Source organism: Alternaria atra (assembly GCF_907166805.1).
Source record: "Alternaria atra isolate CS162 genome assembly, contig: 23, whole genome shotgun sequence".
Taxonomy (NCBI): Eukaryota; Fungi; Ascomycota; class Dothideomycetes; order Pleosporales; family Pleosporaceae; genus Alternaria; species Alternaria atra.
In genome coordinates this window covers 4,055,080-4,267,776 of record NW_025091321.1, presented here as the reverse complement: position 1 = coordinate 4,267,776, position 212,697 = coordinate 4,055,080, and the positions used below count along the sequence as shown (strand labels likewise).

At 50.7% G+C, this 212,697-nt stretch overlaps 69 protein-coding genes across 69 annotated transcripts; 31 read left to right on the top strand and 38 right to left on the bottom strand.

Moving 5' to 3' along the window:
• Positions 1 to 1,081: 1,081 nt before the first annotated feature.
• Positions 1,082 to 1,927, bottom strand: ALTATR162_LOCUS4968 (uncharacterized protein; the record flags this gene model as incomplete). Its single annotated transcript, XM_043312584.1, has 3 exons — positions 1,082 to 1,466; positions 1,536 to 1,765; positions 1,823 to 1,927. 3 exons carry the CDS (start codon positions 1,925 to 1,927, stop codon positions 1,082 to 1,084), a joined length of 720 nt encoding a protein of 239 aa, XP_043168519.1.
• A 9,539-nt stretch (positions 1,928 to 11,466) lies between these two features.
• On the top strand, positions 11,467 to 11,991 carry ALTATR162_LOCUS4967 (uncharacterized protein; the record flags this gene model as incomplete). Its single annotated transcript, XM_043312583.1, has 3 exons — positions 11,467 to 11,524; positions 11,586 to 11,852; positions 11,903 to 11,991. The coding sequence occupies 3 exons, from the start codon at positions 11,467 to 11,469 to the stop codon at positions 11,989 to 11,991; spliced, it is 414 nt and encodes a 137-aa protein (XP_043168518.1).
• Positions 11,992 to 12,956: 965 nt separating this feature from the next.
• ALTATR162_LOCUS4966 (uncharacterized protein) lies at positions 12,957 to 13,971 on the bottom strand (the record flags this gene model as incomplete). The annotated part of the gene is made up of 3 exons (XM_043312582.1): positions 12,957 to 13,087; positions 13,270 to 13,734; positions 13,887 to 13,971. 3 exons carry the CDS (start codon positions 13,969 to 13,971, stop codon positions 12,957 to 12,959), a joined length of 681 nt encoding a protein of 226 aa, XP_043168517.1.
• A 4,347-nt stretch (positions 13,972 to 18,318) lies between these two features.
• ALTATR162_LOCUS4965 (uncharacterized protein) lies at positions 18,319 to 19,285 on the top strand (the record flags this gene model as incomplete). Its single annotated transcript, XM_043312581.1, has 3 exons — positions 18,319 to 18,888; positions 18,963 to 19,059; positions 19,113 to 19,285. The coding sequence occupies 3 exons, from the start codon at positions 18,319 to 18,321 to the stop codon at positions 19,283 to 19,285; spliced, it is 840 nt and encodes a 279-aa protein (XP_043168516.1).
• Positions 19,286 to 20,315: 1,030 nt separating this feature from the next.
• Positions 20,316 to 20,636, bottom strand: ALTATR162_LOCUS4964 (uncharacterized protein; the record flags this gene model as incomplete). Its single annotated transcript, XM_043312580.1, has 1 exon — positions 20,316 to 20,636. One exon carries the CDS (start codon positions 20,634 to 20,636, stop codon positions 20,316 to 20,318), a length of 321 nt encoding a protein of 106 aa, XP_043168515.1.
• A 704-nt stretch (positions 20,637 to 21,340) lies between these two features.
• ALTATR162_LOCUS4963 (uncharacterized protein) lies at positions 21,341 to 22,663 on the bottom strand (the record flags this gene model as incomplete). The annotated part of the gene is made up of 2 exons (XM_043312579.1): positions 21,341 to 22,499; positions 22,560 to 22,663. The coding sequence occupies 2 exons, from the start codon at positions 22,661 to 22,663 to the stop codon at positions 21,341 to 21,343; spliced, it is 1,263 nt and encodes a 420-aa protein (XP_043168514.1).
• A 794-nt stretch (positions 22,664 to 23,457) lies between these two features.
• On the top strand, positions 23,458 to 23,995 carry ALTATR162_LOCUS4962 (uncharacterized protein; the record flags this gene model as incomplete). Its single annotated transcript, XM_043312578.1, has 3 exons — positions 23,458 to 23,707; positions 23,749 to 23,822; positions 23,882 to 23,995. The coding sequence occupies 3 exons, from the start codon at positions 23,458 to 23,460 to the stop codon at positions 23,993 to 23,995; spliced, it is 438 nt and encodes a 145-aa protein (XP_043168513.1).
• Positions 23,996 to 24,188: 193 nt separating this feature from the next.
• Positions 24,189 to 25,444, bottom strand: ALTATR162_LOCUS4961 (uncharacterized protein; the record flags this gene model as incomplete). Its single annotated transcript, XM_043312577.1, has 4 exons — positions 24,189 to 24,434; positions 24,486 to 25,047; positions 25,105 to 25,358; positions 25,415 to 25,444. The coding sequence occupies 4 exons, from the start codon at positions 25,442 to 25,444 to the stop codon at positions 24,189 to 24,191; spliced, it is 1,092 nt and encodes a 363-aa protein (XP_043168512.1).
• A 735-nt stretch (positions 25,445 to 26,179) lies between these two features.
• On the bottom strand, positions 26,180 to 27,632 carry ALTATR162_LOCUS4960 (uncharacterized protein; the record flags this gene model as incomplete). The annotated part of the gene is made up of 2 exons (XM_043312576.1): positions 26,180 to 27,197; positions 27,277 to 27,632. The coding sequence occupies 2 exons, from the start codon at positions 27,630 to 27,632 to the stop codon at positions 26,180 to 26,182; spliced, it is 1,374 nt and encodes a 457-aa protein (XP_043168511.1).
• A 209-nt stretch (positions 27,633 to 27,841) lies between these two features.
• Positions 27,842 to 29,173, top strand: ALTATR162_LOCUS4959 (uncharacterized protein; the record flags this gene model as incomplete). Its single annotated transcript, XM_043312575.1, has 4 exons — positions 27,842 to 28,142; positions 28,195 to 28,289; positions 28,338 to 28,922; positions 28,973 to 29,173. 4 exons carry the CDS (start codon positions 27,842 to 27,844, stop codon positions 29,171 to 29,173), a joined length of 1,182 nt encoding a protein of 393 aa, XP_043168510.1.
• A 687-nt stretch (positions 29,174 to 29,860) lies between these two features.
• On the bottom strand, positions 29,861 to 30,592 carry ALTATR162_LOCUS4958 (uncharacterized protein; the record flags this gene model as incomplete). The annotated part of the gene is made up of 1 exon (XM_043312574.1): positions 29,861 to 30,592. The coding sequence occupies one exon, from the start codon at positions 30,590 to 30,592 to the stop codon at positions 29,861 to 29,863; it is 732 nt and encodes a 243-aa protein (XP_043168509.1).
• Positions 30,593 to 31,149: 557 nt separating this feature from the next.
• Positions 31,150 to 32,299, top strand: ALTATR162_LOCUS4957 (uncharacterized protein; the record flags this gene model as incomplete). Its single annotated transcript, XM_043312573.1, has 3 exons — positions 31,150 to 31,209; positions 31,266 to 31,835; positions 31,895 to 32,299. The coding sequence occupies 3 exons, from the start codon at positions 31,150 to 31,152 to the stop codon at positions 32,297 to 32,299; spliced, it is 1,035 nt and encodes a 344-aa protein (XP_043168508.1).
• A 2,520-nt stretch (positions 32,300 to 34,819) lies between these two features.
• ALTATR162_LOCUS4956 (uncharacterized protein) lies at positions 34,820 to 35,191 on the bottom strand (the record flags this gene model as incomplete). The annotated part of the gene is made up of 2 exons (XM_043312572.1): positions 34,820 to 34,989; positions 35,041 to 35,191. 2 exons carry the CDS (start codon positions 35,189 to 35,191, stop codon positions 34,820 to 34,822), a joined length of 321 nt encoding a protein of 106 aa, XP_043168507.1.
• A 2,172-nt stretch (positions 35,192 to 37,363) lies between these two features.
• On the top strand, positions 37,364 to 38,794 carry ALTATR162_LOCUS4955 (uncharacterized protein; the record flags this gene model as incomplete). The annotated part of the gene is made up of 2 exons (XM_043312571.1): positions 37,364 to 38,191; positions 38,237 to 38,794. 2 exons carry the CDS (start codon positions 37,364 to 37,366, stop codon positions 38,792 to 38,794), a joined length of 1,386 nt encoding a protein of 461 aa, XP_043168506.1.
• A 747-nt stretch (positions 38,795 to 39,541) lies between these two features.
• Positions 39,542 to 41,421, top strand: ALTATR162_LOCUS4954 (uncharacterized protein; the record flags this gene model as incomplete). Its single annotated transcript, XM_043312570.1, has 3 exons — positions 39,542 to 40,144; positions 40,193 to 40,372; positions 40,429 to 41,421. The coding sequence occupies 3 exons, from the start codon at positions 39,542 to 39,544 to the stop codon at positions 41,419 to 41,421; spliced, it is 1,776 nt and encodes a 591-aa protein (XP_043168505.1).
• Positions 41,422 to 46,943: 5,522 nt separating this feature from the next.
• On the bottom strand, positions 46,944 to 48,710 carry ALTATR162_LOCUS4953 (uncharacterized protein; the record flags this gene model as incomplete). Its single annotated transcript, XM_043312569.1, has 2 exons — positions 46,944 to 47,113; positions 47,171 to 48,710. 2 exons carry the CDS (start codon positions 48,708 to 48,710, stop codon positions 46,944 to 46,946), a joined length of 1,710 nt encoding a protein of 569 aa, XP_043168504.1.
• Positions 48,711 to 53,104: 4,394 nt separating this feature from the next.
• Positions 53,105 to 53,514, top strand: ALTATR162_LOCUS4952 (uncharacterized protein; the record flags this gene model as incomplete). The annotated part of the gene is made up of 2 exons (XM_043312568.1): positions 53,105 to 53,416; positions 53,506 to 53,514. 2 exons carry the CDS (start codon positions 53,105 to 53,107, stop codon positions 53,512 to 53,514), a joined length of 321 nt encoding a protein of 106 aa, XP_043168503.1.
• A 1,605-nt stretch (positions 53,515 to 55,119) lies between these two features.
• ALTATR162_LOCUS4951 (uncharacterized protein) lies at positions 55,120 to 56,997 on the bottom strand (the record flags this gene model as incomplete). Its single annotated transcript, XM_043312567.1, has 1 exon — positions 55,120 to 56,997. One exon carries the CDS (start codon positions 56,995 to 56,997, stop codon positions 55,120 to 55,122), a length of 1,878 nt encoding a protein of 625 aa, XP_043168502.1.
• Positions 56,998 to 57,738: 741 nt separating this feature from the next.
• Positions 57,739 to 58,842, bottom strand: ALTATR162_LOCUS4950 (uncharacterized protein; the record flags this gene model as incomplete). Its single annotated transcript, XM_043312566.1, has 1 exon — positions 57,739 to 58,842. One exon carries the CDS (start codon positions 58,840 to 58,842, stop codon positions 57,739 to 57,741), a length of 1,104 nt encoding a protein of 367 aa, XP_043168501.1.
• A 435-nt stretch (positions 58,843 to 59,277) lies between these two features.
• On the bottom strand, positions 59,278 to 60,340 carry ALTATR162_LOCUS4949 (uncharacterized protein; the record flags this gene model as incomplete). Its single annotated transcript, XM_043312565.1, has 3 exons — positions 59,278 to 60,062; positions 60,121 to 60,152; positions 60,213 to 60,340. The coding sequence occupies 3 exons, from the start codon at positions 60,338 to 60,340 to the stop codon at positions 59,278 to 59,280; spliced, it is 945 nt and encodes a 314-aa protein (XP_043168500.1).
• A 513-nt stretch (positions 60,341 to 60,853) lies between these two features.
• Positions 60,854 to 61,332, top strand: ALTATR162_LOCUS4948 (uncharacterized protein; the record flags this gene model as incomplete). The annotated part of the gene is made up of 2 exons (XM_043312564.1): positions 60,854 to 60,907; positions 60,961 to 61,332. The coding sequence occupies 2 exons, from the start codon at positions 60,854 to 60,856 to the stop codon at positions 61,330 to 61,332; spliced, it is 426 nt and encodes a 141-aa protein (XP_043168499.1).
• A 512-nt stretch (positions 61,333 to 61,844) lies between these two features.
• On the bottom strand, positions 61,845 to 62,658 carry ALTATR162_LOCUS4947 (uncharacterized protein; the record flags this gene model as incomplete). Its single annotated transcript, XM_043312563.1, has 2 exons — positions 61,845 to 62,240; positions 62,302 to 62,658. 2 exons carry the CDS (start codon positions 62,656 to 62,658, stop codon positions 61,845 to 61,847), a joined length of 753 nt encoding a protein of 250 aa, XP_043168498.1.
• Positions 62,659 to 64,998: 2,340 nt separating this feature from the next.
• ALTATR162_LOCUS4946 (uncharacterized protein) lies at positions 64,999 to 67,097 on the bottom strand (the record flags this gene model as incomplete). Its single annotated transcript, XM_043312562.1, has 2 exons — positions 64,999 to 66,441; positions 66,495 to 67,097. The coding sequence occupies 2 exons, from the start codon at positions 67,095 to 67,097 to the stop codon at positions 64,999 to 65,001; spliced, it is 2,046 nt and encodes a 681-aa protein (XP_043168497.1).
• A 599-nt stretch (positions 67,098 to 67,696) lies between these two features.
• Positions 67,697 to 69,400, top strand: ALTATR162_LOCUS4945 (uncharacterized protein; the record flags this gene model as incomplete). Its single annotated transcript, XM_043312561.1, has 2 exons — positions 67,697 to 68,774; positions 68,832 to 69,400. The coding sequence occupies 2 exons, from the start codon at positions 67,697 to 67,699 to the stop codon at positions 69,398 to 69,400; spliced, it is 1,647 nt and encodes a 548-aa protein (XP_043168496.1).
• A 336-nt stretch (positions 69,401 to 69,736) lies between these two features.
• Positions 69,737 to 70,627, bottom strand: ALTATR162_LOCUS4944 (uncharacterized protein; the record flags this gene model as incomplete). The annotated part of the gene is made up of 1 exon (XM_043312560.1): positions 69,737 to 70,627. One exon carries the CDS (start codon positions 70,625 to 70,627, stop codon positions 69,737 to 69,739), a length of 891 nt encoding a protein of 296 aa, XP_043168495.1.
• Positions 70,628 to 74,891: 4,264 nt separating this feature from the next.
• Positions 74,892 to 77,100, top strand: ALTATR162_LOCUS4943 (uncharacterized protein; the record flags this gene model as incomplete). The annotated part of the gene is made up of 3 exons (XM_043312559.1): positions 74,892 to 75,446; positions 75,742 to 76,159; positions 76,208 to 77,100. 3 exons carry the CDS (start codon positions 74,892 to 74,894, stop codon positions 77,098 to 77,100), a joined length of 1,866 nt encoding a protein of 621 aa, XP_043168494.1.
• A 2,429-nt stretch (positions 77,101 to 79,529) lies between these two features.
• On the bottom strand, positions 79,530 to 81,158 carry ALTATR162_LOCUS4942 (uncharacterized protein; the record flags this gene model as incomplete). Its single annotated transcript, XM_043312558.1, has 7 exons — positions 79,530 to 79,721; positions 79,933 to 80,238; positions 80,294 to 80,328; positions 80,402 to 80,458; positions 80,523 to 80,635; positions 80,722 to 80,825; positions 81,123 to 81,158. 7 exons carry the CDS (start codon positions 81,156 to 81,158, stop codon positions 79,530 to 79,532), a joined length of 843 nt encoding a protein of 280 aa, XP_043168493.1.
• Positions 81,159 to 81,804: 646 nt separating this feature from the next.
• On the bottom strand, positions 81,805 to 82,903 carry ALTATR162_LOCUS4941 (uncharacterized protein; the record flags this gene model as incomplete). The annotated part of the gene is made up of 3 exons (XM_043312557.1): positions 81,805 to 82,436; positions 82,518 to 82,630; positions 82,734 to 82,903. The coding sequence occupies 3 exons, from the start codon at positions 82,901 to 82,903 to the stop codon at positions 81,805 to 81,807; spliced, it is 915 nt and encodes a 304-aa protein (XP_043168492.1).
• A 924-nt stretch (positions 82,904 to 83,827) lies between these two features.
• ALTATR162_LOCUS4940 (uncharacterized protein) lies at positions 83,828 to 84,895 on the bottom strand (the record flags this gene model as incomplete). The annotated part of the gene is made up of 1 exon (XM_043312556.1): positions 83,828 to 84,895. The coding sequence occupies one exon, from the start codon at positions 84,893 to 84,895 to the stop codon at positions 83,828 to 83,830; it is 1,068 nt and encodes a 355-aa protein (XP_043168491.1).
• Positions 84,896 to 89,302: 4,407 nt separating this feature from the next.
• On the bottom strand, positions 89,303 to 91,198 carry ALTATR162_LOCUS4939 (uncharacterized protein; the record flags this gene model as incomplete). Its single annotated transcript, XM_043312555.1, has 3 exons — positions 89,303 to 89,510; positions 89,574 to 90,776; positions 90,834 to 91,198. 3 exons carry the CDS (start codon positions 91,196 to 91,198, stop codon positions 89,303 to 89,305), a joined length of 1,776 nt encoding a protein of 591 aa, XP_043168490.1.
• Positions 91,199 to 92,478: 1,280 nt separating this feature from the next.
• On the top strand, positions 92,479 to 93,714 carry ALTATR162_LOCUS4938 (uncharacterized protein; the record flags this gene model as incomplete). The annotated part of the gene is made up of 1 exon (XM_043312554.1): positions 92,479 to 93,714. One exon carries the CDS (start codon positions 92,479 to 92,481, stop codon positions 93,712 to 93,714), a length of 1,236 nt encoding a protein of 411 aa, XP_043168489.1.
• Positions 93,715 to 94,008: 294 nt separating this feature from the next.
• ALTATR162_LOCUS4937 (uncharacterized protein) lies at positions 94,009 to 96,314 on the top strand (the record flags this gene model as incomplete). The annotated part of the gene is made up of 5 exons (XM_043312553.1): positions 94,009 to 94,225; positions 94,277 to 94,533; positions 94,597 to 94,889; positions 94,941 to 95,638; positions 95,707 to 96,314. The coding sequence occupies 5 exons, from the start codon at positions 94,009 to 94,011 to the stop codon at positions 96,312 to 96,314; spliced, it is 2,073 nt and encodes a 690-aa protein (XP_043168488.1).
• A 111-nt stretch (positions 96,315 to 96,425) lies between these two features.
• Positions 96,426 to 97,692, bottom strand: ALTATR162_LOCUS4936 (uncharacterized protein; the record flags this gene model as incomplete). The annotated part of the gene is made up of 3 exons (XM_043312552.1): positions 96,426 to 96,980; positions 97,045 to 97,402; positions 97,454 to 97,692. The coding sequence occupies 3 exons, from the start codon at positions 97,690 to 97,692 to the stop codon at positions 96,426 to 96,428; spliced, it is 1,152 nt and encodes a 383-aa protein (XP_043168487.1).
• An 852-nt stretch (positions 97,693 to 98,544) lies between these two features.
• ALTATR162_LOCUS4935 (uncharacterized protein) lies at positions 98,545 to 102,885 on the bottom strand (the record flags this gene model as incomplete). The annotated part of the gene is made up of 5 exons (XM_043312551.1): positions 98,545 to 101,368; positions 101,419 to 101,498; positions 101,544 to 101,625; positions 101,672 to 102,481; positions 102,530 to 102,885. The coding sequence occupies 5 exons, from the start codon at positions 102,883 to 102,885 to the stop codon at positions 98,545 to 98,547; spliced, it is 4,152 nt and encodes a 1,383-aa protein (XP_043168486.1).
• Positions 102,886 to 103,447: 562 nt separating this feature from the next.
• Positions 103,448 to 105,208, top strand: ALTATR162_LOCUS4934 (uncharacterized protein; the record flags this gene model as incomplete). Its single annotated transcript, XM_043312550.1, has 1 exon — positions 103,448 to 105,208. One exon carries the CDS (start codon positions 103,448 to 103,450, stop codon positions 105,206 to 105,208), a length of 1,761 nt encoding a protein of 586 aa, XP_043168485.1.
• Positions 105,209 to 107,575: 2,367 nt separating this feature from the next.
• Positions 107,576 to 108,618, bottom strand: ALTATR162_LOCUS4933 (uncharacterized protein; the record flags this gene model as incomplete). The annotated part of the gene is made up of 3 exons (XM_043312549.1): positions 107,576 to 107,858; positions 107,927 to 108,376; positions 108,458 to 108,618. The coding sequence occupies 3 exons, from the start codon at positions 108,616 to 108,618 to the stop codon at positions 107,576 to 107,578; spliced, it is 894 nt and encodes a 297-aa protein (XP_043168484.1).
• Positions 108,619 to 109,080: 462 nt separating this feature from the next.
• On the top strand, positions 109,081 to 109,915 carry ALTATR162_LOCUS4932 (uncharacterized protein; the record flags this gene model as incomplete). The annotated part of the gene is made up of 2 exons (XM_043312548.1): positions 109,081 to 109,355; positions 109,405 to 109,915. The coding sequence occupies 2 exons, from the start codon at positions 109,081 to 109,083 to the stop codon at positions 109,913 to 109,915; spliced, it is 786 nt and encodes a 261-aa protein (XP_043168483.1).
• A 1,034-nt stretch (positions 109,916 to 110,949) lies between these two features.
• On the top strand, positions 110,950 to 114,209 carry ALTATR162_LOCUS4931 (uncharacterized protein; the record flags this gene model as incomplete). The annotated part of the gene is made up of 3 exons (XM_043312547.1): positions 110,950 to 111,302; positions 111,366 to 114,062; positions 114,119 to 114,209. The coding sequence occupies 3 exons, from the start codon at positions 110,950 to 110,952 to the stop codon at positions 114,207 to 114,209; spliced, it is 3,141 nt and encodes a 1,046-aa protein (XP_043168482.1).
• A 1,266-nt stretch (positions 114,210 to 115,475) lies between these two features.
• Positions 115,476 to 117,579, top strand: ALTATR162_LOCUS4930 (uncharacterized protein; the record flags this gene model as incomplete). Its single annotated transcript, XM_043312546.1, has 5 exons — positions 115,476 to 116,080; positions 116,127 to 116,370; positions 116,421 to 116,677; positions 116,725 to 117,204; positions 117,279 to 117,579. 5 exons carry the CDS (start codon positions 115,476 to 115,478, stop codon positions 117,577 to 117,579), a joined length of 1,887 nt encoding a protein of 628 aa, XP_043168481.1.
• Positions 117,580 to 119,431: 1,852 nt separating this feature from the next.
• On the bottom strand, positions 119,432 to 120,900 carry ALTATR162_LOCUS4929 (uncharacterized protein; the record flags this gene model as incomplete). Its single annotated transcript, XM_043312545.1, has 4 exons — positions 119,432 to 120,422; positions 120,472 to 120,526; positions 120,785 to 120,791; positions 120,847 to 120,900. The coding sequence occupies 4 exons, from the start codon at positions 120,898 to 120,900 to the stop codon at positions 119,432 to 119,434; spliced, it is 1,107 nt and encodes a 368-aa protein (XP_043168480.1).
• A 421-nt stretch (positions 120,901 to 121,321) lies between these two features.
• ALTATR162_LOCUS4928 (uncharacterized protein) lies at positions 121,322 to 122,173 on the top strand (the record flags this gene model as incomplete). The annotated part of the gene is made up of 1 exon (XM_043312544.1): positions 121,322 to 122,173. The coding sequence occupies one exon, from the start codon at positions 121,322 to 121,324 to the stop codon at positions 122,171 to 122,173; it is 852 nt and encodes a 283-aa protein (XP_043168479.1).
• Positions 122,174 to 122,787: 614 nt separating this feature from the next.
• ALTATR162_LOCUS4927 (uncharacterized protein) lies at positions 122,788 to 125,891 on the top strand (the record flags this gene model as incomplete). The annotated part of the gene is made up of 2 exons (XM_043312543.1): positions 122,788 to 123,096; positions 123,240 to 125,891. 2 exons carry the CDS (start codon positions 122,788 to 122,790, stop codon positions 125,889 to 125,891), a joined length of 2,961 nt encoding a protein of 986 aa, XP_043168478.1.
• A 1,010-nt stretch (positions 125,892 to 126,901) lies between these two features.
• ALTATR162_LOCUS4926 (uncharacterized protein) lies at positions 126,902 to 127,879 on the top strand (the record flags this gene model as incomplete). The annotated part of the gene is made up of 2 exons (XM_043312542.1): positions 126,902 to 127,270; positions 127,325 to 127,879. The coding sequence occupies 2 exons, from the start codon at positions 126,902 to 126,904 to the stop codon at positions 127,877 to 127,879; spliced, it is 924 nt and encodes a 307-aa protein (XP_043168477.1).
• An 854-nt stretch (positions 127,880 to 128,733) lies between these two features.
• Positions 128,734 to 129,725, bottom strand: ALTATR162_LOCUS4925 (uncharacterized protein; the record flags this gene model as incomplete). The annotated part of the gene is made up of 2 exons (XM_043312541.1): positions 128,734 to 129,011; positions 129,059 to 129,725. 2 exons carry the CDS (start codon positions 129,723 to 129,725, stop codon positions 128,734 to 128,736), a joined length of 945 nt encoding a protein of 314 aa, XP_043168476.1.
• A 2,129-nt stretch (positions 129,726 to 131,854) lies between these two features.
• ALTATR162_LOCUS4924 (uncharacterized protein) lies at positions 131,855 to 135,450 on the bottom strand (the record flags this gene model as incomplete). The annotated part of the gene is made up of 3 exons (XM_043312540.1): positions 131,855 to 132,702; positions 132,955 to 133,141; positions 133,960 to 135,450. 3 exons carry the CDS (start codon positions 135,448 to 135,450, stop codon positions 131,855 to 131,857), a joined length of 2,526 nt encoding a protein of 841 aa, XP_043168475.1.
• A 624-nt stretch (positions 135,451 to 136,074) lies between these two features.
• Positions 136,075 to 136,929, top strand: ALTATR162_LOCUS4923 (uncharacterized protein; the record flags this gene model as incomplete). The annotated part of the gene is made up of 2 exons (XM_043312539.1): positions 136,075 to 136,262; positions 136,323 to 136,929. 2 exons carry the CDS (start codon positions 136,075 to 136,077, stop codon positions 136,927 to 136,929), a joined length of 795 nt encoding a protein of 264 aa, XP_043168474.1.
• Positions 136,930 to 137,502: 573 nt separating this feature from the next.
• Positions 137,503 to 138,113, bottom strand: ALTATR162_LOCUS4922 (uncharacterized protein; the record flags this gene model as incomplete). The annotated part of the gene is made up of 2 exons (XM_043312538.1): positions 137,503 to 138,022; positions 138,070 to 138,113. The coding sequence occupies 2 exons, from the start codon at positions 138,111 to 138,113 to the stop codon at positions 137,503 to 137,505; spliced, it is 564 nt and encodes a 187-aa protein (XP_043168473.1).
• A 166-nt stretch (positions 138,114 to 138,279) lies between these two features.
• ALTATR162_LOCUS4921 (uncharacterized protein) lies at positions 138,280 to 139,732 on the bottom strand (the record flags this gene model as incomplete). The annotated part of the gene is made up of 5 exons (XM_043312537.1): positions 138,280 to 138,359; positions 138,409 to 139,013; positions 139,212 to 139,419; positions 139,474 to 139,554; positions 139,606 to 139,732. The coding sequence occupies 5 exons, from the start codon at positions 139,730 to 139,732 to the stop codon at positions 138,280 to 138,282; spliced, it is 1,101 nt and encodes a 366-aa protein (XP_043168472.1).
• Positions 139,733 to 140,315: 583 nt separating this feature from the next.
• Positions 140,316 to 141,286, top strand: ALTATR162_LOCUS4920 (uncharacterized protein; the record flags this gene model as incomplete). The annotated part of the gene is made up of 3 exons (XM_043312536.1): positions 140,316 to 140,475; positions 140,523 to 140,729; positions 140,778 to 141,286. The coding sequence occupies 3 exons, from the start codon at positions 140,316 to 140,318 to the stop codon at positions 141,284 to 141,286; spliced, it is 876 nt and encodes a 291-aa protein (XP_043168471.1).
• A 2,202-nt stretch (positions 141,287 to 143,488) lies between these two features.
• On the top strand, positions 143,489 to 144,140 carry ALTATR162_LOCUS4919 (uncharacterized protein; the record flags this gene model as incomplete). The annotated part of the gene is made up of 2 exons (XM_043312535.1): positions 143,489 to 143,761; positions 143,835 to 144,140. The coding sequence occupies 2 exons, from the start codon at positions 143,489 to 143,491 to the stop codon at positions 144,138 to 144,140; spliced, it is 579 nt and encodes a 192-aa protein (XP_043168470.1).
• Positions 144,141 to 147,798: 3,658 nt separating this feature from the next.
• Positions 147,799 to 148,287, top strand: ALTATR162_LOCUS4918 (uncharacterized protein; the record flags this gene model as incomplete). Its single annotated transcript, XM_043312534.1, has 3 exons — positions 147,799 to 147,907; positions 148,016 to 148,128; positions 148,201 to 148,287. The coding sequence occupies 3 exons, from the start codon at positions 147,799 to 147,801 to the stop codon at positions 148,285 to 148,287; spliced, it is 309 nt and encodes a 102-aa protein (XP_043168469.1).
• A 526-nt stretch (positions 148,288 to 148,813) lies between these two features.
• On the bottom strand, positions 148,814 to 150,736 carry ALTATR162_LOCUS4917 (uncharacterized protein; the record flags this gene model as incomplete). The annotated part of the gene is made up of 2 exons (XM_043312533.1): positions 148,814 to 150,194; positions 150,252 to 150,736. The coding sequence occupies 2 exons, from the start codon at positions 150,734 to 150,736 to the stop codon at positions 148,814 to 148,816; spliced, it is 1,866 nt and encodes a 621-aa protein (XP_043168468.1).
• A 509-nt stretch (positions 150,737 to 151,245) lies between these two features.
• ALTATR162_LOCUS4916 (uncharacterized protein) lies at positions 151,246 to 153,134 on the bottom strand (the record flags this gene model as incomplete). Its single annotated transcript, XM_043312532.1, has 2 exons — positions 151,246 to 152,411; positions 152,501 to 153,134. The coding sequence occupies 2 exons, from the start codon at positions 153,132 to 153,134 to the stop codon at positions 151,246 to 151,248; spliced, it is 1,800 nt and encodes a 599-aa protein (XP_043168467.1).
• A 1,637-nt stretch (positions 153,135 to 154,771) lies between these two features.
• On the top strand, positions 154,772 to 156,087 carry ALTATR162_LOCUS4915 (uncharacterized protein; the record flags this gene model as incomplete). The annotated part of the gene is made up of 2 exons (XM_043312531.1): positions 154,772 to 155,344; positions 155,395 to 156,087. 2 exons carry the CDS (start codon positions 154,772 to 154,774, stop codon positions 156,085 to 156,087), a joined length of 1,266 nt encoding a protein of 421 aa, XP_043168466.1.
• Positions 156,088 to 160,453: 4,366 nt separating this feature from the next.
• On the top strand, positions 160,454 to 163,440 carry ALTATR162_LOCUS4914 (uncharacterized protein; the record flags this gene model as incomplete). Its single annotated transcript, XM_043312530.1, has 3 exons — positions 160,454 to 160,509; positions 160,559 to 160,583; positions 161,560 to 163,440. 3 exons carry the CDS (start codon positions 160,454 to 160,456, stop codon positions 163,438 to 163,440), a joined length of 1,962 nt encoding a protein of 653 aa, XP_043168465.1.
• A 219-nt stretch (positions 163,441 to 163,659) lies between these two features.
• Positions 163,660 to 164,490, bottom strand: ALTATR162_LOCUS4913 (uncharacterized protein; the record flags this gene model as incomplete). Its single annotated transcript, XM_043312529.1, has 2 exons — positions 163,660 to 163,990; positions 164,087 to 164,490. The coding sequence occupies 2 exons, from the start codon at positions 164,488 to 164,490 to the stop codon at positions 163,660 to 163,662; spliced, it is 735 nt and encodes a 244-aa protein (XP_043168464.1).
• Positions 164,491 to 165,321: 831 nt separating this feature from the next.
• On the top strand, positions 165,322 to 167,829 carry ALTATR162_LOCUS4912 (uncharacterized protein; the record flags this gene model as incomplete). The annotated part of the gene is made up of 2 exons (XM_043312528.1): positions 165,322 to 165,626; positions 165,678 to 167,829. 2 exons carry the CDS (start codon positions 165,322 to 165,324, stop codon positions 167,827 to 167,829), a joined length of 2,457 nt encoding a protein of 818 aa, XP_043168463.1.
• Positions 167,830 to 170,301: 2,472 nt separating this feature from the next.
• ALTATR162_LOCUS4911 (uncharacterized protein) lies at positions 170,302 to 174,479 on the bottom strand (the record flags this gene model as incomplete). The annotated part of the gene is made up of 3 exons (XM_043312527.1): positions 170,302 to 174,125; positions 174,182 to 174,434; positions 174,474 to 174,479. 3 exons carry the CDS (start codon positions 174,477 to 174,479, stop codon positions 170,302 to 170,304), a joined length of 4,083 nt encoding a protein of 1,360 aa, XP_043168462.1.
• Positions 174,480 to 175,427: 948 nt separating this feature from the next.
• Positions 175,428 to 177,418, bottom strand: ALTATR162_LOCUS4910 (uncharacterized protein; the record flags this gene model as incomplete). The annotated part of the gene is made up of 5 exons (XM_043312526.1): positions 175,428 to 176,501; positions 176,550 to 176,748; positions 176,800 to 177,006; positions 177,059 to 177,254; positions 177,313 to 177,418. 5 exons carry the CDS (start codon positions 177,416 to 177,418, stop codon positions 175,428 to 175,430), a joined length of 1,782 nt encoding a protein of 593 aa, XP_043168461.1.
• A 5,620-nt stretch (positions 177,419 to 183,038) lies between these two features.
• On the bottom strand, positions 183,039 to 184,201 carry ALTATR162_LOCUS4909 (uncharacterized protein; the record flags this gene model as incomplete). Its single annotated transcript, XM_043312525.1, has 2 exons — positions 183,039 to 184,031; positions 184,085 to 184,201. 2 exons carry the CDS (start codon positions 184,199 to 184,201, stop codon positions 183,039 to 183,041), a joined length of 1,110 nt encoding a protein of 369 aa, XP_043168460.1.
• A 275-nt stretch (positions 184,202 to 184,476) lies between these two features.
• ALTATR162_LOCUS4908 (uncharacterized protein) lies at positions 184,477 to 186,554 on the top strand (the record flags this gene model as incomplete). The annotated part of the gene is made up of 3 exons (XM_043312524.1): positions 184,477 to 184,669; positions 184,722 to 186,291; positions 186,362 to 186,554. The coding sequence occupies 3 exons, from the start codon at positions 184,477 to 184,479 to the stop codon at positions 186,552 to 186,554; spliced, it is 1,956 nt and encodes a 651-aa protein (XP_043168459.1).
• Positions 186,555 to 187,795: 1,241 nt separating this feature from the next.
• On the bottom strand, positions 187,796 to 189,499 carry ALTATR162_LOCUS4907 (uncharacterized protein; the record flags this gene model as incomplete). Its single annotated transcript, XM_043312523.1, has 2 exons — positions 187,796 to 189,294; positions 189,349 to 189,499. The coding sequence occupies 2 exons, from the start codon at positions 189,497 to 189,499 to the stop codon at positions 187,796 to 187,798; spliced, it is 1,650 nt and encodes a 549-aa protein (XP_043168458.1).
• Positions 189,500 to 190,027: 528 nt separating this feature from the next.
• ALTATR162_LOCUS4906 (uncharacterized protein) lies at positions 190,028 to 191,733 on the top strand (the record flags this gene model as incomplete). Its single annotated transcript, XM_043312522.1, has 5 exons — positions 190,028 to 190,145; positions 190,206 to 190,432; positions 190,499 to 190,854; positions 190,963 to 191,058; positions 191,100 to 191,733. 5 exons carry the CDS (start codon positions 190,028 to 190,030, stop codon positions 191,731 to 191,733), a joined length of 1,431 nt encoding a protein of 476 aa, XP_043168457.1.
• A 100-nt stretch (positions 191,734 to 191,833) lies between these two features.
• On the bottom strand, positions 191,834 to 192,214 carry ALTATR162_LOCUS4905 (uncharacterized protein; the record flags this gene model as incomplete). Its single annotated transcript, XM_043312521.1, has 2 exons — positions 191,834 to 192,001; positions 192,050 to 192,214. The coding sequence occupies 2 exons, from the start codon at positions 192,212 to 192,214 to the stop codon at positions 191,834 to 191,836; spliced, it is 333 nt and encodes a 110-aa protein (XP_043168456.1).
• Positions 192,215 to 194,155: 1,941 nt separating this feature from the next.
• Positions 194,156 to 195,425, bottom strand: ALTATR162_LOCUS4904 (uncharacterized protein; the record flags this gene model as incomplete). Its single annotated transcript, XM_043312520.1, has 3 exons — positions 194,156 to 194,815; positions 194,877 to 194,963; positions 195,015 to 195,425. The coding sequence occupies 3 exons, from the start codon at positions 195,423 to 195,425 to the stop codon at positions 194,156 to 194,158; spliced, it is 1,158 nt and encodes a 385-aa protein (XP_043168455.1).
• Positions 195,426 to 198,571: 3,146 nt separating this feature from the next.
• Positions 198,572 to 200,090, top strand: ALTATR162_LOCUS4903 (uncharacterized protein; the record flags this gene model as incomplete). Its single annotated transcript, XM_043312519.1, has 3 exons — positions 198,572 to 198,736; positions 198,791 to 198,870; positions 198,920 to 200,090. 3 exons carry the CDS (start codon positions 198,572 to 198,574, stop codon positions 200,088 to 200,090), a joined length of 1,416 nt encoding a protein of 471 aa, XP_043168454.1.
• Positions 200,091 to 204,668: 4,578 nt separating this feature from the next.
• On the bottom strand, positions 204,669 to 207,918 carry ALTATR162_LOCUS4902 (uncharacterized protein; the record flags this gene model as incomplete). The annotated part of the gene is made up of 11 exons (XM_043312518.1): positions 204,669 to 204,773; positions 204,820 to 204,958; positions 205,008 to 205,046; positions 205,096 to 205,210; positions 205,257 to 205,804; positions 205,855 to 206,248; positions 206,325 to 206,538; positions 206,626 to 206,703; positions 206,752 to 207,282; positions 207,330 to 207,679; positions 207,729 to 207,918. The coding sequence occupies 11 exons, from the start codon at positions 207,916 to 207,918 to the stop codon at positions 204,669 to 204,671; spliced, it is 2,703 nt and encodes a 900-aa protein (XP_043168453.1).
• Positions 207,919 to 208,412: 494 nt separating this feature from the next.
• On the bottom strand, positions 208,413 to 210,782 carry ALTATR162_LOCUS4901 (uncharacterized protein; the record flags this gene model as incomplete). Its single annotated transcript, XM_043312517.1, has 1 exon — positions 208,413 to 210,782. The coding sequence occupies one exon, from the start codon at positions 210,780 to 210,782 to the stop codon at positions 208,413 to 208,415; it is 2,370 nt and encodes a 789-aa protein (XP_043168452.1).
• Positions 210,783 to 211,217: 435 nt separating this feature from the next.
• ALTATR162_LOCUS4900 (uncharacterized protein) lies at positions 211,218 to 212,193 on the top strand (the record flags this gene model as incomplete). Its single annotated transcript, XM_043312516.1, has 3 exons — positions 211,218 to 211,297; positions 211,527 to 211,912; positions 211,964 to 212,193. 3 exons carry the CDS (start codon positions 211,218 to 211,220, stop codon positions 212,191 to 212,193), a joined length of 696 nt encoding a protein of 231 aa, XP_043168451.1.
• Positions 212,194 to 212,697: the final 504 nt, after the last annotated feature.

Genomic DNA, 212,697 nt, shown 5'->3' with positions numbered 1-212,697 from the left:
AGATCACACACTTGTACATACAGAGGAGAATACACCCATACATGAGATCATATACCACTACCATAATATGCTTAGAGTTATCATTTTGATAAGGGATGGCAACGGCGAGTATTGAGATTCGCAGTACGAAACCGTAGGTGAGGGCAACCCGTGATTCGTTGCGCATAGCGAAGGCGCGCAGGTAGGTCGTCGGAGCCAGATTGCTGGAGCCTCGGCACTAGACCTTTTCTGTGAGCATGGTTGCCCCGTGCGAACCGTAGTGCTCCTAGAACTATACAAATTACAACGTCTTATCTGCCTTTGGACATGGAGGACTGGAGGGAAACTGTACTTGAATTATCTACATCGCTAGTCTTATCGTCTCTTCGCACTGCAGTCTCTTAAGTGATCCAAAAAGGAGTTGGCATAGCTTCCGCAGTTATAAGCGTAAGACTAGAGATGACTGATTACGATACAGAAGATGGAATAAAGAGGTTAACGTGATGAGGAAATGCGCACATGTCGCGCTGATGTTGCGTTCATAGATAGGTAACACGCTGAACTTAATTAGGCAACTGAACCTTCCTGATACTCATACGGGGCAAACGTCACAAATAAAAGACAAATTACACTAGCCTCTGACTCTACACCGTGCGGCGTGTGGTGTCTGTAAATAAGCTGAGCTGAAGTACGAGAACACAAACCAACACGCATACATGATACAGAACACACTTCCAATACCTACACTACACTACTACCACCCCCACCATTCCACTGTTTCAACTTCTAGATCTCGAAGCGGAACACAGAAGACGAACGACTCATTTCCCCTTCCAAGTCCCAACAACATCCTTCACACTGTCCGTCTGTATCTTAGGGAACTTCTCATTCAAACTCCCTTCATGCGGGACAAACATAATCCCATTTACAGCCCACAACCCGAATTTGGCCAAGAGGCCCACGAGTAGGGGTTTGGGGAAGTAGGGGTACAAATATGGGTGAGAGGGCAATTCCGTGATATCGTCGCGCACGAGTTTTTCAACCGGGTCAAAAGTAACGGTGAACTTTGAACCTGCTGTCTATCAATATGGTGTTCGCGAGTTCATTGAAAGTAGAGTGGGGGTGGGGTGAGTGACGTACCGCGAGCTTCCTCAGCGATCTGTAGGAGGCAGGAGAGAGAAGTATTCTCGCTGTAGCAATGCAGCGCTTCGTCCCAGTGTTCCAAATCCATGGCCGCTACCACGAATTTACCCAAATCCTGCGTGTAAGTGAAGCTTACGAGTTCATCACCTGTGGTACCAGGTAACGCGGCTGTTTTGTGCGCCACGTCTATGAAGACAACGAGGGGGTTTAGATAGGTGGGGATGTGTGGCATGCCGTAGTAGTCTAGGAAGAGGCCGACGTAGAACTGCGTCCACTCCAGTCCCGTCTTGCGAAGAGCAGTGATACTTGGGTCGCGGAGACCGTTGAGTTCGAGGCGGAGAGAGCTGGTGACAGGTAATCAGAATCGAAGCCTCGAGTTTAAAAAGAGAGGGAAGAGAAAAAGCGATACGTACGGATCCTCAGGCGTAGCGTTGCCCCAGTTACTTGCTACAAAGCGCTTGGTGCATGCGGACTTGTCTGCGGCTGCGATGAAGTTCCTCTCTGCCTGTGCAGCTGCAGGGTCATACATGACGATGGTGGAGATAACCGTGTAAATGTTATTTACCTCAAGCGTTTTAGTGAGCTGGTCCACGTTCGCGTAATCGACCGCGAGAACCTTGGCGGCGCTCTGTCCCTCTGGAACCTGTATATTGATTAGTACACATGTTTCAGATGATGTTATGAGACGAGGAATGCGGACCTTGCGAGTGATTACAATGACTTCGTGAGTGCCTTCTGCGAGGAAAGCGTCAACGATTGTTTTGCCAACGGAACCTGTGCCTCCGATGACTGCTATGGTGACCATTTTGGAAGATGTTCGAAAGTGTAGGTGTCTCCGGTAAATCAAGAAAGTTTGATGTGAGACCGCTCAAAGTAATGATGCGATGGTGAGAGATATTACTTGAGATGCTATGCAATGCTGCTGATGTCTAAAGTCTCAAAAGCGCGAAACCTGCCTCCTCTTATACTCTTTCTCCAACCGTCTCCGGAGTAATATATCTACCGTCGGACTAAAGAGCATCTCTATACCCTGGCATTTATGAGGTCTTAAATGCAGTAGTACCTTGCGAATGAGATCGTATGGGATTACGCGCGCGGGCTGAGTGAGGGGCGGTGACGCTAGGCTTAATTAGAACACCCGCGCGGGCTCTCGATGTAGCATCGTGCAGTGTTGCACGTCATCTCTCGCTATCCATTGTCATCATTATGAGTTGGCAGAGTCATCGGGCACCCGAGTTTTGGACTTCGAGCGCGAGGTATCGATGCTTGATGTCGGGTGTCCTTGGTTGTCCTTCCCTCCTCAGGGAGCGTGGCGCACGGGCCGATCCCAGAGGATCGTGCCATCTCTGATACCCACCATATGTCAACACATCCATTTCGCAACATTCGGCTTTTACAGGCAATTATCCGTGACCGAATATCTACCAGCGTCTTCATGGAGGGGCGTCAGCTTAGCTTTATCGGAGGCAGGCAGCGATGCAGCAGGAGGTCTTGCACCCCGTAGTCAAATTGACCAGCACACGTTCTCGAAGCTTATTGACGAACGAGCAACATGGCTTCTAGGGAGTCGGATCTTCTGACCCTATTCTGAGTGGGTACTTAGCACACAGAACTGGAATTACTCGTCGCCATCGTGTGTTGGAGTCTAGACAACTTTTGTGTACGCTGTCCAAAATTTACCGGTAGGTATCTCATCCTCCTCGATCCGAACTCACGGCTGTGCTAGAGATCGTGTGGTACCGAACTCAAGTGAAGCACTAATCGAAGCCTTCGGGTTTGCAAAAGATATGTGATATCTTTACTCACTTCGAGGCAGCAAGAATGGCGTACAAATTGACGTTCCTCCGGATACCGCGTTTACACGTGTTCCGATCCGAAGTACCTGTTCGAAGTTTGATTCAAGGCAGCAAGAGCCTACCTGCTCCCTTACTGCCTTACCTAGAGATCCGCGTACCTGTCATTCCTCTTCCTGACAACATAGTTTCTCGCTATGTCTCACCTCGATTTGCACCTACCATGACAAGCTTCTTCAGCCTCGCCCGCGAGCTTTGCAACGAGATCCTCAATTACTACACTGCCCGTGACGGCAAATTCATTTACGACCTGCAGACGCGCAGACTACTGACATCAGAAGGCTACTCCATCGATATCGCCTTGATTAGAACGTGGAAGCAGGTACTATGCATGGGCGGACGTTTAGCGACCCAGGACACATTCACCCATATTCTGAAGCTACTCATCCACCACAGATCGTGATAATATTGCGATAACTTCGCGCTGTACTATGTGGATGCTTGCGAAACCTTTTTACTATTTAGAATATTTGTTTGGTGCTGTTGCTATTCGTGTTTGTGTTGTTTTGTGTGGAGCTAATGGAGCAGGTTGCGCCTGACCAGCGACCCTCCCCCTCCCCCCTCCTCCCTTACCCCTCCCTTCAACGCGACTATCACTCCTCCGCTTCGCCTGTCGACCTTCAACAGACTCCGAAGCTACTCTCTTCCCTCTTTGACACTGTTGTAGAGCTTTTTGAGAGCTGCGATTTCGTTTTTCTTGCTCGTTGTGGACGCTCCGCGCGGCGGCTTCCTCAACCGTCCTTTTGCGCTCTCCTGCCCAGGCTCCCTTCGCACTTTCTCGCGACGCCTTTGCTTCCTTCGCCATTTCTTCGTATATTGCATGAGGCTGTGTATGCGCTATCATGCAGGAGCTTCGCTGCATAACCAGTCGCTCACAAGTACACTGCTTATCAGTGTCTCTGCGACCTTTGGCAGCGCATAGCACGGCTGACTCGACCCCTGCTGCGAATTATGTGACGCAGAGCCCTGCACTGGGATCTGGTCTCCATACGTCTCGAGTACTTGGGTTCCGTAACCTTTATCACCATAGTCGCACGATATTCCAGGCGCAGCACATCCTAGTATGTACATACTAAGAGGCCACAAGGTTCGGCCCTGTTTGTGCAGGAGTATAATGAAGATTGTATCTCTCCTTGCTTTCTGAAGTTGAATCCATTTCGGAGCTGACCGCGTTCACCGGTGCCACACCACAGCTTCCCCGCCCAGCCTAGTCCAGACACAGTCATAGGGAATTCTGTGATGGCAGCCCAGCCAAGCAACAAGCCAAATCTTTGGCAACGAGCCATAGACACTCCCCGAATCAGTCGCTAGAGTTTCAGGCACGACGGAGACTGGAAAAAGAGATGTTGCTCTAGCTGCCCTCAAAGAAGCCGAAGCAAAGCGTCAGCTGGCGCTAAAGAAACGATGGCGCATCAAAATGTCTTCGAGCCAAGGTGATATCGTTGTTCGAGACGTGCTGGAGAGGGTCGTATATTGGATCCGTCGGTTCAAAGAGGTTGGTGACCAGATCGTGCAATATGATCCAAGCCATGCTGCCCTGCCCTGGGCTGCTTTTCGCTTTCTCCTGCAAGCAGCTATGAACGACACGACCATCTACAATGGGACAGTAGAGGACCTCGAGAAGATCACCAGCCTTATGACGAGATCTCTTGAACTTGAGAGGCTGTACATAGCGAAGACCTCAGCTCTCCACAATCACCTCTGCGAAGCTCTGGTCAAGACCTATGCAGTCGTCCTGCACCCTTTGGCCAGGGCAGTGAAGTTTTCGATGAGTTGGCCGTCGCGAGACTCACGAAGGCTCCATTTCGCTCATCATACGAGGAAGCCATGAAGGATATCCTAGCGGCCGAGGGCGAGGTTCGGAAAAGTGCAGATCTGATTGATTGAGAAAGAGTTCTGAACTTGGAAACACGGGTCCTTCGCTTGGCAGATCTCACAATCGCCACAAAAAGGGGTGTCGAAAAACAAGAGTACTTGGACATCCTGAGCTTGCTCCCTCGAATTCCTTACAGTCACCATTTCGCCAGTCATCGAATTGCGAGACTTCCAGATACGGGAAAGCGGCTGGTTCAACATAGGGGCTTCCGCGATTGGGAAGCAAAACTTTATACTCATCATTACTGCTACATGGGATTGCCAGCTGTGGGAAGACTTCGCTCTGCACAGCGGTCATCGAAAAATATCTAGCTGACGTTTCGAAGACACCGACTATGGCGCCTCTAGCGTACTATTACTGTAATTCTTCCGATCCTGGGCTAGAGAGATAATCAGCAGAGGACATTCTGAGAAGCCTCGCAAGACGAGTTACAGTTTCCCCGCTTCCGTCCCGACAAACACATGACGCTGTTATCACACTGTATCAGCAGTCGTGTCAGCAGGCCAAGATGGACGGCTTTGGACTAGCGAAAGTCAACATCTCTGAGTGTGTTGAGCTCGTTCTAGCTGCTCTTGCAGGCAATCTAGCCATACTCGTCATCGACGCCTTGGATGAGGTTGAAGAACCAAAATAACTCATGGACGCACTGGAAGCTCTCATTAGCAAATCTGGGAATGTCGTAAACGTGTTCATGACGACTCAAGACGACTCTGACGTCTTTATGATGCTGCTTGCGGCTAATGACATCCGCGTCACAAATGGGATAACAGAACCGACATACGATCGTCCACGATTCACGCTGTGAGCAGCGCCATATCAGAGTTCAAGTTTCTTGTGAGTAAGGTGAACAAAAGACTGAAGGAGAGACTGGTCGACGGCGTCGTTTCCGGTGCTGGAGAGATGTTGCTGTGGATCAAACTGCGGATTCTCCATCTCTGCTCGTTCAAACACGAGAAGCTGCCTACCAGGTCCACAGCCAAATCCTTTGTCTTCTATTACAGGACGGCGCGGATGTGCATCGTGACGGATTTTTCAAAGACGATTTCCCAAAGACGATTTCCATGCGGCAGCTGAAGGTGGCCATCATGACATCATCCGGTTCTTGCTAGACTCTGGTTTCACAATGTTGAGACCACTTACCGTCGGGAGGGCAATGGGTCACCTGCTTAGTCCCGCTCGAGATTTGTGCCGCGAATCGTCTCCAGATATCTGAGAGCAAATGAGGAAATGTAATGCTCCCTATCACGGTGGAGAGAGATCTGACGAAATCTTGGTTGACTTGTCAAATCCCACACCGAATGCTCAAGCTTACGCTCCAATCCAGAACGGACAGACTCATGGTCGAGAGTCAAACTACGTACTGGAGGCTACTGCAGCTCTCGGTCATCTTGAGGTGGTTAGAACACTCCTCGCTCAGCACGACTACCTAGACATGACCAACTCTGCAACCACTCGAGTCTTGATTATCGCTTATACGCACGGGCATCAAGGGATTGTCGGAGCACTTCTGAACATAGTGGAAGATGGTACCGTGCCGTTTTGCAAGGCTCTTCAAGAGGCAGCGTCTCACAGTCATGTGCCTACAATCTATCTGCTTCTGGCCCACAACCGCGAAGCACAAAGAAAATCTGCTTTGTTTGGAGGCTGCTCTAGAATCTTCCATTCGTAGCAAAGGAGGATGGTTCTATGAGGTTCTTGCAATGACCCAAGCCGGAATTCTAGAGACAGAGAAGAATGCGATCGCGTTAAGGTGCCTTTTCGAGGAGGCTTGAGGTAGAGGCTCTGTGCGATGTCGTGGATCCTCGATAAGCGAACGACACCAAGCCCTGTGAACCCTCCGTTGCTTCTTTTCTGGATATTTGCATTCGATTTTCGACTCTACACTTCTAGCATGCTGCAAGTGTGCCAAGGACGCCTGGACTGTTTTCTTGAATCGTACTACGTGGGGCGCATTGCGCGCCACGACCATGCTTAAGTATGGCTTAGCGTTCACGCACCGCTTCGCTTCCTGCAACTTGGGTAGCGGCAATGCATGATCATTCGAACCATGCAATAACGGGAGCTAGAAAGCATCATCCACTTCACTAGGACAGGTCCTTTCTAACCTTTTACTAGATGTATACAATACCTCCACAGCATGATGCCAGGTGGCGCTTCTGAAAGACGCACACGTAGTCTGGGTGGTGCGCCACCCACGCGCACCAGCTCAATCGTCCGTATGGCAGTCCTCCCGTCCCTTAGCATAATAAGTTCACTATCGCTACCGACATATCCCCCCTGCGGCGATCGAAATGTGGAAGGCCGATCATAAATTCGCTACGCTAACGGTGACGATCGATGATACTGTTAAACCGGAGAGAATGAGGCTTTGATGCGTCTGGTCTTGCGCCATCTTCTCACAAAGCAGTGACATGATATCGGTGGCGTATGCTGTCGGATCTAGACCTGCAATCCCACATAGAGGCATCGTGGTAGAGGTATCGTGTTAATAGACAGCGACAAGTTCGAAATGTATTTGTTGTTCGCCCAATTGTTGACATGCTTTAGTTACAGACTTGCCAACAATCAAGCCAATCAAGCTAGACGCTTCAGATTGAATTGAATTGATAGCTTTTTTTTTTGCAAAGAGTAGATTGACTTGATGAGCTTGATCTGGCTTGATTGTTGACAACTCTGTTTAGTTATCAAGTTGGTCAAGTATCCAGCAAGACGGGAGTGTTTATTGAAGACCCTTTTACCTTTGTAAGGAAATTCTCTCGCATCTGAAGGTCGAATCCTGGGGAAGAACTGCTTGCTTCGTTCGCAGACCGGCGGTACCGTAAATTGAGATGGTGTTGCACCCTAGGAACTAAACCCGCGTTGTCACTAGTTCTGGCCAGCACTTGTGCTTTCGGAAGGCGTTGTTAGCCTCACTAGTGCCAAACCCTAAAAGCATCTAAGCAGCATAGCCCTCTCTCTTGGTTGGCTGTAAACCTGCTGCTTGACGGTGTATCGCAGCACGAAGCAACTAGTTTGACGGGCCAGCCCTCTACAAGATGCACCAAATTCCAAGCTGCAGGGTCCTCCTCAGGATAGGGCTACTCACCTCAAGCCTATATCGGAATGGTCGCCGTGCTGGGAAATTGCTTGATTATTACAATTAAAAAGCATTGCGCGAAGCAGGCCCGAGCCAGTGAAACATGCCATAAAGCAGGTACCAAGCTTAGCGTGCTTCCAATAGCATACACCATGCGTTCCCCGTACTCGTTCTCAATACCGAAACTCTAGATCCGAGGCACATTTGTGGTCGGTAGGGTCTTGACCAAAGGAGTGGATGAGGATTTGCATTCCTTCACGACATCGATCGAGCGCCCTGACCAAGGACCAATTCCAGATGATACTGGCCCAGGTGCCGCTCGAAAGCAGCGGCCCTCAACCTGCAGGAAGGCATAAGGAGCAGCCAGTCCTTGGGTATGAATAACTCATCCTCAGCACTTCTAGCTCTAGCCTCCAAGCCTCACTCTCGCTGTACATCTCTCGTCCTCCTGGGCATCGTTCTCACTTCTCGATCGGCCCTCTTCCTCGTTCGCTCCAGCGTATCGATCAAGATGAAGCTTCTCGCTACTATCACGTTCTTTAGCGCGTTGGCCGCAGCTGCTCCAGTTGTCGACCGGGTTGAAGCACGAGATATGACCACCACTGCTAAAACCAGCAGCGCGGTGGTCACTGTGAAGACCAGCAGCGCAATCGCAATGGTTACTTCGAAGACTAGTAGCGTAGTTCCAATGTTCACTTCGAAAACTAGCAGCGCAATGATCGTTTCGAAGGCCAGCAGCCAGACATGCCAACAATCAAGTCAATCAATCTAAGGCAGCTAATTGAGCTTAATTGAAGTTTTATAAGGTCGCGATTGAGATTGACTTAATTAAAGCTGTTTTAGAGTCGTAATTAATTAGAGATTAATACTCTTAATCATGTTTAGTATACGATCCAGCGCGATTTTGTATAGCTACCTCTAGTTATTATTCTCCTACTCCCATATATTGTAGATTCTAATTATCTCCTAATTAGTAAGACTATCTTCCTAGTTATAAGGAGGCTTAAAACCTGCTCTTCTCTAACTCTAAGTACATTGGATAGCCGCTAGCAGCTAAGATCCGATCTTCCGCCTGCGAGGCTCTAATAGGTCGCTAAGCTCGCTGAACAGGCGCTCACATTAATAGCTGCTAGCTGGTATAGTGAGCAGGTCGATAGCTAATCGCGATAGATTTAGATATCGCGATCGCAGGCTAATCTAATACTTAATTAGATTGCCCTCCTGCTTAAACTGCTTGTCACGGTAACCACCGTGGTTCCCTTGACACTGAACGCGCTACAGAATCCGAGTGCTCCGCCAAGCACCAGGATTCTGCTGATTGGCCGGCCGGGCCTAGCGCCATGCGCACGGCCCCCATCGATAACTTCTCACCGCCTGTACATGCTGATTCTGTTTCCTTACGCAACGTCTTGTATTACACCAGATATCGTACGTAGCCACAACTAACGCTTCTAGTAAGCTCTTAAACACGTGCTCGTAGCATCTCGTGACACTGCTCCTTTGTCTACGCTAGCTTATATCGCCACTAGCGATTAAGCTTATCTATCTTTAATATATCTACCTTATTTTTAGTCTTAACGTTAACAAGCGCAGCAATTGCGTTGTTAATACCGCCTAATCGCGGCGGCCTTAGGCGCGTGATTAGCAGCAATATAGGCTTATATCGCGCCTACAGTTGCTGCAATTCTGCCTTGTTTAAGACAATCTAGTAAGGCTTCTTACGCTAGCTATTTAAGCAGTAGTTCTTATAGTATAGGTAAAGGCAAGTTGCGCTATAGTAGGCGGGCGAGGCATTAAGCTTAGTGTAGTAATCGTTAGTCTTACGCTAGGCAGCATTAAGGTTAATTGCGAGGTAATCTTCTAGAGCCTTAGGATAAGCGTTAAAGTCAACGTGATCGTAGGTCCTAAGTATCGCCTTATATGTAAGGGGCTACGCTTAGGGAGCTATCGCACAGGTATACTAGAGTTGTATTCGATAGAGAAGAGAACTACAGGTAGCTAGGGTTCTGAAGGTCGTTCAGGGGGCGGCGGCTCGGGATAACCTTCTGCCAGGCTCGCTTGCACAGAATCCAGGTGCTCAGGGGGGCACCCGGAATCTGTGGACAGTGCGCCTCGCGCACGTGACCGAGATATCATCGAGGATTCACTAACTAGGCTCTAGCCTATCACAAAGAGCGTAGTTGTTATTAACTAACTAGCTAACAGCAGCGTATTAAAAGCCTTATACGTCGAAGTTTCTAATCTAATTAGCAACTTCCTGCGATACAACAACACCGCTATCGCTTAGTAATCGCAGGGACGTCTAACCTTAAGGTAGCGCAGCCTTAGCAAGCTAGCCCTAACAGTTAAGGCAGTAGCTAACTCTGTTCTGTGCTATGTAAGTTATCGCAGCAGTTGTTAATAGCGTCACCTCTAACGCTTACTTCCCCTCAAATCTCTAAGGTTTATAGCAATGCCTGCAGATCTAGAAAGTTCTCTGCGGATCAGCTATTAAGGCCATGCAATAGCCGTGCTTGAAGACCTAGCTTTTCCTGCCCTTAAGCGTCCTTAGCGGCTTCATAAACCACGGTATATAAGCCCAATCAAGGCTATCGTGCCTATTCTCAAACCGACTATCGAGTTCGGCTCCATCGTAGCTATCAGACGCCTCAGTCGAAGCCTCTGTAGCAGCTCGTAAGCCCTTAGTTAGCGGATCAATCGCGTTGTCGGGCAGCAGGTCGCGCAGCTGCGATTCGAACGGAGCCTCTTCCGTAGTTTAACTAGCTGCAACCTCAAGGGCTTTACGTAGTGAGGTTCGTATGGGCAGCTCAGACTGCGATTGAGAGTTGTTGACTTTAACACGTTTATTTAACGCAGCAGCGCGATCAGCAGCGCGTTTAGAGGCCTTCGGAGGCATAACAGACAATAATAGCGCGTAAGGAGACTTAGAAATAACAACAGTAATAGGCGCTAATATAAGATATAGGCTGTTGTTAAACGTTAATACTACGTTGCAGCGTAAGCTAGATCAGAAAGTTACTTACTAATCAAAACTCAACACCAATAATATGTCACTCCATCGATATTATCTACTGCCTAGCAACCTTATTAACTACCTTGCAAATCGCCCTGCTATTAGTACCTAATCAATCTAATTAATTAATTTAATTAAAAAGAGGGCTTTAATTTGTTCTTAATTAGAAAAACGCTATGGGCGAATTGATCTTGACTTGATTGAGCTTTTGATCAAGAATCAATCAAGTCAATCAAAAAACTTGCTTGTTGACATGTCTGGCAGCAGCGCAGTGGCCACCACGTCAACGGCCGCAGCTTTGATCGGTGTCAATGTCGGTGGATCTTCCTCGCCCCTTGTAGGAGTTAAGCTGTCATCCTCGACGTTGCTAGCTGTTCAAGTCGGCTCAGGGACTTTATCTGTCAAGGCCTCCACGATCACTGCGGCCCCCACAGCCTCCACAGCCACAGCTTCTACAGCTCTGCCGTCCACCTTCTCTGCTCCAGTCCAGGGGCAAGGTGTTCTCTCGCTCAACAACCTCCCCGCGATGCCAGCCGTGATCGACAAATCCTTCTCTGGCGTTCTTGGTAGTGTCTATGGCATTAGTGGGTGTTTAATGCTGCGCGTGAGCTTCGAAAGTGTTCGGTTGACTGATATGTTACCTAGTGTCTGGTGCATGCAATGCGCAATATCAGTGCAACATTACTGTGGCCGGTTCGATTTCGAATCTTCTTGTTGATGGCAACAACTACACTACGAGCAGCAGTGTGGCAGCATGGTGCGATGGTGGACGCTGCTACGGTGCTGCCAATGCGCCACTGACAGCGACGGCTCCATTCGTTATCACTTGTGATCAGCTTAGCGGTACGCAAGCTTGCTCTGCAACGATTTCAGGCGCCGCAAATGCTATCTTCACAAATGGAAAGTCACTTGGTAAGTTTTCGGTAATTCTTACACCGTGACTTGAAGCTAATCCAGTATAGAATTCTGGGGCTGGCTTACACCCGCCGGATACTGCCAAAATGGCGTATACACTGTGTCTATCAAAGCCGTTGGCGACCCGATGTACTAAGTACATTGAGTAAGATGTGCTAGTGAACTGGCTGGACGCAATCGAGAAACAAAGTGCAGAGGACGAGAGATCTTGCAGCGTGTTTGGTACTTGTCTATTAGGGTGTGTACACCCGCCTAGTGTCGCTCTTTCTTCGGAATGCATCACATTTCTATTCTTATTCGTGGCTAAATGCTTGGTCCCAGTATCAGCTAGTGCCTCTATTCTTTCCTTCTTGTTATTTTCTTCTTCCATAAGATACTTCCTTCCCAAGTCCATGTCCCATACATATTCCCGTCCCGTCGCAAAAGTCCACACCCCAAACCTCTGCACCACCCTTCCACCGGGGCTTTCGCACAACATTCCATTTTCCATCAAGAAATTCTCATCGTGATAAATTGCCGGAGCTGAATCTTCTGATGCCCAGCTTCCTCGATAGAGAAGCATGAGAGGAGGTTCGCAGATACTATGCGCATTTCTGCGTATGCGAAACTTGACATACACGTCAGTGAATCGTGTCAGGAAGATAACAAGAAATAAAGGGAAGAGCAAAGGCGTGCAAGGAAAGACAGCGGGATAGAAGCGGGTGTGAGTATATGGAAGATAGGCGAAATGAAGCAAACATACTTTTGTCCAATGCAATTATGCCGACCGTTGGAGAATAGGAAATAAGCATCCATACTGCGATAACACATTAGCGAATATCTACACTGGATAACACGTCGTATCTCCAGATCAACTCACTCTGGTTTCGGCACACTCCCCCTTTCCTCACCCTCCAGCCATTGTTCTGGCCAAAACCTGTCAGGCTCCGGCCAATACCTCGCATCCCGATGGAGCGCCCTATAACTGGCCGACACAATCGTGTAAGGCGGGATCTCAGTACCATTCACATTGGAACCTTGGTCTGGGGTACGGCGACCGAGTTCAGAGGCAATAGGGTTCATGCGCAAGTTTTCTTTGAGGCAGACTTCGAGGTAACGATATTATGGATCTGTTCCCACAGTTTTGGAGTCGAGGATAGGAGAAGAGGGGGAAAGAGGCGGAAGGGAGGCGAGGAGCTTGCCGAGGGCGCCGAAGGTTCGCGCGAGTTCGACGAAGAGGCATCCCATTGTTCCTAAGGGAAGGAGTTAGCTAATATAGATCAGGATGGAGAGTGTAGATTTAGAAGCCGGAAGGTGGGCGCTAAGGACTAAGAATTGGGAAAGGAGGTGGAGGGAGGTAATTTACCGGATGTGGTTTCCGAGCCAGCGAGAAGAAGTTCGGACATCCGATCGATGATATCCTGATTCGACATACGCTCTCCTGTATCTGGTCGCACACCCTCATCCAACATATGCTGTAAGACATCGATACGTTCCTCGTTCTTCGCTGCTCCTTCTGCTGCAGCGCGTTCATCAACGAGTTCGCAAATGGCAGTGGTCATCTCCGCGGGCCAATCAACCTCCCACTCAAACCCCACTCGCCTAAAAAACCTCTTCAGAAAGACCAACCCATACCTCCTCGCCTGCCCGTCAAAAACCGCATTGGGAATCCTACTCCACCGCCTATCCCTACCCGACAACATCTTGCTCGGATTGAAAATCTTGTCAATCTGGCCGAAGCCCTTGCCAAACGAGGATTCGCCCATGATATCCAGGGCGAGATGGTGTAGATCGCGCATGAGGTCTGTTTGGATGTTGCCGTAAGGGTTGGACTTGATGTCTTGGGCGATGGCCTTGTCAACTTCGGTGTAGTAGGTATCGAGCAAGGTGGATACGTAGGCTTTGAGAAGGAGTCTAGTTTGTCCACAGAGGAGACGGTGAAGGCTGGGTTAAGGAACTTCTTCAGGTTGCGGTGGGGGGTTGTGCGGCTATGGTAGTGGGCGTTAACCAACGCCATGTCGTCAACTGTAAATAAGGGATGTTGGTACTTACATCTCTCCGAAGAGGCCTGGACTGTTCCTGTCTCTTGATCAGTGTGCGCCATGGAGGGAGAGAGCTCCACTCCGCCAAGGTCCATGAACTCCCCGGCGCTCCAGGAGTTGAAGGAGGAGGATACATTAGTCCTATATAGGTAGTAACTAGACTTATTAGCGTTAGGTGGTAATGTTTTGGGACCTAAACTTGAGACAAACGTGAAACAGGACGCTAGCAATATCAACAATCGCACCTCATCCCTTCTTTTGCAATGTGCAACGTTAAATTTCTGTAACAATTACTACACCCTAACAAAATATATCTATTACCTAATGCCGCTATGCCTTCGAATACACTTGTATTAAGCCAGTGCGAACTTCCTAACACGTAATTCGACGCAGAACTGTCTAGTCGTCGCCCGTCCGGCTATGGCTTCACCGTATTTGATGAAGACGTTTCCCAGCTCAGCGAACTCGATTCTGAACAGGTGCCGGTGCCTACAGAGTACCAGCAGACGAACGCCGACTCGTATATAGCTGTTGCCGAGCCAGGGCATCTGTCAGATACTCCGTTCGACTACAGCTGGGTTGCATGGGAGTGCTACGGGATTAGAGGCTACACAAAGGCAGTGAATAGCGTCCGAAGGACAGCTTAGTAGTGGCGTTTTGGGGTGCCTCTTGCTAGCAAGTACACTAAAAAGGGATCGACGCAGGTGGTTAATGGCATACACTTCTTATGCCGTACTTGCCACACTACTGCGCTAACTCTTACTCGCCCTTTAAACGTTACAAACGGAAGCCAACACGCCCTTAAACACTTCCGGAACGTGCACTCTAAGTCGTACAAGGAGAACGTTAACGATCCCCTTAACGAGCTTGACAAAGCTAACGCTATAAGCTCCTCTTTTGACTTACACGATCCTGTACAGCAACGAATATACAACAGTATCGCGGAGTTATTCGACTCTAGTTTAATTAAGAAGGACATTATGCGTTAGGTAACCCTTAAGAGTATACCATTTAAGAAGCTACAGAGTCCCTACTTTCGGAAAATATTTAGCCGTATACACCCGTTAATTCAGGATTCTATTATCCTATCTAAGAAGGTAGCCCGCTAGTAGGTGTACACTAAGTTCGCTATGCACAAAGAGGAGGTACGAGAGATCTTAAAGAACGCGGCGAGTCGTGTCCACCTCTCCTTCGACCTCTAGACGTCACCGCGGCGTAAGGCAATTAATAGTGTTGTTGTAAACTTTGTAGACAATAGGGGGAAGTGCTAAACAGCTATGTTGGCATTCAAAGAGATGACTAATCATCACGATAGCAAGGCTATTGCTGCGAACGTTCTAGCGGTTATTAACGACTACGACCTGCGCGATAAGGTCGGTTTCTTCGTCCTTGACAACGCCTTAAACAACGATACTGCAGTTGCAATCCTTGGAGAGATGCTCCAGTTCGATCTAAAGGTCAGACGGCTGCGTTGTGTTAGTCATATACTTAACCTTATTGCCTAGCAGCTCCTGTTCGGTAGCGATTTCGAGAAGTTTGAGGGTAAGGTAGCTCGTGTAGCTAACTTACGAGAAGAGGTGAAGCTTTAGCGAGCTCAAGGGCCGATTGGAATAGTAGCAACAATCGTCCGATGGATAAACAAATCACTAGGGCGCGTAAAGAGGTTTGAGGATGCCTAGGGTAAGGTCTAGCGTAGGGAGAACCCAGAATCCAACTAACAGCCTCCTCCGCTACGGTTTAAGATAGATAATGCAACCTGGTACGTTCCTATCTCTTCTTTTTTTGTTGTAGTTGCGGAGATACACGTGTACAATTACTTCATCTTGGCACTTTGACATAAGACGGTAACTATATTAGCTATGTAGAACACTAAACTAATGTTTACTAGGTGGAATTTAACAAGAGATATGATCTATTGAGCAGTACAGCTCCGCAACTCTATTGAGCACTTTCTTGACCTTGAAATGGCTACTTACATGCACCTCGTGCGTCGCGGTAATAAGAAACCTATTAATGAACGCCTATCGGAATCAGTTACTCGCGTTATCTTCGACTAGCGCATGTTATCCGATGAATGGGCTATTCTCTAGGAGCTCCTCGCTATCCTCGACCCGATTAAAGCGTGCACAAAGAAGCTCGAAGGTCAACCGAGTGAGGAGTCCGCTACCAGTATTGCCGACGTGTACGACGTCCTCTCCCTTACCCTCCGCTAGCTTGAGAAGCTTAAGGTTAAGTATGCTAAGAGCTAGAAGGACTCCGCCTTTTGGGTAGCAATCGAACAAGCTTGGAGTAAGGCAATAGAGTATTACAATATACTTAACGAAACCCTTGTATACACTGCTGCTTTGCTGCTAGATCCGCGTCTGAAGTATTAGTACTTAGCGAAAGAATAGGGTGCGCAAGACGCTAAGTGTGGCGTAGAGGCAGTTAGGAGACTATGGGAGAAAGACTACAGGCATAACACCTCTCCTATCGACTTCTATAGCTCACGGCAAAGCTCCCTTGCTTTATCCTAGGACAGTGGGCTGCGCTAACCCCTGAGCGAACGCGATTGTAACGAGCGGCCCCGTAAGCGAATAAAGTACAGCAATATCAACGAGCTTATCAAACAGCAGCGACGTCTACCCCACCCACAAAAGATTGGTGACGAGCTGACGCTGTACCTCAAGGCTGAGCTCGAGACTGACGACGATCTCGTCTCCTTTCAGTACTAGCTCCGCCCAGCTGTTCGCGTTAAGTATCCTTCTCTTGCTCGCATGGCAATCGATATGCTGTCTATCCTAGCAATAAGCGCGGAGGCGGAGCGTATCTTTAGCTCTGCTGGTTTTACACTGAACTCTAGACGACGTCGACTACGCGAAGAGACTCTAGAAGCTATGCTATGCCTTACACACTAGAGCAAGCTTAGCCTTATAACCCTTGCTAAGCACCGTAGTGACGCAGTACGTGGTAACGAGATAGCGGAAGTACAATACGTATCAACTAGCAGTACTAGCAGCGAGGGGTTATGGGGCAATAGCGATGAAGGAGAGTAGCATAAAATGCGCTGGGAACCTACTATTAATCCACCCCATCTCCCTCCTTCGACAACTATCTAAATTATCTGAACTATCTACCTCTAAGCTTTACACCTGGGGGTGGTTTTAATGAAATAGCGATAGATTAAGTAGTATACATATAATATATTGTTCACCTCCTCTAACAATACTATGGTCCGTGCTCCCCGCGTTCTGATAGCAGCGGTGAGGTTAAGCTTTGCACAGCGTGCTAACCTACTCCTAATACGATTAGTGTAAGTGTGGGGTAAAAGCTTAGCAACTCCGTCAACTCCGGCGGAGCTCCATGGAGGCCAAGGAGGGAGGGAGTAAGGAGGGAGGCCAAGGAGTTCCCTCCATGGCGCACACTGCTCTTGATATCTCAGCATACATAGTAACTTTTGGCAAATCGATGGTAAGAAGAATCTGTTTCATAGCTCCCTTGTCCGAGATCTAGATCCGCCTTGGCCCCAAACGAATGACATCGCCGTACTGCTTGTACATCTTCTCAACATACTCATGGATCGTGCCGCGGGCGAAACGCCATCGGAGATGCATGGCCGTGTAGGGCGCATACCATGGCCCAGGGAAGCTTTCACGACCAGTCTTCTTCGTGACAGTTCTACACTAGGAAAGGGTGAGCACTACGACTAAGAGACTTGCGACTATGTTGCGCGGATGCGGCATCTCTGTGGACCTGTGGTGGAGAACTGGTCCTCAGAAAAGAGAGAGTCGACGTTCGGCATGGAATACCATGGGAAACTGGGAGTAGAGGCATTCATTGTGGATGATGGAGATCAGTGCGATAAAGATGATAGAAATGAAGTATTGTAATGCCAACTCAGCATGGAGAAGTACCGTCTTATAGTTATGGCGTTCGAATGATAGCTATCCCACTGTCAGTTCCACTGCAATTTCCTCTGTTCCAAGAACATCGTTAATCGCTGTAGTTTCAGTGCGAAGACTCTTAACTTCTTAAAGTCACGTTAAAGACCTCAGGCTCCGTGATGTAGTGTGATGCTGATAAACTTCCAGTGTTTAGCCTCATCAGCAGTGAGACGGGCCGCACCGGATAATATTGAAACTTTGTTAAGACAAGCTTCCAACGGTGGAAAGAAAAGGTCCGGAGAGACTGCGATGCTTCCCTGAAAGTTAAGCCCTATATGTGGTGGTCCAATTATGATACTTCGATGATCTTTTCCGTTGCATGGATGAACTCAAGCTTACCTTCCGCCTATGCGGAGGAGGTATATGGAGCTACATAGTAGTGATCCAGCTATGATTTTGGTGCCCTCTTGAAAAATCTCACTTCGCAAGCAGGCAGGTTTTCCTGTCATATCTCGAACCGCCGATATACTTTCATCACCAATACCCCGTGTTTGATTCACAGCGTCGTATTCTCCAGTCATGACTCAAGGAAGAATCCTCCTTACCGGCGTCACAGGCTACATCGGGGGCAGTGTGCTTCATCAATTGCTTCTCAGCAAACATCCAGCAATCAAAGACGCTGAGATCGCGTGTCTAGTTCGGGATCAGGAAACAGTTGCGCAGCTTCACGCTGCCTTCGGTCACAGGCTCAAGGTTGTGGGCTTCGAAGGCTTGGAAGACGCTGAGCGCCTTGTTGAGATAGCAAGTCAATACAATGTCATCTTCAACATGACGCTGAGCTATCATCTCGCCAGCGCGTTAGCCTTCATCAAGGGCCTTTCCTCACGCCGGGAGTCCACTGGCAGAAACGTTTGGATGGTCCACACTTCGGGTGTCTCGAACCTTGCTGATCAACCGCTTTCGGGACTTCACGTTGAGTCCAATCCGGATCTTGAATTCGACAACTCGAAGGACGACATCTACGTTTATGGGAAGGCGCGCAACAGTAAAAAGAGGTACATTCAGCGAACGACTGACTTAGGCATGATTGACGCTGGGCTCGAGTCAGGGGTAACGACTGTCGTCCTCATGTCTCCCTTGATCTACGGGGTGAGTAACTACTCCTCGTAATCTGCTAAGCCCGATGGTATTCAATTATGGTCCACTTTGGCTCGGGCTTATAGAACAAGCGTAGTCTGCAAGTGACTCGATTGGTCCAAGCGGCGATTTCTGAAGGACAAGCCATCGTTGTTGGTGACGGCAAGGGCGTTTGGGATAATGGTACTTCTAACGCCGAAACTTAGTTACAGATTTACATTGACCTTATGCTCTAGTTCATATCGAGGACCAGGCAGAACTATACGAGCTGATACTTAAACCGATTTTGTCAAAGGATGGCGCTTCTCTTCCAACGGGCAAGCAAGGCATAGTTTTTAGCGCACATCGGCGTCACATGTGGTTAGAGGTGTCGCAGGCAGTTACAGATGCTGCATCGAAGGCAGAATAGTCAAGAGTAAGACCGTGAGGATTGTTAGTCTCGCCGATGGAGCTAAGCTCCGGACTGGTGGTCTGGAGCAAGTTGATGATTCGAGGTTCGGAAGCACTTGTCGAACCCGCAGTGAGATCGCAAAGAGGTTGGGCTGGTGCCCCAGAGCTAGAGTCGAGGCATGGGAGCGAGGCTTCGTGGAAGAGATTAGTGCGCTATCGAAGTTATGAAATGACTCGATGAATGCTGAGGCTAGTCAGTTCGAGTTTGGCTATGTGGATCCTTGTAGAATACAAGCTTGCCCACATAATACAAGATGTTGTCGAAAATGAGAGATTTGTCTGTCTTTATGCCGTACCTGCGACGCACAGCCACGCCAGAAACTGAAGCGTAGCCGAAAGTTCGATTGGCTACGTCAGTTGACCGCAGAGCAGCATCAGTCCATGCGTGCTCTAAAGTTCGTCGATCAGGTCCGCAAGGATCTGATGCGAAGAATAGGCGTACGGCCTCACTCACGACGCCCGCCGAAATCTAGAATATAGTTTGGATGACGATATGGAAGCTTCAAGGCAGGGAATTACCGAAGACGCTACGTGTTTTCGGAGCTAGCTTTAGAATCTGGATCACTGGGGGTGGCTGATGTACAGTGATCCTTAGCGGCTCTTCACCACTCGTCGTTTCCTAGTCGCGACCATGCTCGAACTACAGGATACAACGCTGCATCGGGCTGAAATTTAGGCCTGTTCCTTTTCACTGCTGACGTTATCGATCGAGAGACATCCGATTGATGATGCACCGCCCAATCGATGGACGGACGCTGAGCAATACTCCGACAGCTGATTCAAGAAGGAAAACTGCATGCGCAATGGCTTTTTTTGTTATGGTGGTTGCAGTAGTACTGCAGACTGAACGATTATTGAGCAATACGACCTACGAGGATACATGATGCACAACATCAGTAGAAATTCAGGTTTATTGCCTTAGTGTAAGCTTGATACGACTCGCTATCGAGCTATAATAACCATAGGCAGGCCTGTGTACTCGAATATGACTAAGCTAAAGTGAACTCGTCTAGATCGATGTCTCCGGGCTGTTCATCAGGAAGAGGCACAAGCCTTGTCTGTGCAGTCATCGCATCTAGCTGCGCTTGAGTAACGACCCTGGCGGTTATGTTTACACCTGTGTTTGAGAGCACAGTTTGAAGTTCCTCGTTCGCAGTTCCCTGTTCAGCGTCCGATATGCTTTCTCTCCCAGCGCCCTGGCGCATGCGAACGACAAATCTTGCCATCTTGGGGGCATGCTTGTCCACAATGATGTATCCGAGTGTGAGAAATGTGCCCACAGTGTCCCATTCTGCTGCTGCGCTTGCCATCGTGACAATTAGTCAAGTTCAGCTGCTGGAGACCAGTTAAAATCTAGGACATATAAGGGTTATCTGAAGAACTCGCCTGTTCAAAGTCGATTGTGTAGTGGTAATAGACGTTGGGGTGCCGGTTGATAGTCTTGTTTTCAGTACGTATCCTCTGCGATGGTTTGAAACGGTAGTGAAGTTCTGATCGCAACCAACCATCTAGGCGATCCACGCTCTTAACCAGTTGCTCAGGAAGCCACCGTGGTAGTAGTGACGTGGCGCATGGTTTCTGCCTCACCCATCCATTGGCTTCAGCCTAGACGCCATTATATTCGGAGAATGGAAATGCAAGCCTTCTCTGCAAGAGCACGTCAAGCTGATACCAGTGCTTACTTGCAGCTTTACCGGAATACTAGCCTGGTGGTAATCGCGTAGCGCATATAGCAGTGATTGGCAAGAGCTTTGTGGTCACCAGAATAAGCCGATATGTGGCACCATTGAGAATATAAATCTAAACAGTGTTGTTGGTGGAGGAGCCAAACCTGCATGGATGGCGTTCGTGATAAGGGCGCTGACCACAAGGCTGAAGAGACTTTGACGTACATTTTCGTGTCGAAGGTGGGCATTGGGGGTATATTGCGTCCTGCTAGTATTGGCCCATCCAAACCGGGAATGTGACGACATGAAAAAGGAACATTCGCTGCGCATGCGTATGCGAATCTGCCTCAACGGCCACGGCCTCTCCCTCTACCCCTCCCTCTGCCGCCTCCCCTCCCCCTACCTCCGCCCTTCCCCCTCGGCGCCGATCTCTCATAAATCTTGACCTCCTCAAACGGAGTGTCCGCAACCCTTAGGTAGCTCGGTATACCGTTATCCACCACCGCCAGCACCACGTTCCTGCATCCGTGCTTCAGCCTCTGGTTCGGGTGACCATCCTCTTTTGGTCTGTCCTCCGGCACCTGCGCCATAAGGTCATTTAGCTGTGCGCTTGTTGGTATGGGCGTTGTGCGCGCATCAACAACGCATATGCGGAAGTCTGGTGGTCCGCGAGCGGATTTCTTGAATCGCGCTGTGGTGCGGTAGACGTCGAAGTGGACGCGATATGGGTTGTCCGCGGAGGGGGGAAGCATGAAGGACGGAGGGGCTGAGCGGTCGTGAGTGGGTATCAGCTTGAGGAGGCGGTAGACATCGTTGTAGCTGCGGTACAACCCGGGCTTGATGAGCGGTCCGAAGGCGAGGGTCTCGGCTGAGATTGAGTGTTCAGGCTGGCTTAATCGCCGCCATATCTCGGAAAAGAAGCGCGTGATGATTCCCGGCCCTGATGCTGTCTGCTCCTCTGCCTTCGCTGGTGCTTGTAAAATCTCCCCTCTATCATCGTCCCATGTCCCTGTCCTGAAGATGACATATCCCGATCTTTTAAGTCCGGCGTAGACGTTGTACATCTCCAATGTCAGCTTCCCACCGACACCACTCTCAAACCCAATGAAAGCGGCATACGCCGATTGCAGACTCATCGGTGCTCCATCTTCTGTTCTGTATACCGTCTTGTCGCCCATCTCCCGTTTTACAGGCCACCGAACATCCAACGTTCCTCTTTCGAGCAAGAACAATGCTTCTTCCGGTAGCAGCCATTCTCTCCCTCCTTTGTTCGTTCCTATCGTCTGGAAGTGCTGTGAGCGGACTTTGTCGACGCATGCCATGTTGCGCTCTGGGTCGTACATGGCTAGGATGTGGCCCTTTTGCGTGTGCGTACGCTGCCACGAGAGGACGCCGTGCATGGCCCGGCGCGAGGCCTCGAGTGTGTCAAGTTGGAGGTTCGTTTCATGACTCTCAAAGTCCTTTTCTCCGCGTTTCGGTAGTGTAGGGTGTGCGCTGTCTTGTGCGCTATGGAAATTATGTCAGCGATTTGAAGAAAGGTGAGAGAATGAGCATGTGAATGCGTACGTGAGTTTGTCGAGTTTAAGGAAATCCTGCGCTTCTTCCGTAGGATCATAATCGGCAGCGTCTGGTGCGCGCAGGTGCGAGACATCTTCTTCTTCGTCGGCCATTGTTATATAGGTGGAGTCGCGACGGAGTGCACGAGCTGGAGGTTTGGTGGGGAAGATTTGGACATTGGAAAGTTGCGACAAGGATCCATGACTCCCGCGGCGGCCCTTTGCGCTAGTGCCGGCTGAGATCTCGCCTATGGTTACCCTATCATCACGACAACAGTATCAACTTTTGCTCTTCACGCTCAAGCCCTGATGGAACCCATCGCTACGAGTCTAACAATCGTACTAAGTCCTCAAAAAAATGCCCAAAGTTCAGTATCCAGAGGTACGCGATGTCTAGTTCTTGTAGATTGCTGATGGCAGAAGCCTTGGGTAGGTCAGCGACCATTTAAAGTCTTCTGATATGATCCTTCACGGCGAACAGTTTCTCAAGTTACAGCCAATAATCCTTAGCAGGTCTTCGGCTCGTTACAATAGATACAGCATGTCTGTGGGTATTATGCGTTGCGCAGATTGTTGTTGACAGCCTTATGCCACGTCGCCTCCTGATTTGGGGAATGTCTGACCACGCCGCAGCAGCGCTGCACACTCTCCTGTATAGATCATGCCACAAAGAGGGGTACAGACGCCTGTACGACATATGCTGCAGTACAACTCATAGAAGTGCGGGGCAGGACATTTGACATCAGGATTCGAGCAAAACAACATTTGCTTGACACTTCGCCTTTTAAGCTGTTGTCTTATCACCTACATGGTAGCAGACAAGTCCGCCCCCTCCAATTCCATCCTCTCTTCGGTACAATCCGTCCTACGACGAGAATATCACTACACCAACCGAGCGTCTTCCTAAGATGGCCAAGAAGAAAGGTCCACCCAGTCCCTCCCGCATGTTCCCATCTCTACACCAAGAGGTTGCAAGTGCGGTGTCCGAACACATACCGTCACTTCAATTTCATGAGGAAAACACCGACGAAGGTACTACGCAAACCTACTCAACATTTGTCATGGCCGACTTCAAATGTCATTACAACACTTGTCCATCCCGTGGTTGGAAGTGGTCAAGCGGAAAAGTGACAATACTGATACGCGAGTACGCGAATGGTAGCTACAACGCTGAGGTGTTCAAACAACGCTGCAAGCAGTGCAACAAGCTGGGAACTATGAAATTGGACAAGACTTGTTACGTCGAGCGAGTTGCATACAGACTTTTGGTATGGTACGGTGTTCCCCTGGAGCAACCGGGTCATGGATCGAAGGTAACCAAACCCCACAAAGAACATCTTTGTGAAGGGTGCAAACGAGGAATCTGCCGAGAGTCTAGTGATGCAAAGTTGTTGGGAAGATTCCAGGGTTTACGCTTGTAGGGCTGTGGTACTTCAGCAGTTGTGATAGCTACTTCGAGTCATACAAAAATGAGAATATCAACACTCTTACCGCTGTCTCACTAGCCTAGTCGCTTGCAGCTCACGGGTACATCAGCAAGAAGCACGGTAAAATCTTCGTAAGAGCGGAGTAATAGCTTTATTGAGGGCTAGAAAGACTTCCTACAGAATAGTACCTGCAGATCTGGTCCCTGCAAACTCTAGATGGCAGAGCTCGATGGCAAATCAGAAGCACTCGCCTTCTGCTTGGGCGCCTGCGCATCGAGCGGCACATTCAAGCCCAGACGCTCACGAGTGGTGTAAGTAGCAATACCGCCGTTCGTGTCCGCCTCAGTGACGAGCTCCTTGCGACGGGTATCGACAAGCAGTCGGATAAGGTCTGGTCGCATGTAATGACCAGAGAAATCGGCCAGCGCCTTGGTTAAGTGGCATTCACTGAGATCAATCTACACCATGTTAGCTCACCATCAGAATAGTTCCCAGCGATGAGAACTTACGTCTACAAAAAGTAGACCATCAAAGTCCTTGTCAGGCTTGCACACGAGCGTACCATCTGGCTTATAGATGCGCGCGTGGCCGTTGTACGTCGAAGGATCGGTTTCAGGTTCGACACCTTCTGGGGTTGTCTTCTTCAATCCTTCCACACTCAGTCTCTGGAAAGGAGCCAAAGTCCACGTGCCGGTCTCAATGGCATATGCCGGCGTGACCAAGTCGGAAGCAGGGTCTGCGACATTAGTTGCAGGGTCAGGGTACTTCAGGGTCTCTTTTCCAGGATACACAGGCCAGGCGGCGATGTGGATCTGCTCCCCTTCGGAGACGTTGAGGGCTTTGAGGAAGGGGTTCATGTTCTCCCAGCAGTTGAGCTGGCCGAGACGGCCGAGTTCGGTGGGGGTTACGGATTTGAATGTGTCGCCTGCACCGTCTCCGTAGACGAGCTTTTCGACGTGCGTGGGCTTGATCTTGCGGCGGTGGTTGATCACTTCGCCCGTAGGATCGATTAGAGCTTGTGCGAGGTACAGTGTCGCATGGTCGATCTCGGAGAATCCTAGGGAGACATAGCTGTGTGCGAGATTAATTTTACATTACTTGGGATGTCCAAGGTTGGAGTAAACGTACATCTGGTTGTCCCTCGCTGCACGGCGAATACGTCGGAACTCCTCCGAATCCATGGGCAAGGAGTTCTCACGGTACGACTTCAGCATTGGGAGCGATTGCTGGTAGTTGACCTTCCACATCCAGTACGGGTAGCCTGGGATCCAGACTTCTGGGAAGGCAATGAGCTTGCATCCTGCTGCGCCGGCTTCATTGATGAAGTTAATGGTCTTTTGAATGCCGGCTTCGAGGTCGAACCAGCATGGCTCGGAGGTGACCTATAGGGAACTTGATCAGATGGAATCTTGTGGATAAAACGACTATGAGGACTTACGCAAGCAGCCTTGTACTTGGTAAGAGGCATGGTGATGAATCTTCTGATGCGAAGTGAAGAGTTGTATGTTTGTGGAGTAGATGAAAGTCAAATGTATGATGATTGATGTCTAAAGTCGAGGGCTACCTCCAACTCTTATATACCCAGACCGTGATGTATGACCCCTCTCTCATGGTTACACAACGTTTGCTTTGCGTCTGGCAACCCTCCTCGATACCCATAGTTTGTCAGTGTCAGTAACAGGAGCAGCTTCCCTGCTACCTCCTTGCTGCCGGTTAATTGACGTGCTTCATCGAACATGGTGTGATTCTGCCGCAGTCAAACACGAATGAGAGCACGGAGAGTAACTGTAGCGACCGGATGGTACATGACCGTACATCAAAACAGTGGACTGATGTTAGACATCGACGTCGATGCCTCGTTGCTAGCGTTGATACTGCACATGCCGTAGATGCCGTGACCCAGTCTTAGCGGCATTGTGACGGCGCAGGTCGGCAAGTCGCCGCGTCGCGTCCTGTATCACCCGAATCATCGCCGCAGCTGATGTAATGCGTGTTTGACTTTGATAGAAAGGCCGATGAAGAGGCGATCTAGTTTGCGACGTTCTCCAAGCATCTGGTTGATGGCTCGCGCAAGGTTGAGCACGGAATCTTAGTGGGCACCCTCGATCATTGTCGAGAACTTGGCAGACCAGACGGATAAAAAGGGGACAAAACGGAAGATTACATGTTGAATTCTTTCAATCTTCAATGCTAGACACCAGGTCTATGCCTTGATGTTCGCTGGCTGCTTGAAGTATTTACTAGGAATGAAAGGCATCTTGGTCACGACAGCCTTCCTCTTCCTACCACGAACGACAACTTCAACTTCAGTACCCGCTTTATGCATACCATCCTTGATGTAGCCCATGGAGATATTCTTCTTCATTGTAGGCGAAGGGCAGCCAGAGGTAATAGTGCCAATCTTCTCGCCAGCCTCATCAACAATCTCAGCACCCTCTCTAGCAGGCGATCCCTCTATGATGAGACCAACGCGGCGCCGTGACACACCGCCGCCTTCCGACTTCTTCTTCAGTTGCTGCAGGATGATGGAGTCACCATGGAAGCCGCCTTTTGCACGGCGATCCTTGCCGATGATCCAGGATAGTCCGGCCTCGACTGGCGTGGTCGTGTCATCGAGGTCGTGGCCGTACAAGCACATGCCCGCCTCCAGTCTTAGGGTATCACGCGCTCCAAGGCCTGCAAACCGCAGCTCATCTTTGGCAGAGTCGAGCAAGAACTGGGTGACCGCTTCGGTGGCGTATGCAGGAATACTAATCTCGAAACCGTCCTCACCTGTGTATCCGCCCCGGCTTACGAGCACTTCGGCATCGGTACCTTTGATGACGGCGTTGGCGCATTGGCCAAAGTACAGCGTTTCGAGATCCTTCTTGGACTTGTCGTCTAGTACACGGGAGAGTATCTCAGCGGACAACGGACCCTGGAGAGCGATAAGACCCTGTCCATCAAGTATGTTCCACTCTACTGGTTGGTCGGGGTGTGCATCCTTCCAAGCTTCCAATTGCGCCTTGAAGTAGGCTGTATCCTTTTCCCTGCAGCCAGCATTGGTGACGACGTAGAATCGATCAGCCAGACGTGTGACGACGGTATCATCGACAATACCGCCTGTAGAATGTAGCAGCGTAGATAGCGTAGACTGGCGTTCGGGCAATGAAGACAGCGAGGACGGTGTGATACTTTCGAGGAAGGCTTCGGCACCAGGCCCAGAAAAGTGGTGCTGGACCCTGAATGAATTAGCACAAGGAACGTGATTCGGGTGATTGACCACAAGCAAGTTCAAGTAATTACGTCGCTATAACTTACATGTGCCCAACGTCGAACAGGCTGGCCTTTTCTCGTGTCCAGTTGTGAGAGTCGATAATGCTCATATCGCTGTACTGGACTGGCATAGCATATCCACCAAAGGGCACAAACTTTGCGCCATACTTGCTGTGAAGCTCATACAAGCCAGTCTTTCCCAGTGGCTCATTTGCAGTTTCGGAGGAAGCATACCGGGCCTGTTGCTGCGATAGTCGTGTGAGCTCGCGGGGACGTGGGGCTGGAGTCGCGCGTGTTCTTGTGGAGTAATTCGCGACCCGTGAACATTCTGGTCTCCAAATCCGCGGCGCAAGGCCAGTGACCACTGGGCGCAACGCAGTAACAGCTTTTTTCGAGGCCATTTTGTGTGGATGAGGGAGGAATTCTGTTGTTTCGCTGCTGGACGGGTACTCACGGCGCTCTATATAAGACACCAATGACGGCAGCTTGAAGCACCCTAGGCCGCGACTAGGCCCAAGCTCCCCCGACTGGATTCCATCCACCAAAACGGCCATCGTTCCCATAACCGCCTATATCGCGCCCCGGTCGCCCCAAACAAATCGCAGCAACCATGTCCAAGGGGAGCAAGTACCTACTGGTGTCGCTGCCGACGTCTATCTCGCCCTCGAACCACGCCGAGGAGGCCTTAACAGCTCTACGCTCTACTGTCACCAATGACGTGGGGAACACGTCCCCGTTCGCGATACCCAACTTCAAGATCGGAACCCTAGATGCACTGGTCCAGCAGGCCGATGATCTTTCCAAGCTCAATAATGCGTGCGAGGCGGTGGTAGCCAAGGTGGGCGACAGCCTCAGGCAGATACTAGACGGCGATGAGGGCAAGATACAACAACAGAAGACGATAAACGACAGTATGTTGAACTGGCAGTATGTGATTGGCGGCTAGCAGCTCACATGATGTAGAGCCTGTTGATCAGTACCTGCGCAATTTCCAATGGAACAAGGTCAAGTACCGGGCAGACAAGCCCATTGCAGACCTCATAGACGCCTTGCAAAAGGTAAGCGCATAATCGCTACGGCGCGAATTTGGCTAATGACGTGGACAGGAGATCCAAGGTGTCGACAACGACGTCAAGTCCAAGATGAGCCAGTATAACCAAACCAAAGGCGCCCTTCAAGCCGCCGAGCGAAAACGCACAGGAAACCTCGCGACCAAGTCCCTCGTCAACGTCGTAAACCCCAAAGCCATCGTCCGCGATTCGGAATACCTTGACACGCATCTCATCGCTGTCCCGAACAACAACGTGAAGGACTTCTATAAGGAGTACGAAGAACTATGTCCGATGGTTGTCCCCCGCTCCGCCAACGAGCTTGCCCAAGATTCAGAGTTCACATTGTTCGCTGTGACTACGTTCAAGAAGCATTCCACGGAGTTTGTGCACAAGTGCAGAGAGAAGCGGTGGACACCAAGAGACTACCAGTACAAGGAGGGTAACAAGGAAGAGGAAGCCAAGGAGGCAGAGCAATTAGCCAAGGACGAGAAGAAGCTGTGGGGTGAGGCATTACGGCTGGGTCGCACAGGCTATAGCGAAAGCGCCATGATCTGGATCCATGTCCTGGCACTGAGAGTGTTTGTCGAGACAGTGCTGCGATACGGTTTACCACTCGACTTCGTATGCGGCATAGTTCAGGTGAGTTCGACGTACCAAGGCGCTCATCGTATATATACTAACTTGGCCAGACCGACGCAAAGTCAGCTAAGAAAGCAAAGACAAACCTCGATGCGGCCTACTCATACCTTGGCGGCAACGCCTTTGGCCGCGACAGCAAAGGTCGGATCCAGAAGGACGACCAGGCTCTGTCAACTGATATGGCACAAGCTGGACAGATGGGCGACCAAGAGTACACGGCGTATGTCTACTATGAGTTTGAGGTGCTATAGTATGCTGTCGGAGCAGCAATGAGCGTTTGATCGGGAATGAGCATGATTTTGATCGTGTCTGCGTGAGGTAGACTTGCATTTGGAGTCTTGTAGATAGCTTTCTAAGAAGGCACAATGAGAAACACACTACACGTTAGGGCTGTCTAGTCCGATGGTCGGACAGTGCTACCTGGTAGCGACTTGGGAGTTTCGAGGATTGAGTAAGGCGACAACTTCCATGTCACTGCATCGGTTCAACACTTTCTACTCTTCGAACCCAATAAGCTCATTCGAAATCTTCCACAACTTCTCCTCACTCTCAACATCATACGCCCACTTTTCGTAACCCCTGTCTAGCAGTTCATACGTCGGCTGCGGCACCGGCGGACAAACCTGACAATCATCTAGGTAAACGCCACCCTTCCCTAAAAGTAGGTGTGCCAAGTCAGCACATGTCTCGCATGCAGTTCTAAATGGGGATTTTTCACCTTCCCAACACTTTCCTACAGCTGCCCAAACGGTCGTTGCAGCACCTTGAGCGGGACTCTTTATGTACTTCTGCACGGCAGGAATTTCCTTCATGGCGTTCATGTCAGGCAGGTGATCCTGCAAGCCTGTCCATATACCGCCTGGATGCAGCGACAAAGCATGGAGACCAACTGCGCCGTAGTGTCGTTCGATGTAATTTGCAAACCTAAATGTTGGGTGTTACGGCATCAGTACGTGTTGTACATGCGGTCCGAAACTTTTCAGAGATGTTACTAACCAGATGTTTGCTGTTTTGGAGTGTGCGTACGCGCGGTTTGGGTCGTAGGCACCAGGTTCTCGCAACTGCAGGTCAGTGAGGGTGGGGGGAAAGTAGCGGTGGCCCATCGAGGAGAGAGCGATGACGCGGGAGGCGAAGGTGGGCGTGCTGGAAGAGAGTAGGGCTGGTTTGAGGAGCTGGAAGAGGAGGTGGTGAGCGAGGTGGTTTACGCCGAACTGGGTTTCGAAACCGTCTTTGGTGGTGGACTCGGGGATGGCCATGACGCCTGCGTTGTTGATCAAGATGTTTAGTTTGTTGTTGCTGGCTTTGAGGAACTCGGCTGCGAAGGTGCGGACGGAAGCTAGAGATTCAAGATCAAGGTGGAGGAGTTCGACGTGACCTGGTTCGAGGATATCGGCGAGTGCTTTCTGGCCTTTCGAGAGAGAGCGCGCGGTGCAGAAGATGTGGGCGCCCGTGGCCTTGAGGGCTTGAGCTGTTTCGATGCCAAGACCCGAGGAACATCCTGTTATTAGGATGGTCTTGTCGGTCAACCTGCCCTCGAGGTCGTTGTCTTTAATGACCTGGAGAGCGGTGGGACGAGCGTCACCTTCGCCGTTGATGTTGGCGTGGGCAGCGGCGTAGCGCGTGAACTCAGAAGTGTTATATTTGGCCATTTCGAAAGCTGAGAAGGGCATCTTTACGTTCGAAGAGAGAACCCTAGGGACGAGAGATGGGAGATGGAAGGAGGTTGAGATGATGATGAATGCAAGTTGAGATTGTTATGCTCTAGGCAAAGCGTGTCGACAGCTGACTATATATATGGAAACAGCACCTATGAAGCAGGTCAATCTAGCAAAGTGCAGTTGCATGCAAACTAAGCTGACTGTGTCTTAAGCCCGACTTTCATCCCGCATCCTGTCGGGTATGTCCATCTGGACATGATTCCTCGCGATGCACGGACGAGCAGCGGGCCTGTATGAAGAAGTAGGTATAGCCATGTGAAGAGACATCAGGAACTGTTTGATCGCATGGTAGAGAGAACGCATAGGGCAACAAACCTTCCGGACGAGTAGACGGCAAACAAATGGGACCTACAATGATGCGCGTGGTGTTGCGGAGTTAGCGTTGTCAGATCCGAACATGGCTAGGGCGGTGGCAGAACTTTAGCGCGCCCGGCCTTTGAAAGTGCAACTTTCAGAAAAAAGTTACCTAGAACTAATCGCAAGTTCGACCCACACCCAAAACACCCACGATGCCGTCCACACACAATGCGGAGAAGCCCTGGGACACAGATGACATCGACAAGTGGAAGGTACGCTTGCGCCGGTTTTGCGCGCTTCCAAAAGCTCAAGACTAACGTTCGCGCAGATCGAGCCCTTTAAGCCCGAGGATAACACGGCCGGCGCCTTTACCGACGAGTCTCGCTTCAGCACCCTCTTTCCCAAGTATCGCGAACAATATCTGAAGGGGTCTTGGAAGTTTATCACGCAAGCGCTGCAGAAACAGGGTGTTGGATGCGAGCTGAACTTGGTCGAGGGCTCCATGACAGTATGGACAACACAAAAGACATACGACCCAGCGGCGATTTTGAACGCGCGCGACCTAATCAAGCTCCTTGCGCGAAGCGTGCCTGCGCCACAAGCAGTCAAGATCCTTGAAGACGAGGTAGCCATGGATATCATCAAGATACGAAATCTAGTCGGAAACAAGGATCGCTTTGTCAAGAGGCGGCAGCGTATATTGGGGCCAAACGGATCGACGCTCAAGGCACTGGAGCTACTCACAGAAACATACCTGTTGGTACAAGGAAACACCGTCGCCGCCATGGGCCCTTACAAAGGTCTCAAGCAGGTCCGGCGCATCGTCGAGGACACAATGCACAACATCCACCCCATCTACGCCATAAAGGAGCTCATGATCAAGAAGGAGCTCGCCAAAGTAAGCCCTCCAAGTACAAACTCCATATGAAACATACGCTAACTTTGCATTACCACTAGGACCCAGAGCTAGTCAATGAGAGCTGGGATCGCTTCCTACCCAACTTCAAGAAGCGCTCACTCAGCAAGCGACGCGTGCCGCACAAAGTCACCGACAAGACGAAGAAGACATACACGCCGTTCCCGCCACCGCAAGAGAAGAGCAAGGTCGACCTGCAGATCGAGAGCGGAGAATACTTCTTGGGCAAGCACGCAAAGGAGAGGAAGGTGCAGGAGGAGCGGGAAGAAAAGATGAAGGACAAGATGGACGCGAAGCGGAGAGAAAGGATGATGGAATATGTCGCACCGGAAGAGGACGGCGAGAAGAAGCAGAAGAAGAAGCGAAAACGGGAAGAGGGCGAGGGCAAGGAGAAGAAAAAGAAGAAGCGCAGCTCCGAAGGCGAGGTCAATGGCGACGACGCTTGAAGCATTTCTTGCGATTCGAGCTCGACGCTGTAGTGACGTGCTGCGACACGTGGAGTATGGGCGCATTCTTGATTCTTCTTTGGGGAACACCATAAAAGCATTGACAGGTGTTTAGGTTAGCTTGATAAGTTCAAATACCCAATTCTGTATTACTACCATCACAGATCGATTCGTCGCTGCGCCTCTCGGGCTCAAGTAAGGCCACTCCTTGGCGCTCTGAACTTAGCGACAGGCGCTCAAACGCCTTGAGTCTCACATGCGTGCCTTACATATCAGACGCGATCGAACCGTCAACGATCTTTCATCATGTTCTTTTAACTTTGCATTCGCAGTCTGGCCGCCTTTTTTCCCTGCCCAATCTGGAGTTGTACCACAATGCGGAATCTCGCTACTTTCTTAACACATGTCGCTTCGGTTGAATCATTACCATGGACTTTACGCCAACAATGCTGGCAAAGCAGTCCACTCTACACAATCACTTTCCAAACTTCACTTGACGGATCACAAGAGTACGCATTTTGCTCCGAGTCCTTCTCCCTTCATGGCGCGCTGAAAGCGAAACCATACAACATTGTCGAACCATGGTCATACGAACTAGTCTGCACGCCACATCTCCCAGGAATCAACGATAGCCTCTGCGTCTACACGGATGACACCTTTGCTGCCGGTCGCGGCATCTCAATAGTTACAACACCAAGTCTAGCCCGCCAATTCGCCGTTCTCCCCGCTTTCCTTGATGAATCAACCCATGCATTACACAACATCAACACACCAACCTCCGTCTACACCACAACCTCCATCCCAGGAAAAGGCATCGGTATGTTGGCGACCCAACCTCTCGCATTTGGCGACCGCGTAACGAGCTACACGCCAGCTTTCCTCGCGTATCTGGAATCCGAGCTTTCAACTTTAGACCGAGAGGTTCTCTGGCGTATAGCAATCGAGCAATTACCCTTGCAACTAAGAGAGAATTTTCTAAGCCTCGCGACTGTGTATGGGGATGAGAGAGTAAGAGTACAAGATATCGTCAAGGCGAATACTTTCCAGGTAATGGTTGGAGATAAGAACCATCTGGCGGTTTGGCCGGAGACTAGTCGGCTGAATCACGACTGTGCGCCGAATTCCCAGTATGTTATTGATACGGAGATGTTGACGCATACTGTGCGGGCTACGCGACCGGTCGCGATAGGCGAGGAGATGACGATTTCGTATACGAGTCCGCTTGAACCTACGGCTGCACGACAGCAACATCTTCAGCAGGGATTTCACTTCACGTGTACGTGTCGCCGTTGTACTGACTCCGGATCGGACGCAACGCTTGATCGTATCAAGACCCTGGAATCTCGGCTCAATGACTGGTCGCCCACTTCATCTGCCTCTTCTGCCTCCCCTGCTGTGGCAGAAGAGTTACTAGCTCTCTACCGTCAAGATGGCCTCGAAGGTTTCATGGACATGGCGTATGGGTTTGCGGCGTTGGCGTATAGTGCTATTGGCGACAATAAGAAAGCATTGGGGTACGCGGAAAAGGCTCAAGAGGCTATTCTCATGAAGGATGGGGTTTGGACAGCGAACTGGAGGGTTTGGGAGGAGTTTAGTGGGGGTGTGGAGGTGCATTGGAGTTGGAAGAGGAGGGTCTGAGCTTTAGCATGAGCGCATTAATTCGATCGACTCACCTAAAGATGTCGAAGGGTAGTAAGCGCATTTAGTCCCGACTGCTATCTGGCTTACTTCCGCATCTTTGATTGAAGCTGTACTTTGTGTCATTTATCAGCGACAATAGCGGCGCATTATCAGCTAAGAGCCTCTCAATCAGGAAGACTGAGAAAAAGAAAAGGATGTAAATCACTACTTCAATAGAGTAGGTTGTATACAGCTTGGGAGGGTCGTTGTGCGACTGCTAAGGGGTGCTATGAAGACTAGTAATAGAGTTGCGAGGGTTTAAGACGATAACAAAGAAGAGGTGTGACTAATATGGAGATACAACTCTCTTGAAGTACAGATTTCTTGCTAGGATTTCTTGGACAGGTCGGGTTGACAGTAGTCTTCTATCTTATCTTATCCATCAGCTATCAGTTCTGGACATATCCGCCTCCCCTCATAGACATTTTACAGTCATTTTGGTGTTGAAGTTGCGTCTATTTCAAAATGATTGATTTAATTACATACAGTTCATAGACCATTTTCTTCCCCATACGCGTTCGCAGTTGGTAGGCAATCATTCCTCATCACCCCGAATATGATCAAGAGCTGGGACCTTTTACAAGCGTGACATATGCGTCCGCCACTCCTTCGCAGACCTGATCATTGGGACCGGCGCCACCAGCGCGGCAAACGGTGGGGACGGTAGTGGTACCAGTCCTTGCATTGCTTCGAGAAATAGTTAGCGCGCCGTCGTGCAAGGTATAAATTGTCGAAATCTTCGTGACTACCTCCTCCCCTATGCGCATCGTCTGATGTCCACCTCATAGGCGACTTTTGTCACTCTGAGGACGGGTATAGAAGGAAGAGAGCTGATTTCACTTACGCGCCATCGCCAAATTTCACAATGAGGCCATTGTATTCGTTCTCCCAGGCAAAGCTTATGCCGCTGTTGGGACCACATGTAAGGAATACATCGTCCTGTAGCCATGCAGCAGAAGCTGCGCACTCGAAATCAAGCAGACCCCCATTAGTAGCTTTAATGTTAAAGCCTATGTTCTCACATTAGAGTTTGAAGCGTTGGTGATTGACGCATTACTGACTTATGCTGCTGTAGTATGTGCCTTCTGGCTTGCGACCAGAGAATTTGGAGATCTTCCAGGTGTAGTCACCGACAGGAGTGTCGACAGGTGCGGCGTTGGTGATGCCAGCTGCAGCAGCAACTAAGAGGGAGGTGATAGTCTTCGAATGCATATTGATAAATGTGAGTTGCTGGACCGTGGTGCCAAAACGATGGAAAGACGAAAACAAGGAATTGACTGTTGAGCTGTTTATCTTCAGAGCTGTGGTTGGAAATGAGGGTACGTACTATCCATTTTATACACATTGAACTTAGTACTGGTAGTCCGCTCATGCCTAGCAACACCGTCATACTGGTCTCGTAATGCGCACTCCCCCAGATTTCCCCACCTACCCCTCACGTTACCCAAGATTCGCGAGTATACCCAAGAAGGACTACATACTGTAGAACCATGGGAGTTTCTTCGGCTTTACGAGGACTGACCAATAATGGCAGTCGAAGCCACCTGCCGATCAAAAAGCAATGTAGTTGTGCTTCCACAGATATCCGGCAACACCAACACCGATTGCTTTTCACTGATCATCACGAAGACGATGCTAGCCCAAATGACGTCGAGGGGCGCCGAATAATAAAAACAGATATTTACTAGATGCTAGCAGCTGCCGATCTTTCCTGGGATTTATTTTTGAGAAGCGAATACCGTCGCCCCCAGGGTACGGTATCCGTGCACATATCGTCCAGTTCTTCACTCCAACAGCTTACTCAAAATGAGGATATGAAACTACACACAATTATTATTATTACGAGATAATCCAGTAGAACACTGTCTAAACCCATGCAATACACTTTCATACTCATACTTCTTTCCCTAGAGGATATTACAGCCGCAAGTGGTGGCTTAGTGTAGTAGCGTTAGAGTACGCGCTGTCCGCAGACATGGAGAAGGCGACTGTAAGTGGGCGGGTATGGGAGGTGATTATGAGAGATATGGAGGGGCATCGAATTTGGAGACGCAGAGTTTGAGGTCCCAAACCAACGCATGGTTTTCAAGGTCACTAGTTTGAACGGGACGGGACGATCTGCCAAAGTGGTGTGGACGTTGTGTTGACCTTGACAAGCCGGTATTCTAGGACAGCAGGCTACCAGCCCGTTGTCAGTCCCACAGGACGAAAGAACATCGAAACTCATCATATAACTAGAAGAGCTACCCTCATGTCTATGGATTCCTTCCGTTAGTGTTGAAAAGACAGTGGAAACGCAAGCAATTGCTTAGAGATAAAGGGTATTGCTTTTGTTGCGATCGGTAAAACAATCATTCCTCACTGTCTATCTATCGGGGATGACATCAAGCAAGACAGCCTAAATTCTATATGCTCGGTGTACCCCGAAGCTTGAAACGCCTGTCGACTCCTTTTAACTTACTTTGTCGTTCCCTGCCTAGCGTGGTTGAATTTACGTTTAGGGCTTCTTCTTAGCCTTCCCTGGCTTCCAGAAGGCTTCAGCCTCTCTAGTCTTCTCATCTTGTTTCATCCTGGCGTCCTCAGCTCGTTCACGTCGTATTTGAGCTTGCACCTTTTGCTGACATTCCGGGCAGCTTGGCTGATTCTTGAGATGGAACCAGACCATACCACCACCACGGCATGGCATTTCATGCTTCGTGCAAAAGAAAAGCCCGTTTACCCTCTTTTTGGTACAACCCCCAGGGCTAATATCGCCGACCCATCCATTAGCACCAGGGCAATGATACATCTTTGACGACATCTTCGGCATGTTGTCTTGTTACTACTAGCTTTGCGTGGTTACATTCGAAATTTGATTTGCACCACTACAAATAATTCGGTTGATTCTCTTTGTTAATTTGCGTAAGCTACCAAGTGTAAGAAATACATGTTTGTATATGCGTAGGGTACAAGTTTCGAAAGCACGAAGTCAACAACGTTCGATGAATCTGGAAGCAGAGCACTGTGCCTTGACATGGATCAGGAGATGCTTAATATTACTAGCCCGACTGCCACAGAGCTGTGGGGTTGCTGTCAGCTGACGATGCTCTAACTGTGCGGAACAAAGAAACCAGTGACAACAATGCGCCACTATTCTTTGGGGTATAATAGGCAAATCTCCGCTTTGTTCATAAGTCTCACAGAACCTCACTACCTAGGTATTCGCCCGCGAATCAACTGACCGTCGTTCGACAGCCTAAACTTCGATTGGCTTTCAAGTTAGACCACCACCCACCAACTTGAAGTCTAGTCAAAGCGCGTTATGATAACCACTTGAGCTACAGCAATTTTGATCACGATAGTTTCGATATAACGGTCTACGCAACGTTCACCTTGTTTCGAAATATGGAACAAGAAACTCAGCCAATGCAAGTCGGCGATGCGAAGTCCCCATCTCCAAGAATCACTGTCAGCTCCAGCATTTCCGAGACCTCGACCATCGCCTACGAACAGGAATCATTCGAAACGTTCCAACACAAAGTCGCGGACGTAGTAGCCAAACATTTCCACTGCGACATCTCGCAAATCAAGGTAACATATCTAAAAGGTGGTGCTTATAACCGAGTCGCAGCAGTGAGCATTGCACAGAGGCCCAAAAGGCTTGGTCTCTCTTGGCTCATAGGGGTAGTAGCTCAATGCCTCGGAACTCGTCGAAAAACGCGACCACTAGGTATCGACTCATACATCGTCCCCGTTCCTCGGGGAATCGGTGAAGACGAAGATCTCGATGTCAACTTTGAAGTTGCTGCCCTATTGGCGGCTGATGCATATGTCCCCTTACCAACTCCAAAGGTCGTAAGCTACGACCTCACTTCCAATAACGCCATCGAAAAGCCGTTCATGGTCCAGAAGCACATTCCTGGTCAAAATCTGTCCATGATGCTGGAAAAATTGAATTGGGATCAAAAGATGTGCATGGCGAAGCGCGTTGCCGAGTTGGCCCCCAAAATTGCCACAGTAGAGGGCCCGGCTGGCATAATCTCTATCGCAACTCTCTCCTTACCCTCAGGCCCTCTACAGATCGAGAAATACCGTGTTCCGAAATCCGCAGCCTTTGGAGATAGGCCACTTGACCTGTCGATTACCGGGCCAAGACAAGTTCGAGAGCCTATCGACTATCTTCTCGAGTATTGCGAGCGATGGCGTGAGTATCACGTCTCAAGAGGCAAGGATGTAGGTTTTCACGAGTTTTGAGACGCCTTCGTCGACATATGGAAGTCGTTAGAGAAACGTGGCTTTCTTGATGGGTCATGTGTCTTGGTTCATGGCGATCTAAAACCATACAACATCCTCGCTGAAGTCCGGAGTGAGACTGAAGTAGAGATTACAGGCATTATCGATTGGGACTCAGCAGTCATGGCACCGGAGTTTGTGGCGTACCGTGCACCGTTTTGGCTATGGATCTCCCAGGAAAAGGACATAGACTCTTATGTGGAAGATGAAGAGTCTATGGCAAACTTGGCGCCATCAACAGATGAGGGTAAGATGATGAAACAAATCTTCACCAATTGCGTGTCCGAAAAATACAAGCTTCACGCATTCGCGCCAGAGTCCATGATCGCTAGACGTATGTTTGAAGTCCTCCAGCATGGCATCTTCGGGCCTTATCTCTACAAACAAGCAGGGGATGTAATTGGTGAGTGGAGCCAACTTCATCCTGAGGATGGTGTCCAGCCGCTGGAAAGGGTTGGACCCAGTCCTTGTAACGGCGTGGGAGATCATAAGACTGTCGAAGCTCTTGAACAGGATAGCGACGGCTCCAATGGCTTAGAATAATCCTAAAATATTTTAGCGTATGTAAAATATACATATATGCAATCATTCAGACTACTATAACCTAAGATTTGTTTATCACTAATGATGGATCGATTAGAAATCGAGTGTTTCTCGGTTGTTACCTTGACTAGTACACGTAGGCCCCTGCTGCTTCGATCAATACCAGGCAGAAACAAATCATATGCTAGATCAACGTCCTTCCGGCTCGACTCAAACAGCTCCATAACACGATACTAGCATCTAGAGGTTTTTTGAAACAAAAGGATTCCAAGTATTTCCATGTGAAGACGTTATGGCGATTCGCGAGCGCCCAGCCCGATGTATTTTCCTATTCCCAAACTTGATTTGCAACAACCCACGCTGATGGGACAACTAACCGCTTTGGGAAAATGGGCGGAACAGCGGAATTTGGGACGTGTGGAAATCCAAAAATCCTGCGGGGGTCTTTGCTATCGCTTGGGGATGCTACACGATAGTTTCCTTGGCTATTCTGGTGGTCTATCATGATGACATAAGAAATCCATGTTCGAGTCCACAGGAAGGCATCTCTGGTGTGCACTGACCAAGCCCCGCCTTGCGCTAGTCGCCTCCTCTATGTCCGCATGCCCAACCGTACTTCTCTCACAACACAACCAGAGTAGCCAAATACAGACGTGCACGGAAACCCCACGCATGCATAAATGCAAAGTGACACATGCATGTGGCATTGTCGTTGAAAACCTCACATAGTTTGCCACTTTACCGACGATGGATTCAGCGAACGGCAACACTTCGCTTACGAATTACGTATCTTACCAAGATGTGCACACTGGACGCACCCGTATCGGACACTACGACTTGAACAAGCAAACCATTCAGCCTTTGTCCTTTCTTTCTGGAACCTACCCAGACAATCTTTACCAAGTCATCGAAGCTGGTGAGCTCAATCTTGCCGCCGCAAATGACCCGTTCCCCGCAGCATCAACCAAGATCATGCCTCCCTTCACAGGTAGAGATGTTCTTTGCGTAGGAAAGAACTACGCTGAACATGCGAAGGAGTTTAACAGCTCGGGTTTTGATAGCTCGGACAAGGTTGATACGCCTTCTCATCCTGTAATCTTCACAAAACGTTTCACGTCGATCATCGCGGACGGAGAAGATGTCTTTCCGCACCCAGACTTCACGCAGATGATCGACTATGAGGGCGAGATTGGTGTAGTTATCGGCAGAGCGGGTTTCCGTATCTCGGAAGCAGATGCGATGAGCCATGTCTGGGGATATACGATTGTGAACGACATGACAGCGCGTGAGAGGCAGAGAGATCACAAACAGTTTTATATCGGCAAGTCGCCTGATACCTTCTGCCCGATGGTACGTGAATCCTTCGCAGCGTAACTGGATACTACTGATTCCAAATAGGGTCCAATCGCTGTACCAGCATCAAAACTTGATAAAGTTTTGCGAATTCAGACGCATGTCAACGGAGAGCTACGACAAAACGCAACGACAGATGATCTCATATTCTCGATTCCATTCTTGATCAAGACCATGTCCGAAGGGCAGACATTAATGCCAGGCGATGTCCTTGCCACAGGGACTGTAAGTGCACAATCAGCGGAAACTGTGGTTGAGATGGAGAGCTAATGCTTGGAAAGCCCGCTGGTGTTGGTATCGGAAAGAATCCGCCAGCATATCTTAATTCCGGAGATACTGTGGCCGTGTCAGTGAACGGCCTAGGTACATTAACAAACCGCATTGGGGATCTAAGATACGCCAATCCTATCATGAGTCGAGTTGCAAACTTGTCTCACATAAAAGATAACAATGTATCCAAAAGCATTGACCCCACACTATTGACGCAGATCAATGACAAGCTTCTCTACTACAAGAAGCTAGGCAAAGACTCGGGCCCTCCGGTTGTTTGCGTGCATGGCCTTGGAGGAAGTTCAGAGTGTTGGGTGCCACTCATTCAGTCGTTGGGTATTGCCAACTCACATTCTCTACACATATTCGATTTTGAGGGTCACGGTCTATCACCGACATCCCCTCTTAGCAAACTTTCCATCGAATCCCTTGCAACAGATCTGGATGGTGTATTTGAGGCAGGAAACATCACATCCAAAGCCACGCTCGTGGCACACTCCATGGGATGCTTGATCGCGATCAAATTTGCGCTGACGCATCCTGACAAGGTTTCAAAGCTGGTCCTCATTGGTCCTCCACCCTCGCCACTCCCTCCTGTCGACAGGGTCGCTGCATATCAACTAGCTGAGGCTGTGCGCATAAAGGGCGTTATATCCATTGTTGACGACGCGGTACATGTTGCCACATCCAAGAAGACCAGGACCTCGAACCCGCTTGCTATAGCAGCGGTACGAATGTCACTGCTTGGCCAGGATCCTGAGGGCTACGCAAAAGCTTGTGCAGCGCTTGCCGGCGCACCCCATCTTGACTTTTCTGCGATTCAAGCAAAGACTCTGCTTATCACTGGAAGTGAGGATAAGACTTCACCTCCGCTGTTGTGCGAGACTTATGTCAAAGAAATGAATGGAGAGGCGAGCCTGCAAATATTGGAAGGGGTGGGCCATTGGCATGTTTTGGAGGATTTGGAAGGTGTAAAAACTGTTATTCGAGAGTATCTCAGATAATATAGCACGTAGAAGTACGATTCAAAAATTTGTTCAGTGCGATATTGCTGCGGTCCCTGAGTTGGGAATGCCGAAGCCCACTAACCTTAGACTGAACTTTGTCATCTGAAGGTTACCCTCACCTCCGTTGTATTCATTACCACCCATGGTCAGCACGTAATCGGAGACTCAGCCTTGGCCACACTCATGGTCTCTCAATGCGACAGCGTTCCTCTTCTCAACTACTACGGTGTCGTCCGCCCAGTTCAACCCATCCGCGCCGGGCTCTTCTCCAGCGTAGACACCGGACAGTACACTCGATGCGCATAGTCATGCGGTTCAATGCAGGGGACATACGAACAAGTGTCAGCTGACAAGTTATATGACCCTCAGAAACATGCACATTACTTCAGAACGAAGAAATGCGACTGGACAAACACACCTAAGGTTCTTCCAACACTCAGCCCATAGCTTGGACAACAGTGCGACGCGACAAACCAACACAACATCAAAGGGCAGATATTCGCATAAGTAGCTTTGGCTCTTAAGGCGCTTGAGTTGATGCTGATAGCTGACAAACTATACGCTAGCAATCCCAGCTCGTTTCTCGATGACAATGCGCCTCACAGCCTGTTCCAAATCCTCCCGCTCCATATCTAGCTTCTCGTTCCAAAGCCTGCCCGATCTTGAGTTCCCCAGACTCACCGACCCTGTTGCCAACGCCATGACCAGTAACGGAATACCACTATACTTACCTCTTCGAAACTTACTGTGGCCTCCTTCAATAAGGTCTTTCGAAGCATACCGCTAAATCGTCTAATCCTGAGCGTCTATCTTATCAGGAACAGCGAGAAGGTCGATTTGACAAAGGTTGAACGATGACGTGTAGACACAAGTGCTCCTTGTCTCATCGGCGTGCTCGAGGACCCTGATTATCGCTTTGCCGACGCACTCTAGAGTGGATACTGTGAACTCAGTCTTGCCTTCGTCTGTCAACGTTGCAGTCTTGGTAACTAGGTCGAAACCAAGATGACTGTCCTTCAGCGCCTAATCAAACCACAAACCCGGTACAGGGCTCGACCATTCCATGCTCGATTCTTTCGACCGGAGGTGGTCCATCGTCTGCACCTTGGAAGGGAGTATCGTGATGAAGCCTACGACACGAGGATCCCGTATGTTTGGACCTCACCCGCTGGGAAGGAATCGTTTCACTCCAGCCGCCACAGCAGCGTTGATGAACTTGTTCTGATCCCCTGCCACGACACCGCTACTATGCTTATCACCACGTCTTGGTCTTTCATCGCAGATACTACTGAGGCTGGGTTGTCGTAGTCTGCTCGGATAATGCGTACACCGTTGGGGAATCGATATGACGATTGGTGCCGATAAAGAACAGTTACATTATATGGGGGATTTAGGAACACCTTTGATACGACACTTCCTAGAGTTCCGGATCCCTGTCGCGAAGATGTCAGTTGGTAGCTGTGATTTGTTAAGAGACCTGACTTACGTCAATGAGCAACACGTTATGGTGTATCGCCATCTCCAATTACTGAAAGAGATTGCAACGACGTTCGGTCTCTTTCCTGAGTCTATTTTTTTTCTTCGATCGATTAGTGAGAGCGGAGATGATGGATGACTTGCAGTCTGCATCTTGTATGTATGCGACTACTCCTCCACCTTATATACGCATGACCTGACTCTTAAAACGTTGCACACGTTGATGAAACTAGTTACTCTTGCTTTGAAATCATTGCCCTAGGCCTTAGGTAAGTCGCACTTAGTTCTTAGCCTCATACTGCATCTGTCGTAAACCTAGTGATCATGTAATCGCAATGACCGAGATTCATCCTGATGATCTTTCAGTTGGATCTTGCTTGCGTATACTCACGGCCGTCACATCGAGAAGTAGAGAAAGTGAGACTATAGCCTATCACGAGAGAAGCTGTTGCTTGCTATGACAGCACGCAAGAACGCATAAGTTCTGTGTATAAGAGTTCTATACATGACCTCCGCTTCTCTCAGTTCGAACCTGGCGACCCTGTGAACACCTAGGCGAGGCTTGCTGCCAAGCAGCATTACACTACATCACTGCATTATTGCGTCGCGCGTATTGGTATGGCACGCTACATATCTTGAGGCAAAGCAGTAGATACCACTAGCAACCAGTGTACAGAGTAGATTTACAAACGACAATTCAGCCCATCTTTCATCGCCTTGATAACCATCTTTATACTGCCTCCCTGAATTCTATTCCACAGTCCTCCTAGCCCTTCCCGTATGACTCGTTCGTCTTCCCTCCGAAACCGCTCTTCAGCACTCTAGATTCTACAAGGGAAGATCTCATCCAGTAGTGTATAGTCCCTCCATACAACGCCCTTATTCTGACCCGAGCCACGCCACATGTTCTAACCCCTGTGAAGATTTCGAGTACCAACACCTTCCCCACATTGCTTCCCACATTGTCGAAACCCGGATTGTAGCCGGTGGACCTATCGCCGACGGCGCTTAACGGCGCGGATTTCCAATACGTCTCGAAATCAGTGTCGATGTAGCGAGCAGGATGGCCAGTCACAAGCTAGAATGCGGCCAGGAGGTCGTCATGTCCAATATGCAGAATAGCCACTTCGAGATCCAGTCCGTTAGCGTGGTCGGGATGATCGAACAACCAGCGAACCTAGTGCGCGCAGTCTTCGAGAGAAACGTGTACCGCGGCACCATCTCCAAGCGGTACATCCTACGTAGCATTCCCATCTTCGACAGTTAGCGTCGTTGGCGTATTATTTGCGATCGCCATCCCGATGTATGGGCGAGTTGCGAAAAGGGCGGCTCCCATTTTCTGCGCGTTGTCTTTGTTTTGATGGAGAATCCTTTCTCCGATCCTTTCTTTACCGTCGTCATGGCCTATTCGGTACTTTGGATCGTAATCTGGTTTCATGTAGACGTAGTCGAGGTTTTCATAGACGAAGAATTTGGTTCTCTATTCGAGGGCGAGCTCGTATGTGCGGATGGCCTAGAGGATTTCGGTCTTCTTGCCAATGTTAAAACCGTCGGTGTTGATCCCGCTCATAGGGTCTCCTCGTTGGCAAAGGTGCCTTCTAGGAAAGAAACACTGGGCAATTGCAATAAAGTCTTCGCTCGGCTGAGTTCACGACTCGGGTGAGGAGTTTGCAATGGTAACCGCCATCGGCAACGAGCCCGCGGACGATTGGAAACCCTTGCGCACCGGTTCTGCCAATGACGAAGATTCTCGCAGTATTGTAATTCTACATTACTGTGTGCCGTCCTGAGGAAGTTCGGTTGGCTTTACTGTGCCAATATTGCTGAGACGTTGGCACATCTTAAAATGTATGGTAGTACTTTGGTAAGCTTGGAGGTTGTTTATTTCTTATGGAGTAACCTAATCGAACTGTTTATGGAGTGACTTGTAGTGGTGTTTGGTAGAGATACACTTTGAGCAATCAGCTTCATGTTTGTAAGCACGCACGTAGCAAGACAGCATCAGATGTATCGCTAGGATGAATGGTTGGGTGATCATCCCCTTCGAAGTCATGGTTTAGTGATCATACAGACGTATTGACTAAGGCTCCTATATTAAACTCAGCTGATCCTAGCTTGACTATACGTACAGCCGTAACATCCTCTGTGAAGCTGTGCTTCCAAGCGCTAGTAAGCTGTATCACTAAATTGGCGCAGCGTGTGCAAGTTTATCACGAAATCTCAACAAGACATAGCGAGACTGGTATCTGCGAAGCGTGTTCTTGCCTTAGCTCATAGGATTGAAAGCGCGTCTTGTAAGCAATAGCAATGCGATTTTTTTGCTAGACAGAGGGGTAGTACCGAGTAGCTATGTCAAAGAAGTTTTGCGTGAATGCATTGATCTGGTGTTGTAGCCTCTGTTTGAGTTGTGAGAAAGTGCTGACGCGGGGGGCTTCTCGCCTAGATTTTTCACTAAGGTGCGGGCCACCCGAGACGCGCAGCCCTACGTAACACCGCAAGGAGAGGCAAAAAAAGTTCTCTTTCTCTACCACACATCTCCGATACTCCAATCAAACAAAAAGAGAGAACATAGTGGTCACTACGAGGGTCGAACTCGCGACCTTGGCGTTATTAGCACCACGCTCTAACCAACTGAGCTAAGCGACCGATGTCGTTTTGTAATTGGATGAGACAATTTTGTGAAATATTATTTATAATATTAAAACTAAAAAAAGCTAACGCTTTGAGCTTCGGACGGGGTGATTTTCGTGGCGAGACGGAGTGTTTAGTGGATGCGGAAGTCACGACATCGTTGCGTTGAGGTCCCTAGCACGTTGTGATTCATCAATCACCGACACCAACAATCGCGAGTACCTGCAGGCACTACTGCTGCGGCATCGTATTTGTTCCAGCAGCTAATTGAAATTATTAGGCCCAACTATATAGACATGGTAATATTTGGCACAAGCCGATAAAGCCTCATAATCCGACAGCTTAACTTTAGATTGTCTTCTCTACGACTCCGCACATGTCTACCTAGATACACATGTTGACTAGAATAGAATCCCCTTCCTAATTCATCTGTTAACAAAGAGATCCCATGCTTCAACGTACCCTCAATCGCTTCGTTCATCTTGACAACAAGCACTTAATCTTCGAGGAGGTTTCTCTAAGCCTCTAGTTCTAGGTTCTTTTCTCTAAAGACGCCTGTGTCTAGCTCCTTCGTCATTATATCCTCTCCTAACATCTATGTCTCGATTAATCTACATGGACTCTTCCGCCACTGCAGAGGTATCAACAGTAGGAGAGGCTGACTTTACTTTTCCCTTAGCGACGACTGCTCCGCTCTTCCACAGGTTGTCCTTGATCCGCCCACCGATCGTAGTCCGCCTAGTCTTGCGGCGAGCCAGGTGTTTTTTTTTTTTAGCATTTCGATTGCCCAGACAATCTGCGCAATAAGAAGAATATGATTGGAGACGGCCGCATCCTCAGTAGGCGTCGCAGCCTGGAAATACACACATATAGTCAACTGATCGTGAAAACAACATCCTCAGAATGTATTATATATCACAAACTCAAATCATAATGAACAGTGTAAACGGCTATAATTCATGAATCTCTAGTTGCATGTAATGGAGAGAGAGACTCAGCTACGTCTCGGAAAACCAAAACGTACAAAAAAAGAAGCCAGAAACTTGGTATCATCAGCCCACAGGAAAAACAAACAACCGCCAAAAAAAATTGACCAAGAGATAAGACATTATGCAGTATTGCCGCTCAGCTGTGATATGCATGAGCAGCTTTTGGTATCCGATATGCTACAATGCAAACGACGAAACGTATGTGGTTGCTGAACCGATGTATATACGCCCAAGAAACGCCAATAGGTATAATACAATATTTCTGCTGATCCCGAAGGATTGCGCAATAGGGAATGTGATGATGAGAGGGAGGTATCATATCGGGCTCCAAGAGCTGACTCGTGTGGCTGCGACGGGAAGGGATGGATGGATGTGCATAAGCTCGCATCAAAACTGGATCGTTCCAAGAACACATGACAGGGTTCATGGCCGGAAGTGAACTGGATACTCGGGATACGCTTGTCCGGCGTAGTCGATAGGTGTTGATGAAACCGAAGAGGGCTGTGTCATGGGAAGGAGCACAATGTCGGCTTCATGCATGGAGTCGGTCCATTGCACTTCCATTTTTCTTTGCTTCTCCCGACCCGTCTCTACTAGTCACCTCTGTTGTCTTGCGTAGGAGCTTTCTTGTGAAGGGGAGAAGCGCGTACCGTGGTGTTCGGGTGAGAGTTGCGTCGGAGGTGTGCGCCGCAGCGTCGGCGAGTTGCGCATGTTCTCCGAAACGAGTGTCGCGGCTGCGCTTTGTGTCAGTGGTGTCGAGGTCCCGGCAACGGGTGTTCCTTTTGAAGAGCCACCGCTGCCTGAAGTTCGGTGCGCAGTTCGGACCGTGGATGGTGTTGCGGGAGAGCGACCGCCTACTCCCTGAGGTGCCCGAGGTGTTGTACTGGCACCGCTTTCGACACTGACGTGCCTCGCGCGTGGTGTAGTGTCGCGACTATTGCCTTCGGCATGCCGCCGTGGAGGTGATTTGGGTGTATTCTCGTGGCTGTTGCTTTCTTTTTGTCGAGGTACAGACCTGCTTGCTGTATTTGCTCGACTGCGTACGGCACTCGCTGGCGGCGTCTGCATAGACGAGTCAGTGAGCGGCGATGATTCTGCCGCTCTCCTGCTACTTGGCTGAGGGCGCTGGGTAGGAGAGGTGACTGGCATATTCGCTTGTTCCAGCCGGCCACCAGCTGCTAGTGGGGCGTTCTGTGCGACAGGCTCGGGACTTGCCATGCCTCCGACGCGTGGGGTGCCTTCCCAGCTCTTGCGCTTCATCATGCGACCCAGAATACCCACGAGTTCAGCGGCATCTTCAAACTCTGTATCATCCATGGCTTCTTGTGCGCGGTATACGTCTTTGATTGCACGTCGAGCGACGCGTCGTGAGGCATCATGGTCGTGAAGACAATCCCACAAGAACGCACTGTGCTCGAGCGCAACGGACAACCGCAATGGATGCGAGCCATGCAGGAACGAGGTGGCGTATTGTGTAGCGGTTGTAAAGTAGCCGCTGGCTAACGGAACGAAGTTCAGTGGTGGGAGTATGAAGGATGAAGGCTGTGGAATAGGCACCGGGTTGAGGCCCGGAGGCGCGTTGATCGTTGGTCCTGGTGATGGTGTGCCGACTGGCCCCCCTGCTGCATATGGGTTCGTGACGAAAGATGTCTCGGACACAATAGAGTCGATGGGCTCCCGTAATACTGGTTGTTTGCCTGAGCGCTTTGAAGGGGGTGGCAATCCCAGGGGATCTATCTTGCGACCAGGTCCATTTCCATGTTTTGGTGGTGATAGGTGTAAGGGGGGTGAGGCGGGATTCCGAGGATCAGTACTTGTCATGTTCATTGTTGTGACGGGTGGCTGGTTGTGGAAGAGGCAGAAGATGTGGTAGAAGCTCGCCCGCAACTTCACGCTCAACACCCTGCATTCGGGTCCATGCTGGTTATCCTGAGCATATGGAAGCACGTACAGCTCGAGTATAGAGAGCCCTTCGCGGGACATCCATAGTATATGCTGATAGGTCGAAAGTGAAGGAGTATCCCGGCTAGTGTCCAGTTTTCGAAGCTTCCTGGCGCGAATGAGTCTCCGAGCCAGGAGGACTGATAGACCCAGAATCTGATAAAGAGCGCTGGATAGGAATGGACTCGTGTCTTCAGTCTGCTTGGCTATCCGACCAAGGAACTTCTGGTCAAAGTCCAAAGATGCCATGATTCAGTGGCGTAGTCTGGTATGCTTCGTAAGTCGCAGTCGAGATGAGACAAGAGAGACGAGCGGAAGGTGGATGTAGTTGGCGATGGAAATGATTCGAAGGAATGCTGACAATGAGCTATGTGTAGACTGCGAAGTGAAGATGATGAAGTAGTCGGAAGGCACGAATCGTGCAACCACTAACCTTAACCGCCAACCCGGACCGTTGCGCTGTATCTTCTATAAGATAGACACAGTGCAGCCCGGCCCAGGCTGACCGATGACACCTTGCGATGATGTCTCCCTGGAGATGAGGCTCTGGCACCCAAACAACGAGTGCTGGCCTATTGATATGTTTCGGCAAGCGACCAAAATCCGTGCACGTCCCTTGAACGGATGAAAGTCGATTCTCGTGATGGTCTAAGTCGGGAAGCGCTACTCGGAGATTTGTTGAATTAAGCGATGCCGGTGGAGGCGAGGATCATGATACGAGATATATAAGATGGTGAGCAATGTTGAGGCGGAGAAAATGATGGAGCGGTATAACAAGTCGTTGTGAGCGCCACGAGTGATGAACTGTCTAGACAACTGTCAGCAATGCCTCCAATTGTTGAACGGCCACATGGCGTAGCAACGGCTCACATTGATCGGGATATCTCGAAACGGATAGGGCGAGACGGTGTCGTTGTTTAGGGCCAGTGCCTTGCTCTTATTCGACGACTGGAGTGATGGCGGAGCCAATGGAAGCGCGCAAGAGATGAGGCGCTGCAAGACGCTTTTGCAACAGGCTAACAGACGTCAGACGTCGATTGCGAGATGGCGGGAGGCTGGGAGAGGTGGATCCGAGGCCTTGAACAGCGCATTGCGATGTTGGCCAGCTTCAATCGTCCTGCGCGCACGAGGTAATGCGACCGTCTTAAAGGCCGTGACGTCGGCAGGCGGTGTGGCAGCGGTCAGTGCAGCTGTTTTGGACGCCGAGGAAGCGAAACTTGGCCGCGCACACTCCTACAGACTCCAGATTCCCGGATTCGCGCGAGGATAACCGTTCGATTGCGCTTTGGGCACTGGGTGGGGGCTTCTTTTTGGTGTTGCGAAGACCCTTACGCTTGGCTTGGTGTTGAGGGAACGAGCGGAAGGCCGCGATGATTGCGCGCGACGACGAGGAAATGACAACTACACCAAAACGATGATAACGGCGCAAAAGGAAATAGCAGGGCGAACGCAAAGGAAACGGATGCTAGTATTAACCCGCGCACTCTATCCGGCTCTCTGGAGACGCAGGTGCAGCTCCTGCGTCAATCTGCAGACAGGCGAGCTATGGTGGGCTACGTGTCAAGCGTCGAACTCCTCCGCTAAACTACACACGTCTGTTGCATGTCCTTTTTCCCGTTAATAGTTCAGATGGGGCGTTGCCAGCTGGCATCGAGGCTAGAACTGCCATAACATATTCTCCTGCTCGACGTCAACGTCTCTCCAACACGGCCGCTTTCGAGGCTCGCCAACGAGCGCATGCAGGGCTATGCCTCAGCTGCAGTCCCGGATGAACCACACCGTTTGCCAGCGCATCGTTCCACGGCTTGGTGGGGTGCAGTATGCCATCATTCCTACTTGTCGGTCTGCCGCAAGAGACGCTTCGACAGCCCTAAGGATGGCGTTTTCAACTCAGCCACGGACAGCACGCGCTTGCGTTGTCACTCTGTCTTTCTACCCACGGTGAGGACTAGCACGATGCATGCTGACGAGACGCTGATGTAGACTTGTGTTCCTGGCATGTCAACATGTATCCTGCAGGCTTAGCAATATGCCCGAGTGGAGCAATCTGCAACTCCCGGCCTCGAAGGCGAAGATGGCGACGATGACCACATTTAGAGACCTGCACACCATTTCTCCATCCAAGGAACTAGTATCGATTGATAAAGTCGAGCTGTCGTCTCGTCATCTGCAGGATCTGGCGGCGTATCTGCATCGAAAGTCTCCACATGAATTGGCGGTGAGACCGGACGCTTATTGGCTGAAATCTCGAAAATGCTGGCGAATGTCATTGGCAGCTAAGAACTACTATTGATAGCCAGCCTTCTCGATCTTACATCGCATGACGCCACTATAATGTATAGCAGAGCTCCTCAACCAGCAAATTGGCTGCAGCGCGCTTGGAATTCCAGGACCAGGTGATTGGGATATACCAACGAAGAACGGCCGGAAATGACGACAAGCATTGCGCAAACCTTAGCAACACCAAGTGTCGCAGCGGATGTAGTCCGCAAGCCGACGGTAAGGCGGGTCGAGCAAAACCCGTACATATCTGGCGAGAGACAAATTCGCAAATCAAACAAACTACTATAATAGCTACTGTAATGCTACCAGCCCAGCGGCGCAAATTTCGCTACCACCAGGTCGTGAGTTTGATCGCCGCCCTGTATGCACATCTCCCGGAGAGCACGCATTCGTGGGGTATGAGCAAGTCAAACATCTGCTATGTCTTGAACAACCCGGAGCCGCCCATTTCCGCTTGTGCAACAATATCAGGCCAGCCTCGCCAGGGCAGGTGCTCATGATAATCGGTGAAGACTTACCTTTAGATGTACCACCTCATCTATAATGAACGGTGATAAGCCGCCGACCATCTTCGAGATCTCCCGTTCCGCAATGAAAATCCGCTCATCCACTCGAAACGATGTGTTGTGCTTGTCTGACCAAACGGATAAGCTTACAATTGCTTGGTTGTTCACGGGTATCAAACTATCAAACCGCGCAACTTGAGCAACAGACAATAGCGGCCCACCGTTCGAGACATACGTGGTAGTACAAAGAGCTACGAGATGCGGACGGAGAGATGGTCACAACATCGGTCATCTGCTATTCTCTTGAGCGTTCTCATCCATCACTTTCATTGAACCACCACTCCGTCTCCATTCGCTCCCGCATACGTTCGTTCATTGCAATCAAGATCCGACCTCCCTTCGCTTCGTATTCCTATCAACCTTGACCGACTATACCAACGGCCTGTCCTAGCAATTCCACGGTCATTATTATCAACATCACACCAATCACCGCCTTCCAATGTGTTTCTACCATGCCTACTCTCACAAGTGTGGACACACCCAGATGATCTTCCAGCAACTTTGTCCCAAAGGCCAAATAGCGCAGCGAAAGTGCGCACGTGGCCACGACGGCGTAATCCTCGCTACAGTCAAGATTGAGACACCTTGCAGTGTGTGTCCGGGCTAGGTGGGATTCTCTTCTACACAGCATCACTACGAATACTAAGCACTATGTAGTGGCTGAGTGACAGATCTCACACAGTAGACGGAATGTAGTAGGATCAATCAGAAGCATATGAACGCTCAATCGCAACACATAGATTATAGAAGGAGGGTCTGTGCTTAGCCTACAGGTATTTCACTTACGTATCCTCGACTACTTGGTCATGTTTTCCGAATGTATTACAACCATTAGATTTACAATGCCCATGCTTTTCGCTCGAATACCTTCAGCCTGCTTCTCAACATGATGTCCTTCGATGGTACACCCACGGGAGCGAAACGGCCCGTTGCACGTTCACGGCACTCTGGTCAGGGATGAAGCTTGAACCAACTCTATGCAAAAGGAAATTCCTAGCTACCCCACCACTCGGGCTGATCATGTCCACCCACAGCAAATTCAACCGCAGATCGGGGTTTGGTAGGTAGAGAAGACAAGGGTTCCTACACCACATGCTCGCGTTCGGATTCGATGCTTCAGACTTCTACCTCGGATGCGATGATCGCCGCACTAGACGTGTATTTAACCGAGAGCGACGCAGAAACTCATACTCCTTATCAGCGCGAGAACAGCTCGCGATCTAGAGTGAGAAGGTCCACATGTGACACATTGTGATTCTAGTCAGTTCCTATCGCAACGACAGCGGCGCAAAAGGACGAAGAAGGCGTACGCGAACGTATCTGATAACATCAAAGCCATAAACGTCTTCTACACAACTAGAACTGCAGCCGACGATTGATCAGCGCCGTAAGGATGTTTCTTATGAATGTTCTGATTGGTTCAATGGGCTCGGTAACCCAACGTCCCGCGCCTCAACTCACGTTTTCTCGGTTCCAGATGCCCATCTGACATGTCGCTTGGCTAACGAACGCCGTAAAGAATACGGTCGTGGTTCCAAATGGTTGCGTTTTGATTGCAGCGCGTGATCAGGACTTCTATACAGAACGGAGGGTCGCCCTGATGCTTCTTTCCGAAACTTCTTTTTGCGCTCGCCGCAATCTGTGACAGTTTGTACTTTGTGTAACAGACACCCCATTACCGCGAAGCTGTTTGGTCTGACCCACAAGATACCCGTTGATAGGTTCCACATACCTAGTGTCCAGCGGCCCGCAGAAGGCTTGCTCTGACTGCGTTGAGCCGGGCCCACAGCCGTTATGCAGGCAGCCGATACCACAGAAAAAACTCTCGGCCCAAGCACGACTCATCCCAACGCCGAGGACACGCAAGCATCTGGGGAAGTCGACCCAAGATTGGCACAGCCAAAGGATAGCCTCGAGAATAAATCAGCGCATACTGCTACGAACGATCAAGCCCATGCCGACGAGCCTCAAAACAAAACGGACGCCAAACAACCAGACGACGAAAAGAACCCCACAGAAGTCATCGCAAGCGAAGAGAAAGATGTCGATCCCGATCCCGAAGACGAGTCCAAATACCTCAGCGGTTTCAAACTCGCCATCCTCTCCGTAGGTCTCTGCTTAACAACCTTTGTCATCGCCCTCGACAACACCATCATCGCAACCGCCATACCAAAAATCACAACCGTCTTCAATAGTCTCGATGACGTCGGGTGGTATGGCTCCTCATACCTATTGACAACAACCTCGCTCCAACCGTCTTTTGGTAAAGTGTACACCTACTTCGATGTCAAATACACGTACCTCTGTGCCCTTGTCATCTTCGAGGTCGGCTCCATTATATGCGCTGCGGCAACAAGTTCGCCCATGTTCATCGTGGGCAGAGCGGTTGCGGGAGCTGGAGCGGCGGCGTTGTATTCGGGTGGTATGACCATCATCGGGTTCTCGGTGCCGTTGAGGAAAAGAGCTATCTACATTGCCGCTCTTTCATCCATGTTCGGTATCGCGTCAGTCGTTGGACCTATCCTTGGAGGTGCGCTGACAGATAGAGCGTCTTGGCGATGGTGTTTCTGGATTAACCTGCCTTTCGGCGCGGTGTCGCTCGGGGTTGTGTTTTTCTTCTTTACGAATCCGAAGCGGCAGTACTCACATCTTCCTGTCAAGGAGCGGCTTAAGAATATTGATATTACGGGTGCTGTGTTCTTGATTTGCGCCATCGTTTGTTTGCTCTTGTGCTTGCAATGGGGTGGGTTTAGTTACGCGTGGAGTAACTCAAAGGTGTGGGGTACGTTACTGGGTTTTGGTCTACTCATCTCCGTCTTTATCGGCATACAGTTGCGTCAGAAAGATCGAGCGACGATTCCTGTTCGCGTCTTTACGCAGCGAACGGTATTGGTCAGTTGTCTGTATTCAACTCTACTATCGATGGCGCTGTACACGTAAGTCTAAATCACCGCTGTTGTCTTCGTCTTCAGCTTGAAGTCTAACAATCACCAGGCATATCTTCTATCTGCCCTTCTACTTCCAAGCAATCAAAGGAACCACGGCCGAAGAATCCGGCATCCGAACCATCGCCTACCTAGTCAGCATTACCTGCTCCTCCATCGTCATTGGCGGCCTCATCACCGTCGTCGGATGGTATGCACCTTTCATGTGGTTTGGCAGCACCATCTTCGCCATCGGCGCAGGCATGCTCTACACGCTCAAGGTCTCATCCCCACCGGGCCAATGGATCGGCTACCAAATCCTCGCTGGTATTGGCGCAGGAGCCGGTGTACAAATCCCTTTCGTCGCTGTGCAGGTCGTCACAAACGAGAAAGACATGCCTACAGCCAATGCATGCGTCATGTTCTTCAATTCGCTGGGCGGCGCGCTTTCAATCTCCATTGCGCAGAATATCTTTGTGAATACGTTGGCGAAGGAGGTGCCGAAATATGCGCCGGGATTCGATGCGAGGATTGTAGCTAATGCTGGGGCGACAAATCTGAGGAACGTTGTACCTGAAGAGATACTACCGGGGGTGTTGCATGGATATAACAACGCTATTGTCACGGCATTTATATTGGCTATCGCAACGAGCAGTATTGCATTCTTTATCAGTCTAGGTATGGAACAGAAGAGTGTCAAAGGGAAGAAAATCATGGCCGGTGGTGGAGCATGAGTATTTGTGGTGACGTATACATCATTTTATTGTTTAAGTTGTACACCACTATAGTAGGGTCTTGTGTGCTAGTGGGATCCTAAGCGCAATCTCCAGCTCTTGGTACGCTACCTCAATGTAAGATACAGGACTGCCGTGTCATGATACATGATCAAGACCTTCGCTCAAGACGCCTTACAAGATGCTTTCGAAGAGCCTTCTTCTCCTCCAAGCTCAACGTCGCCAACATCTCAACGGTAATAGCTTCTTCATCTTCATCGCGCTTGACCTCAACACACTCCCGCTCCATCAACGCCATCTTGAAGCCGAGCAGCTTCTCTTCTCCATCTTTACCTCCCCGTTCGCGGCTCGCAGCTGACATGTCCTCAATCTTAGGAGTTCTCAACGCTGTCATACCCTTCTCATTCAAGAACAAGTTCCGCCTCTCTTCCTGTCGCTTCTCCAGGTTCGTAGCATCAGCAAACACCACTTCGATTTGCTGCCAGCTTTTGTAATCCTGTTCGGCATGTGTTTCCCTGTAGCGACGCTCCGCTGCGTGCCTTAGCCTCGCTAGCTGTGCTATCTTGGCGGCTTCGATACAGATCCACTCTTCGCAATTAGGCCTCTGCGCTTCGAGACGTGCACGAGCTTCTGGCGTGTGCTGGTGCCGGCCCTGGATGCTAGAGAGCGGAGGCAGCAGAATAGTTAGGTTGGACCGCATAGGTGGACGACCTCGTGAAGCCGGTAGAGACTGAGGAGGAGCAAACGCCAGGGTGGGCGGACACGCGAGTCTAAAAGTTGCAGAAGCAGAGGTTGGCCATGTCGCAGTGAGGGGGGTGGGAGGCAAGCACATGGACGACTGAGACGAGAGTCTGAACGGCGTAGCAGTTCCAGACAGGCGAGTATAGTTGACATATGCTGAGTCGTTCTGGGTCGGTTCATGGTCGATGAAGGGATCGGTGTACTTTCGCGAGTGTCCAGGACCATTAACAAAACCTGGTAGAGGCGAAAATATGTTCCCTTCGACCTTGATCTGAGCGCTAGGCGGGTATACGTCGAACACAGGCGGTATGTGCATTGATCCGGTGGATACGTATTGCTGCACTTTAGGCGACGAAGGAACACGCTTCCTTTGCATTGATTTCTTCATCTGTGTAGCGTTTCCCTCTAGGCTTGTACATCCCATCTTGTAGTCGCGCAGAACAGCTCCGTTTGGGACCGACGAGAGCAACACACCTCCGTCTTCATCCTCACGAAGCTGTTCCCTCGTACGTCCAGGGCCCAGCGGCGAAGGGATGCTTGGCAGGCTCGACATCCTACCACTGAACCTTCGCTGATGCAAATTCATTTGAAGCGGCACATGAAGGTCATTTGGTGATCCCAGTGGGTTGGAAAAGTTTGACAGGTGAAGAGCTGCATCGTCAAAAGTGGCACGAATGGGGTTCTGTGCAAAGCGGAAGAGTTCAAGCGACGTCCCGGCATGTATCTGCACTGGTGGAGCCAAGCCAGGAGGTAAGACGCCCATGTTGTGCTTTGCGTAGGTCTGGTTCGGATCGTCGAAGTGATTTCGACGCGATGGATTGTTTGATATTCCAGCAAGTGGACGACTATGGAGCGAGAGCGGGTTTTCGAGTTCCGAAGTCCTAGAAGTTTGCGCATCATCCACCTCTGGTGTGATGACGGTGACGTTAGCGACCGAAGAACTGGTAAGGCTGCCACTGTGACCATAACCACCATTCCCCAGCTTCACTGTGGTATCGCTTGAGGGCGACTGAACACCACTACTACCTTCACCACCTTTCATGGCCCTGCTGAGTGTACCTTGAACGTCTTGAAGCTCCCGAGTCCACATTGATGCAGTGTTGTTCGGAAATTGCCAGTAGGCGGGTGAGTTCATCGTTTCGTGTAGTGCCTGCACTGAGCTCTCTAAGGCGCGGTCCCATCGAAGAGGTTCGATTTCCTGAAGTGACAGGTGTGGTTCTTCTATGCAGCCGACTGAGCTCGAGCGATCATACCGTTGCTGGCGGATGTTCACGGTCGTGCCGGTCATCGTGATGGGCTAATTACTGCGAAAGGAATGGAAGTCGAAACAATGAGAGGGGCTCAAGCTATAGATATTTGAAAGCTCATCGCGCAAGGGGAAACGTAATAAGCGACGATCTCGCTGACCGTGGTTGTGGAGCACTGTGGGCTGGAAGTCAAGGTGAACGTGGCTCGATTTGGTCATGCGGAGTGGTGAAATTGGAAAGCAGTGCTGCGCACCTGAAAACGCGCGGTTGGACGCAATATATATCCCCTCATCATTAGATGCTGTAATTACCGACCGTACATGATCCGAAGATATGATCTGAGAATATGATAGCCGAATCTCTAATTTCGATTCACCATTCCGATAGACTGAGATGGTAACCCACAAAAAGCGACGCTTGGCTGAGCGTAGACAGCACAGCACCCTCCTCTTAGCCTGACAGTTGCGGCATATACGCACTCCATCTCAATCAACACCTACTTCCTCCGCCCAGAGCAACATCTAAACAATCCACTACTTCTATTCGCCCGCAAAGACCTCGCTCGTTCCAACGTACCGAAATCCTGCACCAGACCCTAATCGACACTATTAGCAAGACTATCACTAGCAACAAGTCACAAAGATATTCATTGGGGTGGTTCATACACTGTTATGCGGATTCTGCCTCTCCAACGTGCCAACACCCTGCACCAGACCCTACCCACCAGTGTCAGCCAGTGTACTGTCCTACGCAGGTCAAAAAAAAGAGGTGAAAAGGACGCTTCATACGGTATTGTTTGGGTTTGGAAGAGATTGGACTTCGGCTTGGACTTGCGCTGCGGAAGACAAACGCGGTCTCGACGTAAGTGGGGTGCTTCCGCTCTGGGAGTCAGTATCTGTGGTTGTGGGGGTCGTTGTTGGTGAGGGTGTGGCAGCTGGGTCGTGTCTCGGTGTTGCGGGCAACTCTAGCAATTCCTCGAGAGTTCTTAGTGTTGGTATGGGAGCTGGGTCGTCCGTTGGTGGTGAGGGGAGTTTCGGGAGTTTCTCGACGGTTAGAGGATGGTACTCTTTCTCGCTTTCTTTAGCTGCCTCAGGTTGTGGTTCGATGACACCGTGCTGTATCTGAACGACTTCAGACTGTGACTCAGTAACCTCAGATTGTGACTCAGAGATCTCAGCCTTGGACTTTCCCTTTGTCTTGGCCTTTTTCGTAAAGTCTAACAGGCTAAGTGCATGGTCGCGGATCGGTATCCGTGAAGCACGACTCTCGTCCTTGTTCTTTTGCATTTCCTCTATCCCCCCAGCCTTCAGTTTCTCTTTCTCTTCCTCACGCATCTTCTTCCCTTCCTTCAATTTTTCCTTCTCTCTAACCAATCTTTTCGTATCCTGCAACAAGCCAGTCGATCCATGAATCGCAGCATTAATGCTCACCTTGTCCTCCTCAAGTTCCCACACCGGCTCCGGTCCAAGTAACGCTCTCTCCCTGGCTCTTTCCCTCTGATCTCTAGCTGTCACCCTATCCATCTCATTGCCAATGTCGCCAAGATCTATGATTGCGACTTCGTTTTCTAGAAGCGTCATGTACTTCCTTGCCCTCCTTCTCACACCGTCGTTGAAGTCTGCGGGGCCGTACGATTCCTCGAACCAATACGGCTGGGTATCACCTGTTATGTGTCGCGCGTATTCGTACTCGGGGTCACTGGCGATGCAGCTGTAGCCTGTGACGTAGATTGGTGGTGCTGGTGGAGATGGTGCTCTGCGACGAGGTTCGGTAGGCCGAGGCCTGGGCGGAGATGGTGGGAGAGGCGGTAGTGACGATAGGAATTTTTCTGTGATGGTAGAGTTTATGGTGGCATAGTCTGGAATATGTGGTGGTAAATCCGCCATCTCAAGGTTAGTTGGCAGGATGATCGGTAGATGATGCTTTGGCAGATTGGCTTATGCAGGGAGGCATTTTGGGATGGGACGAGAGAAATTGAGAAAAGAGTACTGAACACGGTGTGGGAACGCATCGGCTACTGTGACCCATAGTTTGCCTCATGCTGGTCCAGCAGTTTCTTGGTTCGCTATGGGAGAAATGTACGTGCACACTGTGAGTCCCAGGGTATCGTAGCTAGTCGTTGGGAATACGATCATAGACACAGCATCACGGCTGGCTGAACGACGACTGGATAGATACGGTAGTGTAGTGCCACGATTTGATGCGTGAGTTACTTAATGTATTGTAATAGGGTCCATGCCGCTCCATGACATTGCGAGCCAGTCCCCCAAGACCACCAGTCTAGTCTCTTGTACCGTGCTCTTACGCGACCTATCCACATTCTATGCCAGTTTTCCAGGTACGAATGGTAAGCCTCCACTCAGGCCGCCATCCACAGCCCAAGCTTGCGCATTAACGTAGCTAGCCTCGTCGCTGGCCAGGAATAGCACCGCCCTCGCGATCTCGTCTGGCTGTCCTCCTCTCTGAAGCGGGTTCAGTTGTCCAATCTTCTTCTCGCTTCCCCTCTTCCTCGCCGCATCGTATGTCACCCTGGTCATACCAGTCTCGATCAATCCAGGGCAAACAGCGTTACACCTTATGCCAGAGCCGGCAAGCTGGTATGCGCATGTCTGCATCAGGCTGATCACTGCAGCCTTCGAAGCTGAGTAGTCCGTGGGGCCTGCGTTGGATCGTAGGCCCGCCACACTCGCTGTGGCAATGATGCTACCGCTGGGGTATGGCTTCTGGTCCGAGGTTTTGAGCATAGCGCGAGATGCGTGTTTCGCAGCGAGGAAGACGGAGAGAGCGTTCGTACGCATGACGTTCATGAAGCCTTGTGTGGACTCTTCCCAGAACACCTTGCCGGATGATATTCCTGCATTGGCGAAGAAGACATCGAGACGGCCGTAAGTGTCTAAAGCTTCTTGGCAGACCTTTTTTACTGACGCTTCATCTGCAGCATCAAATTGTCGGGTATGTATCTCGGTGGAGGGATATAGGGAATTGAGTTGGCGCTTGTGTGTCTCGAGGTGGGAATCGGCGAAGTCGCATACGTAGATTGCGCGAGCACCGTTACGCGCAAATTGATGCGCACTGGCACGACCAATGCCTATCTCGGAGTTTGCACCTAGAAATGATGTTAGACAAGGAATTCATATGAAATGTGTTGGGGGTGTTGAGCTTACCAGTAACGATGATGACTTTGTCCTTGACGCGTCTACACGCCATCAGCAAACGCGCATCCGACTGCGACTCCGCACCACCTTTCCATACTTACTGACTTCCCAAATCTCCCGCGATACTCCTGATTCCCTTCAAACCCTCGAATGTCTCTGGCTCGGGTAGAGGTTCCGAGAGCTCCTTGCTCATCCCCTGCCGTTGGACCTTCGGTTGCGCGCTCGGCATCTTCAGTTCTTCTTGTTTAAATCAGTAAAGCTAGCTTTACGAGGTGTTGCAGTGTGATTGGTATCAACTTCACAATTGTGGAAGTTGTGGAAATGTCGAGCGGGTAGTAGACTTGCGGAGTTCGATGCGGAGGTTGCAGAATCTGGGGAAGATGCCGAGGCAAGTCATGCATTAGGGCTAGCTCACCTACATACGTCATCAACACACTGCAATCATTCGCAATGTATCGCATTTGCGCCATCATCGCGCTCAAACCCTCATGGTTTTTCCGATGGTGGCACCTACACAAATATTTCAGTAGCGAAATCAGCCATATTGGAGATGTTATGCAGCTAAGCAGGCACTATCGTCAAAACCAGGAGGCGCACTACTTCGTAAGGTTCAGCTGGTGCTTTCGTGGGGGCTAAAGACCTAAACCAACCACATCAGCTGTAGTCAGCTTCGCTACTACTTGCGATATATATAGCTGCGAAGACAGGCACGTGCCAGACACTATTCACTCCATTGTCCAACATGCCTGAATCAGAGCTGTTCCCCGTTATCTGCACTGCAGATATCCCCACCCCCGTAAGTAGCGTCCTTTTCGATCGACTCAACTTCCTTCCAAAACAAGGGCAAAGTCGTTGATGCAAAATAAAGGAAAGGCTGTGGAAACATTCCTGAATGATACCTACACTGGCAGCGAGCAGCTGGTCCCAGACACCCCTCCGAGCCTCGTGATCCTTACCATCACCATCACCAGCGACAAAGGTAGCGACGCTCTCTCTTCCAGCGCATCGCAACCACCATTACAGCCCTTCACCTCGCCATTCCTTGGTCAGTCTGTTGAAGACGCCGCTCAACACCCTGTTTTTCATAACGCCAGCTTCTTCGCTGTCCTGGACGAGCGCTCCGCCCGTGACAGTACCGCGCTGCTAACGGCTCGCGACCCGAATGGCAGCGTCCGCACGGTTCGTGTCACATTTTCAGAAGTCCAGAGGACGCTCATCTAGCTCGGTATTGGTTCCATCGGATTCGCCGAGATTCAGAGCATCGCCGCCGCACAGGGCAATGAGGGAGTCTATGGGGCGTCTGTTCCTGGGCAGGGCCCGCAAAAGGGCGGACCAGCTCCTCGAAAGAGGTTGGGTGCGTGATATTACGAGGGTGTACTTGGTGATATAGATAGTATGCCGGGGATTGTATAGGAATTGCTTTCACTTTCTATATGTTGTTTCCTCCGCTGCCCTCCCTTCTACTCTTGGGATGAGCTGTTGGTGGCAATGCTGTGGGAGGAGGAGGATTGATTAGAGGAAGCTCTCCGGGAAGTCGAGGAATCGTCAACAACCTCAACCTCCACCTCCTGAACAACCTGGGTAGCGATGGGTAAGTATATTAGCGATGGAAGGATATGCTCAGTGTAACAAGGTGACACTCGCTTGTTACTTTGCCAACGATGATATTACACTCTTGCTATTCGTTCCACCTGGAAAGAGATTCGGGCCTCAACCGAGGCGAATTCTTCTTCTTAAATCGTATTATGCGATCCCCGGATCAAGTTCAGCCCGTATGAGTCTTCCTGAGACTCCTCTGACTCCAGTATGCTCCCCATCTTGTTTTGCCTTCGCGTTGACCATCTCTTCCACACCAATAGTACTAGAACGACAGCTAGGATAATGCCCACAGCAATGCCATAATAGACGTTGTTCTTCGGGTCGCCACTAAAATTGAACCCAGTGAATCCATTGATGATGCCACCCAAGACGATAGCCGGACCAGCGAACAGATGAATCTTCCCATATATTGTAGGCCGTTTGTGTTTGCGGAACCGGAGATGATGGTAGAACCCAATACCCCATTGGAGGAAGAGTAAGACGAACAGGACCAGGCCGAAGACTTGGTGGCCGGATGTCACGTCTTTTGACTAAGAGTTTCTCGTATTAGTCTAAACCGTCTAGTCTCACGTGGATAGAGAGGAAGCTTACATGATGGTACATCTTACTCAGATAAATCCCCAGTCCCACTCCACCCAGAGCAGCAAGTACGCCTGCGCTCTGAACAATGCCATGTATCTTGACGCTTTCGAGGAAGCGGAGTAGGACAGCTCCAAGTGGGAAGATGATGGCGAATGTCGCGAGCATGATGGCTGCATGGGCTGGGCCAACTTTGTCGCCGTCACTCTCTGCCGCTCCGTCTGCACCCGCGTTATACGTAGTCGATAAGGCCACGCCGCTCGGGATAGTAGCCGTGTCTGTCTCAGTAGACGTAGCCTTGGTCATATCCATCCAGAAGTTTCCGTAAGCATCATGGCGCTTGATACCTGCAGACTTTGACGTACTCATGATCGCGCCGTCGGTTGGACCCCATGCGTATAGGAAAGGGTTGTTTGGTGTTGGTAAAGTCGAGTTTCCCATCGCCACTTCCGAGCGCAGTCACATTCTTGCAGTGAATGTTGGCTGAGTAGTAGCGGGTGTTGGAAGTGTCATCAACCTTGTTGTGATAGCCTGTTCCCTCAACCAACGCGCAGTCGATGCTTTCGCTGAAACTTGGCTCAACGTGGCCGTCTGAAAGCCTCGGTGAGAGTGTCACGCCTGATATCTGCTAAGCATCGCGAATGATGAAAATGAGAGATTAGAGGCACTAACCGTTCTTATCCGAGCTTTGGTAAACAATCCACATAACGCTACCATCCATTTCACTTCCTGTTCCAACACCGACCCACTGGTATGCCGCTGGTGCAGAAAAATGCAAGTAAACGTCGCCAGTCGTTTTTGCAGCGCTCAATGCAAACGTGAGGTTGCCATGGCCTGTGGAATATATGAAAGTTGCATGTGCAGCGTCCTCTGCTCGAATCGAATTCACAGCCGCATCTGTGTAGCAAAAGACTGCATATCATGAAAATGTTAGTACTGTCTCTTGCGCCCAAACATGACAGAATTTGAAGTGTCTTACTCACCCGAGATGAAAGAGAACAGAAAGACAATTCTTGAAAGCGTCATCACAGTTGTTTCTTTGTAAACGATAAGAAATGCTTTGGAGTGTTGTGATCGTAACTAAGGGCTAGACTAGAGTTGATATATCTCTGCTCACTTACTATACACTCGGGTCACGCAAGGGCAGCAAAGGACTTGGCCAATCACAACCAGTATGATCATGCTTGGTATATCGGAGTTGCCTCTATGTTGATTGGTGAAATGTTGTTCCAGACGTAGTGGCCCGTCGAGGTGACGCGTATAGTATTGAACACTAGTGCCAGACATCGAGGCTGAACATAAAGTTCTCGCCGCAAGAGAGCGCTGAGTAGTAGTGTAGCGGGCAAAAGCGGAGCCAACGCGAGCTATAGCTGCCACTTAGGTGCCTGACATCCTCCTCGTTGGGTATACCTAGGTACACATCTAGGTACACATTGAAACTTTAGCAACTCTTAATTCACAGAAACTTCAGTTCATTACACGTTGTAAGTTCATTGTTCCTTTACGACTATCCAAGAGCGTCCTTTCTGGGATGTTCGCATCGACGGGTACAGCACCCATCTGTCGGACTACTCTCCGGGGGCGCTGTAGGCAGCCAATGATGAGAAGCCAGTGACATCTTGCCGTTACGATACTCTCCAGATGTATCAGCTCGTGCTATTTCTGTAGACGCAAGCTTTCGACAAAAGCTTGTTTAGATTTGGCAAAGCTCATGCCGACTGACATGGGTGACAAGCCTTTTCGAGTACTAACGAGATGATACTCTAACCTGAAATGCGACGTTTTGATGGCAGGTTGGAAGCCTAGCATGCGCGCCTGCCATCTGTTATGGTCTATCATTATGTAATCTCGACGTGATTGAGTCCTGCCCATATTCACAGCAGCACAATTCACTCTGCATGACGAGAGAGTATCTGTACACGTTCGGACGCGTAACCCAGGCGTCTTGGCTTAGCCACCACTGCTGCGCATGAGGACATTCCTTGTAGCCAGTGCGTAGTTTCGGCAACTCAAAGACAATGACTGTAACTATCTCATCCCCACATAAAAATCCTAGCCAAGTTTTACTTTTTGCAAAGCGATCTCGGTCTGAGAAGGGCGACATTCTGGGAGGGCCAACATGGTTGCCAGCCTTTCGATCGCTGGCCTTGTTGCATTACGAAGAAGCTTGTTTTCGTAGTCAAGAAACAAGCTTTTCCGCACAGCGAAGTGGTGTAAGACTAAGGAACGGGGTAAGAATTTTGTCATATAGGCTCACTCAATTGACGGTTGCACCGCTTTAGGGGGGACATTCAGATGTTCAGAGGACTCTCGCTCGCATGCACTTGCCTGTGTAGGCACAGCTGAAGTTTCCTCGCACCCGTGCATGATCGAATATCTTTGTCTGAGTACTCCATCTGCTTCTAAAGACAAAGAGAGGTTGGTGCCGTATCTGACTCGTGGTCCCGTGCTGGAAGGCAGATAGTACAAATGCCTTCAAGGCACCCCATGATATTGTTCTGCTATACGAATTCAGCTGCGCGGGGGAGTGTTGGAGGAATGGTTCGCAGGCAATTGAGCAAACGCACGGTTGCATTGAACCTAGAAGGAATCACCAATGTTAACCTAGATAGATATGCTTGACACGATCTGAAGCCGACTGCCACTATGTCAACGATACGACTTCCTCTTATCCTACATATATACCCCGAATCAATGCCACAGCGATTCTCACTCCCCATTCCCATCCCCGTTCTCTCCCCCCGCAGCTTGCGCCGCCTGCGCCATCTTCCACCTTTGCGCATTCGCCATAAGTTTCGCAAGTTTCGCCGCACTCTCGTCGTCGGCTGGGAAGACATAATCGACGTACTCCTCGAAGCTGTCGTCGTCCAACTTCCTCCTCTTCTTGACTTTCCTTGGCATCTGTCCCTCAATCTTGCTCTTATCATCTGCGCTTCCATGCACGTCTTCGAAAGTCTTCCATGCAGAGAGGAGCGCCACACGGTCTTCTTTGAGGTCGCGTTCCTTGAGTCGGGTATGCGCGCGTGTGAAGATTTCGCGGGCGCGGGATTTGGCAATCTCGCTGATTGTGTCGTCGTCTTCTGGGGTGGATTCGTCGGGCACGCCGAGTTCGAATTGCGCGTAGGAGAGCCAAACTTTGACGTGGTCTGTTTTTTGGAGGAGACGTTCGTATAGTGCGCGTGTGCGGTCGTACCCGCCTTCGCCCTCTTCGAAGTCGATGTATGCTTTCCAGAGAACTTCCGGCATGTCCATCTGCGGTTCGTCGACAGCCAATTCGAAGATGGCTCGTGCGCGGTCGAGGTCATCGAGACCGCGCTCTAGGTTGGCGAAGTTGATCCAGGTGTGGCAGTTTGAGCCATTCCACTCGATGTACTTGGTGTACAGCTGTCGACAGCGGTTGAACTCAAAGAGCTTCATCTCTAGCTCAATGTATCCCTTGAACAACTTGTCCTTTGGACACATGCCTAGACTCTGACCTAGCAGCTTACGTGCAGCAGTGAGCTCACCTTGTCGCACCAGGAAGTGAGCAAAAGCCAACCATACTTTGCCGAATGTGAAGCGTTTGTGTGGTAGCAGGCGTATGCATTCTTGGTATATCTGGCGGGTACGCTCAATGTCGTGCGAAACTGTCTCCTCCCAAACTGCGTAGAAAAGCCACAGGTAGATGTACCGTCTCCAGTGGCGCTTCTCCTGTGTGGGTGGGATCTGGGCAATCGCTCGCTCATATATGTCTCTGACTCGGTCGGGGTTGCCAGACGTCTCTTCTAGTCGGGCGAAATCGATCCAACTATCGTAGTTCTTGGGGTTTTCCTTGATCTGTTCCTCGTAGTGTACCCGTCGTTTAGACAAGATGACATCCTCGATACCGTCCCGGTCTCCGTATTGCTTCTCGAAGGTTGTGAAGGCTTTGTGTAGGTTGACTGACTTGGATCGCGGCATACGATCCAGGGCGAATTTGTAGATGGCTCGGGCTCGTTCCAGCTCTTTCAGTCTTGCCTCGAATTTTGCGTATGCCATGAAGAGCTTCTCGTCCATGAACTCATCTCCCAGTGTGGTGACGGCAGTGCCGTAGACGTCGCGTACGAGGTCGCTGGTGCCATTCTCTTCCTCGAATTTCGCCCATTTGATCCAATTCTTAGGCTCGGGATGTACCTGAATCAGTCAGTACCTGTTTCGCATGCAGTTCGTACAGGGACATTACTTACCACCGTGAATCGTTCGAAGATAGCTCGACATCTCTCGAATTCGCCGTGTCTCTTCTCCAGCTTGATGTACGAGCTCCATGCCGCCTCCTCAGGCTCCCACTGCATCCATCGTTCGAAGACTGATCGGGCGCCATCAATGTTACCAAGTGTCTCCTCCATATAGACATACTTGTACCATAGCTTATCCACTCGCGGGAGGATGGTAACAGCGCGATCGAGGAGGTTACGGGCATGCTGGACGTTGCGATGCTTCATCTCGCTCTCAATGTATCTCAGCCACAGGGGAACTGAGGTTGAGTCGACATCGAGAGCTCGCTCAAAGATTGATCGGGCGCGCCTGAACTCCTTCTGCTCCAGTTCCCACGAGGCATAGCGCATCCAGTTGTTCATGTTGATCCGATTACGCCGCACATAGTCCTCAAACTCCTTTCTCTTGCGTCCCTGGAACTCGTGCAGCTCTTCGATGTCAGCGAATCGCTGGGTGGGCGCCTTGAGCTTCTCATCTTGACGGTCGACGGCCTCTCTTAACAGCTGTTCAGCAGATATCTGGACAGCCGCCGCGGCCTTGTTCTTGACCCGCGGGGGTCCTCGTGATGCCTCCATGTTCGAATTGTGGTATGGTAATCGAGGGCGTAATATGGGACGTGGAGGTGTTTGCGCGATGACGAGGGAGGACGAGGCGCACGTCAGTCGTGGATGTCAAGGCCGTCGCGCCTCGGCTTTATAGTACTAAGAGAGCTTCGAGGTATAGTCCGTCTCGCAGAAACTGCTAGACACGTGATGGAGGATACTTGCGCAGGCCAATCACGATACGATAGCTAGGCGACAGCAATTATCGTATATATGAAGTGGTTCTGGAATGCGACAAGATTATTCTGTAACGTGAGAACGCGACTGCCTTAGCGCAACTTTTATCCGCTGCGCGCCAAGCAATTAGCACTTTCACGTCACTGCCGTCGCAACTTCTCTTTCCCCACGACACTCGACAAGCGCATTTCCAACTCGACCGGCGGCCAACCCAGGCAACAGGTACGTAGAATACTGCGCCATAACGAACCCAAGACTCAACCGAAATCTACTAGGAGGGTAAACCTCTGGCCGCCGTCGCGACTACAAACAGCGCATTCCTCCAGAACACATCGCCGCACAGCGACCACTTCTCCGCCGTACCCATCTGGAATCCCTCTAGAATACACTAAATCATGGCGACTCTCGAGCAAGAACTCCTGGCGGATTTCGCAGACAGTGGTGACGAGGACGTTCAGGACCTGGAGAATGACTTTGCTGAGGGCTCGGGCGATGACGAGGACATGGTAGATGAGGAGGCGCAATATCGGGAGAAGAAGGACAAGGAAGACAAGGGCCCTGCCGACATCCGATCCGCTCAGCAGCTCAAGACGAACCTAGACCCCGTCCTCAAGCGCATCGAAGAGACCAAGGACCAGATGGACATAGTCGAGGGCGAGTCTTTCGAGGAGTCTCCAGAATACCAACTCCTCACCGAAGCAAACGAATTCTCCACGCAGATCGATGGCGAGACCGCTACTGTCCACAAGTTCATCCGCGACCACTACTCAGCATTCTTCCCCCATTTGGAAGATCTAATCAAGAATCCCGTCGTCTACGCTAAAGCATGTTTGGTCATTGGTGGTGGGCCTCTGTCAAATATCAAAGACATCAGCCCCAAGCTTCGGCAAATCGAGGGAATGGAGCCCGCCCAGGTCATGATCGTTGAAATTGAAGCCACACGCGTCGAAGGCAGACTCCTCAACGAAGCTGAGCTCGACCTGGTCTCGAGCGCCTGTCACCTGCTCCTTGAGCTGCACGCCGCAAAGTCCAAGATTCTGGGTTTCGTCGAGTCCCGAACCGAACTGTTTGCGCCCAACCTGACTGCATTGATCGGTAGTTTGACCGCCGCCCATCTCATCTCATACTCTGGCGGTATCGCAAACCTAGCCAAGACTCCTGCTTGCAACATCGCCCCCCTAGGGTCAACTAAAGTCTCGGGAGCTACTGTCGGTCTTTCGAACATGGGTCTGAGGCATGAGGGCTACCTCTACCATAGCGACATTATTCAGAACCAGAGGCCGGATCTCAGGAAGCAGGCTCTACGTATCGTGTCTGCCAAGGTCATCCTAGCCGCTCGTGTGGACGCCCATTCCAACTCCCACACCGCCGACATAGGTATGGATCTGAGGAAAGAATGTGAACGTCGTTTGGATAAGCTGGTTGAGATGCCGGCCAACCAAAAGGCTGGAGGAAGGGCTCTCCCCGTACCTGGTAAGTTCTTCATTTCCACTTTTTCTTTTAAGCTTCAATAATAACGTTTTGCCGCAGATGAGAAACCATCTCGCAAGCGCGGTGGAAGAAGAGCCCGAAAAGCCAAGGAAGCAACCGCTATGACCGAAATCCGCAAAGCGCAAAACCGGATGACTTTCGGCAAAGAAGAGAAGGAGGTCGGATACGGTGACTCCGTAAAGGGTATGGGCATGATCGGAGCAACCGATACAGGTCGCCTCCGCGCCCAACAAATCGACCCCAAGACGCGAGCCAAACTCAGCAAGAAGAACCCAGGTTGGGGTGGCGACACCACACTGGGCGCAGCATCCTCGCTCAAAGGCTTCGGCGCAGGTGGCACGGCAACCAGTCTCCGCGCACAAGGTCTACGGACTGGTGGTGTGGGACTTGGTGGCGCTGGCACAAATTCCATTGCGTTCACGCCTGTTCAGGGCCTAGAGCTTATTGATCCAAAGGCTCGGGAGGAGGCGAATAGGAAGAGGAAGGCGGATGAGGATAGGTGGTTCAAGGGCGGCAGTTTCACACAGCTTAACGGTAGCTCGAAGGTGGATGCTGGGGGTTTCAAGGTGCCTGCGTTGCCGAATAAGAAGCCAAAGACTGATTCTTAATCGGCTCTTGCGATTCTAGGGGGTTAATGTGGTATGTTGTTTGCATCTATGGCGTCTTTTTTTTTGGTGGCATTGCAATGCTGTATGCATTAGGCGGCGTTTTGCGGTGCGATACCATTATTGGGGATATGCGGTGGCCTTTACATAGTGTACTCTGGATATGGTTGAACTTGGCAGCTTTGTTTCACACTGCCTCGTATGTGCCAAAAACATTTTCACTTCTCAACACATACATGGGTTTCATGGTCGAGGAAAAGGGGACTCATCTATCTCTACTACCGTCCAATCTACAACACTTGCTGTATGAAGTATTGTTCTCTATCCCACCCTATCCTACTAGCCGCCCACCTGCGCCGCAGCCTCCTCCAATTGCCGTCTCCAAGGCTCCTTCCTCACCTCGAACCTCTTGTACATCTCCTGTTCATGCCTAGCCATATGCTCTCCGATCGTCCAGGTACCTTCAACGATGAGATTAACGTCGCAAACATCGCAGTACCATTCTTGTCTTCCTGAAGCGTCTGCAGGAGAAGGAGTCGACTTGGCTTCGTCGACGTAGCATTCCGGTGTTATTGGTGGTGGAGCCTGTATAGCGGGAGACGAGACTGTGGTATCTCCGTCGCATAGCATGTCCTCATCCCACTGCATGCTTCTCTCAACGTTGTCCACATGTTCTTCGGAAATCAGGTGACGCTCCCACTCAACGCCAGCGTATGTACCGTCGCAGTCCTCGCAATAGTGTGTGTGCTCCGCTGATGATTCTTTTACCACCTCTTCCATGCCGGTCATGGATTCGTCGTCTGTGATGGTCCTGTCAACTGTGATTCTCTCATCGTCGGCGATACTCTCCTTTCTCTGTGACAAACGCATAGCGTTGAATACATGGCTTGGAGAAGCCAAATGGTGCGCCCAACGCACACCAGGATATATATCGCAGTCCTTGCAGTAGCGCTCAGACAGCTCCTCAGATAGGTTTTCCAGTTGTGCCACTTCCGTCTCCGCGACGAGGCTTTGTGGACAAGTAAGTTTGTTGCGCTGCCTAGTTTTTGCCACGTTGATTCGATGCAATCGCCCTCCCAAATGACACTTCCAATTTTGCGTCAGGTAGAATTTGCTGCAGTCTTTGCAAAAGTGCCCAGGCTTCTTCTCGCTATGTGCCTTGTCCATTTCGTTCATCTCTGTGAGCTCTTCCGACATTTCCATGTCTTCTGAATGTCCCCTGTGTTGCATGTTCCTTGTAACATTATGCATATGCCGATGAGATCTCAAGTGACGGTTCCAGTTTTCGCCCGAGCATAGTTGGTCGCAGTCGTCACAATAGCGTTGCGGCATCCTTTTTTGGATAGTGTTTCTACCTCCTTTATTACTCCCCTCTGTCGTTTCGTGTTTCCCGAAACGTTATTCATATGCTTTTCACATTTCAAATGACGCGTCCAATAGGAGGAAAACTGTGTTCCGTAGTCGCAGTCCTTGCAGTAGTGCTTTGTCGTCTTCTTGGGTGGCTGTCTTACCTCTTCCACCTCTTTTTCAATGGAGCCTTTAACACGCTCGTTTTCTGCAACTTTCTGTTCATGGTATGGGCTATTCCGCTTGTCTCTCAATAGGCTGCTGAATTGAATATAATCCTCGTTACAGGGTTTGCAGTGGTATAGTTTATCTTCCAGGACGGTTTCACCGCTAAGTGAAGAGTTGAGTGGAGAGGTGCGTGTAGAGCTGGTTCGAGAGCTGGGTGGAAAGCTGAGTGGAGAGCTGAGGTCTTCTTGATATAACGACTCTGCCTCACTTTTCGGGACAGTCTCATCAGCGATCACAATGTTGTCTTCATTCTCTAGCGACGCTTCCTCAATACTGCCTTCGTCCGAGACATCCGTACTCTGCTGGTGTACCACGAGAGGGCGTTCCAAGACCCTCAAGCTGGCAAACATTGTGGAAGCCTAGGTTGGACTCAGATGTCTGGTGATTCGCGTCGCGCGGCGAGCGGCTCGACGATTCGCCCGTCGAAGTATCGCCTTGACTCTGCGAATTTCTGACTTGAGCTGCCGCGGGTTCCTGATCGGCTCGTCGTCGTCAGAGCTGGTGTCAGATTCGTGATCGGGACCAAGGTCGAGCACGCTATCGTCTATGCAAAAAGCTTGTTCGCTGGTGCGAGTAATATCTTGTTGGCTGATACGGGTGTCGTTCGCTGCCGTGGGCTTTACTAGAGATGCATCGAGCAGCAAAGAAGCGGGCTGTGCCGGGAGATGATCTGGTATCTTCCATTCCTTTTGTAAAGCTGTTGTAATCATACCAGAAAGCAACGCTACCGTGGCCTCGCTGCATTGTTCTAGTGTTGTGTTCATCTTGATAGGAAGATAGCGCAGATGTTGGTCTGAGAGAGTTGAGATGAGGTTCTGGTGGAGGAAAGCGTAAGCAGAACGAGTGTATAGATACCAACTAAGGGTATAGAGTGAGGAGAGAAGGGTGCGCCGCTTTGCTCATACTCTTTGCTGGTGCGCGTCCCATGGTAGCGAAATGGCAGCCTGAGTTTGGAACTCGCCACAACCAAAGTACTACCAGCAGTGAGCGAATCAATAAATCCGAGTTGGCAAAACGTATAAATAGCATCTACAACGAGGCCGACTTGGACCAGAAGAGACACGGTAGCGGATATGCATGCATTCAGAGATGTCACGGCTTTCATTTTGTTCACTTATGATGCTGGCCAGGCTACAAGATGACAGTGTACCACATGAGTAGGATGCCGCCTACATAATCGTGAGCCGCGAAATCTTTCAAGGTTTGATATAATCCCGGAGTATACAAGGCAAGTTTAGAGTCAACATGGCAGCTAGTAAGAGCAATGTGTTCTTCCAGATGTTGTCAAGTATAAATTGAGGCTTGGTGTCCACGCATTTCTCCAATCGAGTCATTGATGAATGATTGTAGAAAGACATTGACGACAGCAGCAATCGACGCAGTTCCAAATTGGTGTTGCTTGGACCGACGTCTGTGCTGTTGATCATCCCTACTCATAGTTCTGGGACACTTGAGGGTAGCAACCGAGTCCGTTCGCGACAGCCGTAGTGTGAACCTAACAGCATGAACTTATCCAGGGTCTTCATCTCATTCCGTTGAATAGCCTCCGCACGATCCAGCCGTTGTTGCCACATCTGGTATACCGATTCGAAAGGCCATTGCGCAATTCATACCAAACAAAGAAAAGAAGCCCATCATCATGCGTCAAATAGTGCAGCTATGATGACAATAGAAATGTCGCTTCAGGCGTTCTGTAACCGAGAGCGGGGCGGAAGGATGATGCGCAAAGCTCGCTCGGTTGGCGCACAACTTTGTTCGAGAAGCGTTCGATGCTTTCGTCTTGCTGGGGTTATCCCTGACCTGGCTTTCCTTTGCTCTCGCGATAAACGAGATCTTATTATATTTTCAGCGGGCACTCGCGAAAGCCTTTTCCGCGAATACATGATCGTTGGAAGATTTTTAAAACAGGCTTCTCCGATGTCGCATTCTTCACGTCGCACAGAATGGTAGACTTGCCTACGCATACATACTTATAGCGGCCCTTTAGATGCAGCTTGTCAGCCCTAAGGCCAGGGTCTTTTTGGTCGTGTAACATTGGACAAGGGAGTTGCAATGCGCTTTGCAAAGTCCAACCAAATTGTTTAGTGTGGACGTTGTTTGGCGGCGATGGTGAGGTGTCCAGCAGATATTTCGACACGTGTTGACGGCCTCCTAGTGCTACCTAGGCGGAAGGACAAGTCTTGCCAATGATGCACCCCCTACAGGTTGGTCACATTCAGCTGTACCGGGCAATGGGTTAACTTGACATGCGTTTATTATCCGCTGATAGCCCTTGAGACCTGGGTAGCACCAGATGTTCGTTGTGGGTGCTCAGGCTGAGTCTAGCTCCAGACACGGCGTTGTGGCTGGCAATCGAAGCCGCCCTTGAAATATGCCCGTTGCGTACGGGTAAATAGCCAGGGAAATTGACATTGGACAAGCGGAAGTTACTGTCAGCACGCGCTTTAGATAGGACGACGCGCGCCGCTGGGAAGGGAAGCCGGCCCGTAGACGCAGTGTGGAGATCGAAAGCTCTTGTGCTTGATCGTTCAGCGCGTTGGACAGCGCAGCGTTGTCACAACGGGACTATACGTCACCCCAGACTGAAGCGAAAGGTCATGATGAGGGCACTGAGGGGCCATTGCGTGATGCAAAGGGAAGGGCGAGCCAAGGGCATCGAAAGATGCAAGCTGCCATAGAATCGTTCGCCGTGACGATGCATGAGCAAGCCACCGATAGCTAAGCGACAGAGGGAAGCGACAGAGGGTAGCGACTATGAGAGGTGTTCGAGAAGAGATCCCGCGCCGGCCACGCCGGGACCCAGGTAGTGCGCAATCAGCCTTAATCAAATTTTGCCAGTCCGGGACGGGCGAGGATTGATGCGCTCGTCTCACTGGCACAGAAGGAATTGCGTCGTCCCAAAGGCCGGCTGCATGTTCTGTATTGTACCCAGCGTCCCAATCGCACCGAGGCTCGGCAGCACCCAGGCCCAGTACACCAGGCATAGACGGGTGACGGAATGACACTGCACGCCGCATATTGCTTGGCTCAGTAAGGTACTTGGGGTGCTCGCACGCGTAGCTCCAATCGATGCAGAGACCCAATAGACAGGTGCAGCAGGACGGACGGGAAGAAGCTGATTGCAGGAAGAACAGGTGTGGCGGGATCCATGTTGCGATGCGCCAGATAACACGTGATTGTCCCGATGCAGGCTAGCGCCGCCATTCAGGTCGAAGTCCTTTTTGAATCTGGGAGCGGTCTGCGTCTTTAGCCTTCTACGACGAAATTCCCGATCGCTGGCGCTGCATCTGCTTGCCGCCATATCTTCGCTACGTTCGCTCCCTCAGCCAGCTCACCGAGCGCGTTGTTAGTCAGTACCCTGTTCGCTACCTTCCGCTCAAGCGAGACTCGCTTGTGGTAGGCAACCTGTAAGTTAAAGTCGGTCGATTCATTCCTGGCACTGCCACATGCGCCCTCATTACCTGCTAAAGGCGGCTAGCTATGCTGCAGCCCACCACTCCACTCATCCTGCCTCCTAGACGGAAAGTGAGGGATATCGCGCATCGCGACGTCTTCTTTGCATGTCAGAGAGACGCCTATTCTCATTCCAGTCGTCATTCCAATCATCGATTCCCACTCCCCATCCCTTTGTCGTTTGCAGCTGTCATTTCAACTATTTTCCCGCGTTATTGAGGCAGTTATTCATCCATGTAGTGCACGCACAACTACTTGCAGCGCGGCGGCGTCGAACCGAGCACCGAGCGAGGCCAGGCCCCTGTTCCGCGGGTCAAAACGCCTTCGCCAACTCAGCTAATCCCAGTTCCGTGCCAGGCTTGCCGTCCCTCCTCCCATCCGCCTCAAGCTTTCTAGCGCCGCCGTGCTCTTCAAGTCAACCCCAAGAACTGTCGAGCGCCCTGGTGGCATACTCCATTGCTAGCCCATGTCGCACGACTTTTCCACCCAGATCAACCAGGCGCCCTACTCGCCCGCTCCATCGCACTTTTCGCACCAGAGCATGGCCGATCCTAACATGCAGTCGCGCCAGCAGCAGGCCGTCGCCTATCCCTCACCGCACTCGTACCCGTCGCCCTCGATGCAGCCCACGTACACCTACCCGCCTCCTCAAGGCCAGCAGAGTAATGAGGGCTATCGAAGCTCTCCCCAGGGCTCCCAAATGTCGTTGCCGCCGCTCAATCTGCCGCCAATACGTTTGCAGGATGGACAGCAGTCTCAGGCGCAACCTCAGCCGCCGTCCCAGCCCATGGGCTCTCCACTCCCACCGCCGCAGCACGCTATGCAGCAGTACTATCCTCACCCAGGGCATGCGCAGCCCGGCCAGCCCATGATGGGCAACATGGGCCCGCAGTTCAATGCGATGCGATACCAGCTGCCACCCCAAGGCGACCAGCGAGTGCTCTCTGGCGGTCGCCACAAGAAGGAAATCAAGCGTCGCACAAAGACTGGCTGTCTGACATGTCGCAAACGAAGAATAAAAGTAAGTGCATACGTCAATGGAACGCGGGTAGACGCGACGCGAAGTCAGAGGAGCTATTGTCTTGTCGCTTGCTTAACCGAGCGAGGAACCCAAACTCCTCTAATCCAACCTCTCGCGTGCCAGAAACGACCGATTGTGCAGCAACACGGTTGGCCAATGTGCTGCAGCACTTGCCCTCGCATCAGCGTTGTCGTGGGCTGCGAACACACTTCCCGTCTTGTTTCTTGCAAATTTTCCTGCACCGCGCACCAACATCACTACTCACCGGCACATGCGCTAACCAACACCCCGACAGTGCGACGAAGCCCACCCCATGTGTAGAAACTGTCAGAAGAGCAAACGAGAGTGTCTTGGTTACGATCCAATTTTCAAGCAGCAATCTGGTCCCGCCCAAATACAACCTGCTCCCAACTCAGCGCCCGCACCCCACGCGACAAGCGCACCGGCGCCCGCCCCGTCATCCTCGACATACAGCCAGAGTCCGGTACCTCAAGGCTACGCACCTGCCTCCTCCGCTGGGTACGCGACTACCGCAGCTACCACGAGTGGTGAGCATCAGCAGGCCAACTTCCACGCCATCGACCCTGCACTCGCGCAAGCTGATCCTGGTCTACAACAAAACCAACATTACAACGGTGTGCACGCCATGGACCCTGCTATGAGAGGCCCTCCAGGCGCTAACCCTTACCCACCTCCACCAGAGCCTATGAAAGGTTGGTCCCCTGCTCCATATCCTCAACTTCATCCTAACCCAGATTCAGGCAAGCGATTGAACATTCAGGACATCTTTGGTATATGTAACCACAGCCCACCCGAGGTTCCTCAGCGGACCTCGCCAGTGCCACGTGAAGTTGACGACGAGTTCACCCGTATCTTCCTCAATGACTACTGCCAAGGGCTCGACGTCGTACTTGAAACCACCTGGTTCTCAGCAAACAACAATGCGCTCAACAGAGTTTTCAGCGACCGATACTTGCACGAAGAGGCCGCTTTCTTCACCGAGACCGTCAAGTACAAGGCTACCCAAGATGCCGATATGACCAGCATCTTTAGTCAAGAAGCTCGACTGTTATGGCATTTATTGAGTACTTGCAAGCACATGCTACCAGCCACCAACGGATCACCACCAGAGGGTGAGGACTTCCAAATAAGAGAGGCCCGAGCGCGCCTCGACGTTCTGGAAGCTCTTCTGACGAACCAAAATCTCGACTCGAATCCTACACGCCAACTCGCATATCCCGCTAGCCTTGACGAGGAAACTCGTGCACAAGTCGACTTCTGGCATCATCTTGGAGACTTCGTCCAATACGCAGACTCAGACACCGCACCGCCCGGAGCCGCCGACAGCGCTCTTGGAGTCCTGCGTGGCGTCCTGCATATGCGCGAGGTACGCGACGCCATCTACTCGATTGCAATCGCTCGTCACTACGGTAGCCGCATTGGTGGTTTCCCCAACGCCTTACCAACCCCTGTCGGCCAACCTCCAGAGAGCGACTTGAATAAGCTTCTCGTTGCCATGTCGTTTATCAGTCATGAGAGCCGTTCTGCTACCCAGCAGGTTCTTGCGCGTATTTGCGACATGGCAATGTTCTCTTGGACGGCGAGTAGGATGCCGAGCCAAAGTCATCAACCGCAGAGCGTCTATCCTCAATAGGGTTTGATAATAGATGGTGCCCGTTTTCGATGATGCTTGGTGATGGGTTGTCCCGAAGTGTGGAGACGACTTTGCGAGTCGAGTTGAGTTGAGCTGAGTTGAGTTGAGTTGAGTTGCCTTTGGGCTAAAACCAGTTTTTATACCAAAGGATTGGAAAGTCTGCATTCATTGTTTGCATTTCTGGAGCGAGGGCGTTGTTCCATCTCCTTTGCCATTGTTTGGCATCATCTTTCGTTTATGATTGCTTTATTCCCCAGCACAAATCCTCTCACACCCACGTTTCTATGATTGCGTTATTCTCATTTCTGTTTGCATCTACCGCGCGTACGGAGCTGGTGGTCATGTATCTTTGTTTTCTTTGGGCAGGCATTCACAAGATATACCCGGTTCGTCGATCGTGTCCTGTTCATTCTTCTCGTATATATGGCAGACCTATATATAGGTTGTTGCTTTAATCACTGTTATCTCTGGTGGCTTGAACGAAAGGAGCGATCTATGGAAGTAAAGCTTTTTTTTTTGGAAAGTGTAGGGAGTATCAATTGCATCATACTCTTAGAAAGTAAATGGTAGCCTCATGTTCTGTTAATCGTGCACTATTGAAAATGATGCAGACCTCCAGCCGCCGTTCGGCAATAATCTCCAATCAGCAAAGACCATTCATATATACTACCAGACTAGCGGTGAACCACCCATCCTTTCCATCACTCTCAACCACCGAACAGTATTCCCGGCAAAACTCATCCCCATCAGCGCTTATGCCACTACATCAGTGCTCGGAAATAAGCCATTGTTACCACCAAGATCCTGCCCCACATATCCTCTGTACCACAAGACTACTGCATCTTTCCCTGCATCCACACTCCACATACAACTCATCAGCCGTTTGTGTCATCAACCCCCCTTGTGTCATCGTATCACGACAACGGCGGCTATACCGACTGGTCCGCTTGCTTTTTGTGTCTTTCAGCTTTCTGTGTAGGCTTGGTTACCAGCAATGTATGAAATTTCTCCGAACGGAAAAAAAGGGAAAGCGTGGTTTTGTGTAAAAGTAAAGCACTGGAAGTTTCCATGGATTGGGAGGAATGATATGTGGCGTGTACGTAGTTGTTTCTGGCCAGTAGTTGGTATGGAAAGGCGAGAGAGAGAGGGAGAGAGTAGTGTTGATTCTGGATATTATTTTTTCTTAGGAAATTTCAAGCGCATGTTATACATATGCACGGCAGGAGTAGATTTCCACAAGATGTTAAGCTTTGCGTGAATGGCTCTAGCTGTTTTTTTTTGGTCAAGCTCGATTCGTTGCGAGAGAATACCAAAGGAGAATAATATGCGAACAGCAGTGAGTGCGTTCAAAGATCGCCCATTGCAGATATGCCGTGTACCATCCCAGCTTCCCAGTCATTTCTGCTTTCTCCACCAGGCTGACGTCTCCTCCACTGGAAAGTCTCTATCATCGACACTTTGTTCGTGGAGTGCCGTACGAGACGATTGTTGTCTTGCGTCACCTTTGTTGTACAGAGGTCGGAGGAGGCTGACTAGGCAACGGGTCATTTCCGTGCCTTGATGCTGTGGAACGAGAGGTTAGTTTTTCCCTTCTTAGTTATGGCAGGCGCGGAGGGTTGGAAGGTCATGTGTTGACGAATCAGAATCAATTGAATCGTTACAACTGAATTCCTGTTGTCTTTTGGAAAAGAGGCACGATGACTTCGATTGCCGCATTATTTCCTTTCGAATGCCACACGCTTGATCTCCATAAATCGAATGTTCAACCAACCATCCTTGCTGCGGCATATCATTCTTCCAACATACGTATTTTCTACCACTGCTCCCCATCCCCCAACACCCTATGCAACAACACCCTCCCAAACTTACTCTCCCCGGGACTCCTCGTACACCACGCCACCCTATTCCCCCTCCTCGAATCCCTCCAACCCCCCGCATCACCCACAACCTCTTCACTGAGATCGCCTTCGCCCTCTGTAACCTGCATTTCGATATTCTCGTCAGTAACACAGCCTCACATATACAATTCTCGACAAGAAGGAGCATTATAACTAACCGGCCGCCCCCTCCGATCAACAATCGTACACCCTCTCGTCCACTGCCCACTCGTCTCAACCCGAACGTCCTCCTCTTTGAACTTCCACAGCGGGTTTGTGGGGCATAAAGCGTACCAGATGGTCAGCGGGTCGTGGAGTTGCAGCCCTTGCTTCGTAGGATCATGCTGCGGGTTCAAGCTTGCGTTTTTCGCAAACGTTGCGCTGAGGAAGAGGGCGGTCCATTCAGCTAGCGGACTCCCCTTTATGGGTTTCAGGTTGACGTAGTCTTCGTACATGGTTTTGGGTAGGACGTGGAGTTCTGTTGTGTCGAGCGGGAAGAGTTTGATTGTTAGTCTGTAGAGGTGGAAGAGGGATAAAGTTAGTTGTTTTGTCTCATGTGCAATTACGCATATAGTTTGGAACTTGCCTCTTGCTCAACTTTTCCGGGTAAGGCGGTAACTGCTCCTTTTTGTTGTTTGAAATAACGGGTGGCATGGTGAGATGGGGGTTCTGCGATGTCAATGCGAAGACGCGGGCAGACGCTACGGAGTCGGCGTAAGTGTTGAATTCGGCTCCTGGGGTCATCTGGTTGCGTTTGTTTAGCGAATACCGAAGAGAAGTATTCGGCTGTTTGATCAAACCGAATGGTGGAGCGGGAATAGAGAGGGTAGTTGGGGAGTAGATGAGGTGGAGGGGTGGCGGTGAACGCTATGAATAGCCTTTCAGAGCTGTGTATCGCCCGATTGGGGTTGGGACAAGGGGATATGGGGAGTGAGGAGTAGAGGATAAAACTTACATTTCCAGGCGCATCGATAGCACCACCCATAACAACTACCTCCTTGACCTTCAAAAACGTCTCTGGGTCCTTCGCAGCAGCGATAGCAAGATTCGTCAGCGGACCAACAGCCACGATAGTAATCGTATCCGGTTCGTTCTCCCTCAACAAGTCGAGCATGACTTCATGTGCTGGTTTGAGCGACGGCGTAAAGAGCGAGTGCTTCTCCTTGACCTTTTGCAGCGCTGCAGCTTCTTCCGCCGCAAGATTCTTCGGCTGAGGTGTGAAGAGTGATTTCCACGTCTCCTCGGGCGAGAGATGGGGGTGCTGTTCCAGATCAGCGAGGAATCGAGGACATGTTGTGGTGGGAGGAAGAACGCACGCTATGATGTATACCTCCAAGTCCATCGATGCCATCTGGGGAAATCACATCAGCTTTCCACTCTCTAACCCATCTCATCCAACTCAGAGAATGTTATTGTCGACTTACGGAAAAAGTCTGCCACCATCATGTGTTCCGCCAACGGCTCTTCAGCACCAACAGCGACTGTTATGCATATTAGTATCTTACTACCTTCTCGCAGTCATCTCTGCGTATCGAAAAAACCTACCAATAGGTTTCCTCGCATTCAATGTTTCAAAGCCCTCCGGCCTCCCATTTTCTTTCCGCCATGCCCTCTCCTTCTCGATGTAGTGGAATAGCGTAACCACATTCCTTAGGCAACTATTATCCAGTTAGCCAGTTCTCCATCTATCCCTCCATTCGTGGAAAGAGGTAGAGGTTCGCAGTGGCGAGTATTTCCAACTCACTTCTTCACCTCGACATTGCCAAATGTCAAACTCAACATCAAAATATCCAATTCCTCGCTCTTGGCCGAAAAGGCCAGAAGCATGGCTAGAATATCATCGACGCCCTATCATTTCATCAACTCTCGTTAGCCTAGCTCAACTACCAACTTTCTCCCTGATCCGCCTATCCCTGCTCTTTCTAATGGTTCCATACGGGGGACATGCCAAACTTTGAAGTGGGACAGGCAACTTGGAGAAGGGAAACCAAAGGGCAAAAACCATAGGGCTGTTCGCGGAGGAAAAGTAGAAGCTCTTTCTTGTTTCAAGCAGGAGACCTCCACCATCCTCCCTTTTGCCTCCCCAGAGTCCTCCACACCGACACTTTACCCCGCATTTTCTTTGGGGCAAAGGTACGTACTTACGGGGTCGGTATCTATAATTATCTTGCTGGGCGCCATGTTGTCGGTTCCGTTTAAAGATTGAGGAGTAGAGGTTCAAAATGGGTGTTTGTAGTAGTATAGAAAAAGCGTTGTTTGTTAACTTGCTTGCATGATACGTATGTACGATTAGATAACTAGCGTGCGCTACCGCAAACCCACATGCAACGCCTACACACCAAACCACGCGTGGCAGGTGTGTACATTTCTCGCAAACGCGCGAACACGGAGTTCCCCGATACCCGCTCCACTTTGACGTAGTGGGTCCGTCTCGTATCGTATTTCCCAAAAGGAATCGAGTAAGCAAATGCGCGGATAGGTGAATTTGGGTCCATGGACAGGTGGACCAAGTGCATTTGCCATATATGTAGATAAAATAAAACGATTCCCCCATAAACAAGCGATCCATGACCCGATCGCGTATGACTAGAACGCCGGATGGACCGTATTTCTAACAACGTTTGCCTTAACCCAGTGCCTGGCAGAAACACATCCTAGGCCGGGGACTTGAACCCATCTCTCCTTCTTCCCAACTCCCAATTGTCTGGTCTGTGAGTGGTTCCAAACCGCCATCGCAAGAACATAAACGTTTATATAACGAATATACAGGTGACCGTTTCGCTGCCATCGTGGGCACGTGTCGTAATGCGTGAACATAGATTCACGTCTAGTAGACCTTCTTCTTCTCGTCGACGGAAAATTGACCGGGGCCCATGTTGACCAGCAAGAGGAGGCCGCCAACAATGGAAAGGATTTGGAAGAAGTCGTACTTGGCAAAGTCCTTGTGGGGGTGGTGCGGGTGCAGTGTCCACCAGTTGTTGACATAGAGATTGAAGACGCTGAGAATAAGCACCAGCATAATGGCCGAGAACTTGGCCTTGAAACCAACAACAACCATGACACAAGCCACAAGTCCCAAAAGACTAGCAATGATTCTCCAGAAGCCCCAGTCACCACGGAAAACGAATCCGACAAAGAGGAAGATGAGCAAGACACGACCAGCAAGCTGGAAGTACATCTTCTTATCCTTCTCGTCGAGTTGGGGTAGGCCAGCAGGCGCGAACTTCTTGCGGACCCAGGAGTCAGACAATACCATAAGCAGACCGCCCATGACAGACAGGTTGCGCAGGAAGAAGTTGAGGTCGAAGACAAGCCCGTAACCGATTCCTTGTAAAACGACGACGGCCATGAGGCCCGCGACGCTGTATTCAGAGTATTTGCGGAAGATGACACCAAACGAGCAGACGATCATGAAGATGATGTTGGTGATGAGAAAGAGGTGTGTGACTCCGTTCCAGACTGAAAATATGGATAGACCACGTTAGCAAATGTTGACCACGCGCTTGTGTGAGGGGGTATTGGTGAGGGGGCGGGACGTACTGTGGCGGTAGTCGTGTAGGTATGTGAGCTGATCAGTCCATTGTGTAACGATTCTTAGGGCATCTTCGAGGAAAGTAACGACGATGAGGAAGCGGCCGATGCCAGGTAGGTAACTAAGAATCACATTCACTCGTTAGCCAAGTTTCTCTCTCGAGCGGCCGAGCGTTGTGTGACCCATTGCTGGTGTAGCACAAAACAAGCGGCATTGTAACTCACGGCTTGATGGGGTCGGCGACAGTGTCCAGCATGTCCTCGAGCTTGCTTGTCTGCGCCCTCAATTGATCGAGCGGACTGGGGTCATTTCTGCTCTCGTCGTTGCGCCCCGAGTTGCCGAATGGGCTTTGGTTGCCCAGATGGTAGCCAGCTGTGCCGCGTATCTGCGCCATGGCTGGTGCAGTTGTGTAGTAGAGAAGTGAAGAAAAAGAGGGTGGGCGGCGAAGTTGTAAGAAAGGTGATTGGGGGTCTCGCTGCGCTGCTCCGAACAGGTGTCCTTCACGCGATTGAACTTCGGAAACGTCAGATTATGTCAGCGCGACTAGACCTATTGCGCGTTACCTTGTAGTCTCACTATAACTCCTTCTGTTGCAGGCTAGTATAAATTGCAGGAGTGGGATAGTTGTCTAGTTTAGTTGGCGCGTGACGGCTGTTGTTATATAGATAGAATGCACGAGATATTGCGTCGCGCCGTGTGTGCTGTTTTCCCAGGGTTGCTGTCGCGCTCGTCCCTCGGTTCACGCAACCTACTAAGAGTTACCACTTAGAGGCCAGATTTCTCAAAACATACACTCGTACTCATGGCGTCAGAAATATGAGTCGGTACGAAATACTTCCGAACCAATTCTGACTAGCTATCTCACCACTTGGCACGGGCACTTGGCCATCAGGTGGAGCACGATTGTATTTATAGCTTTCACCAACACGACACGATTGGTCAGCGTTGGGTACCAATTTCATTTTTGGGTGTAGTATTGAAGTACAAGACGAGAATGCTAGAGATACCTTTGCAATAAGATCAGATGCAACAACCCCATACGCCGATGCTTTTCCATTACCTGGATAGCAAAGTAGAGGAAGGAACCCATCCAATGTTCCAGCCATACCCATGCTTACAAGGACAATTCCACCGTCATATTGAGTTGTGCCCATCCGTCATGCCAAATATGATACCATCGTGATGCACATTGTCAATTGTTGGATTGACGCCAAGGTCATGGGGTTGACCAAGATTCGAAAGGTGTATCGTTGTCCAGGGTACGTGAATGCACCCGAGGTCCTGAGACGAGCTGTTGGCTTCGCGACGTTTGTGAACTTCACATGACCGCCCAGTCATCGGCGTCGTCGCCAGTCTTGGGGTTGAACTCTTCGGCAAGGATCTGGTACCGAGAGCTGGGGTTCTTGTTCTCCTTGATGGTCTCCGTTGGACGAACTGGCTTGGCGGACTGCTGCGGCTTCGTCTCGGTGACGTTATTGAGCTCTTCAGCGAGTTCCTCGTTCACGGTCTTGCGCTTCGTCTTGCCGCCCTTGGGAACCGTGGTCCAGGCCGAGTCCTCCATAGCCAGTCTCATCTGCTCTTCCTCAGAGGGGAGGCTGTTGAGAGGGGTAGAAGTCTTAGCAGCGCCGCTGGTAGGGGCAGTGGTTTTAGTAGCAGTCTGGACGGGAGCCTCGAAGGTGTCGAGGAGTTGACCAGTCGAAGCGGGCTTGGGAGGCTGAACAGCACCACGAGAGGGCACCTCGGTCCAAGGGTTCGAGGCAGGGGGCTTGCTCTGTCCAAGACCATTCTTGGCCGGCTCACCACGAGCCTCACGAGCGACGCGACGCTGCTTCTCCTCAAGAGCCTTGCGCGCCTTCTCCTCTTCCTCACGCGCCGCCTTGGCCTCTTCGACCTTCTTCCTGTTCTGGCGCTGCTTCTTGGATTCGGTCGCGACCTCTGCCTTTTGTGTCTGGGCCTTGACCGACTTGGCTGGCTTCTCCGAGGGCTTGATGCTCATGACAGCAGGGGAGACGGGTCGCTCACCGAGCATGTCAGAGACATCCTTGCCGCTTGGGGCCTTGTTCGTGTAGGCGGCGGGCGGTGCGACTTCCTCATCGGCAGCCTGCTTGGGGGCGGCTTGCGACAGCGTAGCGGCAGCTTTGTTGCCGGCATCTTCAACAGCCGTCTTGACTGACTTGCGAGGCGCCTTGGGCTTTGCAGACTTCTGTGCGGCCTTGGGCTTCTTCTCCGAGCTGTCCCAATTGACCGCCTCCTTGAGGGAGTTGGTAGTGGGCTTGCCAGTGGTCGATCGTCCTCGCGCAACAGCGGTATTGCCTTGATGCATGTAGTACCAGTAGACGGCGCCTCCAATGGCCAGGAACACGGCCCAGCTCATCCACGGCTCCATGATGTAAGAAGTGTGGTATGCACGTCTCGAAGATGCAGTTGGTGGTATATGTGGGATTGACTATTACAAATGTCTGATGTCAGGCAATGGTTCGAGTGCAAAGTGGCAGGAAGGTGGGAAGCCAAATGGCGAGAGCAGCATGACGGAGTGCAGGGAGGCGGAGCAAGGAGCAGTCGACAAAAGGGGCTTACAGGTAATTAGTTTTGCCTGAGCTTGGGCGTCGTAATGTGGTGAGTAGACGCGTCGCACAGGCTGCTTTGCTCGACGGCTTCGATGGCGTTGCGTTGCGAGAAGAGGCCAGGTAAAGGTGTTGAACCGCTTCGGGAGCTACTCAACCGTCGAGTGCAACCACCAAATCGCACACTTGACACTGGCGGCGCAGTGTTGGAGGAGGATCGTGTTGAATTCACGTGCTACACTCCCGCATCGACTCGGTGTGTCGAAGCTAGCAATGTAGGGCGAGAGAAAGAGGAATTGCTGGAGGAGGCAGAGTGAAGGTGCGAGCATGTGGTAGTGAGCTTAGGAGTGCTTCCCCGTTTGGGATGCCGCTAAGCAGGGGTGAGTTGAGGCGCTGCGGCGGGCAGGATGCATACGACGGCGGATGATTATACTTCCTATATGCAATTCACTATTCCAGTCGAACCTTCTATATATCTTGTCTAATCTAATCTCAAAACACATGCCTTGATCATCACCACTTCATGGCTGCATCCACATCCATAGGCGCCTTGAAAAGGACACGAAGCATCAAGCACCAAGCTCGCGCGGAAGGCTAACTCCGACACCCCCGACCCCCGACGGCGGCCTCTAACGTTTTAAGCGGCTGAACACGAAGCCATTCATCATCTGCCGCTGCATCATTGACATGTCGCCACTGTTACATGGTCTCGCAAGCAGCCCTCTCTATTCTTCTAGTCTCCTCGTAGCCAACAGCGGTCTCTTCTGGTCAGTCCGGCGAAGGTGATACACTTTTAGCCGCGATGATCATTGACATATGAATGACTATCGCCCTTGCAGTACACAAGTTCGACTTGAGAATAGCTGATCTGGTGCAAAAGGAACAAACAGCAGTATATGGACCAACGACTATCATTCGACTACCTAGGGTATCAACCAACAAAAAGAACCCCAACCCTGTATACCTCATAACTCGTTACCCATTCCCATTTGGTATACAACAACGCCAACGTAGACTCCAGAAGGCTCGGACCGCCCCTGCGACAACAAACACGAAAAATAAAACATGATCCTCGAATCGAGAGAAGCCACCCGACTTGCCTATATCGTTATCACAACCATCACCAACGCCTCTTCCCCACAGCCCCCTCCCCACTATCATCACCCCCTGCTTTCCTCTTCCTCCCTCCCACCTCACTATTCAAACTAGAACTGCGACTCATTGGGGGCGTCGCAACGCCCACGCCCACGCCAGCCATCCCAGCTCCCTCTCCCATCGGCCTCCCCGAAAAGAACACTCCACCAGACATCACTGCACCATTCTGTGGCGACGCCATTTTCTGCGCCTGCCCTGCTGCCATGGCTGCCGCTCGCTGTTGAGCAAGTAGAGCCGCCTGATTCCTCTGCGCAATCTGCATCTGCCTCGCAATATCACCCAACCCCGGTCCAACGATATTCCTATCCCCAATAATGGTAGCGCCGCAGTTCACCGTGATGTTGATGTTAGACCAGCGTTTTATGCCTCGCACTTGCGTCGTCGACGTACACTCCCTCTGAGCCCTTGGACTTGTTGGCGTTGGCGGACGAGCAGTTGCAGCGTTGTCGTCGGAGTTGGAGTTGGCGGACGGGGATGAAGAAGTAGTAGTAGTAGTAGTAGAAGGGGTGGTGTCGTCCCCGGTAAGTATACTGGAAATCAGATTCGCTATCCGTACGCTATCCATTTGCGCAATGGAAATTATGTTTCCATGGCCTCGGATCTGGGTGGCGGCGTTTATGGTGATTTCGGGTGTGTCGTCGTCGCACGTTTCTTGACTGTTGAGGTCATCGGAGTCTCGCCCTTCTTGTGGTAGGGGGTCGTAGGGAGACATTATGTCGGGCATGGGCATATTGGTGTCTATGATTGTGTGGTATGCGGGTGGTGCTACTGTTGGTATATGCTCTCCCGATATTGAGGAGGAAGGTGAAGGCGAGTTTAATGTTTCGTTGTTGGGATATAGGGTGGATAGTCTGTTGGTTGTTGGAGATGATGATGATGAATCGTTGTTTAGTGTTGATGCTACTTTTGCAAGATTTATTGCTGTGTCTTCGCGAAATGGGTCCATGACATATAACAAGGGCCAAGCGATACCCTCCCGATTTGTTACGAATCTTTCTTGTGGGGTATCGTGATCGTGGGGTTGTGGCGTGATGTTGATGTGACGGATTGGGCGGTGATCATGCGAGTTCGGTACCCGCACTGGCAAAATGTTCGTGGTTAAACACTTTGCCGGTGGATTGTTGCGTGACCACGAAGAGGAGTAGGATGAGATGTAAAATCAGTATATGGGCCGTGATATGATGATGTAGTAATATTGCGGATGACGTTGGCCCGTTGTTGTTATTCTTGTCGCTGTTTGTAAGACAAATCTAGCGTAAGTCAGCAAAAGATGCCCTTTTACACGAAAGGATTCAGGAACTACGAACAGCCAACCCTCAACACTAGACTCAGTAAATCTCGTATAACTATGAATAATGGCATGTCACCTATATATACACCCATATCCTTCCGCACGCCGCCCACTAGTCACCACTTCACCTGAAACACCCAACACAATACCTAACACAATAAGAAGAACCAGCTCGCATACCTCCCTAAACACCCACGCGCCACACTGACACACCTCGTAAAATAGCTAGCCGTTACCGGTAGAGAAGACTTCGGATCTCGGGCCTCTGGTACGGCCATTGTTGCTATTGTCACAATAAAGATGCGCTAGACTGATTTCGGCCGTCTTTGCTGTGGTGCGCCAGCATTGGATGGATAGTATGATCGTCCTACGAATAAGAAGGTGGAGGACACATCAATGTGGTCCAATCACTAGGTAGTATGGCATGTAGGTAGGAATGTGGGTCGATGGATGATGGCTGATTGGGAGAGGCGCTAAGCGCCAATGTACGACGGCACCTGCACTGACAATAGCATCAAGTTTGTACACCTGCTGTACTAGGCTGGGTTTAATTGGTAGACACTGTAGCACTGAGCACGGATTTTGTGCGCCGCCTGTACACACCCGTGCAACGTATGCTGACTCCTCCATTCCTCATTTCTGATGTCACATTCAACAAGGCACAATAACAAGCAATGTCTTGCGCAAGACCATCATACCAATCAACACCAAGACGTTTGCTCCCACGCCACATGCACGTGAGGTGTCATGCTGGGGTGTGAGAAGCGTTGGGTACTGAGACAGTGTGTGTTGGATAGAATCGATAATGCAATAGCTGGCGTGGATGACTGGGCACATGAATGATGGGTGACAGTTTTGGTGCACAATAGGAAGAAGGCTCGCACCGAGACAATAGAATCAGCCTCGAAGGCACCATGGTGCTCTCAAGTGTTTCATAATTAGAATATATATGAGAACCTTCTTGATACAACCAACAGCGCTCGTATTTTGAAACAGAAAACAGCGTCTAGCAAATCTGATATGGCGTACTCAGACAAAGACTCAAGGCTTGCTATTACCCGGAAAATCCTTCGTAAAAACCTCAAGTTACAACCTGCACTCGTCCCATACTACACTTAGACAAGCCACCACATCCATCTTCTACGCGCCCTTCGAGCCGCTGATCCGGCATTCTGTTCCCAGAATCCTCAGTTCAGATACCCAGCGTCGACGTAGAATATATGATTGGTCCCATGCAATACCAAAGTGACGCGTCCCCAACGCGTTTGACAGGGCGCTAGGAAGGAGAGAAAGAACAATATGAACACAATATGCACTGCTAGCTGGTAAAACTTATCTGTGATGTGCCAATCATATTGTAAACCCCCGGCACGTAGTATACAACATATAGGCAGTAGCAGCAACGCCGTATGTTGTTGGCTGAGACAGTTGTTTTCGAGTTCGCACTCTACAAGGCAGATACATACCCGTGTCTGGCAAACCACATCATAGCAATGGTCCTCCAACCCGATACCTGACACCAGCCAATAGGCCACCATGTCCGAAATTTGAGGACGAGAAAGTTACGTGTTTTACAAGCCTGCCATGATGACAGGACAAGCCCAAGACGCCACGCTGCAGAAAATGCTCCAGAATATCAAATACCCATAGTCGGGTGTTCAAGCACCACCCCTGCACTGAAAGACGGGACACAAGGCAAATCGCCAGTGCAATAATCGCGGCCAAGATTGTGCTCTCACTACCGATGAAGTAAAGCCCTGTCAAGATGTCTCGAAGTCTACTCTCATCGTTGCGGTCGATATTGTTGAACCTCATGTTGCGGCCGTTCATGATAGAACAGATTTTCCGACCAAGGCGGAAGTTTCTTGTCTCGTTCGTAGAGGTAACCGCAGTTATTGCAAAGGGTACGCGGGCCTTTTGGTCCGTCGCGGACGGCCCAGACGGCAGTTCCCCAGACCCAGCAGTGTGCGCAGCGCCATGTTTGTCGCTCCCTGTAGTTGTTGTCAGTTCCGATATTCCCAATCCTCGTGTTCAATAATGAGAAAGTTACATACCCTTCTTGTAGCCCTCCATCCTGCCCGCCATAGCCGGATCCTCCTCCAGCGCCAGGCGTGCCTCTTCCAACCGGACTCAAACTTCTGAACCGCCTCTTCTTCTTGCTGCGCTCGCCGCGACCCATATTCTCTTGTCCTTCGATGTTGTTGAAGAACTCGTTGGCGGGAGTGCCAGTCATATTCGCTGTCGAGGAGAAGCGCGCAGTCTCTCTGCGTAGTCTGCGGATCTGCCTCTCGCGGTCGCCTTCACGCTTCTCAATCTCTTCTGGTGATAGGATTTCCACTTTCGGTTCCCATTCATCGCAAAGGTGCTCTTGGTCGTATCTCCAGCCCGCGCCGATTGTTGGCTCGACAGCGTCGTTGTCGATTTCGCCGTCACCAACTAGTCCGCCATTTTCACAAGCTTCCTTCTTTAGTCGCAGGACTGCTTCATAGATGCTGTGTGTCATGGCGTTCACCCACTCCCCTGATAAGCCTAGATCTGCGCACGTCGTTTTGGCAAACATCTCTGCGAACCCGGGCGGGTGCAATAGCGACCATTCGAACTTGTCTGTGTATAGTCGGTTCATGAGGTTGATGTTGAGCGTGACGATGCACCGGTAGGTGTCATCAGGGTTGTGGAGCTCTTCGGAAGGCAGGGCAGTCGCGGTCGCGCTGATGCCATTTGGAATGCCCGCTGGTGTCTGCGTGCCGTTTGTATGCGATACGCCGTTGGTCATAGGCGTCGACGCGCCGTTGGTGGCTGGTACTCGGGGTGTGGAAGTGCCGTCTCGAGATGTCGCAGGTAGAGCAGTCTTTGCATTCGTTCCTTGGATAGCGGGCGCGTTTGCGGAATGGAAGAGGGGATGTAGCGCAACACCGGCGTATTCTTCTAGCTGCTGCCGAATCTGGTTTGCGATTTGGGAGATTATGAGGGGCTTTCGATCGTTTGGCAGATCTAGTTCATCGACGAACTGCTTTGCAAACTGGTCAGGCGTCGTCAAAGCCTCGTGCAGGTTCCAAAGGAACGAGTCCTTCAGCCTATACGCAGGAGTGACGTCGGGCTGTTTGTACGCGGGTAGGTTCTCGTTGATACCAAATTCTCGAGCGTTGGAAGGTGTTGGCAGCGGCGCATCAGGGCGGAAAGCCTGGATGTCCATGTCTATTCGAATCGGTATCAACGTGACGGGCAAGACTGACTGCGTCTGCACTTGTTTTTCTGTACTGCAGTGTGTTAGCCGTCTGCATGCCATCGCTAAACGCTGCCACCATGCCACTCACAGTGTGCGCTTCGGCCTGCCCATCCAGTCTCGCCATATCCCTTGTATGTCGACAGGCGCAGTGAGCTCCTGGCCCAAAGCTGCTATTTGCGCCGTATGGTCTGCGCTGGCCACGTCCATCTTTTGCACGCTGCGCAGACCCGTCGCCCGTCGCGGTCGATCGCTATCCTCAAAGTCGTCATCATCGTAGGCATCTTCCGCATAGCTGGCAACGGCAGTTCCGCGTTTTGTCACGCGCGGCGCAGGCAGGGTATTCGAGGGCGGCACAATGGGCGATATGAGCGAGTTTCCGTGGCTCCGTAATCGCGGCGCATAACTGGACATGAAAGCCTGTGGTGGCGCCGTCTTTCCCGTACTCGTAAACATGGCTGTTGACACGGTCGATGGTTCGTGTAGGAGATGTGAGGAAGCTCAGCAGAGCTCGCGAACACTAAACGCGTCGCGATATCGGTGGGTGCACTGTATGCGGCGACAGGGGCACGGGGTCCGTCAGAAAGTTTATCGGTTCGCGATTGCCCCTACTCCTACGTCCGATAGTGAAAACCGTTCGAATTGCGAATACTCTTGCGCGTCCCTGACTGGCGATGGAATGCTTTCGCGGTTGCGAAGCGGCTAGTGTTGCCAAGACCCGCTAATACACAAGTCACTAGGGCTCTTTCCCCTTCACCTCGCATGCTCCACTTCATGATGTGACTATTGCACTCTTCGATACCATCAATGCAGCAATCGCCGCGACTATCCGAGGCCCTTTCGTAAATAATGGCATCTTCCGCGCTTGAAGAACCTGCCCTCCGTGCCAATACATCAGCAAGCAAGACTTCGAAATGTCCAGAGGCCTTCCGTCGCACAAGTTCTCTACTTGTCTATTGTAGAATACACTGTAGGTAAAAAAAGAGATGGAAATTCAGATGCGAGCCATGCCTTCTTTACATGATCAGTGGCGCCCACGACGTCGGAGCCTGATCGTTCCCTGTTGTTGTTCGCCCCTCGGTATCCTTCTACCGCTTAAGGATCAACCATGGATTCTCTATATTGCACGTAGCGCAAGTGGTTTCATGACATGGGCAAGGTAGAGGACGGATGGTACCGATGGCTATTCATAACCGTCGAGCCCTGCGCAGTCTTCATGAACTACCCGCCGTCACCGTTTCAACTAACCGCTGTCCCCGTTAAATAACCGCCAAGAATCGTTGACTAACCGCTGTCACCATTAACTGACCCCGGTCACATAACAGCGCTTCGCGTTCATCCCTTAAAGAGCCTTCAATGCTGCTATCGTCCACATTCACCTTCATCTTCTTACATCTTCTTATATTCATACCCACACTCTTTCTATCCACGCTCTTTTCCATTGTGAAGCTATTGTAATATTGCTCACTGGCGGAGCTATTACATTATCATACCACAACACTCTCTTTACTCCTAGCGTTGCGACTACTAAAGACTTTTCTGATATTCTTCCTACCCAACTCACCGAAATCACAAACAAGACAAGCATATCAACCACGCAACCATCGAAGTATTCCCAACTAATACTTCCGATCATTACTTGCGACAAGTTCACAACAGCACCGTCTTCGATCACACACCTCCGGTACACCATTTCGAATACCAACACACATTCCTCAGCTGGTCTAGGGAACATCATGTCCATCAAGTCGATCCTTGTCGCCGCGGTGACCATGCTGGCCATGGCGCCGCTCCACGCAAACGCGCATATAATCATGGCGAATCCTGTACCCTACGGCAATCCCAACAACTCTCCTCTCGACGCCTCCGGTTCCGACTTCCCCTGCAAAGCCGTACCATACACCGTCAAAACCATGAACAACTGGCCCGTAGGTTCCGAGCAGACCCTATCCTTCACCGGCACAGCTGTCCACGGCGGCGGCTCCTGCCAAATGAGCGTAACCACCGACAAGGAGCCCACAAAGGAATCCAAGTGGAAAGTCATCTACTCCATCGAAGGTGGCTGTCCTGTTTCTGCCAAGGGTAATCTCGACGAGAACGGTCCCAGTACCGATAATGCCTTCAAGTTCATTGTTCCTGCTGAGCTTCCCAATGGAGTCATGACTACAGCGTGGACATGGTTCAACAAGATTGGAAACAGGGAGATGTACATGAACTGCGCGCCCATCACCGTTTCTGGAAGCTCCAACGATACAGCTGGTTTCGAGGCTCTTCCTGACATGGCGGTTGCAAATATCGGAGTCTCTGCATCCTGCGGCACAAGCGTCGAGAGCAAAGACTTTACGTTTGAAAACCCCGGAAAATACGTCATGTCTGCTGGAACAGGTCCCTTTGCGGATCTCTGTTCTGGCTCGGCTTCTCAGCCGAATACGGGTGGTGCTGGTGGTGGTAGTGGCAACGTCGATGCCGGCACTGGCACTGGTGCTTCATCAGCCGCTGGCTCGGCTTCCGCCAGCCCTCCTCCGACTCCACCAGCTTCTCAATCTGTAGTCACACCCTCCTCTGTAGCCGCCGTCTCATCCACCTTCCGCACTATCAAGACTGTCACCGCGCCCATGCAACCTCTACCCTCCAAGACTGACGGCGTATTCGCTCCAGGTGCAGGATCCGCTATTATTCCCACCGGTTCCGTTGTCGCTCCGTCCGCAGCACTTCGACCAACCGGCCAATCTCCTGCAGCTCAACCACAGCCGTCCGTCGTACCCTCTCCTGTAGGTCCAATTACAGGTTCAGGTGGAGAAGAATGTAGCTCTGACGGTGCCACCGTGTGCTCAGCCGATGGCATGCAATTCGGTACCTGCAACTTTGGCAAGGCGATTATGCAGCCTGTGGCCAGTGGTACCAAGTGTGTCAATGGGGCTATTGCTAGGCGCGCATACTACTCGCATCGTAATCAGCGTACTGCTGTGTAGACAAGGCTGAGGTTGAGGTTGAGGTTGAGGCAGCCCAAGATAGTATGCGTGGGGGATAGGCTTGCTTTTTCTTTGTTTTCCCTCCTATCATAAGACGTCATGTCTCAGTATTGTTGAATATGTATCTGCTGCCAAGAACTACCCCGCCGTCCTCTGGTGGTGGCGTGTTGGGGGCCGCACGAGGCTGATGGTGGACTTCAATACGCTAAAGCATCGAGATTCCCAATTTGTATTGATTCTTTCATTATTCCATCCTGTTGTTTGTAGAAATCATTGTCTTGGAAATTGAACAGAATGAGCGAAGACGACGATCACACAGCGCGTGGTAAAGATCACAATGTCCAGCAGTCAACACAACTTATACCTGCTAGTGGCAGAGAATCAATCGCGCCCACCCCTGGATCTTCAGTAACGCAAACTAGCACGAGCATCTCCAAACCACCATGGCTAACATCAACTTGGACTCGTCGGCGAGCTACTATTGCTCTTATCGTTGTGTTTTTTGTTACTGGTACGTGTATGAGCCCCCTACTATGGAGAGCAACAACCTCATATCAGTTAGCTGTACTACTCGCCGTTGCTCATGCGATCTTTTACGTCCACCTCAACGGTACCTTCGCCGAGAATCGCCTACTCGAACAATCCGAAGTCATCGCCATCTCCCTACTCATTACAACGTTGTTCAAAGCATGCCTAGTCGCCAGCGTAGGCCTCTCATTTACACAACACTTATGGATGATCTTTCGGCGAAGACTCCTCCGGATAGCTCAAATAGAGCAGCTGTTCCATATTCGCTCGAACCCCCTTGAGCTAGCTAGGGTGGGTAACTTCTATATACGGACTGTATGTGGGTTATATACTGACTTCGTACACCTACATTAGGTTAAGATCGTGAAAGAGACGCCTTTTTTATTCTCGATGGCTGTGTTCGTTTGGCTGTTGCCGCTAGCAGTGATTTATCCACCGTCTTCGTTGACCGTTACTTCTCGACCCTATACCTCGATTCGGAACGTCAGTCTTTCGGTCATGAATCTACCACCTCCGGATAATCTCAACCTTCTTTATCCTAATCATACCTCGGTTTCCAGTCTCGCGTATCTGTATAGGGCTTCCATGCCACGAGATTCAGGGCTGAAAAACGACGGTCTAGATGGTACAGTAAACTACGACTACGTGTGAGTAAATGAATCATTGCACCTCGTTGAATTCGCTGACGGATCATCTAGACAGCCTTCGAGGCCACTTCTCAGCCTAGCAAAACTAGTTTTACTAAGTGGGGAGATACTTGACTTTCCATCACCCAAAAGTGAGAACATAAGCTACGCTCTAGAGTACCGAACCCTACAGCTGGATTGCAAAAAAGAGACACAGAACTGGACTTATATTAGCAAGATCCCTAGCTCAGCACCCGTGTTCGCAATCATCTGGGATAATAAAGCTTCCTGGGCGGATCCACTACCAGTGTTCAACATCAGCAAGATACGGTATCCCGGAATGTACGGATTCAATAACAATTCATTGATGTATGAATATGCCGTAAGCACAGAAAGCCTAATCTGTGAACCCTTCTCGGTACTTATGCATCTAAACGTCTCATACACTCGAGGGGTGCGACACATCAGTCACGTTATCAACGACGTACAGCCAATGCCTAATATCACTCAGAGCGTATACAGATTCCCGTACGGAACAGGCAAGCCATGGCCGAATGCCTCTGATGTCCCCGTGGACACTCCGGAGTATGTCGAGTGGGATTCTCAGACAAGGGACCGTCTTACAAACTGGGATATGTATGTGCCGATGGATGCCTCCCTTCTAAGTCTGCAATACACATGGGAGGGTTTTATGGGTGAGGCTGAAAACTGGAACTATACTCAGTGGAATGGAACTCTAGTCCCGTTATCGAACAGCACTATCAAGCAGAGTATGTCCTCGGAGATGTCTTTTACCCTTATGAAAGTCATGTTCTCTTGGCTGATTTATTATTTGCAGACGACACGATTATTGAATGGTCGGCATTCAACACACAGCGATACAACGTCACATCCATATACAATACAGAAATCGATGATGCAGTGGAATTCGGATCGGATTACAACTGGATATGGCAGGAGGATTTTGACCCACGTCGAGATCTGGACTTGAGCGAAGGCATGCTCAACGATTTCCTTACCAACGTGAGCATCTCCGCACTTACTCTTGATACGTGGCGTGTCCCTTATCCAGTCAACATCACCGAGTATCGCACTACGTACCATTTCTCTAGCCCGATCAAGTTAATCATTCCATACGCCTTATCTCTCAGCTTTGCTCTAGCGTTCGTTGGTATTGGAATTTGGTCGCTTATGGCGAATGGTGTACCGGCGACGGATGGGGGGTTCTTACAGATTGTGACTACGAATACGGGGCGCACTGAAATGGAAAGGCTGATTGAGAAAGACAAGGAAGACGAGGAAGAAGAGAGTGTTAGAGAGGAGTTGTTAAGCATGAAGATTCGGTATGGAGAGCTGGTAGACGAAGGGGGAGCAGGTACAGGTCACGCGGGGTTCGGAACACTTGCTGAAACGAGGCCGCTGGGAAGAAGAACGAGCAATAGGTGAAGTAATTTTGTGTTCTTTACCTCAATACAGTTTCTAAGCATCGATTTGTCTATAAGCGGGCGGTTTGTTGTCCCTCTAGTCAAGCACTAATACAACTACCACATCTACCATCTAGCCACCGACGGCATAGGGGGTAAATCGGTTGCAATTCCCAACATCAGCATCGCTACCAATCCTCCAGTAAGTCCCACAATCATAGCTAGTAGTACCTCTGCTCGCCTGGCAAGATAGTGGACACGTACCGTCGCTGTTGGCAGTGACTTGGCAGGTGGTATCAAGTAGGCCACTCGCAGTGGAGCCAAAGAGAACGTAAGCTCCACTACCACCTGCATTGGGGTTTGTTGCAGCTGTAGAGCCCGCATTTGGTCCATTGAGAACTTTGAGAACGTTGTTGTTCACTGTGGTGAACTGCAGCACTGGCGATAATCCCCTCTGGTCGCCTACTGTATTGGGTATATACACTCCTGCGTCGGCTATCGGGTTGCCGCTATTAGGGCCTCCGATAGCGTAGACGGTGAATGTGGGGATGGCGATGACGGGAGACGTTGCGGTGTAGACCGTTGTCCGCTCAGTAATTGTGGACGTCTCTGTGGCTGTGTTCGTAATGGTATCCGTTGCGGTACCGGTTTCCGTTGCTGTTGCAGTTGCAAAAATCGTTAGGGGTACCTGATAGAGCGATCATTGGTTAGTAACTGGAAAAAGAGGTTGGTGGAGCTGCTTAAAGGCTTACTGTGACTGAAGTTGTGGTAGTCGTGGGAATGCTCAAGGTCGTCGTCGTGGTTGTACTTAAGGTAGGTACGGAGAGGCATTTGCATGCTGAGCTAAGGGCCTGGCCTTCGATGTAGTTGCCGAAGCATGAAGGCTTCTTGATAGGGGCAGCAGCAGCCCGCTTTTGCACAGCTCGTGGAGATGCACATGCGGTGATAGTGGGGAAGTAGGAGACAGTGGAGATGGTTTCTGTTGTCGTTGTCGTTTCTGTGATGGTGGCGGAGGCCGTCTCGGTTCCAGTTGCAATTGTTGTGATCGTGTTCGTTGCATCAGTGGTCGTGGTTGATCCTGAGGTGATTGTGGATGTTTTCGTGATGGTTCTGCATTTGTGAGCAACGAAATAATGGTAAAGAGGGATGGTGCTATCTTACGCAGTAAAAGAAGTGATCGTGGAAGTCTTGGTGACTACAGGAATCTTGAGGTAGGAAGAACAGAACGGAGTTGCCTGGGGTTGCTGTTTTGCGACAGTGACAAGACCACGCACAACATCGCAGAATATCTTGGAGACTACTCCAGAAGCAGGCTCAGGAGCTGCATCTCGGGGAATCGAGAGGCCGGAAGCGGGGATGGCGACGCTCAAGGTGAGCCCAGCTACTTTGTTGAAGTGCATGGCGAGATCCTGGATATGATGGAAGCTCGACAGAGGAGATGCTGTTCAATGTTGACTGGATAACGCAGTGAGACGACATCGAGTAGAGTCTTATAGAAATCTCGTCGGGCTGGACCATTCTTTCCTCATTCTTCCCCTTCGTTCTAGAAGTTGCAGTCTCCTCAGGATATTGAGGTCGGTGAAGCCGATACTATCGAAATGCTGCAGTAGAAAGGTGAGCTAAACTTCAATTGCACCAATTCGACAGCTACCTTCCTGCTCTTATTACTCGTTAAGTTAGTACGTCAAGCCACAAGGGTTTGTTCGTCGCCTGGAGAAGCAAGGCTTGAGGTGTCAGGGTCACGGCAGTGCGTTTCTCAGCCAGCCATGGGAATCTCCAAGTCAGGAAATGAACTCGATCTCGCTGGATCTGGTAGCATGGCTGCATAGCATCTAGACGATTCCAGATCTCTGATGGACAATCGACCCTTTGGGGGTACTCGAATTGGTAAGACTGGAGGCTGTTTTACCCAAATTGACATAGCTTTGTACAACCCTGAAGGACGGCACAGTTCTAGTAAGCCCTATTCTCACGTGCTTGACAAAGTAGATTGACGAGAATAGTAATTGACCTGCGATGTTGCATGTTGATCTTGAACCTTTTAGGCCCGTCGACATGGAACATTACTCGCAGTGTCGCTTAACCTTGATCGTTGTGACCTGGAAACCTCATGATCCGAGGCTCGGAAAAACTTCGAAGCCCAAAATTCCTTGCAAAGGCCCGAGGCATTACTTCCCCAGCCGTCCCCGGATTGATTTTCTATCCACGTTGTGTTCTAGATCTCGGCAGTTCTAGGCGCTGGATCTGCTCTCTTAGAGCCCAAGACCCTCAAGGATCGCCTGGACTTCCCCGGTCTTCCAATCATCTTCAATGCCTGTGCATACCTCCCGTATGCTCTTCTCGTCATTCTCCCCGGGTTTCCCAGAAAGTATCCCAAGATCAACAGGAGATTCTTCTCCGACCTTCCTCGCTCTTTTCGCAATGGCCCTCTCCATCCGAGATGTGCGAAATCCAGCCTGGAGCGACTCCTTCTTCTTCCAAAGTTGCTCGATGGCCTGTTTAGCCAACGCGTCCTTGTTGTTAAGGGATAAGAAAGCCACATTCTTTTCAAGATTCTGTATGACATTCGAGTTTAGCCATGCGCCGGATGGTCCAGCTGGTGGAAAAACCACTCCCTTCTTCAACTCTTCGTCAAATCGTAGTGTCGCAGCCCAAAGCGGCGTCCAAGAGTCTCTTGGTCTGAATAGAGTTTGCACTGAATCATCAACATCAGGACCCGCAGAATGCGTCTCATCTGCACCATATTGCAGAAGCCGCTCTACCATAGCCTTATGTCCAGTCGCAGCAGCGTAATATAGCGCAGTACCAAGAAGCGGGTGCCTTGAATTGATGAGCTCATAGTCCGAGTAGGTTTCCAGACAAAGATTGAGAATCTTGGGCGTTATCTGACCGATTTGCGTGTAGTTGGGACTACCAGCAAGAAGGTGTAGAATAGTCAGTTTGCTAGTCAGATCAACGTAGAACGCAGGTCGCTGGGTTGGACCACCCTCACGCTTGCCGAAAAGAAACCTTAGCGATTCGAGGGTGCGATTCGTATGTTGAGACAGAATTTCCACAAGAACGCTGACTGATTTGGTCTCCGGCCCGTTGAAACTGGGAACTTGGAGTGGATAGACCGCATTGACATCAGCGTTATTCTCGACTAACGCCCGAGCGACGTCAAAGTTTTGGTTCAGTACTGCCATTGCAAGGGGTGGTCTGACACGTCTATCCGTGCTCTCGATTGGCACACCAGCTTTGATGAGAGCATCGGCGATGGCTCTCCCTGGACGTGACTGGCGTGGTCGCGACGCGCAAACATGGAGCAAGGAAATACTGCCAACGGGCGTTATCGCTGTAACAGAAGTATCCGCCCGGTAACGTATGAGGAGTTTGAACATGTCCTCGTGATTTAACTCGATAGCCTTGTGCAGGGGCCGATGATCCGAAGTTCCGCTAGCGCTATACCCAAGTTCTAGGAGGCACTCTACAATGTCTAGGTTTCCAAGAGCCACCTCATTGCACAGTGTCCTACTACGTTCTTTTTGGAGCTCCTCGGCGGGCATCTCACCCTGAAAAGGAAGTGCGCGAACATGCAGTATTACCCAAGTACCCAGAAGATTGCTTTTCCATTTGGGTCCGTGACGAACGAGACGACTTTGCAACGACAATGGGTCAAACTGGGTGATTTTCTTGCCACGTGCTAGATTAATAACGGAGGACACGTCCAGGAGCTTTTGTCGAGGTGTTCCACTGGGACCATCGATATGCTTGATGAATTCGGCAAGAATATCTGGAAGAGTCAAGGCAGCAGCAATCTCAAAAGGCGAGGATATGTCGATCATCGTTGCCATATTCTGCAGTCCTTTATACTCAGCCGGATGTGCGTTAGCACTCTTCTTTAGAGGATCAGCCCCTAATTTCAGAAGCACCTTGACTGCCTCGAGATTGTTCATGAGCACTGCCCTTCCAAGTGGCGTTGTTCTGGTTTCAAAAAGATGCTCCCAATCAGCTCGTATACCACGAACGTCTGCGCGCATTCCGCCAGAACGAAGTTCGATATCAGCCCCTACCGTGACTAGTGCGGATGCGATAGTCTCCATCTCGTCGGGCAGAAAGCTACAAAGCCAGTGTAGCGGTCCTTCTTGCCCATGCCAACATCCGTTTGGATCAGCCCCATTATGGAGCAATAGCAAAGCGCATTCGAGTTTCCCACCAGAGCAGGCGCATACTAGAGGGGTCTCGTCCACATGCTGATTTGGCAGATCCACATCGCACTCATATCTTGCGATCATGTAGCGCAGAGCATCAAGAAAACCGCTTGCGGCGGCATAGTGCAACGGACCGTGTCCTCGTATATTGACATAAATTCGATCAAAGGCGGTTTTTCCTCCGTCGTGGCCTTGTCGCGTTGACGACCCTGGAGACTGAAGATTGAGCAGTTTTAGGCAGGAGTTGTAGCTTTCGCCTAGAATAGCGGCGATGTTCTCATCAAGGTCCTTGGTATCTCTCATGTTGACTGTATTCCAGGGTCGTGTCATATGCGGCCGGTAGAAGTAGCCCATTCCAACGGCACCCATTTGCGAAAGCAAGATGTTACGAAACTGCTGAAATTTGCCCCACCACTGCTGTTGAATTGACCCAGTATTACTGTTAACGAGCTCAAGTATGTCTTGGAGACAGCACCAGTGACCTCGCATCACGGAGACCTGTAGGAGGGACTCAAGTCTCTCTGGAGCGAGGTCGACACTGACGTCGAGCGCGCGTGAGATCCGCCACAGCCAGGCCTGCGACAAGTAATCTGCATCCTCGTGGCTGTCGTCGTTGGAAGAGGCTTTCAACAGCCACTGTACGGCCTCGTTGGCGTTGAATGTCGTGCCAAATTCCAGTAGGCAACTCTGAAACACGTAGAACGCAGCGACAGTTTTGTTCATTTCGAAAAAGCCCCCAAGTGAACTTGCAACACTGTCAGCAGCGGCTTTCATTTCGTCCAACATCTGCCGTTGTTGGTCCCAAGTCAAGATCGTTTTTAATCTCTCTGGCTCAAACAAAAGTTTTTCGGGATTAGGCTCGTTCAGTCGAGGTCGAAAGCCTGGCCTGAAAGCCGTCAGCCAAAGAATGCATGCCATAGCACAGCAGGTCTATACATGTTATCCTGAAAGTCTACGTCATTACCATATCGCCCAAGAAACAATGCAGCACTATCTCGGGTAATTCCATGTTTTCCCTAGACACCGATAAGCGACGATGCAGCAAGTGAAGGCTGACCTACAGGTTGTCTCCCAGCCTCACTGGCTGCTAGTTTCTCGTTCATCTTCTTGATGAAATCCAAATATTTGGGAATGTGACCAGGACTGTATTCCGTCAGTATCAGGTCTTCAAGTGACACGCTGATCGTACTTCAAGCCTCGCAATGCTGCTTGGGCTTTGACAAGATCCCGATCCTGTGGTTTCAGTCGGATGGTGTGGAGGATGGTATACGTAATTGTATCTACACAGCGCTCCGATATTCCTCTTATGCTAGCATAGTCGCGGATACTAGCGACAGCAGTAGAAGTGAAGCTTTGAGATGCTTTTGAAGCGCTTAAGTTGCGCTTATCTTCGTCAATTGCATCCTGTGCTGCTCCAGGAAGCGACACAAAACCCTCGCCGTCCTCAAACGCCCTCCAAACTAGTAAGCCAAAAGAGTAGACGTCAGTGAGTATCATTTCATCCTTCGAGAGACGCTGGTCATTCGTGATTTCTGGCGCTTGAAAGGGCCACGTCCAGGTTTCCATCTTTCGAGATTCCCAAGGAGTCATATCCATGACGGCACCACCGAAATCGGCGAGTTTCGCAGTATATGGAATACTGTCGAGTGGTTCCTTGGCCGGGACAATAAGCACGTTTTCATGTTTCATATCTCCATGCACAATTCCGCATGCGTGGAGCGCGGACAACCCCCGCCCAACGTCGTAGCACAGCTTCTGCTTGACTGAAAACGGCAATGGCTCAGAAGATGCCTGCAAGGCTGCGAAGGTACCAAGCGATGCATACTCCATAATCAGCACGGGGTAAGTGGATTCTGAAATCGGCGAGATTCCCCATTGGATGCCCAGCAGTCGGATAAGATTGGGATGATATCGAATAGGTTCGTGAAGGAGAGCTCGAATCTCAAACAAGATCTCTTTCCAGTCGTTCTGTGCCAGGCGGCTAGAGCCAGAAGAAAAACTTCACGATTGAGTCAGCTGAACGTACTAAGCTTGCCGGGAGCGGTACCTTGGGCTCTCATTTGACGCTTTAAGGTCTGGGATGATCTCCTTCAAGGCGACTTCGAGAGGTGGCTCCTTTTCATCTCGAATCCATTGAGCATGCTTGACCATAAATGTCTTCCCCTGACCTAGTATCTTGCCCGTAACTCTGACGGTTGAAGAATTATCAAGAACAATGGGTGAAAACGAACGCAGCTGACGCTCCAGATTAGTGACATGGCAGACGAATGACGCGAAAGAACCCCGCGAAGTCGTTGGAGGCAACGGTTCCAAATTCTCTGTTTCTACCGGTAGCGAAAAAGTATCGCTAATTGTACCATAGCTAGACTCCGCAAATGACTTGACCCATTCAAATTCATCCATTGCAAATCGGTTTGAAGTTCAGCACCGAGGCCGGCGAGAGTAGATGAGCTCGCAGTAGTTCGCATGTAGAGGTTATAGAGGACAGCGCATGCGAGTCTCAGTCGCTACCTTGGTAAGCAAAAACGAACAGAGAGCGTGATGTTCGTTGTCGCACGCCATCGGAAAGGCGAGCTTCTTAACTTTCACCACCGAGGTCGGGCGCGGAGACTCGCAGTGGCATTCGTCAACGCGGATGGGAGTGCATGCACGTTTCAGCTGTCAATATTATATTTGAGTGACGGGTGCAGCGGGACGGAGCTCGTATATCCTTTTGGACCGTAAGCCGCATCGTTTTCATAAGCATGTTGGTGGTGTGCGTGTTGTGATTGGATTGGTGGATCGGCCAATGCTAGAAATGTGACTAGTTCCTTCATACATAACCTGCTCTTTCCGCTTTCGCGACCAATGATAACGCAGCGCTAATGCAGATTCGCTAATGTATCAAAGCATGGCTCTCATTCTTCCATCAAGGCAGAGTGCCTTTCTCTGCTGTATCATGCTCTAATTTTCTTATCCATCAATTATGGCCGAAGTAGCTGGGGTTGCGCTCGCTATTGCACCTATCGTGTTCAAGGCAGTTGCAGAGGGAATGAAGATACTAGACGAAACGGTCCGCTTCGACGAAGACACGGAAGATCTAGTAATTCGGATCGAGACAGCAAAGGCTCATCTGAACATATGGGCTACAAGCGTTGGGCTCGCCGAGGGCGAGCTTGTGCCAGCTTTGCACCCGTTGAACGAGCTCATTGTGAGAACGTTACAGCGCATCGAGGCACTCGTTACCGGTCTCCAGCAACAGGAGAATAAGTATGGTCTGGAATGCAGGGACGCTGCTAACTCAGAACCTAAAAAAGCGACCGCTATGGCGGTGCAGATGAGGCGAAGTTTACACCGTGTATTGAGGAGCTCAAACCCAGAGAGGAACTTGGTAGCGTTGATCCAAGCCGAGCAATCAGAAGAGCATTCCACCAGCCAGAAACAGAACAGTGTTGCAAGACGTCTGCGTTGGGCTATCCGCGACAAAGAGAAATTCGAGCACTTTGTCGACACACTAGAAAAACACGTGAATGGGCTGCAAAAGCTTATCTTCGAGAACCAGCGGAAAGAAGTACAGCAGGAAGGAACGCGCTTTAATTTCCAGATCGTCCAAGAGACATCCGACATGGAGCGGCTCTCACTGCTGCAGAATGCTTCACCGTATGAGGAGAGCTTCTCAGAGGTAGACGTCGCGTATCTAGCACAATGCAAGGTCATATCACTGCAAAACGCACCATCCTTACCAAGAAGTCAATCTCAAACGGGTGATTGGAGTCTCCGTGATATGACTCCTGGAGACCTGGCTAAAACGCGTTTCCTCAAGCCTGGTCATGACAATCCTGAGGTTGCATACCTTTATGAGAAGAAGGACTATGATCCAAATATCTCAGAAGAGGACAAAGATCTTCTGCAAGAGCGAATTCGCAAACTAGTCTCGCTTTTGGGCAAAACTGGTAACCAACGCCATCTTCAAACTCTGCAAGCAGTTGGATACACAGATGATCCAGATCGCCACTGCTGGTGGATCGTCTTCCGTTTCCCACTAAGTCCGCTCGATACTCCAGAAATGATCGCAAGCGAGCCCCTGTCTTTGCGAAAGCTCTTCCATTCCTCCTTCAAGCCTGCGCTCGAGACACGATACAAGCTAGCCAAGCGTATAGTATATACCTTTGCTAGGCTCTATGGCAGCGACTGGATGCACAAGAGCATTAACAGTAACAACATCATATTTCCGCAAGCCTACTCCACGAAGGCTCTAGTTGGGTTCCGACAGATCGAAACCGCCTTGGTTCAAGGCTTCGGCTACTCGCGTCAGCACACTGAGGCCCAGACGATTGACCGCGGAAAAGTTCTCCATGACCTAGAAGCAGCCATATATCGGCATCCATTGTATCAGGGTGAAGCAGCCTCTGGATATCAGGTCCATTACGACATCTACTCCTTGGGTTTGGTGCTGTTTGAGATTGCGATCTGGTCTCCTCTGATGGCCTTGCTGGCTGCAAGATACAAGCCCGAAAAGGCACCACTGATTGCTTTGTCGCCAGACATGCGACAATTCTATGAGTTGGAGGCGAAGGAACTTCACAGAAGGGTCAACTTACGTATTGATGAAGAGGTCGCGTATCGCATGGGCACGAAATACAAGAACGCGGTTCATTGGTGCTTAAACTTGAGAGGGCCGGTAACTGCGATCGAGTTCTACAACACAGTCGCTATTCCATTAGACGAACTCTGCAGCTTGGGTTAGTTCGAAGTTGTTATTTTCAGGCGATACATGTGCGATACTGTCAATCGATGTCGAGCTCACCCTGAGCCCGAGCTTTTGCAACGAAACTCTCGTTCCACGCGTCAGATGGATGTCATGTCTTTGGATAAATCAATCATCTAATCCAGTAATTCCACGCCCCTATCCTCACTACCTCCACCGTCCGCTACCCCCCGGCCCTCCACTACTCCTGAACAACAAAACCCCGACCCCCACCGCCACGACCCCAAGGAAAATCCACTGCGGAATAACAATATCCGTATCCCTCCTCCTACTACTACATGCCCTTGCCTTCTCCGCATACATCTTCTTCCTCAGCGCCCTTTCTTCTTCATCCACCTCCACCTCTACATCCTTCATCTTTCTCTCTTCTTTAGTATCCAGACTACCCACCCGACCGCCTTTCCTTCTTTGCACCTCCTGCAAATAACTCTGTATAATAGAGTCTTCTTCACCACTAAGATCCACGAATGGCATCTGTTTGACGTCGGTCCCCTGATCAAGTGGGCTCGCAACATTCAATCCACCCACCACACCTTCTTTCGCTACCAACCTCTTTCTATCATCAACAAGCAAACTACTAGGTAACCATTCCTGCAGTGTATCAGTCGGTAACGACCGAAAAACAAGACACATCCACATTTCCAAAACATTCATCACCAAATCCAGTCTCTCCATCCCAGCCACCACCACCCCACCTCCTCCTCCATTCCCACCTCCACTAGGCAGCACCACGGCAAGAACGCCAAAAACGTTATACACACTCCACTCCAATGCCCAATAATGCAAACTCGGATGATCTCTCCGATACCTAAAGTTCAAATGCTGTCCTACCCTCTGTCTTAAATTCCCCGTTTGCCCCACGTAGATTCTCAACCTTTTGTCTGTTCCCAGAATGCCATTGAGATAGATGGCTCGGCCTTCGAGCCGGAGATCGCCGCCTAGGGATTTGAGGGTATCGAGGGAGAGACGAGAGGAAAGGATGTGCCAGACTTGGGGGCGGATGAGCGAGAAGATGGTGGAGGTTAGGGTGGGGATGCTGTGGTGGGAGATCCAGGGGCGATATTTGGCATAGGGATCAGTTTTGACGTGGATTTCTTCTGGAGGAGGGGGTTGGGAGAGGTGTGTGAGGAGGTGTGTGAGAATCGCTTGGGCTTCGAGTTGAGCTGGGGTGAAAGCTGTTTGGTTGGTTTGATTCGATGGTGTTGATCTTGTTGGAATGCCTGACATTGTTGGAACTGGAGACATTTGATATGCGGGTGGTGATGGTGATATTGTAGGACCCCGGCTACTAAGCATAGACGGGCCAAGAGATTGGTTGTTGAGGTTGCGTCCCGAAGCACCCTTGGAGAGCTTGCGTAAGTCGTCCATTTGTACACGGCTATCGGTGTCTGGAGGAGGTTGCGAAGAAGGCGACCCGTTGTAAACTTCCGCTGTCGCCATGATATATATCTCTTTTGAAGAACTCTACTTGTTGGTCGTACTCGGGCCTTATTGGCGAGGTGTTGGGCAATCAGCCTGCAGGAGGCTAGCGCCTAGGCAACAAGGTACAGGAGTGATGAAGAGATATATGCAAGGTCGAAATTACACAGGCATGCCCGAAAAATCTAGCTGTTTGAGAGATTTCCAAGACGAACGGGTTTCGGACGAGCAACGTGGTTGTAAAGATCAAGAATATCGCATGTAAATCTAGATGTCGTCAGTTCTAATGAGGCTGAAAGTTAGCGCCCGTCTCACATGCCGTATCAGGCAACTTTGGAAAAACCGTCGAAAACAGCATCTCATGATCTGGCGCCTTAACCACTCGGCCACTCGGTGCAGGAACGATCTTACTCAGGATTTGGGTATTGGTCTCGCGGTTACTCACTGCTTCTCGATTGAGCTTACGAAGATTAGTACAAGTATGGCATGTGGAGGGAGAGTATCACGGCCTCTTTAGTGCATTTGACTCTGCTAGATGTTGTCGGTCGGGTAGTGGTAGCGTCTGCAGCGCTGAGGTATAGCGAAGGAGACAAGCAACATCAACGTAAGAGGCATGATGATACTTAGAACATAGGTTTGAAAATACACTATTGGTTATGATTGGAAAATTCGATTGGAGACTATTATCTCACACTACCCATCCGCATCAAAGCCATCTCCTCATACCACACTCTATGACCAACAACTTCCATCGTACCACAATCTTCCTTCAAAGCCATTCCGATAATAACCCTTCTTAGTAATCTCCGGCCCGTTATCATCGCCATTGAACTCATCATACTCCCACCACAGCGGGCGAAGTCTACGACTAAACCGTACAGGATGTCGCTTCCAGCAGCAAGGGGATTTCGGCCGAGTGATAATGTTCTACTCCTCAATCGTCTTGACGCATTCCCATCCGCCGCTCAGTCTCTCCTTCCATAGGCTAACCCTGTTGTCACCAGTGCTGATCGCCAGGGCATTGCCGCTCAAACTCCAGCTCACGCGCCACGCGGCGGCGTCGACGTCAATCTGAGTGCGTTTCCACTCGCGTAGATCGGAGGATGTCCAAATGGAGACAGTCTTGTCCTGGGAAGCGGAGGCGATGTATGACTTGGCGAGGACAGTAGGAGACCATGCGACGTCGCGTACCCAATCGCCATGGATACCACTAGATATTGGGGTACAATGTTAGTGAAATGGCTCCAATAGCGGTCAATATAAGACAACATGACTTACAGCAGTGTTGCGTTCCAGCTGCCGCTCTCGGGGCTGAAATCCCAGACCTTGACCTGGCAGTCGCTACCTCCAGTGACTAGTCGTTTTGCAGCACCAGCCTGGTTTCCGCTTGCGCTCATGACCTGTCCCGGCGCGAATGCAGGTGCCCACGAGACACTGTTAACTCCTGTACCATGAGCCGGGAAGATCTGATGTGTCCAGTTGTTATCCTTGAATTCGAGTACCGAGACGTTGCTATCCGTTGATGCGCAGGCAAGGAGGCAGCCTGCTTCGTGAGGTGCCCATGCGACTAGGTTGACCGAGGCGGTGTGTAGAGCGACTTCGTATATCTTTTGCCAGCTGCCGGACTGTTCGCGCCAGATGAGGACTTTGCCATCGTAGGACGAGGAGGCGAGGATGTTGCCGTACTTTGGGTGTGCCCACGCTACGCTCCAGACAGCACCTTCGTGTCTATAAAAGTCAACGTCGAGTCCCGTCTAAAGTTGGCACATTCAAGGTAATTGTTGCTGCAATTGGTGTCGAGTGACGTACCCTCTGAGTGTCTCAACTAGTGTGTGCTTCTCGCCCTCGACTTCGAAGATCTTGATGGTCTTGTCTGAAGAGCATGTCGCGAGCCGCCTGCCATAGTAATCCAACACGGCGTCATGCTGCACTTCATCAGCATCGAACATGGCTAGGCTGGTGGTTGCCATTGCGCTGATTGGCGGTGTGAAAAGGTATGAATGTGCGATGGGGATAGAGGCGAGTGTGTATGAGGCGTGTGTGTAGAACGTACAATCATGTCATCGTGGCCCGAATTCGCTATAACGTTGGCCTGGAGCGGAAGTCGCAAGTTAGCGGGATACAGGTTGGGCGCGCTGATGGGGATATGCTTGCCATTTTGGTTGTAGAGCAGTTATGGTGGTGGGTGGTGAAGAAGATAGAGGTACAGCAGGTATCTGGAGGGCGACAAAGAAAGTGTGTAGGCAGAAGTATGAGCAGGCGCGTTTGGACGTGTCCACAGCTTGAAAGTGCCCCAGAGTTGGTTGATGCTGCTGTGGCCTCAATGCAGGGGTCTAGATGAGATAAGATTAGATCTTGTACCTCGACGCGCTAGCACTACCCAACACCGTCACATGCAATCGCTCCGTCGCACTTCAACATCACACTCTATCATGGCCTATTCGTCCCCACGCCACTCTCAGAATTTCTACCAGTACGATGCATCGACACCTCCACCGCCTCCGCCAAAGCCAGGACGTTCGAGTGGGAATGCAACTCCATCACAGGGGCCTCCATTGCCCCCACCCCCACCAGGTCAATCATCGTACTCGGGAGATCAGCAACAAAATCCACATGCACAGCAGCAGTATTCACAGATAGGATCAGAGCAGCCGACTATCCAACCGCCGGATGATGGCTGGCTACCTGACGTGCTCAAGGACAAACCGTATGCCTACTCTGCGTTGTTGATAAGTGCACCACTAAGGTACAAGTAGGACCAAGGACTTGCATCATGTGCTTCAGACGTCAGAACTACAACATGCTATAGTCCACAGCCCTGAAACAACACATTCATCACTACCTGCATCTATCGCCCCCCTCCAGGCGCTTCTTGCACAGAATGTAGGCTTGGCGGAATCACTCAAACAGCTGGAAGCACATGTCCAGCATCAGCGTGATGGAACACAGTCGCGTCTACTAGCACTTCGTGCTCTGGAACGCCAGTGGAAAGCAAAGCAGGCTGAACAGGACGAAGCTCTTCGAGAATTCAGTCCTCCAGCCCTGTATCAACGACTAAGTGCGTCAGTAGGTGAGCAAGAGGCCCTATGCCGAGGACTGGAAGAGAGCTTTCTCGAAGGCGAAGGCTTTGGCGGTGGGGATGCCGTTGCTAGTGACCGAGAGGTGACGGACTTTGTGAGGCGGTTGAGAGAAGGCCGAAAGATTGCCTACCTTCGAGCAGAACGCAAGGAGCGATGGGACGAGGGCCGGGTCGGTGGTTGGCGATGAGCGATCCACCATGGAGTATAAGAATAACTACTAATATCAGACCATGCACCAATTGTCGTGGCGTCGGCACGTCTGGAATTGCCAAATTGCCATGGCACGATAGTTATGCGGCGTCGGAAGTCGGAAGCATGCCTGAGAGTCAAGGCCATACAGGCACATGCTAGTCAGGCCGCGAGATATGCGCCCGCGGCTATAAATCTAAGATTGCATCTCAGGGGCCTCGTCATGTCCAAGGGAACTGCCCTCACCGTTAGCATAGGCCGAGAGGCTGGACTCGTCTCCACGACTCGTTGCTGTGAGCACTGTCCGTCGTTCGCGGCTGGCGAGCATCAGCCACATCTCAAGACGGATGCCCTAGCGTGATGACCTCCTGATTTGGCCTCTTCCGTAGTTGTCGGAAGATTGCGCGATGCCAAAATAAAGGTGAATGCAAGCCACCCGTTGCGGGTGTCACACTGCAGGGTTGCCTTCATTATGCACATGGTGGTGAGTTGGGACCGACTTTTGTGGTGCAGCTATGCTGGCGCCTCGCGGAGTGTTTCACGTCCTCAGGCATTGCGGGCCAGCATGCCAACCAGCGTCAACGTCAACCGTCAACCGGAGCGCGCGAGACTGTGGGACATCAACACCCATCATTACCCACACTTTGAAGGCGACAACGCCCTCGAATCACACACAGCAACGCACCCTCCACGATAGATCTCTTGAGCCTCTCCTTAATCCACGGCGCTGATTGGCCGGCTAAAAAGTGTACCTGCAGCGCCGGACGCAGCCCCCTGGCGCGGCTCGCTCCACTCGAACAGCGCGAACCGCCCATCACGGCCAGGTCAGCGTGGGTGAGCGCCTCGATTCGACCAATTCCAGCGCTGCGATCTGCTCATCAACCCCAAAGCGCTCCCTTCGCCGGCACATGTACTTGGCCTCGCTAGGCGGGTCCCCTTTTTCGAACAACCGACTTTGGGTCGACTCTCCACCTCTCTTTGCGCTCATCATTTGTGCAAGCCATGTCTATCGCGGGGGGATAATACGAGATAATGCAAGCAGTCCAAGCGTCCCCCGAGGGCGCGCAGCCTCCCAACAACGCCTCGCCGCCTCGCCAAAAGGGCTCGTCCCTGGCCTCAATTGCCATATCGTCTTTTGCTGCTTTTCGTTCCCAGTCCTCCCAAGCTGTGCCTGTCGCCGTCCAATCCCCGGTCCGCAGGAAGCCCCTACCTGCAAACTCCCCCGTAGTTGGTCGATTTACTGCCGATCAACAATCTAAGAACCCATCAGCTGCCGCACTTGATAGGGCCTCTGATCTCCCTATTGAAAAAGGACGCGCCCCCGATAACATCCTGTCGCCGCCGTTGAGTGACGAGGACCTCTTCCTGCCCCGGAACCTCGACGAGTGAGTGCTTCTTCTCCCGACACGCGCCTCCCCTTCGACAACAACTCACTGACAACAACCAAGCAACCCACATGGAAGGACGCCTCTGACGGCAGCCGCGCCCCGCCCATTCTCTCAGTCGTCTCGTGCAAGCTCCCTCGTCGTCGCAAAGCGAAGTTCCAACAAACCTCTCCCATCTATCCCATCTGCCGCGCGGCATGATCGATCGGCCAGCGGCATCACCCCCCAACGACAGAGCAGGACCGAGGCTCTAAAAGCTTTTGGTATCCGGGGAGCACACGCTCGATCTCCTACTATGCCTAATATGCCCTTGTACAATAACAATCCGCAACCACCAGACCTCAAACTCGACCTTAACGGTGTAACGGAAGACTTCATGGACGACTACAACTACGGTCCCGAGGACCCTTCACTCACAAGACAGAATACAAAGCCCAAATCACCAAGCGGAGGAGGGTTCACTTCCTTCTTTGGCTGGAACTCGCGTCCTCAGAACGGACCCGAGTCACCGGCTACCGCATTCTCAGAACATTCAACGCCCGAATCCCCACGCTACAAACAGTCCATGCCCTCCAAGACGAAACCCAACGGCCTGGACATTCCAGCAGCCAATTCACTCGGCTCCTACTTCAACGTGCCGGGAACTCCACTTCTATCGTCCTCGCCCCAGATGAACGCTCACGTAGAAGAGCTGGAGCGCGAGCTGCGTGAGGTGAGCTCCGAGCTTGCTGCCTCTATCCAGAGAGAGATGGAACTAGAAGATGAGGTCGAACGCTGGAAAGCCGAAAGCAATACTGCCATGTCCGACAACCGAAGGACTAGCGACTACTACTCAGACTCTGGTACAAGCTCCATCCGCTTTCCCATCAGCGATCCCGAAGCCAAACTCGAAGAAGTGGAGATGCAGCGGAGGAAGGCAGAGCAGGAGCGCGCGTCGTTGAAAGTGCGCATGGCAGAGCGCTTACAAGAAGAGCTGCGACGCCGACGAGACCTAGAAGAGCAAGTGCAACAACTCGAAGACCAAGTCACCGACAAGTCGAGAGCAGGATCGATGGTCGAAACGCCCAAGGTCAAAGAGCTCTCCATGTCACTTGAGGACGCGAAGAGGCGCTTGGCTGAAGAGAGGCAGGTCAAGGAGAACTTTGAGGATCTCCTCACGGCGCTCCGCGACGAACTAGAGAAGCATCGCAATGAGGCTGACAATCTGCGAGACGAAGTGGTACCGCAACTCAGGGCGCGACTGGAAGTGCTCGAAGGCGATGCCGCTGATACAGAAAAGCTCGTGTATGAGACTACGCGCATGCAACAAGAGATACAAAACCTACGGACGGAGAACGAGTCGCTCCTCAAGGCACGAATGCTACAGCAACAAGCGCCACAACCTGTTCGAATTCAGTCTATCGCTGAAGACGCCGCAGATCTTGCGCCTCTCCCAAATCTGCGCGTCGGTTTGACCCGCTCCAACTCATTAGCCCGCAGTTCCGCTGGCCTCAACTCAAAGAGGGGCTCGCTATCAAGGTCCAACTCGGTCAAGGACCGATCGGGTGATATATCACCAGTTGGTGCACCAACAGTCACCAATCCAATGAAAGAGCTGGAAGAGCAGCGAGACGCGCTCCACAAGGCATTAAAACATTTATTACAACGACAAGAACTGCAGCAGAAGGAATTCCAGCGCCGCATCAAAGAGGTAGAGGCAGAAAGGGATGCCGCTCTGAATCTTACACCCCGCCGAACTGCCTTCCACAAGGAAGTCACAGGCCTTCGACAGGAAGTCAACAACCTACGTCGCCGAGCCGATGAAGCACTTGAACAAAAATGGCAATGCGAGAAGGGTCTTGGTGGACTACGGATGGACCTAGATCGTGCACAGCAAGAGACTGGTTCTCTCCGCGAGTTACTCCGTGAACATGATATTTCGATACCCGAAATCAGGCTAGAAAACGAACCCTTGGCCTTGGACAAGGCCTATAATGAGTTACGAACCACTCATGCTCTCTCGCTTGCTCGCGTTAAGCAGCTCGAGTCGAGCGATGGAGATTCACTCGGCGCTGCCGGTGCCGAAGCTGAAAGAACTTTGGACCTGTTGAAGCAGAGCATATCAGATGCAGAGGCAGAACGGGATTACGCCCAGAACGAAGCCGAGCAGTACCGCAAACAGGCTCGTGCTCTCCAACAGTCTGAGATCGAGCACTTGGGCAAGGAACAGGAGCTTAGCAAAGAGCTGTTCGCTGCAGCCACGCGCATGGACGAGCTCTCTGATAAGATCCAGCAGCAACTCACTGCCAACAGCGCTCTGCGGAGTCGTCTTACAGACGCCATCATGCGCGGCGAGCAGGACCAACGCAGGTCAACGGAGCAGATTATCCAGCTAGAGAAGCGCCTTAAGGCTGCCGAGGACAAAGTCATGCTCGCGCAGCAGTCGTCGGAAGAAGCTGTTGCGCGCCACGAAGACGAGGTCCAAGCCATCAAGGAGAGCCACACCAACCATCTCCGCCGCGTCAAATCTGGACTGCTTAGCCCTTCGGCCTTCTCACCTAGACTCCCGAGTTCTCCCGTCTTCTCACAAAGGTCTCCTCGTCTCGACGTGACGTCAAGCGGACCCGCTATGAGCCTCGCCGAAGCCACCAAGACGGAGTCCCTTGAGAAGAGGGTGGAGGAGCTTGAGAGGGCGCTTAGAGATGCAGATCATGAGATGGAGGAAGTTGTTGGCAGAATGAACATGGCGCAGATGGAGGTTGCTGATCTTCAGTTTGAGAGGTACGTCCACCGAACCACCAACACATCAAACACATATACTAATTCTCTTTTTCTAGGGACGAGGCTATGCGCCAGACACGCAAACTCCAAGCTGAGATTGTCGCCGAGCGCGAGAAAGTCAAGGCGCTGATGGCTACAAGCGCGTAACGATCCTGATCGACGATACCTTATACATAATACCCTTTCCTCTTCGGCAAGCCTTCTTCTCGATACCCCGCGATATCGTTCCTTGGGGGATATCTGGTTTCACTTACATCTTCGGCGTTTTACCCCCCTCGGTTACCGCATTTACCCATGATGGGCCTCACGATCCGACGCATACTACACTTACACTTCTTTTCACCTCTTCACATATTGTCTTAGTATAACCTATTTTCTTCTTGATCTGGTCTGGTCTCCGGGCTAAATGAGTCCTTTTTTTTTGTTTGACTGACAGCGTTTTTGTCGTCAATTGTTTTATACCCCGAGAGGTGGTATTACAGCGTTATAGCGTTGGTGTAACGTTTGATTGGCGGTACTTGGTCCTGCATATATGTTGCGGACATGTTGGACTTGTTGAGAGTCGAGGAACTGACCTCGTATTGGATGGGTGGAGATGCACACTCGCTTAGCGGATGCATGGTAGTTGGTTGTACTATAATGGTTCAATGGATGATGGTTGATGTTATTCAATGGTCGTGTTATGTGCGAGTGTTGAGAAGATGCAGAGTATGAAAAACATGTTCAATCCAAAGTACCCAGCATGTGCTCTTACTTTCTCCTGTCTGAGTGCGAGTGTTGGTGCGGTCGGGTATGATAGATGATGGTTGGGCGTGTTACTTCACATGTGACTATTGAGAACATTTTAACCGATGTTGCACAGCTTCATCATAGCACTGAACGAACCACGCTGTTTCTTCGCGTGACTGCGTGTGTTTTGTTTGTGTACCCCGATGCGTTCATGTCTTGGTTGGACTGTCGGTGAGGCTCACTATCGATAGGTTCATGTACTCGAGTCCGGGGGTGCAGACGCACAACAACAGCGTGACAGTCTGTCGGACCCGCGCGGTACCGACTTGATTCGGGCAGGCGGCACAAGCAAAAGTGAATAGCCATCTTGGACTTTCCACCGGCCGGGTGTGTCTGAAACGTATCGAGTTGCTGGCACAGTTCCCCGCCCGCGGTGGTCCCTGCACCCTAAAGTTATCCCTGACCGAGCTACTGCGGCCCTCCCCAGCACCTCCTTCTCCTTGCCAGCGCTGCACTGAAGATTCCTCTGCAGTGCTAGGAAGTCCGTGAGAGTGCGGCTTTGTCCTTGCGCTTAACCTACCTGTCTCCACCGCCCAGACTCGCAGTCCCTTCCGCTATTGACATCCAACGCCCAACACCCAACACCACACCGACTTCCCCTCCGAAGCGATTGCGTCGCCCACGATGAACAACAACCAGCAGGGCAACCGCCTGCAGCTCAACTTTGGCCTCGGTGGCGGTGACCGAAACAACCAGTACCAGCAGGAAGCCGGCAGAGCATTCCCAACGACGCCCTCGACATTCCCGCAACCTGTATACCCCAACCAAGCCGGCCAGCAAGAGGTTTGGGGCGCCCAGCAGGGCAATGGCTACAATGGAGGCGGAGGCTACTTCATGAACCCCTACCAGCAAGCACAATACCAAGGGCAGCAGGGCAACCTCCAGGCGCCAGGTAGCCAGCGCTTCGATCAGAGTGCCAATGGCCTCGCCCAACAACTGTCGCACCAGCACCTTGGGGGCAGTGGTCGCTCTGGAAGCCCATACGGCCGACAAGGCTCGCCCAACCCCGGGCGCCCTCGCACAGCAGACAACAGAGGAGGCTATGGCTATGGAAGCCAAGGTGGCAGCTCAGGGCCCCGACAAGGTCCCTCGCTGTATGATGAAGAGGCGCCGCAACGAAACCCCACCAAGTACTCGGAGAATGTAGACAAGCAGGCCATGGTCTCCAAGAGTCTCATCAACACCTTCTTCAAAGACAGTGTTCAGCGGGCACGCGACCGGAATCAAAGGTGGCATCATCCACTTCTTTCCCTGACACGACTAACTTCCCTGTAGAGCTCTCGAACTTGACGCCATTATGAAAGAGCCCTCTTTCTCCGACAGCCGAAAACGATCCAAAGAGGACAGCATGCGCCGTGCCGAAGTCGAATACCTGCGCTTCTTGCGGACAAAGGAGAAGCCAGACAACTTCTCGACACTGAAGATTATCGGCAAGGGTGCTTTCGGAGAGGTCAAGCTTGTCCAACGGCGCAACGACGGCAAGATCTATGCGCTCAAATCGCTTGTCAAGCAGGAGATGGTAGGCCTTGAAACAATTCGTACTTTCGGTACTCTACTGACACACCACAGTTCAAGAAAGACCAGCTGGCCCACGTACGGTCAGAACGTGACATTCTCGCCGAGTCCGACAGTCCATGGGTTGTCAAGCTGCACACAACATTCCAGGACAACACCTTCCTCTACATGCTTATGGAGTTCTTGCCAGGTGGTGACTTGATGACCATGCTGATCAAGTACGAAATCTTCACCGAAGACATCACGCGCTTCTACATGGCCGAGATTACGCTTGCGATAGAAGCTGTTCACAAGCTTGGTTTTATACACCGGTACGTGTCTAGTAATAAACTCAGGTACATATTCTGACTCTTCGCAGTGACATCAAACCTGATAACATCCTTCTCGACCGAGGCGGCCACATCAAGTTGACGGATTTCGGTCTATCCACGGGCTTCCACAAGGAGCACGATGCCGGATACTACAAGAAGCTACTCGCAGGTGGCGCACACAAATCGAACCGCGACAACCGACAATCGATGAACCTAGACCAGATTCAACTAACCGTCAGCAACCGCACCCAAATCAACACATGGCGCAAGTCCCGTCGACAGCTCGCTTACTCAACCGTCGGTACGCCCGACTACATTGCGCCTGAGATCTTCAGCGGCCAAGGTTACGACTACAGCTGTGATTGGTGGTCGGTGGGTACAATCATGTTCGAGTGTCTGATCGGCTGGCCACCGTTCTGCGCCGAGGAGCCTCACGACACTTACCGCAAGATTGTCGACTGGCCGCGTAACTTGCATTTCCCTCCTGACCAGCAACTCGGTGCCGAAGCCGAGGACTTTGTTCGACGGTATGCCTCCCTTTCTCATTCCCCCCTTCCCACTTGACCCTCCTGATGAAACCTGAATACTAACGTCAACACAGTCTCATATGCGACGCTGAACACCGCCTCGGCCGCATCGGTGGCGCCAACGAAATCAAACAACACCCATTCTTCCGCGGTGTCGCCTGGGACGGTCTCCGTCGTATCCGCGCGCCGTTTGAACCTAAACTGCAGAGCAACGTTGATACTCAGTACTTCCCGATTGATGAGATTGATCAGCAGGATACTAGTGCGGCACATCGCGCGCAGGCGGCACAGGCGGCGAACGAGGATGAGTATGCGACTAGTTTGCCGTTTATCGGATACACGTATAAGCGGTTTGATGCGTTTAGGGGGTCGTAGATGTGCGCTGAGAAGCTGGTTGGGGATAAAGTGGAGTGGTCAAGGGTGCTGGCAAGAGAAAGGGAAAGGGAAAGGGGAAGGGGATGGTCGGAATGCCTAGGGGGCAATGAGATTTCTCTATCCCTTTCCACTCTGTCTCGATTGTTACATTCCCTTGATCGTTCGAAAGAAATCCGACGGGGGGACTGGAATATATGCCCTGGCTGGCACAGAGAGACAAGAACCATCAAATCACTTTAAAACCCCATATGCTAACAACGAATTTCGGGCCGCTACTGCCGCGCAAATGTCACTTTATACCGGCTGGGTTTGAAGTTTCCCCCAGTTGTGCTGGAGTTTTCAAGATGGCATTAGAGGGGTTCACAAATGTGGATAAGAAAGAAAGGAATCAATCAAATGTTTCTCCAGTGCAAATACTTTGGGTAGAAGCTTTCGTTTTGCAAATGAGTTTGTTGTTGTTGTTTTTGAAGATTTCCATTTTCAAGTGGGTAGAGAGTTCATGTGGGTAGAGAGAGAGAGAGAGAGAGAGAGAGAGAAAAAAAAAGAGAGCCCGTTGAAAACTGAGGTTCATTCCACACCACGCAATTAAACAACAGTCAACCTGAACAGATCTGATATCCCAATCAAACTCCTTATGCTGATAGCCTAAATCCATGCGCCGACTTTATGCTTGGTGTTTTGCCCATGTGCAGATATCGCCATCGTATGTGTGTAGGTGTGTGAAATTCCCGTGTCGATGATCTTGCCTATTTGCCGTATGTCGCATGTCATCCATGTAAAGATAATCGCTTGACTTTCTCCTTGTAATCGCTGTCTCGCCCGCTCATTCGTTGTTGTTGCTGTTTATTTCGCCGCTCGTCTTGTTCTTTGGGTAGTTTGGGGGGAAGAGGTGCGAGCGTTCATCGGGCTTCGAATTGAACCATACTAGGTGAAGATGTTAGTGGGTTCTCTCGTGTAGAAAATGTGCTATCTGGATTCGTCTCTGTGCTTCTGCGCGCTTGAGAACTCCGTTTTTCTTCCTCTTTTCTTCGTCATTCTGTTTTGACTTATTGCATGCGCTCAGGTCGTGCAGATTCCCTCTTCGCTCTCCCTCTTCCGTTTCTTCTCTTTCCTGCTTCCGGTGCTGACCTCCCACATTTTTCTTATCGCACTCTTCTGGTGCTGAACCCCATGCTCTATCTGCCTAGAAAGTCCACTTACCGGTTAGTTCTCTGCTTGTAAAGCACACGATGTCCACAGTTCCTGCATCTGATCGGCTCTCCCCTCTTCAACGGAACATCCATGTCGCAGTCGCCACACTTGTAGTGGACGGTGCGCGCGGTTGCGTCGATGGCGCTGGCGGCGGTCGCGTCGGTGTTTGTTTGCTGGGGTTGATAGGATGACATTTTGGTAGTTGGTGTGTGTGGTATTCGGGGTGGGTGAAGTGAGGTGTGGTTTGGGATGTGGGAGTGGTGATTTGGTATGTGGAAAGAGGCAGAAATGTTTGGATTGCGAAAGCGATGATGGTTTGCGCCGGGCCGGGTTGGAAAACAGGGTCGCGGTGGTACGTGCGCGAGGCTTATCGATAGTGTGTACCTTCCTACATGCCTGCTAGTACTACTTTCATGGCGTTCATGCCAACCCAAACTGACTTTGAATGTCTGAGTGTGCCGACTGTCGTTTCTATCCAATTTGAGCATGTGCTCGCCGGGATGCTTCTATTCCCTGGCAATGATTTTGTCTCGAAGCAATCGACTTCTCCGTAAATCCACTTCGTTCTTTTCAGGTATACAACACTTATCACAATTGCACCGCACACCAAAGCACAAATTTAATGAATAAAGCTAGAATCTAGTTAGACAGCAATTTGAGCTCAAGGTTCTATCCTCCGCTTGCTCCTGTCCAAGTACGAAGCACCGCATCTTTCGTACATTCTCAGAGGTCCCAGTATGACATCAGTACAGAAAAGGAACGTCTCGAAAAAGCCGTCCTCATGAAGCTCAATCCAGGGCGTCAGAAAATTGAAACCTTCCACCTGCTTTGATAACAACTTCAAAATACGTTCCATAGCCTCTCTAGTTCCTAGGCGTTTGTGTACACTTGCTTCAGGTTTCGGCATTTCCCGTCGAAATGCCTCTAATACCAAACCCGCGATACCAGCGACAACCGGGGAAGCGTAGGAACTGCCTGTTACTCTTTTACCCCCTGCCGAGAGGACATTAAGACCAGGAGCGGAGAAGCGTTCCTGCCTCTGGCCACTGTCCGTCAATCCAGTAATGTTGAATGGTTTGCCCAAGCCGTCAACAGCGTCTACCGCAATGACGTCGCGATGTCGAGCCGGGAAGAGCATATCATCTAACGCTCCATCATTGGTCGAAGAGGCAAACACTAGAACAGACCTCATGTTTCCGATAACATTCAAGGCATCCTCGATTCCATCTTCATCGTTCTGTGATTTCCATCCGAAAGACATGTTGATAATGTCGACTTTCCATTCTTCGCTAGCCCATTTCAACGCCTGGACTATAGCATGCCTATCTGGCACTATTTTGCCATTCGTGCTTTTGGCTATGCGAGCGATGTATGTCTCGGCATTTGGGCACACGCGAGCGACCTGGTACGCGACCACCGTGCCGTGGCCTGTCTCATCTCTCTGGTAATCTCCATGCTTTTCGCCTTGTATGAAACTTCTGCCTTTTTTAATCTGACCTCTGAACGAGCACTCGCGGTCTATGCCGACGTCCAAGATCGCAATGCGGACTGCCTTGGGGTAGGGCTCAATTATAATGTGGGTATCCTTCCTTCGCCGTCTAAAGATGGGCAGCGTTCTGGTTTCAAGCTCGTAAAACCATTTATCGGCGCTACTGTCTAGGCGTCAGCTGGTTTTCTTGAATAACATGGTGGTATACTGACTTGAAGGTTCGCCGTTTGCTTAAAAACTGGTCCAGGACCCTCTCTTGCAACGTCGCTTGCCGTTTGGCGATGGGCAAGAGGAGTGTTCAATAGGGATAGACGTAGGCATCTTTTGATCACCCCACCGCGTTCCCGAGCTTTGCTTTTTCCCAGCATGCGACAAACAACGTTTCCAGCAAGCACGCCTTTTAATGTCATGCAAAATAGAGTATAGAAAATGATTATCTCTAGAGCGCTTATGGGATGAAGTTGTATGAGGAGCGCTATCACGCTGGAAAGATACTTGAGCAATCAACGCATGGCTAGTGTACACCCGATGGCTAATAGTTTTGTCAGAGCTTGCCATGGTGAAGAGGAGAAAAGATTTAGACGAACAGTAGTGACAAATGTGTTGTTATCTTGAATATCGAAAGCGCAAGTTGGAAGCATCCAACAAGAGATATAACATGTTCATAGACAGCGGAAATAGCAACGTGAAAGTCTAATAGAGGCCCCCTATCAAGACCATCTGATACAGTGTGGGCAGTTTATGGTTGGGCTATTGATAGTCTCTCGTGTCATGAATCCAATAATGTAAGCAAACAAGATGAGATGCTAATTCGTCAAAAGCCAGAAGGCTTGGTAAAATGGCGACAATCTTTCTGGTCGAATGAATAGCAGGCCAGTCCGCAGTCGAACTGAGGGTTTGGGTCGTGGTGGCTTCAGCCTGCATCTCAGCCGCGCCCAGCCTGCCCACCTTCACATTCGGTACACTATTGCTAAAATAACCCAGGGACCGAGCAGCAACACGTATAAATTGCGGATATTAACATGAAGCTGCTCCTATCCAGAAACCTGCATCCACCGCACCATGTTACAGTACTTTCTAGCGCCCACGCGTGACACGCCACCCGAGACTCTCATAAGACTAGGTAACATCATCGAACAACCGCGTTTCGCAGACCAGCCTCTCAATCGAAATCCACTTCCAATCGATAATATCATCGTAGGCCCTGAATCGAAAGACCATGGGTTGGCGTTCGATCATACCAAAACATACAGCATCGGCATCTGGGCCTCTTTCCTCATGCAAATCCTCGGCGTCGGCGGAGATATCAACATGCAAATCTCCAATGGAACAACGGAGAGTTGGAATTGCGACACGATAAGGACGTTGTTCTTCGAACCAACCACGGAGTACATCAAGAAGAGTCTTGAAATCACGTCCGTTAAGGAGTACATTCGAGACAACAGAAATTGGCTATACGACACAAAGCTATACATGATCACGGGCATAAAGATCGCTTATGGCGCTAAGGGTACAGTGACCTATGCGCGTAACAAAAGCATACATCTCCATCTTGGTGTTGATGCTACACCAGTGGGTGTGCCTGTTCAAACTGGTCCGGATATAGGGGTAGAGAAGGGTCGTAATATGACGCAGAATATTGGAGACAAGGAACCTTTTGTGCTTGCATTCCGCATGCAGAGAATCAAGGTGTCAGCTAAAGGGGAGATCAGACATCGACGGGAGGAAGGCGAGATGCTGGGCCTTGACGATGATGATGAGGACGAGAAAGACGAGGAGCCTGTGGAACTTATGGTGGATGGACTGGAGAGCGTGGACGCGCATGCGGAGGAGTTTGGCATTCGTACATCGTGGGTAGTGGGGGATGAAGGGGTTGGGGATACGAGTAACTGCGCTCTGGCAGAAGACGACTGATTTGCCGTAGTAGTAGGAGTTTCTGTATAAATGCGACGATGGTTCGGAAAACATGGGTCAGGGTTGTACGTGCCCTGAGCTTATCGATAATGCACCTCAAGCTTGCCCGAGAGGCGTCTACCGACAAGCCACCAAGTTCCAAGACTAAGGCTGAATCACAGGCAGACTTACGACATTCCTCACACTAGGTCAGAATATACATCGTGCATCGCATTAAAAAAACTCTTTCGTCAACGAGTTCACCTACGCAGTCTTCCAAGTTGCCTACCAGCAGGTTCTTGGGTTCCTGCCTTCGTGCATGTACACTCAGTGTACTCAGCTCGTGAGCATGGCGAAGCATATTATGCAAGGCTGTGCTTACCCCACCCTGCTACTCTGGCTACGCAGCACCTCCGTGCAGGTAGGGGCTGAATGACAAGGTCGCTGCCTCGCGCCTAGAAAGGTCAGATGCACGGCTACATCGAAATCAGCAGGTAAATGCGACGGCGTCTCCTATCTTTATCGTTCAATCATCAACCGTCAACGCGCTCAGCGGCTCATCAGATTGTCTCTGCTTCTCCTAACCCTCCTCGTGGCCACATGCTCCAATTTCCTGCACGTGTCCTGCTTTCCCCATGTCCCTCACCCTGTTCACCGCTGCTCCTTTAAAGCCAGAGATTCGACTAGCTCAGGCTGTTTCTCAATTCGAGGCTTGCCTTTCCGACGGACAAAAGGTCGCGTTCCGGAACCAGCGGACACAGTCGCTTAAGTCCCCCCCGAGTACACAGGATGTTATGAGGGTCACAGCAGAGATTGACATTTCACAAAAGGCGGGAGGGCGGTGCTTCGGACCTCGTTTCACCAAATTCCTCCATGGTGCGCAACAGTTTGCCGCTCTTGGTGACGTTGTCGTGGGTAGCTCACAGAGCGTCATCGCTTGTGGTGTATGGTCGGTGTTGCGCACCTGCTTGTTGGTCAGTACTTCTTTCATGTATCGTTTCTACAGGCTGGTCCAACTTGTGTTCCATCATCAAGGTATGAGAGGAGACACGCTGGAGTTGCCTTGCTAACAGTACAATGACTCTAGGCCACTACCAACCGTTCGTCGTACATCGAAAGTTTGTCTCTCCTCCTTATGGAAGCTGGCCAAACGTCCCAACAGCACTCGGATTTGGCACTACTGTATCCTCGCTCAAAAGCGTTACAAACATATATCACAGAATACTTCGTCGTGGTAGTTCAAATTTGTCATCATTTTCAGCTTTACGCTCAAAAGTCCTTCCTAGGAAAGTTTGCAGCGTCGCTCAATGACACCGACATCAAAGAAACACGGTCAAGTCTTCTGGCCTGGTCCAAAAGTATTCAAGTGGAAATTGGAACACTCGTTGCACGAAGGATCGAGACAGAAGCTGAGAGTAACTCACGCTTCAGAGCCCTGATGAACTTAAGCTCCAAGAGCGCTTCACAACAGCGAGAGCAGATTGCTTTCCGAAACATCCTCAATCACTGCTCAACCCATGACTACGAAACGACATGGAGACAGATCCGGAAAGCTGGCAACACGTCCTTGTATACACAAATACCTGAGTATAGCCAATGGATAGCGGCACCAGACTCCGAGACACTTGTTCTGGTCGCCAAACTTGGATATGGAAAATCCGTATCGCTTGCGAATATCGTTGACGATCTCAGTTTGCGAATCGACCCCGGCGTTAATGGACTTGCATATTTCTTCTGCCGACACGATCTTCCTGATAGTTTGATCGCAAGGACGGTGATAGGTGCACTTGTACGTCAGATAATCACCCCCCTTTCGCAATTCTTCAATGAATCTGAGGTCGGAGACCCTTCTCGTATATCCCAGCTTCTCGGTCTCATGCGTCACGCTGTCCCTCGTAATTACTCTATATATATTGTCCTTGACGGCTTGGATCTGTGTTCTTCCGAAGAAAAGAAAAAGGTCACAGAACATCTGGAAGCTATGAGAAGACAATTCATCATGCACATCTGTGTTTCCCACCGATTGGAACCGGAAGCAGAGATACAGCCTATTGCTACAGAGTTTCCTACAGCAAAAGTCGTTAGGCTTCCCGATAATACCCCGGACATTGAACCGTTCATTACAGCGCAACTGAAACTTGCTATAATGAATAACTCCCTGGCTTTAGGAGATCCTGCCATTATCCTGGAGATTCAACATGCGCTCTTGCAAGGCTCAAAGGGTATGTTTTTATGGGTTGTTCTACAGATTCAGTCGCTTTGCGCAATGCAAACTGATCACGACATTCGAGATGCGCTCGCCAACCTGCCACAAGATCTCTCCGAAATCTATAATCGTATATTGCAGCAAGCGAAAAGACCGGGTCGGTCCTTACGGTCAGATATATTCAAGCTCATCATGACTGCGAGACGGCCACTCACAGCGGACGAGATGCGAGTGGCACTTAGTGTAACCCCCGGTAATACTACATGGGACCATTCCAAACTTGTCAATAGTATATACCCAGCACTTGCAACCTGTGGCTGTCTCATCACTATCGACGAAGAGGACCATACAATACATACTGTGCATCCGAGTGTGAACCAGTTCTTGCTCCAAGACGACGGCACAATTCCAACCAAGGACCAAGAGATTTATTTCACAATGGAAGACTCACAAACACTGATATCATCAATTATCGTCACCTACCTCGATTACAGTATCTTTGGGACGGAACTTGCTATTCGCCTCCCGGGACTCGACGTAGGATCAGCACCCTCCCATATCATCAAAGCTGCGGCTAGTATGAGCAAAGGTGCTCAGGCTATAGCCTTGCTCATGGGATCGGGGAAAAATTCTAACTTTGATGCTTCTAAGACTCTAGCACAAGAATTGAAGCCTCGCCCACGGCCAAACATCGATGTATACTACTTCCAACACTACGCGAGAACGTATGCTTTGCAACACTTCTCAGATCTTCCAATTATGTCGTGCACTATTTCAGAAACTCTATTCAGAAAACTCAAACAGGACACAGAATGCGTTTCGACTGTTGGAGAGGCAATTGGTCTACTCTGGCTCTCACTCCAACCACCTGGGACACAGAACGTCATGGATCTTCTGGGTCTTCTACACGATGATCTCTCTTATACAACGGAGGGGTCGATAATGGGCTCGAAGTCTATGGAAACCAATCCGGAAGTCTTGTGGCTTCGCTATCTGTTTCAATGGGCTATCGAGACTGGCCGTATCCATGCAATCAGGTACTTGCTAGGCCTGTACGAGAATATCCTCTCTGATTATCATGATGTAACCGGAAAGTCGCAGGGCATCGTTCACCCAGCTCTCAAGAAAATTTGCGATAAGTACTGGCCTCATTACTGTGAGGCACCCACTCGCCTTGAAATCTCAGAGCGTTTCCTCGGGACTACGCCATTAATTCATGCTATCAGGAAACGTCAGTATCTCGTCGCTGAAGTTCTTGTTGGTGATAAGCTGATAAACATCAACAAAGCCACGAGCTGGGGTCTATCAGAGAAACCAATAAACTTTGCCATGGCACAGAGAGACACTAAGGCTTTGAGGTTGCTGCTCGCAGAACGGCACTGGAAGCGACTACATATGCCGCTAGATGAAGCATATGAATTAAGAGATCAGGCCGGAGAGTTAGAGGACGGCTCTGTTGCGTCGTTGCTTCAAGCCTACATCGAAACAAAGTCTGCAGCAATACATCGTTCTCGGAGAAGGGGCTCTGAATGAACATGGGTGAGAGGGTGCTCATGCGGCTGATAGTGTCGATTATGCTGATGTTGCCGCAATCTTCGGGGTGGAATGTTGAGGTTAGAAACTGGAACCTTGCTATTGGGAGTAGTGGCAGCGGCCATCGTAGGTTAGTAGGTTTGTTCGTATTGAAGTGCTTGTTCTTGGGAGAATTGGATGAGTTCTGGTATTCAGGCAGGTAAAGGCGGGTAAGATCTGAAACAGGGTGAAAATGAGTGATCCAGGTGCGGAACGAGGTTCCTCTGTACTGAGATTTTGGATGCCAGCACGAGTCTTCCATCATAAATCTGGCAACTTTGCACCTAATCGTTTCGTTTGTAAGCACGTTATCGAATCTTGGCAAATACCGAACGTGTAGCACCAAAGTCAAGGTGAGGGTAAGAATGAAATTCGCGTATCTCCTTCTCCTTCTCCTTCTCCTTCTCCTTCTCCTTCTCCTTCTCCTTCTCCTTCTCCTTCTCCTTCTCCTTCTCCCTCTCCTTCTTGACTTGGCTCTTTGCGCTTGATGTCTGTGATCACGTCATGAGCCTAGCAGATACGGACTGGGTAAGATCAAAGTAGAGATAAAGGTAAAGATGAGATGTCAGTTCGCAGCTCTGGCTACAGAAGTCTAGCGTGTGGGTTCTCGACTACGATCTCTCATGTGTTAGGGTTATTTCATCATTCTGCACTCGGCATGACTTATTGGACAACTTGTGCCCGAAAGTGCATGACGACTTTTCGGAACGCCATTTGTTCTATGTAGCTAATTATCCATCTACCGAGCATCAGATGAGACGCATCACTCCGCTTCGTAAATTAATTTGACTGCGGGAAAACTAGCTTGCATGATCTCCACGAATCATCGCAGCCGGTCCGAACAAAGAAGCGGACGGATTCCATGCGTTTCGGAAAACAGTATCAATACCTCATCTTGTCCGTGACATTTAAGGACACAAGCTTTTGCCCAGCTACTGCCCAGCCATTACCTTGCAGATCACCCCAGAAACATGGTTCGGAGTGCGCTAATTGCGGCATCACTGGTTGGCACAGGCTTTGCCGCTGTCTGCCTAGTTCCCGGTGGAACTAGTGATGACTCTGCAGCCATCAAAGCTGCCTTGACATCATGCAATAACGGCGGGACAGTGGTGCTCGACAAGACTTACACCATTGGCTCTCTTTTGCAGACTACAAATCTCCGCGACGTTGCGATCGAATTGACTGGCACTATCAACCTGTCAGCGGATATCAGCTACTGGGCCTCGAATGGCTTCCAGTTGAACTATCAAGAAGCGTATACCGCATGGACCATTGGTGGAAGCAACATCCATATCTATGGCGGAGGAACGTACTCTGGCAACAGTGATACCTGGTACAACGTATGCAACCCCTGATCGTAGCAACCTGATCCCTTGCTAACATCACGTCGTCAGGCTGGAAAGACGGGTCCAATTCCGTGGGTAATCTACAACGCCCAGAACGTCCTTGTTGAGAATATTAAACAAGTTCAAAGTCCATTCTGGCACAACTTGGTGTACGGGTCCCGCAATGTTACCTTCAACAATATCAACCTTCATTCTATCCAATCGAATGGCAAGCAAGCACAAAACACAGATGGTTGGGACATCTACCGGAGCGATAACGTCAACATTCTGAACAGCAACATCATCAACGGAGATGACTGCGTCAGCTTTAAGCCCAACACCACCAATGCGCTTGTCGAGAACCTCTACTGCCAAGGTTCCCATGGTATCTCCGTTGGCTCTCTCGGCCAATACGCTGGCGTGCAAGACATTGTCGCCAATGTCCTCGTCAAAAACGTAACCATGGTGAATGCCGAGAACGGTGCCCGTATCAAAGCCTTTGGCGGCAGCGCCAGTGCCACGTCAACAAAAGGCGGAGGAAATGGCTATGTCAAAAACATCACCTTTCAAGACTTCACCGTGTCGAACGTCGATCTGCCCATTGTGATCGACCAATGCTACTAAACCTCCGCCAGCACATGCGCAAGCTACCCGTCAAAAGTCAGTATCAGCGACGTGCACTATATCAACGTGACGGGCACGGGCGGCAAGAGCAAGGAGGTTGTTACGCTGGTGTGCAGCGATTTGTGTCAGGACATTACGGCTTCGGGCACGCGACTTGTAGGGACGAGCGGGAGTTCACAGTACTTCTGCACGAATATTGCAAGTATGGGGAGCCTGGATTTCCCCTGTAGTGCCGCTGGAGCGGTGGTTTCTGGTACAGTGACGACCAAAGTGCCTAAGATGACGAGCTCATCCACTAAGGTCAAGTCGAGTACGTTGAAGACATCTAAAGCTGGTGCGGTTAAGGTTCGGGCCACGGCCTGAGCGTGTGCTCGTGAGGCTTTCCAGGGACAGTTTGCGCTGTCTGATCTTTGTTAGCTTATAAGATGGTACCCTCATGAACTCGATGCGAATCCACAAGATTTCCAATTGAAGTAAAAACCCTCTACGCTGCTCTCATGTTGTAGCTAAGGCGATTTCTTTTCACTTTATGTCCTGGTTCTAGCTAGACAGGATTTATCTGATGTTGCTGTTCCTTCTCCGTAAGCTGCAGAGGGTAACTGCGAAGTTGGCAGTCAATCGAGATTTGACTCGACCACTCTTCCGCTAGGTTAAGTCCGTGTACTGATCTTGGGACATCTAAATTCTAGGAGGATCAATCATACGGCAAGTACTCAATGCAAGATTCCAGAATAGCGAAGCGCTACGTTGATACAATTATTAACGAGCGTAGTGTAATCCAAAAATCACAAAGAGGTCATCGCACCGACAACAACACGCCTGCTTATCCTACGCTTTCCGCGTAACAAATTCACCTAGAAGGTAAGCTTATTACCTGCATTCGCCTGAACCGATGCCTTAACATTCGCACTCCCAAGCTTAGTATATGAGTACGGAACCGAGGTCAAAGTACCCTTTGGCGCAGTATTCGTTCCGGACCCAAGGCTGACATCGTTGACAACAGCGTAGCCTGTCACCTTTCCATCGTACCAGCCAATGTCCTCGGCGGTGTTCTCGAACACAGTGCTTTCAACTAAGACCTGGGCACCTTGACGGGTGTTGATGCCGTTGGTGAAGACGCCGTTGTAGTAACCTGGTAAGATTAGTGGGGCAAGATATTATGGGAGAGCAACAACTTACTGTTGACAATGTGGCCGGTTCCGAAGCGAATGGAGGGAGTGCGCGAACTGATGTTGTTCCAGTAGTTGTTGGCATAGGTTACGTGCAGATGGCCCGTGTCTTCGGCGCCGTTGCTGTCGGAGTGCCCAACTAGAGACGCCTTGTAATGGTCATGGATATAACTGTTGGAGATAGTGACCCAGTCCGAAGCATGCGTGACGTCGATAAGGCCATCGTAGTAATCCTTGTCGTGGTCGATGTCGGAAGATACATCAACATGGTCAACCCAGACGTTGGTAGATGCTTGGATGCCGATCGCGTCGCCATTCGCAGCCAGAACCTTGGAGATCTTCAGGTTCTGGATGACGACGTTCTTGGACTTGTCGACGTAAAGACCTACGCCAGTAAGAGAGGCGCTGGAATCAGTGCCGATAATGGACTTGTTGGAGCCGATGTTGACCTTTGCGGAACCAGTGATCGCGCCCTTGATATAGATGACCTTGGCCGTGGTGTCTGTTTTCTTGCCGACAGCAGCAGTGAATTCAGGCAAGGACGTTACGGTAGTGGTGGTACCGCCTTTTCCACCCGTAGTGCCGCCATTCTGAGAAGCATAGCCGACAGGAGAGCCTAGCTGAGCAGCAGCAGAGGAGGCAAGAAGTGCGAGACTGGCAAAGATTGAATTCTTCATTTCGCTAATGAGATGAGAATGTTGGTATCAGATACTTGCTCATTGCGTGCAGATTCCTGGCTTCTTAAACAGTTCAAAGAAGCTCATTGCATCTCTTGGCAGATCAAGTTCAAGGCGTGATTCAAGCAACATTGGCGAGGCTTGTCGATGTCAAGATCTAGCTCATCTTCGGAACGATTTAGTCCACGAACAGGGCCTACTTATGCACCCCTCACACAAACAAGGCATGGTGGGTTCCGCCAATCAAAGAGGGCGATCTGGCGTGAGAGCAGTTCAAGATGACGCAAAACTATTGAAACGCGCCTAGTCAGGCCACAGGCCGATGCCAGTGTACAATTGCGCTGCATGGTTGCATAGTCTATGTTGTTGAATGACCTCGGGAGCGTCCGCAGTTAGGCGAACTAGCCGGATCTGAAACATGGGGTACGTCCTTTCGGCGTTTCGGGCTTGTTATAGATTGAACATCAATTAATCCAACAAGATGAGCAACTACAAGTTTTTCCGATTCGTGCTGAATTTGTTGCCGATCGAATGAGTGAGATGGGTTGTGGTCGGGTAGTATAGGGAAGGGTCTGGCTAACACAAGTACCTGCCGTAGTAGTCGTCGAATTGACCAAGATGGCTACGATCTGACTCAAGACCAATGCTGTTCATATGAGTCTCCATGATAGGAGACCGGAAGTACCGGCACCTCTATCACATGGGCGATTTTCGTTAGGGTACTGCCCTTAACTCAGACGGTAATAAGACGTACATTTGAACGTATAAGATATACCCAGGTACGTAACGTATAGGGTCAAAGTGTATGATTAGTGAACTACTAATTATGATGCAAGATAGTACGTATTGTTAGCTAGGCTTGACAGCGAGCATTAACAAACGGACGTCACTCATGCCTACCTAGAGGGATTCGCCTATGTCCGAGGGTCTGAATACTCTGCTGACATGATGTGTATGAATCCGGCCGCTCTCATTGATAGACTTCTAGGCCTTGAATACGACACTGCCTGAGTGAGTACCGCTAGTTCTCGTCTCTTGGGTGGAGAGGACATCAATGATTTTACTAACAAGAAGGTCTACGACTACGAGAAGGATTCAACTAACTCGATAAGGAACGTCAGGAGTGGTTGCATAATCTAAAATGCTACTAAGGAGATGAAGAGTAGCCTGCTATCGCCGAATTCAGTAAGCCTATCTCAAGGTGACAGACCATACTCGGGTATCGCCTTGACACTAACACTGCAAGTGCTCATCAATAGCAGGCAGGCCGACTGTGAACCCTTCGACTTTTCCTCACAAGAATCTTCCAGCATAACAAATTCGCGATTTTGGGGCTAGTGAGCCTTTCCTGTTGCCCAATATTAACAAGCTCTGGCTAGAAGCTGGGAGGTGAAGGCGAGTGTGAAATCGCGGCTTGCACAGTAAATAAAAGCCTTTCGTGCAATAGCTCTAAGTCTTCTACTTCCCACATTTGCAAATCTACGAAACATCACGTCAAAGTCAACACCGAGCATTCTCATCGCGATGGCCATGTCCAGATATGAGACCATCATGTAGGAGAACGAGATGGAAGAGCAGATCTTGTGTAAGCATCTACCACCTAGATGCTCTTGCATTCTTGGAAACCAATAATGAACTGCCTTATAGGTCTCGTTCGCGCCGTGTATGGGGACTTATACCCGAGCGACTCCGTCTTCGATGTCGTTACCGATGAACGCTGTAATACCTACGGAGTTCACCTCATTCTGTACACCACGCAGAATTCCACAGTTTGGAGATCGACTGCTTTCTTTGACGACGATTCGGTCGGCATGGCTTGGAGACATTGTTGCTCAAGTTGTAAGAGAAGATGGCTGCGCGCTGGGGTGAGTTTGATAACGCTCGCGTGAACAATAATTTTGGGTAATAGTGCTGACTTTGCCTTTCAAGATTCTCTCACATGGGGTAAGCCCTCCACTCGCACATTGGCGTCTTGAAAAGCGGAGCTGAAAAGTCTTGAGAATAGTCTCCAGTCACGACATGCGCAAATGGCTTTATTTGAGCTGCTAGATAGCAATACAACCCATTACCTAGTCATATTATCCCACTACTGCTCCATCTTCTACATCCTCTATCTGCTCATCATCCACTCAGAACAGTTCATCCTCATCAACCTTCTCTCCTCTCCTGCTCGCAAGCCAAACCCTCCCACTCTCATACGCCCCCAGATACAACCCCGCCCCAATAAACGTCCATACACCCCTCAAGGCACCACCCCTCCAAAGCCCCTTGATCCCCTTCTCTTCCACAATCTCTTTGCCAACCGCCCAGCTACTCTTCCTGCCATTTACACTATTCGCCACATTCTTAACGGTATCTTTGCCAAACGCATCGACCAACCCATTCTTCGCTCCCTTCCCCTTACCACCGTCTTGCATCTCCTTACTATTGCTAGTATTGGAATCACCACCACCACTATCTCCAGCAGCGAGCATAACCCTTGTCTTAACAACATCAATCGGTGTGGTAATAACCGCACTGACCGCCCCTGCACTCCCCGCACTAATCGCAGTAATAAAACCCATTTCCACGATGCCTCCCCTCGTTAACCCCCGCTCATCCCTATAACTCTTAATCCCCTGTTTCAGCCGCTCAAAAAGCGGGAATTGCATAGCTGTAAAGGGTAGGTTACGACCTGCTAGCGCAGTGTAGCCGCGCCAGAGGGCGAGGGGGTTTGATCGGAAGCGCTGGAGGGTCTGAAGTGTTGCATTTGTTGATGCTGATGAAGAAGATGAACTAGAGGAGGAAGAAACCATTTGCGCGTTTTGCTTGATGACTTCTGCGGGGGTGAGGATAGCGCATGATACCAATTCGGCCAAGGAAGAGGCGGACGCATGGACAAAGGCTATGGGTAGGATACCATTGGGCGACGTGAAAGACGTGTTCCAGCGGGTGAATAGCGATTTTGTGTGTTCGTAGGTTGTGAAGAATGCTCCTGCTGAGTGTTGTGTTAGTAGATATTCTTCTTGCCTCTTTCTCTCTCTTGCATGTTCCCTCCCTTCTCTTCATATGATACGTTTCTTGTTCTGCTTCTTTCTCCAAAGCCGTCAATCACTAGACCCCTTACTCTTGCTTCAGGACACCATAGCACCACCAATTATTCCAATTATCCGCCGTCTCAGACTCGACCTAAATGACCGATTTCATCCAAACCCAGAAGCCTAGAAGGAAACGAAGGAATAGTACTCACAACTAGGCAACGTAGCAATAATCACACTCCCAATGCCCTGATATACACCGCGGAATAACTTGGGATCGATCTTGCCCGTCCGGGTATCCGTATAAAGCTTTGCATATTGTGGGCTTTGGATGCGTGTTTTTATTGTGTCAAGCGGGTAGACGAGGAGGTCCACTGTGAAAGCTGCTATTGCACCTGCCTTTTGTAATTATTAGTAATTGTTCCTGGATTCCTTCTTCTTTCTCAGGTTCTCAACATTTCTCCCTTGCTCTTATCTTTTCGTCCTTGCTTCTTTTGCAGATGGAACGTGTGCACATGTTTACGCAGACGCCAGACGCGCAAGCAAGCCAAAACTGAGTTGGTGGAACAGGTGGAAACTCACAATTAAAATGTCGGAACTAGTGTTTCCAGACATTGGCGAGAGAGTCACACCTAGATGTTGTCCAGGTCACGAATGAGATGGTAGTTTGGCGGCCAGGATTATTTTGAGGCTCGTAGATCTACAAGGTTCCTGATAAAACATATGCATTACGTCACCGATGATCCTCCAACAGCAGCGACGCCTTCTCACGTCCTAGGATGGCTTCTCACAAATGATGGCAATGAATATGTATGATAAGTTTATGTTGTATCGTTTAGTATATGTATTTTGTTCTGCATTCTCCGCTCTTCCCATGTACTGATTGCCTACAATGCACAAAGCTTTCCGTGCCGCAGCACATGAAGACAAAAGAAGGGGTATATCAACGTAATCCCACACCAATTTCGGACTCCGTCTCGAAAAAAAAGATGTTCGGACTTCCCTTACCACCACCATCCTGAACCCAAGCAGTCAAACGCCCGGAACCCATTTTTTCGTAAAAACATATCCATCATAGATCGAACCTGCGATCGTCCTGTCCATCCCACTTCACCAACTCGGCACCAAAACCCGCACTTCCCCTACAGCTTAGTATCCTGCCTATTCGAATCACTCAACCTCCGAAACCCTCCTAACCCTACCACCCCCGCACCCACTCCCGGCCTCGCACCACCCCCTCCTCCTCCTCGTGTAGCGTTACTAGCACTGGCATTGGCCGTTGTGCTGCCCGGTGTTCTGGAACCCCCAGCACCGGCGGCATTTGACCGTTGCTGAAGTGTCGCACTAACCACCCATTGCAGATGCATGCGCATATTGCTAATAGCAGCATTAACATGCAGCATTTCGTCTTTGGATCGCTGACTCTCATTAATGATCATCATGTTGGTGCGGCCGTCGAGGTCAGTGAGGGCATTGGAGATGCGAGTCACTTCTTCGCGGAGAGAGTCATGTAGTGTGAGGAGGTGGTGAACCTGGGAATCGAACGGTGGCTGGGCGGGGTTGTTGCTATCATTACCACCACCAGGTGGGACTGGTGGGAATGAAGCGGGTGGTAAACGGAAGTCTGGTGTAGGAGCTTGCGGGTCGGTGACATCGTTGGGATCCAGGGGATCGGTAACGGGGAAAGAGGCGTCGTTTTCGTTTGCTGGATATAGGTAGTTTGTGATGTTTGTGAGACCGTCTTCTAGTATGCCGACTTTCCTTGTCAGGGGCTCCATTCGCGCTTCGTTTCGCTCGATGCGGGCTTGCTGCTCGCGGAAGTGGGGCGCCATGGTTGCCATTGCACAGCTTGTTTCGTGAAGTACGACTTCGGCTCGCTCGGCAATGAACTTGCATCCTACGATTGTACCCTGGCATGGTATGACATGCTTAGGGCAGTCGTTGTTGATGTGGGGCTTGAGGTCTAGACGGAGAATTTCAGTCGAACATAGCGAGCAGGTCGTCAAGCGATTGTCGCAAAGGCTTCGCTGGTGCTCTTCAAGGTCCTTCTTTAGGAGGGAAGTTTGACAATCCTCACAGCTAACGGTGTAATGCAAGCAGCCCTTGTGGAAGTCCTTCTGGGATATCTGCAAGCGACAGTCTGTCGCAGAGCACTCAACTGGCGTGTACTCGCAGTACAGCATGACATGGTCATGGACGTTGACGCGTTGGGCGACCCAGTTGCAGCCTGCTTTGGTGTTCGGACACTTTACCACAAGCTCGTCCAGCATCGTCTCGATAATCCTAGGCACAGGGCGAATGTCCTGGTCGGTTTCAACAGCATGCCGACAGGTAGGACATGTCCGCCGGCCATTGGGCTGCGGCGCCCACGCATGATCCAGACACTCGCGGCAAAAGTAGTGCTCGCAGGAAAGCTGGACAGGCTTGTCGAAGGGCGCGTGGCAGATGAGGCAGACGAGGTTGCTATCGGGCGTGGAGATGTATTCGAGGTTCTGGAACTCGGGAGATACTTTGACGATTCGACTGTGACGACGCTTCGTTGACGGTGAGTTTGACACGCGGACAGCCAGGGGCGAGGGGCTGCTGGGAGGGCCACCGACCATCATTCTATCGTCATGTTCCTCGGGCCAGCCTGCCCAGTTGGCGTTGCTGGAAGAGCGTGAAGAGCGTCGGTCGTTCGGAGGTGGGATGGGACTTGGAGACGACATGGCTGTCGAGGAATCGCTTGGAGGGAGTTGGCGTGACTGGTAGCCTCTTATCAAAAGAGAGTCGCATTCACTCTAGTCGGGGCAGCAAGCTCCTTGTGCGCCGTCGAGCAGTCAGCGGTGAGATGCGCTGTCTCGGGTCTCCTCTTGGTGTGTCGATCCAAGTGATTTGGGCGGGGTGTTGAGAGGATGGTCGCCCTGCCAGTCATTCACAGGCTGCAGAGCGCCAGAAGCAAAGATTGTATCGGGCGATCAGGTCTGCACATAGTCCCGAAGTGGAAGGGGGCATGCGAGCTTTTTGTCTTCGTGCTGCGTGGTTGCGCAAGAGCGAGACACGGCCGTGCAGCTGTGCATGATACCCCAGCCACGGCAGAGTGGACCTGTCGTCAGCGGTCCGCTCCTCGAGTGCAGCAGCCTTGCCATCTCCACCGAGCGCGAGCTTGTAGCTGCAACGTCCTTTGTATCTGTTCTGCATTGCCCTTGTACATAATCGCGTTTAATTTATTCATCGCGTATACTCCGTCTACTCGTGCCTTCCCTACTCGCCTCGTTTGCGCCTGCCGTTCCATCCCATCCCCATACCCACACCTCCGCCCTGAGATCCAACCTTCACCCACCACAGCCATCATGGCGACCAACCCCCCACAGCTCTTCCTCCTAGCCGACCACATCAAACTCTCACTACTCGAGCGCCAACGCGCCCTCTCCCTCAACCTCCCTTCCAACAGCCAAGATAGCCAGATCTCGCGGTCGCTAGAGCAATTGCGCTCCGGCATCGAGTCGCTGGAGTCGCAAGTGCAAGACACCTCGGACGAGTAATCCAGCACCTATAACCTTCTATAAATAATAAGCTCTGAACTAATGTATGATTGCAGATCAATAACATCACAACTTCCCCGCCTACGCACCCAGCTCTCAGAACTAACCTCGCAATTCACACCCAACACCACTACCACCACTACCTCACCAACCCTAACATCCCCCAACGACCCCTCCTTAACCGCTGACTTCGCCGCCGCCCAAAAGAAGAAATCTACCACCACCACCACCACCCGCCAAACCTCCAAATCCGTCCGCTTCAGCGACAACGACGACACAGAAGACGATGATCCCAACCGCTCATCCCTCTTCCCCTACCGCGACGACCCCTCCCCTTCCACACCCGACGTTTCCACACTCGACAACCAGCAAATCCACGCCTACCACGACCGTGTGATCCGCGACCAAGACGACCAGCTTGACCAGCTCAGTTCGAGTATCGGCCGCCAACGCGAGCTCTCCATGCAGATTGGCGATGAGCTCGACGGGCAAGTCATGTTGCTGGATGATGTGGAAGAAGGTGTTGATAGACACGCAGCGCAGTTTGTGAGGGCGAGGGGCCGGCTAGATAGGTTTTCGAGGAAAGCGAGGGAGAATTGGAGCTTGACTGTTATTGTCGTGTTGATTATTATTTTGGTCTTGTTGATTGTTATTACAAAGTAGTGGCGGCATCACATGGTTCAGAAATGGAGGTTGCCAAGGGTGAGGGCGTTATACCATGGATCTAGACAAACGGGCGTTATTTTGAGGCGGGGAGGGAATTAGATCTGGCTTTTTTTCTTGAGATAGGACAGGCGAACGCACTCGTGTCGTTGGTTTTGACATTGCTCTACAACAAAACGGTTTATCGTCTTCTTTTGATATCATTGCTACTACAGCTACACCACACATATACTGCGCCGACACATAGCCACAACATCATAGGCTCTCTCTCTCTCTCTCTCTCGATTCCGGACCACCGTACTGTCAGGTACACCAAGCCAGGTGATACGCAATCGCTGACGCCCAAACGCCACGCATGATGCAAAAGAAGAAGGATAGGAAAGTTTTGGAGCTTGAAGGGTATCGCTGTATTTGGATATGCAAAGTGGGAAGAGAACCGCCCGATAGTCTTGTAATTTGGTGTCGAGGAGTCAAGGGTCCAGGTTTGACCAAATGGGTTCGGCATTGTAGGTAGATGGTGAATCCCGTCTTTCCACCGTGGCGAGAACCTGGTGATGTAGACTCTGCCTACCCTCACGGCAGGTCGAGTGCCTTTTTCGACTTGTCGTAAACGACGTATGTGATCGACACAGCCGGCACAACCTTGAGCAAGTTCGGCGTAAGACCCTTGAACAGGCCTCTCACCCCCTCCCCAGCAATAGTCTGTCTCGTAACATCCATAATACCCGTATACGTCCTCGGATGCAAAACAGTTCCCTGGCTCTGTAATCGAGTTCGCAACAAATTCAACGGGTAGACAGCACTTGCTCCGAATGCGCCCGAAAACCCGCCAATAGCTGCTGTCATGAAGCCGCCTGGTTCGGCATCCTGCTCATGGCACCCAAGTCGTTTCGCGTTGCGGCGGGCGACGTAGCGTTTGAGGTACTCAAAAGTGCCCAGATCGAGGGCTGCGTAGGGGAATATGCCGACGATGCCCATGGGTAGACCGCGGTAGTATGCGACGACTCCGCCGGAGTTCCACATCTTTTTTGCTGTGGCCCAGATTAGACGGTTGCCGTGTAAGCCACCGGAGACCGTCTCGCATTGCATGCGACTGGAGCGGGTTAGCTTGGTTTAGACAAAGAGCTTGACTATACTCACAACTTGAGGGTATCGATGGGGTAGACGGCGAATTGTGAGACCATTCCTAAGACAATGAGTAATGGACTTGACGACAATCTTGCATATTTTACCTGCTAGACCTCCGGAAACGAATTTAGACCATGAATGTATTATGGCGGGGTCATTGTGCCCTTCTATCTTAGCAAAGACGCGTTTCGCAGCCTGCGCGAGTTAGGGGAAGCGTTTGGTTTACTTGACAATACTTGCCTCGTAAGAGCCGAATTTGATGGCCGATTCTGGCATAACTTTGACGACGTTCAAGCCGTTACCTATCCGATTGTCAGCGGCAGCCAACGAGAAACACTAACAGAGACTCACCAGCATACAAACTGCGCATACCACCAGCCTGCCATAGCTCTTTGGTGGCGGTCGCAAGTGGCCTCCAAGCGTTCATAGCAGCCTTGACGATGTTGCCATGCTTAGCGGCGACGACGGCTTCCTCGGCCACACTAGTCTGAGCGATGAGGTAGACTTTCAAACGATCGAGCGGAGCAGTCGAGGTGCGAGAAACAATGCCTGCAACGCCTCCCGCCACGAAATAGCCTGGATTGGGAACACAAGCAATCAGCATGGTTCCTAAGCTCTCTATAATTTTTGCCGGTATCTCTTCAATAGAAGCGCTGCTCTTCTCGGCTTCAGACCGTGGCGGGAGGGCACCTTGGTAGGCAAGTGTCGAAGTAGGTGAAGCCGTTTCGAGCGGTGCGCTATGTTCTAGTGCAAGGGGATTGTAGGGCGGTGTGTGCGCTACAATGAAAAGGGAACCAAAGAAAAAACGAAGAAAACGCTGTGTAGTACCTAGGCCTTGGACTGTGTCGTCACTGATAAGAACGTCGCCTTCTTGGTTGACCTTCATGGTGGCGGAAAAATAGGACATTACGGCGTGGAGGGATGGTGCGCTGACCGGAATGAATAGAAGAAAGTCCCTTTCATCAGTCAGTATGAGACCATGAAAGTTCATCGCGATGCCTGTGCACATCTCGAGACAGTTTCATGGGTATGGCCCAAACGGAGATCCAACAACCATGTAATCTCAAGCTGCTCGCCCTTCCACGATATGATGCCAGAGTCGAAACTCTGACGCACAAATCGACTTGTGATGGCCAAATTGACTGAGTACGTACCGCCATTCTTCAAAACTGATGGTTCCATCATTATTGGTATCAACTTCCGAAAAGAATTTGTCGAGATTACTGTTAGGGACAGTGAGGCCGGCAGTCCGCAAGGCTGAGCGCAGCTCATCTTTGGAAATTTTGCCGTCGCGATTGTAGTCGATGGTCTGGAATAGGTGGTGAAGCTCCTTTTCGGTCTCGTATACGAATTTGCGGAATTCTGGAAGGTAGCGTGTCAGTGAAGAATCCGTTTTGTCCAAAAAAGGGAGCTCACCCTGTTCTGTGATTCTCCCATTCCCATCGGTATCTACAGCGTGCATAACCTCGTCCAGGAGCTGATCCGCATTTTTCAAGGCTACGGCGTATTGTCAGCGACCTGAACTTTGCGCGCAATGTCCTCCCTTACGATGATCCAGCTTTCGCAGTCCCTTCTTGAGGCCTGCGAGGTCAAGGTGGCCCTGTTTGCGCGTATCGAGAGTTGACCATAGTTCGTCCACCCTGGCGTCGGCAACGCTTGCGCTCTTTGTGTCCATTTTCGTCCTGCTATCTCCGGTCTATCATGGCTGAGGGTCGCGACACACACGGGAGGGCGACTATCGACACCGGGCGAGGTGAATTGCGAGAGGAATGGCTAACTGTGAAGGACACAGGCTCGTGTAGGCTTCGACGTGGGGTATGAGGTCAGTCTCAAAGCTTGGAGAGGGTGGCTGAAAGAGGCTAGCTTCACATGCCGCAACACCGACAGAAGCCACGACAGGAGCCTAACATTCGCTCGCACCTGATTGGACACTAAGCCTGAACACCCATCTCTCTTTCTACGCTTCAACGTCCTGTGCATTCATCTTACGACTAGATATCGGCCGATAATGCATTGAAGAACATTTTCCTTGTCGCCGTGTACCCGGCCTTTACTGGTCCACTGGCGTCTTGCTTTGTCAAACGATATCGGAGTTCCAGCCTGCTGAAACCGCATTCGGCACCAAGGCAACATCCTACAAGGCCATTAGATCATTTAAAGAGCAGAAAACGTAGTAAACCCGTCGCTCCAAAGATTCACTGACTCTAGCTTCCTACCACATCCCGGTGTATCGCAGTCGTCAGTCTACTTGGCCCATCATGTCTTCTAGCTACTGGGAGTCAACCCAACGGAAGTTTTGGACTTTTACAAAGCAAGAGCTAGCACTGGAACGAAAGAGAATGGAAGATGCAGAAAGAAATCTGGTCAACCTATACCCTCTGCCAGATCGGAGGCATCTTAGCATCTACTTCTCCCACCGTACGTAACGTGACGTGTTGTATCAGATCCAGGCTGACATGCGGTAGAACTCTCGAAGATGGCAAGACCACTAGGGATCCGACAGCAAGCTCTGGCCACCGCCCAAGTGTACGTGCGGCGGTTCTATGCCAAGGTCGAGATTCGAAGGACGAACCCAGCGCTCGTGCTGGCAACAGCGCTGTACCTAGCGTGCAAGATGGAGGAGTGTCCACAGCACATCAGAATGGTATTAGCAGAGGCACGTCACTGCTGGGGTAAGTCATTGAATGCAGACATACAATACGAATCTAACAGACCCACAGACACATCGTTCAACGACGTCTCGAAGATTGGCGAGTGCGAATTTACACTCATCTCTGAGATGAACTCGCAACTAATCCTCCATCATCCATACCGCAGCCTCGCTGAACTCCAGACCCAATTCCAGCTGACCCAGGAAGAGAACGCCCTGGCATGGTCGATCATCAACGATCACTACCTTACAGACCTCCCGCTTCTTCACGCACCGCATGTCATTGCCATTACGGCCATGTTTCTGGCAGTCGTTCTCAAACCCATTGGCTCTCAAGTCAATGCAGCCGGAATGAACAACGCGCTCCAAACGCTGGGCAATGCGCGTGGTGGACAGGGAATGCAGGCAAGAATACAAAAACTGGTCGACTGGCTTGCTGAGAGTAGCGTTGATATCGAGGCTGTTGTTGAGTGCACGCAGGAGCTTATATCGCTGTATGAGGTCTGGGAGACGTATACCGACAAGACGTGCAAAGACCAGATTGCAAAATTTGTCAAGGCGAGAGGTCTGGATAAGTAATATTCTGTCTATAGCCGAACCCTTACGTTTGTCTGAGGATACTGAATGGGATTCGAATGTCGGCTGCTCGGCGGTACCATCTCATAGCAATGTATCGTATGACGGAGTTTGTACTTTTTAAGTTGTACTACTAGATCACTACCTAGGCAAAATGTATTTTAAAGGTAAACGTAGATTTCTACATTACAACTTTAATAATAATTATAATAAAACTAATAGTGTATACCTTTAGGGTACGTTTTCAAGGATGGGTACAACATATAAAAAACGAACTTCTTAGTACGTTAAACACTTGACAGCGTCGTGTTTCTGATGACTTCGCACTAGACGAAACAGCATCAGGGACAGGCATTGTTCAGCCATCACGAAAGCATGCGCCACGAAGTCGCAGCATGAGGTTTCCAAGGTTCCCCAACAAACGTCCACTGTGCCACCACAAACTGCCGGCCCCGCTGTCGGCGTGCTTATCGTGGTGGTCAGCACTCTAAAGCAGTAAGCAGCCCTACAACATCATTGCGAACTGTGCATCAGTACCGCACTTGGCCTGCTTTGAAATATATTATAATTCGGCTCGCGTCCACTTGCTCATCCCACGGGGTGGGGTGGGGGAGGGACGATCAAATGAGCGTGTTTCGAGCTGAAGGTGATTCTTCATGCGATAAAGCTTGGCCCGTCGCAGGAATGTTTGCGAGGGCGTGGACATCACGGCACTTGAGAATGATCGTGGTCGGCTGAAGAGGCTCGCGATGACCGTCATTGAGCACCACAACAACACGACATGACACGAAGATGGAGTGACGACAGAACCTGCTAAGGATTGTCGATCACTGGACAGGCCGTCGAGCGTCCGGGCCGGGGAGAACGAGTGCAGAAGCGCTATTTTGGTCTCACTTGGTGGCTTCGTCTCATTGGCCATGGTATCATATCCCAGCAGCCGGGACGTCACACAGGATGAGGTCCGGGCATGCTCGGAAACGCTGACGGGTGGAAGACGTCTCGCATGGCAGTCGGCGTTTAGACGTTGGCTATCGGAGGCGCAACGGCGTGGACCAGAGGGGGGTGTTCACATGGCATGGCGCAGCTCATATGGTGGTTGTGGTAGTCTCGCAGCATGTGCTCAACAGTTTCCCATGGGCAGCCGGGTGCGCACTGCTGGTGGCATTCCAGAACATGGGCAGTGCCTCTGAACGGTAGCGATTCGCGGACGCCGTCGGCAGGGACTCGGCCGCCACGAGCGAATCCTGGCAGGCTCTCAACCACGGTGTCAAGCTGCTGCTGGCCGTCGCAGGCACAGCTGCGTTAGCGTTCCAAAGCGCAGCCCTCGAGGCCTCACTCCAGGAGGGCTTCGGGACTCCCACTTGCGATGCGGCCGCCGTTGCCGACGACTGGGACAACTGGACATGACCTGGTCGGGTAACCAGCATGCATTCCCCTGGCGACGGTAGAGGTGCGGAAGAAGCGGTCAGGGCGCAGACACTGTGGGTGGTCACTTGCCAGCCAGCTCACAGCCTCGCTGGGCTGGCAGCTGTTAGCGTCGTGTGTCGCATAAGGGCTGTTTGACGATGCGCCGCCGCCTGGGGTTTGCTTTTTTGCGCGCGCATCTCCATCAAATTGGCATCGATCAGGGGAACTAAGTGTGCGCCATGAGCATGGCCGACTATTGAACCAGGCTTGCTTGATACTCGATGGATGGATGTCGATGCCCACGGGAGGCGATCCGTCTGCGCACGCTGGCGGCGCCTTTCACCATGCAGCAGAGCAGAACCGTGAAGGGGCTCTAGCGCACGCTACCATGTTGGACTAGACCATATCGAGAACAAGGGGGCGCGTGGTGGCGATTTTTGGGATCTAGCCGACCAATGGCGCAGTGTCGATAAAGTGGGTCCATGGGCCCGTGCCACCACACACTCTCCAACCCAGCCTGTTCTTCTCCAGCCCTTTCGCTCCTCTTGTTCCTCGCACTTCTGCACCAGCGTTCTCAACCACATCTTCTCAGCCTCGCATCGCAATACCATTAGTTAATACTCTACGCACTCGCACCTCGACTACTCACCTTTGCATCCACCCTGCATCCTCGACAACCGCTATATTCCGACCTATACCCCTTTGTTTCGCCTTTGTTGTGGTCGAGCTCCTCGGATTACAACACGACCCCTCCTCACCCAACAATCGCCCCATACAACACCACCACAACCCGCAGCCATGTCGCAGTTCTTCAACTACGGTGCCCAGCAGCACCACCCCCAACATCTCAACGCTCACTCGCACAACCATCACGGCGGCCGATCGCGGAGGGCGCCCCGGATCTCGGCTCAGCAGCACAACAAGCAGTTCCGCCAAGTCCGCACTCCCAAGGAATTCAACGTCGAGCCCCCTACCCTCATCGCATACAAGCGCGACTTCGAGGCCGCCAGGTCATTTGACATCGAGGATGATGAGATGTTCTGCCCCTTCCACCTGCTCACTGAGGATGATGTAAGTCGACACAATTTGCCACCCGTCCATGTCATCGAATCCGCCCAAGCAGGCGCTGACACTCGATGAACAGTTGCAATCCATCCACTCTTCCGGCTCAGACCGCTCCTCACTATCGAGCGGTTCGCCCGAGCAGTCGCCTCTCCAGCACCAGCTGCAGCCAACTCCCTCCTTTGTCCTGTCCTCGGCTCCCAACCCGTACACCCCTGTTGGCTTCCAACAGAACAACTCGCAAACCAAGCTACACCAGCCACTAGCCCAGCGCACACGCAATGCCATTCCCATTGTTGACCCCTCGACACGAGCTGTTGCCAGCCCACCTCCCTCTGTCTCCCCCAACCGACAGATGCAGCAACAGTTCATGTCGCGACGCTGGTAAAGTCTTGCAGGCACGAGTTACCAAGCGTCTTTGATTCGGTCAACATTGCGGCGTCTGTGTTGCTAGGCTAGTGGGCTACCTGGATCTCTAATCCTCTTCTTCATCGATATCCACGCGGAGCATCATAACGTCCATACTATCGGCTCTCCCCCACCTGTATAAATCTACGATATCTTCTTCGACATCTTGGGTATACCACTTGAACTGGGCGACGGCGTTGCAATTGTCAGTGAACAAAAAACACACATCATTTCCGGATAGAAGCGCTTTGGTTCTCATGCTTTTCAAGCGCTAGCGCTAACGCATTAACGGCGGTTTGCACATACAACGGTGTTTTCTGGGTCTGTCTCGCATTTCTGGCTATTACTATCTTATCATCCTTTTTTCAAACACCTTGAAAAAATAAGGTAGATTTCCTATGTCGCTGGTTGGTTCTCTCTCGGGTTTCAAGCGGTGTCGGTATATACCATTTGTTTGGGCGCCTATACTTGCGAAAGCGACGGTGTCTAAAGCGTACATGCTGTGTTGGGTTACAGCAAATCGGGGTGTTTGTTGTCTTGGGTTCGTTTCGCCATTGTCGTTTGTACGACGACGCTGGGATGATTCTACGCAATCATGGGCGCTGGTGTCTCTTCTCATCTCATATCTTTTTTCTGTTTATTGTGTTTTTGGTTTGGTTTGGTTTCCAATTGTACGAGGATTTATACGACGACACTCCTGGGAGTAGTGGTGTGTGGTTTTGCGAATCTTCTTCTTGGATGTTCTTTCTTGTTTTATCGCTCTCCATGCGAGAACTCTCTCCCTCTTATATCTACACGCCTCGAGTCCCTTTGTAGGGATCATCGGGGGCAGTGAATATCCCTAGGAATGGAATATATACGCAACTTACTTCATTGTTTTCTCTCCAAATCTTCGCACTCGGTTTTGTGCTTGACTTGCTGTGTGAATTCGACTTGCCTTTGCAACTGCGCGCTACCGTAGCTGGGGTAAAGAAAGCTCATCTGACCCCGCACGCCATGCCATGCCACGCCACGCCACCATCACTGTTCAGCTTTCCAGGGACCAAACGAAACTAACTTGGCAAACCCCCCCAGCTCGGTCGTGCCATGCCAGGTACTCCTTCCCCCTTCTCACTCTACCCCATACGGACGGACGACCCGGGGCACGAATGCAGGCTAGTCCCAGGGGGAAGCTGTGCCGACTTGTGGCCTGTTCTTTGGTGGCCTGAGTGATTGGTTCGAATGTAGCTTGATAGACTTAGTGCGTGCGTGTATGTGTGTGGTTAGGTCCAGTTGCGATAAAGTTAGCTTGATCCCCTAAAAAGTATGTCACGAGGGAGGCAGTGCATGGATTGCATTTCTAGTCTCGGTGGGTGGATGCTAATGTTAGTGTAGTACTCATCTTGGGGTGGTTTATGTTTTCTGAGCTATTGCTAAGACTGGATCGAGTGAGCGTACGTGGGCTGACTGTGTTTGCTTTCTTTTTGTCTTCTTCGTGAGGTTGGCGGCGGCGGAGAGGTGGGTTGGGCAGTGAAGTACTGGATGGTTGTGTGGTAGAAGAGATGGAAGAGGGCGAATGGGAGTGTAGTAAAAAGGACTAAGAAGCTGATGTGGTGGATTCATAGAATAGACGTTTTGGAAGCTGGTATTAGCATACGGATTGGGTTTGGTGGATCGGGGTGTAAGTATCGAGTGAGAGAATAAGCGTATTGGTTGTCGAAAATTGTCATGGATCTTATGCCCTTATCGATCTGATTTTTGACGTATATAGCATGGCGTACACACGACGTTGACTACGTTAAGCGAATGAATTTGGTTCTGCTCTTGGTACTTTGAGTGCTAAGATGTACTTGGTATATTGCGACTGTTACCCTGTTAGAAGATACATCCCGTATTTTATTTTATATCTAGTTACTTGTTGTAGAAGAACATGCTGTAAAACCCTCTCCATCTGTCATTTCTCAATATTCAACTCGTTTTTCTTTATCATATGTACTATGCCCACGTCACCACAACTACTCAACACAACAGCCAACATCCAGCCTGGATCGTTCCAAACGCTCAACTATGCTTATTGACACTACAATCATCGCTCTTCCAGACAGTGCTTCATTAGAGGTAGCTTAACTCTTTTGTTAGCGTACAGAACATGTCACTCTTCCAACAGATCATATTCGTCAAAATCACAGCTTTACACCCATACACCCCGTCTCTGTGCTAGCAAAATTGAGTATCACCACTTCAACTCTCCTATATCCTAGTTATGATCCAGAAACCAATACCGGCTAATCCTATCCATCATTCGCGTCGTCAGCGATAATTTTAACATCATGAGTCAACTCGAATTACCATGGCTCATCGCAGGCTTCGGTCTCGCCGTCAGTACCTTCATACTGGGAGATTCCTATGGTTATAAGCGTCTCCTCATCATTGGTTTCGAGTGGTACATGTCGTGAGCTCTTGTCTCTAGGTCTGCGGCCTGGTACATCTAGGTGCCCATCATCTTCACACGCGTGCGGGTTGGTACACGGCTGGTCTTTGTATACGTACTCATGTTCCTGGCTTTGTTTGGCGACTGGACCAGCTTGGGTATCTGGTCTTTCAACACATAGTAGTTTGTCCTGGAAATTCACGATGAGCTTCCATTGCTGCCCGTGCCATGTCTATTACCCTGCGCCATCTCTGATGCTTTGGATTTCATATCTACTGGCCTACTCATGCACCAGGGCCCTCGATCATCACGAGACCGGCCATAGCGACGTTTCTCGTAAGCAACTTTCTCATTGCTTTTTGGCGGGCGGACCAGATCCAATGGGGTCAGCTGATCATCACTATGCTTGCTATGCCATGAGGCATGAAGATGAGTTCCTCGGCAGCATGCGCTTCCCGCCGACCAGCAAGGAATAGCCGCCAGTCTCATCAACTCTGTGATCAACTACAGCATCTCACTACATCTGGGGTTGGCTGGCACAGTCGAAGTCAACGTCAGTCACGGCGGCGCCGACGACGTGAAATTGGGGTACCGAGGCGCAATAAACACAGCCATTGGATTTTCGGATTTTGGTCTGTGCATTTCCATCATCGCTTTGTTATACGAGTGGTACAAGAAAGGCAAGCAGGTATTGGGACTGTGAAGCTATGGCCGAAACATGGCACTGGTATGTGGCTGATGTTTTCGAACTAGGTGGCATGAGAGCAGATGACGCCAAACTTTAGATGGCTACTGGTACTGTATGCTGGAGTTGAGGGGGCGGGCTGTGGAGAGTGCATATTGAAAATCTAGGCCTCCTCTAGTTGTCGCACGTGCATGACTAATGAGGCTCCGTCGAGTGGTTGACAGGAATCGGCCAATTGTCGTAATGGTGATTGCCGGCCGGGGGAAGTATGACGTCGGATGTTGAAGCTAGTCACGTCCACTAGCCGAGGAACGTGTGTTTTCTCCAGCAAACCAACCCTTCCTTCTGAAATCGTTCAATCTGCCCAGTTTGCAAGCTTTGTCTATACTTTTGAAATACATCATCAATTCAATTGGCTTCTTGTTGTTGAGTTCCACGCAACCAACGAAATATACCTACAGCTACAAGCTTCGAGCCATACCGCTGAAACCCCGCAAACACCGAACACCCACCTCCACATAAACACCTCCTACCAAACCAGCCATGTCCGCTATGCGTGCCTTCGCGACCCGTCGCGCTCCCTTTGCCTTTGTTCAGCGCGCGGCTTTCTCCCAGTCAATAGCTCGCACCGCTGGCAAGGAGTCAACTCTCCGTACGTCCGCACCGTCAACCTCGGCGCAACATCCAGCACCATGAAGCTGAACGCGTGCCACTTCTACATACAGAAAGAAAGAGAATTGGAGCTAACACAATTGAGCAGACTCCGAGAACCGTGCCGAGGAGGTCGAGAAGAAGAAGCAGGAGCAGCTGAACAAGCAGAAGGATGGAAAGGGACACTGGGAAGAGCAGCTTGCCAGTGACAGTGAGAGCGCTGTAAGTTGAATTCTCTGCCCTAGGATAGAAGCTGCAATGAGTTGTGAGGGCATTGGCTAATGGGGAGTACAGCTCAAAGCCGATCGTTCCGAGACCGGCAAGGATACCAAGCAGCAGATCAAGGAGTTGCAGGAGGAGGCGAAGAAGGTCAACCAGTAAATGAGATGCATAGGAACTTCAATCTTGACATATGAGACTTCTTCCTTGCTGGCTACAAGGAGACGCTAGGCGCCAGAGCACCGTGGCTCATATTGGGACGAGAGCGCAGGGAGGGAAGTAGGATAAAAGCATGATGAGCTTATCTTGCAGTACCCAAATGAACCCCTTACTTCAGTCACACTTCATAAATGGTCTTGTTATTTTTATCATAGACATGGTGTTCTCTGCAACTAACTTTGATTCTCTTAGCAATAGCTGACTCCTATTTCAGGCCGCTGTCGCCGTCTACCTTCATGGCTCACAGTAAAGCTAGCCAACTAGCTGCGACCCACTCTCTTTCATCAACCGGATAATACATACCACGTCCACCACCAGATGCAATCAGCAATCCAGTATGAGCATACTCTTGCACCGCTGACCGACAGAGAACCAAGGTAAAATACAGTCTATTAACGTAGCTTCTAAAATGCACTCGATCTAGCAAATCCACGAAAACCCCAACCTCCCACTATTCCGTCCTCCTTCTCTAGAATCTACACAGCTTCCCACTGTCAAGATCATACTCCCACTTCTCCGTCTCCACACCAGCAAGCACAAACAAACTCTCGCTAGGATCATACTTCCTCTTGACCGCCCTCAACGCCGCGTAATTAGCACCCCCGCCATAAAACACCTTCTGGAATCCGGCAACAAAAGGATTAGCCTCGTTCATATACGCACCCGACCCTGGAGCCCATTCCTCCCACATGGGCTCTTTAACGGCCTTGTGCCACTCTGCTCCTACTTCCAGTGCCTTTTTTGCAGAACCAGCAAGTTTTGAATTGACAGTGGCGCCCGTGGCAATGAAATGCAGGTATGCGTGTCGCCAGCCTGGGTGGAGGGCGCCCCAGTGTTGAGTGGGAGTGGAGTGTACACCGGGTCCGCCCGAGAGGCCGATTGTGGCGTAGTTTCCAGGGTCGGTCGTGTTTTGGCTTGCCATTGCGGTTTTCAGGTAGGAGACGACACGTTGGTGGGGTGTGGAAATGAGCTCGGCGCGGCCGAGGAGGCGGGATGATGTTAGAGACTCGCCGCCTGCGACGTTGTCGCCGGATATGACGCTGAAGAAAGATGTGTAGTTGGCGTGTGTTGATGTTGTCATCGAGGTTGATATTAGGGAGGTGTTTGTGCTGGTGTTGTTGGTATTCGAGTCGATGAGTCTTGTTAAGATGGGCTGGACGAGAGCTTCCACGGCAGCGGGCGTGGTGTTGAATGCCCAGAAAACTTGGTTGAGACCGATGCCGGTGAATGGACCGTTTGAGACTTCGATGTCTGGGAAGAATTTCGGTGCGGTACTTCCCACTGCTACGGTTGCGGCACCTGCGAGTCCGGCGTCCATCAAGTCGGGTAAGGCACTGAGCCAACTGGCTACTGCTGACCAAGATGCTTCCATACTGGCATTTGTGCTTCCTTTTGGTTTTATCTGGACACTTGCCATGACGACATTACTCGGAGCCGGATGATGCTTGATCACGTACTCGGTTACAACGCCATATTGTCCTGCACCGCCGCCACGGAGTGCCCAGAAAAGGTCTTGGTTCTGGACTTCGTTGGCGATGAGGACGCGTCCGGTTGTCGTTACGACGGTCATTTGACGGACCTGGGCTGATGCAAGACCGTAGGTTGAAGCTAGGGGACCATGGCCACCGCCTTGAATGTAACCGCCTAGACCGACACTAGGGTCCTGGCCTGTTGTTACGACTCGACCTTGGTTTGTAGCAAACTTGAGGACATTACCCCATTGCTGACCGCTGCCGACGATGAAGACGTCTTCCGCTGGTGAAGAGCTATTGGCAACCTTCCAGGCGGTATCACGAGTTAGATTGCGGAAACTGCGGGTCCAGATAGACAGTGAGAAAGCACCGCTCGATCTGCACAAGTGTTGTTAGCTTCCTATACGCGAATGTCCAAGTGCAATTTCAACTTACCTCCCATTAAGGTCATGACCCGTCCCCTTGACAACAATCCGAATATTGCGATCAGCAGCCCACTTCATCGCAACGGCCACATCGGCCTCTTGAGTCGTATTGACAATGTACTGCGGCAAAGCACCTATTTTGCATCCCTGCTGTTTCGAATAACTGCTCACCTCGTCTGGCAGACAAGAGTTATTCGCATACAGCTGGTAATCAATCGACTCGGGCTGTTGGGAATGCCAGGTTCCATTCGACCACTTGTCGTTGACTTCTTGACAGGATAGTGAGGATGGGGAGGTGAAGGTGGTGTTGCTGTCGGGCCAGCAGGACGATGCAACAGGTACGGTACGTATCAACGACCCACCGATTGTGTCGTTGAGAGATGACCATTCGGATGCTGTAGGCCATGATGTATCTGAAGGTGTTGAACGACAAAATGGTGGAGTCGCTGCTGCGCTTGCGAGAGCTGGAGCTGCGAGGGTGAAGTATCTCAACATGGTGAACATTGAGCGGCGAAAGAAGCAAACGAGCGACTGATGTGACTGCTTTCAAACGCGTTGGAAACCACCATATTTATGTGATGTTGAAACTTGATCAAGAGTCGTTTTCGTGTTCACCTCGCTTTCTCGTATTCTCTCTCTTTTCGTATCTTGCGGCTCTTGGAAATTTCGCCACAATGGGTTATGTCAAAGCGCACTTTGAAGCCACTTCTATGCCCTAGCTTTTCCCTAGCTCGTACGGAAGACCCAGGTGCTTTGGCGCGATCAGCATCAGATTGTAAATTGGCTGGGTGTTCGCTGTAGCGTAGTGCGTAATGCTATGGAGTGTCAGCGCACGATGCCGAAGACAGCCCGTTCACGTTCTCACAAAACCATAGCATCACAATTCTTGAGCACGAGAATCTCTCAGTTTCGCTGTTCCATGACGCACTAGAGATCTGCTCAGTCGCCGAGTAACATCCGATACCCAACACCCAGCTCAGCACCATGCCATACCAACCCAACTCTCAAAGCATCTTCCCCCTCTTCCGCCTATGCACAACCCACCTCCTCCCAACATCATAAACCGCCCTAGTCCAACTCCTCGTAATGATCTTCCCCTCAAACGTTCCACTAACCCAACTAAACAACACAAGCAGCGCGGCACTGATCCCGAAAATGATACCAAAAGCCTGCCAGTAACTCCTCATCTCAAATTCCATCTCTTTAAACTGGATGCTAAAGTACCCCGTCATGAGTGTCACAGGCGTGAACAAAATGGTTATTTTGGCGAGGAGGAGAGTTACCCATGTGAGGCGCTCGACGCTAAACGACTCCTTGAGGGCAATGAGGTTGAAGTTCATCATTACAAGGGATTCTTTCTGATCGAGACATTCTTGAATTTCGCTGAGGGCGTAGAGTAGGATACGATCTTTGAGCCGTTCGAAGCGGACGCGTGCAGCGGAACTAAGTGCTACACCGAGGAGGCTATCGGCTTCTGGGACGAGAGGACCAGGTGAGTCGTTTATCACGGGGTGCGAGGAGACGAGTGAGGCGTTGCCGGGCAGGATATGAGAGTTTTTGAGGGAAGCCAAGGTGGCCTCTTGTTTCTTGAGTACGCGCTCGATGATCAATTCGTAGCTTTGGTATACACGCTTTAGGACGGCGAGTTGGCAGCCGATGTGGTGGAGCTGGTCGACGTGTGTAAGGTTGGCCTTTTGAAGCATTTCTTGCCGGAGTCTATCTAGCTCAGCGGCGTAGCCGTGTTCGCGACGGGAGATGAGATCGAAGGTTGCGCCCCAGTCTTCGAAAAGATAGTAGAAGAGTAGGCCTGGGGCGTCGGTAGGACGGTGAGCTGTTTCCTCGTCACTGCTACCAAGGCGTTGGCGGATGGGTAGTTGAGCGAGCGCCGCATCTCTAAGCGGCGTTGGTGCCTTGGTCAGCTGTCTGAACACATTGACTAGATTGCGACGAACAGTGAAGAGCACTTTGAGGTCGTCTTTGTTCAGCGGACCGTTGGCGAATGGGAAGGGGTCTTCTGAGATTGAGATGACGGTTTTGTCCTCACATAGGAGTAGCCAATTCCATACACGCTTGCCGTGAGGTATATCGCGGCTCCTATCCGCGATATGACGTTGGGTATCCGTTTCCTTGCTGCGAACGTTATGTAGCGAGTTGTAGCCTATGCACATGTCTGTCGTCCCGTCAGTAGAACTTCTCAAACACAAAGACAACCATTCAACATGAAGCCTGTATATCCACTAGCAAGCTACGGTGACTTACATCTTCGGCCCTGATCCACGGTGCTCCAATGCCACACATCGTTCACCAGCTGGTAATGACTCAAATCTCTAACCAGCTCTAGCTGTGTGGATTGCATCATTTCAGTCATACCGATACTCGACTCTGAGTCCATAGCCGCTTCATTTGCCCGTTTCGCCTTTTCCTTGATCGAGCTGGACTTGCTCGATGCGTGTGACAACATCGATCTCAACGTTGAAGAGCTCTTCCTCGTGCGCAATGACGGGCTGTTTCGCGGCGGCACGGGGTCGCTCTTCATCATCCCCAGCAGTCGTGGCGTGAAGTCGAAATGTGAGGCCAAGGTCCGGATCAGATCCTTCTGGTTGTAGGGCATCCAAATATTGATCCATCGCGTATGTAGCTCGGTTGGTCGTGGCGAGTTGAGCAACTTGTCGTACGCCTGTGCGTCGAGATCGAAAGCGCAAAAGGCATCGTCTTCACCAAAGTCGACACAGAAGTTGCTGCTTTTGTGTTCTCGTGTCTGTCGGTCGAAGAGATCAAAGTTACGCTCTGAGTCGAAGTCACGGAAGCAGTATCGGATATTGTCGTCCCCTGTGTCTTGGTAGTATGCAGGCAGTTTCTCGGCAGGCGATGCGGGCCGGAAAGGATGTGCCATAACGTGTGAGCTGAAGTTGTGGAGATTGTTGAGACGTATTTGGATGATAACGATAGGAATAGGCAACCTGTTTGGGCCGCGAGTAGTGTCCGATCAGCTGGGCTGGTGATGTGAGCTCGTGCTGCGATCTTTGTGGTTATGTGTCGTGTGTACTTCCTCAAATCACGAGGTCACGCGGTGCTATTGAGGTTCATGCCGGTAAGGAGTCTCACCTACGGGTAAGCTAAAAGGTTAGCAGCTGCCTGTGAGACTCCACTTCTCTTACAAACATAAGTTGCACCTAATAAGTAGAGTCTATGCTGAGGGTACTCGGTGGGTTACGATTTATATGTGCAGGTATTTAACCCACCACAAATATCTTTAGGGTACGCTATACGGAAGTACGAGCCCGTTATTTTCTACATGGCGACAGTACGAAAGCTACCTTATCTTTTTTACTACTGCTAAAATGCTTGAGATGTTCTCGTGGAAGATTACATGCATAAGGCTGGCAGATGGTAGAGGGTTCCAGATCGTGAAAAGCAGATCGTCGATCCTAGGTCACATCCTTTAAATGATAGCGCTCGTTGATCCCGTGTGAGGAAGGATACGCAGGAGGTTTACGAAGCAACTATGGCTTAGACAGTCGGAGGATAATGACTTGCGTCGCGTGGTGCAAATCAACATGGACACCTCACCCGACTGAAATGTGGGGACTGAAGAATGCGGTCCCCTCCCATTGGCTGTGATGAGAGCTTACCCAAACAGGCAACTTCGATCTGCCATTGAAGACGGCAGGGTTATGGTGAAGCTACTCAACGCTTCTAGATGACGTCAAGCCCAACCTTTTCCAGAGGTCGAAGTGTAGATGTAGTATAGGGAGATAGTACTACCACCGCTCCGTCTCATATATACTCAAATGATAGCCGAGATAGGCAATCAGCATAGTACCTGATATTCACCGACAACGACTCATCCGCTATGCCGTCCTTTTCAGTAGGTGCATTGCAGCATCTCAAAGATGACGGAGCCGCTATACAGTGCTCTCGTAATGGTGGGGCCTCATCTTCGCAGTCCGCAAAATAAGGGTTCGATAGCGTATTGCCATCTTCACATGCGACAACATCTCCATGCCAGAGATCTACCGTCCTCATCAATACACAAACCGCCTAATGCGATATCAACAGTAGTTTCGGCCCGTTTCAGTCGATGTCCGTGGGTAAACCCAGCAGCTTCTGTATACACGCCCGGTGGAGGGGAAGAATGACGAGCACGTGCTCCGTTTGAACCTCAACAGCGTTCGCTATGGTTACTTCCACCTCCCAGGGCGGCCCACCCGTTCAAGGAGCTGTACCTTTGCGAAGGCCTACAGTGGTCGCGACGCCCACGCTCCCGTTGTGACGTTCTCATTCGAGGCGCAATGGACGGCGCCATCTACTGAGGTATCCGGACTCATTCGGCCAATCATGGGAGCGCAGGACACCCACGGGATCACTCTCTGAGCTGCGACACACAAGAGCCCACGCGACACCCCAATGCTGATAATGCACGCCATACATTGTTCCTACCGTCCTCTTATCCCTTCTCCGTCGCCCTTTGACTTGCATTACGCGCTGGACAGAGGTTGAAGACATTCTATGAGCGCCTTTACTCCCATCATGCCTCGCCCAAACCTCCCTCCGACTCCCCAGCCGTCGACTGACATTACCGGCAAGAGCAGCGCCAATGCCCCTCAATTAGAGACCAGCTTCACCTTACCACCTGCAGCTTTGGGTGGTAGGGGAAGTGTAGCTAGCTCTTCTGGTCCGTCTGAAAATGCCTCAGATTCGTCGTACCGGCCACCATCCCCGTCATCTCCAGTCGCGACATCTAAGCCTAGTCATGCGCGCAAACGCTCTCAGCAGAGCATCATCACCAAGGACGATTATTCTCTCCCTCCTCCCCCTACTCGATCACGCAAGATCATTCAAATGAAGCCCAAGGACACCCAAGAATCGCCCAAGACCTCATCCCAAACACAGAATGCGAAGACTACGACCGCTGCCACTAATGGCACCAAAAGGAAGCAGGCGGGTAACGCCACTGCTGCGGGACGTAAGATTGCGAGGAAGACGGCACACAGCCTTATCGAGCGAAGAAGGAGATCCAAGATGAACGAGGAGTTTGGCGTTCTTAAAGACATGATTCCGGCGTGCAGGGGACAAGAGATGCACAAGCTGGCTATCTTACAGGTACCTTGGCTTACTATATAGTTTCACCTCGACATACTAACACACCCAAGGCATCCATCGAATACATGCGATACCTCGAGCAGTGCGTCTCCAACCTCAAGACTGCCAATTCACTACGCGACTCACCATCATCTGTAACATCCGAGCTTCCCCCGCCACCAGTCCGACGCATGCACGACGACGACGACGATGAAGACGAAGACCGAGACGAAGAAATGGAGGATGATGTTTCACCTACCTACGTCGAACAGCCAGCCACCCAGTCCAGATACACACTCGCACAAGCCTCACCCGCCATCTACCCATCTGACAGAAGCGTATACACCCACTCGACCACCACATCCCCAGCAATCATGCCCCACGATCGCAGCGGGCAGTACTCGGCGAACCCCTCCCCCGCGTTGCGCCCGTCCGACCCACACCACTACTCGCTTGGACCAGCTTCAGTTCGCTCCACAGTAACTTCGCCTTCGATCCACCCTTCGCCTGCTTTCAGCGCCCATACACCGTCGGCGACGCACTTCAGCAACCCTTTTCACAACGGCCCTCCTAGTACTGGTCCCGTAGCTGCTCCTGGTTCTTCGCATGGCTCTGTTCATTTCGCTTTGACGTCGCCGGCATTGAAACCACAGGCTGATCGTGAAGATCAGGAAGCTACCGAGGCTTTGATGATGTTGAACACGGACCGTCGTAGCTGGAGTGGGGCTAGAGGTATGAGTGTGAAGGACATTCTTAGTGGATAGAGTTTGGGTTTACGACATGGATGATGAGCTCTTTGGCGTTCAAGTGGGTTAGCAAAAAATGGGTACTGGATGGATGTCTGTTTACTATTTTGGCGCTGGTGGTATGTTTGCTGTTCAGCCTCTCGGAGCTATGCTTTCATGCTGTTCCTGTGTTTTCGTGCCGTTGCTAGACATTCTGTACGCCCATGTCTTCTAGGCGGACCAAGGAGGAATAATGGCGCGGATGAAACGATCCATGTACGGCAAAAGGTCCAAGCAGTATATCCAAACGAATATACACGAGTAAGATGACGGACATGATGACTGTTTCAAGACAGATTCCATCTCTTGATCGATGTTTACTTCGAGCAAACGGAGCAGAATGCTACCATGCACTCTATTGTATGTAAGGAAAATGTTAAAATCATATGACCATAACTTGACGTAGCATTAACTGCACATCGAAGATCACACTCCGAGTATCATCAAACACAAGATAGAGAAACGAGTGTACTATGCATCTCTATACCAAAGGTACGTTGGACAGAATGTGTACATGGAAGACTTGGTTGAGGCCGGCTCCACAGGCGCCTTACCTTACGTCTACGGCCATGTTTGGCAATTCGGTACTGCCGATTTCCTCAGACTCGGGCCTTGCGCCCTGGATAGCTCGATCGCAAGCATGCTTCATAGCCAATCTGGACGGTTGGCAATTTTGGGCGTCCTCGCAACGAAGCAGTACCAATGGGGGCCCATCATCCCGACTTGCCCGCTTGAAATCCCCTGAAGGTGACACGAAAGCAGTTTAGGTATACGGTGGTAGTTCGTGAAGCATCGGACGTTGTCTCATTCAGCCGCCAGGAGGTAGTAAGCACGAACAAAGCCGCCGTCGATCTCCCAGGCAGCCCCGATGCACTAACAGAGACAGGGTCCCGGTTGAGAATTATCAAACGTTGATCTTTGCTGTGTTACATAAGGTTAATCTAATTCGTCAGCTTGTCTTGTAAGTTGTTCCGCTCTTACTGCCAATGCCAAATCTTGGTGTTTGTTCCCCACAAACACAAGCTTGCGCTAAACAGGACGTATTGTAACTTCGCATTTTGGTATCCACGGAAAGACGTATGTGGCATAAAAATGAACCCATAGGTACCGTGTGCGTGCATAAGGTGCGAAGTATTCACATGGAGCTGTCCTCTTTCGTATATCCATTCGTATAGAACGAGCCATCGGCGGCGGGAGCTGGGAGGACCGTGCCGTGCCGTAGGATCCGCCTTGATCCCTGATTCGGAGGAAGAGAATATGCTTTCGTGACAGATCTAATCGAGGTGCCTTGCGTGGTCTTGGAGAAGGTAAGAGTTGAGACGCGGGGTCGATGTGCTGTTCGCTACCACAGGACAGACTCAGCAAGTACGATGACACTAGCGCCACTGGTCTGTTCGCGAGACAGGAATTCGCATGCTGTCTGCGCAGTTTGTTATAACAACAATAATCGAGGTCTAGTAGTACAAGCAGGCTATTGCCGTGAACTGAATAATGATGAGTTTGCGCGCGGCGTTTCTCGCCTGGCTCTGACCCTGGCCACCCGCGTCGTTCCGAGAGGAGAGCCGCGTCGGTGACCGAAAGCATATACCTTTGCGACCCCCGTTTTCCAAATGGACATTCTCTTTAGAATCGTGGAAAATCGCGATACTCATGCCTGAGTATTGTGCGCTGGCTTTTAGCTGTCGTCAGCATCCTGGAACATGGCCACCAACGATCATGGAACAACACTCGAAATACAGCGGCCGCAGTAGCACCGTTCTCGGATAATTTAAAGTAACGACATGTCATCTCCCAGCAAAGGATCGCTTCTTCTCTTTCTCTCTTCAACCTTCAAAATTTGTGAATTGCGACGATGGTCGCGCACTGCTGCGCGCCTGAGTAGAGGCTGTGGGTACGAGAAGGTACCTGCAACTGTCAGTGCGTCTCAGCAACAATTTGCAATCGCTGACGATAGATGCTAAGGTAGAGTATTGGTATGGTGCGTGTTTCTTTCAGTCTTTCAATCTTTCAATCTTTCAATCTTTAATCTTTCGTCAAATTCTTTGCTTCCCTATTCATCTTGCCTGTAGCTTCGCAAATACCTTACGAACCCGCAGCCGCTGTTAATACAAGAGGATAATAAGAGACGGACATATGGACATAAGGAACTCTGTCAGGCGGTGGTGGCTCGTTCAGGTCGGAACTGCAATCGGACTTTATGCATGAGAATGCACACCATCATCATCCCTTACGCCCTTTGGAGAGTCATGCCACCTGTAAGGATTGAAAGGAGGCTGCGGGTTGCTTCGCACCACTCAAGCTTTCATAAGGCTGGCAGGGGTCTAGTTGTCTAGTTCCCGCCCCTGTTTACGAAATCCCGGGACTTGTTGAACACCGACACACCGCAACCATCGCATTCGCAAGCAGAGACCAAAGTCATCGTGCTACATCATGCGCTGACCTCGCAGAATGTGCCCGATTCTAATAGTAACCAATGTGGAGGTCCTCGTGAAGAACGCAAGGAGCGGAGCGCTTTTCCCCGCGTCGCTGTCTCGCGTTTTCGCTAACGCCGTTCACCGAGATCATGCCCCCATTCCTGGCCTAGTTGCAACCGAAAACCCCGGAGTTAAGGGCCAGACTCTCTCTTCAGGGTACGGGCATCGATGAGGAGTCATTTCGTAATTCAGCTGCCTGGGGTCTCTTTTGCTATATACCTGACCTGAGTCCTGAATCAATGTTCTGGGTACCACAGCTGCAATCGTCTGAAACCAGTTCTTAACACGACTGCGACCATCATAGCCGCAAACACCAGAAGCACGGGATATCATCAAAGTAAAACTTTGCCTACGAAGACCTCATCTAAACATTGTAGCGATAGCTACTACTACTACCGCACAGCATGCCTTCATCCACACGAGAAGAGTATCGCCAGCATTTGAGAAGTAGTTCAGATACGCATATCCCAGATTTAGAAAAGGGCGACGCGAGGCCTGACAAGGAAGAGGAAGAAGTCGCGGAAGGGAAGGTAAGCATATCAGTCCTACACTGCACGAGCACTACTCGAACACTTTGTTACGCAGCCTGGAGACCTTGACGTCAGCGTGCCATCTGTTGCGCACAATGCAGGTGATCAATGGCGTTCAGGCTAAGTTATCCGAGCATCGGGTGGTCGGCTACTGCGCCATCATCACCAATCATCAGTTTGAGAACATCCAGAGCAGGAACTAACATTGCTCAGCAACCACAGGAAACGAACGATGAAATCGGCGCAAGTCTCGAAAAGCATCTGTCGAGGAAGAGCACGAAAAAAGATCAGCTCGCGCCGGAAAAGTACCCCCTGTCCGACCTCGACAGCAACCTCGTCGGCTGGGACTCGCAAGACGATCCAGCCAACCCGCGCAACTTTCCAACGAAAAGAAAGATCACACTCCTCGGATTAGTCGCCGCCATCACCTTCGTCAGTCCACTTGCCTCTTCCATCTTCGCACCCGGCATTCCTTTCGTGAACGCAGATTTCGGAAACACATCGCAGCTTCTTGGATCCTTCTCCGTCAGTGTCTACGTCCTGGGCTTCGCCTTCGGCCCGCTCTTCCTAAGTCCGCTCTCTGAGATCTATGGAAGATGCATTGTGCTCAACTGCTCCAATGTCTTCTTCTGCGCCTTCACTATCGGATGCGCGCTTGCACCTAACCTTGGTGGCCTTATCGGCATGCGGTTCCTCGCTGGTGTCGGTGGCAGCGCATGTCTGACAATTGGCACTGGTGTCATCGCTGACATGTTCGTCCCTGCGCAGCGTGGAAAAGCTGTCTCGATCTACAGTATGGGCATCCTCTTCGGCCCCATTCTTGGTCCTATTTGCGGTGGCTTCATCGCGCAACGTGCCGGCTGGCGATGGGACATGTGGGTCGTACTCATTGTCGGCGGTCTCTTGACAGGGGCTCTCTTCGTCTTCAACCGCGAAACGTACCATGCCGTGCTGCTCAACCGCAAGACGCTCCGTCTACGAAAGGAGCTGAACCGCCCAGAACTTCAGAACATCATGACATACGAGAAAGATGCGGCTGTTCTCAGTCCTCTCGCCATCCTCGGAAACGGTATCACACGCCCGCTCAAGATGCTCACCAGGTCGCCTATCGTGTTGCTCTGCTCACTCTACATGTCCTTCCTCTTCGGCCTGTTGTTCCTCCTCTTTACCACCATCACGCCCGTCTTCATCCAAACCTACGGCTGGTCTCCTGAAATCACCGGTTTGGCATATTTGGGTATCGGCATCGGTAACTTCATGGGCATTGCTTTTGTAGCCAAGACAAGCGATGCGACAATCATCCGACTGGCGAAGAAGAACAAGGGCGTCTACGAGCCCGAGATGCGTTTACCGCTCTGCGTCTTCTTTGGATTGCTGATCCCGATCTCCTTCTTCATGTAAGTTGTCCTTCCTCCTCACGCGCATAACCCAGACTAACATAACCAGATATGGCTGGACTTCCTACAACCGTGTACATTGGATCGTGCCGATCATCTCCCTCGTCCCCTTTGGTTTCGGTCTCATGGGTATCTTCGCACCCCTCCAGACATACATGATCGACTGCTTCCCTCAATTCGCCGCATCCGCCATCGCTGGTATGACGGCCTTGCGTTGTCTCTTCGGTGCTCTGCTTCCACTTGCTGGACCAACCATGTACAAGTCATTAGGCCTGGGCTGGGGAAACAGCTTGCTGGGCTTCCTGGCAGTTGCGTTTATTCCTGTGCCGGCGCTGTTATTCCGGTATGGAAAGGTGATTAGGGAGAAGTATCCTATCAAGGTTTAGAGCCGGGAAGGGAAACGAGAAGATGGGCAGCTTGCATTTAGATTCCATGATACCCAACAATCTTGCTATATCGTAATAGCGTCGGAGTGCGCATCAAAAGTAATGAAGAATATATATATATGTAATACATGATACTCATGCGCGCTTTCCTGCTCTTGTGCATACCAAGGCGTTAATTATGTGCACTTCGTAAGGCTGATATCCTGAGCCTCGCATCTCAACGAATTCCACTCACATGCCCTAGTATAAGCCAACGCATCTAATGCCAGAGCTCAGCCTTTGCATTCGGCCTCCAACAACGGTGTTTCCAAGCTCATGTGCTGGCTTTCCCCATCCTTCGCAATGTGCCTACACCAATGGTGGGGTATCGTGGCTTGCACTGCTCCTCCTTGACGTGCATCCCTGTAAGACGGCAGGCTCAGATTCAGAACGCTGACAATCTTATACCTCAAGGCTGTCCTGCTCAGCCTGATCATGTTGGTGCGCATGCGATCTCTGAAACCCGTCGCTGCCTACGGACGGTCACATCTTCCCACTTTCCCCAAAAGCCATCGCCTTTCACTCCAACGATCGCGCCAGTCAGCGAAGTATCACAATTTCCGAATGAACGATGGCGAAGCGCTCTTCAAACCCGAAGTTTTTGAGGTCATCATACCACCACCAGGCACTTCGGCAAAATCGGATACGCCTCCTCACTACGAAATGTACCGATGGGACCATTGAGATAGGGATCGATCAGTACGCACTCACCGAAGACCTCGAATACGATGCAATCTCGTATGTCTGGGGAGGTGCTCCAGCCTCGGTTACGGTCAAATGCAACGGCAAACCTCTCATCGTGACACCCACCGCACTCGAGATGTTACATTACCTACATCGATATCAGAGGAGTACAGCGATTCGAAAATTTTGGATAGACGCAATATGCATCAACCAAGAAGATCCGAAAGAGAAGAGCATTCAGGTACCATTGATGCACAATATCTATTCTCGAGCGGCAGCTGTAATCGTATGGATGAGTCCTGCGACCCCAGAAACTGACGTCTTCTTCGCGGAATTCCAGGAAGTGAGGGAGAAATCAAGGCCTTGGATAACGCGTTATATTGCGGATCCTGACTGTCGTGCCCCAATCAAGGAAGAGCTCCCTTGCCATGCAAAGGCATTTTGGAGAGGATTGGATCGGCTCCTCGATAATGAGTGGTTCAGGCGTCTATGGACATACCAGGAGATCATCCTTCCCAAAACCGCAACACTACTCTGCGGTGATTTCTGGATGGACTTCGATGGTTTCGTAGAGTTTCTCATGGATGGATGGTACAACACCGACTTGATCATAAACGAATCAGGTGAACGAGATACACGCAGTATCAGCGCAGCCCGTACCTGTTATGCCATCCAATTTTATCGAAACTTTAATAACAGGAACGAGCGCGTCGACGGAATGAAAGTCAGGGATGTTGTGACCGAATTGTATAGCTTACGTCCTCGACATGTGAAGGAGCCTGTCGATCGTGTTTGGGCGATAGTAGGACTTTTGGAAAATGATTTTCGAGACAAGATAACCTCAGCAGTTGACTACAGTACTCAAGGTCGGAATAGATATTGGAAGACGTGGATCATGTTTGCCAAAGCTCTGATGGACGAACCTGGTGGGATCGAACTGTTGCAAATCCCGCCTACTCTGGAATCTAGACTTCCATACTTGCCATCATGGTGCCCGAACCTCTCTGGAAAATCATCTTGTCGCAGGAATTTGCATGGGCAGTGGAATTTGTCTGTAGCCAAGCAACTGTCCACCCTTCGTTGGGCTTTGTTCGAAGAGAGTAGTGAAGAAAAGAGCCAAGAAAGAGGAAGAGCAATTGAGCAACACGACAAAATATCCATAAATACTGTAGGACATGATGACATGCTTCGTGTCCGTGGTTTTGTGGTGGACACCGTTGAAGAGGTCGTTAATCATGAGAATTGTCTTGATATCATGGAATACGATCAGTATGACCCAGATTCGAAAGAGAATATGACCCTTCATGCTACCGCTGTCGATTACCACATGGAAAGTTTAGACCTAACTCGCCGTGTCTTCTATGGAAAAAGCGAAGGCGTTACTGATATACCAGATGACTTCATTATGGCCTTCGTCTTGGATTGCCGAATCACTGAGGAAGCAAAGAACGTATACCGTGAAACGTTGCCTATGTTCACAACTTGGTACTCTGCGCGGTGGGGAGATCCTCCTAAGAAGCAGGTTTATTGGCATATGCTTTTGATGTTCATGCGCGGGCATTCCTTCTTCAACACAAAAGGAGGTCGCATTGGATACGCGCATTCGGGATGCCAACCAGGAGACCAAGTCGCCGCATTCTACGGCGGAGAGGTACTGTACATGATTCGGCAGCTAGACATTACGAGCCACAATGACAATTTCAGTGGACAAGCATCCGACCACGTACAGTATTGTGGCGCCGCATTTATCCCTCATCTCATGGAACAACATCAAAGGGATGCTGCCAACATCGGACCTGATACTACGTTCTTCATCCACTGAGATTCGTTCATGTTGTCGCTTGAGCTGCATCATTCAAAGAAACCTCCCCAGACGAGATCGAGCATGGAGTCACAAGAGAGAGATGGGAATATCGCAATGTCTGTATTGAAGAAGAGCAATGGTACTTCGAAGACGTCAAGACAAGAAAGATAATAGCTAGAGCTCTTCTGACCTATATTCTATGAGCAAAAAAAGAAGAAATGAGATCATAGTTGTGGATTACATCTTGTTCCTCCTTGTAAGCAGGCTGGTCAACGCGAGCTGAATCGCGATCTGAAAAGCCGATTGGCCGGCGATGGCAACCCATCCCAACCATCTCTGTCTCCGGGTCTTCCCTCGCCTATCCTCACGCTCTCTCATTAACTTGTCATCAATCCCCAGTAGCGTTGATAGCATCTCATTGTCCCGTTCGTTAGCCGCTTCTAGGCGAAGAGTGAGCTGTTTAGTGAGGCTTCGCAAGTGCTCTCCATCATCTTCAAGCTTGTTTTTAATATCTCTGAGGTCTTCAGCTATATTGATGGTGTATCTCTCGATAGCAGTGGTGATGGTCCTGTTGAATTTCAGTTTAAGCGATGCGTGTTTATTCGTGCATTCGTGGCGATGGGTGTGGTTGTTGAGGTATGAGAATATCGCGTGAGAATCCTACCTTTGGTCTGCTAATAAGACAGCCTCGAACAAACCACGACCTTTTCTCAGTACGTTGACGGCATCATCCAGGTTCTTGTCGCAGTGCTTCCCGATGAGCTTTCGCTGACAGAATGTATCGGTGTTCAGCCGCTTTTCCACGAGGCACAAAGCAAATTTGCAGTCCGAAAGTGGTCCTTCCAGACACTCCAGCGAGGTGAGTCGGATTGTATCGTGTTCATTTATCGTGATGTTGGTCTTAAGACTCTGTATAGCACCGTAGAAGCAGTAAAGCTCTTGCGCGAGGCTAAGGAGTGTAGCGGGTGTGTGGCGAGAAGGACCGAGATGTTGGTTACCCTTCTCCAGGCATATGTCAGTGAGGTGAACGATAGCGAGGATAGTCCCGGTGATGCTCATCGGGTCCATAATGGTAATTTGCTGCCGAATTCTCGGATGGCCCCTTGGATCTTGAGCATATCAGGAGGTGGAGAATGTTTGGATGATCGATGAAGCGAGTAGGTAGCTAGTGGTGCTTCGAGAAAAGTGCGTAAGATAGTATTGACAATTTATGCGATATGTGTTTGAGTTGGCCGAGCCTTGTCAGTTGTGGTTACAATCTCCACAAAGTTTTAGCTATCTCGCGTGCGCTATAGACTACGTCGTTACTCAGTCAGTATTCTCACGCCTCCGAAGCCAACTCATGCGGGATATTTCTCTTTTCGAGGGCTATGAAACAACATGATCCTAGGTATTGAAGCCTGTCATCCCAATGAGCTATCATATTCTTATCGTCATTGGTATTCAATTCAAACACTTATGCACGGTAGCTTTTCATTCCCCTTGACGGGCCTGTCGTTACGACTTCGACCTTTACTTACCGAGTGCTCATGCAAGGAAACTTTGCGTTGGGTTTAGCCAAAACTTATGCGGTAAATAAATTATATTTTGAGTGTAAATGTGTCGCAAAAGAAATCAAGTGCAAGTTGTATGTCCATAGGGTTACATATGCGCTAATGCAAGGCAGTATTTTGAAGTCACTGATAGGCCAGCCAAACCATGTTCAGCCCCCAGCTAATGCAAGGAAATTTGTTGACGGCCAATCGCTTGATCCCTTGTGGCCAAGATGGTCGCAAGCCGTACTGATATAACTTTGGAGTATTCCAGATGTCAGCGTCATTGCTCATTCCTACAATCAATCAATTCCAGGTCGCGCACCAGGCAGCATATCATCATCGTCACCTATTAGCCACTGCAATAATGTATCGCACAACCTCCGGCGTAGTGCCCATCGATGTCGGTCATGGCATTCCCGGTTCAGCCTTGCTACACTCGCCCGACCTATGGCACACACCACCTCAACCAATTCAGGGCCTAGATGGTACGGCAGCACAGCCATTTCCTATTTCTGGGTCATCGCATCAGCCAGATAGTAACGCAAGGCAACTATCTGATGCTGAGTGGGAGGAATTGAAGCCGTTGTTACATACAATGTACATCAAGGAGAATATGACCTTGGCTACCGTCAGAAAGGCTCTACGCGAACGCCGTGGCCTTATACTTAGGTACTCTTCATTTTCTATCCCGGATGCATGGCTTAGTTAACAATCTCTCAGCCAAAAGCAGCTCACCAAGCGGTTTGCCGATTGGAATCCGGGCTTCAAGAAGAACGTAAAGCAGCACGAGATAGAAGCATTCCTGAAGAAAGCAGATCCTCTCCTAAGAGACGCAGAAGCTTCTGTATATGGTGTTCGAATAACTGCAGCCAAATGCGAACGCTGGGAAAAGAGACCAAGAATCCTAGATAAAGAGCAGAAAGGCACACATACCAGGGACGTATTGAGTGCGATGAATATGACCTCGAACATTACCGGACAGCCAGCTCCATCGTACACTCCTTCGACAAACTTGCCGAGTACCGTAAGGCGTGAGGGCACATCGGATATGGCGTTTGTGTCGTGCGTGACACTACCGGACGACCAAGCTAAATCCTTCGCACGTCGTGGTAACGCAGAAAATCGCCATCATTCACCATTGGCAGTGACTCCAGTCAAAGCTACAAACCCTGATGTCTCTTCGAGCACGCTCTCAGTGGGCTCATTCGAACCAGTAGAATCTCCACAGAATGCACATGTGAGTCTCGGCAGTGTCGAAGAGTCAAGATTCGACCCTGCATGGCCTATTGCACTAGAATCTCCAGATCACGACACCGAAACACTGACTCGTCTATTCTCGGCACTGAAGATGGACCCTAGAGACATCTCGTGTAACCCACCGGCTCAAGCTGTAGTGGAGGTATCTACGCCTACGATGGATACCATCTCCTTGCAAGATCTAGAGATTTGCAGCTTTGATGGCCGACTTGTGCCTTGGGTCGCCAAACAGGCTGCGATCTGCGAAACGGTATCTCAAAAGGGCAGCGAGGAGGATACGCCAGAACAGGGCACCACCATGTTTGTGTCTCATCAATATGGCTCGAAAAAGCGCACCACCACTGGCGCGCTCAAATACTCTTTTGCTGACATGATCTTTCCCTCATCCAAAGTAGTTGAGCCAGATCCATTCTCACTGGAGGTTTACCCGTTCCCAAGGGACCAAAGAAGGCGCCTTGAGGTATTACCAGTCTCAAATTCCGACACCGTCTGGCGCAAGGAGATGAACGAATGTATGATTATGATCAATAAGCTGGGGAGTGCTGCTTTGGGGTCGAGTCCTGCAACGACGGCACGGCAAAAGAGATTGGCGATTGCCTACTGCAAACTTGGCTACTACGATAAAGCTGAACATCAGTTCAAACGTATTCTCCCGGCATTAGAACAACGACATGGAAAACACTCGCCTCACGTTATCTTGGTCAGGATAAATCTCGCTAAAACAATTTTTCAGCTTGGAAGGTATCGAGACGCTAATCAGATGGCTCAACATGTCCATACCTGGGCACGAAGATTGGATCCGGGTGGTGTCTTGTACCAGGAAGCCGCTCGTGTCTTAGCCCGGTCTTTCGGATATTTGGGGAACCTGATGAGAGAGGAAGAACTTCTAAGGGAGCTTGTTCAAATTAGATTGAACGCCTTCGGCCCTAAACATGGTGACACCCTAGTGGTTATAGAACAACTCTGCGGCTCGATCATCGCAGCAAAGAGACACTCAGAAAGTGAGGAGCTGTTGAGAGTTGCACTTGAACTTAGCTCCAATGCTACACATTCGTCCAGTCGGCGTAAATATCTTATCTGTCGTAGGCTTGGTATAACACTTTACAAGCAAGGAAAGTACGCCGACAGCGAGGCCTTGTTAAGAAAGACAACAGAGATGTCCGAAAAGCTGCTTGGAATCGAACATTCAATAACGTTGAATTGCAAGTTGTGGCTCTGCCGAGTCTTAAGAGCACGAGGACTGCTTTTGGAAAGCCACGATATCCTTCTGGACAACGTTAAGAGCCAAATCAGGACATGGACAGAACTCAGAGGGAGCACAATCGAATATATGGCTGAACTGAGCGTCGTACTAATAGAGATGAGGAACGTGGATAACGCATATAAGTGGATGGAGCGAGCGTTAAGTTACAGTGTTGAAACCGGTGGAACCAAGACCGTCCGTGCAGTGCAATTCTTTGAAGACTTGAGCAGCTTCAATAAGCCGGAACGACAACACACGCTCATTGCAGCCTTGTACAGGAGAATGGCTAGCAAAATCATCAACTCAACTCCTGTACTTTGTAACATGAGATGGATCCCGTCTGAACGGAGTAGAACGGAGCACAAGGAGTAAAAGAAATCGAACTGAATTACCCTATGCAAGGAAGAAACTAAACAGGTACTAAAACTTCCTCTACTACGTTGCCTATTACAACTATATATTATAAGGAAACAAAAGACATCTTATACTAATGTAGACGTCTAAGTTATCTATATCTATGTGTAATATCTGTGTTTTGCGTTGTTGTAGTAGGCAACGTAGTAGAAGGGTTTTCTATATTCTCCCTTGTATAAGGTAGAATATACATAATCAGAATTTGAAATCACACTGTCCCCACACTTTAATCCCTCAGTTCTATACTGGCGGAAAACACTGTCGTATTATCTTCCTTGAGACTGGTCATCGTAGCCTCTGTTTTGAACTTCCTGTCAAGCAACACACCACATTTTCCCTAACACGCACCCATGACATCGATCAGCCGCCTCAACCCAAACTCTTTCGTACACCTGTGAATTATCTCCACGGACTTCTTACACGTCCGCTTCGTTATCAATGTATCCCTCGAAGATTTCCAAGACCTCATCGTCCTGGATACAGCTTCCTGGTCCGTATACAGTCTCATAAGCACACTTCCAGCTGCTCCATCTCTTTCTGGCCTTCAAGGCTCACTCTTTCATGTCTCCTTTGACACCGTTGGGCAACAAAAAGAAGAGTTGGGGAACTGTGTTGGGGTGGTTTTCTACTTCATCCTTCGAAAGCTTCCTTGTCTCCAATTGGGATGGTCTCCTGGTGCTTCTTCTCAAAGTTTCCGAGGTAGGTCTTGGTCATGAGGTGATGAAGGACTTCGTTAGGGTCGATGTTCGACCTGAGGACCACGGTCGCGAACTAGATAGTGACACTGTCGAGCCGCCCTTTCAATGTTGCTCTGAACGCAGGGTTCATGCTTCCTCTAGGGCCACAATCCGCTCCTACTTGGAAGCATTGTATGACATCGGATAACCTGTGAACCGCAGCGTTGGCGGTATGAAACTTGATAGCGTTATCTACGCAAGTCGGGATGAGTTTGTTATGCTTGATTAGGTCGACGAAGGCGATAAGGAAGTCTTTCTGGATGTTTATTCTCCATTTGACTGCCTCGAGGAGGTATTTTATGAAATGGAACCTCTCAACTATGGTGTGAGCGGTATCTTGCACCCTATGGAAGGCCTCGAAGGGTCCGAGGTCAAAACGGTCAGGTAGTTTAGTCGAGCGGAAGAGACCTTTTTCTTCGCGAAAGACTTCGGTTATGAGCTCGTATGCTTACATCATCGAGTCTTGGGACCATGTGCGCTTGCTCATGTCGACAGATTGGCTGACCGTCCTTTCATTATCAGATTGAGATCCTTCCGCAAAATTATTCGCAACCCGTGGACGCTTCGACGATCGTGTGGTCGCCTGCACGTATTCGGACATGAGTGCTGTCGTCGCTTGTGCGAACAGTGAGTCTCGCCAAGTTCCACTTGGACCCTGCCTTGTATGGGCGTAAGAATGTTCGGAACGTTTCGATGAAGCTTGGACGTATCTACTGTTGACCTGGCCCTGTTGTCCTATTCTCTTGACAGTTACGTTCAGGGTTGCGTTTTCGGCAGAAAGGCCGAGGACTGTATCGAGCTCGACAAGATTCAGGCGGCGGCGATCGGAGTTCTCGTACTGGCTTCGACCCGTACTAGTTATGAGCTGATGTTGTAGGTTAGCAGTTTACCAATAAATGTAGATGGCGAAGCATAACAACTCTGTTCACAGCAGTGCTGTTACCTGCCTTTTGCTGCAAGTTGAAGGCAGGGAGAACGTGAAGGTTGTATCCTTTGTGGTCGGCGGTGCAAGAAATATAGAGCCAGTGTGAACCGGGGGTATGGTGGAAGCGTCCATGGTTGAGTTCGGAAGTACTACCAGATTGATGCAGGAACCAAGTATTGCGTCATGTGCACAACCGGTACTGCGATGACCCATAACCGACAAACCACTCAGACCTTCCGCAATTTATAAGCTTCATATGCAGAAAGAGGCTCCTGAATGAGAAGTATCGCAGATACGAGTAATCATGTGCACTACTGTAGGTAAGCGATGAGGTATGCCCTGTTTAGCACTAATATGGGTTGGAAAGAACGAGGCTAATGATTGGAACTGCGATACGTTTGGCGTAGATCTTTAGTGGCACTACTGCAATTTGTTGAGGTTGTTCAATTGGGGCTTACGAGTCAGGAAGACACTGCCAATGACATATACACACATGATCATGGATATTACTATCAACAACTCTACTCCCATCCCGTTGCTTCTCACTAATGCAAACGCCTTCGCTGAGCCCACTCATACACCCGTCTACCTGATCCGCTCATAGCACTCTATCTAAACCGTAGTAGTAGTAGAAGTAGTCCGAAGTGAAAAGCGCAGTAGAAAAAAAGTTAGTCGAAAGAGAAGAAGAAGCAGAAGAAGAAGAAAAAATCTCGAATCGAATGTACATATCGCAGAGATCCGACACATTACACCCTCTGCACAGCGTCATCATTCCCCCTCCACACCATTCGTTGCAGCAGTCAACTCCTGCGCCAGCTCATCCCCAGGCGGTGCGTCCTCAGCCGCAGCCTCACCATTTGACAGAACCATACCCTCAACCTCCGGGTCTTCCACAGCACCCGGACCTTCTTCAACATCTTCATCCGTGACGTCGTGGAACCTGCCTTGTTCAACCGTGGAAACTGGCTCCACAACACCCAAAGCACCATGACCGTCTCCAAGACCATTGACGACAAAACCGTTGACCTGCTCCCCGCGCCCGACACCCCCTTTCTCGACACCAATACCTAACCCCCTAACCGCCCTCCTCATACTCTCCAACCTCCCCCTTTCCACCACAACCATCTTGCGCGCTAATTCTTTCAAGGCCGCACGTCCTGTCTCCACTCTATTCTCCTGCCAACTCGCCAACTCCTGCGCAACAACCTGCTGTGTGTACCTCAATTCACGGCCTAAATCCTCCAGCTCAATTTTACTCCTATCCATCTTGTCCTGCGCATCGCGCTGAACCCGACTTCTCGCATCATCTAGAAGACCGAGGGGCCAGCGATCCGAACGGCGCACGGAAAGGTTGTGCCGATCGATAGCTTTCTGTGTCGCGGACATGGAGTTGATGAGAACGGAGGGCCGTGATAAAGCGGTCAGGATGGCGGTTATAGTGCTGGAAATGGCGTGCATGGAGTAGTAGAAACCGGACATTGGGCTAGCGTCACTCTGCTTCAAGCATTGCGTATACCGATCTAGTGCTTTTAAATGTTTCTCCGGTAAGAAGGTAAGCGAATGGAGCGCGGTATTTGCTATTTTCGCAGCATCGTTGAGATCAGAAGCCGCTGAACGCACTTTGTTCGCGCGTCGCAGCACGGAGCGGCTGGCGTGGTGCAGAGCCCGGATGTTTTCCCGCATGTGCTGGACAAAGAGTTCAACCTCGCGGACGTCGTAGATGGGCGCGTATTCTTCGCGGAGGCGCTCTACGCGGAGTTCGGCTTTGCGGGCTGAGCGTTCGGCCAGCATGGTCGAGTCGATGTCTGGAACAAGGAAGAATTCCCAGACCATTTCGTGTGTGGAGAAGGTGGGGTGGCGGAGTAGTATTTTGAGGAATGCGTCGAGGCGGAGTTGCATGTCGCGCAAGATGGATCGTGATGGTCTGGAGGGGATCAAGTAAGGTGACGCTAGGTTGTGGATGACAGGGAGCCAGGATGCAGGGTGTTCTTGTGCGAGCCACTTCGCGAGATTCTCAAAGTCTTGTGACGACCTTCGACACGTCGTGACGGTGATGGTCTTGTTATCATTAGGCGCACCAGATTTCAGCACAAGGCGTACAGTCCCATCTTCGACAAAGAAAGAGCGAACGACAGTAGTCGTGCGCCCATCCGGACCAGCTTCGTTTGACAGTAGCACTAGGTCGTCGATACGATTCCGAACATCGTCGTCCTTGGCTAGCTCGACAGCAGTGAGACCACGAGCGTCCCTGTAAGACAGGTCCACTCTGGGATCTTGGAAGAGTACCCGTACCATATCCGTTCGACCGTATTTGCTGGCTACCATGAGTGGGGTAAATTGTCGATCATTTGTCGCATTGGCATCCGAATCGCAGCGATACAGCAGCTTTGCCGCTAGCTGAGGGTCGGTAATGATGTGTAGCAGGCTGTTGCCCTTGTTATCAACGTGCTCATCTAAATGAAGCGGTTGTCCATCACCCTGTTCCTGCGTTGCGGCCAGTAGTGCCTTATCGACCATGTCGTGGTACTCGTCATGGTCGTACGATCGACAAAGTGCAAAAACAGGTGTTTGGCCATTCTTGTCTTTCAGCCGCCAAGGCAGAAGATGTCCAATGCGGTCGATAAGTCGCGGCTGGTTGAAAAGATAGTGTGCCACGCATCTACCCTTCGCGTCTGGTTTCGACAGGTAATTCTCCAGTGCCTGGGGGCTTGGGCTGTTGTCCAAGATATAGTTGAGAATCGTGTCCGTGGTTTTAGCGTGGCCGAGTTGAATGGCTGCACTTAGAAGATTGGTGCCTTCATTATTGTAATCCTCGAAGATGTGGGACGGAGTGTAGTATTCGGTGAGACTGAGCAGATACTGCAGTGCTCTGTCCTGTGTGTTCTCGATAGCCATCATCAACACCGATTCGCCATCAGGTCCTTGTGTCATGGTGAGCTTCTCTATTGAAACATCGCCTTCAATAGCGCTAACCCGGGAATCCAGGGTTGTACGAGATCGAAACGATCGTGCTGAGCCACTCGACATACTCCTAGTGTCCATGGAGACCCTCTTCTTCATCTTTGGTCTGCCGGGTAGTGGTGGTGTTTGAGCGCGCTGGAAGGGGAAGATGTGTGCCAGCGGACCATCTTCATGCGCACTCTTGTCACGAGATGGGCTTCGCCGTCGCAAAGAAAACTCCTCGTCGCCGTTCAGGGTAGTTCCTCCTACAGAATGTAAATCAGACAAACTTGCGGCAAATCTGAGTTGACGATTTCTTGGTGGGGTATCGCTCTCATCTGAGAAGCTGTCCATATCTGCGTGAAACGATTTATCGGGCTCCAGTATACCTTGCATTGTAGCAAGATCACCAGATTTTGTGGCCTGCCACAACGCCCGATTCCGTCTACTTGCTCTTCGCAGGCCGCCTGAATCTGTAGTCAGGTAGGAAAGAACCGCCTCGAATGTGCTGAGTGCATAGCCCATCTCTCCGCTTTCCACATCATCAATGAAGATAAAGTGGCGCATGTACGACAGTCGTGCCTGTAGATGCCGTACTGGCGCTCTTATCACCACTATAAGCAATAGTGAGACGAGTGTATCCGCGTTGATGGTGAGAAGATGGTCTTGCTTCTCCGAAATTTGCTCTCCGTTTGTCATAGCCTGCGCTTGCGATTCATCCGGCATTGTGATGTGCTTCTGTACTCCAAGGAGGATTTCCAGCATCTCTTGTGGACTGCCCGCAACACCCATCTTCTTGAACATATCGACAGCTTTGGAAAGTCGTATCGCTAGCTCTTGCTTGCCTTTGCGACCATGACCGATATCGATTCCGACCTGCGATATATCAATGTCCACCATCTGTCGCGTGCGGCGCTCGAGATCTGCGTCTTCTAGGAGCCGCACTTCTCGTATTCGTGGGAAGAGAATCGTATGGTGTACTTGCTCGGCTATGTATCGCTCGATCATGCGCTCCACAATGGGCCCAGTCAAGTCGGTTGTCGCGCCCAATAACGATAGCTGTTGCTTGTCTACCATCTGGAAGAGGTCAATGGCCGCTGTTACTGCCGTCTCTAGCGATCTCCGCATTTGATCCTCCTCGTCGCTGATCTCCAAATTCGAGACAAAGCCGTTTGGACCGTGAGACATGGTGCTATGTAGAGATAAAGGTGTAGTTCCCGCTGAGGATACTGATCCCCGTCTCCGTGAACTCATCGATGACCGCCGCGATCTCTGTGATGGCGTCGCTGGCAAGGGCTTCTCAAGCTCCTTGCCAAACTCCTTGAACAGCCTCTCCAATCCTGGTTGCATCTGGCGTGCGATCATGGGGAAATGGTTCAACAGGTCGCTAAAGGACTTGACTTCCTTCTTCCGCGGCATGGACGAGCTGGCACCTCCAGATGGACCCGCTGCAGTCGACGGTCCTGGTCCCGGTCGTGGCCCTGGTCCTGCATCCTGTCTCGGTTGTATTGTAGCCGGTATTATTGGATTCGCATCAAAAGTCCCTATGAGGGGGCGTGATATGAAGTATACGAGCCAGGGCTGCGCATCGAAGGAGTCGGGATAGAAGATGGTATCGCTCAATAGCTGCGCTTGGTTGAGTGTCTTGAAACCTGTTTCTTGATCAGCACCTAGAAGCCATTCCTTGATATGCCATGTGTCTGCGCACCTTTATTGCTGTAGATGAAAGCATCTTTGACTATCACCGTCCGACCGTTTGCGGTCGTAAACTGCTTCGCCTTCCCCCGCGTTTCCCTGAAACTCCCCGAGTCCTTGACATGATTGTTCGGCCCCACTCCACCCGGTACGCGCAGCACATGGCTTGCAAGGAAGTCTTCGGAACCGCTGAGGTCGATGTACGAAGTATTTGATTCTTTGTCGCGCGATGTGAGGAGGACTTCGGTAGTCGGAACAAGAAGAACCTATGACAAGTGGTGTTAGCCTGGTATCTCCTTGTATACTAGCATGTCTCGTACGTGGTGCTGGGCTGGCTGGCACTGGCTGGGGAGTGCACTACGGAAGAAGGCCCGTAAGAAGGGATTCAGCACGGGAGGCATTCAATCGACATAAACAATGCTCTGGAGGTATTTCGGCATGCGCGGAGCATGTGGCTTGGCGAGATGGGCCGCGCGATCTGGTGTAGACTTGGGAGTGGCTGTTGTCGTGAATAGGAGCCTGGTGCGATGATTCGGAATGCGATGGATGTCGGAGGCGAAGAACAGCGATGGGCTTGTGTACGGCGGTTGCGCAAGGAGCGGAAGTAGTGCCAGCTTCGAGTCGAATGCACAAACAGTTGATAGACAGCAAAGGGTTCGCAAACAATTGGGATGATGGCTGATACCAGAGACACCAGATCCATTGGCTTGTGAAGGTGAACACTGCTAGCCCGCTGTCGGCTAGCGCAGAACGCGACTCTTTCGTCATCGCTACCGCTCTTCCCCAGCTTTGTATCACCGCGCCACGTTGGCACGAAACACCCAGGCACATGGCTGGGCGTGTCAATGCTTCTAGATGCGCGCTGGTCATCACTTCGAGCTACGTGAACATTCTTTCGACCGTTTCAAGGCGCGTTTTTGTCGCCGTTGGGTCTGTGTGTGATGGTTGAAATGCTGCCATTCACAGTACGCGCGGTGTTGACAAGGCAAAGACCGATTCAATGCGACCATTGATAAGCACTATCAGATTACATGCATTACACTCTCACGCATGTCACCACTCACTCTTCTGGTTCAGGATTGGCGTCACCGAACAACCTGTCCACCCAAAGTCAATCTCAAAGTAATTGCAATCGAACCATCACGATACGAGTGCAAATACAGGGTCATGATTTGGTTATTATGGCATTTTCAACCCTGCGACAAGCTTTTTTCTACTACTCGCTAATAACATACAACAACACACAAAGACGCTCACATCTACTTGCTAGACTTCTTGCAAAGCTTCGTCCCATAATCCATAACACTCCAGTTCTCCGTCCCAGGCGTCGTCTCCGTGAAGAAGACACCCTCCGGATCCCACTTCTGCCGTATCTTCAACAGCCTAGCATAGTTGCTCCCCCAGTACGCTTCCTGCCAGTTGGGCTCGTTGAGATCACCCTCGTTGACATAACTAGCACCGTTGGGCGAAACATCCCTCAGTCTCTTACCAAGAACATTGGTGTTGAAGTTCTCGCGCTCCTTCTTGACGTCCCAAGGCTCGGTTCCCGTTAGTATGACGTTCGTGATAACGAAACTGCTGGCGTTGCGCCAGGTCGGGTGGATGGCGTTGTCGACCTTGGGGTAGGCATGACCTGGGTTGACGATGTGGCCAACGTTGAAGCCGAGTTGTGTAGGCTCGGGCATAGCAGCGTAGATGAGGGCGTCCGCGATCTCGTCGCCGTGGGCGGTGATGTCAGACTGTGTGAACAGACGGCCTCCAACTACGGATTGCTGGTTCGGGGGCTCGTCCTCGAACATGTCGATGTAGAACTCGAAGAATGTGGGGAAGGCCCTGGTGTGTGTGTCGTAGGGTACCTTGGCAGCGTCTAGTTGCTCGTATAGAGGTGCGAGGACCTTTTCTAGCTGTTCCTTGTTCATGTTGGGGCCGACAAAGGGGGCGATGTGGAGACGCTGAGGGCCAGGGCCAAGCTCAAAGTATACGAACATGCCATGCTCACTGTAGTGGTTGGCCAGGTTGTGGAAGATGTGAACACCCTTGGCGAAGAGCTCAGTGTCGTTGGTGTGGGTGGAGTTGATGTTCAGGATTGTGCCAGCAACAGGGACCTCCGGGAAGGTCTTGACAGTGATGGAAACAACGACGGCGTAGGAGCTAGGGCCGCCACCCTTGAGTGCCCAGAAGAGATCAGAGTTCTCCTTGGCATTGGCGGTCACGTATTTGCCCTCAGCGGTGATGGCATCGAACGAGAGGACATTGTCAGCGCCCATTCCGTAGATTCCGGTAAGTGGGCCGTGTCCACCTCCTTGAATGTATCCTCCGGCCCAGCCGACCGTCTAAGTCACGTTAGTGATGACTACAAAATTTTGAGCTAGCACACGTACCGGGCACTCTCCACCAACGATGACCACCTTGGGGCTCTGAGCAAAGCATTCACGGTATAGCTCACGGCCCTGGACACCAGCCCCAACAATAGCCGCACTACCTGCCCAATCACCAGGCCCAGTGTACTTCTTGAGGAATTTAACATCCTTGAAGCTGTGAGTGTTGATGATGAGTGAGCCGTATCCGGTCGAACGACCCCTATCAATCTGTCAGTGTCGTCGCGGTCTAAGAAGCATAAAGTATTCTCACATGAAGTCGTGACCAGTGTTTCGGATGATCAGGCGAAGGTTGCGCTCTCGTGCAAACTTCACGCCATCCCGGATTTGATCCTTTGTAGTTGCCATGATGACATACTTTCCGTAGAAACCACCTGTGCAGGTTGCTGACGGATCCTCGGTCGGCATGCAGGTGTTGTTCGTCTTGAGTGGCCACAGTTCAGCGATAGGGTGGTCGGTCCTGGCACTACGTTAGTATCGGCTATGATATCGCCTAGGACAGTTGATCATACAGCCACTGCTCGTTGCCCCAATTAGCTTGAGTATCCGCACACTTGGCTGCATCGTAGACGCTGGTCCCGTTCTCGAAGTTCTTGTAACAAACGGCGCCTGGTGGTATGGCGAGCTGCAATGCGCCGGAGACAGTCTTGTTGAGCTTCTCCCAGTCTTTGTTGGTCGGCCAGCAAGAGTTGTCAGAGTAGCATTTGCCTATATCATAATGATCAGCACGCTTCCTAGAGATGATCAAATAGCGGCAGTTGCTTACATTGATAGTCAACACCATCTACCTTCTTGACTTCACCGATCCATTTGGCGCCTAAAACACCATTGGCTGCCAACAACAGAGGAGCAAATAGTGAGAAGCGACCCATCTTGACAAAGTTTGGAACAGAGCCGATCAACTGACCCCGAGGTATCTGTGGGCTCTTCGTCTATTTATTTCTGTGGTGGCTAGAGGAGCTTCGCAGTCCCTTGCAAAGCCTAGTACTCCATCGTATAGACGCTAGGGCTAGAGCTTCGTCAAGGACACGGAACGCCCTGCTGCACGTCCTCATGCCCTGAGATTGAACTAATACTAGCAGTAGTCAAAAACGACTTCCACTAGTTTACATACCGTCTTCCGAACCAAGGGTACCTGGTAACATGCAAGCCACACTCAACAGCGGGAGAAGAACCACGACAGGCAATTAAGTCGCACTAGAACGAATTGTCGGTACCGGGCCGCTGGAAGACACAAATTAGTTGGCGTGATTGGAGTCTTCCTATTCATCCGGGTAATGTTGGGGGGCCTGATAGACTGCAAGCCAAGACAACGGTGCCCCTATCGCTTTTTCTTCTCGCCACGATTGAGACATGCCAGAAACGTTTGAATCTCGTGATTGCCACGTTGTTCGTGTTGGCGAGGCTGGCGATGTTGCCGTAGCGAAACGCTGCACTCGGCCTCATGTCCGTTGTGGTGCTTATGTGTGTAACAGAGCCTCTACTAGCCAAGCCGGTACGATCTACACGTTCAACTAACTAATATAGCTGCGTGCCAAGAGATCTCGCGTGGCGATACTTGCAGTATGCCCGGTAAGCATTGAATCTGGAATCCAATCAGGACTAATTGAAGCGCTCTCTGCTTGAGGACTTGCAATCAACGCGCGCTTACGCGCAGATGTAGGACATCGGCAGACGTCTCTCTGTCAAACAGATGCACCCCTTGATCTGCAGCGGGTCCGTATCCGCGCTTGTGGGGTCAAACAATGGGGTACTCTTTGATTCACGGATGAACGATTCGCAGACCGTTGAGAAGCCTCGTCTGTGAGAATTAACCTTTCGGCTACATCAGTAAGAGGCAGTGGCATCATGCGATAATTTTAGCCTCGGAACATCAGCTCTCTTCTGAATAGTCTCCACATATCCCCACGGGTTGCAACTCCACTTTGATTTGGGGACAAGGGTCCAGCGGCTCGCTTCCGGAGAGCCGCGATTGGGCCCTGCGTATGCGCTGTGCTTGTCCCGTCGCTCAAAGTCTTCCGTCGCTCAGAGATGGAGGATTAGGAATTCCATCGGCATTTGTCTCGGGCCTTCTCGACGTTCTAATGGGTGCGATGAGACGACGGCCATCTATTTGATCGTCGTGATCGTCCATAGTAATGCCGGTCCCATGAGTCCGCAGGTGCGGGAGACAGGACATGACACGCATCCGAGCCGTGTCTTGGTTCGGGACTAGACTCAACGCTAATACATCTTACTTGGCTCGAATCCGTGTGCCAGTGAGCAATATAGCTCCTTTACTACAGCCACATCGGCCGAAGTCGGTGCTCAACTCCGCACATGAAAGCAAGAGTTTGAAAGGCGAGGTTCTGGTGTCACGACTAGTTTCTTTGCTCCCTGCTTCGGACCAAGATCTTCGCTCAGCGTACGGCCTCATCCGCTAGGCGATCTGCTAGATAGTGTCCTGTATCGTAATCCAGTATATGCAGTTCTGGAAAGTCATTTCGAATTTCACTTCGCGTTGACCTGGCTGCTGTGACTTGCAAAGTTCCGTCGTCGAGTTCTCTAATCTCCTTCACGAAGCATTGTTGCTGCCCGCGCTCCGAAGAGCCAACATGTCCATTCCGCCCTCGCACGAACGCATCGATTGATTCACAATCATGAATATCAACATCTTTATACGTGCCCCATACAAAGACCTTGAGAGAAGGACAATGTGTATGTGCCCATTGAAAGAATCGTGTGGCGAACTGTAGCTTGAAGTTGCGTGTGTACACTTTGTACTTGGTGTAGTCATCGGGGCAGGGAATGATCCTGGTGCGCTTCTGATAGAGATGAAGGATTCTCAGATTCTTAAGCTCTCTGATTGGTTCCTGTCATGACTTATAAGACTTCTTCATGGCAATATTGCGCAGCAGTCTGAACTCACCAGCCAACGCATTGTTTCATGATCTCTCCTCTCTACCCTGTTAGCATAAATACGCTCATTGCGTAGATATACACCGAGTTGCTCTAGAGCACTGAACCGACTGCATATATGTTTCATTCCTGGTTCGTCCAGATTTGAAAATTCCCAAGATTCCGCAAAACGTAGGTCCCATAGCGAAAGAGTTCTTAGCGTTGAACGTAATAACCAAAGATATGGCATACAATTGTACGAATGGCCTGAGGAAACCGCGTGGTTGTTGGCTTGAGGATGCTGCAGAGATAGAGAGAGATCATAGGTGTGAAGACAAATATGCTGGAGACTTGGATTCTTTACGAACAGTGCTTTCAGGCATTCGCTTACATCTTCATCGAAGGAATCCATGGTTCGTATTTCGAAGTACACCATATTTCGTAGCTCGGAAGAGCTAGATAAAATCCGCAACAGCTCAGACTTACAATTCAAGAGAGCGAGCTTAGTCACCCGAGACAAGTCGAATACATAGGACAAGGCAGAACCGAATGATTCAGGCATGCAGCCTTCAAGAGAAACTTCGCGCGCCACAATCTGCTGATGGAAGGGAGAAAAGGCGTAAGAGCCGCTCTGCCAGTATTTGTGGACGTCCCCGGTCCATCCATCCGGGAAAAGAAGGGAAAGTGATTCCAGCTCCGGTAATGCCTCAGCAAATTGCATAAAACCACGTGTCTGTGCTTGTTTTCCATGGAATCCAGCAGTGATACGGCTTGTGTTAGGATATATGAGCTGGCGCGCATCGCCACGCGAAACGTGTAGACTATTGATAGAATGCTGTCGTTCTTCAAGAAGACTGATTATGGTTGCATTGAGATCGCTCTTTGCTTCGAACTCTGAAATATATCTGTATGTCTGTCAGCGTAGGAGCACACCAGTCTTCCCATAGCATTTCGTTCGATACAAATAACAATAATAGTAACCGTTACGCTTTTGCATCTGCCTACAAACCTCTGGGCTTGCGGACCGCATATCACGATAGTGATAGTTGCCGCCTTTCGGCATACAATTCTTCGAAACGCAATGGAAGAATATCGAAGAAGGAGGAGTGGTATCTTGTGAAGATTCATGAGCTTACCGGAACTCTCTTAGCTTATTTCGAGGAAGAGCTTGCAGGATCGCCAGGATCAGAGTATCTCTAGTTGCTTGGTCCGTTGGTTCCAAGCGAGGTACAACGTCTCCTAATTCCCATGGTGGTGAGTCAAGTAGGCTCAGGCTCCGAGTGTGTATCAGGTACTTTTGTGCGCCGAGATGAAGACATTGGCGGAATGCCGCGAGCTGACCATCACGAAACCGAATGTTAAGCACAATCCTCCTATATAAGTGCTCCGTAGCGATAGGATTCCAGTCCTTTGAGGTCAAGCAAAGCGCTTGCAGACCGGAATCGAGTGGCAGCTGGTACGCTTTGTTAGCGATCTATTGACCGCCGCGCTGAGGCATATACTGCCAGATGCGGGGTTCGCACATGATCTAGTACCATCCGTTTGACATCATCGATGAGCTCGACTTTCGGAGAAGTGTGGATTGTATGGCTAGTCATGTTGTTATGAATGGTAGAAGAGAGGAGATTGCGGGCCGCGATAAAGCATAGGTAGCAGTTGATATAGGAATCGAAGAGAAGCAAGCACCTTTAGCTTAGACTGCTGCCTAGGCTCTCTTCTCCGCTTACTGATGGTATTACGGTTTAGTAGAGGCAGCAATCTTAGTAGCCCTTTTTTTTCAGGTTGCCAGCGCGTCTTACACGTCGTCATAGTATTGTGGTAGTCGATTGTAGGTGAGATGGGGTCGAAATGAGGGGTTCTGTCATGTGACAACGTGTTAGCGAGTACCTAGGTATTCGCCCGGCGTCAGCTTCGATACACCCCGGTCCAGCCTGGCTCTATGACTGCCAGGACTTTCTTCCCCCATCACTGCAACGCGTCATGGAGCCTCTATCGAGCGAGGTCCAGCTGCTCATACTAAGATATATTGATACCAAACGTGACCTCGAATCTCTTTGTCTGACATCGCGACACCTGCGCACCCTCAGCTTGCCGCGATTGTACCATATTGTACACCTACACACCAAAAATGAACACCTCGCGAGATTCTTTAAATGCGTCGCCGCAAGGGCTAGCCTCCATCTGCGTCACATCAGGAGCTTATCCTTTGAACACAAGAAGCCTCGCTCGTATCATCCAAGCCGTGTCGGCAATGCTCTAGGGGCAGAGGCGGCCGCAAGAGATTTTGAGGTGCTCCCCATAGTCTTCGTGCTTCCAAATCAGTTCCGTCATTAAGTCATCACAACGAAAACCGATCACAGAGCAATTTAAGCTTCATAGCCTGGTGACCTTTTTGTAACGACATACTCAACCTGCTGAAGGATAGTCGACAAAAACTACAGCATCTCCAGCACCGTTCTCACGATCATTACCAGTCTTCAAGCTTTGCATCCCCGTCGTCGGCAGAGCTTCTTCACATACATGACAACGCCTTATCGAAAAACAAACCCATGAAGCTGCACCACTGCCTTGAAGCATATTTATGCCACCCTTCAAGGCATCAATTCTATGGTTGATCTTCTTGATTGCTTAGCAAACCTTACCAGTCTTCATCTGATCCTGACGGAGGACTGTGCTCTGGACAGGTTCTGGCGAACGATCAAGCGTAGGGGCCCCAGACTGAACAGTCTCAGAATGCAACAATGGGAACGGACAGACCCTTTCGGTGATTGGGATGTCGCTTTATCGTGCCTACTTTCAATCTGCAAGAATATTCAACATCTTCGCTTACCAAGATCTTTTTCTGTGATCAGGGCTGCTACCTGGGAAGAAATGGAACGCCACTCGAATTACTTGGATTCTATAGAAAGTAGATTCTTCTTTGGGTTCGAAGCGACATGGCTGACGACGAATAGTCCCATTTCAAGCAACTTTCTCAGTTGCGCTCAATTCGCTTTACATACGATATCGATATCTTCAGAGGTGACGTTCCAGACTCAAATGATGACAATTGGTGGAAGGAGTCGACTTTGGAACCTGTACACTTCGCTAACAATTTCTTCAAACATCTTGTTGCGCATCGATCATGTCTAAACTTGAATGCTCTGATTATCGGCAGACCGGTGGATATGGGGGGCGCAACATGGAGTATACCAGAGCAAGAACATCAACTGGAATTCGAGCATCTACATCCGTGGCACTGCTTTATCAAAAGTTATCGAACCAAAAGAACCCTGAAGGATGGAGCCAAAGAAAAGGTCGCTGTTGCAGTACCTGTACCAGCACATGCGCTACGATCTCATCGGCCTGAGTATAACATGCCGGACATGATCCCACGAGCGCATTGGATCGATAGCTCTGTAGGAGAATCCTGGGGTTTTTCGGCTGATTGTCGCATTTGATGCTTACCGCGCATTGAAGTCGTTACCGGGTATAGTATCACGGAGGTTGTAGGAGCCAGATTTGCACATCAAGTTGGCAGCATGTACGGTTTCATATTTAGTCGGTTCTTCTCGTTACCATCTTATAATGTCATCTAGAGTATACGTACATGTAACGCACAATACACAACGTCATCTACTGTGCGTTCGGCCTAAATGTTGGCATTCCGTTCTTCTTGCCCCAATTCCAGACCTTGCCGTTCAGGTCTGGCACCATGATCAACCAAATAAGCGTCGCAACCCAAGCTCCTATTGTATCGAGAACCACGTTGTTCCTCTGACTGCCCGATATAGAACCCCAACGCATCAGATGCACCAGCCAGTTTGTAGGCGTCATGAAATCGCCGCCCTCGAGTCCTTTGATCGCTGCTGTCGCAGCTTCGAGCTCAGTCTGCTTGGGATCTGAAGACTCTAGTTCGAAGCTCACAGGGTGTTTGGTCTTGTTCTCGTTCTCGAAGCCAGGGGATAGTATACTGCCCGGGAAGACGACGTGAATGTTAACATCGAAAGGCGCAGGTGCAACATAGGTGGTGCCGGTCTTGGAGCGACGCGCTGCGTTGTAGAGTTGGACTTCTGAGCGGAGACCGTCGGCGAGGGATCGAATGGCGGCTTTGGCAGGGGAGTAGGCTGAGTAACCTGCTATATTCATGAAGGCGAGTGCTGATGAGGTCATGATGAACTTGCGAGGTGGCTCCAGTGCAGAGCCCTTTTCTTGTGGCTTGTACGGTACTTCGGGGTAGAGCCACGCCTGTAGTGTCTTGTGTGCCATGTATGCCGTCGCGAAATAGTTGAGCTCCATTTGTTTTCTTAGGGTATCAGTGCTCGTCTCGATGAACAGCCCGGGTACTGAAGACCCTGCGACACACCACACAATTTCCGGCATGCGGCCATTGTTCCAGGCTGTGGCTTCCTTGAGGATACGTGCGTTCTCAGACTCGGAGGTTACGTCGGCGGAGATGTAGGTGAAACGTTGGCTCGAAGGATTCTTTGCATGTGATTTCGCGTGTGCAAGAGCAGTTTCGAGGTTCTTCGCAGTACGTGCGACGAGGATGAGGTTCGCGCCGCGAGCAGAGAGTAGACGGGCGATTTCGCAGCCCATTCCCTGGGACGAACCAGTAAGCAGGACCGTCTATGTTCACTATTAGTATGTAATCAAACTAGATCAAACGTCATGGCGCTTACTCTTCCCTCCACAGGAAACTGGTTGCCTTTCCAAAATGCGAAACCCATGATGTCTGCGCTCACAATTCCGACAACTACCAGAAGGATAATGGTAGCTCCTAACAGCAGTTGAGACATGGGGAAGGGAACTTCGATACCACGGCAGATGAGACTAGGAACGCCTGAAATCTTACTATGCTTACGCTGTCAACATGTACCTCAGTATTTGAGGGGCGTTGATTGGGTACTTCACATGCGGTACGGTGACGGAGCTAAGGGTGCAAGGCTTAGCTCCACTAGTGGAGACTTTGCGACTCCCGCGGCGAAGCCAAGATTTCCTTCCGCAAAAAAAGTTACCGCGACGTTTGCGACCGACAACTACGCCACAACACAACACAGCACATATCGCAATCATGGCAAAGAAGAGGAAGGCTGGTGGTGGCGCATCGCGCGCGCCGAAAGCGCCGAAAGAGGAGGATTCCAGAATGCGGATTAATACGTTCGAAGATGTCGCGGATTCGGAGGACGAGTTCCATATGAATCGCGACAAGATACTGCTGGATGAAGGCCCGGCCGCTAAGAGGATCAGGAAGTATCAAGAAGAGGGTTAGTCAAGCCATGTTGTATACATAGAGCTCGGCTGCTGACTCGCTTCTAGACAAATTCTTACAGCCCTCCGACGAAGAAGTACTCGATGCCGGCAGCGACGATGACGAGGATGAAGACGACTTCGACGACGAAGATGCCGGTGATGAATCAGAAGATGATATCACGGGGCAGCGCAAACCAGTCGAGGAAGAAGATGAAGAAGACGTGGGTGGATGGGGCGCCTCGAAGAAGGACTACTACGACGCCGATGCAATAGAGACGGAGCAAGACGCGTTAGACGAGGAAGCAGAGGCACGGCGCATACAAAAGAAGCAGCTGCAAGGCATGACGGAGGCAGACTTCGGCTTCGACGAGGATGAATGGCTCGCGCAGGATGGCGAAAAGGATGCAGAAGGTGGCGCGGTGGTAACGGAGGTCCTACCCCAGCTCCAAATCACTGACAGCATGCCTGAGGAGGAGAGGATGAAGATCATGCGGACACGATACCCCGAGTTCGAGCACATTTCGAAAGAATACCTCAGACTACATCCGCTACACGAAGAATTGGCGGCTGCTGCGAATGCCGCCGAAAGAGTACTGAAGGCGCAAGTTGCGAAGTCAGGGAAGACAGGCAAAACCCCACCAACACCAAAGGCGGTTACGAAATACAGAGCTTGCGCCGCCTATCTTGCAGCGATGGCCATGTACTTTGCTGTGCTCGGATCAACTGCGACAGAGGATGGATCACCAGTCATTGCAATGGATCCTGCTGAGCTACACGAGCACCCCGTCATGGAGACCCTGCTGAAGTGCCAAATGGTGTGGACGAGGATAGAGAATCTACCCGTTGCGGATCCAATGGTTGAAGCTGAAGATGATGAAGACGATTCAGCCATGGAGGAAGCAGGCGCCGAGGAACTTGGAAACGACCTGGCCGTGAAGAAGCCTACCAAGCAGAAGAAGACCCGGGCGGAACGAGCAGCAGAGCTAGCTCAAGCAGAAGCAGCAGCCCGGCGCGCCGCAAAACTCGCAAAGACCGAACAAGACCTCGCATCACTCGATACCCTCACCGACAAAGCTGCACTCAAGAAAGCAGCCCGCAAGAAGAAGGCCGCAGAACCCAAGCTCAACCTCCTCAACGCAGACGACTCAGACTTTGGCGAAGAAACCGAACTCACCGCTCACGAAGCCGCCGAGAAAGCAAAGAAGAAGAAATCCCTCCGCTTTTACACATCGCAAATCGCTCAAAAGGCAAACAAGCGCGACGCAGCTGGAAAGGGTGGTGGCGGCGATGCCGATATCCCGCATCGCGAGCGTCTCAAGGACCGACAAGCGCGTCTGCAAGCCGAAGCCGAGAAGAGAGGTCAACACAAGGATGCCGGTCCTGGTGTCGCTCTAGGCGAAGACGATGGCGCTTCCTCTGCCGACGAAGCGCCTGCCACCAAGCGCGACGACTTTGAGGACGAAGACGGTTACTATGACATGATCGCTGCGCGATCCAACGACAAAAAGCAGACTAAGCTCGAACGCGCAGAAGCTTATGCCCTCGCCAAGAAAGAAGGTGCTCAGGTTGTCGAAGAAGAAGTCATTGGTGATGATGGTCGTCGCATGATTTCCTACCAGATTCAGAAGAACAAGGGGTATGTCATCATCTTCTCTTCCTTCTCTCTACTCTACTCTACTCGATCATTTTACTAACATTATTACTAGATTGACGCCCCACCGCAAGAAGAGCGTGAGGAACCCGCGTGTAAAGAAGAAGGAGAAGTACAAGGAGAAGATGAAGAAGCAGAAGAGTATGAAGCAAGTCTTCGACAAGGGCGCTGCTGCTAAGGGCAGTGCGAACTATGGGGGTGAACTCACGGGTATCAAGTCTGGATTGGTACGGAGTCGGAAGTTGTAAGGGGTTTTGTGCTGGGGTACGTGGACGAGTGGGGGATGGTGATACCATGGTCATGCAATTCAATTCCGTTTCTGAACATGCTGTAAAGTCACCGAGAACGTCGGCCATCAAATTCGGTTCCTTGTTACCTATCGTCTCACGATGAGCATGACCCAATAAACCGTAATGACGAACGTAGTTCTCAACCACGTTAATTCGGGAATGAGAACCGCGCTAGCGGGTTCGAGGGTCTTCGATGGGGAGAAACGGAGATGTGCAGCTCCGTACCACAATAGGTTAGGGCCTACAACGTCTGGACTGCATGACCGGACTTAATACATCCGATCTAGCTAAATGATATCCACAGACTCCAATTTAATTAGAGGACGCGATATAAGGTCTAAAGCACGGAGTATCTCGACTCAAACACCTGGTCTTGCGTGTTAAAAGACTAATGTAGAATAAGCTTGACCAGAGAAGATGATATTGATTGTACAACTGAGAAATCTTCCTAAGATCACGAAACGACTCTAGATTTTGGAGTTGAAGGATCAGATCAAACGTATATATTGAGTGCATTGATCAGATAACGACTACCAAGAAGCTATATACCATGCGCGTACGAGTACAAGCGCCGGAGATCTCCGCAATCACTTAGTCAGACGGCCAAACCTCAGTCCTAGAGCTCTTTTCTATCGCGACCTTAGAATTTTCTTCGTAGATGACCTGAGTATCACTAGGTATAAGATACTATGTAATGAAGCGTACATGGACAAAAAACGATTCTGTACCGGCCCACCTGGGTATGTGGTGTTCACGCTGTCATGCCAAGCCGGTACAACGTCTCTGTTAGCGCACAAAGATCGTTTCGCTGACCCCTGGGATCGTGGTAGGGGAGCCTCGGTTTCGGTACGAGTACGAGGCCGAACACGTCATCTCGGTTGATGTTCAGGCTAAGTGGGGCTATGGTGGGGCCGCGGTGGTGCCGTCAGAGAACGTGGCCCTTCGGGGTAATTTACTCCGTTTAAGGAGTTCTTGTACTGATGGGGCCACTTTTGGCAAGAGAAAAACACGATGGCTCAGTTATGGCGTGATTTGCTATTTGAGGCATAGTTTTGCGGAGGACGTTACGGTACGTCATTGCCATTTTGGAAGATTTGGGCTATGTTTGAGCTTTGTTGCTCCGTCGTGGGTATCAATTAGCTACAAAATCCTATACAATTCGCTTTGCGCCTATTCTCCAACAATAATAACATGTCTCGCTAAAATCCACAGGGGAAGCTGCCTGGTTCAAAGGACCTGACTTCAAAATTACGAAATGTGACCTTTTGGTCTGCTACGTCGCTCCCACTATCACAATCGTCATTCGCGCTATTACTCGCGCTTGCATTTCCATCCCGCAATGCAAAGATACCTATGACCGTGCCAGTGAAATCTCGTGCACTCAGCATTGTAGTGTCCACCATGTCGACTTGTTTCCATTGTCGGTCATTGTCGGGATCGCGAAATTCAAGCGCATAGCGCTCTGTGGAAGCTATGATGCGGAGGTCTACAGCTGTGGAAGAACGGGCAACGGGCTCTGGGTATGAGGCTGTGTACTCGTAATCCTTGGATGCGTCGACGAAGTGGACGTGGATGAGACGTGTGGATAGGCAGACGGAGATGCTGGCGTGACGAAGAGGGTCTTTGTAGACTGTTAGTCCGCCTATGGCGTTTGAATGAGTGGCCTCGTTGTCGAGCAATACTGTTGTTATCGCAATGGTATTTACACTTCGTTGGCGGCGAGCGAGTAAAGCGAGAGGTGCTGACGGTGCAGAGAGATCTGAAGTAGTGGGTGTGAGCGCGATCGAGCCGGCCTTCTTGTAGGGATGTCGTAGTGGCTTGTGCAAGTACAAATCATCTAGGTGGGGCTTCACTAGTCGGGCTTTCTTGATTAATTGGGCGGAAGCGAAGCCCATTTGCACTGTGCGAGGCGTGCTGAACGACATTTGTGGTTGCTCAATGACGGGCCATCCATCTTTCGGCCAATCCACTGTTGTAAGAAAAGTTTCGCGCCCCATCGGCGCTTTGTTCTGGTCCCCTTGCAGACCCAAGACTGCTGCCCACCAGTCCCCGTTCATATCTTGGAAGATCTCGCCGTGGCCCACATTCTGCACATATTCATTTTTGCCATCTGCAGTCATGATGGGATTATGTGGACAGGACTCGTACGGTCCCCAAATATCTCTCGAGCGTGCCATGGACAGCATGTGATGTTCAAACGTTCCACCTTCCGCTACAAGTAGGTAATACCAGCCATCTTTTTTGTAGATGTGCGGGCCTTCTGTGTCCCGTTTTGCGAAGCCACCCCATATCTCTCGTGTTTCAGATAGTGCGGATCCGCTCTTGACGTCAATTTCGAACTGCTTGATCGTGCAACTAGGCTGTTTCATGCGGTCCATCATCCATGACCCTTGGATGTAAGCGCGACCATCATCGTCAAAGTAGAGGGAAGGATCGATGCCATGGAAGTCGAAAGGGATTGGATCACTCCATGTATCGGACCAGATATCGTTGGTGTGTACTAAGAAATTGTTGGTTCGCCAGTTGTCTTTCCCGTGATAGCAGCTGGTGCAAACAATATAGAAAACGCCGTTGTGATATCGAATGGTGGGCGCGAATAGACCTCCGGATGCTACCATGACGTTGCCATCATCGAGCGGCATGGCAGTTGTAGTCGCATTGTGCAGATCGAGTTGTGTAGGTCTGTTGATCGCATTCCCTTGGATGCTTCAGCCATCGCCTATGCCTGTACAGTGCGAACGCGCGAACGAACCGATGTGCTTCCAGTCTTGTAGATTCGTCGACGCGTATATTGGAATACCAGGAAACAGATGGAAGGAAGAAGTCGCAAGATAATAAATTCCATCTACAAGAATGACCGATGGATCCGGGGCAAATCCAGGTATGATAGGGTTGTGGAACATGGCGCCCAGATTTTACTGTGTACGGTGAGAGGAGAGTCGAGGAACACAAAGAGATGGGCGAAATGAACCGGATCGGGTCGAGCATTGTAGCTTGAGCCGACATGTAATCGGCCTCCATCGCTCCGGAGTCGTTGTCATACTTTATTACTCCATGGGGAAATTCTACCTACACACGTATTGCGATTCTGTTTCGCCACGGAGAAACCTGAGACGCTAAGCCTATAACAACGTCGAGGCCGCGATCGCAAGCCAATCACGCCACAGGGGTCTCCTCCGCTGTCCACTTTTCAAGTTTCGTGATCATCCCCAAACTGTCGGTAGCCCATGCCCATGATTCGAGGTTTTGCCATTTCGCCGTGGAGAATTACAGTCTACTCCAGACTATGTCACAAGCCCGGACGAGCATCCGTCCACACATTGTTATAAGTATTGCGATACCGAAAGTGGGAACATGTAGCTCAGCCCATTAATCCGGGTTGCAAGCCATCAAACTCCATTTTTTATAAGCCACACCGGTACTGCACAACAATGGAAGGGTCGACCGAAAAGACTGTCTATACTCAAGACGCGCCACTACAGACTATGGAGACTGAACCAATCACAAAAGCCCAAGATTCAGTGATCTATGGCAGCAGAAGTGGATATCGTCCTGGTGTATGTTGAGCACATGTTCTCATTCATCATCTATCTGACTGCCGTGAAACAGGTCTCCTTGTCTTTCTCCTCCCCGTCAACTTCGGTTTTGAGCTTGCTCTTGTTGGAAACATCATCGCTATCCCTGCATTCCTGGATCGATTCGGCCAAGAAACAGCCGATGGCGCCATTGGGATTGATGCTCACGAGCTGCAGGTGTTGAACGCTTCGACGACTGTCGGTATCTTCGTGGCTGCATTCGGCGATGGTTTCATCGCAGACAAGATTGTTCGTCGCAAGGTAGTTCTTGTCGGTTGCTTACTTTGCCTCGTGCTTTAAGCTGATAGCGTTGCTGAGATCCGATAGAATACCATGATCGTGGTCGGCCAGTGGTCCTGCGCGCTTGTTGGCTACCGTGGGTCATTCATCAACAATGATTGGGGATGGCGCATGCGAATCCTTGCACAGCTGCTCCCCCCTATACTTATGGTTGTCCTAGGCACACTATTCCTCCCCAAGTCTCCTTCATGGCTTGTTTTTCACGGAAAACATGAGAAAGCCATGGTAGCCCTCTATAAGTTCAATGGCCCAGACTACGGTGCCGCGCAGACAGTTGCGGTGCTAGAAGCGGCGGTACAAAAGGAGCGCGCACTTCAATCTGAGAGTGCTCCATACCTTGAATGCTTCAAAAGTGTGAATCTGCCGCAGCACGCTGATTGTATGTCTTGTGTACATTGCCCAGCAGTTTGTTTGCGCCAACTGCGTCCAAGGATATCTGTCGTAAGCCCCCCGACAAAACGCAAGTCAGTCCCAACACTGACGGATTCCAGGTATTACTTCACACAGGCTGGTGTCGAAACCCCAGTCGGTATTGCGCAAGTTAGTTACGCTATCCAGCTGGTCGGCAACTCGATTCTCTATTTCTTGTAGACAGAATCAGTCGTAGACCCATGATTGTATGCGGCAGGATTGCGATCACTTGCCTACTTCTTCTGATCGGCGGCCTGGAAACCCTGGAAAACAATCGCACCGGTCTTCAAGCTGCCGTAGGCTTCATGTCTTTCTGGGGTTTCTTGTTCCAGCTGACGCTCAGGGCCGTAGCTTACGCGGTCATAGGCGAGACACCCACCCCTCGTCTACGGCAGAAGACATACTCTATCAATGTCATGTCAAACACAGCCGCCGCCTGTCTCGTGACACAACTCGTACCCGTCTTGATAAATCCTGGTAACGCGAACCTCGGCGCAAAGGTCGCTTTCGTCTTCTTCGCTCGTTCAGTACCGTTGCCTATCTACCTGTACTTTTGCTTCCCTGAGATGAAGGGTCACAGGTATCTAGAATTGGAGATGATGTTCCAGAAAGGCCAACCAGCAAGGAGATTCAAGGATTACAAGTGCGAGGTCGAGGGCCTAGAGAAGCCGGTGACAATCGTTCATGACGTGGGTCTGAACGTCTTCCATAGCGAGCAGAGCAGCAGAAATCTGAAGCTCATGATAATCTTGCCATTGTTCGCCTTAACGAGACGTGCTTATCTTCCAGGTTGTAAAGTCCGGGTCTTGGCCATTTTCGTAGCAAGGCAGACCCTGCCAGACCGTGTGTAGGATGTTATCCCATGTATGTGTGTGTGTCCACGTACGATCGCCCACGTTCATTTCCTCATTTCTGATGACGAGTAAATACAGCTATGACCATGCAACCGGCTCAGAAGCCACGGTTATAATCAAGCTCCTGGGAGACCCGGGAGTCAAGTCGTGAGAGAACATCTAAAAGGGTGAAGAACAATGATTTCGCACGTTCCGTTAGGGCTAGATTATGACTTTGTTGGACGAGCTCGAGGAGAGTCACACCAATTCGTCGTATCTTCTCCACCTGTAGAGCTGTCAGCGGATATGCTTGGATGTGAAGGGCCTGACTTACGCAAGGCTCCCCGTTTACTTGGAGAGACTCGAAGGATACTTCTGATAATACCCTAACCATATCGCTAGCGATGTCGAGTCTCCTCAATGCAAGCGAGTATGAGGTTCCACTGACACCAAGATGTTCTGAAATACCGGTCTCATAGAACCTTTGGAGCAAAACCATCTTCAAACAATAATAAGTTACACATAGATTTGTTCTTTGAATGTCGAAGGCCCGTTGGATTCGAGTCGATGTCGCTGATTCAGGATCCACCGTCTCTGGCACCTTGATGTCAAATCGGCAGTGATCGATCATAGCAATAAAGTCAAGGTAGTCAGTGATGACAACTTCATGAGAAGGACCAACTAAAGCAGAGCGATCCGAAACGCCTTCGTTCCAGATTTCTAGGGAATTGAATTTTATAATTATGCTCGATGCTTTCGTCCATAGGTCTTGGCAGAGGTCGTATCCCTGACTAACCACACTCTCTATGTCCAGAGCAGCCGGTGTCGTAGAGTAATCCAGTAGAGGCACGGCAGATAAGGACCCGCGCCAGTAAGTAGTGGTGACTTTAGCTCCCAAACACGACCGGTGGAGCGAAATTGGACGGCCGTTCAAAATTGACGCGGATCTATCGGCGGTATGGATCTGCCAGAATATGCTTCTCAGGAGACGTTCCTCAAGCGGATCGAGATTCTCAAAGGAAGTCTCATCGTAAAGTCGCATATCTTGTATCATGCGTACAGCTTCTCCAAGCACATGCCAGGAAACTCTCGTTTTGCCAACGGCATGCAAGGCGTTAGAATGGTAGTATCTAGTCATCAGAGAGATATAGTCGGGGTGTTCGATATCTTTCGAAACAATGCTAAGTCAGCGCATCTCCCATTCTTGACGCATAGAACGCTCTACATACCGTAATCTTGATGCAACTTCAGCGTCTCCCGCGACGCAGTAAGAAACTGGCGTCCTGTTTGCTCTTGCATCGGGAGAATTGAGGCAGGTAGCGTAAGAGCAGTCACAGCACACAGCGCTGTTAGTAGTGTGCGGTTACGCAACGCCGCCATCTCCTCACCGCTGCGTGCTGCAGTACCATCCAACAAGGGTACCATGGCACGAATTGACGGCTCATGGATAGTGGGCGATATAGGAAAGATGTAGTTCATGTACAGAGTGATGCATTGGTCTGCGACGCCATGCAGCGCAGGGTCGGATTGCTGGTGTGTCTGAGGCAAGCATTGTAAGCGTCTCGCTGCCGACGGAGAAGCGGCTGTCAGTGAGATATGTGAGCTATGCGTATTCAAGGCCGTGTCGAGAGAGCGGGTCTCGCTTTGATGAGACGTCGCATTTGCGTGTGATGTGGAATCGCCACCAGAAACCCGGAAGGCCGGTTGCGTGGTGTTATTTCGTTTGCGCTTCGGTCCTCTCTTCTGAGGAGCTATATTGTAAACGCATTGCAGGCGCGAGATACGACAATTCGAACATGGTGTGGATATTGCATCACACTGATGGTTTTAGCCAAGTCCTAAGTACGTACCTTCATCGTGTCCAATAGGCATGCGATGGCTTACCCTCACTTTGCGACGCTTGCAGGCATCGCAGGCTCTTTTTGCGATAGGCGCTGCCGGCCTGGTAGTGACGTCGCGTGGGTATGAATCCTCACGTAAGTTCTCTGAGGACTCGTGAAGAGATGTCATGGGATAAGTTACCGCCCGTAGAAATGTGCAGTGTCGTGTGGATAAATCTCCGTGGAGAAATTGAGATGCATCTTAGATGTTGGCCGAGCTTATGCATTGAGCCAGAATAGAAATTAGCGCCAAACTATCGTAGTGTCGCTTATCGGACGATGTACTGCCGAGGTCATCCCGCTTTCGTACCGCAATTTACCAAAGCCAGCTACTCTTTTGGATCTCGTTCGAATAACATCAGTCCCTCAAGAGTACAAATGAACATGCTCGCCAACAAGGGGAAGAAGTCTGGGGAAGTACATGAGATGTATCACGGCAGTCCCTATGTTCGATATCATCGCACCCCGCTCAACAAGGCATGTGTATCGCCGAAATGTTAGGTCAAGATATGTGATGCTATGATCTTGTTTTACATAGAGACGATCGCATCAATAACGGACTAAACCCTCTTCCAAGCCCACCTTTTACCCATCCATTTCACCAAGTATACCAACCCGATCAACACAGGAACTTCAATGAGAGGTCCTACTGTTGCAGCGAGTGCCTGATCGCTGTTGGGACCGTATGTAGCCACGGCAACAGCAATAGCAAGCTCAAAGTTGTTACTCGCAGCTGTAAAACTCTGAGTCGCTCCCAATTTGTATCCATACCCAAGCTTGTTGCACACGAGGAGTGTAAAGAAGAAGATGACAACGAAGTATACGATCAATGGTGCGGCGGTCCGAACGACGGAGACGATTTGGTGAACGACTTGGCGACCTTGAGACGCGAAGAGAACGAGGATGGTGTATAGAAGACCGATGAGTGACCATGGAGCAAGCCACTTGAGGAACACCTTTTCATACCACTCCGCGCCTGCCAGCTTACGAAGCAAAAGGCGTGTCAAGATGGCGGCCCCAAGAGGTATACCGAGGAACACAGCGACACTAGTGGCTACTGTTTCATAGGAGACAGCGACGGTGCCTGTTTCGCGGCTAATAATCTTGATAAGGAGGATGGCGAGGGGGGCATAAAGTATCATCTGGAGAATAGAGTTAACTGCTACTAATATGGCGCAATATTCGTCGTCGCCGCCGGCGAGCCCGTTCCAAATAAGGACCTAGAGGCAGAAATCAGTAGACGATAACGGAAGTAGAGGTTTTGAACATCGAGAAGCGTACCATGGCAATGCATCGTGCCAACCCAACCAATACCAGTCCCGTCCGTAGGTCGCTCTGATCAGGAAGGAAAGCCCACGCAAGACCGAGCTAGCTTAAGTCAGTCTATGGACATCGAGGCAAGTTTGGATGAATACGTACCATGAGCAGTGGAGCGACAATCCAGTTCATCATGATACTGAAGGCGATCTGTACCCAGAGGGCGCGAGTGCGAAACAGGCGATGTAAAGTCTCGTAGCGCACTTTGCACAGAATGGGATACATCATGACGAGCAAGCCCAAGGCGATAGGGATAGATACTCCTACAAACTTGCCCTTTAGGAGTGCTGGTCCGGTCTCTTCAACGAAGTTACCGAGAAGGATACCAATCGCCATAGCGAGGAGGATCCAGAGGGCGAGGAAACGATCAAGCCATCCTAGCCCTTTAATAACTGAGACGTTGTTCGGCACCGCCTGCTCTTGAATTTGCGTGCTTTCCAGGTCGGCATTTTTGTCGGACGAGAAAGGTGTGGTAGACTTGGGTCGGAGCCCTTGACCTGAAATTATGGTCATGATGCTCGTACTTGTGGGATATAATAATTTGAAGCCGCAGTCATTAAAGGACGCATGTACGAATGCTGCTGAGTATGTAGTCTCGGTGTTTTATGCTTGTTCTGATGAATTGCGACAGCATATCGATGAAGTTTGATCCAATCATCCTCCAGCAGTGACATACCAAGGACTACATAAGTCATAGCATACATAGGAAGGACTAGCCTAGACCTGGAGTTAGACCAATCATCGCCAACCAGTGACTTACCAAAGATGTCAACACCAGCACATGGAAAGGTCTCCAGATCCACATTTACTTTGAGATGATGCGAACAATCGCAGTTGCTTGCAAATTCTTGACGAGATCTCGAACAATGGCAAGCTCCACCAATACCAGCAATCCACCCTTGCCATGGCACGCTGCTTACCCAACGCCCAGAAGCACGCCTGTCTCGATCCGCCGAGAAGAACTTCTGGATATGATGGAGCGAAGCGCATAATCTTCCAGCCGAGACCATGTTCTTCTGGACTTGCGTCGCAGCGACTACCAGGTGACGTTTAAATTCGTTCCGACTCATGCTCAAAGTTAATTGACTGAAATAGGGCGGCACTATTTGCGATACCATAAACCTCCCTGCGCAGAGCCTGTACCATACGATACCCACACCATACTTCCTGTTCAAACAAACAGGTCGAAGCAAGATAATCTGGTACTGCTGTAAGATCAATCCTGTGCGATAGAAGTTACGCTTGGAGCAGTGCTCACTCTTGTCGTAATCCAGCTTCTCCGAAAGGACATGGTACTCGTGCCGCAGGTTGGTTTGCTGACTACATAGCGAGCCAGGGACATGACCAGATGAAGAGTCTTGTGCTTGTTGATGGCGTGGAAGGATGGGCGACAGCAGGCGATGAGTATGTGCAGTGGATAATCGAATACGACGCCGGGTCTAGTCGCCAGAGCGGTAGTCGTTGCGCCCGATGGCCGGTATACCAGTAGACAATAGTACCGGGTAGAGAAATAGCGCAACAAGAACTAGAGTAGAAAGAAACCCGGTAGCCGTGAAATAAGAAGGTCTATGTTGTGGTCGTATGCGGCAGTCCCGCTGATGTTGCTACTTAGCCCAAGACGTTCACAAAAGGGCTCATCGGCTGCCCACCCATCCATCTCTTCGCTATCCGACCTCGAAGCCACTGGACCCAACTTCGAGGCTATCCTTTTCATTCTCGTATGTTTCCTTGCCCCTGTCCGGAATGAAGCCTAATTTTCAATAGCTGTTCAGGTTGGATGATATGATGCGCTGCCAGCCACTTTGCGCATCGCTCAACGATGACACATGGGGCCTCGTAGTCTTGCCATTATCATGCAGGACAGGCCTACTACACCGGAAATAACCCTTTGTCTCAAGTTCGAAGATGAAAACAACTCAACATTGAGCGATCTGGAGTCGGGGTGCGCCTTGTCCCTAGGCTCGATAACCCGGAGCTGGCACTGCGCGCATTGGATGGCGCTCCTGAAGCCAAGTGATTGGGTTCTGTATTGCAAAACGCAGTGTAGATTGCGAAGCCTTCCAGGTCGTTCGGTGTATGTTTATTGCCAAATAGGAGGTTGAGCGACAGCCAATGTGACCCCGTTGTAGCCATCAAGCCAACGCGGGCGGTTAGTTGCTGCCAAGGTGTTGCCGTTCCTGAACCTGTGATTCACCCACTTTCACCTATGTCTGCGCCCCAACACGGCGCAGTCATGACATGCCGTCGCCCGCCCCTCTTCTGCATGGTAGTTCATGATCCAAATTCCTTTACATGGGGGTGATGTCGTCGCCGATACCGCTGCCGCATCGCCCGTATCGTAGCCTCGAGAAGACAGTGTGGCTCACTGCTTCGCTTTCTTTCAACTATGCTCGAGGCTGAGCGTAACTAGGTAAGTAGAACATGTGTTGCGACACCACGTTGAGTGCTATTTCTCTACAGCATCATCGCACAGAATTGATAGCCTCGAGACCAAGGCGTCGCGAGGCGGGCGGCTATGGAGTGCACAGGCGAGCCTTAGGATTCATGATCGGCCCGCACCAGCCCAGCGCCGGCGAAACGTCTCGTCCCGGATTATCTGCAGCAACCGAGCAAGCTAACCAAAGAAGGTGCTCTGGATCTTTTGCAGCATCTGACCTGTGCTATGGGCTATGTCCGTCACTCTTCTGACGGGTCAACGGTGGTGTGCTACCTGTCCCACATACATTCAGCCCTATACAACACCGAAGTTTGCTTGACACGCTATTGTGTACCCTACACACCGAAAACCTCACTGTCACGTCACTATATCAAGCATGCGAGGCTTAGTCCGCGCCGTACCAAAAACTGATAAGCGTCGTTCTTTTTGCGTAGCAAACCCGTATGAGGTAAGTCAGCGCTAGGCTACCCCACGCACGCATTGATCAATCACGTACAGGGGGACTGTCGGCATGTAATCTGCAGGGGCTCGATGACTGGAGAGCTAGGTATCGCGATTTTGAACCAATGCAGCTGCAAGACACAGAAAGAGCGCACCGAACAAGTGGAACATTTAGTATAATCCTCGTGGAGTCATCTATCCAAAGCGGCAAGCCATTCACTCGCAACCGTAGCCTCAGGTCGCCGAGCCTCATCGTGTACCGACCGTGTGGCACAGCACCCAAGACGGTTCTCAAGCAATCGATCCTGGAAGACACCCACTACGAAACAGCTACAAAACATCTGCAAAGAACCTGTTCGGCGAAGCATCAAGCTCGGTCTTCTTGATCAGAAAAGTGTTACGACCGTACTGGCGAGCACGAATGCGCTCATGTGGTCTTGCAGCCTATTCAGTATGCGCTAAGCTCAATGTAACTTGATGTGAGTTCGCCGGTAAGCCTTCAGCCCCCAGGTGCAATCTAAAGCACGTCCACCTGCCATGGCTGCAGCATTCCCTGTTCCTGCACTCCCAAGTATCAGCTCAATGCCTAGTCTAGCTTGATAGCCACCTGCGGTGCAGATACGCCTGCTGCATCACGGATCCAACCACGATCATTTTTGTATCCAACCTAGTCCAGACCGAAGCTGTCTGCTAGTCCATCATTCTATATAATATGTGCCTTTCCATACCTATCTCGGCGCTTCATCCCACTGTTGCACTATCACACCATAAGACATACACGATGTTCCAAGCCTCCACTCCAGCATTTGTATCTTGTCAGTCACGATCACCGCCAATGGATGACACGATCACCGGGTCCGAGATTACGATCATGTCTACTGGTTTGAATGGAGAGTCAAAAGCTCGCAAGATGAGAGCTTCATGTGACGCTTGCTCTCGTGCGAAGGTATGCATAGCACCTGTTAATTGATGCAATAACGCATCCTGACACCTATTACAGGTCAAGTGCGACAAATTGAGACCGACATGCCACCGATGCGGCACTATGAACATCTGTTGCAACTACTCGCCTTCTATGAGGTATGTCCACTATCTTTTTGACCGAAAACTCGAGCTTATCTCTATTCAGACTGGGGAAACCACGCAAGAACAGAAATGTCGACGGATTTATCAAGCGCGACATATCACCCGCAGGCTCCTATGGACCTCTTGGGGCTAGAGTGGATCTACTGCCACGCACCGCACCTCATACATACGAAAGCTCTCCGGAGCCGACAGACCCCTTCTATTTCGGTCCCCGTACCCCAGAGTACCACTACCAAGATGCATTCGTAAGCAACACGTTCGATGGTGCCCAGTCTTCTGTATGCTCGGAAGGTACCAGCTCGCATGTCAATGCCTGGTCGAACGGCAACCAAATGTTGTTTGCGCATCAAGCGGATATGTTTGCCCCCGTGCCGCAGTATCCTCCACCACACACAACTTTCCGTGGGCATGTACGATCAACTAGTGTCCAAAGCCAACCCGAGATGCTCACATCGCTGGATCCAGCGCAGACCTCAGTAGCTTTTAGTCATCAGTTTCTGGACGTGCGAGGATCAAATGATGCACGGCAAGAGAAGATGATGGCTTCCCCGCTACCTATGGTATCCGCTCCTTTGCCGACCCCGTCAGCTTCCAACATGCTCACGAGCCACGACTGTACCCAATTCGCATTCCAAATACTATACAGTCTTTATGTTCCGCGTAAGGCTCAGTCCGCTGCTGGCGACTTCAATTCGCTTGACGGCCTTCCTACTTTAGATTCAGTACTCTCAATCAACACAGCAGCTGTTGACAAACTTTACACGCTATTGAGCTGCGGTTGCTCATTAAACCCTCACTTCTCCGCGACAATCAACTTGACCATCATGAAAATATTATCCTGGTATCAAGCGACTGCAGGAGATTGCCTGCAAGACGAACGCCATTCCTGCGAGACTCATTTCGAGATTCTGTCGCATCAATACGTCTCGAACGGAACAACAGACTCTGAGAACGAGTACCCCTATCGAACGAATCATGTTCTGGCAGAGCTTTGTAGGGTGGAAAAGCTGATTGACAAGTTCTCCGAGCGCTACTGCAACCCGGCCGGTATCGCCGAGACAGGCATTGATTGCGGCGTCTACGTGGCTATGGAGGCCTCGCTTCGGAGTCGCGTACGCGAAACTTTTAGGATCATTATGGCAGCTGCCCCGGAGAACGTCAAGCGCCAGATAGCATCTCGAACGCAGAATCGTTTGCGCGTCAATACCGTGTAAGCTATTCTGCTTCGCTCTCAACGATTTGCTATCTCTTATCTCAGACTAGACCACCACGCGCATGTATACTATCAGCATAATTACTAGAAGGCTTCTACTAGTGTCATTGTACTGTTCTCAGCCAGGCTTCCTTCGTCTCCGCTCCGTCCTTTCACATGTAGGTTTTTTTCGGTTGCAAATTTAGGGAAGAGCTTCAGGCAATGCAGCACATCAGGAAGCAAGTATCAGTAATAGGTTCTTCTCTCGTCGCACTCTTATTAGTGCAGTTGTAACATAGCACTTACCACAAACCATATCTCCCTAGCACGCGCGATGATGCAGCACTACATTGACCTCGCCATCCATAACCGTTTTTGGCTGGCTCCGTACCCGCGTCTCACTTTAGGACGCCTACATCATCTCTCTCATGCCCCACATAATCCCCACTCTCAGCACTACGCTCAAAACCTACAGCTCTGCGAACTCTCCTCCACTAGCGGAAGCCAGAGCCGTGTAATATCCTCCGCGTTGGTGTCACACAAAAAATGCTTTGCACAAATGTGCGCTATTCTGGCAGACTTGAGCGAATGTGCCGTAAAGCAGCATTGGCGCTATTGTTCTCATCTCATTGGGAACGAAAGGTGCCAAAACCTCAAAATCAGGTATGTTGACTGCATCACACTTGAAAGTTATTTACCCGTAGCCCGGGCTCGCCTGCGAAGCATGCACATGGGGGCACAAACAGACTACGCTGATTGCTGAGGTTTAGGAACAGCTGGGCCGGGCGCCTGGGATGACAGGGCCAGTTTCTGTTGGCATACCCCAAGATCTCCGTGGAGGACGATCGAGGGGCCGGTAGAAAATCATGGACAGGAGCTGTTGATTCGCTAGAAGGGCGATGTGACATGAGTAGTTCATGCTCCGAAGGTTCGTTACGATGATAGAAAATCTACGCTGGAGGCTCGCTGTACGAACAACCCAGTCAAATCAAACCAGTACCGAACCATCATACATCACTCCAGCGACTTTGTCTCCCAGGTTTCAAGAGAAAATATTAGTTCAGAATCATCGCTGCATCATCTCGCCCCACCAACATACTCCGCCAGCGCTTCCCGCCGAACACCCGCTCCCAACTGAAATTCCCGCAGGATGCAGGGAAGTTACGCGCCACCTAAACATAGGCGTAAGATAGCCTTACTAAATCTTTACATGCTTGCGCCAATAGCGGGGGCGGGAGAGTGTGGGAATGTGCGGATCGCAGGAAAGCCGGGATCAGCGGGGCCGTTCCTGTACCCGGGTAGGGGTGAAGATTGGACGGGTGGTTGAGACTTGCAGACAAATTAGTGCTGAGGCGGGTCAGCTGTTGGTTCGCCTTATCATGTTGCGAGGGTGCAGTGTTTTCTATTTGGAAGATACGAAAGGTTGGGAAACATGTGCCTATGACTTTGTAGCGCTCTGAAGAGTTGGATGTATATAGCGGAGTGGTCAAAGTGGTGGAGGAAAGCTTTTGCGGGCCGGTTGTGATCGGTGCGGGATTGTTGCGGGATTGTTGCGGGATTGTTGCGGGCCGGTGCGGACGCCGCGCATAGCCACGCGTACATCTACCGACAGGTAGGAGCGCCTAACGTCCATTTCTCAGATACCTCAGGCCATCCATTAATTTTACGGTGAGTAAAACACGTTGATGCGACGCAAGCTTCCCGTCTCGACCTTCCTTGCCTCTTCGCTCACCTAAGCCCCCGCCGACCATTACACCAGCACCCCACCCAGCTCTTCGAACGACGCCCCAAAGCGGTGCGGGCACTGCCTACTGCGGCACATGAGAAGTGTATGACCTGCCACAACCGGCTGGGCAAGGCGTTATGTGCGAGTGCTTATTGGCCGGAGTAGATTAACTGCATTTGTAGGATGTCTGTACGACGCGGAAGAATGGTGAGCCAATGAGTCCTATAGAAAGTTGTAGGTGGGTCGTGAAGTCACACAAGCTAGCTGCGCCAGGCTCAAAATGGATTGTTTTGCATGGCTGTAGATGGATCGCGACGAAGCTAATATCGTAGTTTACTAACAGTTCTAGCATTTCAATGATGCTAACTGCACGAAGTGGCTCAAACGCTTCGATCACTCAACTCTGAATACAGCTCTTCCTCGGAATCACTTCTCTATCTGGCTTGCATAACTTTCACAAACATGATCTGTCAGATACCTGCTCTCCAAGCACTTGAAACACTCATCGAGATACAGTACCGTCTCGCACGCGTGTGTAGTAGTACAAGAGTCGTTGCGCTTTGAGCCAAGTGGCTGCTTGTGCGCTGGTAGTGTCAAAACCCGCTCCAATGGTCAGACGTGCCATCGGTAAGTGGAAAGCAGGGCAAAGTTACAAGTAGCTAGGAGATAGCTTAGGCCACAAAATCATACAGGGCTCAAAGCTCCCAGGTCTCGAACTACCAATCATCTTTGACGACATGATATGCGCAGCGAGAGGACTCCGAATGTAGCGATCTGGGGAGAAGTCGGTGAGAGCACCCAGTGCACCACACCCTGACATCTCTGCTGACGTAGTGGCTGCAGGATAGGCCGCGTAGATTGTGCATGGCGATGCACAATCACCCAGAAGAAGGAGCAAAGCAAAGTGTCAGAGCGTATCTGCTCCAAAGCGTGGTATTCCCTCAACAAACACGCTATGTTATGGCAAATCCGTCCACTAACGTCAGATTAACGGTATCTACCACATTTCAAGTGATGAAGTGGGCATCGGATGCTTTCTCATGCTTCCATCAGATCGGTACCATATTGTCGGTCGTCCTTCAGTAATTCATGCCTAGCGATTTCGGCACATTGTTTCAATCTTCTCATCCACTGACATTTGATATATTTGGAACAAACAGTGCCAATCGAAGTCATGCACTCAGTCTACGTCCCTGCTGTATCTGCAAGCCGTTTTGGATCCAACACCGTTCAGCGGAGTGGCAAGATCGGTGCGCATCTTCCATCATGCTTCTAGAACGCCAACATATCTATACGACATTTTCTATCCCAACTTGAATGAACAACAATCAGCTTATTTGGTTGGTCACATACTATGTACTCGGGTTCTACAAAGCCGTATACCTGGATGAACCAGGACAACACCCTGACGCACAGTGACATATCGCGAACACGTGGGAGGATTGCACGGCTTTGTAGCACAGACATGGATTGATGTCGGAACTCATGTGCGGTGTCATTGGATAGATATCCTGCATGTTTGAGGCGCGGTATCAGACCGGCCCGACAAGTGAGGTGAAGGATTTTACTTGAATCAATGTCATGGGTAAGCCAAACTAATTAGCTTCGTAGCAATCGCTTTACCGGTCCATTGGGTAACATCAAGATGCATCTAGTGTGACCCGAGTTTCAACTATAGTATAGGCAAGGGCATACAATACTGGAAGTCACGTTAGCGAAACCGTTGATCGGCTACTTAGTATGCATATGGTATGATAGCCACCCCTCCTTACCATCCGTTCATGCATCATTCATACCCTGCTAATATTCCAGAAAGAGTATACAGAACGATAGATCAACGACAACAGTAGCCTATTGCACCGACCAACCCCCAACCAACCTTCTCCCTACGAATGCTACAAAGTACACCGGACCCCAATATTTAGAATAAGGACGGAGCATGACCAAGCCACAAGCTCCATAGACTGCGCGAGACCCAGTGAACGGGAGAACGTAGAATAAGATCCACTTCAGTCCCATCGCCGAAACCACAACCACGGTAACCGACGCGTTGTATCCGTCTGCGTTCTCAAAACAGTGTAGAAGCCCGTCTTTCTTGTGTAGCCACCAACAAATCCTTCACTCTGAACTCCTGCAATGCACCCTAAGGCTAGCAACTATCGTAGCGTGTATCTCCGCGGCCTACGTTTTCCTATCTAGCGACACTCCGGTGGCTTCATTGTGTTGCAGGTGTAACTTTTCGTTCCCCTGCTCTACATCATTGTAACGAGGCACGTTACTCGGGGTACCGGGATTGAGGGGTGACAGAAATGAACACTCGGGGACTGCTTTTCAGGGAAGAAGATCTAGATCGCTATAATATTGCAGTAGCTGTCTATGTCAGCAAGACAGCGAAAAGGTGGGCTTGAAGGAATGAATCGGCATCAAGTGAACTCAAATAAACTGTTGGCTCAGTAGAGCTAATTGAAGATTCGATTAGACTCATCTGTGAAGTTGAGACCTGTCATTGTGTACTGGGCAAGTGATGGTAATAGCGTCAGTGAGAGGCTAAGGGATACGCATAGTGGCGGTTCGTGTATACAGGACCCATACGACGACCTTTGTGTCTTTTCGCCCAAGCTTTGGTAAACAAACTTATATGGATCATATTATGAGGAGGCTACAGATTTGCTGACCACGGTCTTGACCTTTTCGTAGTACACACGGTGGAGGCAGATTGGACACAAAAGTGGAGAAAACACACTCGCTATCGTTGTCTCATGGATTGATCACCTTGAAGCTTGGACTTGGTGCGATTCATCATCTTTCTAACAGTTTGTATTTCCATTCTGTCCATGTTTCGCCAATCATACACTCGTACCGACACTTCCATTACTAACTGGGCGAGTTTGTGGTCGTGGAGATGGTCAGTATATTCGCCAACGTAGTCTTTGGGTCTCGGTAGACATCTGCTTCGAGGAATTCTCTCGCCACTTGCTCCTGAAAACACGTTAGATGACGTCCTCAATTGCAAGACCTCACGTACTGCTTCTTCAAGTTCCGCAGCTTCGTCTTCTGGTATCTGACAGCATGCTGCTACAAGGTCCCCACCCCGCGCAGAGAGCAGTATGAGATTCTCTGCGCGTTGGATAATCTCCGGAGGAACGCCGTTCATGGCAGCACAGCTGTCTTGTCGTCAATTATGTTAAGGAAGGGCCAGAGCTATAAACTTACCACGTTCCGAAGCTCGAGGTACTTCGACCTTTGCGCAAGCTGAGCAGTAGTTAGTAGATTCCCGAACCTAACGGTTCGGTAGACCCACTTGTAAAGGTACGTTATCTGATCACTGACTTCCAAAGCGTCGGCATCAATACGCACTTCCATATACCCGAATGCAAGAGCAGGCCTAGGTTTGAGCAAACCCATTTCGAAGATTTCTATGAAGGGTCAGCGTCAATTTGCGGACGAGCGAGAGTTGCGCACCATGGAAATGCGTAGCACCGATGACCTTAGGTCGCTCGCACCCTAAGCTCAACAAGTGCTCCATGACTGCGCATGCCAAACCGGCTCCATCACTAGACTCAGTCCCTTTGCCGAACTCATCTATGATGAGCAAGCTTCGGCGCGTAGCTAAACTAAGCGCAAGTGAGATTTGCTGTAGATCTATCATGAAGGCGCTCTGGATACGAGATACTGTTTCGCGCGTCGTAACTCTGGAAAGAATCTTGTCTGTTAGCCCGATCATTGCGCTATCCACGGGAACAAAGCTTCCGACATGCGCCATATATACGATGAGAGCAACCTGTTTGAGGTAAACGCTTTTCCCTGAGTAATTGGGTCCAGTCAGAACGAGCATGCTTGGGCTGTCCTTGAGCGCGTATGTGTGGCGGGTCGCAGAGCTGGTAAGTAGTTGAGCTCCGGTGCTGTAGCTCTGATCGACGTCTTCTTCAACTGTTTCATCCCCCTCGCCACCTCTTAGAATTGTATCGTTCGCAACAAAGGACGATACGGTAAGCTCTTGCAGGATATGACTACACCGAAGTCAGTAAATATGCATGGCGCCCAGCAATATCCGACTCACCGGCCCCCTTCGATCCGTACAACATTGTCGTATGTCATGCGAGGGCGACAAAGTTTGTGGATCTTCGCGCCTTGTGCTAAAGCCAAAAGACTATCAAGCTCCCCACAAATATCCGAACAAGATGTCAGCAGCCTTTCATATTGCAGCAAGTACTGTGCGAGCTCATGACTAATCTCGATTTCGCGATCCGAGATGATACCGTACACGTCACCGAAGTGATCATCCATCTCTCGTGTTTCGCTATTCTTGAAATAGATTTGCTCTTCAGTGGCAAACATTCTTTCCCAAGGACTGTCAAAAGTGCCATCATAAACAGCATCTCCGGTTGCTTCATCGACAGGAGTAGTGCAGAGAAACCCGATCTGTGGAAAGTAGATGACATTCAGGGTTGCCTCTAACTTGGTCAGCGTTTGTCTCAGTATGACTCCAGGGTGGGAAGGTCAAGCATTGATAAGAACGCACCGACTTACGGATATCGGAAGGCATCTTCTCGGACAGCTTCCGCGCAACTCGGTTGAGGAAGTCGTCAAGACTATCCAGGGTCTGCTTCATCTGGTCCAGCTCCTCATCGATCCCTGGCATGATGACGGTTCGACCTTCTTCTGCCGAGCTGTTCAAGTCGATAGTTTCGCTGATTTTCCTTCCGATCTGAGCCAGATGGTAGCCTTCGAATTCCTCTAACACCTGTAGGCATTAGAACAGCGCTTTTATAAGTACATTAAGCTGTATCGATGGACCAGCAAGTGCGCAGAGATCAGTAATGGTAATTACCTTGTTCCTGATCACCAAAGTCTCCCCACCGAGGACCTCCTGTAATGTGTCCTTGATCTTGAGCGCATGGAATGCGAACTAGTAGAATCAGCTAAGAGGCTCGCTATAGAGTGCGGCGAGACGTACCGCTCTGATGGACGTCCATATACTCTTAGCAAAGCCTCCAGCTCCGTTCTTCGAGCCACCTACGCCCTTCCTCAAGTTGAGCATCATGACACGCATGTTGCCAACGTCCTTCAAATTTTGTACAAGCGTCTGTAGCGCGGAATCATTATCCGGGCGAGTAAACACCCCCAGGGCGCTCAGCCTTTCATTGATGGCATCGATATTGAGGCTAGGACGAAGGAACTGCTGCCGAAGCAGGAACCTTCCTTGCGGTGTTCGCGCTAGATGGTGAAACAGTCCGTATACGGAGAGGCTTTCCTTTTCGCCCGAACTAGCTTTTGTTGGCCCTTTATTGTGAAAATGCGGATGCGATTCGGCACCCATGATCTGTAAAGAGTGAAGTGTGTCTGCATTGATGAACATAGTCTCTCGAAGACTGAACATTTCCAATGTCACGATCCGAAACATCAGGGATGTTGCTCGATCACCGGGAAGGTATGCAGCAGCGCGTCGGCGTTGAAGATATGATACGAGTGCCCCAGCGCAGCCAACCTACTCAGTATCAGTGGTGTGTGCTACTGTAAGAATCGAAAGGTTACCGTCAAACGGCTTTCAAGGTCTATGCGTCCTGCAAGACGAAGCAGTTGACCTTGTTGGCCTACCGCCCCCTGTTCATTCAGGTGGTCCATGGACGCAAGCTCTCCTGGAATATTGAAGCTGGCGCGAGTGCCACTCTCCAAGTCGAAGCGAAGACTGGCAAGCTTGCTCTTTGCAGTGTCGTAGGAGAACTCATTGGGTGGTCTCACCTCCAAGAGAAACGGAAGACGAAATTGGTCGTTTTCACTACTTGTGCAATCGGCGCTCCTAGCCTCCGGGTCGAAGCGGTCAATCACCTTGTCGTCAATCTTCGTTGATACCAGGATCACTGTAGGCTCTATAAACGTTCTCACTATGAGCTTATCAATATAGTCACTTAGAGTTCTGTAGGAAGAACATACAGGAGTCGACGACATTCACGTCACCACACTGTATGTCCTCCATGAAGTAAAGCTTTTCATCTCTTGCGACGTAGTAACAACATCCAACCGTACCACGTGGCGTCATGTCAACAGCCATGATGACCTCGATCAACGTATCATCATTCTCTTCGGCACCGTTATGAGCTTCTGAAGGTGTGTTTACTGACATGCCTGTGAAAGGTCCACTATCGGCCTCTCTACGCTGCTGGTTTGGTCCTGCAGGTACACTGGAAGCGGAGCGCGTGGACGGGGGACGCGAGTCAGCCGTTGAAGCGGGTGTACGACGTGTATGGCTGCTGCGATCACTACGCGAGGCAGCGCTGCTACGATTACCTTGATGCCGATAGGGAGGCTTGTCCGGAGGATGGCACGCCATCACTCTGATCGATAATGGTGATTTTGGTGGTGGAAGTACTAGAGTGAGGTGAGAGAATAGTGAGTGAAGTGGGTTGAGATGGAAGAGGAAGTTGCGTAGGAGCGCTTACGTGGCGCGTGACTTCCGCAAGAACGAGATACTGAACCTGATCAGGGTATCTTTTACATTGATACAGTCTACAGAGAGGAAATATTTTACCTACAAACGCCGCTGATGCTATATTATGTACATGCAATAGTACAGTTTACATTCTGTTATACAGTCATATCGTCGTTAGTCATACTAAATCATGAAGCAGTAACGATTAGACCTGTGCCTTCCTCGTTGATGGCGACCTTGGCTGTGTCGCCGCTGCGGATCTCTCCACGGATTATCCTGTCCGCCAGACTGTTGCCGATTTCTCTTGCGATGAGTCTGTTCAGTGGCCGAGCACCGAACTTCGGGTCGTATCCCCTATCACATAACCATTGCTTGGCTTCGTCCGGACATTCTAGGACGATCCTGCGGTCGTCCAGTCGCTGCTGTAATTCTTTCAGACGGATATCCACGATGTCTCTGAGCGCTTCGCGTGAGAGACGGCGGAAGACAATGAACTCGTCGAGACGGTTGAGGAACTCCGGTGGGTATGTGGCGGAGACGACATCCATAACAGCGCTGCGTACTGCTGGTGAGATCTCACTGGAGTCCTTGTCCACCGAGTGTAGAACGTCGTCGCCGACGATTATATCGGCTCCTAGGTTCGATGTCATGACTATAATGGTGTTGCGGAAGTCAACCTTATGGCCTTGGGCGTCTGTGAGGAAGCCTTCGTCAAGCACCTGTAGGAGGAGCGTTGAGATATCCTTGTGAGCCTTCTCCCATTCATCGAACAGGAGGACTGCATAAGGCTTTCGTCGGACGGCTTCGGTAAGCTGGCCAGCATCCTCATACCCAACATAGCCTGCAGGAGAACCAATGAGGCGCGAGACGGTGTGCTTCTCGCTGAACTCGCTCATGTCAAATCGAATGACAGCCTGTGGAGTACTGAACAGATACTCCGCCAATCTTTTGCAAACTTCCGTCTTTCCTACACCAGTCGGTCCCAACATCATGAAGGAAGCGATGGGCCGGTTTTCGCCTGACAGGCCAGCTCTCTGCAGACGAATGGCGTTCGCGACAGACTTCAATGCCTCATCCTGGCCCTTGACGTATTGTCGAAGAATGTCCTCCATGTGTATAAGCTTCTCGCTTTCTCCCGAGTTGAGTTTGGACAGTGGAATGCCAGTCGTGCGAGAGACGACAGATGCAATATCGTCTGCAGTGACGGAGTCGTGCAGCAATGAGCCCTGTCGGTTGGCCCCTGCAGTCACTTCCTCGTCCCTGGGAAGCTTCTGCTCTAGCTCGGGGATTCTGCTGTACTGCAGTTCACCAGCCTTGGCGAAGTTACCTTCTCGGCGGGCTTGTTCGAGCTCGAGCTTTGCCTTTTCGAGGTTCTCCTGCGCATTCTTGATTTCATCGAGCTCTGCTCGCTCTTTTTCCCACTTCTCAGTCAAGCCCTTCACTTCCTCCTGTTTCTGTTTCAACGATTCTTCAAGGCGCTCGCGTCGCTCTTTACTGGCAATGTCTGTCTCTTTGCGGAGCGATTCAAGCTCAATCTGGATCGTCATGATCTGACGGTCTAGCTCCTGGATCGCATCGGGTTTGCTCTCTTGCTGAAGACGGAGGGCACTCGCAGCCTCGTCTACTAAGTCGATGGCCTTGTCTGGAAGGAAACGGTCGGTAATATATCGGTTGCTGTACGCAGCAGCGGCGACTAAAGCGTTGTCGGTAATGCGTACGCCGTGATGGACCTCGTATCGCTCTTTGATACCACGCAGTATCGAGATGGTGTCTTGTACGGTCGGCTCGCCCACTAGGATTGGCTGGAACCGTCTCGCAAGCGCTGCGTCTTTCTCAATCTGTCGGTATTCGTTGAGTGTTGTCGCACCGCAGAGTTGTAGCTCTCCGCGGCTGAGTGCGGGCTTCAAAAGGTTGCTCGCATCGATGCTACCTTCTGCCTTGCCCAAGCCCAACAATGTATGTAGCTCATCCACGAATAGTATGACACCCTTCTTGGCCTCCTCGACTTCCTTCAAGACGCTCTTGAGCCGCTCCTCGAAATCTCCGCGGAACTTTGCGCCAGCAATGAGGGACCCGAGATCGAGGGATATGACGCGCTTGTCTTTGATGGATTCGGGCACGTCACCTTTTACAATACGCTGTGCTAGGCCCTCAAGGATGGCAGTCTTTCCTGTTCCTGCAGAGCCTATGAGGACGGGATTGTTCTTTGTTCGTCTCGATAGGATTTGAATGGTACGCTGGATCTCGCCGTCTCGTCCAATGACTGGATCTAATTTGCCATCACGCGCTCGCTCTGTGAGATCCACACCATATTGTTCCAAGGCAGGCTTTTCCGGCTCACCACCCAGATTCATGCGATGTGTTCCACCTGGAGGATGCGGTCGGCCTCCGTTTGCATATGTTCGCAACGATACAAGCGGTCTTAGGATCTTTTGCTGCCGAGGCAGTCGTACTGGGGATGCGTGGAGACATAGCGGCGATGTGCGAATGGGAAGTGATCGTGGGAGGGATGGTGAGGCAATGCGCCTCGTGGCTATGCGTGTTCTACTGGTCAGCATGACGACGTCGGAGTCAGAAAACAAGCAAGAGTCAGATTGAAGAAGTCGGAGACGGTATCATTATATTCGTGATGGATGGGGCGAGCACAGGCTTCGGCGAAGATGCGCGATGGTTCGACAACTTTCTACGCGTCTATGGATAACATTCCAGACCGCCAACGTTCACCACCAATACGGATCAGGTCCAGGGTAGAAGGCGAGAACCTGTTCGCGCGAATATGCTATGCGAGGTCCAGATGCATAAAAGATTGGTACATGAACAGCTGTCGCGGGCACAGGTGCAGGGAGGCAGGGAGGGGCACGTGCTAGCGCCAAGGCTAGCGTGTTTTTCTCAGCGCAATTTCCTCCATCAAAAACTGCGGTCGTCCCTCTCTTTCTCAACACAACACCTTCGATTCTCCCATTCCATACTCGCAACCACACACAACTGCAAATATGGGTTTCACCGATCTCGTCTCCGAAGCAGGCCTGACTCTCCTGAACAACTATGTCAGGACCCGTAGCTACATTGTTGGGTAAGTTCCTACCCCGCCATACATTTCCTCCCGCTTTGTATCCTCCCACTGCATCGCGTCGCACTCCCAACCTTTCATGATGAGAACAATTGGTCCGTGTTAATGAGGCGGCTTAAGACCCCGCTATCTGAATACAAAACCACGCGCTTGTCGCACCTCTGATTTACCCTTTGTTTCTGCTGCATCTTGTCCAAACACCATGGAGGAGTCATCAGCTAACATACCCCAGCTACTCCCCATCGCAGGCCGATGTAAAGGTCTACCAGCAGATCAAGCAGATCCCCGCGCCAGAGAAGTACCCATACGCATGGCGCTGGTACAACCACATGCTCACCTTCGAGGGCGAGTTCGACTCCCTTCCTGGTGACCCAACCAAGGACTTCACTGCCTACGGCCCCGAGTCCTCCGAGCTCACTCTGAACCCCGCCAAGGCCCCCGAGAAGGAGGCTGAGGACGACGACGACGAGGTCGACCTGTTCGGCAGCGACGACGAGGAGGAGGACGCCGAGGCTGCCAGGATCAAGGAGGAGCGTCTGGCCGAGTACAACAAGAAGAAGGCTGGCAAGGTCAAGCCTGCTGCTAAGTCTATCGTCACCCTTGACGTCAAGCCATGGGGTACGTTCTTTAATCTGTCTTCGATTCTACCCGTATGCTAACGTTGCCCAGATGACGAGACAAACATGGACGAGCTCAAGGCGAACGTTCTCTCCATCGAGAAGGACGGTCTCGTCTGGGGTGCCTCCAAGTTGGTCGCTGTTGGTTTCGGTATCAAGAAGCTCCAGATCAACTTGGTCGTCGAGGACGACAAGGTCTCGCTGGACGAGCTCCAGCAACAGATCGAAGAGTTCGAGGACCACGTCCAGTCCACCGACATTGTTGCTATGCAGAAGTTGTAGATAACTTCCTGTTGGCGCGCGCGATGTTATGACCTTTTGACGAAGAGTATGCATGATCATGACGGACGGTTTCACGTCTTTATGAGCAGTCGCTAGACGATAACCAAAATCACGACATGGTAGAGATACCACTTCCCACTGTGGGATCAACAACACATTTTGCCACATGCACTTGTGACTTGATCAATCGCGTAAGTGGGGCAGTAATATGGTTACTGACGATGTCACGCTTCACCACGCTGCATGCATGTACTCGGACCATCGCTGAGCTCGGTCTTGTGTCCAGTATCGAATAGTGCCAAAGCTTGCCTCTGTGACGTACCTGTGTGCTGGTCAGGCCTCCACACGACCTGTATATCACTTATTAGCGCTATCATTGTGCCCGAGTGCGCGCTTCGAGCCAATGCTGCAACACTAATCGTCCTGAAGTTTCGATTCAGGTTGTTGGAACGATTCACAGTGATAGCAAAAGGGTAACCAGATGAGCACGGGGACGCCTAGCAC